This window comes from Phoca vitulina, unplaced genomic scaffold (assembly GCF_004348235.1).
Source record: "Phoca vitulina isolate PV1807 unplaced genomic scaffold, GSC_HSeal_1.0 scaffold51, whole genome shotgun sequence".
In the NCBI taxonomy this organism is placed as follows: domain Eukaryota; kingdom Metazoa; phylum Chordata; class Mammalia; order Carnivora; family Phocidae; genus Phoca; species Phoca vitulina.
This window is the reverse complement of record NW_022589754.1, coordinates 2,379,616-2,667,973: the sequence shown is the minus strand read 5'-3', so window position 1 is coordinate 2,667,973 and position 288,358 is coordinate 2,379,616. Positions and strand designations below refer to the sequence as shown.

Genomic DNA, 288,358 nt, shown 5'->3' with positions numbered 1-288,358 from the left:
TAAGGCTGTGCATCCACCTTAAGGAAACATGGTTATACATGCATTGTATGTTATATGGATGAATTTGTGCTCCTCCTTGGGCAGAGATTTTAGTATTATAATGAGGTAAAGGTAGTTGTTGGTCATTCTAGAGGTCATTCCGTGGTCCATCTGGGCAGGTACAAGATGGGGATTACTCTCAAACTGGTCTGGTCGTCTGGGTTGGCTGGAGGCCTTTTCAGGGCAATTGCTATTTCTAGAGGGGTGGTTTCAGTTTCCATTTGCCTGAGTTAAGAGATAAGCTGGAAAGGAGCCTGGGTGGCCAGTTGGTTGAGCATGTGACTCTTGGTTTTGTCTGAGGTCATGATCTCAGTGTCATGAGATTGAGCCCCATGTGGGGATACACTCAGGGTGGAGTCTGATTGTCCCTCTCCCTCCCTTTCTGCCCCTCCCCCCTGAAAGGAATAAATGAATTTTTAAAAAGAGAGATAAGCTGGAAGCAAGAGCTTAAGGGAAAAGGTGGGACAAAGGTCAATGAGTACAAGCAGGTAGTGAAGGTCAGGTCTTGGAGTTGAGCTGGTGACAAAACTATTTAAGTAGACATATCACAAAACATAATTGATGTTGAAAAGTTCACTTAAAAACTTTTACCTCACTGAAATTTATTTAATTTATTGATTCTTAACAATTAAATTTATATTACTTATGAAAATGTCATAAGACACTAATATGGCTAACCATCATGACAAATTTTGTAACAAAGATAAAATGAGCTTATTTGACTAATAAACTCAGGTGAAATAAAAATTGTATGTCTGTTTTATGTTTAATGCTGATAACTCTGAAGCCATTTTAATTAAACCAACTAACAACTATCTTTTATTTATTGAATGTTATCCCAGATCATGCAAACTTGAAAACCATTGGATCAGTTTCTATTATATTTCTTAGAGTTTAGAAATATTTAATTTGATAAGTACTTATTTTTCTTAAGCCAATTAAACAAAAGTTTTAGTATAAATTAATTTTGACAATACCATTCAGAGGTAGAGAAAATTCACATATATATAACACACATCCATAGACATACATAAACACAGACACAGACACAGAGACCCTATAGCTTCTATTCTAACAAATTTTGCCATGAATCAGATACATTACAAAATTAACTAGTATATATATATATATATATATATATATATATACACACACACACAGCTGTATTCAAATTGTGTCTCTGGCAGATGGAACAAGTAAAATTTACCTGCTCTAATGACTAATTTTTTTACTAATATTTCTGTAGAATATTTTATTTGTATTTGTCATTGACAAGTAATCTTGAGGCTATGGATAGATTTTGGTCAAAAGAGCTATTATAGCAGTTGTATTTTAATAGGCCTCCCCACCCCCCCTTTTTTCGCCTTCAGTTTTAGGTAGTTATGGGTAATATTTTAGTTACCTCCTGGGGTGTTTATGTAAGATATGGCAAGATTTACAAATACAGGAACTCCAACAAGAAAGTCAACAAGTTACCATTAATACTCTCAATGACATTTCTACCTGGCTCAATCCAAAAAAACTGGTTCTCTGGGCTCAATCTCCCCTTTTGGTTTTACATAGCTATACTGCTTTTAATGATTTTCTTTCTCGTTATAATCATTAAGGCGAGCTGCTCCTGCTGTTCTGCCTGGAGGACCCGATACACACTTGTAGCAACCACACAGATCCTCTCCACCCCCTTGGTAGCCCACCTACAAATCCCAGTAAACGAAAAAGGGGAACTGTGGAGTTATTCTTAGAAAATGTATTGTAAATCCTAAAGGGTGATTGTGGAAGCAGCTGAAACATCAGCAACATTCCTGTTCTTGGACTAATGAACCCAATAGCCTGGTATGAACAGGATCCCATCATCTCCTGGGGCAGGGCATAGATTGGGAGCTATGAAAGAAAGTAACGCTCAGCTCCCCTTCCTGCCTCAGGCAATTGCTAGCACAAACATCCCATTCCTCCCTTATCCCATGACTGCCTCCCTGCGTGCCCTCGTGTAGGGGAAGGTGCAGGCCTGCTTTTCAGCTTCAAGATAATTGCCGTCTCTTTGTATTCTTTCCCCATGCTTTGAGAAATCTGTCCTTGCTTTTTTGATAATAAAATAAAATAAAAGCTATGTGCAGAATTCAGCTTCTGCTACTCTCCCTTGTAAAAGCAGCCCTGCACGACTGCTCAGATTGGTATCTGAGAGCTTTATTTCAGTGCATGACCACAATTTGAATTCAATTAATTAACATATAATGTATTATTAGTTTCAGAGGTAGAGGTCAGTGATTCATCAATCTTATATAATACCCAGTGCTCATTACATCACGTGCCCTTTTCTAGGTATTTATCCAAAGGATACAAAAATAGTGATCCGAAGGTGCACATGCAACCCAATGTTTATAGCAGCATGTCCATAATAGTCAAAATATGGAAAGAGCCCAGATGTCTATGGACTGGTAAACGGATAAAGAAGACGTGTTATATATGTGTGTGTGTGCATGTGTGTGTGTGTTTGTGTGTATAATGGAATGTATATATATGTATATATATATATGTGTGTGTGTGTGTATATATATATATATATATATACACATATATATATATATAATGGAATGTGTGTGTGTGTGTGTGTGTGTAATGGAATATTACTCAGCCACCAAAAAGAATGAAATCTTGTCATTTGCAACAACGTGGATGGAACTAGAGTGTAATATGCTAAGTGAAATAAGTTAATCAGAGAAAGACAAATACCATATGATTTCACTTTTATGTGGAATTTAAGAAACAGAATTGAACACAGGGGAAAGGAAGGAAAAATAAAATAAGATAAAAAAAGAGAGGGTCAAACCACAAGAAACTCTTTTTTTTTTTTTTTTAAGATTTTATTTACTTATTTGACAGAGAGATACACAGTGAGAGAGGGAATGCAAGCAGGGGGAGTGGGAGAGGGAGAAGCAGGCTTCCCGTGGAGCAGGGAGCCCGATATGGGGCTCAATCCCAGGACCCTGGGATCATGACCTGAGCTGAAGGCAGACACTTAACAACTGAGCCACCCAGGCGCCCCATCAAACCACAAGAAACTCTTAACTATAGGGAACAAACTGAGGGTTGCTGGAGGGGAGGTCAATGGGGGAGTGGGGAAATTGGTTGATGGGCATTAAGGAGGGCACTTGATGTAGATGTAATGAGCATTGGGTGTTATATGCAACTGATGAATCACTAAATCCTAAGCCCTGAAACTAATAATACACTATATGTTAACTAACTTGAATTTGAAAAAATCTAAAAGAAAACAACAAAGAACAAATGAAATATATCTATATATATCTATCTGTATCTATCTATATCTATATCTATATCTATATCTATATCTATATCTAGATATATATATATTGGAATATTAGCCATCAAAAAGAATTCAATCTTGCCTTTTGCAACAATGTGAATGGAGCTAGAGAGTATTATGCTAAGCAAAATAAGTCAGTCAAAGAAAGACAAATACCATATGATTACACTCATATATGGGATTTAAGAATCAAAACAAAGGGGAAAAAGAGAGAGAGAGAACCAAACCAAGAAACATTCTCTTAACTATAGAGAACAAACTGATAGTTACCAGAGGGGAGATGGTGGGGAAGTTGGTTCAGTTGGGGATTAAGGAGTGCACTTGCTGTGATGAGCTCTGGGTGTTGTATGGAAGTGTTGAGTCAATATATTGTACATCTGAAACTAATGTACCATATGTTAAGTAACTGGAATTTAATAAAAACTTTATAAAAAAAGAGAAAAAGAAAAAAATTGACAATATTCAGCATCTATTCATGATAAAAACTCTCAACAAAGTGGAGTGAGAGAAAATTTTTCTCAATATAATAAAGGCCATATATGAAAACCCACAGTTACCATCATACTCAATGGTGAAAAACTGATAAATTTTCTTCTAAGTTTAGAAACAAGACAAGGATATCCACCCTCGCTATGTTTATTCAACATAGTACCAGAAGCAATCAGACAAGAAAAAGAAATAAGAGATATCCATACTGGTAAAGAAGAAGTTAAACTCTCACTCCTTTCAGATGACATGATACTCTACATAGAAAATCCTAAAGACTTCACCAAAAAACTACTGGAATAAACGAATTCAGTAAACTGGCAGGATACAAAATTAATACCCAGAAATCAGTAACATTTCTGTATGCAAATAATAAAGTAGCAGAAACAGAAATTTAACAAAACAATGCCATTTATAATTGTACCAAAAATAATAAAATCCCAAGGAATAAACTTAACCAGAGGTGAAAGATCAGTACTCTGAAAATTATTGAAATGAAATTGAAAGAAATTGAAGATGAAAAACAAATAGAAAGATAGTCCAAGCTAATGGATTGGAAGAATTAATATTGTTAAAATGTCCATATTACTTAAAGCAATCTATATATTCAATGCAGTCCTTTTCAAAATACCAATAGCAGTTTTCACATAAGTAGTGCAAATAATATTAAAATTTGTATGGAACCACAGAAGACCCTGAATAGCCAAAGCAATTCTGAGAAAGAAGAACAAGGCTGGAGGTATCACATTATCAGATTTCAAGATATACCACAAAACTCTTGTAATCAAAATAGTATGGTACTCTAACAAAAATAGACACATAGATCAATAGAACAGAATAGGGACCCCAGAAATAAACCCATGATCATAATGTCAATTAATTTATGACAAAGGAGACAAGAATATACCATGGGGAAAGGATAGCCTTTTCAATAAATTGTGCTGTGAAAACTGGACAACTACATATAACAGAATGAAACTGGACCACTTTCTAACACTATACAAAAAATAAACTCAAAATGGATTAAAGACTTAAATGTGAGGCCTGAAAGCATAAAAATCCTAGAAGAGAGCATGAACAGTAAATACTCTGACATTGGCTGTAGCAACATTTTTCTAGGTATGTCTCCTAAGGCAAGGGAAACAAAAACAAAAATAAACATTGGGACTACATCAAAATAAAAAACCTCCACACAGCAAAGGAAACCATCAACAAAACAAAAAGACAATATACTGAATGAGAGAAGATATTTGCAAATGATATATTCATAGGTTAATATCCAAAATAAATAAAACTTATACAACTCAATACCAAGAAAAAAAAATAATATCATTTAAAAATGGGTGGAGGACCTAGATAGACACCTTTTTTCCATAAAAGACATAGAGATGGCCAACAGACACATGGAAAGTTGTGCAATGTTACTAATCATCAAGGAAATGGAAATCAAACTCACAGTGAGATATCACTTGTGCCAGTTAAAATGGCTAAAATAAAAATGACAAGAAATAAGTGTTGGCATGGACGTGGAGAAAATGGAACACATGCACTGCTGGTGGAAATGTGTAATGGTACAGCCACTGTGAAAAAAAAAAACAATATGGAGGTTCCTTAAAAAATTATAAATAGAACTACAATATGATCCAATAATTCTACTATTCGGTATTTACCAAAAAAATAAAAACACTAATTCAAAAAAATATATGCACCCCTATGTTTATTGTAGCATTTTTAACAATAGCCAAGATATCAAAGCAACCTAAGTTCACCAGTAGACAAACAGATAAGGAAAATGTGACACACATGTACACACACACACACACACATGCACTAAAATATTATACTGTCAAAATAAAAGGATGATATCTTGCCATTTGAGACAACATGGATGGACCTAGAGGGTATTATACTAAGTGAAATATGTCAGACCGAGAAAGACAAATATCATATGATTCCACTTCATAAATGGAATCTAAGGAAGAAAAAGAAAAACAAATGAATAAACAAAAAGCAGAATTAGACCTATAAATACAAAGAACTAATAAAGAGTTGCCAGAGTGGAGGGGGGTGGAGGGTTGGGCAAAATGGGTGAAGAGGAGAGGGAGATCCAGGCTTCCAGGTATGGACTAAATAAGTCATAGGAATAAAAGGTACAGCATTGGGAATACAGTCAATGATATTGTAATAGCAATGTAATGAATGGGACAGATGATAGTTACACTTGTGGTGAACACTGCAAAATGTATAAACTTGTCAAATCACTAAGTTGTATAACTGAAACCAATGTAACCTTGTGTATCAACTATACTCAAAAAAAAAAAAAAAAAAAAAAAAGTACCAGGCATGCAAAGAAGCAGGAAAATACAACCCATAGTGAGGAGAAAAATCAATCAATAAAAACAGTCCCAAAAGTGATGCAATATAATAGATTTAGTAGAGAAGCTGACATTAAAACATCTGTTGGGGGGCACCTGAGTGGCTCAGTTGGTTAAGCGACTGCCTTCGGCTCAGGTCATGATCCTGGAGTCCCAGGATCGAGTCCCACATCGGGCTCCCTGCTCAGCAGGGAGTCTGCTTCTCCCTCTGACCCTCCCCTCTCTCATGCTCTCTGTCTCTCATTCTTTCTCTCTCACTCAAATAAATAAATAAAAATCTTTAAAAAATAAAAAAATAAAAACAGCTATTGGTATATATATTCTACATGTTTATTGCCTACCTGTAAGGTCATAAACATACTCTTAGTTAACCCACTTGATTTTTGTGTATATGCAAAATAGAAATCAAGATTCACTTATTTTTGTTACTATATGGATATCCAGTGAACCAAACATCAGTAATTGACAAAAAATATTTTCCCTTGCAATACAGGTGTCACCTCTGTCACAGTGTGTTCACATAGGAATAAGTCTCCTTGTTGTCTATTCGGTTTTGTTAGTCTAGTTTCCTAAATCTCAACAGCTTTTTTACATTTAGGACACTAAAGGAAAGTGCCACTTTCAGGTGTCATTTCTAGTGGTCTCTTTCCACATGTCCCCCAGTTGCCAGTGCATAAGATCCACCTGTTAGGCCAAATTGGCCATACCTACTCCTTTTTCTGCAACCTGGCTTAGACTCATGGGAAACTGGATGATATCTATTGTGCATAGTCTTACCCACAGGTAATTATGGAGGGTGTGTGATTTTTGCCTTCATTCAATTAGCAATGTCTCTGCATAAGGTGATTTCTCAAAACTTGTTCTGCCTCTACTAGAGTTCTCAAAGATTCACAAATAAATGAGATTCCCATTGCTCCTTCATTGAGACAACCTTAAGCATCATAAGTTTCTTAGGGCCCTTCATGTTTTGAATGTCTCCTCTTAGCAAACGCTTCTGTTGGGATTCCTAAAATATTTTTTTAGCATTGAACCATCTCTAAAATCATGCTTGCTCTGACTCTTGCAAAACACAATTACACATCTGTGAGGTCTCCTTCCAGTATTCTGTATAGTTGTCCCCTAGTTTTATTGAGAAATAATTGACATATACCACTGCATATGATTAAGGTGTACAGCATGGTGGTTTGAATTACATATATTGTGACATGTTTACCCCAATAGGTTCAGCTAACTCCTATCTTCTCAAATAGATACAATAAAAATAAAGAATTAAAAAGGGAAAAATTACCCTTCTGATGAGAACTCATTATTTACTATTCCTATATATATTAAATACAGCAGTGCTAGCTATAGTCATCAAGTTGTACAGTACCTCCCTAGCACTTATGTTATCTTATAACTGGAAGTTTGTACATTTTGACGACCTTTTTCTAATCTCCTCTCCTTCCACCCTCTGCCTCTGATAACCCTAAGTCTGACTTATTTTTCTATGAGTTTTGGGGTTTTTTAGATTCTACACAGAAGCGATATCATAGTATTTTTTTCCTCTGACATTTCACTTAGCATAATGCCTTCCAGTTGTACTTTTTAAAATATGGCTCAGACTTTGAGTCTTAGTGGCACTCTTATCTATCTCCACTAGGGGTCATAACAGCCCCAGGCTTTTTATGTTGCTATGGTTTGAAAGTAACGATTTCATTTTCGTAACAAATGTATTGACTAGCAAGTGTATAATTTTAAACTGTACAACGATTCTTAATGATCACAGAGAATGTCACCAAAATTTGAATTGTCCAATCAAGCAATCACCACTCAGATATGTGCAGAGGAAGCTCACTTTATTTTCAAAACTGCACACACTGTTCTTGGCCCTGAAAACCCCAATCTGTCTAGAGCATCTTATTTGTAAACTATTCCATTTCAAAAAGTTCTAGGTAGTTATCAAAATGCCAGGCTCTTCATTTCAGTAGCTATTTCACACACTCATATGTTGAAATATTGAACATATTTTACATAAAAAAACATTTAGCATAATTCATAAAGCGAATAACCCTGTTTCATTGTGCATTAATTTTACAAAAATTTTATTTTTTTAATTTTATTTATTTGAGGGAGAGAATACACGAGCAGGGGGAGGGGCAGAGGGAGAGGGAGAAGCAGACTCCCTGCTGAGCAGGAAGCTGGTTGGGGGCTCAATCCCAGGACCCAGGATCATGACTTGAGCTTAAGGCAGACGCTTAACCGACTGAACCACCCAGGCGCCCCCCTTTTCTCTTTTCTTTTGGATAAGTCTGGCCAGAGGTTTATCGATCTTATTATTTCAAAGAACCAGCTTCTAGTTTTGTTCATCTGTTCTACTGTTCTTCTAGTTTCTATTTCATTGACTTCTGTTCTAATTTTATTATATCTCTTCTCCTGCTCAGTTTAGGCTTTATTTTGCTATTCTTTGTCCATCTCCTTTAGATGTAAGGTTAGCTTATGTATTTGGGACTTTTCTAATTTTTTGAGAGAGGCTTGTATCTCAATGTGCTTCCCTCTTAGGACCGCCTTTGTTGTATCCCAGAGATTTTGAACCTATGTATTTTCATTATTATTAGTTTCCATGAATTTTTAAAAATTCTTTAATTTCCCTGTTGACTCATTCATTCTTTAGCAGGATGCTTTTTAACCTCCAAGTGTTTGAGTTCCTTTCAAATTTCCTCTTGTAATTGAGTTCAAGTTTCAAAGCATTGTGGTCTGAAAATATGCAGGGAATAATATCAATCTTTTGGCATCAGTTGAGGTCTGATTTGTGACTCAGCATGTGATCTACTCTGGAGAATGTTTCATGTGCACTCGAGAAGAATGAGTATTCTGTTGCTTTAGTATGGAATGTTCTGTACATATCTGTGAAGTCCATCTGCTCCAGTGCGTCATTCAAAGCCCTTGTTTCTTTGTTGATTTTCTGCTTAGATGATCTCTCCGTTGATGTGAGTGGGGTATTGAAGTCCCCCTCTATTAATGTATTATTATCAATGTGTTTCTTTACTTTGGTTATTAATTGGTTGATAAAATTGGCTGCTCCCATTTTGGGGGCATACATATTTACAATTGTTAGATCTTGTTGGATAGACCTTTTAAGTATAAGATAGTATCCCTCTTCATCTCTTATGACAGTCTTTGGTTTAATATCTAATTTGTCTGATATGACGATTGCTACCCCAGCTTTATTTTGAGGTCCATTAGCATGGTAAATGGTTCTCCATCCCCTCACTTTCAGTCTGGAGGTATCTTTAGGTCTAAAATGAGTCTCTTGTAGACAGCATATGGATGGGTCCTGCTTTTTTATCCAATCTGATACCCTGTGTCTTTTGATTGGAGAATTTAACCCATTTATCAGAGAAACTATTGAAAGGTATGAATTTAATGCCATTGTATTGCCTGTAAAGTCCCTGTTTCTGTAGATTGTCTCTCTTTCTTTCTGGTCTATATTACTCTTGGGGTCTCTCTTTGTTTACAGTATCCCCCTTAATATTTTTTGCAGGGCTGGGTTGGTGGTCACATATTATTTCAGTTTCTGTCTATCCTGGAAGCTCTTTATCTCTCCTTCCATTTTGAATGACAGCCTTGTTGGCTAAAGAATTCTTGGCTGCATTCTCTTCCCATTTAGTACCCTGAATATATCATGCCAGCACTTTCTGGCCTCCCAGGTTTCTGTGGATAGGTCTGATGTTATTCTGATGTTCTTCCCTCTGTATGTAAGGAACCTCCTGTCCCACGCTGCTCTCAGGATAGTCTCTTTTGCTCTAACATTTGCAAGCTTCACTATTTATTATATATAGGGGTGTTGATCAATTTTTATTGATTTTGGGAGTGGGTCCTCTCTGCCTCTTGGACACAAATGCCTGTTTCCTTCCCCAGATTGGGGAAGTTCTGAGCCATGATTTGCTCAAATATACCTTCTGTCCTTCTCTCTCCTCCCCCTGAGGCACCCCAATAATTCTGACATTTTTTTCTTTTCAGAGTATCTGAATTCTCAAAGCCTTTCTTCATGTGCTCTGTTTTCTCTTCGTGTTTCTCTCTTTTCCTCAACTACCTTCCTTTCCATCAGTCTGTTCTCTAGATCACTTATTCTCTTGTTTGCCTCATTCACCCTAGCTGTTAGAGCATCCAATTTAAACTGAATCTCAGTTATAGCATTTTTAAGTTCAATCTGATTAGACCTCATTTCTGCCCTTAGAGATTCTCTACTGTCGTTTATGCTTTTTTCAAGCCTAGCTATTAACTTTATAGTTGCTATCCTGAATTCCTTCTCTGACATCTTAACTTATATCCATATTGATTAGCTCTGTGGCAGAGAACATTGCCTCTGTTTTTTTCTTTTATTTTGAATTCCTCCTTCTAGTCATTTTGTCCAGAGAAGGATGAGTGAGCGAGTGAGCAAAGTCCAAAGTATCAACCATGACCCAAGCAAAATACACCCTAGACAAATCTGAAGTTGTTGGAAACCACAATAGTCAAGCAAACAAAACCAAAAAAAAAGCGGGGAGGGGGGGAACTATAATCTCACAGGGTCAACAAAGCAGGGTCCACTTGTTCCTGATTGAATTTTGGTGTCTAGGTTAGAAGACACTACATCCCAAAATTTCAAAGAAAGCAAAACTTGAATAGAGTGAAAGCAAAAATTGAATAGAGTGAAAAATACTAAAATGAAACATATATCTCTAAAATGTATGACCTTGATTATTTTGAGGTATGTTCCTTTTAAACCTACCTTGTTGAGGGTTTTTATCATGAATGGATGTTCTACTGTGACAGTTTTTTTTTTTTTTTTCCCTGCATCTATTGAAAGGATCATTCGGCTCTTATACTTTCTCTTATTGATGTGATGCATCACATTGATTGATTTATGAATATTGAACCACACTTGCAACCCAGGAATAAATCCCACTTGATCATAGTGAATGATCTTTTAACATATTGTTGAATTTGGTTTGTTAGTATTTTGCTCAGAATTTTTGCATCTATGTTCATCAGGAATATTGGCCCATAGTTTTTTTTTTTGTTTTTTTTTTTAATATTTCAAGTTTTCATTTAAATTCTAGCTTGTTAACATATCGTGTAATATTAGTTTCAGGAGTAGAATTTAGTGATTCATCACTTACATATAATACCCAGTGCTCATCACAAGTGCCCTCCTTAATACCTATCACCCATTTAGCCCATCCCCTCACTCACCTCCCTTCCAGCAACCCTGTTTGTTCTCTATACTTAAGAGTCTGTTTTCTGGTTTGCCTCCCTCTCTCTCTCTCTTTTAGCCTTTCCCCTATGTTCACCTGTTTTGTTCCTTAAATTCCACATATGAGTGAAATCATATATTTGTGTTTCTCTTACTAATTCTGCTTACCATAATACACTGTAGCTCCATCCACATCATTACAAATGGCAAGATTTCATTCTTTTTTATGGCTAAGTAATATATATATATATATATATATATATATATATATATATATATAATCATGAATGGATGTTCTACTGTGACAATTTTTTTTTCTGCATCTATTGAAAAGATCATTCAGTTCTTATACTTTCTCTTATTGATGTGATGCATCACATTGATTATTTTATGAATAGTGAACCATCCTTGCACTACATCCCATATATAAATACCATATATATAAACATATATAAATACCACATCTTCTTCATTCATCAGTCGATGGACATTTGGGCTATTTCCATAATTTGGCTATTGTTGATAATGCTGCTATAAATATCATCTAGGTGCATGTGCCCCTTTGAATCAGGTTTTTTGCATCCTTTGCATAAATATCTAGTAGTACAATTTCTGGATTGTAAGTTACTTCTACTTTTAATTTTTTGAGGAACCTCCATACTGTTTTCCACAGAGGCTGCTCCAGTTTGCATTCCCACCAACAGTGTAATAGGGTTCCCCTTTCTCTGCATCCTTGCCAACATCAGTGGTGTCTTTATCTACTTTTGGTGTCAGGGTAATGCTAGTCTCATAGAATGAATTTGTAAGTTTTCCTTCCTTTTCTATTGTTTTGATTGGTTTAAGAAGAATAGGCATTAATTCTTCTTTAAAAGTTTGGTAGAATTCTCCTGTATATCCATCAGGCCCTGGACTTTTGTTTGTTGGGAATGTTTTGATTACTAATACAATGTCTTTGCTACTTATTGGTCTGTTCAAATTTTCTATTTTTTCCTGTTTCACTTTTGGTAATTTATATGTTTCTAAGAATTTACCCATTTCTTCTAGGTTATCCAATTTCCTGACATATATGTTTTCATAATATTCTTTTATGATTGTATTTATGCAGTGTTATTTCTCCTCTCCCATTTGTGATTTTATTAATTTGAGTCCTTTCTGTTTTATTTTTTTCTTGCTAAGTCTGGCTTATCAATTTATCAATGTTATTGATTTTTATTCAAAGAACCATCTTCTGTTTTCAATGATCTGTTCTATTGTTGTCATTTTTGGGTTTTGGGGTTTTTTGTTGTTGTTTTTTTTACTTTCTATGCCATTTTTCCTGCTCTAATCTTTATTGTTTTCTTCCTTTTGCTGATTTTAGTTTTTGTGTGTGTGTTCTATTTCCAGCTCCTAAGTTTAGGTTGTTCATTTGAGATTTTTCTTCTTGAGGTAGGCTTGTATTGCTGTAAACTTCCCTCTTAGAACTTCTTTTGCTGCATCCCAGAGGTTTGGAAATATTGTGTTTTCATTTTCATTTGTTTCCATGTACTTTTTTTATTTCTTCTTTTATTTCTTGGTTGATCTAATTATTGTCTAGTAGCAAGTTATTTAACCTCCACATATTTGTGTTCTTTCCAGTTTTTTCCTATGTTTGACTTCTAGTTTCGTAGCACTGTGATCAGAATATGTGCATGGTATGGTTTCCATCTTCTTGAACTTGTTGAGGTTTGTTTTGTGGTATAATATGTGATCTCTTCTGAAGAATATTCTGTGTTCACTTGAAAAGGATGTGTACTGTGTTGTTTTAGAATGTAATTGTCTGAATATATCAGTTTAATCCATCTGTTCCAGTATGTCATTCAAAGCCATTGTTTCCTTGTTGATTTTATGTGTAGATGATCTGTCCATTGATGTATGTGGAGTGTTAAATTCCTCTACTCTTGTGTTATTATCAATTTTTCCTTTATGCTTGTTATTAATTGTTTTACATATGTTGGTGCTACCAAGTTGGGGACATAAATATTTACACTTGTTAGATCTTCTTGTTGGATAGTTCCCTTTATTATCGTATGTGCACTTCTTCATCTCATGTTACAGTCTTTGTTTTAAAGTCTAGTTTGTCTGATATAAGTATTGCTACTGGGGGTCTCTTTTGACATTCATTTTCATGACAGATGTTTCTCAATCCCTTCACTTTCAATCTGCAGGTGTCTTAAGGTCTAAAATGAGTCTCTTGTAGGCAGCATATAGATGGGTCTTGTTTTTTAATCTATTCTGTCACCCTATGTCTTTTCATTGGAGCATTTAGTCCATTTTCATTCAAAGTAATTATTGATAGATATGTATTTATTGCCTTTTATTATTTGTTTTGCGGTTGTTTACAAAGATTTCCTCTGATCCTTTCTTTTATTTTTCCTTGTTTTGTTGATTTTCTTTAGTGATATATTTGAATTTCTTGTCTTTATTCTTTGCATATTTATAATTGTTTTTTGATATTTGGCTACCATTAGCTTTGGATATAACAGCTTCTGTATACAGCAGTCTATATTAAGTTGATGTTCATTTGAATATGAAACCATTCTTTTCTCTTCTTCCCCCCACGTTTTAATTAATTTGTGTGTGTTCCTTGACTGAATTGTTACAGAAATATTCATTTTTACTGCTTTTGTGATCCCTACCTCTATAGTGTCACTTTTCATCTCTCCTTTCTGCTCAAATAGTCCCCTTTAATATTACTTGTATGGCTGGTTTTGTGGTCATGGACTCCTTTAATTTTTGTTTTCCTGGGAAATTCTTTATCTCTCTTATTCTGAATGATAGCCTTGCTGGATAAAGTATTCTTTGCTGTAGATTTTTTCATTCAGCACTTTTAATATATCATGCCACTCCCTTCTGGCTTGGAATGTTTCTGCTGAAAAATCTCCTGCTAGCCTTATGGGATTTCCCTTGAAAATTAATGACTTTTTTTTTCTTGGTGCTTTTAAGAAATTTTATCGTATATTTTTCAAATTTAGTTACAATATGTCTTAGTGTGGTTCTGTTACTGTTGATTTTGTTGGGGGTTCTCTGTGCCTCCTGGATCTGGATTATCTGTTTCCTTCTGCAGATTAGGATAGTTTCCAGCTATTATTTCTTCAAATAAATTTACTGTCCCCTTTTCTCTTCTTCTTCCGGGACTTCTATAATACAAATATTATGTTTGATGGAGTCACTGAGTTCCCTAAGTCTGTTCTCATGTTCCATATTTTGTTTTCTCTCTTTTCTTCAGCTTGATTACTTTTCATTTCTCTGTCTTTGGGATCACTAATTCATTCCTTTGCTTCTTCCATCCTGCTGTTCATTCCATCAAACATGTTTCTCCTTTTGTTTATTGTGCTCTTTATGTCCTGTTCTGTTATTCCCTATCTCTGTGTTAAGTGTCTCTCTCATGTCTTCCATTTTTCTCAAGTCCAGTGGTCATTGCTTTATGATCATTGCATTAAATTCTCTATCAGGCATGTTACTTATATCTGTTCTGTTTAGATCTCTGGCTGTGGCCTTGTCCTGTTTTTTTTTTTTTTTTTTAATTCAGGATAAATTTATCTATCTCCTCATTTTTTTGCCTCTCTGTGTCTGTTTCTCTGTGTTAAGAAAGTCAGTTATGTCAACGGCTCTTGAAAGTAGTGGCTTTATGAAGAAGAGGGCCTGGAGTGCCCTGCAGTGCAGTGTATGTTGTTCACCAGAACCTGGCCTTTCATGAGAGGATCCTTTGTGTGTTGCTTATGCCCTACTTTTGTGTCTGAGTTATTTTTCCTTTGTAGTATAGGCTACTGCACTAACTCTTCTTGCTGTGAGCTATCCTTGCTCTCTGTGGGGTTAGTGGTTTGCATACAGGCCAGCTCTGAGGGGGCATGTCCCCCAGGGAACCTGTGAGTGGAGTGAAAGTATTAGTAAAATTTTCGCTGGGCCACTAATCCTACCATGGCTCCCTTGAAGTTCTGTGGAGGGTGGGGGCTGAATGCTAGGGACTGCAGGAGTAGTGAGGCTGGGCAGGGCTGGGCCCAAGTGCAAAGGTGACTGGGGGTGTGCACCTTAGCAGGGCATGCTATGGCTGCTGGGGGTATACTGCTGGGAGAAGAACAGGAAAGTACCTAAGTGTGCACAGCTGGGCACTGCTTGCAATGGTGCCTAGACATGCTGTGTGATTGTGAGTGGGGCACGAGGCTGGGCACAGGGTGGATAGGGGTGCACAGCTGTGCACCACAGGAGATATGCATGGCATATTGTGACAACTGTGGACTCTGCAGTTAATTGGGACACATGGGAGTCTTTTACAAAATTTGCCCTAGCCCAGGGAGTGGGCTAGTCCTCAGGAAAAGTTGTGGACATAGTACACTGCTAATGGGTTAAGTAGCAAGTGTCTATGATGCCCTGCCCCTTGCAAGTGGCACTTTGTTTATGTTGGGGGGTGGGAGAGGAAAATGGTGCCCGCTGGCTTCCTGAATTTAGAGAAGTCCTCCTACATGCTTCAAAATCAATATGAATAGATTTATCTCCTGTTTGTCCCCAGCGTTGCATAAATTGCCTTTTTTATGTTGCCTCTCCTTGCAGGCTGCTGTTTCTTTAAGGGCAGTGAGGGAGATATCACTCACCCAGGTCACCCAGTGCTGAGTTAGCAGACTTTTAAAGCTCCAGGTTCCAGGGGCGCCTGGGTGGCTTAGTCGTTAAGTGTCTGCCTTCGGCTCGGGTCGTGGTCCTATGGTCCTGGGATCGAGCCCCGCATCGGGCTCCCTGCTCGGCGGGGAGTCTGCTTCTCCCTCTCCCACTCCCCCTGCTTGTGTTCCCTCTCTCGCTGTGTCTCTCTCTGTCAAATAAATAAAATCTTAAAAAAAAAAAAAAAAAAAGAACTCCAGGTTCCAAATAGCACTGATTTTATAAACTCATGTAGTTCAGCCAGTCTGTTGGTTTTTGTTTTTGTTTTTGTTTTTTTATATTTTATTTTTAAGTAACCTCTACACCCAATGTGGGGCTCAAACTTATAACCCTTAGAACAAGAGTCACATGCTCTACTGACTGAGCCAGCCATGCACCCCAACCCATCTGGTTTTTAAAGCCAAACCTTATGGGGATTAGTCTTCCCTGTGTGAGCTCCCTAGTGAGAAGGCTCATTTCTCACCTGCTCCATGTGTACAGCTCTCTCCCTGCTGTGGGCAGCCTCCCTCTGCCTTTCTGACCTTCTTAACCTTTAAGATGCAGCTTCTTCTCTATATTTGGTTGTGGAGTTTATTCTGCCAGTCTTTGGATTACTCTCTGGTTTGTTGACTTAGGTGTGTACAATATCTAGTCAAAAATGTTGGACGGAGTGGGCTCAGGGTCCTCCTACTCTGTCATCTTCCCAAGCTGCTCCTGTTCCTTGCTTCTTAACCTGAAATGCTTTTTTGTATTTTGATTTCTTTTAATATTAGTATGCTTTGACGTTTTTTTAAATCATGTTTCTTTGTGTAATAACTATAGGCTTTTCCTTTGTGGTTACCATGAAGCTTATAAAAAATAAAATGTTAACCGCCTATTTTAAACTAACAAGAACTTTAATGCTATATCTAACGTTTACATGTTTATTTATTTTTCTCCTTACCTTTTAAGTTATTGATTTTACAGTTTACATATTTTTATATTGTAAGTAATAACAATTACTATAGTCATGGTTGTTTTTACTACATTTGTTTTTTTAACTTTTAAACGATAATTGTAAATGAATTATGCACTAGCATTGTCATATTACAAAATTTAACTTTTACTATATATTCATTATTACCAGTGAATTTTACACTACCTTTTTGAATTTTTATATTAATTAGCATCATTTCACTTCCACTCAACTCCCTTTAGCATTTCTTGTAAAGCAGGTCTAATGGTAGTGAATTCCCTCAACTTTTTCTGTTCAGGAAAATCTTTGTCTCTTCATTTCTGAAGGACAACTTTGCTGGGTATAGAATTCTTGGTTGGCTTTTTCCCCCAATATTTTCAAAATATTATTCCATTCTTTCCTGGCCTGAAAAGTTTCCATTTGCTGATGGTGTTATGGAAGTTTCCTCGTGTGTCCTTTTTCTTTTGCTGCTTTCACCATTCTTTCTTTATCTTTAATTTTGACAATTTAATCATAATGTTTCTCAGTGTAGTCCTATTTGAGTTCAACCTATTTTGTGTCTTTGGGAAATCATGGATCTGGATATCCATTTCTTTTGCCAGGTTTAGGAGGATTTCAGCCATTATTGCTTTATTTATTTCTTCATTTCATTATTTATGTCTTTATTGAAGAATACTGGACATACAATATTATAGTAATTTCAGATTACAGCATAGTGATTTGTCATTTATATATATTATGAAATGCTGACCATGATAACTATAATTATCTGACACCATATAATCATATTACAATATTATTGACTATATTGCCTATGCTGTACTTTTTATCCCTATGACTTATTTATTTTATAACTGGAAGTTTGTACCTCTTGATCTCCTTCTACTAATTCACACACCTCCTTCCCCTCTGGCAACAACCTGTTGGTTCTCTATATTTATGAATCTGCTTTTGTTTTTATTTTTTTCCTTTGTTTTGATTTTGGATTTCATATATAAGTGAAATCATAAGTACTTGTCTTTCTCTGACATTTCACTTAGTGTATTAGGTCTAGGCTTATCAGTGTCACAAATGGCAAAGTATTATTCATTTTATGGCTGAGTAATATTTCGTGTGTGTGTGTGTGTGCATGTGCACATCATGTATCACATCTTCTTGATCTATTTATTTATCAATTGACATATACATAGCTTCCATATTTTGGCTATTGTAAATAATGCTTCAGTAAACATAGGGTACATGTATCATTTCAGATTAGTGTTTTCATTTTCTTTGGGTAAATATCCAGAAGTGGAATTAATGGTTCATATCACATTAATATTTTTAATTTTTTGAGAAGACTCCACACTGTTTTCCATAGCGTATGCACCAATTTACATTCCCACCAACACTGCACAAAGTCTCCCTTTTCTCCACATTCTTGACCACAGTTGTCATTTCTTGTTTTTTGATACTAAGCATTTAGATTGGTGTGAGATAATATCTCATTTTGTTTTTGACTTGCATTTCCCTGATGATTAGTGATGTTGAGCACATTTTCATTTCTCTGTTGGTTATATGTAGGTCTTCTCTGGGGAAACTTCTATTCAGGTCTACCCAATTTTTAATTGTATTTTTAGTTTTTGGGGTTTTTTTTCTGTAGAGTTGTATGAGTTCTAAGTATATTGTTCATATTTGACCCCTTAATAAGATATATAATTTACAAATATTTTTTCCTATTAAATGGGCTTGACTTTTCATTTTGTTGGTTTTCTTCACTGTGCAAAGCCTTTCTGGTTTGATATAGCCCTAATTACTTATTTTTGCTTTTGTTTTCTTGCCAGAGGAGACAGATCAAATATATATATATATATATATATATATATATATATATATATATATATCTGTTAACACCAATGTGCAAGAGTTCACTGTCTATGTTTCTTTAAGGTGTTTTATGTTTCAGGTCTTGCATCTAAATTTTTAACCAATTTTGAGTTTATTTTTGATTATGGTATGTGAAATTTGTACAGGTTCATTTTATGAATGCAGCTATCTAGTTTTTCCAACACCATTTATTGAAGAGACTTTCTTTTCCTCATTGTATATTCTTGTCTTCTTTGTTATAGATTAATTGACTGTGTAAGTGTGTTTTTTTTCTGGGATGTGTATTCTGTTCTCTTGATTTATGTGTCTATTTTTGTGCCAGGACCTTACTATTTTGATTATTATAACTTTATAGTATAGTTTGATTGCTCTTTTTCAAGATTACTTTGACATTATGGGTCTCTTCCAGTTCAACATGAATTTTAGTATTATTTGTTCTTCTGTGAAAAACCCTATTGGTATTTTTATAGGGATTGCATTGAATCTATAGATTGCTTCCAGTAATATGAACATGCTAACAATATTAGTTCTTGATATTCATGAGTATGGTGTATCTTTTCATGTATGTGTGTCAGCTTATATTTCCTTCATCAAAGTCTTAAACTTTGTAGAGTACAGATCTTTTACCTCCTTGGTTAATTTTTTTCCAAGATATTTTTTGATGTAATTTTTAATGGATTGTTTTCTTAATTTTTTGTTCTGCTAGTTCAAATGCAACAAATTTCTGTAAATTAATGCAACAAATTTCTGTAAATTAATTCCTGCAAATTTATTAAACCCATTTATTAGTTTTAATGGTTTTTTAGCAGAATCTTTAAGATTTTTCTCCATATAGCATCATTTTTTCTGCAGATACTGACAATTATATTTCTTCCTTACCAATTTAGATGCCTTTATTTCTCTTTACCTTCTGATTGTTGTGACTTGGGCTCCAGTACTATGCTAAATAAAACTGGCAGGAGTAAACAACCTTGTCTTATTACAGATCTTAGAGGAAAAGCTTTTTGCTTTTCATCATTGAGTATAATACTAACTATTGAGTTGTCAGATATATGGCCTTTACTAAGTTGAGGTATGTTCCTTCTATGTCCACATTTTTAGAGCTTTTATCATGAATGGATGTTGAATTTTGTCAAATGATTTTCCACATTTATTGAGATGGCCATATGATTTTTCTTTTTCATTTTAATAATGTGGAGTATCACATCGTTTGATTGGTAGACATTAAACCAACCTTGCATCCCTGGAATAAATCCCACTTAATCATGGCAAATGATTCTTTTAATGTATTGTTGAATTCAGTTTGCTTTTTTTTTGTAATTTTATTTTTTTGGTAGGTTCTTTGGTTTTCATATTAGAGTAATACTGGACTCAGAATAAATTTGGCAATATTCCCAAGGAAGCAAGATGGTAGAAGAGTAGGGGACTTCCTTTCATTAGGTGTCTTGAATTTAGCTAGATAACTATCAAATCATTCTGAACACTTATGAATACAACCTAAGATATAAGAAAAGAATTGCTGGAAACCACTTTTTACAAGATAGGAGGTATGGAGAAGTGAATCTGAGGGGATTTATCAGAAGATAAATGGCTGGGGGAGGGATTCTCTGTAGGCTGGCTACCAGTGAGTGGTATAGCCCCAGAACACAAAAATCAGAACCTTTAGAAATCTGCTCCAGTGAGAGACATCTCTGCCTGAATGATGCTCAGGTGGTAAAGTGAGGCAGAATCTTAGGTGGTAGAGTGTGGCCTCAGAATACCCAGGGTCACAGAAAGAATGGGGGTGCCTGAGCCAGCAGAGTTTCTAAGCATTGGAGTAGGGAAATTGGTTAAGTTCAGTGAGCCCAGGAGGGGGCTTTAAGCTTGGTTCACCATAAAACATGAACCACAGCATGATTCAATGACAGATCTCTGTGTGGGGGTCCTGCAAAGGGCAGAAATATGACAACCTTCCACCTTCCCCTGGGAGGATCAGTGTGGGTGCACACCACAGGAATCTGCAGAGTTTGGCACACACAAAAGGGAAGGCTGCTTATCTCTGAGAGTTTACTGAAGAAAGGGTACCATGAACTTTCAGCTCTGGGGCTGGAGATCAGGGAACAGCCATTTTTCTTTTCATCCTCTAAAGCAGCGTGGAAATCCTTCAGGGAAGAAAAGCCACTTAGCACAACCTGAAGCAGCTTACACTGAGCCAGGCCCCCTCAAGGGATGGTGCAACTCCACCCAGGCAAAGACACGTAAGAATCAGTGCAGCAGGCCCCTCTACCAGAAGACCAGCTGGAAGAACAGGCAAACACCAAGTATATGGAGCACACAGGACTGCAAAACTCCAGTGCTAGGGGAAAATAATATATGGAGTTCGAGGTTTTTTCTCATGAGTTGTTTATCTTTCAGGTTAAAATTTTCCTTTTTTTTTTTTTCCTTTTTTTTCCTTTTCAATTAGTTTCTTATTGTATCAACTCTTTGTTTTTAAATCATTTTTTTAATTTTTATTTATTTATTTGAGAGAATGAGAGAGAGAGTGTGAGCATGAGAGAGGGGAGGAGTAGAGGGAGAAGCAAGCTCCCCGCTGAGCAGGGATATCGATGCGTGACTTGATCCCAGGACCTCGGGATCATGACCTGAGCCAAAGGCAGACACTTAACGGACTGAACCACCCAGGCACCCCTAAGTCATTTTTTAACGTTCATTTTTTACACTTACATTTTATACATATATTCTTCATTTTTGGCTTCCTTTCACTGTATTCAATTATATATATATATATAATATATATATATAATTGAATATATATATATATAATTGAATATATATATATATATATATATATATATATATATATTTCTTTATATATATATATATAAAGTTTGGCTTTCTTTACAATTTTGGGATTTAGTGTCTGCTAACAAACAGACCAAAATATACCTAGGACCAAGTGGATCACCCTGTTTTGTCCACCTGGGAGATTATATTCTCTTTTTTCCCTTTCATCCCTTTCCTTTTTCTTATCTTTTTTGGTTTCTGCCCTCTTCGGATTTATCTAGTGTGTATTTCTTTTGTTTTGTGGTTATTTTTTTATTTTTTTCTCTCGTTCATGCATCTGTCTCTGGACAAAGTGACTAGAAGGAGGAATTCACAACCAAAGAAAGAACTAGAGGCAATACTCTCTGACACAGATCTAATCAATATGGATATAAATAAAATGTCAGAGTTGGAATTCAGGATAATGATTATAAAGTTACTAGCTGGGCTTGAAAAAAAGCATAAAAGACACTAGAGAATCTCTTAGTGCAGAAATAAAATCTAATCAGGCTGAAACTAAAAATGTTCTGAGATGCTGTCTAAATTTGATGCTCTAACAGCTAGGGTAAATGAAGAAGAAGAGAAAGTCAGTGACATAGAAGACAAGTTGATGGAAAGGAAGTTGAAGAAAATTGAGAAAAACAACTAATGGTCCATGAGGGAAGGTTTTGAGAAATCAGTGATACAATAAAGTGACACAATATTAGAATTATTGGGGTCCATGAAGAAGAAGAAAGAGAGAGAAGGACAGAAGGTATATTTGATCAAATTATAGCTGAGAACATCCTTAATCCGGGGAAGGATACAAGCATTCAGCTCCAGGATGCACAGAGAACCTCCCCAAAATCAATAAAAATAGATCAACACCCTAACATATAATAGTGAAGCTTGCAAATTTCCGAGATAAAGAGAAAATCCTGAAAGCAGCTTGAGACAGGAAGTTCTTAACCTATAGGGGTAGAAACAATAAGCAGGCAGCAGACAGATCCCCAGAGATCTGGCAGGCCAGAAAGGGTTGGGATGATATAGTCAGGGTAATACATGAGAAAAACATACAACCAAAAAGTCATTATCCAGCAAGGCTGTCATTCAGAATGTAAAGAGAGATAAAGAGCTCCCAGGAAAAAACAGAAATCAAAAGAATTTGTGATCACTAAAACAGCCTTGCAAGAAATATTAAAGGGGATCCTGTAAGTGAAGAGAGAACCCAACAGTAACATATACCAGAAAGAAACAGAGACAATCTTCAGAAACAGGGACTTTACAGGTAGTACGAAGGCACTAAATTCTTATCTTTCCATAGTTACTCTGAATGTAAATGGGATAAATGTTCCAATCAAAAGACACAGAGTATCAAATTGAATAAAAAAGCAAGACCCATCAATATACTGTCTACAAGGGACTCATTTTAGAGCTAAAGACATCCCCAGAATGAAAGCTAGCAGGTGGAGAACAATTTATCATGCTAATGGACATCAAAAGAAATCTGAGGGAGTGATCCTCATATCAGGAAAATTAGATTTAAAACCAAAGACTGTAGTAAGGGTTGAGGAGGGTCAAGTATGTTAAGTATATCATAGTTAAAGGGTCTATCCAAAAAGAAGATCTAACAATTATAAATATTTATGCTCCTCACTTGGGAGCAGCCAATTATATAAACCAATTAATAACCAAATTAAAGAAACACTTTGATAATAGTACAATAATAGTAGGGGACAACAACACCCCTCTCATGGCAATGGGCAGATTATCTAAGCAGAAGATCAACAAAGAAACAAAGGCTTTGGTCCAGGTGGACTTCACAGATATATACAGAGCATTCTATCCTAAAGCAACAAAATACATTCCTCTCTAGTGTCCATGGAACATTCTGTAGAATAGATCACATACTTGGTCACAAATCAGATCTCAAGCAGTAACAAATGATTGGGATTATTACCTGCCTATTTTCAGACTACAATGTTTTGAAATGAACTCAGTCACAAGAGGAAATTTAGAAGGAACTCAAACACTTGGAGGTTAAGGAGCATCCTACTAATGAATGAGTGGTTCAACCAGGAAATTAAAGAAGAATTTAAATAATTAATGGAAAGAAATGGAATTGAAAACACAACTATTCAAAACCTTTGGGATACAGCAAAGGCAGTCCTAAGAGGGAAGTACATAGCAATACAAGCCTTTTTCAAAAAATTAGAAAAATCTCAAATATACAAGCTAACCTTACACCTAAAGGAGCTGGAGAAAGAACAGAAAATAAGGCCTAACCAAAGAGAGGGAGAGAAATTATAAACATTAGAGCAGAAATCAATGAAATAGAAACCAGAACAATAGAACAGATCAATGAAACTAGAAACTGGTTCTTTGAAAGAATTAATAAGATCAATAAACGCCTAGCCAGACTTGTCAAAAAGAAAAGAGAAAGGACGCAAATTAATGAAATCATGAATGAAAGAGGAGAGACTATGAAATGAGGCAATAATCAAAAATCTCCCAACAAACAAGAGTCCAGGGCCAGATGGCTTCTCAGGTGAACTCTACCAAACATTTAAAGAACAATTACCTATTCTTCTGAAGGTGTTTCAAAAAGTAGAAATGGAAGGAAAATGTTAAAACTTGTTCTATGAGGCCAGCATTACCTTGATCCTCAAACCAGACAAAAACCTCATCAAAAAGGAGAATAACAGACCAATATCCCTGCTGAACATGGATGCCAAAATTCTCACCAAGATTCTAGCCAATAGGATCCAACAATACATTAAGAGGCTTATTCACCACACCCACATGGGAATTATTCCTGGGCCACAAGGGTATTTCAACATTCCCAAATCAATCAACGTGATACATCACGTGAGTAAAAGAAAAGACAAGACCCATATGATCCTCTGAATAGATGCAAGAAAAGCATTTGACAAAATACAGCATCCCTTCTTGGTTAAAACTCTCCACAGTGTAGGGATAGAGGTAACATACCTCAATATCATAAAAGCCATCTACAAAAAGCCCGCAATGAAATATCATTCTCAACAGGGAAAACCTGAGAACTTTTCCCCTAAGATCAGGAACATGACAGGGATACCCACTCTCACCATTTTGTTCAACACAGTACAAGAAGTCATAGCCTCGGCAATCAGACAACAAAAAGAAATAAAAAGCATTGAAACTGCCAAAGAAGTCAAACTCTCACTCTTCACAGATGACATGATACTTTATGTGGAAAACCCAAAAGACTCCATCCCAAAATTGCTAGAACACATACAGTAATTTAGCAACTTGGCACAGAAATCAGTTGCATTTCTATACACCAACAATGAGATAAAAGAACCAGATATTAAAGAATTTATCCCATTTACAAGTACACCAGAAACCACAAGATACCTAACCAAAGAGGTAAAGGATCTGTACTCTAAAAACTACAGAACACTTATGAAAGAAATTAAGGAAGACACCAAGAAATAGAAAAACATTCCATGCTCATGGTTTGGAAGAACAAATATTGTAAATGTCTATGCTACTCAGAGCAATCTACACATTCAATGCCATCCCTACCAAAACACCATTGACATTTTTCACAGAGCTGGAACAAATAATCCTAAAATTTGTATGGAACCAGAAAAGACCCCAAATAGCCAGAGGAATATTGAAAAAGAAAAGCAAAGCTGGTGGCTTCACAATGCCAGACTTCAAGCTCTATTACAAAGCTGTACTCAGCAAGACAGTATGGCATTGGCACAAAAGCAAACATATAGATCAATGGAACAGAATAGAGAACACAGAAATGGACCCTCAACTCTATGATCTACTAATCTTCAACAAAGCAGGAAAGAATATCCAATGGAAAAAAGACAGTCTCGTCAATAAATGGTGTTGGGAAAATTGCACAGCTAATTGTAGAAGAATGAAACTGGACCATTCTTTTACACCATATACAATGATAAACTCAAAATGGATGAAAGACCTCAATGTGAGACAGGAATCCATCAAAATCCTAGAGGAGAACACAGGCAGCAACCTCTTTGACCTCAGTCATAGCAAGTTCTTGCTAGACACATCTCCAGTGCAAGAAATGTCAGAACGACTAAAATTAACAAGACAGGGAACAACAAATGTTGTGGAGGATACAGAGAAAGGGGAGACCTCTTACTGCTGGTGGGAATGCAAGCTGGAACAGCCACTCTGAAAACAGTATGGCGGTTCCTCAAGAAATTAAAAATAGAGCTACCCTACGACTCAGCAATTGCACTACTAGGTATTTATCCCAAAGATACAAATGTAGTTGTCAGAAGGGACACCTTCACCCCAATGTTCATAGCAGCAAAGTACACAATAGCCAAACTGTGGAAAGAGCCAAGATGTCCATTGAGAGAAAAATGGATAAAGATGTGGTGTGTGTGTATATATTATATATATATATATATATATATATATATATATATATATATATATCCATCAGAAAGGATGAATACTTACCATATACATCGACGTGGATGGAACTGGAGGGTATTATGCTGAGAGAAATAAGTCAGTCAGAGAAAGAGAATTATATGGTTTCAGTCATATGTGGAATATAAGAAACAGCACAGAGAATCATAGGGGGAGGGGGGGAAACTTAATGGGAAGTTATCAGAGAGGGAGAAAAATCATGAGAGACTCTTAACTATAGGAAACAACTTGAGGGTTGCTAGAGGGGAATTGGGTGGGAGGATGGGGTAACTGGGTGATAGGCATTAAGGAGGGCATGTGATGTGATGAGCACTGGGTGTTATATGCATCTGATGATTTATTGAACACTACATCTGAAACTAATGTTGTAGTATATGTTGGCTAAATGAATTTAAATTAAAAAATGGTTTGATAAGAATAAATACAACTCTTCTTTAAATGTTTGTTAGAATTTACCTGTGAAGCCACCTAGTCCTGGAATTGTGTGTTGGGCGCTTTTAAATTACTGATTAAATTTCATTACGAGTAATCTGTCTTCATATTTTCTATTTATTCTTGATTCAGTCTAGGAAGATTGCATGTTTCTAGAAATTTTCCAATTCTTCCAGGTTGGCCAATTTGTTGGCATTTCATTTTTAGCAATAGTCATTTACAATCCTTTTTATCTCTGTGGTGTCAATTGTAACTTCCCCTTTTTTATTTGTGATTTTATTTACTTGAGTCTTCTCTCTTTTTCCTAATGAATCTTGCTAAAGTTTTATCAATTTTGTTATTTGTCAAAGTGCCAACTCTTAGTTTCACTGATTTTTCTATTGTGTTTTTAGTCTGTCATTTATTTCCACATTGATATTTATTTTTTTCTTTATTGTTTGGGCTTTGGGAAGAGGAGTTAATATGGTGAAGGAGTAGAGGGACCTTTAGCTTGTGTCTTCCCTCAAACACATCTAGGTAAATATCAGATCATTCTGAGCACCCAGGAAATCAATCTTAGGACTGAGAGAACAAAACTGCACATCTATAAGTAGAAAAACAACCATCTTGTGGAAGGTAGGATCTGTGGAGAGTTGATTTTGGGGAGAAAAGAACTGCAGGTGCTGCGAGGGGACAGAGCCCTGATTGCAGAGAGAGGACCAAGAGGGAGTGAGAGAGAGAGAGAAGCAGTAGGCAGGGGATTACAGTCTTCTTTAAAACCACTGACTGTGAAAAGGAGAGGGGCAGACTACCACAAGTTATTATAAGCAGCAGAGCACTAAGTCTGAATTTTTAGAAGCTTGTGCCATCGCTGAGGTCACGCCTAGTGGGCTTAGAGGCGCTACTGCAAGGTAGGAGGGCAGAGACCTGGGATCAAGCAGCGTGGTCTGAGGATCCCCTGGGTCACACAAGGAGAAACAGTTCCCCTTCTTGGAGTGCATTTGGGAGTGGTGGCACAGCCTCTCCAGGGACAAAAGAACTGGCGATGCCAACATGCTGCCCCATTCCCTAGCATAGGAACAAAGACACCAGCTGAGGGCAGTAAAACTTGGTACTGGATTTTTGGTGCGCTTTACATAAACTCTGAACCACTGCATAGTCATGTGACTGCTTTTCTGGGACAAACTGGGAAATGACAAAAGCACGGCGAGACCCTCCCCCAGAGGATCAGCACAGGTCTGCGCCACACAGGTCCCTAAAATTTGGAGTTTTGAAACATAGCTGTACACCTGAGATAAACCACGGGAGTACTGTGCCCCCTGGCAGACAGACCGCTTGCCCACAGGGTGAAGGCAGGGATCTGATGGAAGCTGGGGACACAAAGAGGGGTTGTTTGCTCTTCTGTGAGGGCTTCCTGAAGAGTGGTGGGCACAAGCTTCCCCGCTCCAGGGACAAGAGAGCAGGGTGACCAGATATTACACCCCCCAACCCAGCAGAACTGATCAACTTCAGTGAGCAACACAGTGCCCCCCAGTGGAGAATGAAGCTGCTTACACCAAGTCCCGCCCCTTGCACCCTGCAGCTGCTTCTCCACTACAGTCAATGCTTCCTGATAATCAACACAGCAGGCCCTTCCCCCAAAAGATCAGCCCAACCCCCTCACAAGCAGCAAGTCTACTCATCACAGAGTGCTGCAAAGCTTCAGCTCTAGGAGAAATGGGATCTAGCAACCTTTTTTTTTTTTTTTTGATATAGCTTCTTTTAACAAATAAACCAAAACACACCCAGTTAAAGCCACACAGTGGACAAGTTCCAATCAGCCCCCCTCTGCAGGAAAGGAGAAACTCTGCAGAACACTGACCTGAGGGTAGGAGAAGCCAAAACACAACAGCAGACTGCATATAGGACCCCCCCCCCTTTTTTTTTTTTGTCTTAGACCTCTTCTTAACATAGCCATTACTCTCAGGAGCAGGAATATAACAGGCTTTCCTAACAATCTCACAAAAAAACACACTGACCTAGACAAAGTAACAAGATGGAGGAATTCATCTCAAAAGAAAGAACAGGAAGAAGTAATGGCCAGGAATCTAATCAATACAGATATAAGTAAGATGTCTGAAACAGAATTTAAAACAACAATTAAAGTATACTAGCTGGGCTTGAAAAAAGAAGACACTAGAGAATCCCTTACTGCAGAAAAGAGAGAGACAGACTTTTAACTATAGAGAACAAACCAGTGGTTACCAGAGGGGATGTCTGTGGGGGGATGGGTTAAATAGGTGATGGGGATTAAGGACTGCACTTGTGATAAGCACTGGGTGTTGTATAAATGTGTTGAATCACTAAATTGTACACCTGAAACTAATATTACATTGTATGTTAACTAACTGGAATTTAAATAAAAACTTTTAAAAATATTTAATGTGTTTTTTATGAGCCCATTCATCTTTTCAATTAGGCCTGCAGCAGTGGGATTGTATGGCAGGTGGGAAGTCCATAATATATCCTAGGACTCTGCCCATTCTTAGACCTCATGTCCAGTAAAATGTGTCCCTTGATCACTATCTGAATTGGCGTCACTCACATGCTCTCTGGCTTTGTTAATCCCTTTTTAGTTGCAGTACCACAGGCAAAAGCATATACAAATCCTGTGGAAGTGTCCCTGCAGGTCAGTGCACATCTGTGCATTTTCAATTCTGGCAAAGGGCCTGTGGAATTTACTTGCCAGAAAGAATAGTGTGTGTAGTCTGCTAAGTACACCCTGGTGTATGGCATAATGGCCATTGCCTGAGGTGACATTGATGAAGTTCTTGTCAGCAGCTTGTAGATTGAAATATTTTATTTTTTAAATTTAAACTCAATTAATATATAACGTATTATTAGTTTTAGAGGTAGAGTTTAGTGATTCATCAGTTGCATATAACACCCAGTGCTCATTACATCAAGTGATCTCCTTAATGTCCATCACCCAGTTACCCCATTGCCCCACCCACCTCATCTCCAGCAACCCTGTGTTTGTTCCCTACAGTTAAGAGTCTCTTTATGCGGTGGCGCCTGGGTGGCTCAGTCGTTAAGCGTCTGCCTTCGGCTCAGGTCATGATCCCAGGGTCCTGGGATCGAGCCCCACATCGGGCTCCCTGCTCCACGGGAAGCCTGCTTCTCCCTCTCCCACTCCCCCTGCTTGTGTTCCCTCTCTCGCTGTGTCTCTCTCTGTCAAATAAATAAACGAAATCTTTAAAAAAAAAATTAAAAAAAAAAAAAAAAGAGTCTCTTTATGGTTTGCTTCCCTCTCTGTTTTTGTCTTATTTTATTTTTCCTTCCTTCCCCTATGTTCATCTATTTTGTTTCTTAAATTCCACATATGAGTGAAATCATTTGGTATTTGTCTTTCTCTGACTGACTTATTTCACTTAACATAATACACGCTAGCTCTTTTCAGGTTGTTGCAAATGGCAAGATTTCATTCTTTTTGATGTCTGAGTAATATTCCATTGTACATATACACCACTTCTTTATCCATTCAACAGTCAATGGACATTTGGGCTCTTTTCATAATTTGGCTATTGTTGGTAATGCTGCTATAAACATCATGGGGGTCCATGTGCCCCTTCAAGTCACTATTTTTGTATCCTTTGGGTAAATACCTAGTAGTGCAATTGCTGGGTCATAGGGTAGTTCTATTCTTAACTTTTTGAGGAATCTTCATACTGGTTTCCAGAGTGGCTGCACCAGTTGGCATTCCCACCAATGGTGTAAGATGGTTCCCTATTCCCTGCATTCTCACCAACATCTGTTGTTCCTGTATTGTTAATTTTAGCCATTCTGACAGGTGTGAGGTGGTATCTCATCGTGGTTTTGATTTGTATTTCCCTTATGATGAGTGAGTGATGTTGAGCATCTTTTCATGTGTTTGTTGGTCATCTGTAGGTCTTTGGAAGAGTGTCTATTCATAACCTCTGTTCATTTCTTAACTGGATTATTTGGCTTTTGGGTGTTGAGTGTGGTAAGTTCTTTATAGATTTTGGATACTAACCATTTATAAGATATGTCTTTTGCAAATATCTTCTCCCATTCCATTGATTCTTTTAGTATTGTTGACAGTTTCCTTCACTGTGCAGAAGCTTTTCATCTTGATGAAGTCCCAATAGTTCATTTTTGCTTTTGTTTCCCTTGCCTCCAGAGACATGTATAGTAAGAAGTTGTTACAACCCATGTCAAAGAAGCAGTTGCTTATGTTCTCCTCTAGGATTATGATGGTTTCCTGTCTCACATTTAGTTCTTTCATCTCTTTTGAATTATTGTTGTTATGGTGTAGGAATATGGTCTGTTCTCATTCTTCTGCATGTTGCTCTCCAGTTTTCCCAACACCATTTGTTGAAGAAATTGTCTTTTTTCCATTAGATATTCTTTCCTCCTTTGTTGAAGATTAATTGACTATGTAGTTGTGGGTCCACTTCTGGGTTTTCTATTCTGTTCCATGGATCTATCTGTTTTTGTGCTAGTACCATAATGTCTTGGTGACTACAGCTTGGCAATATAGCTTGAAGTCCAGAATTGTGATGCCTCCAGCTTTGGTTTTCTTTTTCAAGATTGCTTTGTCTATTCTGTGTTTATCATGATTCCATACAAATTTTAGGATAGTTTGTTCTAGCTCTGTGAAAATTGCTGGTGGTATCTTGATAGGGATTGCATTGAATATATAGATTGCCTTAGGTATTATAGACATTATGAAAATATTCATTCTTCCAATCCGTGAGCATGGAATGGTTTTCCATTTCTTTGTGTCATCTTCAATTTCTTTCATAAGTGTTCTCTAATTTTTAGAGTACAGATCTTTTACCTCTTTCCGTAGGTTTATTCCTAGATATCTTATGGGTTTTGGTGCAATTGTAAATGGAATCAATTGCTTGATTTCTATTTCTGTTATTTCATTATAGGTGTATAGAAATGCAACAGATTTCTGTAAATTGATTTTTTATCCTGCAAATTTGGTGAATTTGTATATCAGTTCTAGTAATTTTTTGGCAAATTTGGTGAATTTATATATCAGTTCTAGTAATTTTTTGGTATAGTCTTTTGAATTTTCTATATACAGTGTCATGTCTTCTGCAAACAGTAAAAGTTTGACTTCTTCCTTGATGATTTGGATGATTTATTTCTTTTTGTTTTCTGATTGCTGAAGCTAGGACTTCCAGTACTATGTTAAATAACAATGGTGAGAGTGGACATGCCTGTCTTGTTCCTCACCGCAAAGGAAAGTCTCTCCTATTTTCCCCATTGAGGATGATATTAGCTGTGTGGCTTTTGTATTTAGCCTTTATGATGTTGAGGGATATTCCCTCTAGCTCTACTTGTTCAGTGTTATTATCAAGAATGGATGCTGTATTTTGTCAATGCTTTTCCTGCATCTTTTGAGAGGAGTAATTCTTTGAATAATTCTTTTTTTTTTTTTTTAAGATTTTATTTATTTATTTGACAGAGAGAGACACAGCGAGAGAGGGAACACAAGCAGGGTGAGTGGGAGAGGGAGAGAGGCAGGCCTCCCGCGGAGCAGGGAGCCCGATGTGGGGCTCGATCCCAGGACCCTGGGATCACGACCTGAGCCGAAGGCAGACGCTTAACGATTGAGCCACCCAGGCGCCCCTCTTTGAATAATTCTTTTAATGTACTGTTGGATTCGATTTCCTGGTATCTTGTTGAGAATATTTGCATCCATGCTCATCAGGAATATTGGCCTGTAGTTCTTTTGTGTGTGTGTGTGTATGTGTGTGTGTGTGTGTGTGTGTGTCATGATTCATTGTTTGTGTATAACACCCAGCGCTCCATGCAGAACCTGCCCTCTTTATTTTTTATTTTTTTAAAAAGATTTTATTTATTTATCTGACAGAGAGAGACACAGCGAAAGAGGGAACACAAGCAGGGGGAGTGGGAGAGGGAGAAGCAGACTTCCCGTGGAGCAGGGAGCCCGATGCTGGGCTCGATCCCAGGACCCTGGGATCATGACCTGAGCCAAAGGCAGACGCTTAACGACTGAGCCACCCAGGCGCCCAAACGTGCCCTCTTTAATAGCCATCACCAGGCTAACCCATCCTCCCACCCCCCTCCCCTCTAGAACCCTCAGTTTGTTTTTCAGAGTCCATCGTCTCTCATGGTTCATCTCCCCCTCAGATTTCCCCCCTTCATTCTTCCCCTCCTGCTATCTTCTTCTTCTTCTTCTTTTTTTTTTTTTTTTAACATACAATGTATTATTTGTTTCAGAGGTACAGATCTCTGATTCAACAATTATCTAGAATCAAGGTAATGCTGGGCTCATTAAATGAGTTTGTAAGTTTTCCTTCCATTTTTGTTTTGGAACAGTTTGAGAAGAATAGGTATTAAGTCTTCTTTAGAAGTTTGGGAAAAATTTCCCTGCAAAGCCGTCTGGCCCTGGACTTTTGTTTGTTTGGACATTTTTTACTACTGATTTAATTTCTTTGCTAGTTTTCATGCTGTTTAAATTTTCTATTTTTTCCTGTTTCAGTTCTGGTTGTTTATATGTTTCTAGGAATTTGTCCATTTCTTCCAGATTGCCCAATTTGTTGGCATGTTATTTTTTATAGTATTCTCTTATAATTGTTTGCATTTCTGTGGTGATAGTTGTGATCTCTCCTTTTTCATTTGTGATTTTATTTATTTGGGCCCTTTTTTCTTTTCTTTTTGATAAGTGTAGCTAAGGTTTATCAACTTTATTAGTTATTTCTAAGAACCAGCTCTTAGTTTCATTGATCTGTCCTACTCTTTTTCATTGGGAGGGAGTGGTTCTATAGCATTTATTTCTGTTCTAATCTTTATTATTTCCCTTCTTCTGCTGGATTTAGGCTTTATTTGCTGTTCCTTTTCTAGCTCCTTTAGGGGTAAGGTAAATTTATGTGTTTGAGACTTCTTATTTCTTGAGGTAGACATGTAGTGCTATGTACTTCCCTCTTATGACCGCCTTTGCTGCATCCCAAAGGTTTTGGACTGTTGTGTTTTCATTTTCGTTTGCTTCCATGTATTTTTTATTTATTCTTTAATTTCCAGGTTATCCCATTCATTCTTTAGTAGTATGTACTATAACTTTCATGTGTTTGTGGTCTTTCCAAATTTTTTCTTGTGGTTGACTTCAAGTTTCATAGTGTTGTGGTCTGAAAATATGCTTGGTATGATCTCAGTCTTTTTTTTTATTATTATTATTAATTTCAGAGGTAGAATTTAGTTATTCATTAGTTGCATATAACACCCAGTGCTCATTACTTCAAGTGCCCTCCTTAATACCCATCATCCAATTATCCCTTCCCCCTACCTCCCCTCCTGCAACCCTCAGTTTGTTTTCTAGAGTTCAGCATCCCTTATGGTTGTCAATCTTTCTGTACTTGTTGAGGTCTGTTTTGTGACCCGGTATGTGATCTATTCTGGAGAATATCCCATGTGCACTAGAAAGGAATGTGTATTTTGCTGCATTAGTATGGAATGTTCTGACTATATCTGTTAAGTCCATCTGGTCCAGTGTGTCATTCAAAGCCATTGTTTCCTTGTTGATTTTCTGCTTAGATGATCTGTCCATTGTTGTAAGTGGGATGTTAAAGTCCCCTCATATTATTATATTCTTTTCAATGAGTTTCTTTATGTTTGTTATTAATTGACTTATATGTTTGGGTGATCTCATGTTAGGGGTATAAATATTTATAATTGTTAGATCTTCTTCCTGGATAGACCACTTTATTATGATACAGTGCCCTTCTTCATCTCTTGTCACAGTCTTTGGTTTAAAATCTAGTTTGTCTAAGGATGGTTATTCCAGCTTTCTCTGGATATCCATTAGCATGATAAATATTTCTCCTTCCCCTCAATTTCAATCTGCAGGTGTCTTTAGATCCAAAATGAGTCTTTTGTAGGCAGCATATAGATTGGTCTTATTTTTTATCCATTCTGATACCCTATGTCTTTTGATTGGAACATTTAGTCTATTTACTTTCAGAGTGATTACTGATGGATATGAATTTAGTGCCATTGTATTACCTGTGAAGTCATTTTTTTCCTGGAGATTTTCTCTGTTCCATTCTTGTCTTTGTTGCTTTGGGTCTTTCTTTCTCGCTCAGTGAGTCCCCTTTAATATTGCTTGCAGGGCTGGTTTAGTGGTCATGAACTCCTTTAGTTTTTGTTTTTCTGGGAAACTATCTCTCCTTCTATTCTGAATGATAGCCTTGCTGGGTAAAGTATTCTTGGCTGCATATTTTTTCCCATTCAACATGTTGAATATATCATATCACTCTCTTCTGGCCTGCCAATTTTCTGTGGAGAGATCTGCTGCTAACCTTATTTGTCTTCCCTTGTAGGTTAAGGATTTCTTTCCCCTTAGTGCTTTCAGGATTCTTTCCTTATCTCTGTATTTTGCAAATTTTACTATGGTATATCTTGGTGTTGGCCTGATTTTGATGATTCTGATGAGAATTCTCTGTGCCTCTTGGATTTTTATGCCTGTTTCATTCCCCAGATTAGGGAAGTTTTCAGCTATAATTTCCTCAAATAAACCTTCTCCCCCTTTTCCCCTCTCTTCTCTTCCTGGGACTCCTATGATACAAATGTTATTATGGTTTATGAAGTCACTGAGTTCCCTAAGTCCACATTTGTGATCCAATATTTTTCTTCCCCTCTTTTTTTTAGCTTCTTTATTTCCTATAATTTTATCTTCTATATCACATTCATTCCTCTGAGTCTTCCATCCTTGTGGTCATTATATCCAGTTGGTGTTGCATCTTGGTTATAGCTATTTTTTAATTTCAGGCTGACTAGACTTTAGGTCTTTTATCTCTGTGGTTTGGGCTCCCTGGTGTCTTCTATGCTTTTCTCAAGCCTAGCTAGTATCTTTCTGATTGTTGTTTTAAATTCTGGCAGAGACATATTACTTACATGTTTTGATTAGTTCCCTGGCTGTGACCTCTTCTTGTTCTTTCTATAGGATGAATTCCTCCATCTTGGCATTTTCTCTAGGTCTCTGTCTTCCCTATGTTAGGAATGCCTGTTGTGTTTCCTGCTCCTGAGAGTAATGGCTATATTAAAAAAGATGTCATATAATGTCCAGGGCTTGACACTTCAGGAAGTGTTTCTAGCATATACTCTGTGCACTCTGCTGTTGTGTTTTGGCTGCTCTATCCCTCAAGTCAGTACTATGCAGAGTTTCTCCTTCCCAGCAATGGGGAGAATTTGGACCTTGTCCACTGTGTAGCAAGTTTAACTAGGTGTGTTTTGGTCTGCATCTTAAAAGAGGCTAGATCTTATTTCCCCTAGAGCTGAAGCTTTGCAGCTCTCTATGATCCATAGACTTAGTGTATGTGTGGGGTTTCTGCTGGTCTTCTGGGGTTGGGGCCTGCCCCTGCTCTGGCTCTCAGGCACACTAGCCCTAATTTAAAAGCACTTATATAGCACAGGGAGGCAGGGCTTAGTGCAAGCAGCTCAAGCCTCCACTGTGGGCACTGTGCTGCTTACTGAAGTCCATCTGTAATGATGGGTGGGGGAGGAAATGGCATCAGCTGGCTCTTTCACCCCCAGAAAGGGGATTTCATGACTGCCACTCTGCTAGAAACCCTCACCGAAGAGTGAAAAATTTCTCTTCATTTGTCTGAGGAATCCCTCAGATTCCTGCCTGTCTTCACCCTGTCTTTGTCTGAGCCATCTGCCCACCTTGGCACAATGCTCCTGTTGTTTTGTTTTGTTTATCTCAGGTGGGTCAGCTGTGTTTCAAAACTCCAAATTTTAGGGGCCTGGCTCAGCCTGGACCCATACTGATCCTCTGGGGGAGGGTTTCTCCAAGCTATGGCTGCTGCCAGTTTGTCCCAGAAGGCCAGTTGCACAAATGCACAGGACCTTGGAGTTTATGGTAAAGCACAGCAAAAACCAGTGTCCAGGTTAGCTGCCCTCAGCATGCATCTCTGCTGATATGCTAATGAATGGGGCAGGTCAATGGCATCCTCCCGCTCTTTTGTCCCTGAAGAGGCAGTGCCACCTCTCCCAAATGCACTCCAAGAAGGGAAACTGTCTTTCCCAATGTGGCCCCGGGGATCCTCAGATCAAGCTGTCTGCTCCTGGGCCTTTGCCCTCCTCCACAGGAGCATCCCTATGCCCACCAGACTCCAAATGACAATTGGTATGGACTTCTAAAACCTCAGGCTTTGTGCTCCATCCATTGCTTGTTAAAACTTGCAATAGTCAGCCTCTCTTGTCTTCCCTGTCAATGGCTTTTCTTATGCAACGCCCTGTGCTCTGTTCTCTCTTTCTCTCCTCTCTCCTTGATCAAGGCTCCCTCCCTTCACAGCACTGGTGATTTTTTTTCACCCCAAATCATGTCTCAGCACTTCCTACATTCCACAATGTGGCCTCTTTTCTCCCTTTAGTTGTGCAGTTTCTTCTCTCAGTCCTCAGATCGATTTCCTGGGTGTTCAGAATGATTGGGTATTTATTTAGCTGTGTCTGAGGGATGAGGCAAGCATAGGGTCCTCCTACTACTGCTCCAACCTAACTCCTCCTCCCTACGTAAGAATCTTTAAAACACATGGCTAAAGACCACCATTGGGAAGAAATCTCTTGGACATGTTTAATTTTCCAAACAATAGTTAACATTTATTGAATTTGTATTATGTTCAGTCACTGTGTTTTACATATATTATATAATTCTACCTTTAAAGCAGTCCTTTTGGGAAAGTCCCATTTATAGATAAAGAAATCAAAGCATTGAGATATTAAGTGATTTACCTAATGCCACATAGACAGTAAATGGTAGAAATAGGATTTGAACATGAGTAGGCAAGTTCCATATATTCAATCAATATTTAGTCACCATTTTGAATGGTGAAAGTGGCTGTCATAATTAGTGTGGCCCTTTAACAAATTATAGTCATGTAAGGGCATCTCAGAGTTTTCAAGATGGAATGGACGTTAGAGATCATCTAAATTACCCACCTAACTGAAACTGAGTGAGGCCATTGTTACATCTTTTATTCTGAAAATGACAAGTTCAGCCACATCAACTAATCAAATTAAGCTAGAGAAACAAAGCTGAGAGAGAAAGAGCTAAGCTTAGATTCTGCTCAAGACCAACACTAATAGGTAAGTTAGGCTTTTTAAGGATTCCTTCAGACTATTTCAGTAAAGGGGACTAGCTCTTTAGAAAACTAGAAAGGTAACAAGACTTCCTAATGTTGTGTCTATTGTGTAGGTTAGTGAGAAAAAAGATATTTATTCGAGCAGAATTCTAAATGACCTTCCTTTAAGTCCCAACAACAAATTAATTCAGTATATGGAAGTGAAGGGACTGATTTGATTTACTACAAATTTCTGGAATCATAACCTGCCTTATTTAAAAGAAATCTAGCTGTGAACCTGTTATGAAAAGAGAGTATATTGGTTATAAGTTAATTAGAAAAAAATTTGTAGAGTATACTACTTAACATTTTTTTTCCTCTTACTCTATAAGAGCATCCTTCAAATCAGTTGAAAGGAAATGGACTAATTAGGTTTTGACTTTGTACCTTTTAATTTTGCTTTTAATTCAACAGTCCTAATGTAGTGAGAACCAGTATTTCTTTTATTCCAAAACCTCAGCCCCCAAAACAAGCTTTACTATTTTATTACCTTTACCTCTTTGCTGGTATAAACTTAAAAGGTAACTTCACTCGCTTGTGGAAAGAGAAAAGAGAAAAGGCAGCCTTTGCAGAGCCTCCTATGGAGTCCCTGAGAACTGTCCTGCCAAAAGGGATGAATGCCCACAACCATGCCACTCAGGCTGGGTGTCTTCACTACTTACTACACGCATGCGCACACACACACACACACACACGCACACACATATTCCTTTAGGCCTTCAGGGAATTGTACATATTCTTTCTGTAAAACTACTCCCTGTCCTTTATATATTTTGTCAAAGGCCCACATGACGGAAGGCATATGGGACAGTGTTTACATACAATGGCATTGGTATCAAAGACAAATGAGTTCAAATTCCAGCTTAGTCCCTCATTAGCTGTGTTACCCTGGGTGATTTATTTGACTTCTTTGAGACTGAATTTCCACATCAGAAAAAAAATAGGGATAATAATAATACCTAATTTATAGGGATGTTATGTGGTTTAAATGAGGTAATGAAAAACATTTTGATCAATATCTGGCATATAGAAATCAATAAATGGTCACTGTTATTGTTACTCATTTCAAGCTATAGGTCTATTGTTTTTGCTTGAAGGTTTATGCTTATCCAGAGACCTCCTCTTACAATATTTTCAGTGCAAACATTTTTTTTTATATCTTCTGTCTTGCATCATCATCTGTTTCATATGTTAAATGTAAAGAAAAATAATTTTGTCTGGATAAAGTTGTGATAGAGCTTTTAGTTTTGACTCTGCCAAGAAAGTACAAATTGGTATTGTAAGCCCATATTCAATGACAAAATTTGGACAAGTTTTCTTTATGTAGTGTCTTTCCTCTGTGAAATCTTCTTGGAAAAAGCTAGAAATTAATTACTAATGTGTATCCTCTGGCCTGGCAACAACTGAAAGACTAAGGCTTTTGCCAAAGAATATCCAGGAAAAAACGTTTACAGACTGTCTAAACAGAAAGAATGACACAATATTGCCAGGTTAATAGTGAGATATGTGCTGTTTTCATGTTCACACATGGTCTTGAAATTAAAAGAATGCATTTACCTGCCAGACATCCTTATTTCATTAAGGTTCTAACAGCTTGAACTTTGCAGAAATCCTGGGGAAAGGAGCATCAGGACAAAAAGACTTAGAGAAGAAAATTTATGATTCCTGACTATTGAAATTTGTTGAAAGTATATGGGTCCTTGGGGTTAAATAATCAGTTTTTCTACTTTTTAAAGTATCTGGACACCTTAGATAATGATTTTGAGATGTCCTTATTTATAATCAATGACTGTCTAAATGATGTGGTAGAATGACAGAGGGAAAAGGAAGGATCATTTCTTGATGAAAAAACATGGCGGAGTTTGGGCAAGATGGCAGAAGAGTAGGGGACTCCATTTCAACTGGTCCCTGAATTTAGCTGGATATCTATCAAATCATTTTGAACATCCATGAAATCAGCCTGAGATGTAAGAATATATATCTGGATCCCTACAAGCAGAAAAGCGACTGCATTTTGCAAAATAGGATGTGAAAAGTCATACATCTGCAGGGAGATATCTGAAGATAAATGGAAGGGGGAGGGAGCCTCCATAAGCTGGCTCCTGGAAAGTGATATAACACTGGAACACAAAATCAGAAACCTTAGAAATCTGCTCTAGGGAGAAACATCCCTCTCTGAAGGGGGCTCTGGAAATGAAAAGGCAGAATTCTAGGTAGGGCATGGTGGTCTCAGGTTACAAGAGACCACAGAGCAAAAGGGGATTCCTGAAATGGTAGAGGGCCTGAGCATTGGAGCCAGGAAGCGGGTTATGGTCAGTCAGCCCAGGAAGGGAGTCTCAGCTCTGATCTCCATAAACCAGGAACCCAGCCAGTCGATAACCGCTCTTTCCTTGTACAGCCTGAAGAAATCTGAAACCTGCACCCATGACCAGGCAAAAACTCCAAGAGCGGTAGTGGCTGAGAAAGGGCTTTAGGGCAGAACCCAGACCTGACTCCAGAGTTTCAGGTGCAAGCTCTCTCCAGCCTGCAGCCAGCCGCTTGCGGTTTTAGAAACGCAAAGGGCAGAGGCACTCCCAGGCCCCTGAGACTGCCTCTGAGAGAGTAACTGTGGGCGTGCACCATGGGAGGCTGTGGTTTTCAGCCTCACAGGCAGAAGTGGAGACTGTTTCTCCTTGAAGGTCTATTAAAGAGGGCAGACTGAGATTTTTCTGCTCTGGGCCAGAGGTTTGCCTGCAGCCATTTTTGCTCTGATCTTCTGAAGAGGCACCCGGGAAAAGCACCCAGGGAACAAAAGACACACAGAAGACCGGTTTCCATTGAGCCCATCCACCAGACAGGGGGTGGGGCAACTCCACACAGGCGGGATTACCTGAGAAACAGTGCTGCAGGCCTCTCCCCCAGAGGACAGCTGGAAGAACAAGTGGATGACAATTCTGTGGATCCTATAAGACTATAAAATCCCAGCACCAGGGGAAAATTGTATATTGAGCTCCAGGTGTAGCCTGACGACCTGTTAATTTCTCAGATAGAATTCTCCTTTTCTTTTCTCTCTTTCTTTTTCCTTTTCTCATGCTTTTTTCTCTATTGTATTTTTCTTTTTACCTTCTCCTCATTTCAATTAGATGTCTATTAAATCCATTTATTTTTCTTTTTTTTGATATTATTAAATTACTTTATTTCTGAGAAGAGTGAATCTGAATACTTAAAGTTTTATATGACCACAATTTATTTTTATATTTATTTTTTTAATTTAATTTTATTATGTTATGTTAGTCACCATACAATACACCATTAGTTTTTGATGTGGTGATCCATGATTCATTGTTTCCATATAACACCCAGTGCTCCATGCAGTACATGCCCTCCTTAATACTCATCACCAGGCTAACCCATCCCCCACCCCCCTCCCCTCTAAAACCCTCAGTTTGTTTCTCAGAGTCCATAGTCTCTCATGGTTCATCTCTCCCTTTGATTCTCCCTCCTTCATTTTTCCCTTCCTTCTCCTAATGTCTTCCATGCTATTCCTTATGTTCCACAAATAAGTGAAATCATATGATAATTGACATTCTCTGCTTGACTTATTTCACTTAGCATAATCTCCTCCAGTCCCATCCACGTTGATGTAAAAGTTGGGTATTCATCCTTTCTGATGGCTCAGTCATATTCCATTGTATATATGGACCACATCTTCTTTATCCATTCATCTGTTGAAGGGCATCTTGGCTCTTTCCACAGTTTGGCTATTGCGGACATTGCTGCTAAGAACATTGGGGTGCATATGGCCTTTCTTTTCACTACATCTGTGTCTTTGGGGTAAATACCCAGGAGTGCAATTGCTGGGTCATAGGGTAGCTCTATTTTTAACTTTCTGAGGCACCTCCACACTGTTTTCCAAAGTGGCTGTACCAACCTGCATTCCCACCAACAGTGTAGGAGGGTTCCCCTTTCTCCACAACCTCTCCAACATTTGTTGTTTCTTGCCCTGTCCATTTTTGCCATTCTAACTGGTGTAAGGTGGTATCTCAATGTGGCTTTCTTTTTTAATTTAATTTAATTTAATTATGTTATGTTAAATACCATACATCATTAGTTTTTGATGTGGTGTTCCATGATTCATTGTTTGCGTATAACACCCAGTGCTCCATTCAGTACGTGCCCTCTTTAATACCTATCACCAGGTAACTTATCCCACCCCCCCCAGAACCCTCAGTTTGTTTCTCAGAGTCCAGAGTCTCTCATGATTTGTCTCCCCCTCCAATTTCCCCCCTTCACTTTTCCCTTCCTACTATCTTTTTTTTTTTTTTTTTTTTTTTTTTTTTTTTAACATACAATGTATTATTTGTTTCAGAGGTACAGGTCTGTGATTCAACAGTCTTACATTTTGATGTAGTGTTCCATGATTCATTGTTTGCGTATAACACCCTGTGCTCACTACAATACATGCCCTCCTTAATACTTATCACTGGGCTAACCCATTCAAAGCTCTTATTTCTTTGTTGATTTTCTGCTTATATCATCTTTCCATTGCTGAAAGTGGAGTGTTACGGTCCTCTACTATTAATGTATTATTATCAATATGATTCTTTATTTTGGTTAACAGTTGGCTTGTATAGTTGGCTGCTCCCATGTTGGGAGCATAGATATTTACAATTGTTAGATTTTCTTGTTAGATAGACCCCTTTAAGTATGATATAGTGTCCCTCTACATCTCTCACTAAAGTCTTTGGTTAAAAATCTAATTTGTCTGGCTGTGAATTGTGCAAAACTGTTGAATCTCAGATCTGTACCTCTGAAACAAATAATGCAATATATGTTACGAAAGAAAAAAAGAAGAAGAAGAATGTAGCAGGAGGGGAAGAATGGAGGGGGGGAAATCAGAGGGGGAGAAGAACCATGAGAGATGATGGACTCTGAAAAACAAACTGAGGGTTCTAGAGGGGAGGGGGGTGGGAGGATGGGTTAGCCTGGTGATGGGTATTGAGGAGGGCACGTTCTGCATGGAGCACTGGGTGTTATGCACAAACAATGAATCATGGAACACTATATCTAAAACTAATGATGTAATGTATGGGGATTAACATAACAATAAAAAAATTTTAAAAAAATTAAATTATATGATAAGAATAATACAATATAAACATTAAATATATAAAAAAAATCTAATTTGTCTGATATGAGAATTGCTACCCCAGCTTTCTTTTGAGGTCTGTTGGCATGCTAAATGGTTCTCCATCCCCTCACTTTCAATCTGGAAGTGTCTTTAGGTTCAAAATGAGTCTCTTGTAGACAGCATATGGGTGGGTCCTGTCTTTGTATCCAATCTGCAACCCTATGCCATTTCATGGGAGCATTTAGGCTGTTCACGTTGAGAATAACTACTGAAAGATATGAATTTAGTGCAATCATATTACCTGTACAGTCCCTGTTTCTATAGATTATCTCTGTAAATTTCTGGTCTACATTACTCTTGGGGTCTTTCTTCTTTTGTAGAATCCCCCTTAATATTTCTTGCAGGGCTGGGATGGTGGTCACATATTCTTTCGGTTTCTGCCTGTCCTGGAAGCTCTTTGTCTCTCCATTCATTTTGAATGACAACCTTGCTGGATAAAGTATTCTTGCCTGCATGTTCTTCTCATTTAGTACACTGAATATGTCTTGACAGCCCTTTTTGGCTTGCCAGGTCTCTGTAGACAGGTCTGACGTTATTTTTATGTTCCTCCCTCCATACATAAGAAATCTCTTCCCCCTAGATGCTCTCAGGATAGCTTCCTTGGCTCTAAGATTAGCAAGATTTACTATATATGCTGGGGTGTTGGTCTATTTTTATTGATCTTGGGAGGGCCCTCTCTGCCTCTTGGACATGAATGCTTGTTTCTTTCCCCAGATTAGGGAAGTTCTCAGCTGTGATTTCTGAAATATATCTTCTAGTCCTCTCTCTCCACCCCCTCGGGGATCCCAATAATTCTGACATTGGAACGTTTCATGGCATTATTGATCTAAGTTTGTTCTCGTGGGCTTCCAGTTGTTTATCCCAGTCTTCCTCAGCTTCCTTCCTTTCTATCAGCTTATCTTCTGGATCACTAATTCATTCTTCTGCCTCATTTACCCTGGTTGTTAGAATATCCAGATTAGACTGCATCTCATTCATAGCATTTTAAGTTCGGCCTGATTAGATCTCATTTCTGCCCTTAGAGATTCTATATTGTTGCTAATGGTTTTCTCAAGCCAGGCTACTGACTTCGTAATTGCTACCCTAAAATCTATCTCTGACATCTTGCTTATATCCATACACATTAGGTCCATGGCAGAGGCTATTGTCTCTGCTTCTTTTCTTTGTTGGGAGTTCCTCTTCATTCATTCTGTTGAGGGATGGTTGAGGGAATATACAGAGTCCAAAATATCAACCAAGACCCAAGCAAGATGACCCTTGGAAAATCCGGAGTGGTCGGAAGACACCACTGAAAAAACAAAGCCAAAATGAAACCCAAGAATAAAATTTATAGAATTAAATTTTTTTTAAAAAAATTTAAAAATTTTTAAAAAGTGTGGGTGTGAGAATGGGGGGCTATAATCTCTCCTTGTGGACAAAGTAGGGTGTTTCATTTCTTCCTGGGTGTATTTTGTTGTGTTTGCCAGTGGGCACTACTTCCCAAAATTACAGGGATAGTAAAACTAGTGTATATATAAAAGTAATATTGAATAGGGAAAAAAGGACTACACTGAAGTATATATCTATTTAAAAAATATAGGTGTGACAAAGTACAAGTTAAAAAGCTACTATGAAATATAAGTTGATATATTGAACATCTGGTTGAAATGAGAAAAAGGTAAAAAGAAAAAACAGAGAAGAAACATAAGAGAAAGAGTAAAAAGAAAAAGAGAGTTGTATCTGAAAAATACACAAGCCATGAGGCAACGCCTGGAGCTCAATATACTATTTTCCCCTGGAGTTGGGGTTTTACAGTTTTATGGGGGCCCTAGGGTTGTCCTCCTCTTGTTCTTCCGGTCTGTCTTCTGGGGGGAGGGGCCGGCCATGCTCTTTCTCAGGTAACCCTGCTTTGGCAGAGTTGCCCTGCCCCCTGTCGGGGATCTGGGCTCTGTGGAAACCGTTTTTTTGAGCTTTTGTTTTCTGGCGGCTTTCCGTGCCTCTTCTGAGGGTCAGAGCAAACAAATGGCTGCACCTAAGACCTCTGTCTCAAAGCAGAGAAATCGCAGTCTGCTCTTCTCTGAACCCTTCAGAGCACACAGTTTCCATTTCTGTATGCGCTGCTGAAACCCGCAGCCTCTGGGAGCCGTGCATGCCCACAGCGACCTTCTCAGTGGTCTCTCAGGGACCAGGCTTTTCTCTGCCTTTTGTGCTTCTAAAACTGTGAGTGGTCCCAGGTTCTTGCGCAGCTCACGCAGCTCCTGGATCCTGTTTGTGCGCTGTTCTAATGCCCTTTCCCAGCCACTATTGCTCTGCGAGTTTTTGCCGGTTCCAGTGCAGGACACTTTTCTGCTCTGGCATTATATCACTTTCCAGGTGCCAGGTTATGGCAGCTCCCTCCCCTTTCTGATTATCTTCTGGTATCTGCTTGTAGATTCAGGACTCTGCCCTTCCTACCTTGGGACAGTCAGCAATTTTCTGCTTACAGAGATCCAGATATACTTACATCTCAGGCTGATTTGATGAGTGTTCAGAATGGTTTGGTAGATATCCAGCTAAATTCAGGGGACCAGTTGAAACAGGGTCCCCTACTCCTCTGCCATCTTGCCCCCCTCCTCTTGTTACTTGTTTTATGGGGGTTTTTTGCAGTTCTTCTTTGTTCCTGTTTTCTCCTTTTCTCTTCTCTTATGGTTTGGTGGCTTTCTTTAATGATATACTTGGATTCCTTTCTCTTTATTTTTTGCATATCTATTACTGGTTTTTCATTTGTGGTTACCATTAGGTTTATATATGACATCTTATGCATATAGCCATCTATATTAAGTAGATGGTCACTCAAGTTTGAACCCATTCTAAAAGCAATAAATTTTTACTCTTCTCCCCCCATGCTTAAGTGTATGGTGTCATACTTTACATCCTTTAATTATGTGAATCTCTAAACTGATTTTTATAGATATACTTAATTTTACCGTTTTTGTGCTTCCTACTTTTCTTACTCCTCCTTATGTTCTTTTCTTTCCACTCAAACTTCCCTTTAACATTTCTTGTAAAGCTAGTTTAGTGGTGAGGAATTCCTTTAACTTTTGTTTGGGAAACTTTTTATCTCTCCTTCTATTCTTAATGATAGGCTTGCTGGATAAAGTATTCTTTGTTGCACGGTTTTATTTTTTTGTCTTGTTTTTTGTTTTTTTTTTCTCTTAGCACTTTGAATGCCACTCCCTTCTAGCTTGCAATGTTTCTGCTGAAAAATCAACTGATAGCTTTATGGGGGTTTCCCTTGTGTATAATTTTCTTTTCTCTTGCTACTTTAAAAATTTTCTCTTTATCACTACTTTTTGCCATTTTAATTACTATGTGTCTTGGTGTGAACCTCTATGGGTTGATTGTATTGTAAGGTGCTCTCATTCCCCAGATTAAGGAATTTTTCAGCAATCAATTCTTTAATTAAATTTTCTACCCCCTTTTCTCTTTCTTCTTCTGGGATCCTATGATCAGAATATTATTAGGCTTGATGGTGTCACTGAGTTTTCCTTAATCTATTTTCATTTTGTATTATTTGTTTTTCTCTCTCCTGTTCAGTTTGATTGCTTTCCATTACTCTGTCCTTCAGGTCACTGACCCATTCTTCTGCTTCCTCTAGTCTACTATTGATTCTCTCATGTATTTTTAATTTCAGTTTTTGTGTTCCTCATCTCTTATTGGTTCTTTCTTATGTTTTCTCTCTTCGTTGAGGATCTCACTAAGGACCTCCACTCTTCTTGCAAGTCCAGTGAGTATCTTCGTGACTGTTGCTATAAATTCCCTATCAGGCATATTACTTTATTTCATTTTGGTTTCTTGCTGTGATTTTGTCCTGTTCTTTCCCTTAGGACATATTCCTGTCTCCTCATTTTGTTTAACTGTGTCTGTTTCTATGTGTTAAGAAAGTCAGCTATGTCTCTTGCTCTGGAAAGTAGTGACCTTATGAGGATGTCCTATAGTATCTTGCAGAGCAATATCCCCTCTTCACCAGAACATGGCACTTCCAGGGTGTCTATGTGTGTTGCTTGTGCCCTACTGTTGTGGCTGAGCCATGTTTGCCTTCATTCCAGTCTTTTGCAATAACTGTCTTCCTGTTGTGGCAGGGTTTGGTCTCTGTGTTATTAGTGGCCCAGTCTGGGGCCACCTTGGGCTTGAGTTGAGTCGGACCAGGTGTGTGCCCGAGATGAAGTAACAGTGAACTGTAGGGCACTCTCCTTGTGTTGTCCCCTGAGACACTTTCATTGGTGGTCAGGTCCACTGTTAGACCAGATGTCTGCCCTCAGGCCACTGCTGGAGCTGCAGTTGGACTGCTGTGTGTGGTTATCTTCTCCTCTCCCTGGGGTAGGAGTCACTTTGGAGTGGTGCTATCTCCTACTGGGGCTGCTTGCACTCTGCCAGGCCCTTGTCACACTGCCAAGGGCATGTTGGAGGGGGCAATTTCACAGGAGTACATTGGGGCAGGGCATGTGTGCCAGCAAGGTTTGCACTGGTCCTTTGTGGGATGGGACCTGCAGCCACCTGGGAAAACTGCTAAGGCTGGGATGGAGGAGGTAGGTTCCCAGAAGAGTGTGGGGGCTGGGGCACTCTGTTAGCAAGCTAGGTGGAGAGAGCTTTTGTGCTGTGCTGGTTTCTGTAGGTGTCTGTGTTATCTAGGTTGGTGGGGGTGGGGTAGGGAAATGGTGCCCACCTGCCTGTCCTTTTGTTCTTTGAGAAGTTTCCCAAAGATTTCTGCCCTTCTAGCACATGTTCTGAGATTAATAAAATAAATCCCCACATGGCCCAGGCATTTTACAAGCTGCTGCTTCTATGCTTTATTTCAGTGGGGTTCTTTGTTGTCCTGTCTCTTTAAAAGCAGGGACTCAGTCTCCTATTACCCTCTTGCTCTCCCAGACCTGAGCTGCTGATTTTTAAAGTTCCAGGTGTTAGGCACCACTGATTTTAAGAATTAGCAAAGTTAAGGCCTCTGGTTTTCAAAGTCAAATGCTCTGGGGATTTATCTTCCCAGTGTGGGTCTCCCATGCCTGGATACTTGGTTGGGATGTAATTCTTTCCCCTCTCCATGCCCACAGCATCCCTCTCTCCTGTGGGCAGTCTTGTGGGTCAGTTTGGCTCCTGAACATATCTCCACCCTTCCTACCCTCTTAGATGTGGCCTCTTCTCTACATTTAGCTGTAGAGTCTATTCTGCCAGTCTTCAGGTCATTTTCCAGTTTATTTACCTTGATGTGGGTGTTATCTAGGTCTAACCATGGCATGAGGTGAGCCTAGGATCCTCCCACTCAGCTATCTTCCCTTTAAGTCCCTGAAAGTATGCTAAACTTTTAAAGGTGCCATGTCATCATAGTTCTCAAGCCTGGTAAAATCATGTGCTTATTCAAGCCCTAAACCAGTAGTTATCAAATGTAAGCATGTATCAACATTGCTTGAATTTAAACGCAAAGATCTCTGGGTCCCAGCTCCAGTTTCTGATTCAGTAGCTCTGTAGTATGCCTGAGATTCTGCATTCCTAACAAGTTCCTAGATGATACTAATGCTCCTGGCTTATAGGCCACACTTTGAGAACCACTGGCGTAAGTCAATTTCCAGTGCCTAAAGACATTGAAAGAAAGTAGGCTGCTAATGACAAATCTTCATTAAGGTAATCTAAATTCCTATTTTTGATGTGGCCATTAAGGGCAATGAATATAATTCGAGAGAAAAACAATAACAACAAGTGCTTAAAGATCAGGTGAGTAAGGGCCTCATTCCATTGCAAGGGCAAGAAGTCCTTATTCCAATCCAAAACTATTTTATATTCTATGGACTGAGGACCACAGCACTATTTCCCATCCTCCCATCGTCCAAATGATTTTTTTTATTCCAATAATCATGTTCTATCTTCCCCATTGTATGTTGGGATAGTTAAAATTTAGTTACATTTTTCTATGAATCACAGGCAAGTTGATCCAAAAGTTCATATAGAAAAATAAACACACAAGAATGGCCAGGAAAACATTGAAAAGGGAGATATTAAGGCAGAACTAGTCCCATCAGGTATTTAAACATTATACCATGAAACTTCCATAAGCAAAATACTGCAGCACTGGAGCATTGGAGAGTCAAATCAATGGGACAGAATAGAAAGTCCAGAGAAAAGACCTAACTACATAAAAATTGTAGTGTATGATAAAAGTAGTATATCTCAAATTACTTTGACAAAGTTAGTGTTTTCATAACTGGTGTTGGGAAAACTAGATTACCATTTGGAATGGATAAAAATTAGATACATTCTTAGTACTACACACAAAGATAAAATTGAAAAGGATCTCAGAAATAAATGAAAAATATAAAAGTATACAAGTACTTGGGCGCCTGGGTGGCTCAGTTGGTTAAGCGACTGCCTTCAGCTCAGGTCGTGATCCTGGAGTCCCGGGATCGAGTCTTACATCAGACTCCTTGCTCAGCAGGGAGTCTGCTTCTCCCTCTGACCCTCTTCCCTCTCGTGCTATCTCTCATTTTCTCTCTCTTAAATAAATAAATAAAATCTTAAAAAAAAAGTATACAAGTACTGAAAGAAAACACGTGTTACACTATATCTTGGGTGTTGGGAAAGCCTTCCTAACTATGATTAAAAGCATTGCTATAATGAAAGACAAATATGATAATTCCGATTTAAAACATTTTTAGCATTTTTTCATGGAAAAAATATGATGAGCAACGTAAAAAACAAGTGACAAGCAGGAAGAAAATATTTGCAATATATATCAGATAATAGATAAAGGGCTAAAAGCCTTAATTTGTATAAAGGACTTTTAAAAGTTGAAAAATAGAGAAACCAAAACGTTATAGATACAAACATATGTAAATATATTAAACTTCACTCAAAATAAGAGAAATGTAAACTAAAAGTATACTGAGATGTTATTTCTTACTCCTCACCTTGACAAAAATACCAATGCCTATTAATACACTCTATTGGTGAGGCTATGGAAAAACAAGTCCTCTCATGCATTGCTGGGTAGAATGCAAAAGAGCATAACTCCTTGTCAATTTTTGCCATTCTAACTGGTGTAAGGTAGTATCTCAGTGTGGTTTTGATTTGAATTTCCCTGATGGCTAATGAGATTGACAAGACAAGAAACAACAAATGTTGGAGAGGTTGTGGAGAAAAGGGAACCCTCTTACACTGTTGGTGGGAATGCAAGTTGGTACAGCCACTTTGGAAAACAGTGTGGAGGTGCCTCAAAAAGTTAAAAATAGAGCTACCCTATGACCTAGCAATTGCACTCCTGGGTATTTACCCCAAAGACACAGATGTAGTGAAAAGAAGGGCCATATGCACCCCAAAGTTCATAGCAGCCATGTCCACAATAGCTAAACTGTGGAAGGAGCCAAGATGCCCTTCAACAGATGAATGGATAAAGAAGATGTGGTCCATATATACAATGGAATATGACTCAGCCATCAGAAAGGATGAATACCCAACATTTGCATCAACATGGATGGGACTGGAGGAGATTATGCTAAGTGAAATAAGTCAGAGAAAGTCAATTATCATATGGTTTCCCTTATTTGTGGAACATAAGGAATAGCATGGAAGACATTAGGAGAAGGAAGGGAAAAATTAAGGGGGGGAATCAGAGGGGGAGATGAACCATGACACTATGGACTCTGGGAAACAAACTGAGGGTTTTAGAGGGGAGGGGTGTAGGGGGATATTTGAGCCTGGTGATGGGTATTAAGGAGGGCATGTATTGCATGGAGCACTGGGTGTTATATGCAAACAATGAATCATGGAACCCTACAACAAAAACTAATGATGTACTGTATGGTGACTAACATAACACAATAAAAAAATTATATAAAAAATAGCATAACTCCTATGGAGTGGATTTTGGCAATAGCTAATAAAACTACATATGTACTTACCCTTCAATTAAGCAATTTCATTTTATAAATATACCTTGACCATACCACTTCAAAAATATGAAGATGTATATGCATAAGGTTATTTATGGCAGCATTGCTTATTATTGTAAAATATTGGAAACTATGTAAATGCCAAAGAATAAGAGTTTGGTTGAATAAACTATAGCACAGATACACATGCAGCTCTAAAAAGGAATATGGAAGATAGTTATGAACTGATACGGATTTCCAAAATACATTAAGTGAAAAAGCAAAGTGCAAGAGAACACATAGAGTATGCTGTCTTTTGTGAAAGAAGAATATATATATATATATATATATATATATATATATGAAACATAGAAAGAATGAACTAGAAAACAATGAATTTGGTTACCTATAAGGGGTGTAGGAGATTAGGATAGGGAGGATACTGATAGAGGTGACAGTTCTTGGAGTATAACTTTTTGTATAGTTTTGACTTTTGGAAACATGTTGAAGTTCTACATATTCAAACAATAAATTTTTTAATTGGTAAAATATGTTTAAAAGGTACAAACTTTCAGCTCTAAGATAAATAAGTCACAGGGATGAAATGTGCAGTATGGTGACTATAGTTAACAATATTGTATTGCATATTCAAAAGTTAAGAGAGTAGATCTTTAAAGTTCTCATCACAATAAATAAACATTTGTATCTATATGTGATGATAGATGGTGAATAAACTTATTCTGATAATCATTTTGCTACATATATGTGTGTATATATATATATATATATATATATATATATATTTGCTATAATATGCCATATATATGTATATATATTTGCTATATATATATGCCATATATATGTTTGTCTTTTACTTTGCCCATGATATTTTTCCATGAAAAAATGTTTAAGATGTTTAAAAAAATCTCTTGCAGAATTCTCATGCTTCTTGTCACATATTTATGTAGCCTATTGAGTTTCTCTTCTTGTCTTTCCTGTCATGAAGCTCAGAACTAAATTCAATGTTTAATTAAATTAACCATTAGCCCTGGCTGGTGGCATGTTTTTCATTTGCATGGGTTTGCATTTCAACTTTAATAGCCTTATTGCATACATGTGTGTTACTATGAATGAACTTGAATCTCTTTTAGAAGAAAATAAAATTAAATTAGTAATAGTGTCTGGCACAGAAACACAATATATAACTGTTAAGTAAAAAAAAAAATGCATCTATTAACAAAGAAAATGTGTTTTTTCAGAATCTGAATAATTGGAGGTCAAATACAGTGGCTTACTTTAAAATAATGAAAAAAGAGAAAACTCTAAAATACCTATGTTCAGAAAATATAGCAAATGAGAGAAATGTGAGTCTTGAAGCAGCAAGAGAGAAAGGCATGGCCTGGGTTCTAACCTGTACTTAGGCAGGGAAGTGGGGCACAGGGATAAGGGAAGGAAAGATATAGAAAGAGAGGCCTCTATAGGCTTAAGTAGAGCAGGTTCTAATCCTAGAAGAAGCTAAAGTAAAAGGACATAAATTCTACCTTCAAAAATAGGTCCCCAATATTTTCAGTCTATCTCTCCAAGTAAATAGGACACTGGGGAATCATGGGAGAAACAAATTGTGGTCTGCTTCTTCTACTACTTACCGTACCCTCCAGGGCAACTTAAGATGATCAAATCAGCTTTAGCCTGGTAGGCCTGAATTATTTCAGGGCCCCACAGACCAAAAAAACACATTCCTTCCTTATCTTGGTAGCTAATGCTTAAAAGGAAAATGCAAAAAGAAGTAATACTTCAGTGAGAATAAGCTGCTTAAAGTATAATGATGTATACATGGTTATCAGATATTTTACTAAGGGGTTGGAAGGATGGAAGGCATGAAAGAGGCAAAAGCAGAAGAGAGATGCAAAAGAGGTGGCCAGTGGGAAAGCAGTTATTGCAGACTTCCCAAAGTTGCCCTAGGGTCTAACCTGTTTACCTTTAAGAAATTTAGAAAAATAGAAGATGTACAGAGATTTTGATTGCCAGCTCCAAATGCATTTCTGAACCTCATACGAAATTGTTTCTATATGTGTATGCATAGCTGCTACAACCTAACACTACAAATGTATGACTTTTGTTGGGGGGGGCAGAATTTATGTTATTCTACTTGATACCAAGCTTAAAATATTTTTTCCAATACCCAGAGACTAAGGTTTTAATTTGTTGTACTGTAGAAAATGTTGTTACCTCAACTAACTTGCAGACAAATGTATTCTCCTGGTAAGTCCTAAAAGTATTGTAAGTTTTCATCTTCATTTTCTTAAATTACCTTGCCTTATAGGAACATGAGAAGAATAATACTAAAGTGGGTAATATTACAGTTCAGGAAATATCAAGGCAAATGCATAAACAAATATCTTGAAGCACTTTTTTTTTCCAACTGGCTCCTAAACAATATTTAACAGCTTTTAATAAAATCTGCAAATAGCTGTATGTGTTTATAAAAGCAGACAGTTTTACATCTATAAATGATCAAGCAAGATCAACTGTAAAATGTTAGAAAGTTGCAGCCTTTTTATTTAGTACCCAGAGAATGCCAGCAATTTAACATGATATCGTGGTAAATGTTGCTCACAGAGTTTTAACAAGAACAAAAATAATTTCTATGTCATCTTTGGCATGTTGTAAATTCAAAATGATAGCCATTTCTTTAGCAGCACTGTGAGGGAAAGAAACAATGTAAAATGCACTACTGGATTTGATCTTATATGAAAAAAGTACAATGAAAACCATAATGTCAAAAGAAATAGTGCTTTAAAGAAAACATTTATAAAATAAATGATGGTATAAATTCCATAATGTAGTCAGAGAAAGAAATACAGTTATCTGAACAATTGGGACCTTTTTTTTTTTTTTAATTGCAACTTTTGAGTTTTAAAGTACACACAATTTCTATTTAACACCACTTCTGCCTTGAGAGGTGTAATAAAATGCAAGTAAATATATTTTCTATATCAGAAAATAAGTTTAGGAATCCCAAAGTATATAGGAAGTGTTGGCAAGGCATTTTTAATTGTAACTATAGCCCCAAACTTTGTTCTCTCTGCATAAACCTTATGTAACTCACAACTACCAACAGTACTGTTTTTTTTTTTTTAATCAAATACAGAAAAACCATATTCTCTCCTTTTTTTTGTACTGTGGATTTTAATGCAAAATAAATTCTCATTTCCAAACCATGCTGGCATTTGGATATTTAACTAAGGTTTCTTCTATAACTTTTAAAATGGATGGGTTTTTTTGCTAGAATGCCTTTGTGATATTAAAAAAAATTTTATTATATTAAAAAACAAACTTACATTTTTTGCTATTAGTGGTATCTATTTTCTGAGTGAATTTGAAAAGAGAACTCAAATGTGACCTGAGTAATATTAGTTTGATAGGAAAGAAAAAAGCAAATAAATCCAATTGGTCACATTATGACAATTTATTAATAAACTAATGCACTTAGTATGTTCTCTAGAACTGTTCTACATAAAATTAGATGTTTAATAAATACCCTTTGAAGAGTAAATTAGTTCACATAATTAGACAAATAGTACGAAAGCTAAACAGTCATCCAAGGAAGCTCTATTGTCCAAGGTTTAGAAATGTGAATATAGAACAAATCCTAACTTGCCAATCACATATATATTTATTTCTAAGCATTTAGCTAAGATTTCTTGCTGGTCAATAAAAAAGGTACATAATTTGTGGAATACATATAAACAAACTTGAATTTATATATTCTAAAAATACTTTCCCTTTGTATTTTTCTTCATATTTCAAAGAAACTTATCCTTACAATTTAGGACAATTTAGGACTACCTTCAAGAGTTAGCAACCAAACTGAATTTTAGGTGATCAAGCATTATCATTTTATTCAAATGATATGACGGACTTCACTATATTGTAAGGACAAAACCAGGAACAGTGCATCCATGAGTATAATTTATTTGTGAGTAATCACTATCAATGCCACTGCACTCTTGCATAGGAAGGCAGATAGCACACTACTGAATTGTTCTGTTAATTTCAGCAATCGTTTATATTGAGATACACATCAAAAATACCTAAATAAGCTTTGAAATGTAAGAAAATGTTCTAAAGGATTTTAATTGCAGTTGACTTAATATGGCTTGCATTCTTGTTGAGAAGATCAAGGATCTCTGTGTCCTGAAATGTAGACAAAGGATCTGCAGACTTGGACTCCACTGATAGTTTGTACTCAACATTTCTATGCTCTTATTTATCAATACAATAGGAATAGAGGCTGGGGGAGCTGGAGACTCCTTATGTTATAGGCTATGAACTATGAGAAGAATACAGATAGATATGCACTTAACAACTGTCTCTCCCTCCACACCATTCTATCATATAAGTTCATTGTGATTAAAAAGCTTGGAAGTTTCTTGGAAGAGAAAAAGTATACTGAGAAGTAGAAAGGATGAAGCAGGGCACAAAAGAAACAGTTTATGAGATAATCTGATCCTGGGGCATACTGTGTAAATTTCTTGCCCAGAAATATCTTCCCTGATAATAACTGATAAACAATTTATTCTCATCTGGTTAGATTGCCTAAAAATCCAGCAACTAGAAATTCATTAGATTAATGGACATCTTCCTTGAAAAATGCCAATTATTTATTAGCCACTGACAAAAAAAGAGAATTAATTTAAATGAGATCACTCTCCTTTCACACTTTTAGCTGAATATAGCTGCTCTGTGAGAATGGAAGTTCTGATTTGGGGAAGGGAAAGGGTGTGAGGTGCTTTTGGGGCAGAGAATCCTTCTGGAGTAAGCTTTAATCATGATGGAGTCCTCTGTGAGGTACGCAAGTAGGATAGCATGTGGGGACTGGAAAGCCAGGGAAAGAGAATATACAGAATGCACAGACATACTTTGCCTAGTTTAAATCCTAAGCTTTCTAGTTGATCTTAAGGCCAAGTTAAGCAGTTCTTTTCCTTATTCATATATGAAGGGCCTCATGCTGTCAGGAAAATACTATTCAATCAGTATGAGTAACTTTCTATGGACAGTACTACCTTAACATGATGTTTCAGTGAGGAGACATTGTAAACACCAAGCATCTGTTCTTAAGTTTGTGGGTTGGTTATACATAAGAAATCCCTTTGGGTTAACCAGAGGTTCTATCAAAATGTTTTACTATATGTAATTATCAATGACAATAAATTAAAAAAATAAAGTTTAGGCATTTCTGGGTCTAACAAAATAGGCTCAAGTTTGATTTTCATGAAATAACTGAAACCATTTTCCCCCACAAAATCACCACCACTAAATCTTAATTATCTTACCAATGGTTTCCTGAGTTTATTCATGATAATATGTGCTTTAGGATAATAAATTGTTAGCCTATCTGGGCAAACCTGGTGTTTTCCCTTTGAGGAAAAAAATATAATATCCTCTTCCTTCCAGAACAATAAAAACTCAAATTGTGCTATCATTAAATACTAGCAAGAACCATCAACTAGAAAGAAAAACAATGCAAATTAATTGTTCATGAATCCATTAAAAACAACAATATCCTAAAATTTTATAGAAAGGATTTGTTTCAGTGGTTAAGCATTTTAGAAGCCCCACCAAAAAAGCTCCCATTCACATCTGCCTTTTTTGCTCTAGCCAAAATGGACATTTTGGCTAGCTCTAGACATCCCTACCTGGATTCCTTCTACAAAATGAGGGTATATAGTTTGAAGACTTCCCTTACAGTAGGGTTGTCCCAATTACTGTTTTTAACCTACTTTGTTTGAACTTTCCAGCAGAAATGTTTTACACAATTATTGGGAAAATCCACTAGCATATCTGCATCCTTTATAATTTGTCAGTCCTCATTGAGCAATGAAGAATCATGTTGTTCATTGCTTAATTCTGTGTTCCTTTCATGAAAGGACTGTATGATAGTACCCTTCTGAGTAACCTCACTGAAAAATTAATTAAGATCAGCTACTTTTAAAAACTATTGATTATGGAAAGATTGAAAGTTATTTTGTGATAATTTTTCACTTTCCAATTTCACTTACCCTAATGCTATTACTAGAAAAGCATACATGGAAATATTATCTCTGTTCTGAAAAGTTCAACACCAAAATCATACCTCTTAGTTTGTTATATTAATTCCGATAAGAAGAAGGCATGACAGCACAAACAAGATGACAAGAGGAAAGTAAGTCAAAATATATGGACACAAATTGTTACATGCAAGTACTTCTAGTAATAAAGCAAAATGAGGAAAGAAAAGGCCAAATTGGGAAATAAAAATCCACAAGATATGATACCAGTCTATTTCTAAGTAATGTTTTCCATGTGGCATTAGATGTTTTTTTAATGTCTTTCAATTATTGCAAAAAGACATCTCAAATTAAGGGTATATACTTCTATACATCGCACCCAATAAACAGATTTTTGTACATGGAATATATATCACTTACATTACAAAGAGAATATGTATAGTTTCCTTTATTGAATACCGAAGTTACAAGTCTTCTAGCCTAAACTGTATACTTCAGTGCTCAGTAATCAACTTTCTCTCTGAATTAAACAAAATAAGATACACAGCAAACAGTACATTTAGCACTCACAAGTAGTTCATTTATATTCACTAAACAAAACTGTAATATCCTCCAGTTTACATTCATGAGTTTCTTTCTGTCAGTAGTAGTAGTAATAATAGTAATAGTAATAGTAGTAGCAGTAATGGTATTTTCTTCAACAACATGAAAAGATTCTTTAAAATTCCATCATTTAGAGAAAACAATATATATTACCCAGTGGTTCTGAATCATAAGTTTAATAAGACCAAATGTGTCAGACTTTTTTTATAAATACGATTAAAAATGTGTTCAGATTTTGTGTAAACCATTAATATTGCTTCCTTTTCAAAATGTCAGGTTATCTCTTTGTAGCATTATCTAAAGGTTTACTGAAATGCATTATACTGTATCATGTGTGCTAAGTCCACTACAATAAAATTTAAACTATATTACCATAGGATTCAAGGTAAATTAATATGTTACACTGTAATCCAATTTTGGAAGCCCAAAAAACAACAGTGTAGTTCATTATAAAAGGGACAGATAATGATTAAATCCAATTGATTAACTTGAAACTCAGCTTACATATCATGAAGGTAGTAGCAACACATGTACTTTATTTTCAAAGGCTTAACTATAACCTATTTAGTAGATTACAACACCAGTATAAAGCCTTTGGCTAAAAAATTTCTCAATTGTACTACAATTCCATTAGATGTAGAATTTACAGAGGACTTATTGAAACCTTTAATTCTTTTTTTTTTTTATTTCTAGATGAGGACATTTATGGGTAGTATACAGGTCTGTCTGCACACATAATTTGTGATTTAATTCTTCTGTAAAAACTTTGGCACCAGCTATATCAGGAGTTCACATATTAGCACAAATGAATGTAGTCCTTTGGTTGTACACAATAACAAGCTTCTATGATACATTTTTTTGTTTTTCTTTTTAAAAAAGCCTATTCTTCAGGATCTGATGTTAAAAAATAATTTACATTGCTTGGCAGTATACTATTATATTTGTATCCTGATTATTGGTAATGATTCCCCAAATCATTTTATGAGACCAGAAAAACTATTAAAGTAACTTTTTTGAAAGGAATTTTACAAGTGAGTGTGCAGAAAAATTGTTAGGACCTTGTAGACACCAATTATATACGTGAACACTTGGACACTACTGCAAAACAACATTGTATGAGTACTGTGGACCTGTGTTTTTTAAATCTCATCTCCCTAAAAAAAGGAGGTTTAAATAGAATATTCAAGTAATGTAGCAGAAGATGATGCCTTTGATATAAGATTAGGCAAAAAGCCACACATTTAATTTTTTCTTCATCCAGTATGGCTGAGGTGAACACTAGAAATCTTACAGGCCAGTTGATGTTCGTTTCTTCATGCTGCGTCGCTGAGCTAAGTTTGAAGCAGCAACAGGCTCAAGGACTGGTTGAAAGGTCTTGTGAGTCAGGGCAGAATATGTGGTGACCACTGCTCCCTAAAATAATGAGAAATAAGACAAATTGAATAACAATCTTTGGAGGTAAAAAAATTCCATATTATATCATGAGAGATTTAACTAGAATACAACCTTATTTCTGAGGCAAGTAATTGCATACACTTGATCTATGCACTGATGTTCCCTTCATGAATTAATACCTGCTTATTTGTATATTTTTTTATTTCAATGACTATGCTTCTTCACATTTTAAAACATTAAAATGTATTCTTTTTATCAGCCTTTCATCACTCATGTAATTTGTTTTAAACATTTTAAGAATTTTATTTTTAATAGAAGTTGTATACATTTAAGACATGGAATATATTGTGATGTACATATATACAGTACAGTGATTACTACAGTCAAGCTAACATATCTTCTCTCACATAGTTATCATTTTTTGTGATGAAAGCATGTGGAATCTACTCTTATCAAATTTCCAATATTTAATACAGTATTATCAACTATAGTCATCATGCTGCACATTAGATACCTAGACTTATTCATCCTACATAACTACAACTTTGTACTTTGACCAATATATCCCCATTTTCCCCTCTTCCCTGCCCCTGGTAACCACCTTTCTATTCTCTGCTTTTAAATATTTGAGTTTTTAAAAATTCCACATATAAAAGAAATTATGTATTTTTTTCTTTATGTGTCTGGCTTATTTCATTTAGCATGTCTTCCAGGTTCATCCATGGTGTTGAAATGGCAGGATCTCCTTTTTTAAAGCTGAATAATATTCCATTGTATATATGTATACCACTATTCATTTATCCTCAAAGAGATCTCTGTGCTCCTGTGTTCAGCACAGCATTATTCATAATAGCCAAGACATTGAAACAACCTAAGTAGGCATCAATAGATAAATGCATAAAATGCTAAAATCTTAAATCTAGGTTCAGTGTCTATAAATATGGGAATTTGCACCAACGGTTATTAATTTAGGAACTAATATCAACATTTTCTTTCCATATGAAACTTGTATTTAGTACACTTCTAGTCCCAGTGTCTCAAGAGCAAGTCAAACACAATCAAAGAATTCTTATTTATCATCAGAACGGCAACAGGTAGAGAAGATTAACAAGAATCCATGGTTGTTATTTAAAAAACAAAAACAAAAACAAAAAAATCTATAAATACACCTTTAAAAAATAAAGGTATTTAAGGTAATTATATGTGTTGTCAGTGAATGGCATGCAGGCTTTATTAAGCATTTAGGAGATGCATAAAAGTATGTTTGTTTTACCTTAATGACATGTGATGTATCATTTCTATTTGGCTGATCATTCAGCAACTGGTCTCTGTGGGTTATCCATGAGTGTTTTAATACTTGTTCTGTAGTGTATCGCTGATGTGGGTCCATATGTAGCATATGGGAGAGCAAATCCTAAAGTAAAATGAAAAAAATATATGTATACACTTATATGAAACTATTTAGCAGCAAAAGTTTTAATAAAATATATTATTTCACATTTTCTCAAAATATAAAAGCATCAGTAGCTTTGTGATCTGTTTTGTTTGACATATACGCAGGGAAAACCAAACCTATACTCTGCAGAGTTAACTGTCAGAATCTTCAAACAGATTTTTTGATATATGGTAAACCCTTATTTGTCATTTCTAAATCAGAGGATACCAAATCTGTGGAACTGGACTGTTAGTGAGGGAGGAAGAAAATGTAAAGTAGCAGGGGTTATCTTGGAATGTGCTAAATAGTCAAGGAGAAAAGAGGTATTGATCTTTGCTGGTAAGCTGGGCCCTAAAGTATAAGGGTATGTGTAGAATCATACAACATAGAAGGGAAGGTCCCATGTTGTTAATACACTCAATAGGTGATGGTTTAAGTATAAAATACTAAAGAAAGTAAGACATAAATCCAAGATTGGCAGCTGACTGCTAGCATTCTAGTGGTCAGAGTATCATAAGTTTCTCACAGACTAACTGTGAATATGCTTACTTTATCTCTATTACAATAACAAGTTGTAAATATAATATAACCTGATTATAAAACACAATTTTAAATATAAACTATCTCTACCAAGCATCTTTTAGAAGAAGGAAAAGTAAACGCTCCTTAACAAGCATCATCTAAAAAAAGTCATCATTTGTGAACATTTCATCAATAGCATAAGTAGTGAAACTAAAGATTCTAAGTAGTAACATCAGAATTTGAAAAATAATGAAAGTATGTAGGAGAATAAAACAATAAAAAATTTATTGGAGAAAGGACAAATATGCAAAAATGAATGGGGAAGTAATTTAGAAAATAACATTGAACTACTTCAATAAAACAGACCTAAATGATATTCATAAAAAATGATAAAAGTTCAATAGTCCAAGGACTTCTGCCTCTAGCCAAAATAGAATACCAGAGGCTGGATTCACCCACCTGTTTGAAACAACACTTCCCACCACACATACATACACACACACACACCAACCATAAAATACAGGAAACAACAGTTTTTCAGAGATAAGATATTAGGCAATAAAGGCAAGTGATCGCTAAGAGATGGGAAACAAATCAAGCAAGCCCTATGATTGCCCAAACTTACCACCTTGAGTGTTTTCAGGCTGTTGTGTAGGTAAGGGAAACCCAGGCAGTGCCTGGCAGGTTCCTTGAGTGGATGAGACAGAACTGAGAGTCAGGGAAGACCAAGGCAGACAGAGTTAGCAGGACTGACTACTAGAGTGGTGAGAGGAGCAGAGAAAATACTACAGAGACCTGTAGAGGGTCTTCCTCAATTATTCAGCAGATTATTGATAAAACAATATCTGTGGGAAAAACTATTTGAAAGGGTTAGAGGGAAATCAGAACTCATAGGGGTAGACAATATTGCTTGTTCTCACAAGTCAGACTGGAAAATCTCATAATTCATGGAGTATTTGGTAGAGTACTTGGAAGTAACTTGCCTGAGTAGTGTGTAGCCCTAAACACTGCTCTGGTCTTGCCTAAGAAATATTAAAAGGGAGACCCCAAATTATTAAATTGTTTCACATAACTTAATTGTGCCCCAGAATAAAGCTCAAGAATATGTGTAAGAATACAAAAGTGTCCAGCATACACTAAGGAAAAATTTACTATATCTGGCTTCTTATCAAAAATTGTCAAGCATACAAAAGAGAAGAAAAATAACATATGAGAAGAAACCAATCAATCAAAATTGGCCCATAATTGATACATATGTTAGAATTAGCAGATAAGGACATTAAAACAGTTATTATAACTCCATTCTATATATTAAAAATAGAGACACAGAAGATATAAGAAGTCACAAATCAAATTTCTAGAGATAAAAACTAAAATGTGAGACAAAAAATTTAAAATGAATGAAAATTTGATATGGTAGGTAAAAAGATTGGTAAAGACACAGCAATAGATTCTATCAAAAAGGAACACAGTATAAAAAAAAGAACAGAGCATCAGTGACCTGTGAGACAACTTCAAGCAGCATAATACACAAATGCAATTGGTGTCCCAAAAAGAAAGAAAGGAAGAAAAAATATGTGAGAGAATAATGTTTCCAAAATTTCCAAATTTTACAGAAACCATAAACCTACAGATCTAAAAAGCTCAATGAAGTCCGAGTGCAAGAAAAATAAAGAAAATTATATCAAGGACATCGAACCAAATTTCTCAAAATCCAAGGCGGAGAAAACTTTAAAAGCAAATAGAGATTAAAAAAAAAAAAAAAAAAAAGACATGTTACATATAGTGAAAAAAATATCAGAATGATAGAAGATTTCTTGTGAGAAAAAAAAAAATCAAATAACAAGACAATAGAACTCCTGAACAACCAACGGGTCAAAGAAAAAAACAAATGGTAAGTTAAAATAAACCAAAACAGAAATAAAACATGCCAAAACTTATGGGATGGAGCAAAAACAGGTTTAAGAAGGAAAGTTTATAGCAATGAATGCCTACATTAAGAAAAAAAGAAAGATCTCAAAAAAGAAATAGGGAAACAAGAAAACTCTCAAATAACTCAACCTTATACTTCAAGGAACTAGAAAAAAAGAAAAAGCTCTAGAACAGGAGGAGGGACATAATAAAGATCAAAGCAGAAATAAATGAAATAAAGAGCAAAAAAACAATACAAAGAGAGAACTCAGAGCTGGCTTTTTGAAAAGATAAATAAAATTGACAAACCTTTAGGTAGACTAAGAAAAAAAAGAAGACTCAAATTAAATGCAAAATGAAAGAGGAGACATTACAAATGATGCCACAGAAATAAAAAGGACCATGAGACTACTATGAAAATTTATATCAACAAACTGGATGACCTAAAAGAAATACATAAATTCCTAGATATACATATCCTACCAAAAGTGAATCATGAAGAAAAAGAAAATCTGAATAGACCAATACTATGTAAGGAGACTAAAGCAGTAATCAAGAATCTCCCAACACAGAAAATCCCAAACAGATGGTTTCACTGGTGAGTATACCAAACATTAAAGAAAATAAATGCCTACCCTTCTAAAACTCTTCTAAAAATTGAAGAGGAGGAAACATTCCCAAACTCATTTTATGAGGCCAGCATTACCCAATATTAAACCCATATAAAGATACTACAAGAAAATACAGGCTGCTATCATTGATGACTATACATGCAAAAATTCTCAACAAAATAGTAGCTAACCAAATTCAACAGCACATTAAAAAGAACACACAACATGATCAAGTGGGATTTATCCCTGGTTTGTAAGGGTAGTTCAATATTCTCAAATCAATCAACATGATACACTACATTAATAAAGAAAGGTTAAGAACCACATGATCACTTCAATAGATGCAGAAAAAGCATTTGACAAAGTGCAACATCCATTCATGATAAAAGCCCTCAACAAAGTAGGGTTAGATGGACCATACCAAACCCAATAAAGGTCATATATGAAAAATGCACAGCTAATATCATCCTCAATGGGGAAAAACTGAAAGTTGTTACACTACAGTCAGGACAAGACAGGGATGTCCACTCTCACCACTGTTATTTAACATGTTACTGAAGTCCTAGCCACAGGAATCAGAAAAAGAAAAAAAAAAAAAAAAAGAAAGAAATACAAAGCATCCAAATCTGCAGAGAAGTCAAACTTTCATTAATTGCTGATGACATGATACTATATATAGAAAACCTAAAAGACTCCACCAAAAAATTGCTAGAACTGATACATGAACTCAGTAAAGTCACAGGATACAAATTCAATATGCAGAAATCTGTTGCATTTCTATACACAAGTAATGAAGCAACAGAAGTAGAAATCAAGGAATCAATCCCATTTACAATTGCACCAAAAGCCATAAGATACCTAGGAATAAATCTAACCAAAGAAGTGAAAGACCTGTACTCTGAAAACTATGAAACACTGATGAAAGAAATTGAAGATGACACAAAGAAATGGAAAACATTCCTTGCTTGTGGATTGGAAGAACAAATATTGTTAAAATGTCCATACTACCTAAAGCAATCTACACGTCCAATACAATCCCTATCAAAATACCACCAGCATTTTTCACAGAGCTAGAACACACAATCGATCCTAAAATTTGTGTGGAACCACAAAAGACACTGAATAGCCAACACAACATTGAAAAAATCAAGCAAAGCTGGAGGCATAACAATTGTAGACTTGAAGCTCTATAACAAAGCTGCAGTGATCAAGACAGTATGGTACTAGCACAAAAACAGACACATAGATCAATGGAACAGAGTAGAAAACCTAGAAATGAACCCACAACTATATGGAAAAAAAGACGTTCTCTTCAACAAATGGTGTTGGGAAAATGGACAGCAACATGCAAAAGAAGGAAACTGGAACACTTTCTTATACCATACACAAAAATAAATTCAAAATGGATGAAAGACCTAAATGTGAGGCAGGAAACCATCAAAATCTTAGAGGGGAGCACAGGCAGTAACCTCTTTGACATCAGCCATTGCAACTTCTTACTAGATATGTCTCCTGAGGCAAGGGAAACAAAAACAAAAATAAATTATTGGGACTTCATCAAAATAAAAAGCTTCTGCACAGTGAAGTAAATGATCAACAAAACTAAAAGGCATCCCATGGGGTGGAAGAAGATATTTGCAAATGACATGTCTGGTAAAGGGTAGTATCCAAAATATAAAAAGCACTTATAAAACTCAACAGCCAAGAAACAATCCAATTAAAACAATGGGAAAAAGATACCAATAGACATTTTTTTTCCAAAGAAGACATCCAGATGACAACACACATGAAAAGATGCTCAACATCACTGACTATCAGGGAAATACAAATAAAAACTACAATGAGATATCACCTCATACCAGTCAGAATGGCTAAAATCACAACACAAGAAACAACAGATATTAGTGAGGATGTGGAGAAAGGGTAATTCTCTTACACTATTGAGAATGTAATATAATATTAAGTCTGGAATTGTGATGCCTAGAGTCTTGCTTTTTTTTTCTTTATCAAGGTTGCTTTGGCTATTCAGGGTCTTTTGTGGTTCCACACAAATTTTAGGATTGTTTGTTCTAGCTCTGTGAAAAATGCTGTTGGTATTTTGATAGGGAATATGTTCAATGTGTAGATTGCTTTGAGTAGTATGGACATTTTAATAATATTTGTTCTTTTAATCCACAAGCAAGGAATGTTTTCCATTTCTTTGTGTCATCTTCAATTTCTTTCATCAGTGTTTCATAGTTTTCAGAGTACAGGTCTTTCACTTCTTTGGTTAGGTTTATTCCCAGGTATCTTACAGCTTTTGGTGCAGTTGTAAATGGAATCAATTCCTTGATTTCTACTTCTGTTGCTTCATTACTCATATATAGAAATGCAGCAGCTTTCTGTCTATTGATTTTTGTACCCTGTGACTATACTGAATTTGTCAGTTCTAGCAATTTTTTGGTGGAGTCTTTTGGGTTTTCTATATAGAGTACCATGTCATCTGCAGGTAGTGAAAATCTGATTTTTTCCTAGCTAATTTGGATGCCTTTTCTTTCTTTGTGTTGTCTGCTTGCTGTGGCTAGGAGTTCCAGCAGTATATTAAATAAAAGTGGTGAGAGTGGCATCCCTGTCTTGTTCATAACCACAGAGGAAAAGCACTCAGTCTTTCCCCATTGAGGATGATATTATCTGTGGGGCTTTTTTTACATATGGCCTTTATGATGTTGAGGTATGTTCCCGCTAACCCTTCTTTGTTGAGGGTTTTAATCATGAATGGATGTTCTACTTTGTCAAATGTTTTTTCTGCATCTGCTGAAAGGATCATATGGCTCTTATCCTTTCTTTTATTAATGTGGTATCTCATGTTGATTGATTTGTGAATATTGAACCATCCTTGCAACCCAGGAAAAAAATCCCATTTGATCATGAGGAGTACTATTGGATTTGATTTGTTAGTATTTTGTTTAGAATTTTTGCATACATTTTCATCAGGAATATTGGCCTATGGTTCTCTTTTTTGGTGGAGTGGTTATTTGGTTTTGGTATGAGGGTAATTCTGGCCTTGTAGAATGCATTTGTAAGTTTTCAGTCCATTTCTAATTTTTTGAATAGTTTGAGAAGAAAAGGTATTATCTCTTCTTTAAATTTTTAGTAGAATTCACGTGTGAATTCCCCTTGTCCTGAACTTTTGTTGGGAGATTTTTGATTACTGACTGAATTTCTTTGCTGGTTATCAGTCTCTTTAAGGTTTCTATTTCTTCCTGTTTCAATTTTGGTAGTTTATATGTTTCCAGGAATTTATCCATTTCTTCCAGGTTATCCAATTTTTTGGCATACAATTTTTCATACTATTCTCTTAAATTGTTTGTATTTCTGTGGTGTTGGTTGTTATTACTCCTCCCTTATTTGTGATTTTATTCATTTGGGTCCTTTCTCTTCTTTTTGATAAGTCTGGCTAGGGTTGTTTTTCAATTTCATTAATTTTTTCAAACAACCAGCTCCTGGTTTCATTAATCTGTTCTACTTTTTTTTTTTTTTTTTTTTTTATTTCTTTTGTGTTTTTTTTTTTTTTTATTTTTTTTTTTTTCCCATCTTCTTCTGGTTTAATTTATTTTTTTTTTTTTTTTTTTTTTTTTTTTTTTTAGTTCCTATGTGATTTATTTCTGCTCTAATTTTTATTATTTCCCATCTTCTTCTGGCTTAAGATGTTTTTGTTGTTCTTTTTCTAACTCCTTTAGGTGTAAGGTTAGGATGTTTATTTTGGATTTTTCTTACTTTTTGATATAGGCCTGTATTGCTCTATACTTCCTGCTTATGACCACTGTTGTTACATCCCACAGGCTTTCAACTGTTGTGTTTTCATTTTCATTTGTTTCTATTTATTTATTTTTTATTTCTTCCTTGATTTCCTGGTTCACCCATTCATTGATTAGTAGCATGTTATTTAACCTCCATGTGTTTGTGGTCTTTCCATATTTTTTTCTTGTGGTTGACTCCAAGTTTCTTATCACTGTAGTCTGAAAATATGCATGGTATGATCTAAATCTTTTTGTATTTTTTTGAGGCCTGACTTGTGACCCAATATGTAATATATTCTGGAAAATGTCCCATGCAGAGTTGAAGAGAATGTGTACTCTGCTGCTTTAAGATGAAATGTTTTCAATATACCTATTAAGTCCATTAGGTCCAGTGTGTCATTCAAAGCCATTGTTTCAATGTTGATTTTCTGCTTAGATGATATATCCATTACTTTAAGTGGAGTGTTAAAGTCCCCTACTGTTATTGTATTATTATCAATATGTTCCTTTATTTTTGTTACCAAGTGTTTTATATATTTGAATGTTCCCAAGTTGGGGGCAAAAATATTTACAATTGTTAGATCTTCTTATTAGACAGTCACTTTTATATTGATATAGTGCCTTTCTTCATCTCTTGTTAGGGTCTTTGGTTTAAATTCTGGTTGGTCTGATATAAGTATTGCTACTCCAGCTTTCTTTTGATGTCCATTTGCAATGATAAATGTTTCTCTGTCCCCCCACTTTCAATCTGCAGGTGTCTTTCAATCTAAAATGAGTCTTGTAGGCAACATGTCGATTGGTCTTTTTTTTTTTTTTTTTTTTTAATCCATTCTTATACCCCATGTCTTTTGGTTGGAGCATTTAATCCACTTACACTCAGAGTAATTATTGATAGATATGTATGTAGTGCCATTCTATCACTTGTTTTGTCATTGTTTCTGGAGATTTTCTCTGTTCCTGTCTAGTCTTTTTCACTTTTGGTCTTTCCCTTCCACTCAGAGTCCCCTTTAATATCTCTTGCAGGGCTGGCTTAGTAGTCATGAACTCCTTTCATTTTTGTTTGTCTGAGAAACTTTATCTCTCCTTCTATTCTGAATGATAGTCTTGCTGAATAGAGTATTCTTGCCTTCAGATTTCTACCATTTAGCCTGTTGAATATATCTTGCTTGCCAACTTTATGTTGAGAGAGCTGCACCTAACCTGCAGTGTCTTCCTTTGTAAGTTAGGGACTTCTGTCTTCTGCCTGTAGGATTTTTTCTTTGTTGCTATATTTTGCAAATTTAACCATGATATGTCTTGGTGTTGGCCTGCTTTTGTTGATTTTAATAGGATTTCTCTGTGTCTCCTAGATTTAGATATCTATTTCTTTCCCCAGATTAGGGAAGTTTTTGACTATTATTAATGAAATAAATTTTCTGTCCCCTTTTCTCTCTCTTCTTCTTCTGGGACTCCTATGAGTGTTATTATGTTTGATGGAGTCACTGTGTTCCCTAAGTCTATTCTCATGTTCCACAATTCTTTGTTCTCTCTTTTGTTCAGCTTCATTATTTTCTATTACTTTATCTTCTGTATCACTTTTTGTTCCTCTGCCTCTTCCTTCCTTGTGTTCATTGCATCCGGTCTGTTTCAAATATCTATTGCATTTTCCATTTCTATTTTTTTATCTCTTTTATCTCTGTGGTAAGTGTCTCCCTGAAGTCTTACATTCTTTTCTCAAACCCAGCAAGTATCCCTATGATTGTTGCTTTAAATTCTCCATTAGGCATATTGCTTATATCTGTTTCACTTAGATATCTGGCTGTGACCTTATCTTGTTTCATTTTAGATGAATTCCTCTGTCTCGGCATTTTGTCTAAGTCTCTGTCTTCTCTGTGTTAGAAGAGCCTGTTTTGTGTCCTGCTCCTGAGAGTAGCTTTATACAGAAGAGGTCATATAGTGTCCAGGGTATGGTGCTTCAGGGAATGTCTCTTTTATGCATTGCAGGCACTCGGCTGCTGTGTTCTGGGTGCTTTATCCTTCAGGCCAGTCATCTGAAGAGTCTCTCCTTGTGTGCAGTGGGCAGTGTTTGGTCCTTGGGCAGAGTTGAACTTTACTTAATACAAACATATATAGAAGAAATTTTACTCTAATATCTTCTTTTACTGCATCCCACAGGTTTTGGAATATTGTTTCTTTTTCTTTTGTTTGCAGAAATATTATATTTGATGTTTTATTTCTTAATTGGTCCACTGCTTGTACAATAGTGTGTTGTTTAATATTTACATATTAAATATTTAATAATTACATTGTAGATTTTCTAGCTTGGTTTTACTGTTGATTTTTAGTCTTGTACCATTGTGGTTGGAATATACTTGGTATGATTTCAGTCATCTTAAATTTGTAATATTTGTTATGTCTCCTTTTATGTGATTTAACCAGGGTATTTTTCTGTACTTGAAGAAAATGAATATTCTACTTTTCTTAGATGGAATGTTTTATATGTATCTTTTAGAACCATGTATTGTTAACTATGTGTCAAGTAAAAAATGTTCTTGTTGAAAAAAAATAACTGAGGGTACTCGTTTAAAACAAAGTATATCAGAGTGGAAATGGGTTGGGGGATGGGTGAAATAGGTGAAGGGGATTAAAAGTACACTTATCATGATGAGCACTGAGTAATGAGGTATAGCACTGTTGAGAGTTTTCCCCCAAGGTCAGGAACATGGCAGGGATGTCCACTATAACCACTGCTATTCAACATAGTGTTAGAAGTCCTAGCCACAGCAATCAGACAACAAAAAGAAATTAAAGGCATCCAAATCAGCAAAGAAGAAGTCAACTCTCACTCTTAGCAGATGATATGATATTTTTTGTGGAGAACCCAAAAGACTTCACCCCAAAACTGCTAGAACTCATACAGGAATTCAGTCAAGTGACAGGATATAAAATCAATGCACAGAAATCAGTGGCATTCCTATACACCAACAACAAGACAGAAGAAAGAGAAATTAAGGAGTCGATCCCATTTACAATTGCACCCCAAACCATAAGATACCTAGGAATAAATCTAACCAAAGAGGTACAGAATCTGTACTCAGAAAACTATAAAATACTCATGAAAGAAATTGAGGAAGACACAAAGAAATGGAAAAACTTTCCATGCTCATGGATTGGAATAATAAATATTGTGAAGATGTCAATGCTACCTAGAGCAATCTACACATTTAATGCAATCCCTATCAAAATACCATCCACTTTTTTCACAGAAATGGAACAAACAATCCTAAAATTTGTATGGAACCAGAAAAGACCCCGAATAGCCAGAGGAATGTTGAAAAAGAAAAGGAAAGCTGGTGGCATCACAATTTCGGACTTCAAGCTCTATTACAAAGCTGTCATCATCAAGACAGTATGGTACTGGCACAGAAACAGACACATAGATCAATGGAACAGAATAGAGAGCCCAGAAATGGACCCTCAACTCTATGGCCAACTAATCTTCGACAAAGCAGGAAAGAATGTCCAGTGGAAAAAACACAGTCTCTTCAACAAATGGTGCTGGGAAAATTGGAAAGCCACATGCAGAAGAATGAAACTGGACAATTTCCTTACACCACACACAAAAATAGATTCAAAATGGATGAAAGACCTAAATGTGAGACAGGAGTCCATCAAAATCCTTGAGGAGAACACAGGCAGTAACCTCTTCGACCTCAGCTGCAGCAACTTCTTCCTAGAAACATCACCAAAGGCAAAGGAAGCAAGGGCAAAAATGAACTACTGGGACTTCATCAAGATAAAAAGCTTTTGCACAGCAAAAGAAACAGTCAACAAAACCAAAAGACAATCGACAGAATGGGAGAAGATATTTGCAAATGGCATATCAGATAAAGGGCTAGTATCCAAAATCTATAAAAACTTATCAAACTCAATACCCAAAGAACAAATAATCCAATCAAGAAATGGGCAGAAGACATGAACAGACATTTTTTTTTTTTTTTTTTTTTTCCAGAGAAGACATCCAAATGGCCAACAGACACATGAAAAAGTGCTCAACATCGCTCAGCATCAGGGATATCCAAATCAAAACCTCAATGAGATACCACCTCACACCAGTCAGAATGGCTAAAATTAACAAGTCAGGAAATGACAGATGTTGGGCAAGGATGCAGAGAAAGGGGAACCCTCCTACACTGTTGGTGGGAATGCAAGCTGGTGCAGCCACTCTGGAAAACAGTATGGAGCTTCCTCAAAAAGTTGAAAATAGAGCTACCATACGACCCAGCAATTGCACTACTGGTTATTTACCCCAAAGATTCAAATGTAGTGATCCGAAGGGGTACGTGCACCCCGCTGTTTATAGCAGCAATGTCCACAATAGCCAAACTATGGAAAGAGCCAAGATGTCCATCGACAGATGAATGGATAAAGAAGATGTGGTATATATATATATATATATATATATATATATATATACACAATGGAATATTATGCAGCCATCCAAAGGAATGAAATCTTGCCATTTGCAATGACGTGGATGGAACTGGAGGGTATTATGCTGAGCGAAATAAGTCAATCAGAGAAAGATGTATCATATGATCTCACTGATATGAGGAATTCTTAATCTCAGGAAACAAACTGAGGGTTGCTGGAGTGGTGGGGGGTGGGAGGCATGGGGTAGCTGGGTGATAGACATTGGGGAGGGTATGTGCTATGGTGAGCGCTGTGAATTGTGTAAGACTGTTGAATCACAGACCTGTACCTCTGAAACAAATAATACATTATATGTTAAAAAAAAAGAAGATAGTAGGAAGGGAAAATTGAAGGGGGGGAAGGCAGAGGGGGAGACAAACCATGAGAGACTATGGACTCTGAGAAACAAACTGAGGGTTCTAGAGGGGAGGGGGGTGGGGGGATGGGTTAGCATGGTGATGGGTATTAAAGAGGGCACGTTCTGCATGGAGCACTGGGTTTTATGCACAAATAATGAATCATGGAACACTACATCAAAAACTAATGATGTAATGTATGGTGATTAACATAACATAATAAAAAAATAAAGACTCATGCTTGGCAAAAAAAATAAAACAAAATAAAATAAAAGCTATCGTACTAGAAGTTCTAAAAGGATTTCATTATAATATTTTAAGTATTAAAATGTTCTGTAATATAGATTATGTAAATGTTAAGTTTCAGTATACTTGATTTTCATATTATATAAAAGAACTGGGTGAACAAGAACACCTTTGCTGTTATGATTAAAGGTTTATAGACCTCTCTCTTTCATTCTACTCACGTAAGGCAAACTAATAAAGCCTTTTTTCTCCGGAAAGTCTTCTCTATCTTATAGTAGAATGAAAAGAATACTGGACTGAAAATCAACTCCAGCTCTGCCATTCATTGGTGTATGACCATGGACAAGATAAATTATACACACCTTGGTTTATCTAACTACACAATGATGGACCAGGTCCCTTCCAGCTCCAGAAATCTATGACTTCGAAATACGTAAACAAAGACTCTTCTATTAAAAGAATGTTCAAGCCAAAATGAAAAATAAATATTTATGTAAAACCTGGCCACTTATTGCAAATTTAGTCATTCACAATAGGACAGTATCTATCTTTATATACAGACAGAAAAATCTTAGTGTGCAAATTAACAATGGAAGGTATATCTGAAGAAAAGATTAGTTTATGAAAAAGTATTCAATTAAGTATTATGCTAAGTGTGTTAGAAAATGTAAAAATGAGTATGACATTTAAACACTGAGGAGGAAGAATAAAAATGCACACAAATACATGACAAAGGAGAATGTGTTAAGTGCTCTAATAAAGTACATACAACATAGTAATGGGAACACAGTAGAGGACATGTAGAAGTTGCTTTTTTTACAGGAGACGAGGGAAGAGGTCATAAATAATTGTCCCATAAGAACTTCTACTGGTCAACTCTTTGTTGGTTAAAGGTCTATGTACTTGAAAAAAGTAACACTTTGTTTACTTAAAATATTATAAAATTTAGATAGAACAGTCTAATTAATCAGGTATTATTGTGTTTACATGGAGTGACACTATGAGATTTTCATTACTCTTGCCTCTTCTACTTTTGCTTAGTTTACAAGATACTTTTTGTCTTCCCTGTTTTACAAAAGGTAAGCAGTAAAATGCCAATGTTCTTGAAGCCTGCAGTTTGGAGGTGAGGAGTTAGCTGAAACTGTTGTAGCAATAAAACACATAAAACTATCACCTCTCACACCTACCACACTTTAACTGAATGAACAAAGTTTATGAACTCTGCATGGACAGGAGGCAAACAGAATCATCTTCTATATGCTTCTGGTGTTGGCATTCACCAATAGCAAGAAGAACATTTAAAAATTGTAATGAACTGCAATTAAGTAAAGCAACTGTCAAGAGATGATTGTAAGCCAAACCATGAGAGACTCTTGACTCCAGGAAAACAAAACAAAACAAAACAAAACTGAGTGTTGTGGAAAGGTAGGTGGGTGGAGAGTTGGGGTCACTGGGTGATGGACATTAAGGAGGGCACATGATGTGATGAGCACTGGGTGTTATATGCAACTAATGGATCATTGAACAGTACGCCAAAAACTAGTGATGCACTATATGTTGGCTAATTAAATTTAAATAAAAAAAAAAAGAAAAGAGATGATAGCAAATGCCACAATTCTCACAACTAAGGGGTGCTAGTTTAAGGAGTTATGGGCAACTGAAGAATAGTTTACCTTTATCACTAATTTAAAACAATCAAAAAAATCAAACTGTTAAAATGTACAGGAGATAGGTTTTTTTTTTTAGAAGGTTCATGTAAGTTCCTTTGCTCAGTATTTGCCACCATTTTCAGAAAACTTTCAAAGATAGAACTAAAGTCACTTGATCCATAAAAAGGGAATACATGAAAGACCTTGTGAAATATTTCAACAATATCCCCCAATATCTTTTCCTATGTTAATTATTCCAGAATATCACACTAAAAGAGGAGGTGAGAATAAAACTAAACTGTAATATGTATTATTATTTCTTTATTTTTTAGCAGGGGGAGCAGCAGAGGGAGAAGCAGGCTCAATCCCAGGACCCTGGAAGCATGACCTGAGCCAAAGGCAGATGCTTAACCAACTGAGCCACCCAGGTGTCCTGTATTATTATTTCTTAAGCACTAGACAGACTCAAACATAAAACACATGGAACATGGAAAACTGAAATCTAAGCATAATTGTCATATGAATCTCTATTTCAGCATTACATTCACTGTTGCTAGTTTTTTTTTTTTTTTAAAGAAATGCAAGAGGATCATATGTATAGCTTTAAACATTGGACTTACTCCTTGGGAAAATGCATTTTCTGACAAACAAACTGGCTGACTAGAACATACATGTATTTATTGAATAATACTAGTAGTTTCAATCACTTTACATGGAGAAATACAACAAATTATAAATAAACCGAACTGCAAAGAAATGGAATTTTGGAGAATTTAGTCCCCAAATTTTATAGATGAGAAGACTGAGACAGCTAGTTAGTAGTTCACAAACTAATAGTCAGTACTCCTGGCTTCCAATCGGGTGTTTTTTTACTATACCACACAGTACACTTGTCTCATAGCCAATATCCAAACATAATTCCTTATGTGTTTTTCTAATGTTTAAAAGGTAGTTACAATCAAATCCCTGATTTATTTACTCTATAATAATTAGGATATGAGATTTACTCCACAATATACTCTACAGATAAGCTAGTATTCTTGAGACAGTTATGTTTTATAATTAGCAGCTATTAAATATAAGCAATTCCTTTTGTCTTAAATTGTTTTCTACTTCAAATTGCAGCTTAAAAGCTTCAGGACCCTATAAGCCACATGCTGACAGCCTTTGCATTTTTGTTTTAAAACTCAAAATTTTTAAATTATATATGTTAAAAGAGTTCATAGTCAAGGTTTGATCAATTTTTTTCCCCTAAATTAAATCAGGCCGGTTACACTGAACCTGTACAGCCTACTATGGCAGCCACTAGCCATATGTGGCTATTAAGCCTTTTAAAATGTGGGTAGTCCAACTTGTGGTGAGCATAGTATAGTGTATAAACTAGTTGAATCACTATGCTGTATACCTGAAACTAATGTAACATTGTGTGGCAACTATACACAAATAAATTTAATGAAAAAGAAAAATAATTTTTGAAAAATGTGGGTAGTCTAAATTTATATGGGCTCTAAGTATAAACTACATAGCAGGTTCTGAAGACTTAGTATAAAAAAAAGAATGTAAAATATCTTATTAATTTTTATACTGTTTAGATATTGAAATGATATATTGTGGATATACCAGGTTAAATAAAAGATATTCTTAAAATTAATTTCACCTGTTTCTTTTTTGTTTTTTAATGTGGCCACTAGAAATTTTTAAATTACATATGTAGCTTACATTATATTTCTATTGGACAGCTCTAAGTTTTCAATAATAAATATCTAGGTGGTACTGATAAAAAGTTTGTATATTCTCAAAGAATAAGTTAGCATTAAAACTGCATAATCACTAGTCAATGTCTGTGCTAAAGAAGAAATGATGTGTAAAAATACACTAAATACAGAAATCAGCTCTAGTTGGCTTTAAATTTGTGTTTTCCCCCAGTAGATTTATATTTTTAGTTTTGGTTAATACTGAAAATAGTTTATATTCCTTGAACACATATGAACTGATATGAGAGAAATATCGCCTAGAAGCATGGTAGAAAAAAAAGTCAGCCTTCATCTTGTTCAAACCACATATAAATGTGAGTTGACTTAAAAACAAATACTGACATATAACACCATCAGATACTCTGCAAATACAGACTAGGCTACAACTTAAAGGTTTTAGCAATTTAAAGTGAATGCAACAAAACAAAAGATATTTATAATTTATACCTTTGCTCCATCTGAAATATTGTCCCAGTTTCCACCACTCAATGAGAACTTGCCATTGCCTATACGTAGCAGTATCTCTTCAGGAGTATCATTGGGGCCATTAGCAAATGGAGTGTAGCTATTAATAAAATAGATTTTAATAGACATTAGGGCCTAACATACAAATTAAATCTAATTAAAAGTGAAGAGGATAAGACAACATGCAAATATTTACTACAGCAAATTGAGTATCATCTAATATTTTCCTTCATTCTTCATATCAAATTTTATATTTCAATGAACTTAATTCTAATGAATTAATTAATAGAGAGTCTTGCCTACATCGATATTTTTTTCCTTTGATCAGTTAATCAATGTAAAATAAAATAAAGGTGGCATTTCATGTAAAGCTATAGGCTTAAAATTGGACCAGAATAAAACATGCAAATTTTGTATTCTCCCAGGCATAAGTTAGCAAACCAAATATACCTACTATGAAGAAATCGTCAATTTTATATATTTAGAATGTATTTATCGATTAGTTCAAATTTATTCATTAGCATTTTATCAGTATTATCCACGGGAACAGGTTAACAATATTTTAATTAATGTCTATAAACAATGATTTAAATATTTATATCAATATAACAAAAAACCTCTATAGTTGAAGACAAATAGATTGTACAATGTTAAAGTAGTTTAAAAATTAATTATGGAATAACAAAAGTGATCAGTTTTGTAACATTCTAACAGGTGGAACTGAAAATCGTATTCAAATTTGGGAATAGAAAGGCTTATGGTTAAGAAGTATGAGGAAGATATCTTAATATGCTAATGCTTAATTCTCTTATGTAACAATTAAGTAGAGATAATTACTCTTCGCTTTAGTACTTCCTGTGGTCTATAACTAAATATTTTGTATATGTATATAGCATATCTATAAATATTTGGAATACACTGATATATGTAATTACCACCAAGTCAATAAATAATTCAGTCACAATATTCATAACATATTTACAACACTCCTGTTATGTCAAGAATATTTAAATTATATGAAACGCCTTCTTTAAAAAGTCACACCTAAGTATATTATATAATTACATTATAATTCTTCAAATTCCATTCTATGCCTTTTTCTACAGCCATATTTATTCTTAAATAACATTATTATTAAGACTAAAACAGCACTTATATTATTTGTAAATTACCAATAGTAAAATAATCCAATTATTCCTTTTTCTTTTAGTATTTATCTTTTTCAGAGAAGGCTGCTGTGTATGTTTCTGTAGTTTAGTATTCTGTTGCTATTTATATTTTTTATAAAGCTCAGTCTTACTTAATCTCTATCACCAGGAAAGCCAGAATTCAAATATTTTAAAAATTTAAATCAGTATCAACAAGCTCAATGGGCAAACACCCATTGAAAGAAGAAATTATTTTATGTTCAAGTAAACATTTTCAAACCTTAATGGACTGAAAGTAAAATACCAAAATAAAAATATGTGCTTTATTTTTAAAAGTTTTAGTTCTAGTTGAAAATTCTTTTAATGTATATATCTGAATAATGCCTCATCAAATACCTTACTTCATGTTTTCACATTTTATAAATAAACAATAGATGATATTTTAAAATGTTCATAGCATTTTACTTAAGGCTATTTTCATCTATCCATTTCTTTACAGATAGAGATATATAGATGAAATTCAAATTATGATGTGTATTATTATTTCTTACCCAGCCAGCATCGTGTAAAAAAGGACACCCAGGCTCCAAATATCACAAGCAGCATCATAGCCCTGCTGCATAAGAACCTGAGAAAGAAATACACATTATCTGGTATTACTCAGTATAAATTCGGTTTTATTATCCAAAAGGCAGTTGTATTTCCAATAATCTCACAAATGTTCACAATGTAAAAGCTTAGATCATTTAAATCTTTTCAATAATAGATTCATGTAATGTCAAAGGCAAAGTCTTTTGCAATTAGCAAGCATTAAGTAAATGGCTATTAATAAGGTGATTGAGTAACATGGGTCATTAAAAAAAAACAAAAAACTTTGAAGATATGATCCCTGACCCTAATGAGTTTTCACTCCTCCTCTTAGAAAAACCAGACACAGACAACAAAATTTAAGATTAATATTGTATAGAGAGCCTAATATGTACTATACACAATACTGTCTTTTCATCCTGACACTGACTCTATGAGGTAGATATTACTCTTTCTATTTTGAAGATGAGGACACTAAGGCAAATATATTATAATTTGCCCAACATCACAAAACTAGTAAGTAGTACAGTTGGTATTCTTACTCTAGAGATTGTGCTTTTAGTATCTATGATAATTGCCTCCTTACCATGCAAAAGATGGTAAGATAATATATGCTCTCATGAAAGCAAGATGCATTTATATTTTACATCAAAGCCTTATATGTTTTGGGAAGAGCAGTATATTTCTGGATCACGAAAACACATTTGATACATTCCAAATGGTTTCATTAATTTTTCATGCAATAGTTCAGCTAGTTGTTCTGTGTCTTAGAGCTAGTGATTATATCAAATAATATGTTTATTATATATTCATGTGAGTTTTCTCTATGAAATTAATAAAGTTTGTTGAAAAATAAAGAGATGACATGGATTACAAGAACAAATACTACAAAAATCTCTATAGTACCCAAAGCAATCTACACACTTAATGCAATCACTTAATGCAATCAAAACACCACCAGCATTTTTCAGAGTTAGAACAAACAATCCTAAAATTTGTATGGAACCACAAAAGACCCCAAACAGCCAAAGCAATCTTGAAAAAGAAAAGCAAAGCTGGAGGCAACACAATTCCAGACTTCAACTTATATTACAAAACTGGAATGATCAAGACAACATGGTAGTGGCACAAAAATAGACACATAGTTCAATAGAACAGAATAGAAAACTCAGAAATGAACCCACAAATCTATGGTCAATTAATCGTTGACAAAGCAGGAAAGAATATCCAATGAAAAAAAGAGTCTTTAACAAATGGTGTTGGGACAACAGGACAGCAACATGCAAGAGAATGAAACTGGACCACTTTCTAACACCATACAAAAAAATACACAAAATGGATTACAGACCAAAAAATGGATTAAAGACCTAAATTAAGACAGGAAACCATAAAGATCCTAAAAGACAACTGAGGCAGTAACCTCTTTGATACTGGCCATAAGAATATCTCTCTAGAGGGTGCCTGGGTGGCTCAGTTGGTTAAGAGACTGCCTTCGGCTCGGGTCGTGATCCTGGAGTCCCTGGATCGAGTCCCGCATCGGGCTCCCTGCACGGCGGGGAGTCTGCTTCTCCCTCTGACCCTCCCCCCTCGCATGTGCTCTCTCTCATTCTCTCTCTCTCAAATAAATAAATAAAATCTTAAAAAAAAAAAAAAAAAGAATATCTCTCTAGATGAGATCAGGCACGTTCAGGGTGGTATGACCTAACCTTACACCTAAAGGGGAAGGAGAAAGAACAGCAAATAAAGACTAAATCCGGCAGAAGAAGAGAAATAATAAGGAGGAGCAGAAATCAATGAAATAGAAAACAAAAGAAGAGTAAAAAAATATTTAAAAAAAAAGTGTTTCTTTCTTTACAATTTTGAGATGTAGTTTCTTCTAACAAACTGACCAAAATACACTCAGGATATAGTGTATTGCTCTGTTCTGTTCACCTGCCTGTTTATATTCCTTATTTTTTCTCTCTTTTTTGTATTTAAATTTTCATTTTACAGTTACATTCCATCCTTTCATTGTATTTAATTTATTTTTGTACATATATAAGTTTTTCTTTCTGTACATTTTGGGATCTACTTTTCCAGCAAAAGGACCAAAATACACAGGATCCAGTGTATTGTTCTAGTCTGTTCATCTGTCTGATTATATCCTCTTTAAAAAAAATTTTTTTTCAGTTTCAGGTCTCTTCTGATTTGTTTAGTATATATTTCTCTGGGGTTGTTATTGCCATTTTAGCACTTTGTTCTCTTGTCCATCTATTCTTCTCTGGATAGAATCACAAGAAGGAAAAACTCACCTCAAAAAAGAGAACAAAAGGCAGGCAGTACTGACCGCCAGGGACCTAATCAGTACAGACATAAGTAAGATGTCAGAACTAGAGTTCGGAATACTGATTATAAAGATACAAGCTGAGCTTGAAAAAAGCATAGAAGACACTAGAGAATCATTTTCTGGAGAAATAAAAGAACTAAAATCTAATCAAGTCAAAATAAAACAGGCTATTAATGAGATGCCATAAAAAATGGAGGCTCTAACTGCTACGATAAATGAGGCAGAAGAGAGAATTAGTGATATAGAAGACAAAATGATGCAGAATAAAGAAGATGAGAAAAAAAAGATAACTATTGGATCATGAGGGGAGAATTTGAGACATAACTGACACCAGAAAGTGAAACAATATTAGAATAATTGGGATCCCAGAAGAAGGGGAAATAGAGACGGGCAAGAGGTATATTGGAGCAAACTATAGCAGAGAAATTCCTTAATCTGGGGAAGGAAATAGGCATCCAAATCCAGGAGGCACAGAAAACCCCCCTCAAAGTCACCCCAACATACAATAGTGAAACATGCATATCTCAGAGACAAAGAGAAAATCCTGAAAGCAGCTCGGGACAAGAGGTCCATAACCTAAGAAATATTAGACAGGCAGCAGACATATCCACAGAGACCTGGCAGTCCAGAAAAGGCTGGCATGACATATTCAGTGTACTAAATGAGAAGAACATGCAGCCAAGAATACTTTATCCAGCAAGGTTGTCATTCAGAATGGAAGGAGAGATGTAGAGCTTCCAGGATAGAGAGAAACTAAAATAATATGTGATCACTAAACCAGCCATGCAAGAAATATTAAGGGGGATCCTGTAAGTGAAGAGAGCCCAAGAATAACATAGACCAGAAAGGAACAGAGACAGTCTATAGAAACAGGGGCTTTACAGGTAATACAGTGGCAATAAATTCATATCTTTCAATAATTACTCTGAATGTAAATGGACTAAATGCTCCAATCAGAAGACATAGGATATCAAAATGGATGAAAAAATGAGACCCATCAATATTCTGCTTCAAAAAGACTCATTTTACACTGAAAGACACCTCCAGATTGAAAGTGAGAGGGTGGAGAACTATTTATCATGCTAATGGACATCAAAAGAAAGCTGGAGTGGCCATCCTTCTATCAGACAAACTAGATTTTAAACAAAAGACTGTAACAAGACATGAAGAAGGACACTATATCATAACAAAGGGTCTATTAAACAAGAAGACTGAACCATTGTAAATATTTATGCCCCTAAATTGGGAGAAGCCAAATATATAAACCAATTAATAAGAAAATTAAAGAAAATCATTGATAATAATACAACAATAGAGGGGACTTTAACACCCCACTCACAGTAATGGACAGATAATCTAAGCAGAAGATCAACAAGAAAACAAGGGCTTTGAATGACACAGAGGACCAGATGGACTTAACAGATATATACAGAGCATTCCATCCTAAAGTAAAAGAATACACATTCTTCTCGAGTGCACATGGAACATTCTCCAGACGAGATCACATAGTGGGTCACAAATAAGGTTTCCATGGGTACCAAAAGTTTGGGATTATTCCCTGCATATTTTCAGACAATGCTTTGAACCTGGAACTCAATCACAAGAGGAAAGTCGGAAAGAACTCAAATACATGGAGGCTAAAGAGCATCCTACTAAAGAATGAATGGGTCAACCAGGAAATTAAAGAAGAATTAAAAAAATTCATGGAAACAAATGAAAATGAAAACACAACTGCTCAAAATCTTTGGGATGCAGCAAAGGCAGTCCTAAGTGGAAAGTATATAGCAATACAAGCCTTTCTCAAGAAACAAGAAAGGTCTCAAATACACAACCTAACCTTACACCTAAAGGGGAAGGAGAAAGAACAGCAAATAAAGACTAAATCCAGCAGAAGAAGAGAAATAATGAGGAGCAGAAATCAATGAAATAGAAACCAAAAGAAGAGTAGAACAGATCAACAAAACTAGGAGCTGGTTGTTTGAAACAATTAATAAGATTGATAAAGCCCTGGCTAGACTTATCAAGAAAAAAAGAGAAAGGATCCAAGTAAATAAAATCATGAATGAAAGAGGAAGATCACAAACAACACCAAAGAAATACAAGCAATTATAACAACATATTATGAGCAACTATATGCCGACAAATTAGACAATCTGGAAGAAATGTATGCATTCCTAGAAACAGATAAACTACTAGAGACATAAACTACCAAAACTGAAACAGGAAGAAATAGAAAACCCGAACAGACCAACAACCAGGAAAGAAATTGAAGAAGTAATCAAAAATTTCCCGACAAACAAGAGTCCAAGGCCAGATGGCTTCCCAGGGGAATCCTACCAAACATTTGAAGAATTCATACCTATTCTTCTGAAGCTGTTTCAAAAAATAGAAATGGAACGAACTTCCAAACTCTTTCTATGAGGCCAGCATTACATTGATCCCAAAACCAAAGACTCCACCAAAAAGATTTACAGACCAATATCCATGATGAACATGGATGCCAAAATTCTCACCAAAATACTAGCCAGTAGGATCCAACAGAACATTAAAAGGATTATTCACCACGCCTACATGGGATTTATTTCTGGGTTCCAAGGGTGATTCAACAACCACAAATCAAGTAATTTGATACATCATATTAACAAAAGAAAGGACAAGAAACATATGATCCTCTCAATAGATGCAGAGAAAGCATTTGACAAAATACAGTATTCTTTCTTGATTAAAACTCTCCACAGTGTAGGGATAGAGGGAACATACCTCAATGTCATAAAAGCCATCTACGAAAATCCCACAGTGAATATCATTCTCAATGTGGAAAAACTGCGAGCTTTTCCCCTAAGGAGGAACACAACAGGGATGTCCACTATCACCACTGTTGTTCAACGTAGTACTAGAAGTCCTAGCCTCAGCAGTCAGAGAACAAAAAGAAAGAAAAGACATCCTAATCAGCAAATAAGAAGTCAAATTCACACGTTGCAGATGACATGAAACTCTATGTGAAAAACCCAAATGACTCTACTGCTAGAACTCATACAGGAATTCAGCAATGTGGCAGGATATAAAATCAATGCACAGAAATCAGTTGCATTATATCTATTAACAATGACACAGAAAAAGAGAAATTAAGGAGTCAATCCCATTTACAATTGCACCAAAGGCCATATACCTAGGAATAAACCTATCAAATGAGGCAAAGGATCTGTACTCAGAAAATTATAGGATGCTCATGAAAACATTGAGGAAGACACAAAGAAATAGAAAAAATGTTCCATGCTCATGGACTGGACGAACAAATATTGTTAAATTGTCCATGCTACCTAAAACAATCCATTCAATGCAATCCCTATCAAAACACCATCGACTTTTTTCACAGAGCTGGAACAAACATTCCTAAAATTTGTATGGAACCAGAAAACACTCTGAATAGCCAAAGGAATGTTGAAAAAGAAAACCAGAACTGATGGCATCACAATCCTGGACTTAAAGCTATATTACAAAGTTGTAATCATCAAGAAAGTATGGTATTGGCACAAAAACAGACACATAGATCAATGGAACAGAAGGAGAACCGAGAAATGGATCCTCAATTCTATGGTAAACTAATCTTTGACATAGCCGGAAAGAATATCCAGTGGAAAAAATACAGTCTCTTCAACAAATGGCGTTGGGAAAATTAAAGAGCCACATGCAGAAGAATGAAACTGGACAAATTCCTTATACCATACACAAAAATAGACTCAAAATGGATGAAAGACCTAAATGTGAGTCAGGAATCCATTAAAATCCTAGAGGATAACACAGGCAGCAACCTCTGTGACCTTGGCCACAGCAACTTCCTTCAAGACACATCTGCAAAGACAGAAATGAACTACTGGGACTTCATCAAGATAAAAAGCTTTTGCACAGCAAAGGAAACATTTGACAAAACCAAAAGACAACAAACAATGGGAGAATATATTTGTAAATGACATATCAGATAATGGGCTACTATCCAAAATCTTTAAAGAACTTATCAAACTCAACACCCAAAGAACAAATAACGGAATCAAGAATTAGGCAGAAAACTTGAACAGACATTTCTCCCAAGAAAACATACAAATGCCAATAGACACATGAAAAAATGCTCCCCATCACTTGGCATTAGGAAATACAAATCAAAACCACAAGCGATACCACCTCACACCAGTCAGAATGGCTAAAATTAACAAGTCAGGAAATGATAGATGTTGGCGAAGATGCAGAGAAAGGGGAAGCCTCTTACACTGTTGTTGGGAATGCAAACTGGTACAGCCACTCTGGAAAACAGTATGGAGGTTTTTCAAAAAGTTGAAAATAGAGCTACCCTACAACCTAGCAATTATATTACTGGGTATTTACCCCAAAGATAAAAACGTAGTGATCTGAAGGGGCACCTGTACCCCAATGTTTATAGCAGCAATGTCCACAATAGTCAAACTATGGAAAGAGCCCAGATGTCCATCGACAGATGAATGGATAAAGAAGATGTAGGATTTTTGGGGCAAAGACGGCAGAGAAGTAGGAGATCCTATCTCAACCAGTCCCCTGAATTCAGCTGGATATCTACCAGACCACTCTGAACACCCACAAAATCAGACTGAGATGTAAGAAGATATATCTGGATCTCTACAAACAGAATATCATTGGTGGATGGTTTCAAGGTATGAAGTGGGGAGCCGTAATTTCGGAGGCAAATATCGGAAGATAAATGGAACAGGGAGGGAGGCTCCGGGATCCTGTGCCACTGGAGTGCAAAAGCCTCCCATGCTGGAGACCGGGCAAAGACTTGCAGACTGGTAGTGGTGGGGAAAGGACTTTAGGGCAGTCCCCCGGATTGAAACCTGGAGCTCCGAGGGCACAGGTGCGAACTGGGGGCAGCTGGTGGTTTTAGAAACACAAGAGTAGAGACAAGCCTGGACCTGGAGGCGAGGGCTGGGAGTGCTGCTGTGGGGCACACAACCCAGGTCACCACAGTTTTAGCAGCACAGACAGAAATGAAGACTGTGGCCTGGACAGCTCACTGAAGAACAGACTGTGATCTATCTGTTCTGAGGCAGAGGTTTGGAAATGATCAGTTCTGCTCTAAGTGTTGGAAGAGACATGGAAATCTGCCAGGGAAAGCAACCAGAGAACAAAAGCCCACCCAAAACCGGTTTTCACTGAGCCCATACCCCCCACGCACAAACAGGGAGCAGGGCAACTCGGCCCAAACACGGTTGCCTGAGTAACAGCGCAGCAGGCCCCTCCCCCAGAAGACAGGCTGGAAGAACAAGAGGCCGGCAACCCTAAGGTACCAATAAAGCAGGTGCATCTTGCTTGGGTTCTGGTCAATAATTTGGAATCTGTACATCCCCTCAACCACCCCTCAACAGAATGACTAAGAGGAGGAACCCCCAAAATAGGAAAGACTCAGAGATCGTGACCTCTGATGCGGAACTGATGGATATGGATATAAGCTAGATGTCGGAAATGGACTTCAGGGTCACAGTTATAAAGACAATAGCTAGGATGGAGAAAACGATTAATGGCAACATAGATTCTCTAAGGGCAGAAAAGAGAGCTGATCTGGCAGAACTTAAAAATACTATCAGTGAGATCCTATCTAATCTAGATACACTAACAGCTAGGGTAAACAAGGGAGAAGAATGAATTAGTGATCTAGAAGACAAAGAGAGAAAAGAAGGAACAGGAGGAGGCCTGGAACAAACAGCTTAATATCCATGAAAACAGAATTAGAGAAATAAGTGATGCTATGGAACATTCCAATGTCAGAATCATTGGGATCCCTGAGGGGATGGAGAGAGAGAGAGGACTAGAAGATATATTTGAGCAAATCATAGCTGAGAACTTCCCTAATCTGGGGAATGAAACGAGCATTCTTGTCCTAGAGGCAGAGAGGACCCCTCCCAAGATCAAGGAGAACAGACCAGTGCCCCAGCAAGTAATAGTAAAACTCACAAAACTTAGAACCAATGAAACCATCGTAAGGGAACTTGGGGGAAGAGATTCCTTATGTACAGAGGGAGGAACATCTGAATAACATCAGACCTGTCCACAGAGACTTGGCAAGCCAGAAAGGGCTGGCAAGACATATTCAGGGTACTAAATGAGAAGAACATGCAGCCAAGAACACTTTATCTGGCAAGGCTGTCATTTCGAATGGATGGAGAGATACAGAGCTTCCAGGACTGGCAGAAACTGAAAGAATATGTGACCACTAAGTCGGCCCTGCAAGAAATATTAAGGGGGGGTTCTATAACAGGAGAAAGACCCCAAGAGTGATATAGAACAAAAATTTACAATCTATAGAAACAAGGATCTCACAGGCAACATGATGACAATAAAATCATATCTTTCAATAATCACTCTCAACATGAACGGCCTAAATGCTCCCATGAAATGGCACAGTGTTGCCGACTGGATAAAAAGACAGGACCCATCCATATGCTGTCTACAAGAGACTCATTTGGAACCTAAAGATACATCCAGACTGAAACTGAACGGATGGAGATCCATCTTTCATGGCAACGGACCTCAAAAGAAAGCTGGGGTAGCAATTCTCACATCAGACAAATTAGATTATAAGCTAAAGACTGTAGTTAAAGACACAGAAGGACACTATATCATTCTTAAAGGGTCTATTCCACAAGAAGATCTAACAATTTTAAATATCTATGCCCCCAACATGGGAGCAGCCATCTACATAAGCCAACTGTTAACCAAAATAAAGAGACATATTGATAATAATATGTTAATTGTAGGAGACCTAAACACTCCACTCTCAGCAACAGACAGATCATCTAAGCAGAAAATCAACAAAGAAACAAGAGCTTTGAATGACACACTGGACCAGATAGACCTCAAAGATATATACAGAACATTCCACCCTAAGAAAACAGAATACTCATTCTTCTTGAGCTCACATGGAACTTTCTCCAGAATAGACCACATACTGGGTCACAAATCAGGTCTCAACCGATACCAAAAGACTGAGATTATTCCCTGCATATTCTCAGACCATAATGCTTTAAACTGGAACTCAATCATAAGAAAAAATTTGGAAGAAATTCAAACACTTGAAAGCTAAAGACCACTCTGCTTAAGAATGTTTGGGTCAACCAGGAAATCAAAGAAGAATTTAAACAATTCATGGAAACCAATAAGAACGAAAACACATAGGTCCAAAACCTATGGGCTACTGCAAAGGCTGTCCTGAGGGGGAAATACACAGCCATCCAAGCCTCACTCAAAAAAGTAGAAAATCCCGAATTCACCAACTAACTCTACACCTTAAAGAACTGGAGAAGAAACAACAAATGATGCCAAAGCCATGCATTAGAAGAGAAATAATTAAGAGTACAGCAGAGATAAACGAATTAGAAACTAGAAATACAGTAGAGCAGATCAGTGAAACTAGAAGCTGGTTCTTTGAAAGAATTAATAAGATTGATAAACCACTGGCCAGACTTATCCAAAAGAAAATAGAAAGGACCCAAATTAATAAAATTATGAACAAAAGGGGAGAGATCACAACTAACACCAAGGAAATAGAAACAACTATTAGAAATTATTACCAACAACTATATGACAATAAATTAAGCAACTTGGAAGAAATGGATGTCTTCTGGGGAAACCTACAAACTACCAAGACTGAAACAGGAAGAAATTGACAACCTGAATAGACCAATAACCAGTAACGAGATTGAAGCAGTGATCAAAAACCTCCAAAAAAAACAAGAGTCCAGGGCCTGACGGATTCCCTGGGGAATTCTACCAAACATTCAAAGAAGAAATAATACCTATTCTCCTGAAGCTGTTTCAAAAAATAGAAACAGAAGGAAAGCTTCCAGACTCATTCTATGAGGCCTGCATTACCTTGATCCCCAAACCAGGCAGAGACCCCATCAAAAAGAATTTCAGACTGATATCCCTGATGAATATGGATTCCAAAATCCTCAACAAAATCCTAGCTAACAGGATCCAACAATACATTTTTTTAAAAGATTTTTATTTATTTATTTGACAGAGAGAGACAAAGCGAGAGACGGAACACAAGCAGGTGGAGTGGGAGAGGGAGAAGCAGGCTTCCCGTGGAGCAGGGAGCCCGATGCGGGACTCGATCCCAGGACCCTGGGATTATGACCTGAGCCGAAGGCAGACGCTTAAGGATACAAAATCAATGCACAGAAATCAGTTGCTTTCTTATACACTAACAATGCAAGTATAGAAAGAGAAATTAGAGAATCAATTCCATTTATAATAGTACCACAATCCATAAGATACCTCGGAATAAACCTAACCAAAGAGGTAAAGGATCTATACTCTAGGAACTACAGAACACTCATGAAAGAAATTGAAGAAGACACAAAAAGATGGAAAAACATTCCATGCTCATGGATCAGAAAATAAACATTGTTAAAATGTCTATGCTGCCCAGAGCAATCTATACCTTCAATGCCATACTGATCAAAATTCCAATGACATTTTTCAAAGGGCTGGAACAAACAATCCTAAAATTTGTATGGAATCAGAAGAGACCCTGAATCGCCAAGGAAATGTTGAAAAAGAAAAACAAAGCTGGGGGCACCACGTTGCCCAATGTCAAGCTATATTACAAAGCTGTGATCACCAAGACAGCATGGTACTGGCACAAAAACAGACATATCGACCAAAGGAACAGAATAGAGAACCCAGATATGGACCCTCAACCTACGGTTAAATAATCTTCGACAACATAGGAAAAAATATGCAATGGAAAAAAGTCTCGTCAATAAATGGTGCTGGGAAAATTGGACAGCCACATGCAGAAGAAGGAAACTCGACCATTCTCTTACACTATACAGAAAGATAAACTCAAAATGCATGAAACATCTCAATGTGAGACAGGAATCCATCAAAATCCTAGAGGAAAACATAGGCAGTAACCTCTTCAACATTGGTCACAGGAACTTCTTTCAAGAGACATCTCCAAAGGCAAGGGAATCAAAAGTGAAAATGAAGTTTTGGGATTTCATCAAGATAAAAAGCTTCTGCACAGCAAAGGAAACAGTCAACAAAACAAAGAGGCAGCCCACGGAATGGGAGAAGATATTTGCAAATGACACTACAGACAAAGGGCTGATATCCAATATCTATAAAGCACTTCTCCAACTCAACACCCAAGAAACAAATAATCAAGTCAAAAAATGGGCAGAAGACATGAACAGACACTACTCCAAAGAAGACATACAAATGGCTACCAGACACATGAAAAAATGTTCATCATTCACCATTAGGTAAATTCAAATCAAAACTACATTGAGATACCACCTTACACCAGTTAGAATGGCAAAAATTGACAAGGCAGGAAGCAACAAATTTTGGCAAGGATGTGGAGAAAGGGGAACCCTCTTACATTGTTGGTGGGAATGCAAGTTGGTACAGCCACTTTGGAAAACAGTGTGGAGGTGTCTCAAAAAGTTAAAAATAGAGCTACCCTATGACCCAGCAATTGCACTATTGGGTATTTACCCCAACGATACAGATGTAGTGAAAAGAACGGCAATATGCATCCCAATGTTCATAGCAGCCATGTCCACAATAGCCAAACTGGAAGGAGCCAAGATGCCCTTCAACAGAGGAACGGATAAAGAAGATGTGGTTCATATATACAATGGAATATTACTCAGTCATCGCAAAGATGAATACCCAACTTTTCATCAGCATGGATGAGACTGGAGGAGATTATGCTACGTGAAATAAGTCAAACAGAGAAAGTCAATTATCATATGGTTTCCCTTATTTGTGGAACAGAAAGAATAGCATGGAGGACATTAGGAGAAGGAAGGGTAAAGCGAAGGGGGGGTAATTGGAGGGGGAGACGAACCATGGGAGACTATGGACTCCAAGAAACAAACTGAGGGTTTTAGAGGGGAGGGCTGTGGGGGGATGGGTTGGCCCGGTGATGGTATTAAGGAGGGCACATATTGCATGGAGTACTGTGTGTTCTACAGAAACAATGAATCCTGGAACACTACATCAAAAACTAATGAAGTACTGTATGGTGACCAACATAACATAATAATTTTTAAAAAATTAAAAATAAAAATAAATAAAAATTAAAAAACAATGACTAAAGTAAAAAAAAATAATAAAGTAACTCAGGGAAGTAGGAAGTGGAATGTTGATGTAACAAGATTGGCCATGCTTAAGGAAAAAAAAAAAGTGGCATATATATATACAATGGCTTACTACTCAGCCATCAAAAAATGCACTGACGTGGATAGAACTAGAGACTATTATGCTAATCAAAATACGTCAGTCAGAGAAAGATGAATATTATGTGATTTCACACATATGTGAAATTTAAGAAGCAAAAGGTGCAAAGGAGAAAAAAGGAGACAGAGAGGCAAAGCAAGCAATAGCCCCTTAAGTATAGAGAATAAATTGATGGTTACCAGAGGGAAGGTGGGTGGCAGGATGGGTTAAATAGGTGATGGGGATTAAGGAATGCACTTGTGATGAGCATTGGGTGGTATATGGAAGTGTTGAATCACTATATTGTACACCTGAAATTAATATTACACTGTATGTTAACTAACTGGAATTCAAATAAAAACTTAAAAATATAAAAAAAATGGATAAACCCACTGCTAAAGCTTTTAGACATAAAAACAAAATATAAATATTATTAATGCATTAACACTGTGAATTGCATAACCAGCAGCATGGACATTTTATTTATAAAAGGCTAAAAATATTAATGTTTGGCTTTGACAATTACCAGACATAAATAACGAGTATCTATCTCACATAAAATTCAAGATATAAATTTTTCCTAGTCAAAGAGTACTTATAAGAACAATCAAGTGCACGTATTGAATGGAGCAGTGGGTGTTATATGCAAACAATGAATCATGGAACACTACATCAAAAACTAATGATGTGGGGTGCCTGGGTGGCTCAGTCGTTAAGTGTCTGCCTTCAGCTCAGGTCATGATCCCAGGGTCCTGGGATCGAGCCCTGCATCGGGCTCCCTGCTCCTCGGGAAGCCTGCTTCTCACGCTCCCCCTGCTTGTGTTCCCTCTCTTGCTGTGTCTTTCTCTGTCAAATAAATAAATAAAATCTTGAAAAAAAAATACTAATGTAATGTATGGTGATTAACATAACATAATAAAATAAAATTTAAAAAAAAAAGAACAATCAAGTGCAAACTTGAAAAGCTAATATCAAAATACCTATATAACTAGCTTATGTAAGTAATAATAGGGACCACAAAGGCTCTAATGAATAACGAGTTATTGCTAAACAACTCACATCAGACAACTTCCATCCAATTTATTGTAGGTTCCTTTAAGTCAGGCTCATTTTTAGACTTCAGTACACATTAAACATTAGTAGAAAAATATCATGTGTTTACTTTTATAAAGAATAAAATATTTCTGGAGAATATTAATTTTTGCAATACAGTTATAGTAGAAAAGGACATCAATGAAGTAAAGCTTAGAAGGTTGATTGATACATATCAAAAAATGAACAAATATTTCTTCCTTATTAATAAGTCAAAATTGTACTAATTAGAATATCTCTTAGCAAATAAGGACTCTATTTACTATGATGAGATAGTGAATTTATACTCCCATAAATGCTATTATTTATTCAAATATCTGCATGGATACTTGAATCTTTCTGATTCTAGTTTAAAAGATAATGTATTTCATATACTTTATTCCTAATTTTTGAAAAGGTCTGAAATTTAGAAAGAAATCTTACCTAAAATCTCTGTATTTCATTCATAAAAATTATAAATATTAATTTATTGCTAGCAGAGGCTTCAGCACTTGATCATAAAACCTTTCAAAGTATTTTGAAAATACAAATACTACCCAAAGATAGCTGAAGTACTAATTATGGAGAAGTGGTCTCCAGGCGCCCACTTGAAAACCTTCACTACTACAGGGGAAGGGGTTAAGATGGTGGAGTATGAAGGGGACCCTATGCTTGCCTCATCTCTTGAAAACAGATAGATAAATATCAAATCATTCTGATCACCCAGGAAATCAATGGGAGGACGGACAGAACAAACTGCACAACTACAGGGAGAAAAGAGGCCACATCAAGGAAGGTAGGAGGTGCAGAGACATGATGTGGGGGAAAAAAAATCACAGGTGTTGCAGAATGGAGGGAGCTCTGTTGACAGCAAGGGGAGAGAGAGAAAGATTGAGGAGTGCACAGGGGATTGCACAAGAAAAACATTTCCCCCAAACCACTGATTGGGAAAACAAGAGGGACTAGGGAAAACAAGAGGGGTCTTAGTTTGCATGAGGAGAAACAGTTCCCACTCTTGGGAGTGCATTTAGGAGAGGGGGCACTGCCTCTCAGAGGACAAGAGTTGGCAGGTGCCATTGCACTGCCTCACTCATTAGCATAAGAGAAGAGACACCTGATGAGGGAAGTTAACCTGGACACCAGCTTCTTGCTGTTCTTTACTATAAACTCCAATCCTCTGTACACTCATGCGACTGCCCTTCAGGGACAATCCAGCACCAGCCACAGTGTGGTGAGACCCTTCCCCAGAGGATCAGTTGGGTTCAGGCCATGCTGGTTTCCCAAAATTTGGAGTTTTGAAACCTAGCTGGCATGCCTGAGATAAAACACAGGATCACTGCGCCACCAGGTGGGCAAACAGCTCAGATACAGACAGAGTGAAGGCAAAAATCTGAGGGATGCCTAGGACACACAAGGAGAGACTGTTCATTCACTCTTCTGTGAGGGTGAACTGAACAGCTATGGGTGCGAACGTCCCTCTCTGGGGACAAGAGAGCAGACCGATGTCATTTCTCCCCTTGCCCATCAGCACAGATGGAATTCAGTGAGCAGCATAGCAACCACAGTGAAGACTTGAGCTGCTTACACCAAGCCCTGTCCCCCTGTGCTCTGCAGGTGCTTTTTCACTAGGGTAAGAGTGCCTGAGAGTCACATCAGCAGTGGGCTCCTCCCCCAAAAGACCAGTACAACCCCCTCTCCCCTGCACACACCAAATCAACTGACCATAGAATACTGCAAACCTTCAGCTCTAGTGGAAATAGGATTTGGCCTCTTTTAACATGCAGACAACTACTTAAAACTCGACACACACTGGACAAGGTCCAAACACTCTCCACTACATGCAAGGAAAACTGTGCAGGGGACTGACCTGAGGAAAAGAGCAGCCAAAACACAACAGCAGAGTGCACACAGCATACACCAGAAACAATTCCCGAAGAACCAGATCCTGGACAGTATACGAATTCATCCCAAAAGAAAGAACAAGAAGTCAAGGATAGGGATCTCATCAAAACAGATATAAGTAATATGCCTGAACCAGAATTTAAAACAACAGTCAGAAGGATACTGGCTTGGCTAGAGAAAAACACCAGGAGTCCCTCACCACAGAGATAAAAGACCTAAAACCTAGTCTAGCCAAATTAAAAAATGGTATAATGGAGATGTGAAACTGACTGGATGTAATGACCACAAGTAGGGAACAATCAGAAGAACAAATAAGTGATAAAGAAGATAAAATTGTGGAAAATAATGAAGCTGAAAAGAAGAGGGAAAGAAAAATACTGGACCATTAATGTACACTTAGGGACCTCAGCAACTATATGAAGCATAATAACATTCATATCATAGGGGGCCCAGAAGAAGAAGAGAGTGAAAAATGAGCAGAAGGTTTATTTGAGGAAATTAGAGCTGAAAACTTCCCTAATCTTGGGAAGGAAACAGATATCCCAATCCAGAAGGCACAGAGAACTCCCATCAAAATCAACAAAGCAAACTAACACTAAGATATATTATAGTTAAATTTGAAAAACACAGTGATAAAGGTAAAATCCTAAAAGGAACAAGACAAAAAAGAAGTCCCTAACTTATAAGGGAAGACAAATAAGGTTAGCAGCGGATCTCTCCACAGAAACATGACAGGCCAGGAGGGAGTAGCATGATAGATTCAACATGTTGAATGGGAAAAAATATATATGCAGCCAAGAATACTTTATCCAGCAAGGCTGCCATTCAGAATAGAAGGAAATATAAGTTTCCCAGATAAAAACTAAAGGAGTTCATGACCACTAAACCAGCCCTGCAGGAAATATTAAAGGGGACTCTTTGAGTGGGAAAGTAAGACCAAAAGCACCAAGGACTAGAAAGGAACACAGAAAATCTCCAGAAACACTGACTTTACAGGTAATACAATGGCACTAAATTCCTATCAATAATCACTCTCAGTGTAAATGAACTAAATTCTCCAATCACAAGTTATAGGGTATCAGATTGGATAAAAAAACAAGACCCATCTATAAGCTGCCTAAAAGAGACTCATTTTAGACCTAAGGACACCTGCAGATTGAAAGTGAGGGGATGGAGAACCATTTATCATGGTAACAGATGTCAAAAGAAAGCGAAAATAGCCATACTTCTATCAGACAAACTAGATTTTAAACCAAAGCCTGCTACAAGAGATGAAGAAGGGCACTATATCATAATAAAGGGGTCTATCCAACAAGAAGATCTAACAATTGTAAATATTTATGCCCCCAAATTCAGAGGACTGAAATATATAAATCAAATAATAACAAACAAAAAAGAACCCATTGATAATAACACAATAATAGTAGGGGACTTCAACACCTCACTTATATCAATGGACAGATCATCTAAGTAGAAAATCAACAGGGAAACAATGACTTTGAATGACATGCTAGACCAGATGGACATATAACGAATATATTTGGAACATTTCATCCTAAAGCAGCAGAATACACATTCTTTTCGTGTGCATAGGAAACAGTCTCCAGAAAAGATCACATATTGGGTCACGAATCAACCCTTAACAAACAGAAAAAGATTAAGATCAAACCATGCATGTTTTCTGACCACAACACAATGGAACTAGAAGTCAACACAGGAAAAAATTTGGAAAGACCACAAGTACATGGAGGTTAAGGAACATCTTCTTACTGGAGAATGAATAGGTTAACCAGCAAATTAATGAATATGTAAAAAAAAATACATGGAAGCAAATGAAAATAGGACAGTCCAACACATTTGGGATGCAGCAAAAGCTGTCAAAACAGGGAAATGTACAGTAATACAAGCCTACCTCAAGTAGCAAGAAAAATCTCAAATATACAACCTAGCCTTACACCTAAAGGAGGTAGAAAAGGAACAGAAAGTGAAGCCTAAAATCAGTAGAAGAAGGGAAATGATAAAGATTAGAGCAGAAATAAACGATAGAGAAACAAACAAAAAACAGAACATATCAATGAGGCTAGGAACTGTTTTTTTGATAGAATTAATCAAATTGATAAATCCCTAGCCAGTCTTATCAAAAAGAAAAGAGAAAGTACCCAAATAAAATCACAAATGAGAGAGGAGAGATCACAGCCAACACCACAAAAATACAAACAATTGTAAGAGACTATTATAAAACTGGGCAATCTGGAAAAAATGGATAAATTCCTAGAAACATACAAACCACCAAAACTGAAACAGGGAGAAATACAAAATTTGAACAGGCCAATAACCAGGAAAGAAATTGAATCACTAATCAAAAATCTATCAAAAAACAAAAGTTCAGGGCCAGATGGCTTCCCAGGGGAATTCTACCAGTTAGTTATTTAAAGAAGAGTTAATACCTATTCTTCTGAAACTGTTCCAAATATAGAAATAGAAGGAAAGTTTCCAAATTCATTCTATGAGGCCAGCATTACCTTGATTCCAAAACCAGACAAAGACACCACCAAAAAGGAGCAGGATAATATCCCTGATGAACACGGTTGCAAAATTTCTCAACAAAATACAAATCAAATTCAACAGCACATTAAAAGAATCATTCAACACCATCAAGTGGGAATTATTCCTGGGCTGGAAGGGTGGTTCCATATTTGCAAATCAATCAAAATGATACACCACATTAACAAAAGAAAGGATAAGAAACATATAATCCCCTCAATAGATGCAGAAAAAACATTTGATAAAGTACAGCATACATTCTTGATAAAAACCTCAACAATGTAGTGATAGAGGGAACATATATCAACATAATAAAGGCCATATATGAAAAACCCACAGGTAATATCATTCTCAATGGAGAAAAACAGAGAGCTTTTCCTCTATGGTCAGGAACAAGACAGGGATATTCACTCTTACTTTATTACTTAACACAGGACTAGAAGTACTACCTTCAGGAATCAGACAACAAAAAGAAATAAAATGTATCCAAATTGTCAAGGAAGAAGTCAAATTTTCACTACTTGCAGATGACATGATACTCTCTGTAGAAAACCTGAAAGACTCTACCAAAAAAATACTAAAACTGATATAAGAATTCTGTAGAGTTGCAGGACACAAAATCAATGAACAGAAATCTGTTGCATTTCTATACACGAGTAATGAAGCAGCAGAAAGAGAAATCAAGGAATCTATCCCATTTACAACTGCACCAAAAACCATAAGATACCTAGGAATAAACCTAACCAAGGCGGTAAAAGATCTGTACTCTGAAAACTATAGAACACTTATGAAAGAAACTGAAGTGGACACAAAGAAATGGAAACACATTCTATGCTCATGGATTGGAAGAACAAATATTGTTAAAATATCTATACTACCAGCAATCTACACATTCAATGCAATCCCTATCAAAATACCACCAGCATTTTTCACAGAGTTAAAACAAAGAATCCTAAAATTTGTATGAAACCACAAAAAACTCTGAATAGCCAAAGCAATCTTGAAGAAGAAAAGCAGATCTGGAGGCATCACACTTCCATACTTCAAGCAATATTACACTCAAAACAGTATGTGCTAGCACAGAAACATACACATAGATCAGTGGAACAGAACAGAAAACCAAGAAGTGGACCCACCAATATACTGTCAACTAATTTTCAATAAAGCAGGAAAGAACATCCAATGGAAAAAAGTCTCTTCAACAAATGGTGTTGGGATATCTGGACAGCAATATGCAAAAGAAGGAAACTGGACCACTTTCTTACAGCATACACAAAAATAAATTCAAAATGGATGAAAGACCTAAATGTGAGGCAGGAAACCATCAAAATCCTAGAGGAGAATACAGACAGCAACCTTTTTGATATCAGCTGTAGCAACTTCTTACAAGGCATGTCACAGGAAGCAAGGAATCAAAAGCAAAAATGAACTATTGGGACTTCATCACCACAAAATGCTTCTGCACAGTAAAGGAAACTATCAAAACTAAAAGGCAGGGAGGAGCAAGATGGCGGAGGAGTTGGAGACCTAAATTTCGTCTGGTCCCAGAAATTCAGCTAGATAGGGATCAAACCATTCTGAACACCTACACCTATGAACTCAACAGGAGATTGAAGAAAAGAATAGCAGCAACTCTCTGAACAGAAAAGTGATCACTTTCTGGAAGGTAGGACGTGCGGAGAAATGAATCCAAGGCAATATTCAGGAAGATAGACGGCGGGGGGAGGGAGCCTCCGTCAGGCGGCTACTGGCAAGTGATAGAGCAGCAGAGCACAAAATCGGAAATTTTAGAAGTCGGCTCTGCTGAGGGAAGACGCTCCAGTGGCTAAGCCAGGGGTGGAACACTTGCTGGGACAGTGTGGTCTCAGGACCCTCAGGGTCACAGAAAGACCGGGGTGCCTGAGTGCGGCAGAGCTCCCAGGTATCAGAGCAGGGAAGCTGACTACAGAGATGGAGCTGAGGAGTGGGCTCTAAGCTCGGGGTTGCCATAAACCGGGATCTGCGGCACAGTCAGGCCACTGCTCTTCCAGCAGGGACCCAACAAGGCAGATCAGGGGAGACTCCCCTTCCTCCCCCCAGGAGGAGCGGCACAGGAGCGCACTGCAGGAATCTGCTGGGTTTGGAGACTCCAAATGGGGTCATGTGCTAGAGACGGAAATGCTCGGTCACAGGCTGGGTGAGCTCGGAGTGCGGCCGGAGACCGGGGAGACAGGAGTGATTGACTGCTTTTCTCTGGGGGCTCACTGAGGAGTGGGGCCCCCAAGTTCTCGGCTCCTCCGGGGTAGAGATTGGGAGGCCGGCTGCCATTTTCACTCTCATCCTCCAAAGCTGTACGGAAAGCTTGCAGAGAACAAAAGCTCCCAAGAGCAAACCAAAGCAGATTACTTAGCCTGGCCCCCAGCAAGGGCGGGGCAATTCTGCCTCTGGCAAAGACATTTGAGAACCACTGCAACAGGCCCCTCCCCCAGAAGACCAGAAAGAACAGCCAGCCAAGACCAAGTTTACCTATCAATGAGAACGGCAGAACTCGAGCACTAGGGGAATACTGCACATAGAATTCATGGCTTTTTTCCCATAATTCTTCAGTCTTTCAAAGTTAAATTTTTTAATTTTCTTTTTTTTCTTTTTCTTTTTTTTTTCTGTTTCTTTTTCCCTTTTTCAACCAACATCTTATCAATCCCTTTTTTAAAAAATCTTTTTTATTTTTCATTTTTAGAGTCATAATCTATCCCTTCATAGTAGTTAACCTTATTTTTGGTATATATATATAAGTTGTTCTCTCTTTAAAATTTTGGGATACAGTTTCTTCTAACAGACCAAAATATACCCTAAATTTTTAGTGTATGGCTTTGTCCTAATCTCCTGCCTGATCACATTCTCTCCTTTTTTTTTTTTTTAATCTTCTTCTTTCTTTTTTCAACCAAATTATCTTATCAATTCCTTCTATAAAAATTTTATAATTTTCATCTTTACATTCATATTCCATCCCTTCATCATATTTACCCTTATTTTTGTACATATATAAGCTTTTCTTTCTTTAAAATTTTGGGAGGCACTTTCTTCTAACAGACCAAAATATGCCCAAAATCTAGTGTGTGGCATTGATCTATGCACCAGACTGATCATATTTGATTATATTCTCTTTTTGATTCTTTGCTTGTTTGTTTTTTATCTTTTTCTCTTTCTTTTTCTTTATTTCCCTTTCTTTTCCCCTGGTTTCAGGTCTCTTCTGATTTGTTTAGTGTATATTTTTCTGGGGTTGTTGTTACCCTGTGAACATTTTGTTCTCTCATTCCTCTGTTCTCCTCTGGACAAAATGACAAGATGGAAAAAATCACCTCAAAAAAAAAGAACAAGTGGCAGTACCGACTGCCTGGGACTTAATCAATAGAGACATTAGTAAGATGTTGGAACTAGAGTTCAGAATGACGATTCTAAAGATACTAGCTGGGCTTGAAAAAAGCATGGAAGATATTAGAGAAACCTTTTCTGCAGAAATAAAAGAACTAAAATCCAACCAAGTCGAAATCAAAAAGGCTATTAATGAGGTGCAATCCAAAATGGAGGCTCTAACTGCTAGGATAAATGAGGCAGAAGAATTAGTGATATAGAAAACCAAATGATGGAAAATAAAGAAGCTGAGAAAAAGAGAGATAAACAACTACTGGATCACAAGGGCAGAATTCCAGAGATAAGTGATACTACAAGATGAAACAATATTAGAATAATTGGGATCCCAGAAGAAGAAGAAAGAGAGAGAGGGGCAGAAGGTATATTGGAGCAAATTATAGCAGAGTACTTCCCTACTTTGGGGAAGGAAACAGGCATCAAAATCCAGGAGGCACAGAGAACCCCCATCAAAATCAATAAAAATAGGTCAACACCCCGACACCTAATAGTAAAACTTACGAGTCTCAGAGACAAAGAGAAAATCCTGAAAGCAGCTCGGGAGAAGAGATCTGTAACCTACAATGGTAGAAACATTAGATTGGCAACAGTCCTATACACAGAGACCTGGCAGGCCAGAAAGGACTGGCATGATGTATTCAGAGCACTAAATGAAAAAGATATGCAGCCAAGAATACTATATCCAGCTAGGCTGTCATTGAAAATAGGAGAGATAAAAAGCTTCCAGGACAAACAAAAACTAAAGGAATTTGCAAACACGAAACCAGCCCTACAAGAAATATTGAAAGGGGTCCTCTAAGCAAAGAGAGAGCCTAAAAGTAACATAGACCAGAAAGGAAAACAGACAATATACAATAACAGTCACCTTACAGGAAATACAATGGCACTAAATTCCTATCTTTCAATAGTTACCCTGAATGTAAATGGGCTAAATGCCCCAATCAAAAGACACAGGCTATCAGATTGGATAAAAAAACAAGACCCATCGATATGCTGTCTGCAAGAGACTCATTTTAGACCCCAAAGCACTCCCAGACTGAAAGTGAGGGGGTGGAAAACAATTTACCATGCTAATGGACACCAAAAGAAAGCTGGGGTGGCAATCCTTGTTTCAGACAAATTAGATTTTAAACCAAAGACTATAATAAGAGATGAGGAAGGACACTATATCCTACTTAAAGGGTCTATCCAACAAGAAGATCTAACAATTGTAAATATCTATGCCCCTAACATGGAAGCAGCCAATTATATAAGCCAATTAATAAGAAAAGCAAAGAAACACATCGACAACAATACAATAATAGTGGAGTACTTTAACACCCCCCTCACTGAAATGGACAGATCATCTAAGCAAAAGATCAACAAGGAAATAAAGACTTTAAATGACACACTGGACCAAATGGACTTCACAGATATATTCAGAACATTCCATCCCAAAGCAACAGAATACACATTCTTCTCTAGTGCCTCTGGAACATTCTCCAGAATAGATCACATTCTAGGTCACAAATCAGGTCTCAACCGGTACTAAAAGATTGGGATCATTCCCTGCATATTTTCAGACCACAATGCTTTGAAACTAGAACTCAATCACAAGAGGAAAGTCAGAAAGAACTCAAATACAAGGAAGCTAAAGAACATCCTACTAAAGAATGAATGGGTCAACCAGGAAATTAAAGAAAAATTTTAAAAGTTCATGGAAACAAATGCAAATGAAAACACAACTGTTCAAAATCTTTGGGATGCAGCAAAGGCAGTCCTAAGAGGAAAGTATATAGCAATACAAGCCTTTCTCAAGAAACAAGAAAGGTCTCAAATACACAACCTAACCCTACACCTAAAGGAGCTGGAGAAAGAATAGCAAATAAAGCCTACACCCAGCAGGAGAAGAGAAATCATAAAGATCAGACACAAATCAATGAAACAGAAACCAAAAGAACAGTAGAACAGATCAACGAAACTAGGAGCTGGTTCTTTGAAAGAATTAACAAGATTGATAAACCCCTGGCCAGACTTATCAAAAAGAAAAGAGAAAGGACCTAAAAAAATAAAATCATGAATGAAAGAGGAGAGATCACAACCAACACCAAAGAAATACAAACAATTATAAGAACATATTATAAGCAACTCTATGCCAGCAAATTAGATAATCTGGAAGAAATGGATGCATTCTTAGAGATGTATAAAGTACCAAAACTGAACCAGGAAGAAATAGAAAACCTGAACAGACCTATAACCACTAAGGAAATTGAAGCAGTAATCAAAAATCTCCCAACAAACAAGAGCCCAGGGCCAGATGGCTTCCCGGGAAATTCAACCAAATATTTAAAGAAGAATTAATACCTGTTCTTCTGAAACTGTTCAAGAAAATAAAAATGGGAGGAAAACTTCAAAACTTGTTTTATGAGGCCACCATTACCTTGATCCCAAAACCAGAGAAAGACCCCAACAAAAAGGAGAATTATAGACCAATATCCTTGATGAACATGGATGCAAAAATTCTCACCAAAACACTAGCCAATAGGATTCAACAGTACCTTAAAAGGATTATTCACCATGACCAAGTGGGATTTATCCCTGGGCTGCAAGGTTGGTTCAACATCCGCAAATCAATCAATGTGATACAATACATTAATAAAAGAAAGGACAAGAACCATATGATCCTCTCAATAGCTGCAGGAAAAGCATTTGACAAAGTACAGCATCCTTTCTTGATCAAAACTCTTCAGAGTATAGGGATAGAGGGTACATACCTCAATATCATAAAAGCCATCTATGAAAAACCCACAGCGAATATCATTCCCAATGGGGAAAAACTGAGAGCTTTCCCCCTAAGGTCAGGAATGTGGCAGGGATGTCCACTATCACCACTGCTATTCAACATAGTACTAGAAGTCCTAGCCACAGAAATCAGACAACAAAAAGAAATAAAAGGCATCTGAATCAGCAGAGAAGAAGTCAAACTCTCACTCTTTGCAGATGATATGATACTGTACGTGGGAAAACCAAAAGTCTTCACCCTAAAACTGCTAGAACTCATACAGGAATTCAGTAATGTGGCAGGATATAAAATCAATGCACAGAAATCAGTGGCATTCGTATACTCCAACAACAAGACAGAAGAAAGAGAAATTAAGGAGTCGATCCCATTTACAATTGCACCGAAAATCATAAGATCCCTAGGAATAAATCTAACCAAAGAGGCCCAGAATCTGTACTCAGAAAACTATAGAATACTCATGAAAGAAATTGAGGAAGACACAAAGAAATGGAAAAACGTTCCATGCTCATGGATTGGAAGAACAAATATTGTGAAGATGTCAATGCTACCTAGAGCAATCTACACATTTAATGCAATCCCTATCAAAATACCATCCACTTTTTTCACAGAAATGGAACAAATAATCCTAAAATTTGTATGGAACCAGAAAAGACCCCAAATAGCCAGAGGAATATTGAAAAAGAAAACCAAAGCCGGTGGCATCACAATTCCAGACTTGAAGCTCTAATACAAAGCTGTAATCATCAAGACAGTATGGTACTGGCACAAAAACAGACACATAAATCAATGGAACAGAATAGAGAGCCCAGAAATGGACCCTCAACTCTATGATCAACTAATCTTTGACAAAGCAGGAATGAACGTCCAAGGGAAAAAAGACAGTCTCTTCAAAAAATGGTGTTGGGAAAATTGGACAGTCACATGCAGAAGAATGAAACTGGATCATTTCCTTACACCACACACAAAAATAGACTCGAAATGGTTGAAAGACCTCAATGTGAGACAGGAGTCCATCAAAATCCTAAAGGAGAACACAGGCAGCAACCTCTTCTACCTCAGCCGCAGCAACTTCTTCCTAGAAACATCACCAAAGGCAAGGGAAGCAAGGGTAAAAATGAACTACTGGGACCTCATCAAGATAAAAAGCTTTTGCACAGCAAAAGAAACAGTCAACAAAACCAAAAGACAACTGACAGAATGGGAGAAGATATTTGCAAGTGACATATCAGATAAGGGGCTAGTATCCAAAATCTATAAAGAACTTATCAAACTCAACACCCAAAGAACAAATGATCCAATCAAGAAATGGGCAGAAGACATGAACAGACATTTTTCCAAAGAAGACATCCAAATGGCCAACAGACACATGAAAAAGTGTTCAACATCACTCAGCATCAGGGAAATCCAAATCAAAACCTCAGTGAGATACCACCTCACACCAGTCAGAATGGCTAAAATTAACAAGTCAAGATACGACAGATGTTGGTGGGGATGAGGAGAAAGGGGAACCTTCCTACACTGTTGGTGGGAATGCAAGCTGGTGCAGCCACTCTGGAAAACAGTATGGAGGTTCCTCAAAAAGTTGAAAATAGAGCTACCATATGGCCCAGCAATTGCACTACTGGGTATTTACCCCAAAGATACAAATGTAGGGATCCGAAGGGGTACGTGCACCCTGATGTTTATAGCAGCAATGTCCACAGTAGCCAAACTATGGAACAAGCCAAGATGTCCATCGACAGATGAATGGATAAAGAAGATGTGGTATATATATACAATGGAACATTATAGAGCCATCAAAAAGAATGAAATCTTACCATTTGCAATGACGTGGATGGAACTGGAGGGTATTATGCTGAGTGAAATAAGTCAATCAGATAAAGACATGTATCATACGATCTCACTGATATGAGGAATTCTTAATCTCAGGAAACAAACTGAGGGTTGCTGGAGTGGTGGTGGGGTGGGAGGGATGGGGTGGCTGGGTGATAGACATTGGGGAATGTATGCGCTATGGAGAGTGCTGTGAATTGTGTAAGACTGTTGATTTACAGACCTGTACCTCTAAAACAAATAATACTTTATATGTTAAAAAAAAAGAAGATAGCAGTGAGGGAAAAATGAAGGGGGGTAATCGGAGGGGGAGATGAACCTTGAGAGACTATGGATTCTGAGAAACAAACTTAGGGTTCTAGAGGGGAGGGCGGTGGGGGGATGGGTTAGCGTGGTGATGGGTATTAAGGAGGGCACGTACTGAATGGAGCACTGTGTGTTATATGCAAACAATGAATTATGGAACACTACATCAAAAACTAATGATGTAATGTATGGTGATTAACATAACATAAAAAAAAATGTGTAACTAAAAAAAAAAACTAAAAGGCAACCTATAGAATGGGACAAGTTATTTGAAAGTGACATATCAGATAAAGGGTTCGTATTCAAAATATATAAAGAACTTATAAAAGTGAATATCCAAAAAACTACCCAGTAAGAAATGGGCAGAAGACATGAACAGAGATTTCTCCAAAGAAGCCACAGAAATGGCTAACAAATACATCAAAAATGTTCAATATCACTCATTATCAGGGAAATATAAATCAAAAGTACAATGAGATACTACTTCACACCTATTAGAATGGCTACAATTAACCACACAGGAAACATCAGATATTGGCAAGGATGTGGAGAAAGGGGAACTCTCTTACACTATTGAGAATGTAAAATGGTTCAGTCCCCTGGAAAACAGTATGTAGGTTCCTCAAAAAGTTAAAAATAAAACTATCCTATGACCCAGGAATTGCAGTACTAGGTATTTATGCAAATACAAAAATACTGATTTGAAGGGACACATGCAGCCTGGTATTTATAACAGCATTACCAACAATAGCCAAATTATGGAAAGAGCCTAAATGTCTACCAACTGATGAGTGGATAAAGAAGATGTTATGTGTACACACACACACACACACACACACACACACACACAGGAATATTACTCAGCCATCAAAAAGAGTGAAATTTTGCCATTTGTATCTACGTGGATAGAAGTCAAGTGTATTATGCTAAGTGAAATAAGTAAGTCAGAGAAAGACAAATATATGATTTCACTCATATGTGGAATTTAAGAATGAAAACCGATGAACATACGGGATAAGAAAAAAAAGGGATGTAAACTATAAAAGACTCTTAACTATATATAACAGTCTGAGGGTTGCTGGTGGGGAGGTAGGCAGGGGGATGGGCTAAATGGGTGATAGGTATTAAGGAGGGCACTTGTTGTGATGAGCACTGGGTGTTATATGTAAGTCATGAATCACTAAATTATATTCCTGAAACTAATATTAAGCTATATGTTAACTAAAATTTAAATGAAAAAATAAAATAAAATACCTTCACTGTTACAATGATGAGAATGTCTTACTCTAATGGAAGTCTGTTAAGATAAAAAGCATCAATGGGCTGTATTTTACTCTGTGGATCTGCACTCATTTAAAAATATTTACCTAACCATTAACCTAAAAATATTTACCTTATCATTAATCGAAATACAGACATACTGTGTATTTTTCCTTTCAACGTCTGTTTTTGAGATGTTCATTTGGGACACATTTATCCCTAACCTTTTTCCAGTGAGATGTTTCCATCATACCAGGTCTACAAGATCAAGTCAATATTAAGAATTCATCCATTAAAATGGTTATTCTATACTCTTCTGTGTGTCTATTGCATAAATACATTAGAATATTTATAATGACTGTATATCCTTTATTTGATGAAAAGCCCAAATCTCAAATATTCTGTCCTCCTATCCTTATAAAACCATTAAAATATTCTAGAAAGGCTAATTTTTTTTTTTTTTAAGATTTTATTTATTTATTTGACAGAGAGAGAGACAGCTAGAGAGGGAACACAAGCAGGGGTAGTGGGAGAGGGAGAAGCAGGCTTCCCGCAGAGCAGGGAGCCCGATGCGGGGCTTGATCCCAGGACCCTAGGATCACGACCTGAGCCGAAGGCAGACGCTTAACGACTGAGCCACCCAGGCACCCTAGAAAGGCTAATTTTTTAATGTCTAAGTTATATCTCTTAAAACTAGGGGCAGTGCAATGACCCCTTCTTGGATCATGTATGTGTTCTAATTTTTATTTTGGGAAATATAGTTTCTATATATTGTAATGTGATAAAAATTTGTACATTCATTATTCTATGTATTTAATTAAAATATAGATTAAATTACATTCTCCAGATAGGTACATAATTTTTATATGGCAAACCTCTTATCATAAAAACCCTGTAAAGCAGGTATTATGGTTCTTCAACATTAACATCTTAAAGGAAGGCAATAAATTTTAATATGGGAATTTTTCTTTATTAATATGTTATTTTTCTATTTTGTATATTTCTATTTTCATTATTAGATATACTACTTTTCATACCTGAAACTAATAACACTGCATGCTAATTTTACCTCAATAAAAATATTTTTCTAATATATACTTATTAAAATACAGATTTGTTGATATTTAAATATGAATGTCTTGCTATATCTGATGTGAATTATTATCCTGAAAGGGATAGTATTTGATATAAAAAATCAGAAAACATGCACATGAGGTAGGAATTTTTTTTTTTTTTAAAGATTTTATTTATTTATTTGAGAGAGAGAGAGAGAGCACATGAGAGGGGGGAGGGTCAGAGGGAGAAGCAGACTCCCCGCTGAGCAGGGAGCCCGATGCGGGACTCGATCCCGGGACTCCAGGATCATGACCTGAGCTGAAGGCAGTCGCTTAACCAACTGAGCCACCCAGGCGCCCCCATGAGGTAGGAATTTATCCTCAAATTATTTTACTCTTCTTCTCTGTCTTGGACAATTCAATTTTTCAAACCTGAAGATTTTTATGTATCTTGCTTTGTGCTGAACATATAATTCATATGGGTTAGCATTATTCATAAGATATAAGAATAAATTCTAACTTACAAACAAAGAAATTATATGGCCAGTGCAATCCCTGATTCATTTTTTAAAATTTATTTTAGAGAGAGAGAGGAGAGGGAGAGGCAGAGGGAGAGGGAGAGAGTCTTAGGCAGACTCCATGCTGAGCTGGAGCCTGACTCGGGGCTCAATGCCATGACCCTAAAGTTACCACCCCAGCTGAAACCAAGAGTTGGATGCTCAACTGACTGTGCCAACCAGGCGCCCCCCAATTCATTTTTGATCAACCATACTTTCACTGCTGTGGGAGTTGCTACTGTCAAAGCTCCCATCCCCAGTATCAGAACTGACTGTTGGAGTTTGATAAATGTGAAACCTATACCGCTTAACCTCCCCAGACTCACCTTTCCTGACTCTTCCCTCTAAGATCTACATATGAATGTTATTTGCCAAGAAAAGTCCCCCTGCTTATAAAAATCCCTGTGAAGCTGTTTTCTCCAAGAATTAGATCTTAAATACAATCAGGGGTGGCACTGTCCTTATATGTTATGTATAATGTTAAACAATATAAATTACCTCTTGTTCAGCACAAACTGAAATACCTGAAAATCTATCCTGGCTTTATTACTAAGTGAATGCTGGGTCTTGAAAAACTTATTTAAAGTACTTTGAGCCTCAATTTCTTCACTTAGAATATTTAATATGTTGAAGATGGGGTTATCTCTATTCTCCCTCCCAGCTCCAAAAGTGTATGATTCTGATGGTAGTACATAACCCAACAGAAAAGAGTAGTCTGATGATTATACATTCAGGCTGTTTTCAGATGCTAGTTACTAGTCTGACTATTTATGTTAGAGGTTATCAGAATTCACTAATTTAAAGAGCTTTATAGTTGGGAAAGGATAAGATAACTCAGCTTTTACCTATCAACTGCAACATATTCATGACATCATATATATTCAACTAAAGGAAAAGAACAAAAGGCCAATACTAAAGTTTTAAAGAATACCTCAGGTGCTACAAAGTTTGCAGTGTAGCATGGAGTCAAGAGAAGTCCATTTTCCCCTCGAAGTTGTTTTGCAAACCCAAAATCACAAATTCTAATGGAGTCTGCATTGGCTGATTCATCCATATATAAAATATTACTAGGCTTAAGATCACGATGAACAACCTTGAACATAAAAGAAAAAAAAATTACATTTCTATAGTGAACTAAACATCTATGAAATAAAACACTTTACTATCAACTATTTCCAGGAGAAGGAACTTTCTAAATCATAAAATTTTGAAAATGACACTTTCTCCAACCTTGATAGCCTTGACAGCCTGAAGTATACAGAAGAAATGATCTCTGTCCAATAAATGTTCCAGCTTCTATTCAAGCCATAAGTTTTGTTAATCATTTCCAATCTCAAAATATCAAAATTCAAGTCTCAAGTTCCATTTCTGGAAATAATGGACTAAGACCCTACTTAACACTCTCTTCTCCACAGTAAACAGCTCTAAAACTTGAACATAATTAAAATATCAACTACCTGAAGGTACTGGAGAATGAACAGAAGCAGACAGACTCTGAGGGAAGTATACACTTTGTCGAAGGAGGAAATATAGGGAGCTATAAGCAAGGTTCCCATATCTGTGGTTTTTAGCTTAGGGTTAAGTGCAGTTCCTGTCACACAGTGATGGTGAAAACACATGTGGAAAAGCCCACAGACTTTCTGGCTGGGAGGAACAGAAAAGAGATGCTAGGAAACTGAACGCTCAGGAGGAATTCTGTAAGGAAAAGAGCCAAAACTGACCCCTGAATCAAAAGTGTATAGAAGAGGCTCAATGTAATTCATACAAAGATAAAAGATACAGAGACCAGAGCTGCTGCCCAAAATGCAGAGTTTTCAGTGCCAAGAAAATTATCCACCAAAACAAAACAATAATAATCATTGAATAAAAAAACTAACAATACAAAAAAATCTACTTAATATTCAAATGTGCAGTATATAATCCAAAATTATCTGATATACAAGGAACCAAGAAAATGGAACACAGTTTCAAGAAAAGAGAAAATCTATCAATTCCAACTCCAAGATGAACCACATTGGACCTAACAGACAAGATTTTAAAGTGGCTATTATTACATGTGACATGATGAAGGTATTAACTAATTCCATGGTGGTAATCATATTGCAGCACATAAATGTATCAAATCAACATGTTGTACAACTTAAATGTACATAATGTTATATGCCAATTATATCTCAATAAAAATGTATTTATTCAAAATTCACAAAACAAATAAAGATAAAAGAAATATTAAAAATAAAGTGGCTATTATAACTATATCAATGAAGTAAAACAAAAACATGTTTTCAATGCATGAAATTCTCAGAAGAAAAACAGAAACAATGAGAACCAAATGAAATGTTAGAAATGGAAAATATTCTGAAATTCTCTATGTGATGATTTTCCTACTAATATTATCCACTTCAGTTATTCTAGTCTTATTTTTAATCAGCATTTTACTACACTGAAAGTTTTTTAAAGACAAGGACCAAGTCTTACTCATGCTTGAATCTGCATCACCTTTTACAATGCCTGGCATGTAGAAATGCTCAATATATATCTATTATTGATTTATTTAATTGATGTAAGAATCTGAAGGTTTCTAAAATAATAAAAAATAGTTATTTTACTTTTCTCAAAAACCCTGATCACCCTTTATTTTAGAGAGTGTTGATGAAGACTATCAAGGAATTAAATTATAATAGAATTATTCCTTTAGCACTATACAGTGTATATTTCAAAATATTTAAAATATACTCTCTTAAAACACACACTAAGTACTGGCTTATTTTTCTTAATTATAAGAAGGATCCCTATAGAATTTTCACTATGTCAATTCTGAATTGTTCATTTTTAAATTTTTTATACTTAAGTGAGTACATATGTACTATTACAATTGATTCAAACTTAAAATTTTAAATTATTTGTGACTTTGTTTACTTGTATAGCTGTATATAATAAAAATTGACCTTTTTCATAACTCAATTCATTTGCTTTCTTTATGAAGACATAGGAAGCAAAATAACAGACCTGTTCCTCCACCATAAATTTTAATACATTAGTATTTCAAATGCTTAGAATCCAAATTTGTTACTGTATTTGTAGGAGGGGTTGGCAAGGGTCAAGATATATAGTCCTCTGGACATTTTTCCAAAGAAGACGTACAGATGGCCAACAGCCACATGTAAAGATGTTCAGTATCACTCATCATCAGGAAAATGCAAATCAGCACAATGAGGTATCACCTTACAACTATCAGAATGGTTAGAATCAAAAAGACAAGAAATAACAAGTATTATCAAGGATGTGGAAAAAAGGAACCCTAGAACACTATTGATGGGAATGTAAACTGATAATAGCCATTGTGGAAAACAGTATAGAGGTTCCTCAAAAAATTAAAAATAGAAATACCACATTATCTAATAATTTCACTACTGGGTATTTGCCCAAAGAAAACAAAAACACTATTGAAAAAGATATAGGCACCCCTATGTTTATTGCAGCAGTATTTACAATAGCCAAGATATGGAAGTAACCTAAGTGTCCATCCATAGATGAATGGATAAAGAAGATAGGGTGTGTGTGTGTGTGTGTGTGTGTGTGTGTGTGTAATGGGATATTAGCACAGCCATAAAAAATGAGATCTTGCCATTTTCAACAACATGAATGGACCTAGAGGGTATTATGCTAAGTGAAATAAGTCAGACTGGGAAAGAGAAATACCATATAATTTTACTTTCAAGTGAAATCTGAAAAACAAATGAATAACAAATAAACAAAAAGCAGAATCAGACCTAAAAATACAGAGACAAAATGATGGTTTCCAGAGGAGAGTGGGTGGAGGTATGGGCAAAATGGGTGAAGGGGAGTGGGAGACACAGGCTTCCAGGTATGGAATGAGTAAGTTATGGGAATAAAAAGTATGGCATAGGGAATATAGTCACTGGTAATGTAATAGCATTGTATGGTGACAGATGGTGGCTACATCTGTTGTAGTGAGTACAGCATAATGTATACAATTGTTGAATCACTATGCTGTACACTTGAAACTAATGTAACATTGTGTGTCAACTATACCCCCTGAAAAAGATATACAGTCCTTTTACTGCCAGAACTTTATATGTTAGATACAGTATAATTTGAAAAATACTCACAACATGTCCTTGTCTGACTTTTAAGTTTGATTAGGTTTAATAATTTCAAAGTCAAGGTTAGATATATTTATATAATTCAAACCATTTTAAAACTAATATGCTCTTAAATCAGGGCAACAGGCAGAGTGAAGAGAATTAAAGTATTACCCAATTTCCTAAATCTCTAACTTTCACTACATTATGAATTTTATTAGGATATTCTCTATAGAAATATATGTTACAGGAAAATTCATTTTGAGTGGCATCTCCTAGATCTAATTTTATGAAGATATATAAGTCCCAAAATTGAAGGGGAGAATATAACTACAACTTACTCCTTGACAATGAAGATAGTCAACTGTCTTAGTTATTACAATCAGTACATCACTAGCTTCCCGTTCTGAGAAACATTTTTTTTTGAGAATACGGTCAAGTAGTTCTCCTCCTTTCATCAAATCCGTAACAAGGTAAACATATCTACCATCATCATAAACCTAAAAAAAAAATTTTTTAAATATTATTATTTATAATTATAATTCTGAAATTTTGAAATTATATTTACTTTCCTTTTCTAGTGAACCTCTATTGTTAAAAAAGGACATTAACCCCTTGCTGTTAATATAGTACAGGCTACAGAGAAGATTAAAATGGCTAAACAACCTCCTATACAGTCTTGAGACCATGTTAAACATATAATTGCATTAACTTTTGAAGTTGTACATTATACTTCATCAAATTATATAAATGGAACAATAGAACTCTGTGTCTCTCAAATAGCATCTATCTCATTTTTGACTATATTATAGCCACTTCTCTTGCCTACTAATAATAAGCTTCCTTCTGGCAGTAAATACATTATTTTTAAATATAGTCCTCACAGTCCATTATCTGATATGGTGTCTTAAATATTTCATTGAATTCAAATACTATATTAAGGAGAATAAATAAGAAAAATATGTGTACCCTTTCAGGGCATGTGAGATGTTTGTATACACAGATGTGCGTGTGTGTGTGTGTGTGTGTATGTATGTATGTATATATACATATATATATATAACAAAATACTGCTTAAAGATTACAAATCAAAATGCATAATACTATTTCACTCAAGGAACAATCCATAATGCTATAGCCATTTGCTATATAATCAAAAAAGTAAAATATTTTAGAATTTGGCAGATTCCAAATCTCCTATATCTTCTATATTTATAGTACTACAGGATAATAAATGGTGCTGGTTATAATGTTGATTAGTTGACCAGTCAGAATATATTCAAGCCATCAGGACACTGTCATTTACCAACCATCATAGTTCCTTTTTGATGTTGTATAAGAAGGGTAGGAGTACAGAATCACGGGAAAAAAAAGAACTGAAGTGGCAAATTTAAGATTTTTGAGATTTTGTGGCTTAAAAGTAGAATATACCATAAACATGAAAAGTTTCAAAAAGAAAATAAAGTGTCAAGTCATAACTTCATTAGCTTAGCTGATACATAGATTTTGAATACCTACATCCTTTAAAGTAATAACGTTGGGGTGTTGTCCATAGCGCATCAAAATTTCAATTTCTTCTGAGGGGTCTCTCTTACCTTTGTCAATGATCTAAGAAATAAGTCAAGAAAAATTTCAGAGAAAACTAAATTATTTTCTTTGTCTAAAAATGAATGAAATATTTTCCATTTGGTTATATTTTAAGCAAACACTTAAGAGTGATGCTTGTTTCACATTATTTTAACATTTAAAAATTTCCTATAACTGAAACTTAACAATAAAAAAACAGAACACTTTTCTTTAACATTATATTCCACTTAACTGAAACTATATCAACTGATAATGTGATCCAAATGTAACAGTAATTGTCACAATTGCATAATCTTACCATACTATATTAAAATAAAACTATTTAAAACAAGACATTCATGAAATATACCATTCCTCCAAAATAAAGTCTTAGAAAGAAATTCAAATGAAAATATTGTCTTAAGACTTTTCCCCCATCTATGATGAGTACTGGGTATTATATGTAAGTGATGAATCACTAAATTCTACACCTGAAACTAATTTTACCATGTATGTTAACTAACTAGAATTTAAAAACTTGAAAAAAAAACTTCCCTTATCATCTTATCTTTGCTATCTCCACTTGCTCCACTGAAAAATGTCTGTAAGTTACCCTGTAATTTAACTTACATATATATATATATATATATATAAATAAAACAAACAAGTTAGGCTCAGAGATAATACCTTCACTGCAAATTCCATGTTGGTAGCTGTATGAATGCATCGCTTGCAAACAGAATAGGAGCCAACACCAATATCCTCTTTTAATTCATATACTTCAGCAAATTGTGTAGCATTTCCATTTATCTGTTTTTTTAAAGTAAAATATTAAAGAGAATGAAATATTTTCACAAATTTTATCTTCTCTTCTAAATACTCATTAATATGAAATCTTTTTAAAAATTCATTATAGAGAAGTTTTATCAGTATTTATAAATGGTTTAAGGAGATTCTTTGTTAATCCTAAATTTTAGGTTTTCTAGATCCCCAAAGCCAATACAATAAACCAACTAGTTTATACACTGCCATTACATTTTTCTTGTCAGAAAAGATTACATAAATATAATTAAAGGTTACTACTATCTGTATTTTTTCAAAACATATGGAGACATCTTTAAGTCATATTATACACAGAGATTAATTAAGAAGTTAAAAATCACTTAAAATGTTTAATGTCTTGAGGAACCCCCACACTGTTTTCCAGAGTGGCTGTACCAGCTTGCATTCCCACCAACAGTGTAAGAGGGTTCCCCTTTCTCCACAACCTGCCAACACTTGTTGCTTCCTGTCTTGTTAATTTTGGCCATTCTAACTGGTGTAAGATGGTATCTCATTGTGGTTTCGATTTGTACTTCCCTGATTGTTAGTGATTTTGGACATTTTTTTGGGATGAGCACTGGGTGTTATATGCAACTAATGAATCGTTGAACACTACAACAAAAACTTAAGATGTACTATATGCTGGCTAACTGAACATAATAAAAATAAATAAATCACTTAAAATTATTGTAAATCCATTAGCAAAAACTGAAAGAAATAGTTATCCCTACACCGAATAATCTGATTAAGTGGAATTTACCTGAACAATTGGTAACACGTTTGCACTTGTAACAGGAGTGATTTTATATTCTTCTGCAATAGAAGTTGCAACAAAGCTGAATCCTTTGAAGAGTTGATGAGCATTAGCACTAGCTGGCAAACCAGGAGAATCTAATGTCCAAATAATTATATTTAATTAGAACTACACAGAATTCTATGATATGAAATGTTAGCATTTCTTTAAATATAAAAGAAACCATTAAATGTTTCCATCAGACACTGTATGTTTTTGATTTACTGCATATTATCTGTCTCCCCATCTAGCTACTATGCAAGCCCCATGGATTGTAATTTTTGCCTGTTCTGTTCACTGCTGCATCTTCAGTGCTTAATACCTTCAATATTTGTTGGTATTCAATATTTGTTGAATGAATGTATGAAACAGATGCTACTCTATGTAGACCTCATTAAATTATAAACTTTAAGAGTCAGTGATATATCTCATCTTACCTCCTACTCCTTACCCTATAATGCATTAGCATGTCAAAGGACTTTTAAAACAAGAATGAAAAAATTTTACCCTTTGCTTTAACCCTTGCTTCCCTGATAAATATTTCCTATTTAAATCCTCTGTTTGAAAGATGCCCATGCAATGCTGTATATAAGATCCACACTTTCATATAAGGCAAACAAACCCTCTGCAAACTTAAAATTCATTTAGTTTCTACCTAAGAAGCTAGTTTATTTTTAACAATCTGATTGAATGAAAGCCCTGATATTACATATAAACATGCATTACCTTTAGGTGTTTTTGCAGTAAATTCAGGATCAAAACAAAAAGTATCATCCGGTTTTCCAGAAGCAGGTTTGAAAGGAGGCTGAACTTCTCTTCTATATAATTTCTAGAAGAAAAAACAGGATAACACAAAATCATATTAACACTTTAAAATTACTATATTTTCTAAGGGAAAGCAGAATATAATATTAATAGTCCTTAATAGAAGACTCACGATTTAATAAATAAAATTTTAACAGGCTTCGTATACCTGTTAACCAAATTCTAAAAATTTGAGAGATAATCACAGTCAAATGAGACCAGGAAACACAACAGTGATGCCAAAAGTTGCATACACAAAGAATGATGTTCAATTTTGGATATCAAAAACTGACTTTAATTCTCACTGGTAAAATAACCATGTAGAATATATCACAATGTGACCATACAGAAGTAACTAATAACATTCAAGAATTTCAAAACTAATAGATTATCTTCAAGAAGTATATATTTCACCTAAAATATTTTGTTGTTACATAAAAATATGTCTTAAATACACTGTTTAGAGCTATTATTAAATAATTTAAAAATATAATCTTGTCTAACAATTTAACTTCCTAAAATTTTGTTTTTGAAAGACCTTTAAAACATCTTAAAATATATGAAAATCTACTACCCTCTTTTAAAAATCTGCTTTTTTAAAAGGTCACAGTCCTATAGTGGAGGAAAATTAATAATTACTTTGATTTTCATTTATTTAAATATATAAACAATATATTCTTTTGTTATTTAAATTAATAGCAATGAACATAAACTGTTTAGATATAAGAATGATGTAAAAAAGGAATTGCGGTTGTCTAGTTAAGAAGAAAGGAAGAGTAGACAAGCATTAGGAAAAAAAATGACAAGTGGATATAAGGACACCAAGAAAGGGATGCACACACATACGACACAGGACAGACTCCCATGTAGCATGCCCACTGAGTGGCCTTTCAGGGTATTAATACTAATGGCTTATGTTGTGCAGTTGTACAATTATAAAAAAAATCATTTTTTCCAACTTTTAATTTAAACTCCAGCTAGATAACATACAATGCAATATTGGTTTTAGGTGTAGAATTTAGTGATTCAAAACTTACATATGACACCTGATCTTCATCATAACAAGTGCTCTCCTTAATCCCATCACCTGTTTAACCCATTCCCCACCTACCCACCTCCCCTCCAGCAATCTTCAGTTTCTTCTCTAAAGTTAAGTGTCTGTTTCTTGGTTTGCTTCTCTTTTTTTCCCCCATGTTCATTTGTGTTGTTTCTTAAATTCCACATGAGTGATATCATATGATAATTGTCTTTCTCTGACTTTTTTCACTTAGCATAATACACTCTAGTTCCATCCATGTCATTGCAAATGGCAGGATTTCATTCTTTTTGATGGCTGAGTAATATTCTATTTTATATATATATATATATATATATATATATATATACACACACACACACACACACACACACACACACACACACACACCATTCATCAGTCGATGGACATTTGGGCTGTTTCTATAATGGCTATTGTTGATAATGCTGCTTATAAACATTGGGGTGCACGTGTGAATTGAATTAGTATTTTTGTATCCTTTGGGTAAATACCTAATAGGGCAATTGCTGGGTCATTCGGTAGTTCTATTTTTAACTTTTTGATGAACCTCCATCCTGTTTTCAGGGTGGCTACACCAGTTTGCATTCCTACCAACTGCGTAAGAGGATTCCTCTTTCTCTGCATCCTTGCCAACACCTGTTGTTTACTGTGTTGTTAATTTTAGCCATTCTACCTGATGTAAAGTGATATCTCACTGTAGTTTTGATTTGTATTTCCCTGATGATGAGTGATGTTGAGCATCTTTTCATGTATCTGCTGGTCATCTGTATGTCTTTGGAAAAATGTCTATTCATGTCTTCTGCCCAGTTTTTAATTGGATTATTCATTTTTTGGGTGTTGAATTTTATAAGTTCTTTATATATTTTGGATACTAACCCTTTATCAGATATGTCATCTGCAAATATCTTCTCCCATTCCTTAGGTTGCCTTTTAGTTTTGCTGATTGTTTCCTTTGCTGTACTGAAGCTTTCTACCTGTTAAGTGTGGTTATTCTCTCCTATTCTCAGTTGGGGAATGTGAAGGAGGGAGAAAAATGTACATAGATCCACAGATCTTAATTTGCCTTATCATTCACCCCCTTATCCATTTCTCTCCCTCCTGCACATTCCCCAACTGAGAATAGGGGAGAATAGTAACTACACTTAATAGGTAAAACATATGAGTAACAAAAATTTACTAAATATCATCCACACATCTACTGGTTCAAGGTAATTGTCATGACATCTATATCTCTAAATAAAAATCTCATACCAAAAAAAAAACTAATTAAGTTTTATCAACAAAGTCCAAATATAACAATTTTATTCTTCAGTGTTAGTTCATATTAAAGTCACTCAGTAACAAATTTTCTACTGAACTTACATTCCAGTCAACATTTGCAAAAAAAAGATGTCTTTTGATTTCCTCAACTCCTTCTGAACCTATAAAAAAAGAAATAATTTTTTACTGGTATAATTTTTTTAAGCTTTCTACCTGGCTTCTCTGCTATTATCTGTACAAGAGTATATACATTTCATAGATTCCTTGCAGTGAAAATTTTATGATTTATCTGATATTTTACTGTGTTTTTTGAATTAATATGATAAAATATATCTGATGTTCACATTGAAGCACATAAAGTATCATGAAATACTGAAATGCCTTCCAAGTTAAATCAAAATGGTGTTTAACATATAATTAAAATTGAAGCATATTTTATTTCTTTCGCAATAAAACTTATGACCTTGTATCTCAATGCCAAATTAAAAAGTGCAACAGAATAAAGTGACATTGAAATTTTAACACAAGTCCACAAATAAAATGATAGGATCACATCTGGATCCAGGAAAAGGTTACCAGTACGTGGACAAATAATGAGAGACTATGGATATATTTACCTTGAAGATTTCTGGAAGGGACAGAATAATTACCTTCAAATATCTAAAAGGATTACCTATATAAGGGATAATTTTGTGAATTATTTTAGAAGAGGTACTCCACACGATATACATAATGATATGTATTAAACAGAAGTTCTGAATAACTAGACCACTCCATTCTTAAATTATGGACACAACAGAGTTTACTGGATCTATGTACATACAAAATGCAAACTTCTAGGTATAAATATATAGCAACAGTAAATGAACTAAGCCAGAAAACAAAGTTACAATTATTCTCCCAAAGCATGCAGTGTATTGTTATAAAAGCTAAGACAACAAAGAATACCCAATCTATTTGCTGGATTCCTTTTGAATAACATCCTTAGGAGACTTTGTGCCTCAGCACTAAGAAACTGAGGCATCCCAAGTTTTGCTCTGAAAAATAAGATTTTAGAAAATTTCACTTAAATCTAGCCATACTTTAAATTGACAAATCTTAAAAAGAATTTAAAAGAATGCTTTAACAATGACAAATAATGTCCCTTTTATGGTAGGAGAAGAAAACAAGACAGTGTGAAAAAAATGTTCTTTTGTGTCAGTTGAAAACAAGATTCTCAAAACTGAAAGCAAGGAATTTTTCCCAAAAGAAAAAAAATAATGTTCACACTTACTTTAATATCATATTCATGGTCTCATTTCTGTCTTTACCTTGAAATGGCAGAGTACCAGTAAGCATTTCAAACTAAAACAAAAAGTAACACATTAATTTAGCAGAACTTAGAATATACAATAAAATTCTTTAGGAAAAATATTGAGACAAGTAATACATGACCATCAAATCACATAGGATCTACATGATAGGTCAAAATAGGACCAGAAAACTAAGTCAATTAAGGAACTATACTTCTGGTACCCCACTACATATAGCCCAACTGATAGGTGACCGTAGGAAATGAAACAACCAATTTTTTTCAGTATTGTTTAATCTGGTTACTTTCCCAAACCAAAGCAATTTGAAAATAGACACACAGAATTTTCTTTTAAAACAAAAATACGCTTTTAAAGCAAACATTGAACAATGAATGGAAAATAAAAATAAGCACTGAACCATTTCAAATTCATACATGCTTTGTACAACTAACTGGAATTTAAATAAAACTTAAAAAAAGAATTTCTACAAAAGGCTGATAAGCTCATGAAAAGATGTTCAACATTACTAGTCATTAGTGAAGTAAAAAGAAAAAAAGATTTAACTATTCTTATTCTCCTCACTGCCCCCCCCCAAAAGCAATCAAAACAGAACAAGAAGCTACACACATACAACAATATCTTAAAAAAGATTTTTTGAGACAGTTGTACATGGCGTAAAAAACATTTTCCCTAAGAGATTTAACTGCAATGTAGATAATTAGAACATTAAATAATGGTATAAAAAAGACTAGATCTAAAAATTAAGATCATTATAGTTCACTAAAGAGAAAACTTTGTATCTCTAATATTTAAGTCTTTTTTCATTATTTTTTTATTATTATGTTCAGTAAGTTAACATATATCTCTAATATTTAAATCTTGAACTTGGATTCAGTAATGGCTTTCGCTTCAGTCCTCTGCTCATTTATTTGAATTCACAACCTTAGCTTATCCATTCCATTCTTTCCTATACACTGATGACTTTCAAATCTGTTCAAGCCTCAATCTCTCTCAAGTCCCAGTTCTCCCTCCTAAATCTATAGTAATGTTTCTCAACTGGAAACTGAGTAAGTAGGGGTAGGAGCCACAGAAAGGGAAATAAGAAAAAAGAAAGTATAGTATATAGGGATCATTGTTCTCAAGTTCCAGTCCCCTGACTCCAAACCTAAAGTTATGGTTCTCCACTGGGGACTGGAGGAGTAGAGATGGTAATGGGAATGACAAAAAGAAGGGGGATATTATATTGGAATCATACCTCCCCCCTAAATTAAACTGTATATTGGCTGACTGAGCATTGTTTTTTTCAAAGTCTCCAGATGATTCTGATCTTCTCTCCACTTCCTTCTCCTAATTTATTACTACCAAGGGGTTAACCACAAACCCACAGTAACCTATGCAACATGTTATAAATAAATTATTTCTCCATTCCAAAACCAGCTCCCCTTCCCAACTATCTCTTTTCTACTGAACTTCCATTCTTTCAATTCCCTAAAGTTCATAAATTTTAAAGTTATCTTTATCTTTGACCCTTTCCTTCTCCTTCATATGTGACATTAAATCAGGTATTAAGATCAGCCACTTCTTCCTTCCTTCCTAATATACATTTTTTTCTCTAATTACCATTTTGTTAAAGAATCTACAAAAGTTTCCTACTACTCAGAGAATTGCATGCATACATTTATATTCTTATAGTCTCATTTCCTCCACCTTCACCCTCATTCTCCACTACTATTCTAATATTCTAATTGGTTCTCCAGTTCTTTGCTAATATGATCACAATACTATCCTTCCTGAGACTTGGAACTATTTAAATTTTATCCATGCTTCAGGATTTAAGTTCTACCTTCTCCACTTTTCCTAAATCAACTTATATGATTTCTTGCCTGAATTTCTAAGGTATACTGTCAGACCGTTTATTTAGCTGTTCCAATTGTTTCCCCAACCAGATTGTATGCCTTCTTAGGTGATGAAAAATGTCAAATATCATACTTCAAGTTTACTCCTACCCCATTACCCTCCCCAAATGCCAGGTTTATAATAGGCACTAATACATTATTGTGTCATATAGTATTGCATTCAGTAGTAAATAGGCAAAATGGATTATCAGCAAGATGGATTATACAAGCAAATTGATTCAATAGCTATTCATTTATCACTCTACTTAATACTGCAAATTCTGTTCTTAATTTATACCAGATTAGTCAGTTTGTATGCCCACTATGCCAGGTACCATGGGTGATGAAAAGTAGTATGAAACATGATTGCTCTCCTCAAGAAGTTTACAGTCTTTCTAGGGACATACATGAAACAATTTGACAATAAGACAGTTTATGGTGAAGTGCTAAAGTCTGGGATACCTAATTAATAAAACATGTGACAGTTAAACATAGTATTCTGAAATCTAAAATCTGGAAAGTCTTTTTCTAAGTTTTAAATTTGAATAGCTTATAAAAGAATGCTGCCATTTACCTTTTCATCTAGGAACTTTAAAAGAAATCAGAATAACAAAACCTTAATTCTTACTGTGTAACAGCTAGCCAGTCACAAGTTTTTTAGTAATCATGAATTATCAAAACTCTATTCTCACCTGATACATTCCAAAATTTAAATTAAAATTCTAAATAATATTAATTTTATATTGGTATAATTAAAAGATTAACACTACTTACCATAAGTACACCATATGACCACCAATCAGCACTCTGGGAATGGCCTCTCCTATTTACTACTTCAGGAGCCATATACTCCACTGTACCACAAAATGAGTAAGCCTTCTTTTCTTGATCTACTGATTCCTTGCTGAGTCCAAAATCTATAATAACAATATGTTACAAAAATATATCTGAAGATATTCAGAAAATAGAAAATACCAAAAGAAATAAAATTATGTGTTAGACCTTAAAACAATTCATGGATGGCCTATAATTACTCTTGAGAAACCTCTCCTACGAGACAATGGAATGCAACCTGTATTTCATAATGATACTCTTTAAGAGCATTTAAAGATTGCTCAGTAAATTTCATCATCAAAATACATGTTTTCATGTCTATACTAGAATATCATTCAGCAACTTTGAGAGGTCAACAATTAAATCAAAGCTGTCATAGTGATCTAAGTTTTAAAACAGACTAAGACAAAAAGGAGGGAGTAACTTACACTTTTTAAAACACTAAAAAAGCAAAGTGTGCTTTGGTTTTGGTGAACTTCCATTTTTGTTTAAGGCTTTCAAGAGCTAAAGGTACTAATATATAAAAATCAATCTTATTCCTATGTACTAGCAATGAAAAATTGGAAGCTGAAATTTAAAAAGTACCATTTATAATACCACCAAAAAAACCCCAAATGAAATCCACAGGTACAAATATACAAAGTATATGTAAGACCTGTATGCTGAGAACTAGAAACACTGATGAAAGAAATCAAAGTAGATCTAAAAAAATGGAGAGACACATTGTATGCATGGTTTGGAAGATTCAGTGTTGTTAAACATATCAATTCTCCTAAAAACTGATCTACAGAGTCAGTGAAAGTTCAATAATAATGTCAGCAAGATTTCTTTTGTAAAAATCATAAAGCTAAACTTAAAATTTATATTAAAAGACTATAGAAAATACAATAGCCTAAATAATTTTGAAGAAATAAAAACTTTGAAGGACTTACATTACCTCACTTTAATACTTAACATAAAGCTACAGTAATCAAGAAAGTGTGGCATTGGAGAAAGGCTAGACATATATATGTCATATATAGGACGATATATATTGATATACATATTGATATATATGAATGCAAAAGGACACTGTCCAAGAATAGACTAACACATATAGTTCTACTATAATGCTTGTTTTGAAAAAGCAAATTCGTTCCACTGTGATTGATACATTAGGAAACAATTTGATCACAACACAAATTTCAAATGGGGTTGGCTTATGTGCGGTTTATGTGTAATTTTGTCTATAAGAAAACACTAGATGAGACACTATAAAACTGTACCTAGCTGAAGCAAGCCAGGTAGAAATAGATACACGCACATACCCCAAACATCTGCCAGCTATTTCAGCTCACCATGTGTATTATGAGCCACTCCTGTCCACCTGTAGTGTTACTCCCAATTCCAGATAATCTATTTTCTACTACTTCACAATAACTAACAAACTGTAACCTTTCTGACAACAATTCTACAAGCAAATTTCAGTATTTTTTTCAAACTAAGGTTCCTACTTATTGTAGTATTTATACATTCTTAAACATTTAGAATGTGTAAAACAATGTTATCATTTTTATCAACTTCCTATCTTTCTTTTGTGTGTCTGGTTATGTATTTGAGTGTTAAGCCCCCAACCCCATATTCCCCATTAAGCCCTGTGCTTTTTATTATGTAATTATTCATAGTGGAGTGATTTTTTTTTTAAGATTATATGTGCTGCATTAGAACTGGCTATATATTGTTAATTGATTTCTGATAAAGGTGTAAAAGCAATTCCACGAAGAAAGTTAAGTTCTTTTCAACAAATGGTGCCAGAACAATGGGATATTAATATACAAAAACATCCTCATAACATAAAGAAACATTAACTAAAAATGAACCTTAGAACTAAATGTAAAACCTAAAACTGTAAAATTTTCAAAAGAATAAAAGGAGAAAATCTTTTTGATCTTGAATTAGGCAAGGATTTCTGAGATACAACATCAAAAGTAAAATTCATAAAAGAAAAAAAGTTGATAACTGGACTTTGTCAAAATCAAAACTCTTCAAAAGATACCGTTCAGAGAAGAAAAAAAAAGAAGCTACAGACTGGAGAAAATATTTGCAGACTGCATATCTGATAAAGCTCTTGTATTCAGAATATATTTTAAAAACTCAAAATAACCCCTTGAAATTCAATAATAAAACAAACAATCCACATTTTTTAAATGGCTAAAAGATGTGAACAGATACTTCTCCAAAGAAATAAATACACGAAAAGATGCTCACTGCCAGTTATTAGGGGAATTCAAATTAAAATCCTAATGAATACTACTACATGCCTATTAGTAGAGCTAAAATAAAAATACTGACAATACCAAGTAATGACAAGGATGCAGAGCAACTAGAACTCTCATATGTTGCTGATGGGTATGCAAAATGGTGCAACCACTTGGATAACAGTCTGGAGGTTTCTCACTGAGTTAAAAATACACTTACCATAAGACCAAGCAATCCCTCTCCTTCAGTATTTACTCAAGTGAAACAAAAATTTATGTTCACATAAAACCTGCACATGAATATTTACAGTGGCTTTATTCATCACTGCCAAAAACTGGAAACAAGCCAAATACCCCTTAATTGGGGATTAGACAAACCATGGCATCATCATAAAATGGAACACTATTCAGCAATAAAAAAATAAATTGATACACACAATATAGATTAATCTCAAATGCACTGTATTAAGTAAATAAAGCCAGACTCAAAAGGCTATTTGCTGTATGCCTCTGTTTTACATTAAATCATGGAAAAGACAAAACCTTAGGGACAGAAATTAGATTGATATTTGTCTAGGGTAAAAAGGAGGATTAACTTATGCGGAAATTGTGGAGGGTGATAGAATTGTTTTATATCTTTATGTTGGTGGTGGGAATAAAACTAAACGTATTTGTCAAAGTTTGTAGAACTATAGATGAAAAAGTGATTTTTAAAAATTAAACCTTATATTTTGAGACAACTGCAAATTCACATGCAGTTATGTGAAATACTACAAGAGATCCTATTTGCCCTTTACCCAGTTTCCCCCATGGTAACATCTTACAAAACTATATTACAATATCACAACCACAATATTGACAAGGATATTGTCAAGATAAAGAATAATTCCATCACCACAAAGATCTGAAGAATGAGTTTTACTCTAATGTAAATTATACCTTAATTCTATAAATGAAAATAAAGCTCTAAGTCCTATATTGCTCTCTTAAAATAAAATACCAATATTAATAATTAATTTTAGGGTGTCTCAAAATTAATTTTCTAACCATGCTCAATATTTTCATTTAAAAATCACTTACCCTTGTATAATAACTCAAATGCATTATGATTTTTACCATAATTTTAAAATATCTTTTCAATGGACTACTACTTTATTTCTCTACATTTTGAGACTTTTAAACTCTTGCACACTCCATTTCAAAGATTAAATGTAATAAAAGCTAGTCTTCGAGGTCAGTTCAGCCAAATAAAAGAACATACCTTGTAGAGAAGAACACTGGCTTCTTTGGCCATTCCAGAGAGGAGGAGAAAGGGAAGAGAATTTTCTTATCCTCCATTACCTTTCAGAGATTTATACCACTCCATAGAGGTCCTCTGCTGTACTTTCTCTGACAAAACTGACATTTAACACTAGAATTTGCTCAGCAATCAATTGACAAAATATTTTACAGTAAGAATTAGCTACAAGATTAAATAAGATATAAGTTAATCAGTGATTTTTCCAAGCCACTAATTTGAAAACAAAATACAGAAATCAGCTACATAAAGGCTTTTTTTGGGGGGGAGAGGGGAAGTATATCTTTGTAACCTTAAATGACTCTAAGACTTCAAATTTTAAAAGCATGCCTAGAAAACAATGATTTCATGACTACTATGAGTAAAAGTAATCTCAGTGACTAATTTGCAGATAGCCATAAAAATTATTAAAATTATTTTTATGTATACATTCTCTCTTAAATATCCAGCTCAAGTACTGTGTGATATAAATTTCTGACACTGTATATTTTTTCTCCCTTCTCTTTATAGAAATTACCCTGTATTATGTCCCTCCAAAAACATAATATAGCAACCACAGATAGTTGAAATTGTGTTCAATTTATAGTTTTTAATGGGATATTATGAGTAAACTTTATTTTCTGAACCAGGCAAGTCATATTACATATTTAGATTTTATATAGACTATGAGGTGGGGTGTTACAGAAAAAAAAATAAGACACAAAAACAATATAAATAATATATTGGCATTTATGCAGATATTTTGGGGTATTCATTCTCATTCTGTTGATCTCCTGCTATACAATCATACTCTCGGTATGAGGTCAATTAGGCTAAAACCATAGTCATACCGAGGAACATTTATATAGTCCACTGTCATTCTAGAGTAACCTGTTAAACATTAGGTCTATTCTTTTTATCTAGAGGATTTTTAAAGTGGACAGATAAAAAGAAAGATATTGCCCCTCTCTTATGATTAAGGAAAACCTCCTAATTCTTCCCTAAGCCTAAGAAGAAACAATCTTGGGAAAGACCCTGCCTAGATGAGACATTCCTAAATCACTATAGCCCACTGGTATCAATGACAAACAGCTATCAATCTGGTACTTTTGACTGTAGCATTCAAGGAAGAAGATAGGAAGGACAAGAGGAAAAGAGGGAGAGGAGAAGGGAGGAAAAGACACACAAAAGGAAGAAAAAGAAAGAAAAAGAAGAAAAATAAAGTAAGAAAGGATAAAAAGAAAATAAGTTAAAGGAAATAATGAAAAAAATAAAAGTAAAGTATAAGAATATTTGCTGTGAATGGTCACACTTTAACCAACCTTATTGGAATAGTGTTAGGTTAAATCCATATGTTTATTACTCATTACACAACTTTGAATTGGGCTATAATTATAAAACAGTGTAAATTATCTAATATTTATTATTGTATAATTTTTAAAAGAAATATTAACACCATTTTAAGGAAAATATATTGAATTGTTAAACATATTTATATCACCTTTTCTTCCTGTTATAAGCCTCTGTCCTTTGCTTATAAGTTTACGTTTTTTTCTAACTAATCCTTCCTCCTCAGCCAGTTTAAGTCCAAAAGCTATAAAAGCAGAATTTACATTACAAGACTAAATATAAAACAATTTGACATCATTATTCACCCAAATAACCTTAATGTAGAAAAGCGATATAGGTCGAATTTATTCTATTTTTTTCCCACCTCCCTTCCTCAACTCCTGACAAAACAGGTATAGTTTATTTTTAAAAATGAAAAGAATTAAATTCTAATTAGCTTTGCAACTAAAACTTGATTGATATAAAATAAAAATTATATAATGCATAAAATCTTAAAACGCTACTGTTCTCTCTTCCTATTATTTTTCTTTCCTTTTCCCTTTCCAATCCCTTTAAATCTACATTGCTTCTTTTATATATGAAAAAGAGAATCAGGCTATGAATCAAAAAGATTTACTAAACTTTATTTGAACTTTGTCACATCTGCCTGAGCCTTCAAGTTAACAGTTTTATACTTTATTTTTACATTGAAGCGGTATACTTAGGAATTTAAAGCAACTTACCTTTAAAGTGTACTGGTCCAAAATTCTCTGTAAAGACCACATCTTCATTTTAACATTCTGATAATTAAATAAAGATTTTACTATCTATTTATAACATAAGTAACCTTTTGAGATTGGCTCACTCAGCATAATGCCCTTGAGTCCATCCAAGCTGTTGCATATATCAAGAGTTCTTTCCTTTTTACTGCTGGGTAGTATTCCATTGTATGGTTGTATCAGTTTGTTTATCCATTCATTCTTTGAAGGACATTTGGGACATTTCCAGTCTTGGGCTATTATAAATAGAGCTGCTATGAAAATTCATGTATAGGTTTTTATGTGGACATAAGTTTTTATTTCTCTAGGACAAATGCCCAGGATGAGTACTGTATGGTTCTATTTATATCATATTCTCAACATAATAAAACTAGAGATGTAGAATAGATAAGTAGTTGCCAGGAGTTAGGGGAGGGATGTGGAGGGCATGATTGTAAATAGGCAGCACAAGAGAGTTCTTTTGTAGTTGTAAAACAGCTTTGCATATTGATTGTGGTGGTGGTATTCAAATCTATACATGTGATAAAAAGTCATAGAATTATACACAGACAAAAAAATAAATGCACACAAAAACTAGTGAAATCCAAATAAAGTATATGGTCCAATGAGTTGTACTATACAAATCAATTTCTGGGGTTTGATAACACACTGCAGTTTTATAAGATGTCACCATTGGCGGAAGCTGGGTGATGGCTAGACAGGACCTCTCAGTACTATTTTTGCAACTTATTGTGAGTCTATAATTATTTAAAAATAAAAGCTTTTAAAATTGGTATAATAACGATATTTTACACTTAAGAATCCTGTGAGGATTAGCACCTTGTGGTATAGTAAACCCTCAATATTCAAAATAAAGACAAATAAAACATTTTCACAAATAAAGAAAAAAATGAACCTCTGATTCTGAAACACTTGGTTTAAAAGTTTATAATTCATTATATTTCAAATATGATAACTACTTATGATAAATCTTTCAGTCTAGACTAAAACTAAGATGATGTGTTTTTATCTAGAAAGCTAAATGTCATTTGTTAATTAGGATAGTAACTCTATTGTATAATTTTTTGGTATTACAATTAGAACATATTGAGAGCTATCTTATCTACCTTTTAAATAAATTTTAGTTCACTAAAGAGATGAATAAAACACAAGTCAAGGAAAAAAGAAAACAGGCTTAGACAAATATATATTAAAATATAGAAAAATATAAAATGGGTTTAGGGTAAAATAAGAAAATCTGCATACCTGTTAACTTGATATGTCCTATTTCATCAAGCAGAATGCTGTAAATCAAAATTCACACTCAACAAGATGGAATAAAGTATTTTTATACAAAACATTTACATAAAAATCATCATAAACTTTAAAATAATATTTGATATACTGGAAAATATTTAAATGATTAATTTCGAATCAACAGGGAAATAAAATCAATGGGTATCTTATAAAGATTACTTTTTTTAAGTAAGTTTCATATAATTATATAATTCATATATAATTTCATGTAATTTTTAAATAAAATAAATAAAAGACTTTATGGAGAAAAAAGTAGTTATAGAAATACTGGTAACAGGGTTTCATAAGAAGAATATGGCTTTACTTTTCTGGCTTCAGGTCTCTATAGACAATTCCTAATTGGTGCAGATGATCCAAAGCAAGGGCCAGTTCTGCAAGGTAGAATTTCACATCTTCCTCTGTAAACAGAACCTAGAATACAATAATTTACCATTTGATCCTTTTTCCAATATTGAATTTTTAAAATTTGCTTCATTAAAAACCAATAAACAGACAAATCTAGATAAGTAAAAAAAAATAAAAAATAAAAGAAGTAGATAGATTAAACTACTCTTTAAGAATCCTTCTCTTCAATATTAACTGTTTTAATGTAAATCTTCCTAAAGCATATTATGGAATTTACATACCTTCTACACTGAAGAGTCAAATTAGCTTATGTGGAAAAAAGCTTTGTAAATTATGAAATGCTATGTGTGTAACCATGAGGTATAATTATTATAGGTTTAGGTCTATATTCATTCATAAGTGAGTGTTAAATTTACACACAAAATTAGGCACTACTCAACCATTAGATGTATTTTTTTTTCCATTGGATGTAATTTTTAAGATTTATCAAAGGCTTTTGATTGGCAAAACAAATAATTTGTCTAGAAATTGGTTATTTTCACTACAGAAATCTCTGAATTATTAGGAAAGTTCAAAATTTGAATGAAACATCATTAAATCTTATTAGTGACTTGCGCATTTAGAATTATGGCCATTGAATTACATAATACAGACTCTGGTTACTAGTAAAACTGCTGAGAATGAGCAGTTAAAGATAAATTTTGAAACTCTACCTACTTTTTATTAAAATGATCTATAGAAAAACAAAGATTGTGCATTATCTAACTTTCAGGGAGTTCATTTGAATATTATAATGGTAAAGTTATAAAAACATAATTTTCACTTGATACTTTTTTATTAAGAATAAACATATTTGATATTTTATTAAGAATAAAAATATTTGTTACTTATTTAACTTCTCAGGAAGGCTAATCAAAATTTTCATTTAAACCTAACACATAAGGAAATCCTTAACAAAAATCTTTCTAACTTTAAAGAAGCTTTGTCCAGGTTACAGTTTTATGGCAAGCATATTATTTTGTCATGAAGCTGTCTCTGAAAAGCCTCATGATAGACACAAATAAGAAACTTACTAAGTAGCAATTATATGCCAGTAACTTTACATTCATCATGTTATTACAACCTTTCAAACAACACTATGAGGTATATATTATCACCACCTTACATCTGGAGAAAGAGACTCAGAATCAGAATAGCTAGAATAATATAGCTAATAAGTAGGCCCACAATTTGAACTCAGGAATATTTATCTCTAAGAACTACCTCTTCCCAGAAGCCACTTCCACCATATGTTATGTTTCAACTAATGCTTTCCTATTTACTAATCATCCTATCACCAATGAACCCATGAAAGAAAATCATCTAAACCCTAGCACCTTGAGTTAACCACTGCTAGTCTTTTGTTGTCTGCTCTTCAAATCATTTGTGCATGTGTGTTTTAACATATTTAAGATCACAGTATATATACTATTTAGTGGCTTCCTTTTTACCCACTTAATATTATAACATAAGCAGTCTCCCATATTTTTAAAATTTATTTATAGTTTTCAATAGTTGCATAATATCAACATACTAATTTACCATAATTTACCTAAATGTTCATTTGGATTATTTCCAGTTTTTCATTATTTAAATAACTCTGTAATATGCATATATATTTTTATATTTATTTCCCCAAAAAGAATTCCTAAGAAATAAAACAGGAAATACTGGGTCTGTGAAAATAAATAGTCCAAGATTTTGACATATAGAATAAAATTATTTTCCAAAAAGTTTACAATAATTTCTACTCCCATCAGCAATTTATGAAAGCATTTGTCTTACCACATCCACAACAGCACTATTTGAATATTACTCTTCAAAAATATTTTTTAATTTGATACACAAAAATGCCACCAATTGTTTTAATTTAAATTTTGATTCCTAGGCTAAACATTTTTCCATGTCCTTTAGGCCTTTCTATTTTGTAAGTAAATTATTGGTAATGTTTTTGCCTATTTTCCATTATTTACTTACTGTTTTTTTCAATCAGTATAAGCCCTTTAAATATTAAAAATGTCAGTTCTCCATCACATTACTTGTAAATATTTTCACCATTCTCTGCTTGTTTTTGACATTCAGGAATTCTTAATTTTATGTAGTCAAATTTATCTATCATTTCTGTATGATTTTCCTTCATTATTTTAATGATTAAGGAGAAACCTCCACTAAGTGGTCAACTGCAAATTTGGCTGCATTTTCTTTTAGGACAATTGTTTTTCCAGATTTAACTCTTAAGTAAAATTTATCTTTGTATGGTAGAGATGAAAATTTAAAATGATATTCTTCTGAAATATCTAACTGATTTATCATATACTATTTATTGAACAATCAGTCTCTTTGCCATTAACTTGTGATTCTCCTTTATCATAATAACATATGGTAAATCATATACACCTGAGTATTTGGGGGCTTTATAGTATGTGTTTAATCTTGTGTTGATATTCTGATGTTCTGCTTATAGCAGCAGTTTTACAAAGTTTTAAATAAGAGGTAGGGCAAGAACAGTGTGTTATTTTCAAAATGTCTTAGTTTTTTTTTTTTTTCATTTGTTTACTTTCCTAGATAAGCTGGTAAAATTATTCTGTCACTTTCAAACAAACAAAAATTCCCATTGGGACTTTGCTTGAAAAAATTTTTAAACCTATAAATTAATTCTGGAAAAATTGGCAGCTTTATACTTATCACCATTCATCCAAATATATTTTCTTAATATTAGCAAAGTAAAACACGGCTTAAGAGTTTTGTGTGTTTGTCTGTGTGTTGGGGGGGAGGTGTTTGGGGGAGAGAAATTTGGGGAGGTACTGTTCCCTTTGAAATATATATGACATATAATATTCTTTAACACATACAAAAATATACTTTTTAAAGTCTTTTACTAAGGCATGAAGAACATGACCTCATTTTGGATGACATAACAGGTTTTTTGTGTGTATATACAAGTGAAATATAACCAAAAACAACTTCTTATTAATAAGTTGTCTATAGAAGTAACAAATCACGGGGCGCCTGGATGGCTCAGTTGGTTAAGCGACTGCCTTCGGCTCAGGTCATGATCCTGGAGTCCCTGGATCGAGTCCCACATCGGGCTCCCTGCTCGGCGGGGAGCCTGCTTCTCCCTCTGACCCTCCCCCCTCTCATGTGCTCTCTCTCTCTCTCTCATTCTCTCTGTCTCAAATAAATAAATAAAATCTTTAAAAAAAAAAAAAAAAGAAGTAACAAATCATTTGCTAAAAGCCTGTTCAATGAATATACTAATTTATTGCCTTTGGCAAATGCATTTAAAATGCTTGCTCTTACCTAATATTCCAGACTTAGGAATCAAAACTTACTGACTGCACCTCTGTGCTAGTATGGGTTTAGATAGTCCCACATCGAGAATGAAGGTCTGAAGAGTTTAAAAGAAAATTAGAAATGACTAGGAGTAAAAATTTCTCAAACACATTCTTGAAAATTCTACACTGTAACACAAGAACTCATGAATTCTGGGGCCCTGTTTCACTGCTGCCATTCTGTGTCTTGACACAAGCTTTTAACAAGGTCATTTATAACCCTCCTTGGAAGTGGGTCCTAATTTATAACCCTCCTTGGAAGTGGGTCCTAGACAGACCCTACCATAAACTGAATTCTGTTCTATAATAAATAATATACCAAGATCACAGTCTATGTTCATGCATGGCATGTTCTACACTGGACGTAGACAGATACAAGCCAGAGACCTTAGCCACTTAAGCACTGGCTAGCATAGAGTTCCTTTTTCACAGCAAGTTCCAAAGCTCTGGGAATCAATAATAGCTCTCCCACACTCAACATCTTAATTCTGGAAGTGAGATGTTGAAACACTATCACCCAATTAAAATGCTATTCCCAGACTGCCACTTTAAGACAAAATGAAGTAGACAAGGACAGGATATATTTCCTGCCTGAAACAACTAAAACACAGTACAAAATCTATGAAATGACACTTTTCAAAACATTAGCCATCAGTCAACAAAGGACAATGAATACTGAAAAATAGGAAACAAACAAGGTAAGCGCTACAGCTGTCCTACCTTACTATCTAGAAAGAGTTTCCAAGCAGCTATGTAAGGAGAGTCAAGTCAGGCAGAGCCTATAAGACTCCCTGAGTTAATGAGAGGCTGGGGAGACAAGAAGGATAGAATTCACAAGATAGCATATAGAAAGGAGAACTTCAGAGAGAGAGAGAGAGACAGAGAGAGCGCTATAGAGTTATGTAGAGGTCTCCTTCAAGCATTTACCAGAAAAATGCTTAGGACACAGGAGTAAGGAAATTATCCTGAGCTAGAAAACAATCAATGAAAGGATTAGAAGACTGTTCAATGGAACTTACACAGGGCCAGGAATACTTCCTGTTACCTCCAACCACAGCAGAAAACCTCATATTTCACAGGGTATTGGACAGAGTAATCCAAAGTGTTTTGCTTCAGAGTGGTGCAAAATTAGTCCCTGATTAAATGCTGTTCTGGTCCAGTTTAACAACCTGAAAAAATCAAACTAGTTTTATATTCCAAAACAAATCTCAATATTTGTAAGAATATAAAAATATGATCACCTAACAAGATAAATTTCAGAAAGTCTCCCATCCAATAAAAAATTACCAATCATGGATCTGAGGAAGCTACTTGAGCCCAGGTAAGCCTAAGGGATTAAAAACAAGAATTCACAGAATTCACAAAGTAACAGGATAGTTCCTATTCTCAAAAGTGAGAGTGAAAAACTTCATAATTCACAGGGTACTGGTTTAGAGTACTAAGAAGGGTGATGTTTCAGTATTGGGAAAAATTAATTCTAGACTAAATTCTGCTCTGGTCCCACATAACAAAACTTAAAAGCAAGACTCAAAAGGTTAACTGTAGGGGCGCCTGGGTGGCTCAGTTGGTTAAGCGGCTGCCTTCGGCTCAGATCATGATCCCAGGGTCCTGGGATCGAGCCCCGCATCAGGCTCGCTGCTCGGCAGGGAGCCTGCTTCTCCCTCTCCCTCTGCCTGCCTCTCTGCCTACTTGTTCTCTCTCTCTATCTCTCTGTCAAATAAATAAATAAAATCTTTAAAAAAAAAAAAGGTTAACTGTATCCAAGAACAAAGCTAAATACTACTTATAAGAAAACAATAGGGGGTGCCTGGGTGGCTCAGTCCGTTAAGTGTCTGCCTTCAGCTCAGGTCATGATCCCAGGACCCTGGGGTCAAGCCCCACATCAGGCTCCCTGCTCAGTGGGGAGCCTGCTTCTCCCTCTCCCTCTGCCTGCCACTCCCCCTTCCTTGTGCTCTCTCACTCTCTCTCTATCAAATAAATAAATAAAATCTTAAAAAAAAACAATAGTATCCAGAATATAAGAAAAATAAATTCATAAGGCCTATCATCCAATAAAAAATTACCATGCAATTTCACTGCCATTGAAGCATGAAAGCAGACATAGACATAAGACATACTTAAACCAAAGGATGTGGCTGTGTTCCAATAAAACTGTATTTACAGAAATAAGCAACTGGCCATATTTGGCCTGAGACCACAGATTCCGATTCCTGAGTTACAAATTTATACTATAAACACTAAAATAACTATTAAAGTAAAACAAAAAAGTGTTATAGATAAAAACAGTTAAATTAAAAATAAGGCAATAAAGGTGGGGGGGTCCAAATAGTGCCATAGGAAGATCCTGAACTCACCTCCTCCCATGGACACACATAATCTATGGCTACATATGGAAAAGTTCCCTCTGAAAGAGACCTGAGGGGTGCCTGGGTGGCTCAGTCAGTTAAGCGTCTGCTTTCAGTGTCCTGGGATTGAGCCCCACGTTGGGCTCCCTGCTCCCTGCTCAACAGGGGGTCTTCTTCTCCCTCTGCCCCTCCCCCTGCTCATGTTCTCCCTCTCACTCTATGTGCTCTCTCTCAAATAAATAAATAAAATCTTAAAAAAAAGAAAGAGACCTGAAAACTAGCTAAACAGATTCTTCACAAGAAATGGTAAAAGGCCCACACATTTAGAGGCTACAGAGGTGGATTGAGGAACATAGGCCAGGGGACACACCTTTGTGCCCTCTGTCAGCCTTGCTACAGCTCATTGGTACCTCACAGAAAGGAACTTGTACACTCATATGAAGCTCTAATTTTTGCAACTATAGCCCAAGGGACCCACTCTAGATTGCCTGGTCTGGAGGCTAGTAGGGTTTACAACTGCAGTCCAAAGGGATGTATATATTGGCATGCTTTAAAACTCCTGCCAGAGGACCTGGCTTTCAATCAGCCTGAAACTAGGTGCTGACTGAGATCTTTCCATTTGGAACACTGACAGGTCTTGGCACATCATCAAAACTGGGACCTATAAACAATAAATCAGGCTGCTTTGACAATAATGGTTTTGTTTTAAAGGTTTTATTTATTTATTTTGAGAAAGATAAAGACAAAGAGAGAGAGAGAGGAAGACAGAAAAGAGAGAGAGAGAGGTGAGAGGCAGAGAGAGAGGGAGAGAAGCTCAAGCAGACTCCATGCTGAGTGCAGAGCTGGACATGGGGCTTGACCTCACAACTGTAAGATCATGACCTGAGCCAAACTCAAGAGTTGGACACCTTACTGACTGAGCCACCCAGGCGCCCTGACAATCATGAAGGTTTAAGAGACAACCATGAGCTCAGGTATGGTTGAAAGATAAGATTCATCTCTTACACAAGACCACTCTTTCAAGACTGGGAGAAGTATATGTTTCACCTAATGTATATAAAAACACAGAAAGTCAAGCAAAATGAGGAAATAGAGGAATATGTTCCAAATGAAATAACAAGATAAAACCTCAGGAAAAAAAAAACCTCAATTTAACATAGATAAGTAATTTACCCAATAAAGAGTTCAAAGTAATAGTTATAAAGATGCTCAACAAACTACAAAGAAAAATGGAAACACAGTGAAAACTTCAACAAAGAGATAGAAAATAGACAAAAGTACCAAACAAAGATCATAGAGCTGAAGAATAAAATAACTAAATTGAAAAATATACTAGAGGGGTTCAACAGCAGACTAGATGGAGCATAAGAAAGACTCAGTCATTTAGAAGACAGGGCAGTTGAACTCACCCAAAAAGAGCAGAAAAAGAAAAAATAATTTAAAAAAGTGAAGACAGCTTTTGTGTCCTATGGACAACATAAAGCAGAATAACATTCACATTATAGAGGTCCTAGGAGAGAGAGAGGAGAGAGAGAAAATGGCAGAAAATTTATTTGAAGAAACAATAGCTGAAAACTTCTCTAACCTGGAGAAGGAAACAACATCTAGATAAAGGAAGCCCACAGAGTTCCAAATAAGAAAAACCCAAAAAGATCCACACAAAGACACATAAGTAAAATTTCAGAAGTTAAAAATAAAGAGGTAATCTTAAAAGTATCAAGAGAAAAACAACTTATTACACACAAGGGAACCCCACAGGACTATCAACATTATTTTTCAACAGAAACTTTGCAGGCCAGAAGAGAGTGGCACAATATATTCAAAGGGCTGAAAGGAAAAAAAAAAAAAAAGAAGAACTGTACAAGAGTACTCTACCCAGTAAGATTAGCATTCAGAATTGAAAGAAAAATAAGGGGTATTCCAGATTAGAAAAAGCAAAAGAGTTCATCACCACTAAACTGGCCTTATAAGAAATGTTAAGGGACTTCTTAAGTAGAAAAAAAGGGTGTTAATTATTAACAAGAAAACATGTGGAAGTATAAATCTCACTAGTCAAGGTAAATACAGGAGTCCTCCCCATTATTGGCAAGAGATATGTTCCAACACACTCCTGAAACTGAAGGTAGTACCAAACCTTATACATACTACGTTTATTCAGTACATACATATCTATAATGAAGTTTAACTTAATTTTAGCATAGTAAGAGATTAGCAACAATAACTTATAATGAAAAAGAACAATTATAACATTATACTGTAATAAAAGTTACATGAATGCAGTCTCTGTCTCTCTCAAAATAATTACTATACTGCGCTCACCCTTCTTCTTGTGATGATTTGAGATGATAAAATGCCTAAGTGATGAGATGAAGTAAAGGGAATAACATAGGCATTATGCCATAGCACTAGCCTACGGATCTTCTGAGGATATGTCTTAAGTAGGATAATCTGCCTCTGGACCATGGGTTCCCATTGGTAAATGAAACCAAACAAAGAAAAACTGTGGACAATGAGGGACTATTGTATATAATAAAGGTGGGTTAATTGTTTACAACAGTAGTGTGAAGAATAAAAGACACAAGTAGTAAAAATAAAGATAAATACAATAATCGGTTAAGGGATACACAAAATAAAAAGATGTAAAATGTTACATCAAAAACATAAAATGTGGCAGAGGGAGTAAAAAAATGCATAAAATATATATGTATAGAGAGAGGGAGAAAAAGAGGGGGAGAGAGAGGAAGAAAGAGGAATAGATGGAGAAAGAGGAGAGAAGGAAAATGAGGGAGAGAGAGGGAGAAAAAGGGAGAGATAGAGGCTGTTATATGTGAGCCCCATGGTAACCAAAAAGCAAAAACCTATAGTAGATAAAAAAGATAGTAATAAAGGAATCTAAGTGTTACACTGAAGAAAGTCATCAAACCACAAAGGAAGAGTGCAGAAGAAAGAAAAAGAAACTATAAAACAGCTAGAAAATGATTAGCAAAATGGCAGAAGTACCATACCTATCAATAATTATTTAAATATAAATGGACTTATTTTTTAAATCAAAGGACACAGAGTGGCTGAATAAATATAAAACAAGACCCATCTATATGCTGTCTACAAAAGACTCACTTTAAACATAAGGACACACAAACACATACACACACAGTCTAAGGACACACAGACTAAAAGTGAAGGCATGGACAAGTAACAAAATGGTAATAAATGCATAGCTACCAATAATTACTTTGAATGTAAATGAACTAAATGCTCAAATGAAAAGGCATAGGATGACGGGGAATAAAAAAACAACAACTATCTAAATACTCCCTACAAGAGACTCATTTCAAATTTAAAGACAACAACGATTGAAAATGAGAGGATAGAGAAATACTTAGCATGCAAATGGATGTCAAAAGAAAGCTGGGATAGCAAGATATATATTAAACAAAAAGACTTTAAAACAGAATATAACAACAAAGACACTATATAATAATAAAGGGGACAATCCACCAAGAAGATGTAACAGTTTTAAATATTTATGCACCAAAATGGGAGCACCCAAGTACATAAAACAGTTAAAAACAAATTAATAGTAATACAACAGCAGGGGACTTTGCACCCCACTGACATTGATTGACAAATCATCCAAACAAAACCAACCAGGAAACTGGCTTTGAATGACACACTGATTCAGATGGATATAACAAATATATTCAAAACATTCCAAACTAAAACAGCAGATTACACATTCTTTTCAAGTACACATGGAATATTCTCCAGAATAGATCACATATTAGGCCACAAAACAAGTCTCAACAAATTCAAAAAGGTTGAAGTCATACCATACATCATTTCTGACTACAACACTATGAAACTAGAAATCAACCACAAGAAAAAATCTGGAAAGAGCATGAAAACATGGAGCTTAAATAATATGCAACTAAATAATGAATGGAACAACCAAGAAATTCAAGAAGATTCAAAAATTACATGGAAACAAATGAAAATGAAAACAATGATCCAAAATCTTTGGGATGCAGCAAAAGCAGGTATAGGAGGGAATGTAATAGCAATACAGGCCTACCGGAAAAAGCATAAACACAGAACCACCTTGGGTGACAAAGCTGCAAAACAGGCTGCCTAACCTGCTTAAACAAAGAACCACAATCCTGAGCTATGCTGGTCCTACCCCTCACAGTCAAGTTAGCCACAGTCCCAGGGATGAGGGCTCCTTCCCCAGAAGACCAGCAGAAACACCTGTCCACACCACGTCTCCCAACCAGAGAGTTCTGCAAGGCTTCAGTTCTAGTGGAAGTACCAACAGGACTCATTTATCAAGCCGACCAAAGCACACCTAGTTAAAATTCACCACACTCTGCCCAAGGACGAAACACTGCCCACTGCAGACAAGGAGAGCCTCTCCAAACGACTGGCCTGAAGGACAGAGTGCTAGAACACAGCAACAGAGTACACGTAGCACACACCAGAGACACTCCCTGAAGCACCAGGCCCTGGACACTATATGACCTCTGCTGCAAAAAGCCATTACTCTTAGAAGCAGGACAAATAACAGCTTTTTCTAACACAGAACACAGAGACGAAGAAAAAATTCCAAGATGGAAGAATTCACCCCAATGAAACAACAAGAAAAGGTCAAAGTCAGAGATCTCAGTGAAGCAATTATAAGTAACATGCCTGATGGGGAATTTAAAGCAACAATTCTAAGGATACTCGCTGGATTTGAGAAAAGAATGTAAGACATCAGGGAGGTCCTTGCTGCAGAGATAAAAGAGTCAAAAAACAGTCAGAAATGAAAAATGCAATAACTGAAATTTGAAACAGACTGGATATGCAATGAAAACAAGCATGAAAGAAGCAGAGGAACATTTTAGTGATATGGAAGATAAAATAATGGAAAACTATCAAACTGAACAAAAGAGAGAAAGAAGAATTATGGAACATGAGTAGAGACTTAGGGAACTCACTGACTCCATCAAATGTAATTACTTTATATCATAGGAGTCCCAGGAGAAGAAAAGAGAGAGAAAAGGGGACAGAAAATTTATTTCATAAAATAATAGCTGAAAACATCACTAATCTGTGGAAAGAAACAGATATCCAGATCCAGGAGGCACAGAATCAACAAAAGCAGGCCAATATCAAGACATATTGTAATTATATTTCCAAAATATAGTGATAAAAAAAATCATAAAAGCAGCAAGACAAAAACAGTCCTCAACTCACAAGGAAAGACCCCTAAGGCTAACTGCAGATCTCTCAACAGAAACATAGCAAGCCAGAAGGGAGAGACATGATATATTCAAAGTTGTGAGTAGGGGAAAAATCTGAAGCCAAGAAAACTCTATCCATTCAGGCTATCACTAAGAATAGAGGGAGAGATAAAGAGTGTCCTACACAAAAACTAAAGGACACTGTGACCACTAAATCAGCCCTGTAAGAAGTATTAAAGGGGGCTCTTTGAATAGAAAGGAAAGAAAAGGTGACAAAGACTCTTTGGAACAGAGAAAATCTCCAGAAACAATGAGAAAACAAGTGATAAAATGGCATTAAATACATATCTATTGGTAATTACTATGAATGTAAATGGATTAACACTCTAATCAAAAGGCATAGGGTGTCAGGGAAGGAGGAAAAGATGGCGGAGGAGTAGGGGACCCTATTCCAACCAGTCCCCTGAATTGAGCTGGATATCTACCGGACCACTCTGAACAATGATGAAATCGGCCTGAGATGTAAGAAGATATATCAGGATCTCTACAAACAGTATCGAAGGTGGTTGGTTTTGAGGTATGAAGCTGGGAGCCATGATTCCGCAGGCAGGTATCAGAAGATAAACGGAAGAGGGAGGAACCTTTGGAATCCAGCACCATCAGTACACGAAAGCCTCTTGTGCTGGGGACGGGGCACAGATTCACAGACTGGTAGCCGTGGGGAAAGGATTTTAGGGCAGTCCCCCAGACTGAAACCTGGCACAGCAGGGCCGTGCATGTGAACTGGGGGCAGATGCTGGTTTTAAAGCACATAGGGTGGAGCCACACCTAGATCTGGAAGCTAGGATTGGGAGTGCTGCTGAGGGGTGCACAACACAGGAGACACTGCAGTTTTTAGCAGCACAGACAGAAACGGAGATAGTATGGCCTAGAGAACTCAAAGAAGAACAGACTGTGATCTCTCTCCTCTGAAGCAGAGGGTTTGAAACGATCTCTTCTGCTCTGACTCTTGGAAGACATGCAGAAAGCCACCAGGGAAAGCCTCCAGAGAACAAAAGCTCCCCAAAAACTGTTTTTCACTGAGCACATCCCCCCCCAACAGGGGGCAGGGCAACTGTCCCAAACAGAGTTGCCTGAGTAACAGCACAGCAGGTCCCACCCCCAGAAGACAGGCTGGGAGAACAAGAGGCCAACAACACTAAGGTCCCTAAAAAACATGTGCATCTTGTTTGGGTTCTGGTCAATAATTTGGATTCTGTACATTCCCTCACCCATCCCTCAACAGAATGACTAAGAGGAAGAACCCCAGAAATAGGAAAGACTCAAAGACAATGACATCTGCCACCGATTTACATATGGATACAGATATAAGCAAGAAGTTGGAAATGGACTTCAGGGTAAGAGTTACGAAGATGATAGCTAGAATGGAGAAATCGATTAATGGCAACATAGAGTATCTAAGGGCAGAAATGAGAGCTGAACTGGAAGAAATTAAAAATGCTATCAATGATCCAATATAATCTAGATACTCTAACAGCTAGGGTAAATGAGGCAGAAGAAAAAATTACCGATCTAGAAGACAAATTAATAGAAAGGAAGGAAAAAGAGGAGGCCTGAGAGAAAAAGCTTAAAATCCAAGAAAACAGAATTAGAGAAATAAGTGAGGCCATGAAACATTCCAATGTCATAATTGTTCGGTTCCATGAGGGGGGGAGAGAGAGAGAGAACTAGAAGATATATTTGAGCAAATCATAGCTGAGAACTTCCCTAATCTGGGGAATGAAACAAACATTCACGTCCTAGAGGCAGAGAGGACCCCTCCCAAGATCAAGGAAAACAGACCAACACCCTGGCATGTAATAGTAAAACTCTCAAATCTTAGAACCAAGAAAACGGTCTTAAAGGCAGTTAGGGGGAAGAGATTCCTTACGTACAGAGGGAGGAACATCAGAATAACGTCAGATGTATCCACAGAGACCTGGAAAGCCAGAAAGGGCTGGCAAGAATATTCAGGGTAATAAATCAGAAGAACATGCAGCCAAGAATACTTTATCTGGCAAGGCTGTCATTTAGAATGGATGGAGAGATGCAATGCTTCCAGTCTGGCAGAAGCTGAAAGAATATGTGACCACTAAGCCGGCCCTGCAAGAAATATTAAGGGGGGTTCTATAAAAGGAGAAAGACCCCAAGAGTGATATAGAACAGAAATTTACAGGGACAATCTATAAAAACAAGGATCTCACAGGCAACATGATGACAATAAATTCATATCTTTCAATAATCACTCGCAATGTGAACTGCCTAAATGTTCCCATGAAATGGCACAGTGTTGCAGATTGGGTAAAAAGTAAGGACCCATCCATATGCTGTCTACAAGAGACTCAGTGGGAACCTAAAGATACATGAAGACTGAAAGTGAAGGGATGGAGATCCATCTTCCATGCCAAAGGACCTCAAAACAAAGCTGGGGTAGCAATTCTCATATCAGACAAATTAGATTTTAAGCTAAAGACTGCAGTTAGAGACACAGAAGGACACTATATCATTCTTAAAGGGTCTATCCAACAAGAAGATCTAACAATTTTAAGTATCTATGCCCCCAACATGGGAGCAGCCAACTATATAAGCCAACTGTTAACCAAAATAAAGAGACATATTGATAATAATATGTTAATTGTAGGAGACCCCAATACTCCACTGTCAGCAATAGACAGATCATCTAAGCAGAATATCAACAAAGAAACAAGAGCTTTGAATGATACACTGGACCAGATGGAACTCATAGATATATACACAACATTCCACCCTAAAATAAAAGAATACTCATTCTTCTCCAGCGCACGTGGAACTTACTCCAGAACAGATCACACACTGGGTCACAAATCAGGTCTCAACTGATGCCAAAAGTTTGAAATTATTTCCTTCATCTTCTAAGACCATAATGCTTTAAAACTGTAACTCAATCACAAGAAAAAATTTGGCAGAAATTCAAACACTTGGAAGCTAAAGACCACTCTGCTCCAGAATGTTTGGGGCAACCAGGAAATCAAAGAAGAACTTAAACAATTCATGGAAACCAATGAGAATGAAAACATATCGGTCCAAAACTTATGGGATACTGCAAAGTCAGTCCTAATGCAGAAATATATAGCCATCCAAGCCTCACTCAAAAGAATTGAAAAATCCCGAATTCACCAACTAACTTTACACCTTAAAGAACTGGAGAAAAAACAACAAACGATGCCTAAGCCATGTATTAGGAGAGAAATAATTAAGATTAGAGCAGAGATCAATGAATTAGAAACCAGAAACACAGTAGATCAGATCAACAAAACCAGAAGCTGGTTCTCTGAAAGAATTAACAAGATCAATAAACCACTGGCCAGACTTATCCAACAGAAAAGAGAAAGGACCCAAATTAATAAAATTATGAATGAAATGGGAGAGTTCACCACTAACACCAAGGAAATAGAAACAATTACTAGAAATTATTATCAACAACTATATGCCAATAAATTAAGCAATGTGGAAGAAATGGATACCTACCTGGAAACCTATAAACTCCCAAGACTGAAGCAGGAAGAAACTGACAACTTGAATAGGCCAATAACCAGTAACGAGATTGAAGCAAAAATCTCCCATAAAAAAAGAGTCCAGGGCCTGATGGATTCCCAGGGAATTCTACCAAACATTCAAAGAAGAATAATACCTAGTGTCCTGAAGCTGTTTCAAAAAATAGAAACAGAAGGAAAGCTTCCAGACTCATTCTATGAGGCCAGCATTACCTCATTCCCCAAACCAGGCAAAGACCCCATCAAAAAGGAGAATTTTAGACTGATATCCCTGATGAATATGGATTCCAAAATCCTCAACAAAATCCTAGCTAATAGGATCCAACAATACATTAAAAGGATCATCCACCACGACCAAATGGGATTTATCCCCAGGATGCAAGGGTGGTTCAACATTCGCAAGTCAATCAATGTGAGAGAGCACATTAATAAGAGGAGAGAGAAGAACCATACGGTCCTCTCAATTGATGCAGAAAAAGCATTTGACAAACTACAGCATCCTTTCCTGATTAAAACTCTTCAGAGTATAGGGATAGAGGAAATATTCCTTAAGTTCATAAAATCCATCTATGAAAAACCCACAGTGAATATCATCCTCAATGGGGAAAAGCTGAGAGCCTTTCCCTTAAGATCAGGAACACGTCCAGGATGCCCACTCTCGTCACTGTTGTTCAACATAGTACTAGAAGTCCTAGCAATAGCAATCAGACAACAAAAAGAAATAAAATGTATTCAAAATGGCAAAGAAGAAGTTAAACTCTCTCTCTTCGCAGATGATGTGATACTTTATGTGGAAAACCCAAAAGACTCCAACCCCCAAATTACTAGAACTCATACAGAAATTCAGTAATGTGGCAAGATACAAAACCAATGCACAGATATCAGTTGCTTTCTTACACACTAACAATGCAACTGTAGAAGGAGAAATTAGGGATATGATTCCATTTACAATACCACCAAAACCATAAGATACCTCAGAATAAACCTAACCAAAGACATAAAGGATGTATACTCTAGGAACTACAGAACACTCATGAAAGAAATTGAAGAAGACACAAAAAGATGGAAAAACATTCCATGCTAATAGATCGGAAGAATAAACATTGTCAAAATGTCTATGCTGCCCAAAGCAATCTATACCTTCAATGACATCCCAATCAAAATTCCAATGACATTTTTCAAAGTGTTGGAACAAAGAATCCTAAAATTTGTATGGAATCAGAAAAGACCCCGAATCACCAAGGAAATGTTGAAAAAGAAAAACAAAGCTGGGGCATCATGTTGCCTGAATTTAAGCTATATTACAAAGCCGTGACCACCAAGACAGCAAGGCACTGGCCCAAGAGCAGACACATACATCAATGGAACAGAATAGAGAGCCCAGGTATGGACCCTCAACTCTATGGTCAAATTTTCGACAACACAGGAAAAAATATGCAATGGAAAAAAGACAATCTCTTTAATAAATGGTGCTGGGAAAACTGGATAGCTATATACAGAAGAATGAAACTTGACGATTCTCTTACACCATACACAAAGATAAACTCAAAATGGATGAAAGAGCTCAATGTGAGACAGGAATCCATCAAAATCCTAGAGGAGAATATAGGCAGTAACCTCTTTGACATAGCCCACAGCAACTTCTTTGAAGATACATTTCCAGGGGCTAGTGAAAAAAAGAAAAATGAACTTTTGGGACTTCATCAAGATAAAAAGCTTCTGCACAGCAAGGGAAACAGTCAACAAAACAAAGAGGCAACCCACAGAATGGGAGAAGATATTTGCAAGTGACACTACAGACAAAGCACTGATTTCCAAGATCTATAAAGAACTTCTCAAACTCAACACCCAAAAAACAAAAAATCAAGTAAAAAACTGGGCAGAAGACATGAACAGACACTTCGCAAAAGAATACATACAAATAGCTACCAGACACATGAAAAAATGTTCATCATCATTAGCCATCAGGGAAATTCAAATCAAAACCGCATTGAGATACCACCTTACACCAGTTAGAATGGCAAAAATTGACAAGCCGAAAGACAACAAATATTGGAGAGGTTGTGGAGAAAGGGGAACCCTCCTACACTGTTGGTGGGAATGCAAGTTGGTACAGCCACTTTGGAAAACAGTGTGGAGGTGCCTCAGAAAATTAAAAATAGTGTTACCCTATGACCCAGCAATTGCACTACTGGGTATTTACCCCAAAGACACAGATGTAGTGAAAAGAAGGGCCATATGCACCCCAATGTTCCTAGCAGCAATGTCTGAAATAGCCAAACTGGAATGAGCCGAGATTCCCTTCAACAGAAGAATGGATAAAGAAGATGTGGTCCATATGTACAAAGGAATATGACTCAGCCATCAAAAAGGATGGATACCCAACTTTTTACATCAACATGGATGGGACTGGAGGAGATTATGCTAAGTGAAATAAGTCAAGCAGAGAAAGTCAATTATCATATGGTTTCACTTATTTGTGTAAGATAAGGAATAGCACGGAGGACATTAGGAGACGGAAGGGAAAAATGAAGGGGGGAAAATTGGAGGGGGAGACGAACCATGATAGACTATGGATTCCGAGAAACAAACAGGGTTTTAGACGGGAGGGGGGTGGGGGGATGGGTTAGCCCAGTGATGGGTATTTAGGAGGGCATGTACTGCATGGAGCACAGTGTTATATGAAAACAGTGAATCGTGGATCACTACATCAAAAACTAATGATGTTTTTTATGGTGATTAACATAACATAATAAAACTAAATTAAATTAAAAATATACTCATTCAAAGGAATACATACACCCTGATGTTTATAGAAGCATTATCTACAATAACCCAATTATGGAGATATTCCAAGTGTCCATTGACTGATAAATACATAAAGACGATGTGGTATGTATATATATATATGAAGGAAATAGCTCAGCCATAAAACAGAATGAAATTTTGCTATTTCTAATGAGATGGATAGAGGTAGAGAGTATTACGGTAAGCAAAATAAGTCAGAGAAAGGCAAATACCATGTGATTTCATAGATATATGGATATAAAAAACAAAACCAACAATCAAAGGGAAAAAAAAAAGAGAGAGAGAGGCAATCCAAGAAACAAATTCTTTTTTTTTTAAAGATTTTATTTATTTGACAGAGACATAGCGAGGGAGGGAACACAAGCAGGGGGTTTGGGAGAGGGAGAAGCAGGCTTCCCGCAGAGCAGGGAGCCTGATGGGGGGCTTGATCCCAGGACCCTGGGACCATGACCTGAGCCGAAGGCAGACGCTTAACGACTGAGCCACCCAGGCGCCCACAAGAAACAAACTCTTAACTCTAGAGAAAAAATTGATGGTTACCAGAGAGGAGGTAGCTGGGGGAGATGGGTTAAATAGTTGATGGGGATTAAGGAGGGCACTTAGCTTGAGGAGTTTGGGGTGTTATATGGAAATTTTGAATCACCATATTGTACACATTAATCTAATATTACATTGTATGTTAACTAACTGGAATTTCAAAAACAGCTTATCAAAAAGAATTGATACAACTCAACCCAACAAATAATCTAATTAAAAAATAGGCTGAATACATGAACAGACATTTCTCCAGAAAAGACATACAGATGGCCAATAGACAGATAGACACATGAAAATCTGTTCAAAATCACTCATCAGGGAAATGCAAATTAAAACAATGAGATATCACATCACTCCTGTCAGATTGGCTAAAATCAAAAACAAGAAACAACAAGTGTTGGTTAAGATGTGGATTAAAAGGAACCCTCATGTACTATTGGTAGGAATGTGAATTGGTGGATCCACTTTGAAAACAGTATGGAGGCTCCTCAAAAAGTTAAAAATAGATATATCCTATGATCCAGTAATCGCAACACTGGTTATTTACACAAAAAACAAAAACAAACAAAATAAAAACCACTAATTCATAGGGATACTGCACCCCTATGTAGCATTATTTACAATAGTCAAATTATTGAAGCAGCCCTAGTGTCCGTCAATAGATGAGTGGATAAAGAAGATACGGTATATATTTGTACAATGGAATATTATTCAGTCATAAGAAAGAATGAAATCCTGCTATTTGCAATGACAGGATAAACCAAATTGACACACTTATTTTTTTTAAAGATTTTATTTATTTATTTGACAGAGAGAGGAAGAGAGAAAGAGAGAGAGAGAGCACAGTAGCAGGGGGAGCAGGAGAGGGAGAAGCAGGCTCCCCACTGAGGAGGGAGCCTGATGCAGGGCTCGATCCCAGGAGACCTGGGATCATGACCTGAGCCAAAGGCAGTTGCTTCAAAGACTGAGCCACCCAGGTGCCCCAAATTGACACCCTTTAGCTTGACTCACCAGGAAATAAAGAAAAATGGCTCAAATAAATAAAATCAGAAATGAAGGAGTGAGGGGAGTTCCAAGAGGGCAGAGTAGTATTAGTAGGGGAACGCTGAACTTGCCTCATCCTTTGAATACAACTAGATCAACCTTCAACTATTTGAACAATTAAGAAGAGGATCTGAGGAGTACAGAAACAATCTGCACAGCTAGAGTGAGAAAATTTGGCAGAGATGAGGTTCGGAGACCTGAATTGGGGGATTGGGAAGCTGTGTGGCTGGGAAGGGGAGGAAGTGCAGTTCCTGGAGCAAAGTCAGGAGCAGGGAGAAAGCTGCAAAGATCGCAGTGGTTTGTAACCACACAAAAAGCTGTGGTGAGTGGATCCCTGGGTTGCTCAGGGAGAGATTGCTCCCCTTCCAGAAGGGCATTTGGAGGAGCATATTTGTCCACTCCAGAGAAAAAGGGACAGCTGTGGAGCTCTTGAGTGGAGCTCAGCAGTGGGTTTAGAAGGGTGTGCAGAGGGCAGAAAGCCTCTTAATTTTATGTTGTGAGCACACAGACTCAAAACTCTGTGTGCACGCCAAACAGCTGCTTTTCTGAGACTAACTGATGAGAGCACAGAGACTTGAGCAGAATGTAGATAACCTTGCAGCTTTTTGCCACAATAGATTCAAGCCTCTGCAACGGCTTCTATGTGACAAAGAGGAGTAGGGGACTGAGTCAAGTGCAGATGGCTGATAACCTGGCTCAAGTTTATCAGTGAGCATTACAATAAACTCAAGCCTCTGCGCATGCAGAGACAGCCGGTGCGAAGGCTTTTCAGGGACAGGATAGTGCTGGGCACGCCCTGAGCCTCCCAGCCAGGGGACGGGAGTGGGCACGCATATCACCAGGCCATTTAAAACTTGGAGTTTTGAATCCCAGCCACCGGCCAGAGATAAAATACAGGAGCTCTATGGCTCTGGGTGTGCCAACAACACACACAGGTTAGGGCAGGGAACTGAGGAGGTACCAGCTCACAGGAGATTGTTGGCTTTTCTAAGAGGGCCTCCTGAGCAGCAGCTGCCAGGAGTTCCACTCCCCAGGGACAAGAGGGAGAGGTGATGCCATATTCTACCTCCTATACCATCCTTTTCTCCTCTCACCCACCAGCAGAGTCAGACTCCTCAGAGAAACACAGACACTCTAGTGGAGGCTGGAGTCCCCTACAATAAACCCCACCCCCCTGACCTGTCAGGAGCATCTTTAGGAGGGCAAGTCAGCTTGTGTGCCAGCACAGCAGGCCTCTCCGTCAGAAGACCAACACAAACCCCTGCATCTACCAAGTCTACTGATTAAAGAAAGCTCCAAAACATCAGCTTCTGGCATAATTTCACAAACAATTCAAAGCATACCTACTTAAAGGACCAAACACTCCCTATTACAAGCAAGGAGGAACTCTGTAGAGGAAAGACCAGTGGGGAAGAGCAGCCAAAACACAACAGTAGAGTGTACACAGCATACACCAGGATCACTTCCTGAAGATATTCTTGTTGTTCTTTATATTATTATTTCTGTCACTGCTGCTTTTCTTTTTCTTTTCTGTTTCTTTTTTTCCCTTCTCTTTCTTTCCTATCTTTTGTGTACAAAATGACTAGGAGGAGAAGTGTATAGCGAAAGAAAGAACCAGAGGTAGTACTCTCTGCCACAGATTTAATCAATATGGATGTAAGTAAGATGTCAGAAATAGAAATCAAAACAATGATTATAAAGATACTAGCTGGGCTAGAAAAAAGCATAAAAGACACTAGAGAATCCCTTATTGTAGAAATAAAAGAACTAAAATCTAATCAGGCTGAAATTAAAAATGCTATTCTGAGATGCAGTCAAAAATGGAGGTTCTAACTGATAGGGTAAATTAAGCAGAAGAGAGAGTCAGTGATACAGAAGACAAAATGAAGAAAGTAAGGCTGAGAAAAAGAGAGAAAAACAATGACTTAATTATGAGAGGCAACTCTGAGAAATCAGTGATACCATAAAGCACAATAATATTTGAAAAATAGGTGTCCCAGAAAATGAGGAAAGAGAGAAAAGGACAGAAGGTTTACTTGAACAAATTACAGCTGAGAACTTCCCTAATCTGGGGAAGGAAACAAGCATTCAAGATCAGGGGGCACAGAAAACCCCCATCAAAATCAATAAAAATAGGGAAACATATAATCCCTGACAAATAATAGTGAAGCTTTCAAATTCAGAGATAAAGAGAAAATCCTGAATGAAGCCAGAGACAGGAGGTCCTTAACCTAAAAGGGTAGACACATAAGGCTGGAAGCAGACCTGCCCACAGAGACCTGGCAGGCCAGAAAGACTGGCATGATATATTCAAGGTGCTAAGTGAGAAAAATATGCAGGCAAGATACTTTATCCAGGAAGGCTGTCATTCAGAATGGATGGAGAGATAAGGAGTTTCCAGGACAAACAAAAACTAAAAGAATTTGTGATCACTAAACAAGCACTTCAAAAAATATTAAAGGGGATACTGTAAGTGAAGAGAGAACCCAAAAGTAACAAAGACTAGAAAGGAACAGAGACAATCTACAGAAACAGTGACTTTACGGGTAATACAATGGCACTAAATTCACATCTTTCAATAATTACTCTGAATATATATGGGATAAATGCTCCAATCAAAAGACACAAGGTATTAGATTGGATAAAAAAGGAAGACCCATTGATATGCTGTCTACAAGAGACTCATTTTAGACCTAAAAACACCTCCAGATCGAAAGTGAGGGGGTGGACAACCATTTCTCATACTGATGGACATCAAAAGAAAGCTGGGGAGGCAATCCTTCTATCAGACAAAATAGATTTTAAACCAAAGACTGTAATGAGAGATGAAGAGGGATACTATATAATAATTAAAGGTTCAATCCAACAAGAAGCTCTAACAATTCTAAATATTTATGCCCCTAACTTATGAACAGCCAATTAAATAAAACAATTAATAACAAAATTAAAGAAACACATTGATAATAGTACAATAATAGTAGGGGACTTTAACACCCCACTCACAACAACACAGATCATCTAAGCAGAAGACCAAAAAGGAAACAAGGGCTTTAAATAACACACTGGACCAGATGGACGTCACAAATATATGCAGAGCATTTTGTCCTAAAGAAACAGAATACATATTCTTCTCAAGTGCACATGGAACATTCTCCAGAATAGATCACATACTTGGTCACAAATCAGTACTCAACCAGTACCAAAAGTTTGGGATTATTCCCTGCATATTTTCAGACCACAATGCTTTAAAACTTGAACTCAATCACAAGAGAAAATTTGGAAGGAACACAAATACATGGAGGTTAAAAGCATCAACTTAACAATGAATGAGTCAACAGGAAATTAAAGAAGAATTTAAAAAATTCATGGGAGTAAATGAAAATGAAAACACAAGAGTTCAGGACCTTTGGGATGCAGAGAAGGTGGTCCTAAGAGGGAAGTATAGAGCAATACAGGCCTTTCTCAAGAAACGAGAAAGATCTCAAATACACAAGCTACTGTCACATCTAAAGGAAATGGAAAAAGCACAGCAAACAAAGCCTAAACCAAGCCAGAGAAGATAAATAAGAAAGATTAGAGCAGAAATCAATGAGATTTGGTTGATCATTTGATTCATCAACGAGAAAAGTAGAACAGATCAATGAAACTAGGAGCTAGTTATTTGAAATAGTTAATAAGATTGATAAACTCCTAGCCAGATTTATCAAAAAAAAGTTTGGGTTTATTTATTCACATTCACATTCAACATTCACAAATCAATCAACATGATACATCACATTAATAAAAGAAAGGACAGGAGCTATATAATCCTCTCAATTGATGCAGAAATAGCATTTGAGGGGCGCCTGGGTGGCTCAGTCGTTAAGCGTCTGCCTTCGGCTCAGGTCATGATCCCAGAGTCCTGGGATCGAGCCCCGCATCAGGCTCCCTGCTCCGCGGGAAGCCTGCTTCTCCCTCTCCCATTCCCCCTGCTTGTATTCCCTCTCTCGCTGTGTCTCTTTCTGTCAAATAAATAAATAAAATCTTTAAAAAAAAAAAAAAAGAAATAGCATTTGATGAAATACAGCATCCTTTTTAGATTAAAACTCTCCACAATGTAGGGATAGATGGAACATACCTCAATATCATAAAAGCCATCTACAAAAAGCCCACAATAAATATCATTCTCAACAGGGAAAAACTGATACCTTTCCCCTAAGGGCAGGAACATGACAATGATGTCCACTCTCAGCACTGTTGTTCAACGTAGTACTAGAAGTCCTATCCTCAGCAATCAGACAACAAAAAGAAATAAAATCATCCACAGTGGCAAAGAGGAAGTCAAAACGTCACTCTTCACAGATGACATGATACTCTGTGGAACACTCAAGAGTCAACCTAAAAATTGCTAGATCTCATACACAAATTCAGAAAAGTGGTAGGACATAAAATCAATGCACAGAAATTAGTTGCATTTCTATACACTAACAATAAATAGAAATTAAGGAATCTATCCTATTTACAATTGCACCAAATACCATAAGATACCTAGGAATAAAGCTAACCAAAGAAGTAAAGAATCCATACTCTGAAATTATAGAACACTTGTGAAAGAAATTTAGGAAAACACAAAGAAATGGAAAAACATTCCATGCTCATGGATTGGAAGAATAAATATTTTTAAAATGTCTATGCTACCCAGAGCAATCTACACATTCAATGCAATCCGTACCAAAATACCATTGACAAACTGGGTGATAGGCATTAAAGAGGGCATGTGATGTGATAAGCACTGGGTGTTATATGCAACTGATGAATTATTCAACATTACATCTGAAAATAATGATGTACTGTATGTTGGCTAATTGAATTTAAATAAAAATATACCAACTACATTTTTCACAGAGCTGGAAAAAAATGCTAAAATCTGTATGGAACCACAAAACACCCCAAATAGACAGAGGAATGTTGAAAAAGAAAATCAAAGCTGGTGGCATCACAGTGCCAGACATCAAGCTATATATTACAAAGCTGTAATCATCAAGACAGTATGGTACTGGCACAAAAACAGACACATAGATCAATGGAACAGAATAGAGAGCCCAGAAATGGACCCTCAACTCTATGGATAACTAAACTTTGAAAAAGCAGGAAAGAATATGCAATGGAAAAAAAACAGTCTCTTCAACAAATGGTGATGGGAAAATTGGACAGCCACATGCAGAAGAATGAACCTGGACCATTATCTTACACCATACACAAAAATAAACTCAAAATGGATGAAAGACCTAAATTTGAGACAGGAATCCATCAAGATTCTAGAGGAGAACATAGGCAGCAACCTCTTCGACCTCGGCCACAGCAACTTCTTGCTAGACACATCTCCAAAGGCAAGGGAAACAAAAGCAAAAATGAAATATTGGGACTTCATCAAGATAAAAAGCTTCTGCACAGCAAAGGAAACAGCCAACAAAACTAAAAGGTAATCCACGGAATGGGAGAAAATATTTGAAATATCTCATCAGGTAATGGGCTAGTATCTGACATGTAAAAGAACTTATCAAACTCAACACCCAAAAAACAAAGAATCCTGTCAAGAAACGGGCAGAAGACTTGGACATTTCTCCAAAGAAGACATACAGATGGCCAACAAACACATGAAAAAATGCTCCACATCACTTGGCTTCAGGGGAATACAAATCAAAACCACAATGAGATACCACCTCACACTGGTCAGAATGTCTAAAATTAACAAGTCAGGAAATGACAGATGTTGGCGAGGATGTGGAGAAAGGGGAAGCCCTTACATTGTTGGTAGGAATGCAGCTAGTACCGCCACTCTGGTAAACAGTATGGAGGTTCCTCAAATAGTTAAAAATAGAGCTAGCATATAACCCAGCAAATGCACTACTAGGTACTTACCCAGAGGATACAAATGTAGTGATCCGAAGGGGCACGTGCACCCCAATGTTTACAGCAGCAATGTCCACAATAGCCAACTATGGAAAGAGCCCAGATGTCTCTCAACAGATGAATGGATAAAGAAGGTATATATATATATATATATATATATATATATATATATATATACACACACACACACACACACACACACCTATATATATTCCATTATATATATATATATATATATATAATCAAAAAATGAATTCAAGCCATCAAAAATGAATTCTTGCCATTTGCAACAACATGGATGGAAGTAGAGGGTATTATGCTAAGCAAAATAAATCAATCAGAGAAACACAATTTTCATATGATTTCACTCATATGTGGAATTTATGAAATAAAACAGAGGATCATACTGGAAGGGAGGGAAAAGTAAAATAAGATGAAATCAGAGAGGGAGATAAAGCATTAAGAGATTCAACTCTAGGAAACAAACTGAGGGTTGCTAGAGGGCATGTGGGTGGGGAGACAGGGTAACTGAGTGATGGGCATTAAGGAGGGCATGTGATATAATGAGCACTGGGTGTTACAGGCAACTGATGAATTACTGAACTCTACCTCTGAAACTAATGATACACTACATGATAATTAATTGAATTTAAATATAATAAAATTTAAAAAATGCAAGAACAGAAAACAAAACAAAAACAAAAAAAGGAAATGAAGGAGGTATTACAACTGTTAAAGAAATATGGAACATTATAAGAGGCTGCTATGAATAATTATAAGCCAGAAGATTGGACTACCTAGAAGGAATGGTAAATTCCTGGAATCCTATCATAATCCAAGCCTGGATCAAGAAGAAAGAGAAAATCTGAACTAACCAATTAGTAGAAATAAAATTGTATCTTTTATAAAAAAAAAAAAAAACTCAACAAAAGCCAGACACCTTCACAGGTGAATTCTACCAACCTTTTAAAGAAGAGATAATACGTATCCTAGAACTATTTCAAAAAATTAAAGTGGAGGCAAAGTTTCCAAAATCATTTCATGATGTCAGCATTATCCTGGTAACAAAACCATACAAGGACACTAAAAAAATCAAAAGGAAGAAAAATAAAAACATAGATATTCCTGATAAACACAGATACAAAAATTCTCAACAAAATATTAGCAAACAAATTCAAAAATACATTAAAATTATTGCGTATCATGATCAAGTGGGATTTATTACAGGAATATAACAATGATTCCACTTCCACAAATCAAACAACATGATACACCACATTAACAGCATAAAAGATAAAAATTATATGGTCATGTCACTAGATGCACAAAATGCATCTGACAAAATTCAACATCCATTTAGGTAAAACCTCTCAAAAACGTTGGTGTAGGGGCGCCTTGGTGGCTCAGTCATTAAGCGTCTGCCTTCAGCTCAGGTCATGATCCCAGGGTCCTGGGATCCAGCCCCGCATCGGGCTCCCTGCTCAGCAGGAAGCCTGCTTCTCCCTCTCCCACTCCCCCTGCTGTGTTCCCTCTCTCACTGTGTCTCTCTCTGTCAAATAAATAAATAAAATCTTAATAAAAAAAGTTGGTGTATAGGGAACATACCTCAACATAATAAGTCCACAGCTAACATCATACTCAACAGTGAAAAGCTTTCTAAGATCAGGAACAAGATAAGGATGTCCACTATCTCCACTTTTATTCCACATATGTATTAGAAATCCTAGCCAGAGCAATTAGGCTTGAAAAGGAAATAAAACGGCATCCAAATTGGAAAGAAGTAAAACTGTCATTACTTGCATACACTATCATTTTGTATATAGAAAACAGAGAAGACTCCATTAGAAAAAAGTGTTAGAACTAATCAACAAAGTCAGTAACCTTGCAAGGTATAAAATCAACATGGAAAAATCTGCTGCATTTTTATAAACTAATAATGAACTATCAGAAAAATAAATTAAGAAAACTATCCATTTACATTATATACACAACTAATGAATTGTTGAACACTACATCAAAAACTAATGATGTATTATATGTTGGCTAATTGAACATAATAAAAACTTTAGAATAAAAAAAGAATAAAATATCTAGTATAAACTTAACCAAAGAAGTGAAAAATCTGTACATTCAAAACTATAAAACACTGATGAAAAAAACTGAAGAAAACACAAATAAATGGAAAGATATTCCAAACTTACAGATTGGAAGAATTAATGTTGTTAAAATGTCCATATTACCAAAAAATGTACAAATTCAATGTAATCCCTACCAAAATTCCAATGGCATTATTAAAAAAAATAGAATGAACAATTCAAAAATCTGTTTGGAATCATAAAAGACTGCAAATAGCCAAAGCAGTCTTGAAAAAGAAAAAATAAAAGTTGTAGTTATCAAGCTCCCTGATTTGAAACTATATTTCAAAGCTATAGTAATCAAAACAGTACAGTATTGGCATAAAAGCAGACATACACCTCCAGAGAACAGAATAAAGAGCCTAGAAATTAACCCACGCATATATGGTCAATTATTTTATGACAGAACAGATAAGTAAATACAAGGGGGGAAAGATAGTCTCTTTAATAAATGAAGTTGGGAAAACTGGACAGCCACATGAAAAGAATCAAACTAGACTATTATCCTATACCATACACAAAAATTAACTCAAAATGGATTAAAGAGTTAAATATAGGACCTGAGACCATAAAACTCCTGGAAGAAAACTTAGGAAGTAAACTCCTTGACATCAGTCTTGATTTTTTTTTTTTTTTAACTGACTCCAAAAGCAAAGGTAACAATAAAAAAATAAACAAGTGGGACTACATCAAACTAAAAAGTCTCGGGGCACCTGGGTGGCTCAGTCATTAAGTGCCTGCCTTCGGCTCAGGTCATGGTCCCAGGGTCCTGGGACTGAGCCCCGCATTGGACTCCTGCTCAGCCGGAAGCCTGCTTCTCCCTCTCCCACTCCCCCTGCTTATGTTCCCTCTCTCACTGTGTGTCTCTCTCTGTCAAATAAATACATAAAATCTTAAAAAAAAAAGTCTCTGCACAGCAAAGAAAAACATCAATGCAATGAAAAGGCAATGTATGAAATGGAAGAAAACATTTGCAAGTCACAGATCTGATAAGGTGTTACTATCCAAAATATATAAAGAACTCCTGCAACTCATCACGAAAAACAACCAAACAATTCAATTAAAAAAAAAAAAAAAAAAAAAAAGAGCAGAGGATCTGAATAGACATATTTTCAAAGGAGATATCACTAATCATCAGGGAAATACAAATCAAACCCATGATGAGTTATCACCTCATACCTGTTAGAAAGGCTATCATCAAAAAGACAAGAAACAATAAGTGTTGAGGAGGATGTGGAGAAAATGGAACACCTGTGCACTGTTGTTAGCGATGTAAATTGGTACAGCTAGTATGCAAAACAGTATATGAAGTTTTCTCAAAAAGTTAAAAATAGAACTACCATATGATTTAGGAATTCCAGGACTAAATATTTATCCAAGGGAAACAAAAACACTAATTTGAAAAGATATGTCTGCCCCTATGTTCACTGCAGCATTATTTACAATAGCCATATATGGAAATTATGTAAGTGTCCACTGATGTATGAATGGATAAAGAAAATATAGCATAGATATACAATGGAATATTATTTAGCCATATAAAAGAAGGAAATCTTGCCATTTGTAACAAAATGAGTGGCCCCTGAATGTGTTATGCTAAGTGAAATAAGTCAGAGAATGACAAATACCATATTATCTCACTTATATGTGTAATCTAAAAAATAAAACAAATAAATAAAATAAAAGTCATGGATATAGAGAACAGAGTGGTGGCTGCCTGTGGGAGGATGGTTGATGGGTGGGGGAAATAAAAAATAAAAAAGAGAGAAGATACAAAATACCAACATCAGGAATGATACAAATATCACTAATGATTCTACTGCTATAAAAAGATAGTAAAGGACTATTATGAACAATTTCATGTCAATGAATTTGATAAATTTACTAAAATGGTTAAATTCCTTAAAAGACACAAAATACCAAAGCTCACTCAAAAAATAAAAGATAAACTGAATACCTCCAAGTCTCTTAAATAAATTGAATTTGTAGTTAAAATGCCTTTCTATTAAAAAAACTTCAGGCCCAGATAGCTTCACTGGTGAATTCTACCAACCATTTAATGACAATTTTACAATGAATTCTTCTAGAAAATTGAACAGGAGAAAACACTACCCAACTCATTCTATAAAACCAGAATTGCTATGGCATTAAAACTAGACATAAAAAATACAAGAAATCTATAATCAAATATCTCTCACAAAAATAAATGTAAAAATTCTGAAAAAACATTTAGGAAATATCATCCACCAATATGCAAAAAACATAATACACCATGTCTACATGGGGGATTCATCCATAGGCAAGACTGCTTCAACATTTGACAATCAATCAATTTAATTTACCTATTAAAAGATTAAAGAAGAAAAAACACAGTATCTCAATAATTGCACTGAAAGAATATTACAAAATCTAATGTACATACCTGATAAAAATTCAACAAACTAGTAACAGAAGAGAACTTTCACAACCAGATAAAGAACATGTAAAAAGACCTATACTGAACTTTGTAATTCATGCTAAAATGATGTTTGTCCCCTGTGATAAGGCAAGAATGTCTGCTCTTACCAATTCTATAAAACACTGAACTGGAGGGTCAAGACAGTGCAACAAAGACAAATAAAAGAAATAAGTGATGTCTATAAAGGAAAAAAAAGTAAAAAATCCTTGTTTGTAGGTTATAAATAGAAAATTCTATGGAATCTACCAAAAAAAAAAAAAAAAAAGCCATTAGGTGTAATAAGTAAGTTCAGTTAAATTCTGGGATACAAGTTCAATATGCAAAAAAAAAAACAAAAATCAACTGTATTTCCATCCAACCTGAAAATGAAATTAATAAGAAAGCAATTCCATTTACATCATTTTAAAAAAGGAAATACTCAGAGATAAATCCGATAAAAAATGTGGAAGACCGATACACTGAAAATGACAAGACACTGCTGAGAGAAATTAAAGGAGACTCAAAAACTGGAGAAAAAATCATATTCATGAATTGAAGATTCAATATTGTGAAAATGTCGATTATCTGCAAATTGACCTATAGATTCAATGAAATCCCAATCAAAATCCCAGCAAGCTTTTTTGTAGAAAGTGAAAGGCTAATTTAAAAATTGATATGGAAATACAAAGGACCCAGAAGAGGCAAAAGAACTTTGAAAAAGAAGAGCAAAGGGGCGCCTGGGTGGTTCAGTCATTAAGCCTCTGCCTTCAGCTCAGGTCATGATCTCAGGGTCCTGCGATGGAGCCCCACATTGGGCTCCCTGCTCAGCGGGAAGCAGGCTTCTCGCTCTCCCACTCCCCCTGCTTGTGTTCCCTCTCTCTGTCAAATAAATAAATAAATAAAATCTTAAAAAAAAAAAAAGAAAAAGAAGAGCAAAGCTCAAGGATTTGTACTACCTTACTTTAAGACATATAGTATAGTAATTAAGGGTATAGTAATTAAGAAAACAAGTAGTGAAATAAAGATAAACAAATAGATCATTGAACAAAATAAAATGTCCAAAAATAGACCTTCACATATATGGTCAATAGATTTCCAACAAAAATGCAAGGTGATTCAGTGAAGAAAGCATAGACTTTTTTAATCACAATGCTAGAACACTGGGATATGTATATGCAAAAAAAAAAAAAAAAAGAAAAAAGAAAAGGACTTCAACACATACCTCTCACCATACACTAAAATAAACTCAAAATGGATTATATACTTAAATGTAAAACCTAAAATTACAAAATGTCTAGAAAATATAGAATATCTATGTGACCTGAGATTAGGCAAATATTCTTTAAATAGGACACCAAATTCATAAAAGAAAAAATTCTAAGTTGGAATTCATCAAAATTAAGAACTTCTGCTTTTGAAAGACTATTAAAGAGAATGAAAAGACAAACCACAGACCAGGAGAAAGTATTTGCAAACAACATATATGATAAAGGACTTACCATCCAAAATATATACTCTCAAAACTCAGAAAACATACAGTTTAATAAAAAATGAGCCAAATATTTAAACAGACATTTTATCAAAGAAGATAAATAGATGCCAAATAAGTACATGAGGAGATGCTCAACATCATTAGTCATTAGGATTATGCAATTCAAAACCACAATAAGGTGCCACTAGACACTTATGTCCAAAATCAAAACAAGACTACTGACCATATTAAGGGCTGGAAAGGATGTGGAGCAACTGAAACTCTCATACACTGCTGGTGGGAAGATAAAAATTATAATCCTACCTTAGAAAACAATTTGATAGGGTCTTTAAAATAAGTTAAAACATATACCTATCAAATAGTCCAGTACATTATACTCCTAAGTATTTAATCATGAAAAATGAAAACATAACCATGAAAATGAAAACATATGTCCATACAGTTATTTGTGCATGAATGTTTGTAGCAACTTTATTAGTAATATCCAAAAACTGCAAATAACCCAAATATCCATCAATAAGTTAATGCATAAACAAATGGTGGTGTATCCATACAGTGGAATACTATTCAGCAATAAAAGTGAATGAACCACTGATACATACAACACCACGGCTAAGTCTCAAAATAATTATTCTGAGTTAAATAAGCCAGACAAAAAAGAATAGATACTATAAGATTCCATTTATATAAAGTCCTAGAAAATGTAAACCAAACAATGACAGAAAGCAGATTCAGTAGGGGCAGGGTGGAAGGGAGGCATTACAAAGGGGCACAAGAAAATGGTTGGGGATGACGGATAAGCTTATTATCTTGATTGTGATGATGGTTTCACAGGTATATACAAATGTCAAATTTTATCAAAGTATGTACTCTAATATGTGTAATTCATTGTATGTCAGTTATACCTTCATAAAGTTGTTGCAGAATAAAGTAAACACTACTCCCAGAGGCATTTTGGTAGCTTGAGTAGCCAAAATCCTAGGCTTGCCCCTACTACTTCATCCAGTTATTTATATTGATCTTGTGCCTAAAGGAATAATGAGTAGCACACTGAGGAGATCTAAATGACAGGCAGACAGAAAATGCCATTAACTGGCACATCAACTAAATACTATGCAGTGAAATAAACAGAAGAATTATTTAAAATTTCTATAGAAAAAAATTAATCAGCAGAACACAAATGATTTTTCTTAGTTTTGTTTCAATAAAATATAGTAAAAATTTACAGATACCTACCTCTTTGGATAATCTTGTGAAGACATCTCCTCCCCTGAGAAAATCCAGTATTAAATAGAGCTTCCCTTCAGTCTGAAAGGCTAATTATAAATTAGAATGTAGTAACAGAACATTAACAGAATCTTAAAGCCTTAACGACCTTAGTATAATTTTTAATTAATATATATGTTTAGAGTTTTATCATTAAACACTATAAAGGAATTAAGCATTTATTCACATGGTCCAATGGATAACTATCTCAAAATTGAACTTAGTGCTGAAATAGCTATAAATCCCTTCCTAGAACATAATCAACTTTACATGTGGTTTTACACAGAAACTTCTAGCGCCATTGTTGTCCTGATTTATGGTGCATCATGCTCTACTCCAAACTGCTTGAACTCCACCTCCCTACCTACTGAAAATCTACTAATTCTTTCAAGCTCAACAAAAATGCCACCTCCTCCATCAAGCTTTCCTCTATTAAGGATTTCTCTCTTTTCACAATTTCATAGCATCCTTACCCTCTTCTCCAAAAGAATTACTTGCTACTACTTTTGAGATCTCATTGTTCCTTATTTATGTCTCTCTTATGGCACTTACTCCATTTTTATTTGTACAATTAATTTGTTTACATGTCTGCGTTCCAATAGATTAGAAGTTTTTTGAGTCAGAGATTGTTTCACCTCTAGAGCCTACTTCATTCAATAGAGCATTTTGCACCAATTGGTATTTACTGATTAATGTAATGTACTCTTGGTGATTCAAGGAAGTGGGACTTTAGATATTACTATTTTCCATTTAGGATAACAAGGAGTGAAAGAATAATGGGTGTGAATTTTTTGAGGATTTTTAAAAATAATTTAGTATATACTTTAATGCATTATTTTTCAAAATTTCCTAAGAATAAAATCAATAGCTGCTACTTTTTTAAATCTTGAAAACTTAGTGATATCAGAGACTATATCAGTGATTTAATGATGTATATATCTTTGAATTCTCCAGGAAAGCCAAACTGCACAATCTCATGTATCCATAAATTATCAATGGAGCCATGATTCAAACTCAGCACTGTGTGACTCCAAACTCATGTTCTTTCCATTATATTTACTGCTTCTTTTTGGTATTCCTCTTCCCCCAAATAAAAGAAAGAATAACTCAAATGGACTAATATAACTACATGGTCCTCTTCAATACAGCTAGGAAATAAATTAATAAGCTCATTATGAACATGTAAGAGGAACACATCCAAACATCAGATGTTTTGAATAAATTATCACAGTTTATAGCCTCAGATCATTAAAGGTACAGCCTAGCGGAGTAAAGAAATACTACCAGACAAGTAATCAGAAGACACTATCTTATTACCTTAGACAAATTAACCAACAGATAAAGAAAATACAATTCAAAATTGGATATTGATTCTTATTCTTATTTCAGATAAATATATTTTACATAGTTGAATGTATTAAATAATTTTGAAGTATTTATTTCCTGTTATGTTATTGTTTGAAGGGAAATCTTAATTCTCTAATTCCATAAATTAAAACAAACAAACATGACATACCATAGTGTAATTTGACAATAAATGGATGATTTACTTCCACCAGTATATCCCTTTCCATCTTTGTCCGAACTCTGTCTCGAACTAAAAATTATAGAAAGGTAGAATATATTACTCTTCTATATAAAATTTCAGTAGAGATCCATCAATAATTCACCAAACAAAAATATGAAAATATAAGTGTGTAAGTGCTTAAATTTGCAATCTATATATTTCTAGACAGTAATTACCATATTCTTAGAAAGCCAACAAATTCAGTTTAGATCTAGATGGATTAAAGTGACATTAAGTAGGTATTTGGATAATATATATTTATTATGTATTGGTCTCCAATTTTCAAATGAGTTCAATGATTAAAACTGAGCACAGTGTTACTGCTATCAAAGCCTAGAAGATGGTGTAAGTGTATCCAGGTGGTTGTGCTTTTTCAATATGCAAAATCAACAAAGATGAAACAGAAAAAAAAATAAGAATCTTAAAAGAATATAGCTTACTAAAATAAGTCCACTTTATATTAAATAAAATGCGTCACTTTTTATACAATTAAATTTTTACCAGGGTACAGTCTAACTAAATTAGAGCATATGCCAATATCAAACCTAGAAATATCACTTACAGGCTAGAAAACTTACTAATGTTTAAAGGAATCTGAGTCTACTCAACTTATACAAACAATACACAGCATATTTCTTAAAACAAGCTTTATCAAATTCTATCTTAATAAGCTTTGTAATTTTCTACCTTTTAAAGAAGCCTTTTTTAACACCTTCATTGCATAGAGCTGCCCAGCATCAGGACCAGTCTTCTTTCGAACAAGAAAAACCTAACAGAGGATTTTTTTTAAGTGAAATTCATATTTCAAGACATTCTTGCTATACACATTAGCACACATATATGTCCATGCATTTCCTCTAATTTTATAAAGATATACTTTTCTCTATAAATTATACTCTTAGTTAACTTTTCCTCAATTTCATTCATTTAGTAAATCACACTATCATACATACTACTGTAAGGAAAGAAAATTTTTAAAATAGATGACATGGTCATGACTTCAAGAAGTTTGTGATGTATGAAATAAGCAACATAATGAAAGGCAATTTGATCTAAGGGAACTACTTTTAAGAACCACGCACCTTTTTCTTGCCTTAATAAAGACCAAAGAATTGTGATGACTGCTAATTTGATACCTTCATTTCTACTTCCTTATTTGTCCATTTTAGAAGGTACCAGGCATTTTATTTTCTAGTAAGAAATCAGAGGCAATTATACCTGTCTGCCAGGTTGAACAATCAAGATGGTAAAGTATCACAGTAAACAAATTAAACTCTTTAAGATTACTGAGAAAACTTGAGTAATACTACCTCATATTTTCAAACTAAGATTATGACTCATTAAAAGTGGTTTTTAAAAAGCTTCAGTTATGAAAATAAATATGAATAGAATAAACTTTTATAGGAGTTATTTATTAGTAAAGGGCTGTTTCATTTTTAAAAATTAGTAAAATTTGCTCACTGCTGTGAAATAAATGCTACAGAAACTAAAACAACAACAACAACACAGTAGAACAGATCAATGAAACCAGGAGCTGCTTCCTTGAAAAATTAATAAAATTGATAAACCTCTAGCCAGACTTATCTAAAAGAGAAGAGAAAAGACCCAAGTAAAAAAAAAAATCACAAATGACAGAGGAGAAATAACAACCAACACCACAGAAATATAAACAATTATAACAGAATATTATGAAAAACTTTGCCAACAAATTGGACAATCTGGAAGAAATGGGTAAGTTCCTAGAAACATATAAGTTACAAAAACTAAAACAAGAAGTAGAAAACTTGAACAGAGCAATTACCAACAATGAAATTGAATCAGTAATTAAAAAACTCCCAACAACCCAAAGTCCAGAACCAGATGGCTTCACAGGTGAATTCTAATAAATATTTAAAGAAGATATAATACGTATGCTTCTCAAACTATTCCAAAAAATACAAAAGGAAGGAAAACTTCCAAATTCATTCTATAAGGCCAGCATTACCCTGATCCCAAAACCAGATAAAGACACCACAAAAAGAGAACTACAGGCCAATATCACAGATAGACACAGATGCAAAAATTCTCACTAGAATACTAGCAAATGGAATCTACAACAGACTAAAAAAAAAAAAAATCAGGAGTGCTTGGCTTGCTCAGTTGGTAGACCATGTGACCCTTGATTTCGGGGTTGTAAGTTTAAGCCCCACATTGGGTGTAGAGATTACTTAAAAACGAAATCTTAAAAATTTTTTTTTCACCACAACCAAGTGGGATTTATTCCTGGGTGGCAAGGGTGGTTCAATATTCATAAATCAATCAATATGATATATAACATTAATAAAAGAAAGGTTAAAAACAATGTGATCATTTCAAGATGCAGAAAAAGCATTTGACAAAGAACAGTATCCATTCATAATAAAAACCCCCAACAAGGTAGGATTAAAAAGAACATACCTTAAAATCATAAAGGTCATATATGAAAAACCCACAGCTATTACCATCCTCAATGGGGAAAAACTGAGAGTTTTCATCTACTGCCAGGAACAAGACAGGAATCCACTCTCACCACTGTTATTTAATTTAGGACTGGGAGTCCTGGCCACAAGAATCAAACAACACAAAGAAATAAAAAGGCATCCAAATCAGCAAAAAATTCAAACTTTCATTATTTTCAGATGACATGAGCCCAAAAGCTCCACCAAAAAAATGCTAGAAAAACAAGTTCAGTAGAGTCGTAGGATACAAAATCAAAATATAGAAAACTGTTGCATATCTACACACCAATAATGAAGCAGCAGAAAGAGAAATCAAGGAATCAATCCCATTTACAATTGCACTAAAAACCATAAGATACCTAGGAATAAACCTAACCAAAGAGGTAAAGATCTCTTACTCTGAAAACTATGAAACATTGATGAAAGAAATTAAAGAGGACACAATGAAATGGAAAACATTTTATTCTCATGGATTGGAAGAAAAAATATTGTTAAAATGTCTATATTACCCAAAGCAATCTACACATTTAATGCAGTCTTTATCAAAATACCACCAGCATTTTTCACAAAGTTAGAACAAATAGTCCTAAAATTTGTATGGAACTACAATAGACCCTGAATAGCCAAAGGAATCTTGAAAAAGGAAAGCAAAGCTGGAGGCATCACAATTCTGGACTTTGTCAAGTTACATTACAAAGCTGTAGCGATCAAGACTTTATGGTACTGGGATAAAAACAGACACATAGATCAATGGAACAGAATAGAAAATCCAGAAATGAACCAACAACTCTATGATCAATTAATCTTCCACAAATCAGGAAGGAATATCTAATGGAAAAAAAAGACAATCTCTTCAACAAATGGTATTGGGAAAATTGGACAATAGCATGCATAAGAATGAAACTGGACTACTTTCTTACACCATACACAAAAATAAATTCAAAATGGATGAAAGACCTAAATATGAGACAGGAAACCATCAAAATCCTAGAGGAGAACATGGGCAGTAACCTCTTTGACATTATCCATAGCAACTTCTTACTAGATATGTCTCCTGAGGCAAGGGAAACAAAAGCAAAAATAAACTGTTGAGACTTCATCAAAATAAAAAGTTTCTGCATAGTGAAGGAAACAACAAAACTAAAAGGCAACCAATAAAATGGAAAAGATATTTGTAAGGGATAGTATCCAAAGTATATAACCAACTTATAAAAATCAACACCCAAAAAAGATATAATCCAGTTAAGAAATGGGCAGAAGACATGAATAAACATTTTTCCAAAAAACACATCTAGATGGCCAACAGATACATGAAAAAAATGCTCAACATCACTCATCATCAGAGAAAGACAAATCAATACTACAATGAGACATCCCCTCACACCAGTCAGATTGGCTAAAATTAACAACACAGGAAACAGATGCTGTCAAGGATTTGGAGAAAGAGGAACCCTCTTACACTGTTGGTGGGAACACAAACTGGTGCAGCCACTCTGAAAAAGAGTATGGATGTTCATCAAAAAGTTAAAAATAGAACCTCCAGTTAAAGGTTAAAAATAGAATGATCCAGCAATTGCACTACTAGGTATTTACCTAAAGGATAAAAAAGTACTGATTTGAAGTGATACATGTACCCCAATATTTATAGCAGCACTATCAACAATAGCCAAATTAAGGAAAGAGCCCAAATGTCCATCAACTGATGAATGGATAAAGAAGAGGTGGTATGTACATACAGTGGATTATTACTCAGCCATAAAACCAAATGAAATCTGGCCATTTGCAACGATGTGGATGGAGCTAGGGAGTATTATGCTAAGCGAAATAAGTTAGAGTAAGAAAAAAAAACATATGACTTCACTCATAAGTGGAATTTAAGACATAAAACAAATGGAAATAGAGGGGGAAAAAGAAAGAAAAATCAAGAAACAGACTCTTAAACAATAGAGACCAAAGTGCTGATTACCAGAGGGGAGGTGGAGAGGGGAATAGGTTAAATAGGTGACAGGGATTAAGGAGGGCATTTGTTGTGCTGAGCACTGGGTGTTGTATGTAAGTTTGAATCAGTAAATTCTACACCTGAAACTGATATCACACTGTATGTTAACTAACAGGAATTTAAATAAAAAACTTGAGGTAAAAAGACCCAAAAGGAACAAAAAACAGAATGACCAATTGAATTTCCACTAAAAAAGTATCTAGAACACCAAGTCCCCTCTTTACCTCACTCCGTGGATGGCACCCTTGTTTATTCGTTATTCTCACCCCTAAAGAAGTTTGAGGTTCTTCTCTGGAGAGGTCTCTGAAATGCAGGATGCCAAAACAAACCCTAAACCTAACCTTAGCCCTGTGCCTATACCTAACTCTATCCCTTACCAATAACTACTAAACTCTACCACTAAACTAGTTCTAACCTTAAACCTAACCTCTGGAGAGGTATCTGAACTGCAGGAAAGGAGGGACATAGCCTCATTCTAACCATAACCCTAGCTCTAAATCTAATCCTAACTGAAACCCTAACCCCTAACTGCTAACCACTAAACCCCAACCCTAACTCTAATCCTAAACAGATCACTCTGGAGAGGTCTCTGAACTGCAAGATAATAGGCACATTCCCTCACCCTAGGCCCAACTCTAACCCTAGCCCTTACATTAGTCTTAAACTGAACCATAATCCTTGATCTGAGGAAAAAGAAAATTTGGTTCATAGATACAATGGAATATTACTCAGCCATAAAAAATGAAATCTTACAATTTGCAAAGACGTGGATCAAGGTAGAGAGTATTATTCTAAGTGAAAACCTAACACTAACCCAAACACTAACCCTAACCCCTAACCCCAACCATGCCCTAACCTTAACCCTAAAGTTACCTCCCTGGAGAGGTCATTGAACTGCAGGATAATAGGCCCTAATCCTAACCCTTATTCTGGCCCTAAACCAAACCCTAATCTTAGATGTGAAAAAAAAGATTTGATACACACGCACACACACACACACACACACACACACAAACACCATGGAATATTATGCAGCCATTAAAAAGAATGAAGTCTTGCCATTTGCAAGGACATGGAAGAAGCTAGAGAGTAGTATTCTTAGTAAAATTAGTCTGTCAGAGAAAGACAAATACCATATGACTTCACTAAGAGATGGAACTTAAGAAACAACATAAACAAGCAAATGGAAAAAAAAGAGAGGCAAACCAAGAAACAGACTCTTAAATATAGAGAACAAACTGATGGTTACCAGAGGGGAGGTGGGTGGGAGGATGGGTAAAATAGGTGATGGGGATTAAGGAGTGCACTTGTAATGAGCACCAGGTATTGTAAGGGAGTGTTGAATTACTACATTGTACACCAGAATCTAATATTACACTATATTTTAACTAACTGGAATCAAAATAAAAACTTTAAAAAAAGAAAAAAATCAGATTAATTGAATTGCCACAACACACACACACACACACACACACAAAGCTTCAGCTAAACAAATGGCATTAACCCTAAGCACCAGACTCATAAGTTTCAGATACCCAGTTTCCTTTTTCCTAATCAATATCATGTGACCAATATAACGACAATAAAAGGAGTGAAGTCATTTCATGAATGATGACTCCACCACAAGGAGGAGAACTATTTTTATCAGACTCATAAAGGAAAGCAGTTCTCAATCCTTTTGGTCTCAGGAATTTTTTACAATCTTAAAAATTAGTGAAGACTCCAAAGAGTTTTTGGAGTTTTTTGTGGGTAATATCTATTGATATTTACCATATTAGAAATTAAAACAGAGAGGGGCCTGGGTGGCTCAGTTGGTTAAGCATCTGCCTTTGGCTCAGGTCATGATCCCAGGGTCCTGGGATCGAGCCCCACATCAGGCTCCCTGCTCAGCAGGGAGTCTGCTTCTCCCTCTCCCTCTGCCTCTCTCCCCAGCTTGTACTTTCTCTCTCAAATAAATAAATAAAATCTTTTAAAAAGAAGAAATTAAAACAGAGAAAAACATCTATGTATTGATTCATTAAAAATAATAAACTTGTTACATGTGAACATAAATATTTTTCTAAAGATAACTATATTTTCCAAAGCAAAAAAAAAAATGTGAAAAGTGACAATAATAAACATTTTTGCAAATCTCTAATACCTGACTTAACAGAAAAGAGTTGGATTCTTGTATCTGCTTCTACATTCAATCTGTTGCAATTAAGTTGTTTCGCTTGAAGTAGAGAAAGAAAATCAGGCCTCACACAGATATGTATACAGAAAAGGGAGGAGTATTTTAATAGCTTTTTCATATAATTGTGCTTATTCTTCTTTCATATGACAGAAGAACTTAAAAAGTGTCAGTTTCTTAAAGGTTGGTTACAATAGAGAATCTGAAACCATATAAATTAACTGTCCATATTCTGTTACATAATAATCCATTGGTCTACCTTACACTTTGAATGGATTTTGTACTATCTGATTTGATATCAGTGTTGGTAATCTCAAAAATATTGCTTCACTGAGTTATGCAAATCTTCCAAATGTTGAATAGCAGTGATCTCATCAGAAAAGTTTTTTGAGTATTAAGATGTCAAGCTCACAGTGTCAAATAAAAATTTTCCAAAGCTAATTTTTTGCTTCAAAGCTCAAATTTTATCACTGACAAAAATATTGTCAGTTGTTTCCATGAAATAACAGGATCCCTTCCATTCATTTTTGAGGAAACATCTACCAAATACCCAAGTTTAAGTAACCATAGTTTGTCAATCATTCTTTTTTTTAAAGATTTTACTTATTTGAGAGAGAGAGAGAGAGAGAGAGGAAGAGCATAAAGGGAGAGTGAGAGAGAGAGAAGCAATCTCCCCACTGAGCAGAGAGCCTATCGTGGGACTCGATCCCAGGACCCTGAGATCATGACCTGAGCCGAAGGCAGACGCTTAACCGACTGAACCACCCAGGTTCCCTGTCAATCATTCTTTCAAGTAAAATGGTGTTCTATGGAAAAAGTGGCTAGTTCAGCTTACAACTCAAAAAATCACACAAGTGCTTTGTTTTGATGGTATGCAGCTTCTGGTATACAGCTAAAGTTCTTTATATGTACTTCTCATTTCATCACACCACATTAAAAAGAAGTGTACTCAAGGGTTGGGATTTGAGAAATTTAATAATTGTTAACACCTCATCAAGGACATTTTGAAGTAAAACTTGCATTTTTTTAAACTGCCAAGTATGTAGCAATGAGTACAATGACTACTGACATAATTTGTAGTCACTGCTTTGGTTGTGCCAAGGTGTCAGAAGTTTTACAAATAGTATCTTAGTATTATTATAAAATAGTTTTGACCTTGAGGACCCCATGAAAGTGTCTTATGGATGCCCAAGAGTAGACAGACCACACATTGAGAACTACTGTTCTAAAACACAGCCCTTAGTAGGGATGAAAAGAATGGAATATAGAGGGCAAAAAGAAGCAAAGAAGAAAGAAAAAAAAATGGTCCAGACTTTCAGGAAGACACTTGCACAAAGCAATCACTTTTTCCCTAGCTCTTCTAATACTCACTAGTATCCTAATATGGCATCTAATAGAAGCCATCATTTATAGTCTAGAGAAATAATTGTTTATTTGTTCATCACCTGATTTGTTCTTTTCAGATCTTAGATGGACTGAACTAGCATAAGAAAATATCCTCTCTGCTCTCTTCCCATGATCAACTATAGAAGAAGTTGCATGGCTTCAAACTACTGTATCTAAAAACATATCTATCTTGTTCAAAGAGGTTTCTTTTCAGTCACACTAATCCAATTCTTGGAAACAGTTCAGAAATGAGTGAGTGAGTTACTCCAATATACCTCTTTTGGTCACATGGACTTCTATACTTTCCATTAATAAGTACTCCATAAGTATTTGTTCACGTGAACTTAAAGATCACACAGCTTTAACATTGATTGAAGAGAAAAAACTGTAAGAAATTTTAAGATGTAAACATTTATAAAACTATCTCTTGAAAATGACTCAAGAGGGCAAGGGTTTAGTATTTTCAAAAATTCATTTTTAGGGGCAGCTGGGTGGCTCATTCAGTTGAGCATCTGACTTGGTTTCAGCTCAGGTCACGATCTCATGGGTGGTGGGATCGAGCTCTGGGTCTGGCTCTGCAGTCAGCAGGGAGTCTGCTTGAAATTCTCTCCCTCTTCCCCTCCCTCCACTTGTGTGCATGCACGTGCATGTGCTCTCTCTCTCTCAAATAAATAAATCTTTTAAAAATTTCATTTTTAAGTCCTATACTGTATTATCACATAAGTAAAAAAATTATAATCCACGAATGTTAAAAGGTATGTGTTGTATAAATATTATTTGGCATGTGAAATACAAGGAAAGCTAGTCTGACAATTTCAGACATATTTTCATGTGTTTTATTTGATGTGTTTTAAAATAATTAATATAAGCTGTTTGGTATACTACATTTCAATCCATATATTAATGATCATTAATAGCATTATACTTGTTGTGTTCAGTACAGAATTTTATATGCTTATTTCATGAGATAATGCAAGCTTCTTTGAAATACAACTTTAAAATGATTTTAATAGTGTTTTCCCCTATTAAATATGCTACAAAAATATCTAATTGCAAGGCTTTATATAGGCCATAATTCTATTTATTGCATTTTAACAATGGAACTTTTGCAGACAACTAAATAAGGCCGCAGCCCAAAGTTTCTTGGAATTTCTCCTACACTTTGATTTGCAGCTTTGGCCAAATTCCTGCATAGGTTCAGCATATAACAAGTCACATCTACCCAATGTCCATGCAAATGTTGTAGTACTAACAAGCATGTAGGTTCACATCCTAGGAAAAAAAAAATAAGCCACCTCCTTAATATTTCTTTGGTTGATGAACTGCATGAAGATCATTACTTTGTATTTTAGTATTACAAATTTTAAAAAGTCTTCTATGATATCCTTGCTAAACTGAAGTTCCTGCACAAAGCTGAGTATTTCCTGAATTTAAGGACTACATTGACAACTTGTCCACATGTTGCTATATTTAATGTGAAGATGTTATTGAAGACATTACATTATGTTATATTGTAGTCTATGAATCCCCATGAGAAAAAAAAAATTGTTCTGGTCTGTTAGATCTGTTTACAACCTTAAAGATACTGTCATAATCATGCAATTAAAAGTATCAACTTCTTTATAATGGCTGCCAGAAATTTTAAGTCTTCATTTTGGTCCCACTTCTAGGAGACTCATAGGCTTTTATGTCATTTGTAAACAACAAGATTATATCACTGGCTTCATCTAATCTTTCCTGCTGTAATCATCTCAACTTATTTTTAACTTTATTTTATTTGGTATTCATCTATGAAAACCTTAAATCATTTCTGGAGCAAAGCTGGATATAAATAAATATATATATGAATAGATATATACATCAAATGAAAAAGCAATGATTTTAATGGCTTGAAATGTTTGCCTGGTGAAATTTTAAAGTTGATATTTAAGCATTTATACATTTGGGATATAAAAGAACTGCATCTCTGTTCCTCTAAAATTAACATCATAAAAATACAATGTAAAATAATTAAGAGAATATTGTATTTTAAGAAATTTGAAAAAAACATATAGGTATGCAGAATGCACATGCCTACTCTACAGGTCAGTTCTATAAGCACACCCCACACACACAATCTTTTAAAGTTTTATTCTCCCCAGTACAAGTATTCAGGTCTTATCTCCTTGTCTTCATATACCTCCTGTACCAATTTACTATCAAACCATAATCTACCATAGTTTGTCTTTGTTGTGACCTGAAAACATTTCTCTGTATTTAATATGTTACATTCTATACCACATAGATATCAGATTACTTTAAGACAATGTCAATTTTATATTCACTAATACTGCTTTTATAAATGTGCACATACTGGGTGTTCAATAAATATCTTTCTTTTAAAATGATTCAGATCATAATAATCACCATTCAGTTACCCCACTTTTCCCTTTTGAAACTAAATATTAGACACCCTCAAATTAGTAGCTTCACTTTATCTTTCTCCCCTTACATTGTTGTTGTTGTTGTTGTTTTCTTAAGGGCTGTTAATTACTGTGTGTGTACAGTAACTTTCATGTCTTGGATGTTATTAGCTGTACAAACGTCAAGAACCAGACCTACACACTTCTGAGAATCTTATGGCAGTAAGCACTTAATAAACAGTTTCAGTGATTTCAGAGTTAATCTTTCTCAATTTTGCTCTCTCCCTTGAAATTTAAGCTCCTTGAAGGCAGGAGTTTCACATCATCCATATGTCACCCAGTACCTGCCCCTGCTGTAATTTATATACATACTGCTTTAACAGATAATAGGTGAATTCATGCACTCATATATGAATTGGTAATACATTCTGACATTTGTGATAGAGCTAAGGAATATAGATAAAATCACTAGGAAAGAGCAAGCTGCGATCATGCCAGCATATGAATAGAGAAAAAAGGAAGACTTTTAAAAAAAAATCAAACTACTTTGATTTAGGCAGTTAATAAATAGCATCCTATATTTTGTCCTAAAAAATGAGTGAACCCATGGTACTGGAAAACACTGATTATTATACATAAGTATAAAGAAATGGGACTAAAAGTACAACAGAAATAAAAAGAGTAAAATTAGAGAGTTACCTTTGTGTGTATCCTTTGACAAATTTAGAAATGGCATATTTTCCAAATTTCTATCTATATGTATATTATTTTGGCTAAATGTTCAGAAGAGAAAAAAATGTGGAATAAAACATTTATTACCTTTCCAAAGGATCCCTGACCAAGAACCTTGAGCAACTCAAACTGTGCAGGATCGGCCTTCTCATATCCTTCCTTAACATGATGAGTAATAGGGATTTCTTTAACAACACCTTCATCCTGTAAAAAGAAATCCAAATAACACTCAAATCCAGTTGCAACATCTAATGATTAGCTCAATTTAGAACCAGAAATCACACCAGAAATTAACTGACTATCGAACCCTTTCACCTTAACACAGAGTTTTATGAGCTACTAGTATATTCACTTCCCTATTTTCTAACACATAGAGATACACCACCACCCCTATTATATAACTGCATGTAAATATAAGCACATAAAATCTATGCTTCAGGATTCCCTTCCAACTAGGTAGTGACAAAAGAAAAACATCAAAAACTAACAGTTTTAAGGCCCTCACTGGAGGGGTGCCTGACCGGCTCAGTCGGTTGAGCATGCAATTCTTAATGTTTGTAGAGCATGTGATTTGATCTCAGGGTCATGAGTTCAAGGCCCACATTGGGTGTAGAGCCTACTTAAAAAACAAAACAAAAGACCCTCCCTGGAGTATGAATTATGAGGTGGCTGCAGAGAAAGTCAAGAGACAGATAAAACCTTGTAAATTATAGGGCATGGCAAAATATGTGAGCTTCAAAAGTTCTCTGAAATGGAATTTCAGTAGCCTTTTAAGTAGTGATATATAAATGTTTAAATGTCCAACTAGCTACATCATTGAAAAGAAAAACTGGCTATAGGCAAACAAAATCTGCAAAGCCCAAACACATGTTTCCAGGCCATGACCCTATTTTTATTGAAACTTTGCATATAAATTATATGCCAGATTTCCTACAACCTGGGTCAGGCAGAAAAGAAGCCACCCAGGGAGTGTTCCTGCTTTTTGATGTAGGACTCTATTCAGCTGTGAAGATTATACTCAAGTGAGGTGTAATTCTAGTCCCTAGAGAAGCACAGTAGCTAGGATGAAAAAAACCTCAAATGTATTACATATCACAAAATAACAAGAGCTGGGATATAGTATCTAACATTCTAACTATAGAGGAAATAATTGAGGCCCACAGAGTTGAAGTTCACATGACCAGTTAATCACAATGTCTAGAAGTCTTGGTAGCTTTCCAGAACACCATATTAAATTCTGGTCTGGATGGCAAAAAATATTCTCAATCAATTCATGCATTAATTGATTGATTAATAAATAGTGACTATGGCCCAAGTGGGTGTGAGCAGAATCCCAAGTAAACTAGACTTCACGGCAGCTATTAAAATAACTTCCATGTTACACAAATAGTCAAACATTCACTCTCTCATGAGGGTAGGCAATGGAATTTTAGCTTTAGGTATCTGTAATCACTAATCAGCCAGAAATGACGAATCAGCTCTAAAAGTATGTCCACGGATGTTTGTTTTACATTAAAATAGTATTTCAGCAGACTGCTAAGTAGATATGAGAGTGACTTTCCCAAAAAAAGTCAAAAACTTTTTTTAATGGAAATGCATATGCTTTGTAGCTATCATCCTGGGATTAAAGTACAGCATATCTGTATGCACCTTTGCAATAGAATATGTGTATAACAAAAGCAGTATCACTGTATACTCTTAATATTATGGTTAACTGAGTTTTCACCACATACTATGAATATACTACTGGTCTTCAGAGCATATAATAAAAACACGTATTGGAATTTTTCTCCACCTGAAAGAACACTAGTAGAAGAGTCAGTAGACTAAGTTTTGCTCCTAGCTCTGCCATACATAAGATAAGCAGCCTTGGCCAAATCACAAACTATTCTTCTTCACTGTTCTCACATGACAAACAGGTTATATCAGATGGGTCTTTAAGGTTCTCCACAAGTCTGTGATTCTATGTTGAACACAGTACAGCATTTTTACGTTTAAGTACTTTAGTTTCTGCCATTTAAGATCATCATTATAAACATGGGTCATGATGACATTAGGTTTTTAAAAATGTTCAGAGCTAGGAAAAAACTGTACTCTATTCTAGTTACTATCACCAAGGAAACAACTATACTCTAGTTAGTTTCACCAAACCTAAGAATGTCTTCCAAATCAAAGTGTCTGCCCAATGCCTCTTCTCTTAATTAAAATCCACAGATGCCCGTCTTTCAAAAATATAACATACCTTTCAATTTTTGGCAGCATTACCATAAAAAGTTTCCAACATGAAAATACTACTAGATTAGAAAAGACCACTTTTCCCAGTGGATTGCCCCCATAAAATATTGTTACACTGTGTCCTAATAACTCATTAACTTGTCTTTCTCTCCCACTAGACTGTGAGCTTCCTGAATGCAGGTATTATCACATTCATTTCTGCATTCCTAAGGCTTACCACAATACTTGTTTGATTTTATGGGAGCAGACAGCCATAGAAATTGACGCAATTTCATAAAAAGGGAATGAAGGAAAACTTGTTTTAATTTATATATATATACATATAAATTATGGGCTCCTGGTATATTCACTATATATATAATATATATATATATATATATATATATATATATTATATATATAGTATATATTATGGTACAATAATACCATACAATACCATACAATAATATTTGTTTTTATTTATTTGGTATTTATTATGGTATAATAATAATTTGGTATTCATTATGGTATAATAATACCATATAATACCATACAATACTTGTTTTAATTTATGTATATATAAATTATTAAATATATATAAATATGTATATATAAATTATGGGCTACTGGTATATTCACTATAATATATAGTATTTATTATTTTTTAGTATAGTTGACATACAATTTACATTACTTTCAGGTGTACAAGGTAGTGATTCAACCATCCTATATGATATCCTATGCTCATCACAAGTGTAGCTACTATCTGTCACCATACAACGCTATTACGATACCAGTGACTATATTCCCTAATGCTGTAGCTCTTATTCCCATGACTTATTCATTCTGTAACTGGAAGCCTGTATCTACCAATTCACTTCATCCATTTTGCCCATCTTCCAGTTTCCCTTCCCTCTGGCAACCATCAGCTTATTCTCAATTGTAAAAAGAAAGATTTTAAAGATAAATTAACTAGTAAAAAAAAAAAAAAAACCCTCAAAATTATTTTTAAATGCCTTGAAAAGAAGGAGAAAAATACTTATCCAGAATGATTTTTTTTTAATATATAAAGGAAATAGGGAAACAGGAATTCATTCTGGATAATGGAATTGTGTCAGTTTTGAACAGAACTGACTTTATTTCCAAATTTAATGAAATAAGCATTTTTTTTTTCCTTAGAGTGTGAGGAATATAAACATTTTTCCAGATTATTCATGGTCAATATTTTTATTAGACTGTGTTGTACTCAACATAAATGAAGGGCATAATGACTCCAGAATCTGTACTTTTAAAAAATGCTGATATTAACTTACTGATTGGTCATCTGTCTTCTCTATTAAAAACATATGGTCCTGGGCGCCTGGGTGGCTCAGTTGGTTAAGCGACTGCCTTCGGCCCAGGTCATGATCCTGGAGTCCCAGGATCGAGTCCCGCATCGGGCTCCCTGCTGAACAGGGAGCCTGCTTCTCCCTCTGACCCTCCCCCCTCTCATGCTCTCTCTATCTCATTCTCTCTCTCAAATAAATAAATAAAATCTTAAAAAAAAAAACATATGGTCCTAAGCAAACAACTATTATGCATTACATTACTAAATTATGGCCAGTTTGCCTTGAAGTAAACAGTAGTTTACAATGCCCTAGCTGCAAATAAAAATCACTAGTAAAATAAATATTTATTTAATATATATGTTTGAGTCCCACCCTCAAAGATTATGGTTCAGTAGAACTAGGGTGAGACCTAGCATTTTTTAAAACCTCCCCAGATGATTCTGATACATGCTCAGGATTGAACAGTACTATTTAGGTGCTTCTAAGATACAGTTATATAGGTATATAAATATAGATATCTACACAAATACACACACACACATACACACAGCTACTTATTACAGAAGTGTTTTATAATTTGCATGTGCTCTTTTTTTTTTTTTTTTTTTTTACTGCCAAATTATCTGATACTCTCTGTGTCATAATTTCCAATATTGGTCTTTCTTATTTCATCTTCTCCCCAACCCATTCTTGCCTATTGCCTAACATTTCTCAGCTTCTCCAAGGCTATACTTATTGATGTTTACTATTAAAACATTTTTTTGTCAACTGCAGCCCTCCTTCCTTCCTCTACTTCACTTTCTTCTGGTTCTGCAACATTCCAAAGCTTTAGACTGGCAGCATTCTAGCCTGAAATAAGATAGTAATGTACCTATCAGCAATCCATTTGTTTTCTCCTAAGAGTGAATCATCTTCAAAAAATTTTCTCTATCTTGGTATAATAAAGTTGTGATATATTACATAATCTTCCCATATATACCGCCTTTTATCTTTAATTATTCACTCATTCAGAAAAATCAACAGCATTCATGGAGCACATGCTATGTATTAGGCACTGTGCTACCCACTGGGGACACAGAGATAAAATTTGGAGTTGAGGATAACAAATTTTGTCAGATATATCACTTCCCTTAATGAAACAAAAAGGTACACAATATGTTAATGGGATGAACTGTTTCCCCTCAAAATTCATGTGCTGAAGTCTCAACCCCCAGTACCTCAGAATGTAACTATTCGGAGACAGGGCCTTAAAAAAGGTAATTCAGGTAAAATAAGGTCATTAGGATGGATCCTTATCAAATATGACTGCTGTTTTTACAAGAAGAGGAGATTAAGACATAGATACACACAGAAGAAAAAGCATGTGAAAGCACAGGGAGAAGACAACCATCTACAAGCCAAGGAAAGAGGCCTCAGAAGAAACCAACTTTGCCAACATCTTGATCTTGAACTTCTAGCCTCCAGAATTGTGAGAAAATAAATTTGTTGTTTAAGTTACTTAGTCTGTGGTACCTAGCTATGGCAGCCCTAGCAAACTTATACATAGTACCTGATCATAGTTGATCTCTGTAAAGAAAGTCGCTACTGTGAAATTAAAATCTAATAACTTTGAAATAGGAACCACTGTTCTTTTCAATACCATATGACAAATCTGAGACAAGGATGATTGTGAGTTTGTGGGTTTTTTTGGAATATCATAGTAATTGTTGATAAATATAAAAATTATGAAGGCTCAATCACAACTAAAATAGTATGCTCTGACCTCTACACTCTGTGATCATCTTTTTAATTCAGGGGCCCAACAAGGCTATAACACTGGGAAAATATACTGATAGAGTACAAAACAAACTGCCAAATACACTAATGCTTCAAACTTTTGATTAGCTGATTTGAAATCACCTGTTAATGAGAAAGAGAAGCTGAAGACAATCCATTAGGAAATCATACTATATATTGCTATTATGACTACTTCCTAGGACTATGGTACTGAACATAGATACCTCCAGAAAACAGGTCAAAACAAAATAAGAGGGATGGACCTAGAGAGTATAATGCTAAGTGAAGTAAGTCAGAGAAAGACAAATATCATATGATTTCGCTGATACGTAGAATTAAGAAACAAAAGAAATGAGCAAAGGAGAAAAAAGAGAGAGAGAGAGAGAAGGAAGGGGGGAGAGAGAGAGAGAGAGAGAGAGAGAGAGAGAGAGAGAAGCCAAGAAACAGACTCTTAATTATTCAGAATAAACTGGTTATAGGAGGGAAGGTGGTGGGGCATAAGTGAAATAGATAATAGGGATAAAAGAGTGCACTTGTCATGATGAGCACTGGGTGATGTATGGAATTGTTGAATCACTATATTGTACACTTGAAACTAATATAACACTGTATGTTAACTATACTGGAATTAAAATAAAACTGAAAATAAAGAAGAGAAATTTTAAAGCATAATTGTTTGGGTTTTATGTAATAATGCAATATCCATCTGTTCAAACATTTGCTATATTTCTGGGTAGATAGGCCAGTTTGATCACCCAGAAATTCCAAGAGGATTTAGTTGTGGATTTGTTAAAATGTACATGAAAAGATCTGGGAAACAGCTTGATGTACTCTTCTCATGCAGTGAATAATCTAGGGTCATTGAAAATCAAGCTAAGTATCAGCCTACTTTGAAAGAGCGTTAATAGTAATAATAATGTAAATGTCAAGACACAACTAGGGTGAACAAAACACCTCAAATAATGTACATATTGGAAAGTAATTACAGAATATTTAGGTTAGGAAAATAGTATCAATTTGTCCTGACTGAAAACCAAACAAGGGTGGCAAGCTAGTTCCCATGTGGCTTGGATTATTCTATTTACTAGGATCAGCTCTTTAGTTCCCTCATCTATAAAATGGCAATAAAACCGACCCTATCTATTTCAGATCTGGGTGACAGAGTCAACTGAGAATTTTGAAAACCACAAAATGTCTATAAAAATTGAAGTTATTGAATTATTTATACTATTTATCTTTGCATCCCTTGTGGTATAGCATAACTACACCTTCTATTGGTTAGGCATCAATATTTAGATGAACAATAACTGTTTATCAAAGAGTTTTGCATATCTATAGGACAAGGGTTTGAATTTTTTCTTTTGCAGAAATTTTCCCTTTATCACATTATCACTATTTTTATACTGCATTATATTTTTTCAAGTTTTTCTTTAAATTCTAGTTAGTTAACATATATTGTAATACTGGTTTCAGGATTAGAATTTAATGATTCTTCACTTACATATAATACCCAGTGCTCATCACAAGTGCCCTCCTCAATACCCATCACCCATTTAGCCCATTGCCCTGCCCACCTCCCTCCACCAACCTTCAGTTTGTTCTCTATAGTTAAGAGTCTCTTATGATTTGCCTCCATTTTTTTTCTTCCACTTCTATATTCACCTGTTTTGTTTCTTAAATTCCACAGATGAGTGAAATCATATGGTATTTATCTTTCTCTGTTTTCACTTAGCATAATACACTCTACCACCATCAATGTCATTGCAAATGTCAAGCTTCATTCATTTTATAGCTGAGTAATCTTCATTGTATATATATACAACATCTTTATTCATTAATCAGTTGATGGACACACAGGTTCTTTCCACAATTTGCCTATTGTTGATAATGCTGCTGTAAACATCGGGGTACATGTGCCCTGCAGAATCAGCATTTCTGTATCTTTTGCATAAATACCTAATAGTGTGATTGCTGGGTCATAAGACAGTTATATTTTTAAATTTTTGAGGAACCTCTGTACTGTTTTCCAGAGTGGCTGCACCAGGTTGCATTCCCACCAACAGTATAGACGGTTGCGCTTTCTCCACATTCTCATCAACATTTGTTTTTTTCCTGTGTTGTTAATTTTAGCCATTCTGACAGGTGTGAGGTGGTATCTCATTGTAGTTTTGATTTGTCTTTCCCTGATGATGAGTGATGTTGAGCAACTTTTCATGTGTCTATTAGACATCTGTATGTCTTTGGAAAAAAGTCTATCCATGTATGTCTTCTGCCCATTTCTTAACTGGATTATTTGCTTTTTGGGTGTTGAGTGTGATAATTTCTTTTTTTTTTTTTTAAGATTTTATTTATTTATTTGACAGAGAGAGAGAGAGACAGCGAGAGAGGGAACACAAGCAGGGGGAGTGGGAGAGGGAGAAGCAGGCTTCCTGCCGAGCAGGGAGCCCGATGCGGGGCTCGATCCCAGGACCCCGGGATCATGACCTGAGCCGAAGGCAGTTGCTCAACCAACTGAGCCACCCAGGTGCCCCAGAGTGTGATAATTTCTTTATAGATTTTGGATAATAACCCTTTATCAGATATATCATTTGCAAATATCTTCCCCCATTCTGTAGGCTGCCTTTTAGTTTCCTTCACTGTGCAGAAGTTTTATCTTGATGAAGTCCCAATAGTTCATTTTTACTTTTCTTTCCCTTTCCTCAAGAGAAATGTCCAGTAAGAAGCTGATACAGCTAATGTCAAAGAGGTTACTGCCTGTGTTCTTCTTCAGGATTTTTGTGGTATCCTGTCTCACATTAAGGTCTTTCATCTTTCATAAATTTTGAATTTATTTTTTGTATGGTGTAAGAAAGTAGTATAGTTTCATTCTTCTGAATGTGGCTGTCCAGTTTTCCCAACACAATTTGTTGAAGAGACTGTCTTTTTCCCATTGGATATTCTTTCCTGCTTTGTCGAAGATTAATTGACCATATAGTTGTGGGTGCACTTCTGGGTTTTCTGTTCTGTTCCATTGATCTATGTGTCTTTTTTTGTCCCAGTACCAGACAGTCTTGATGATGACAGATTTGTAATATAGCTTGAAGTCAGGCATTGTGATGCCCCAGCTTTGGTTTTCTTTCTCAACATTCCTCTGGCTATTCAGGGGCTTTTCCTGTTCCATACAAATTTCAAGATTGTCTGTTTCAGCTCTGTGAAAAATCCTGGTGGTATTTTGATAGGGATTGTATTAAATGTGTAGATTGCTTTGGGTAGTATAGACATTTTAACAATGTTTGTTCTTCCAATGAATGAGCATGGAATGTCTTTCCATTTCTTTGTGTCATCTTCAATTTTTTCATTAGAGTTTTATGGTTTTCAGAGTACCTTTCTTTTACCTCTTTGGTTAGGTTTATTCTTTGGTATCTTATGGTTTTTGGTGCAATTGTAAATGAGATCAATTCCTTGATTTCTCTTTCTGCTTCTTCATTATTGGTGTATAGAAATGCAAATGTACTTGATTTTCTATCCTGTGACTGATGAATTCATATATCAGTTCTAACAATTTTTTGATGGAGTCTTGGGGGTTTTCTACATAAAGTATTGTCATCTGCAAAGAGTGGAAGTTTGACTTTTCCTTGCTGATTTGAATGCCTTTTATTCCTTTTTGTTGTCTGATTGCTGAGGCTAGGACTTCCAGTACTATGTTAAATAACAATGGTGAGAGTGGACATCCTAGTGTTGTTCCTGACCGTAGTGGAAATGCTCTCAGTTTTTCACCACTGACAATGATATTACCTGTGTGTCTTTAATATATGGCCTTTAGGACGTTGAGGTATATTACCTATTCCCCTACTTCATTGAAGTTTTTTATCAAGAATGAATGCTATATTTTATCAAATGCTTTTTTCTGTATCTATTGAGAGGATCATATGGTTCTTGTCCTTTCTTTTATTAATGTGGTGTATCACACTGATTGATTTGTGAATACTGAACCACCTTGCAGCCAGATATAGATACCACTTGATTGCAGCAAATAATTCTTTTAATGTACTGTTAGATTCAATTTGTGAGTATCTTGTTCAGAATTTTTGCATCCATGTACATCAGGGATATTGTCCTATAAATCCCTTTAGTGGGATCTTTGCCTAGTTTTGGAATCAAGGTAATGCTGGCCTCAAAGAAAGAGTTTGGGAGTTTCCTGCAGGGCTGGTTTAGTGGTCATGAACTCCTTTAGTTTTTATCTGGGAAACTGTTTATATTTCCTTCTTTTCTGAATGGCAGCCTTGCTGGATAAAGTATTCTCGGCTGCATATATATTTTTTTCCCATTCAGCATGTTGAATCTATCATGCTACTCTCTCCTGGCCTGCCATGTTTCTGTGGAGAGATCTGCTGCTAACCTTATTTGTCTTCCCTTGTAAGTTGGGGACGTCTTTTTTGTCTAGTTCCTTTTAGGGTTTTACCTTTATCGCTGTATTTTGCAAATTTAACTATGATATATCTTAGTGTTAGTTTGTTTTGTTGATTTTGATGGGAGTTCTCTGTGCCTCTGGATTGGGATATCTGTTTCCTTCCCAAGATTAGGGAAGTTTTCAGCTCTAATTTCCTCAAATAAACCTTCTGCCCATTTTTCACTCTTCTTCTTCTGGGCCTCCTATGATATGAATGTTATTATGCTTCATATAGTTGCTGAGTTCCCTAAGTGTACATTAGTGATCCAATATTTTTCTTTCCCTCTTCTTTTCAGCTTCATTATTTTCCACAATTTTATCTTCTTTATCACTTATTTGTTCTTCTGATTGTTCCCTACTTGTGGTCATTATATCCAGTCAGTTTCACATCTCCATTATACCTTTTTTGTTTTGTTTTGTTTTTTTTTTTTGGCTAGACTAGGTTTTAGGTCTTTTATCTCTGTGGTGAGGGACTCCTGGTGTTTTTCTCTAGCCAAGCTAGTATCCTTCTGACTGTTGTTTTAAATTCTGGTTCAGGCATATTACTTATATCTGTTTTGATGAGATCCCTATCCTTGACTTCTTGTTCTTTCTTTTGGGATGAATTCCTCCATTTTGACATTTTGTGTAGCTCTCTGTCTTCTCTGTGTTAGGAAAGTCTGTTACGTTTCCTGCTCCTGAGAGTAATGGCTATATTAAGAAGAGGTCGTATACTGTCCAGGACCTGGTTCTTCGGGAATTGTTTCTGGTGTATGCTGTGTGCACTCTGCTGTTGTGTTTTGGCTGCTCTTTTCCTCAGGTCATTCCCCTGCAGAGTTTCTCCTTGTCTGCAGTGGGGAGTGCTTGGACCTCGTCCACTGTGTAGCAAGTTTAAAACAGGTGTGTTTTAGTCTACTTGTTAAAAGAGGCTAGATCCTATTTCTCCTAGAGCTACAGCTTTGCAGCTCTCTGTGGTCAGTAGACTTGGTGCAATGGGGCAGTTTGTGCTGGTCATCTGGGGGTGGGGCCTGCTGATGCTCTGAGTCACAGGGACACTTACCCCACTGTAACCAAGAAAAAAAAAAAAAAAGCACCTGGTGTAAGTGGGCAAGCTTCCACCCTGGGCATTGTGCTGCTCACTAAAGTACATCCTTGCTGATGGGCAGGGGTAAAAATTTTATCAGCCGACTCTCATCCCTGAAGAGGGGATTTCATGCCCACAGCTATTCAGGAAGCCCTCTCAGAAGAGCAAACAATCTCCCCTAGTTTGTCCCAGGCATCCCTCAGATCCCTATCTTTACCATCTGTGTCTGAGCCTTCTGCACACCAAGTGGCACAAAGCACCTGTGTTTTATCTCAGGCATGCCAGCTGGGTTTCAAAACTTCAAATTTTAGGGACATGGCACTGCATGGACCCATGCTGATCTTCTGGAGGATCGTCTCACTGAACTGTGGCTGGTGGGGGTTTTTTCCAGAAGGTCAGTCACAGGAACATGTAGGGGCTTAGAGTTTATGGTAAAGCACAGAAAAAAGCCAGCATCCAGGTTAGCTGCCCTCAGTAGGTGTCTCTGTTCCTATACTAATGAACAGACCAGCTCAATGGTGCCCCTGGACTCCTCTGTCCCTGGAGAGGCAGTGACACCTCTCCTAAATGCATTCAAAGAATGGGAACTGTCCCTCCTAGTGTGACTCAGAGGATCCTCAGACCACACTGTCCACTATTGGGCCTCTCCTCTCCTTCTCCACAGGAGCACCTCTATGCCCACCAGGCTCCACACTGGTGATGGCATAGACTTCTAAAACTTCAGACTTAGAGCTCTACTGCTTGTAAAATTTCTGATAATCAGCCCCTCTTGTTTTCCCCATCAATTGTTTCGGGGGAGTGTTTTTTTAAGCAATGCCCTGCATTTGTGTTCTTTCTCTTTCTCTCTCTCTCTCTCTCTCTCTCTCTCTCTCTCTCTCTTTCCCCTCTCCTTGATCAGGACCCCTTCCTTCTGTAGCACCATGATTCTTTTCTCCCCCAAATCACATCTCCACATTTCATACCCTCCACAATGTGGCCTCTTTTCTCTTTCTAGTTGTGCAGATTATTTTCTCAGCCCTCAGATCGATTTCCTGGATGTTCAGAATGATTTGATATTTATCTAGCTGTGTTCAGGGATGAGGCAAGCATAGGGTCCCCCTACTACTCTGCCACCTTAACTTCCAAGGGTTCAAATTTTTTTAAAAATGCTAAATGAATAAAAAGCAGAAGTAAGGACCAACTTTGCAAGGGAAGAAAAATATTGAAGCACAGCAAGGATAAATGTCCAGAATGGAAAGAGAAGTAAAGGAAGGAAAAATCCACCCTATGAGAAGCAGGCACCCCAACTTAAGGGACTTCCTACATATAGCTACACATGAGTTTAAGTAAAACACACTTGTAATAGAATATTTCTTAAAGGATTATTAAGACAGACATATGTCAAGAGTGGTTTCTAAAATTAGATATGTAGGGCTTAAAAATATCAGTAAATCAGTTTTTTATGTACATTTTCAGTTAAATGTAACCTTTATATTTCTGGGTAATAAAAATATATATCAATTTAGAGACTAAACATGCTACTGATGTTGTACTAATGTAGTGAACAAAAATCTAATAGTTCACTGATTCTTCTTTTGAAATTCCTAAAACATCGGTAGCGTTAAAAATATGTATTTTATTTGAGGTAGTAATAGTCATTCCATACAAACTTTAAAAGTAAATATGAATGGATTCTAAACTACCAATATAAGACATCTCTACTTATTTTGAGAACATAATATAATCAATTCATGTCAGTAATCTACTAAAGAAGAATCATAACATCTTTTTTTTTTCTAACCTGGACATTGTTGGGAGAAATAGGGGACTAGGTGGTGAAATATGATATCATATATCTCTTATCACTGACCTGTTACTTAATGATTACCAAATATGAACACTGTCTTGAGAAATGGAAAAAATCATTATTACTAATCTGGATATATTAAAATTATACTAACTATAATTTAGCTTTGTTAATCATAAGCTAGATGTATCTATCTACTTATATCTATATCTATATCAAGAGTGTGGGAAACAATTTACTTCATTTTGCCTGTTTTACCTGAAGAAAAGTGATCAGATGACCATGAAATTTCAAAGCTACGATAAGTGATATAAAGTAGATTAGCTGTCTAAATCAGTCAATAACAAAACAGCATCAGGCAAAATAGGCAATTCCCAAGTTCAAATTTAAAGAATATTGCTTAAAGAATCTATGCACCACAGAGCAATCTCTACAACTCTCCACTATCTAAAAATAAATAAATAAATAAAAACAGCCAACCACAAAAAAACACAGCTCCCAGCATCACACTGGAATAGGCAACCACAGCCCCCAAAATCCTATATATGAAAACATTAAAGAAAGAGATAAATTTATACAGTTAGTGTTTATCATCACTCATATAATTTAAATGACACCAATGAGTACCTAAACCATCACACAGCAAATGTACTTTAAGTTCAGATAACTCAGGCTATAAACTAAATCAAATTCTGGGGCACCTGGGTGGCTCAGTTGGTTAAGCGTCTGCCTTTGGCTCAGGTCATGATCCCAGGGTCCTGGGATCCAGCCCCTCATTGGGCTCCCTGCTCAGCAGGGAGCCTGCTTTTCCCTCTCCCTCTACCTGCCGTTCCCTGTGCTTGTGTGCACGTTCTCTCTCTCTCTCGCTGTCTCAAATAAATAAAAATCTTAAAAAAAAAAACCCTAAATCAAATCCTTACAAGTGATTCTAGGTCCCTTGTTCTCCAAAACTTCAGATTTCCCTTTCTTTTTTTTTTTTTAAAGATTTTATTTATTTATTTGAGAGAGAGAATGAGAGAGAGAGAGAGAGCACAAGAGGGGGGAGCGGGAGAGGGAGAAGCAGACTTCCCGCTGAGCGGGGAGCCTGATGCGGGACTCGATCCTGGGACTCCAGGATCATGACCTGAGCCGAAGGCAGTCGCTTAACCAACTGAGCCACCCAGGCGCCCCAGATTTCCCTTTCTACCCACTGAAGGTGACTTGACTAATTTAGATGACATTAGCATCAATCATTATATATTTTTACTGTCTTTCCATAAAAAGTATATTTCCTGATTCTTTTTTTTTTAAATTGGAAAGGTAAATATTTGACAATAACCCTATATATATACATCTATGTGTTTATGTTGGCTACACATGTACATATGTGCAGATGCACACACATACATTTTTTCTGCCTCCTATGGTGTGGGGCATAGTATTTCCCTGTTAATTTATTAATTCTCAAATATACCCTTCCCCACTGCCTTTTGTATTTTCCTACACTTCATCTTTTATAAACTAGTAACATAAATACTATGCCTCTTAGTACATATGATCTGTAGAGAAAGCTTTAGATGATTTTATTTTTTTTATTTTTTTTAAAGATTTTATTTATTTATTTGACAGAGAGAGACACAGCGAGAGAGGGAACACAAGTAGGGGGAGTGGGAGGAGAAGCAGGCTTCCCACTGAGCAGAGAGCCCGATGTGGGGCTCGATCCCAGGACCCTGGGATCATGGCCTGAGCCAAAGGCAGACACTTAACGACTGAGCCACTCAGGCGCCCCAAGAAAGCTTTAGATGATTTTAATAGAAGCTTACACTTAATTATACTCAAAATTAACATGTTATTTATATTAAGTAAATTGCAAAAGAAATAATGATAACATTTTATCTGTTAATCAGAACTAAGATTATTGTTACATCATCACAACCTGCAGAGATAGTGAATTTTTACATATATTTCAAAGAAGAATCTTGGACAAACCCAACTTAAATATCTCTGCTGGTTCTATCTGAAAAAGTCCTCTTATAACACAGTTTCAAGGGGAAAAAGATATCAAGGTTGATTTTATCTGTAACTAAATAAGAGAAGGATGATGCCTTTCTTATTTTCCACTTCTTTGAGTCTACACAATACACAGATGACTTAACATGAGGAGCACTATGACATAAGTCTCACTTCTGCTACTTGTTACTTTGATGATCTAGTATAAATCAGAACATCTGCAGGTCTCAAAAGACTTAACTAAACAATGGGATTATTACAAATTATTGTCTCTAATACTCTTTCTAGCTTTAACAATCCATAATCCCACCCCCAAAAAACTATTGAAATGATAATCATAAAATAACAAAATAAATGTGGATGAACATCTTAGGCAGACCCTTCTTAAAATCTTAAGAACACTCTTCTGTAAAACAAGATCTTGTACAACAAGGATCAAGTACATAGGCCTGACACAGAATGGCCCAATAGCTAAATGGTCTTTTTTTTTTATTTTATTATGTTATGTTAGTCACCATACAATACATCATTAGTTTTTGATGTAGTGATCCACAATTCATTGTTTTCCTCTAACACCCAATGCTCCAAGCAGTACGTGCCCTCCTTAATACCCATCACTGGGCTAACACATCCCCCCACCCATCCCCTCTAAAATCCTCAGTTTGTTTCTCAGAGTCCATAGTCTCTCATGGTTCATCTCTCCCTCCAATTTCCCCCCCTTCATTTTTCCCTTCTTTCTCCTAATGTCCTCCATGCTATTCCTTATCACAGATAAGTGAAACCGTATGATAATTGACTCTCTCTGCCTGACCTATTTCACTTAGCATAATCTCCTCCAGTCCCATCCATGTTGATGTAAAAGTTGGGTATTCATCCTTTCTGATGGCTGAGTCATATTCCATTCTATATATGGACCACATCTTCTTTATCTATTCAACTCTTGAAGGGCACCTCGGCTCTTTCCACAGTTTGGCTATAACAGATACCGCTGCTATGAACATTGGGGTGCATATGGCCCTTCTTTTCACTACATCTGTGTCTTTGGAGTAAATACCCAGGAGTGCAATTGCTGGGTCATAGGGTAACTCTATTTTTAATTTTTTGAGGCACCTCCAAACAGTTTTCCAAAGTGGCTGTACCAACCTGCATTCCCACCAAAAGTGTAAGAGGGTTCCCCTTTCTCCGCAACCTCTCCAACATTTATTGTTTCTTGCCTTGTAAATTTTTGCCATTCTAACTGGTGTAAGGTGATATCTCAATGTGGTTTTTATTTGAATTTCCCTGTTGGCTAATGATGATGAACATTTTTTCATGTGTCTGTTAGCCATTTGTATGTCTTTTTCAGAGAAGTGTCTTTTCTTTTCTTCTGCCCATTTTTGACTGGGTTATTTGTTTTTTGAGTGTTGAGTTTGAGTAGTTCTTTATAGATCTTGGATATCAGCCCTTTATCTGTAGTGTCATTTGCAAATATCTTCTCCCATTCTGTGGGTTGCCTCTTTGTTTTGTTGACTGTTTCCTTTGCTGTGCAGAAGCTTTTTATCTTGATGAAGTCCCAAAAGTCCATTTTTGCTTTTGTTTCACTAGCCTTTGGAGATGTATCTTCAAAGAAGTTGCTGTGGGCTATGTCAAAGAGGTTACTGCCTATGTTCTCCTCTAGGATTTTGATGGATTCCTGTCTCACACTGAGGTCTTTCATCCATTTTGAGTTTATCTTTGTGTATGGTGTTAGAGAATGGTTGCGTTTCATTCTCCTGTATATAGCTGTCCAATTTTCCCAGCATCATTTACTGAAGAGACTTTTTTCCATTGCATATTTTTTCCTGCTTTGTCAAAAGATTATTTGACCATAGAGTTGAGGGTCCATATCTGGGTTCTCTATTCTGTTCCATTGGTCTATATGTCTGTTTTTGTGCCGGTACCATGCTGTCATGGTGATCACTGCTTTGTAATATAGCTTGAAATCGGGCAACGTGATGCCCCCAGCACGTTTTTCTTTTTCAACATTTCCTTGGCAATAAAGGGTCTTCTCTGATTCCATACAAATTTTAGGATTGCTTTTTCCAGCACTTTGAAAAATGTCATTGGAATTTTGATTGGGATGGCATTGAAGGTATAGATTGCTCTGGGTAGCGTAGACATTTTAACAATGTTTATTCTTCCGATCCATGAGCATGGAATGTTTTTCCATCTTTTTGTGTCTCCTTCAATTTCTTTCATGAGTGTACAGATCCTTTACTTCTTTGGTTAGGTTTATTCTGAGGTATCTTATTTGCTGCTATTGTAAATGGAATCGTTTCTCTAATTTCTCTTTTTACTGTTGTGTTGTTAGTGTATAAGAATGCAACTGATTTCTGTGCATTGATTTTGTATCCTGCCACATTACTGAATTGCTGGATGAGTTCTAGTAATTTGAGGATGGAGTCTTTTGGGTTTTCCAAATAAAGTATCATGTCCTCTGCAAAAAGAGAGTTTGACTTCTTCTTTGCTAATTTGAATACTTTTTATTTCTTTTTGTTGTCTGATTGCTGTTGCTAGGACTTCTTGTACTATGTTGAACAATAGTGGCGAGAGTGGGCATCCTTGACATACTCCTGATCTTAAGGGAAAGGCACTCAGCTTTTCCCCATTGAGGATGATATTCACTGTGGGTTTTTCATAGATGGATTTTATGAACTTGAGGAATGTTCCCTCTATCCCTATACTCTGAAGAGTTTTAATCAGGAAAAGATGCTGTATTTTGTCAAATGTTATTTCTGCATCAATTGAGAGGACCATATGGTTCTTCTCTCTGCTCTTATTAATGTGTTCTATCACATTGATTGATTTGTGAATGTTGAACCACCCTTGCATCCCGAGGATAAATCTCACTTGATCGTGGTGGATGATCCTTTTAATGTATTGTTGGATCCTTTTAGCTAGGATTTTGTTGAGGATTTTGGAATCCATATTCATCAGGGATATTGGTCTGAAATTCTCCTTTTTGATGGGGTCTTTGCCTGGTTAAGGGATTAAGGTAATGCTGGCCTCATAGAATGAGTCTGGAAGCTTTCCTTCTGTTTCTATTTTTTAAAACACCTTCAGGAGAATAGGTATTATTTCTTCTTTGAATGATTGGCAGAATTCCCCAGGGAATCCAACAGGCACTGGAATCTTGCTTTTTGGGAGGTTTTTGATCACTACTTCAATCTCATTACTGATTATTGGCCAGTTCAGGTTACAATTTCTTCCTGTTTCAGTCCTGGGAGTTTATACGTTTCCTGGAAGGCATCCATTTCATCCAGATTGCTCAGCTTATTGCCATGTAGTTGTTGATAATAATTTCTAGTAATTGTTTCTATTTCCTTGGTGTTAGTCATGATCTCTTCCCTTTCATTCATAAAATTATTAATTTGGGTCCTTTCACTTTTCTTTTGGATCAGTCTGGCCAGTAGTTTATCGATCTTATTAATTCTTTCAAAGGACCAGCTTCTAGTTTCATTTAATCTGATCTACTGTTTCCGGTTTCTAATTCATTGATCTCTGCTCTAATCTTAATTATTTCTCTTATAATGCATGACTTAGGCAACGTTTGTTGCTTTTTCTCTAGTTCTTTAAGGTGTAGAGTTAGATGGTGAATTCGGAATTTTTCTAATATTTGAGTGAGGCTTGCATGGCTATGCATTTCCCCATTAGGCCCACCTTTGCAGTATCCCATAGGTTTTGGACCAATGTGTTTTCATTCTTATTGGTTTCCATGAATTTTTTAAGTTCTTCTTTGATTTCCTGCTTGACCCAAACATTCTTGAGCAGAGTGGTCTTTAGCTTCCAAGTGTTTGAATTTCTTCCAAATTGTTTCTTCTAATTGAGTTCCAGTTTTAAGGTCTGAGAATATGCAGGGAATAATCTCAATCTTTTCGTATTGGTTGAGACCTGATTTGTGACCCAGTATTTGGTCTATTCTGGAGAAAGTTCTGTGTGCGCTCAAGAAGAATGAGTATTCTGTTGTTTTAGGGTGGAATGTTCTGTATATATCTATGAGTTCCATCTGGTCCAGTGTGTCATTCAACACTCTTGTTTCTTTGTTGATTTTCTGCTTAGATAATCCGTCTTTTGCTGAGAGTGGAGTATTGAGGTCTCCTAAAATTAACGTATTGTTATCAACATGACTATTTTGGTTAACAGTTGGCTTATGTAGTTGGCTATTCCCATGTTGGGGGCATAGATATTTACAATTGTTAGATCTTCTTGTTGGATAGACCCTTTAAGAATGATATAGTGTCCTTCTGTGTCTCTAACTGCAGTCTTTAGCTTAAAATCTAATTTGTCTGATAAGAGAATTGCAACCGTAGCTTTCTTTTGAGGTATATTGGCATGGAAGATGGATCTCCATCCCTTCACTTTCAGTCTGGATGTATCTTTAAGGTCAAAGTGAGTCTCTTGTAGACAGCATATGGATGGGTCCTGTCTTTTTATCCAATCTGCAACCCGGTGCCATTTTATGGGAGCATTTAGGCCATTCACGTTGAGAGTGATTATTGAAAGATATGAATTAATTGTCATCATGTTGCCTGTGAAGACCTTGTTTTTATATATTGTCCCTGTAAATTTCTTTTCTATATCACTCTTGGGGTCTTTCTCCTGTCATAGAACCCCCCCCTTAATATTTCTTGCAGGGCCGGCTTTGTGGTCACATATTCTTTCAGTTTCTGCCGGTCTTGGAAGCTCTGCATCTCTTCATCCATTCTAAATGACAGCCTTGCCGGATAAAGTATTCTCGGCTGCATGTTCTTCTCGTTTAGCATCCTGAATATGTCTTTTTTTTTTTTTTTAAAGATTTTATTTATTTATTTGAGAGAGAATGAGAGAGAGCACATGAGAGGGGGGAGGGTCAGAGGGAGAAGCAGACTCCCTGCCGAGCAGGGAGCCCGATGCGGGACTCGATCCAGGGACTCCAGGATCATGACCTGAGCCGAAGGCAGTCGCTTAACCAACTGAGCCACCCAGGCGCCCTCCTGAATATGTCTTGCCAGCCCTTTCTGGCTTGCCAGGTCTCTGTGGATAGGTCTGACATTATTCTGATGTTCCTCCCTCTGTATGTAAAGAATCTCTTCCCCCTAACTGCCCTTAAGATTGTTTCCTTGGTTCTAAGATTTGCGAGTTTTACTATCACATGCCAGGGTGTTGGCCTGTTTTCGTTGATCTTGGGAGGGGTCCTCTCTGCCTCTAGGACACAAATGTTTGTTTCATTCCCCAGATTAGGGAAGTTCTCAACTATGATTTGCTCAAATATATCTTCTAGTCCTCTCTCTCTCTCTCCACCCCCTGAGGCATTCCAATAATTCTGACACTGGAACATTTCATGGTGTCACTTATTTCTCTGATTCTATTTTCATGGATTCTGTGTTGTTTTTCCCTGGCCTCCTCTTTTCCCTTCTTGTCTATTATTTGGTCTTCTAGATTACTAATCCATTCTTCCACCTCCTTTACCCTAGGTGTTAGATTATCTAGATTAGATTGGATCTCATTGATAGCATTTTTAAGTTCTGCCAATTCAGCTTTCATTTCTGCCCTTAGAGACTCTATGTTGCCATTAATTGATTTCTCCATTCTAGCTACTGTCTTCACAATTGCTAGCCTGAATTCTATCTCTGACATCTTGATTATATCTGAATTAATTTGTGAATCTGTGGCATAAATCATAGTCTCTGAGTCATTCCTATTTTGGGGGTTCCTCCTCCTAGTCATACTGTTGAGGGGTGGTTGAGGGAATGTATAGAGTCCAAATTATTGACCACAACCCAAGCAAGATACACTTGTTTTCTAGGGACCTTAGGGTTGTTGGCCTCTTGTTTTCCTAGCCTGTCTTCTGGGGGAGGGTCCTGCTGCACTGTTACTCAGGCAACCCTGTATGGTCAGAGTTGCCCTGCCCACCTTGGTGGGGGATGAGCTCAGTGAAAACCTGTTTTGGGGGGCTTTTGTTCTCTGGCGGCCTTCCCTGGTGGCTTCCACATCTCTTCTGAGAGTCAGAGCAGAAGAGATCATTTCCAACCCTCTGCCTCAGAGCAGAGAGATCGCAGTCTGTTCTTCAGTGAGCTCTCCAGGCCACACTATCTCCATTTCTGTGTGTGCTGCTATAAACTGCAGTGTCCTGGGTTGTGTGCCCCTCAGCAGCATTCCCAGTCCTCGCCTCCAGGTCAGGGCACGTCTCTGCCCTTTGTGCTTCTAAAACCGCCAGCTGCCCCCAGTTCGCACGTGGGGTCCTGCTACTCCAGGTTTCCATCTGGCGGGCCGCCCTAAAGTCCTTTCCCCATTGCTACCGGTCTGCGAGTCTGTGCCCTGTCCCCAGTGCAGGTGGATATTGCTCACGGGCGGCGTAGGATCCCAGTGGCTCAGCTCTGTCCCCCTGGATTTATCCTCTGATATCTGCCTGCAGAATCATGGCTCCCTGCTTCGTACCTGGAATCCAGCCGCCTACAATATTCTGTTTGTAGAGATCCAGATCTATCTTCTTACATCTCAGGCTGATTTCCTGGGTGTTCAGAGTGGTCTGGTAGATATCCAGCTCAATTCCTGGGACCGGTTGGAATAGAGTCCCCTACTCTTCCGCCATCTTTTCCTATCCATCGCTAAATGGTCTTTAAAACTAATTAGAAGGACACCTGGGTGGCTCAGTTGTTTAGGCATCTGCCTTCAGCTCAGGTCATGATCCCAGAGTCCTGGGATTGAGTCCTGCATCGGGCTCCCTACTCAGTGGGGAGCCTGCTTCTCCCTCTCTCTATGCTGCTCCCCCTGCTTGTGTGTGTGCTCTCTCTCTCTGTCAAATAAATAAATAAATAATCTTAAAAAAATAAAACTAGTTAGAAAATTCTGATATAATTTAGATGTAGTACTTTTTCAAAGCCAGGAAATGGATTTTAAATGACCTCAGGTTAAATATTTCTACATTAGATCTCTTTTCTACCCCAAAGTTGAGGTAATTTTATTTAGTTTAATTCAGAGGATTCTGTATTTAAGTAACCCAGTTACTCATATACTAGCAAGTAAAAATTTCATTCATTATTACACTTAAGATGGGTGAATTTCATGGCATATAAATTATACCTCAATAAAGTTGTTTAAAATAATTTCCATGTAAAAATTTCTGACAAAAACTGTCCTGTGTTTTAAACTATCGTTTTATTAATAATTGAATTTGCTTATTATCAACTTACCTGAATAAATTTCTTTAACAGATGATTTTTCTCCTTTCCCATTATTCTCTTTCTTTATATTTTAAAAATGTAGCATAATGGGTTAATGAAATTACTTACTTGGCAAGAATCTGCTTCTCCCTCTTCCATTGGCTCATCAACCATTTGAAGACCATTTACCTGAAAAATATTGTTCAAAAACTGAAGTTTAGGATTACTAGAACAAGAGTAAGAACTAAGACATTTACCTGAAAAATATTGTTCAAAAACTGAAGTTTAGGATTACTAGAACAAGAGTAAGAACTAAGAATAATATAACCCCGGCATTTCCCATCATGATCTAACAAGATCCACACTTACTGAAACACAAATTTTCAAAGGACACATAGAAGGTACTTAGAAAAGGAACATTCTTAATATGGTTTTCAGATTGTTCTCGAGAATCCTTAACTTTCAGAGCTGAATGTTTCATCTCAAATTATTTAGAGCTTTGCTATGATTTATTAACATACATTAAACATATGACCTTTGTGCTTTCAGTAATATTGTCCCCAGCCAAACACCAAAGGAAAAAGAAAGCATTCAATTAAAAATGGGCAGAACTATATGAGGACTCTGAAAATTAAATAATAGCAAGCAGATAAGGGAGGGAGAACAAAATTCAAAGAATAACCAGCATTATGGTGAGTTTCCTGGGTTTATTTCAAACCTTTATCTCTTGACTTTGACCCAAGAAGATACTAACTGAGTCATGGAACTCCACAGTGGGTATGAATAATATTTGCAAGAAAAACCTCACTTTCTGGAGAAAGGAACAGGAAAATATGCACTTTTGAGCTAGTGAACATAAGAATTACAAGCTTTTTTCCCACTTTTTTTTTCTTTTTTGATTCCCAGTCCTGCTCCAAGGCAAGCCCCAATCAAGAGAAACCTATCTGATCAGAGAGACCAGGAAAAGAGGCTCATATGATTAAAAAATAAAAGTGTGTGTAAGGGGAGGTATTTCCTGTTATATTTTTCATGCTCTCCTTCACTTCATCCAAAGGGCAGCCCTAATAGTACAAACCTGTGTGACATCATGAAAGACTAAAATTTTGGGAGAAACTAAGTTCTGGTCAGAGGAATCAGGATAAAGGGCCCATGGGAATTGAAGAATCCATAGCAGATATCATGGAAAAGATAGAATGGGAAAAGGAGATCCCCTAATTCTGTGTACAGACACAATTCCCGGCCTCAACAACAAACTGCATGTGTGTGGAATAGAATCTAAGAAGCCTAACAATGGGCTTGAAAACTGAACAGCAACATCAACCACTGATATGGTCTAAAACTAACTACTGAGTTAGTACGTGCAGAGTTCTGACCCAAACAATCTGAAGACATAATTAATGTTGGAACCGTCACACAGAAAGGGTGAGATAGAACTTGAACCTAATCAGGCAGATTGTATGCTGAAACAGTCAAAATTAATAGGTATCAATTCCAGGATAACTCTGATGTTGAAACATCCGACAAGGATTATGCAGCTATTATAACTATGCTCTTTGGTTAAAAATAAACACACTTGAATGGAATGATAAAAAGTTATCAGCAGAAAATATAAACTATAAAAAATGTAAATAATTTTAGACAAAAATAATAATATATGATTTAAAAAAATACTGGGTTAGCTAAGAAAATGGAGATGGTGGAGGAAATAGTAAACTTGAAGATACAGCAACAGAAATTAACCAGTATGAAGAAGAAAACGAAAAATGGTTAAAAGCAAATGAACAGAGTCTCAGAGACATACGGAATGTGAGAAAATCTAAATTCCATATAATTAACATCCCAGAAAAAAAGAGAGATACAGAAAGAATTATTTAAATAAATAATGGCAAATCCATCCATATAAATTTGGAAAAGAGAAAAATCTATTGAGACAGAAAATGAACTAGTTATTGCTTAGGGGTATGGGATAAGGAAATGGGGGCAACTGATAAAGGGTAAAATGTTTCTTTATGATGTGATAAAGTTCTAAAACTGTGGTGATAGCTGTGCATATCTGTAAATATTCTAATATTCTGCTGTGTAGAAGCATTTTAGTTTTTTGAGATAACTGACATACAATATTACATTATTTTCAGGTGTACAACACAATGAATTCACATTTGCATACACTGCAAGATGGCCACCAAAATAAGTCTAGTTACCATCTACCACCTTACATATTTAATACAATGTTATTGACTATATACATCATATACACATGACTTATTTGTTTTATAACTGGAAGTTGGTACTTCTTAATTTCCTACAATTACACCTCCCCAGTGCCCTACCCTTCTGGCAACCACCAATCTGTTCTCTGTATTATGAATCTGGGTTTTGTTTTATTTTTATTGCACATGTACATAAGATCATGCAGTATTTGTCTTTCTATGTCTCACTTATTTCATTTAGCATAATACCCTGAAGGTAAATCCATGTGGTTGCAAATGATAGGATTTCATTCATTTTTTATGGATGAGTAATATTCTCTTGTGTGTGTGTGTGTGTGTGTGTGTGTGTGTGTGTGTGTACATACATAAATACATGACTTCTTGTTTATTCATTCATCATCAATTGACACTTAGGTTGTTTCCATCTCTTGGCTATTTAAATAATGCTGCAGTAAACATAGAAGTGGAAATATCTCTTTGAATTAATGTTTTCATTTTTTTCAATGTTACCCAGTAGTGCAATTGCTGGATCCTACCTACAGTAGCTCTATTTTTAATTTTTTGAGAAACCTCAATACTATTTTCCATAGATGCTGCACCCACATATATTGCCACCAAAAAACATATGAACATCCATTTTCAGTTGCATCAAAATGAATAAAACAAAGTTTTATTTGTTGTTTTTTCCACATTCTCCCCAACACTGGGTATCTTTTTGATAATAGCCATTTCCACAGGTGTTAGGTAATATCTCTATAGTTTTGATTTGCATTTTCCTGATAAATTAGTGACATTGAGAATATTTTCATATACCTTTTGGCCATTAGTATGTCTTCTTTGTTAAAATGTCTATTGAGATCCTCGACCCATTGTTTTAAATTTTTTAAGTTTTATTTTTTAAGTAATCTTCTAAACCCAACATGGGGCTTGAACTTAAAACCCTAAAATTAGGAGTCGCATGCTCTATTGACCAAGCCAGCCAGGCATGCCTCTCTGCCAATTTTTTAAAACTTTTGCTTTGGTTTGCTTTGGTTTGGTTTTTTTGTAATTGAGTTGTAGGAGTTCTTTCTATATTCTGGATATTAACCCCTTACCAGTTATATGATTTGCAAATATGTTTTCCTTTCAGTAGGTTTTTTTTTTTTCATTTTTTGTTGGTTTTCCTTTGCTGTGCAGAAGCTTTTTAGTTTGAAGTAGTCCCATCTGTTTATTTTTGCTTTTGCTTCCCTTGCCTTTAGAGTCACATCCAAAAAACATATTGCTAAAACTGACTGATCAAAGAGATTACCATCTAAGTTTTCTTCTAGGATTTTTACGTGTCTGGTCTTATAGCTAAATTTCTATTACATTTTGAGTTAATTCTGTATATAGTGTAGGAGAGTGTTCCACTTTCATTCTTTGGATGTAGCTGTTAAGTTTTTCCAACACTATTTATTAAAGAGACTGCATTTTCCCCATTGTATATTATAGCCACCTTTGTCATAAATAAATTGACTACTGATGTTTTCACTTCTGGACTCATTATTCTACTCCATTGATCAATGTGTTTGTTTTTATGCCAATACCATACTGTTTTGATTAGTTTTGCAATACAGTTTAAAATGAGGGTGCATGGGGGCACTTGGCTGGCTCAGTTGGTTAAGCATCTGCCTTCTGCTCAGGTCATGATCTCCGGGTCCTGGGATCAAGCCCTGCATTGGACTTTCTGCTCAGCAGTGAGTCTGCTTCTTTCTCTCTCTCCCTCTGCCCCTCCCCACCACTCGTTCTCTCTCTCTCTCATTTTTAAAAATTAAATAAATAAATAGTAAATAAATAAATAAAATCAGGGTGCAGGATACCTCCAGCTTTGTTCTTTCTCAAGACTGTTTTGGCTATTCTGGGTTTTGTGGTTCTATACAAATCCTAGAATTATTTAAAATGTTCTAGTTCTGTAAAAAAATTTCAGTGTAATTTTAATAGGGACTACATTGAATCTGTAGTTTATTTGAGGTAGTTTGGACAGTTTAATAATACTAATTCTTTCAATCCATGAGCACAGAATATCTTTCCATTTATTTGTTTCTTCTTCAATTTCTTTCATCAATACTTGCTATTTTTCAGTGTACAGATCTTCACCTCCTTGGTTATATTTATTCCTGTTTTATTCATTTTGATGCAACTGAAAATGAATTTGTTTCCTTGATTTCTTTCTTATTAGCTCTGATAGTTTTGTGGTGGAGTCTTTAGGGTTTTCTATATATAGCATCATGTCATCTGCAAATAGTGAGTTTCACTTCTTTCTTACCAATATGAATGCTTTTATCTCTTTTATGCACCTACTTGCTGTGGTTAGAATTTCCAATACTATGTTGAATAAAAGTAAAGATAATAGGCATCTTTGTCTTGTTCCTGATCTTAAGGGAAAAGCTTTCAACTCTTCACTGTTAAATATTAGCTGTGAATTGGTCATATATGGCCTTTATCATATAGAGGTACATTCCCTCTATACCCACGTTGTTCAGAATTATCATAGATGAATGTTTAATTTTGTCAAATCCTTTTCTGCATCTACTGAGAAGTTATGATTTTTATCTTTCCTTATGTTAATGCAGATTATCATGTTGATTTATTTGTAGATGTTGAATCATCCATGCATCCTTGGAATCAATTCCACGTGGTCATGATGTATAATCCTCTATTTAAAAGATTTTATTTATTTGAGAGAAAGAGAGAGCACAAGCAAAGGGAGGGGCAGAGGGACCAGCAGACTCCCCAAGTGGGGAGTCCAACATGGTGTTTGACCCCAACCAACTGAGCCACCCAGGCGTCTCAAAAATTGATTATTTATTTATTTATTTATTTATTTATTTATTTATTTATTTTAAAGAGAGAGAGAGAGAGAGGCAGATGGAGAGAGAGTCTTGCAGACTCTGCACTGAGCATGGAGCTGGACGCAGGGCTCAGTCATGACCTGAGCAGAAACCAGGAATCACACGCTCAATTGACTGTGCCACCCAGGCACCCCATATAATCCTTTTAATGTATTGTTGAATTCATTTTCTAATATTTGGCTGAGGTTTTTTGCATCTCATTTCATTAGGGATATTGGCCTATAATTTTTTTTTTAAGTCTATGTGTCTGGTGTTGGTTTCAGGTTAAAGCTGGTCTTATTATAATTCTTCATAATAATCTCTTATGACCCTTTGTATTTCTATGTTATCACTTGTAGCTTTTCTTTCATTTCTGATTTTACTTATTTGAGCCCTCTTGGTTTTTTGTTGGCAAGTCTAAAGTTTTAATTTATTTTATCTTTTCAAAGAATCAGCTCTTAATTTAATTGATCTTCACTACTGTCTTTTTAGTCTCTATTTCACTTATTTCCCCTATTATTTCCTTCCTTCTACTAACTTTGGGATTTTTTTCCAGTTTAGGTGTAAAGTTAAATTGTTTACTTGAGATTTCTCTTGTTTCTTGGGGTAGGCCTTTATTGCTATGACCTTCCTTCTTAGTACTTTGCTGCATCTGACAAGTTTTGGTATGTAGTATTTCTGTTTTCACTTATCTCTAGATATATTTTTTTTAATTTCTCCTTTGATTTTTTCTATGACCCTGTAGTTGTCCAGTAACATGTTGTTTACTCACCCTGCATTTGTAGTTTTTCCAGTTTTCTTCTTGTAATTAATTTTTAGATTCATATCACTGTGGTCAGAAAGATGCTTCATATTATTCTTCTTGAATTTATTGAGACTTGTTTTGTAGCCTAATATGAAATCTATCTGGGAGAATGTTCTATGTGCACTTCAGAAGAATGTGTATTCTGCTGCTTTTGGATGGAATGTTCTGTATATATCTATTAAGTCCATCTAGTCTAATGATCATTGAAGACCAATGTTTTCTTACTGAAACAAGGTTCATATATGTCTGGATATAATCTATCCATTGATGTAACTGGTATGTTAAAATCCCTATTATTGTATTGCTGTCAATTTCTTCATTTAATAATTTCTCCCTGTTAATATTTGCTTTTACATATTTTGGTGCTCCTACCTTGGGTGCATATATAAGTATTAGATCTTCTTGACCCCTTTATCATCATATAGAGTCTCTCTTTGTTGTTCAGTATAGTCTTTGTTTCAAAGTCTCTTTTGTCTGATATGAGTGTAGCTATACCACCTTTCTTTTCATTTCCATTTCCATGAAAAAAAATTTTCCTATCTTTTCACTTTGTCTGTGTGTCCTTACTTCTGAAGTAAATCTCTCATGGGAAGTATATAGACATGTCTTTCTGATTTGTTTTGGTTTTGTTTTTTTAACACATTCAGCCACTCTATTTCTTTTGATTGGAGGAGTTAGTCCATTTACATTTAAAGTAATTATTGATAGGTACGTACTTATTGCCATTTCATTTTGTTCCAAGATTTGTTTGTTTTTGTAGTTCCCCTATGTTCCTTTCTTCTTTTTCTCTTTATTTCCTTGTGGTTTGATGACTTTCTTTAGTGTTAATATGTAGATTCCTTTTCCACTTTCTTTAGTGTATTTATTATAAAATTTTGCATTGCGGTTATCAGGAGGTTCACATATATGAGTCTATGTAAAAAAAGTCTATTTTAAGTTGATAGCAACTTATATTTGAACACATTCCATAACTCTACATTTTTACTCCCCACCCTACATTTTGTGTTTTTTATTTACACAAAATGAGCAACCCTTTTAGAATTTCTAAAAAAAACAGTTTTATTCAAGCTCAAGTTAGGACTGTCTGGTATACACAATCTTCTTCACAAAGAAGAGAGTGCTTCAGTAGGGGAACATTTAGTGTAGGGTATATACATTTTTTTACATAAACAGTTACAAATTATTACACAAAGAACATTGCAGAAAGTTGTAGACCTTAAGCTTCTAGTATATGCTGGGCTGTATGACTTTAATCTTATGGGAACCAGGGAAGTTTCTTACTTTCTCAACTTTTGTGTTCAGAATGTTCCTTTTTGGTTATTTTCTTTAATGCAGGAGATGTATGATGTGTGATTGGGCCAGAAATAGAACCCATGCTTTGAGGTTTTGCCAAATCATTTTGACCTTGGTAAATATTGAAGTATAGCTTCCCTGGGAGCCTAGGACCAGGCCTCACAAACATTAAAAGGTGAAAACTTCCTTTATCAGATTTTGCATTGTGATTATCATGAGGTTCACACATATGATCCTATGTATATAACAGTCTATTAAGTTGATGGCAACTTACATTTGAACACATTCCATAACTACATTTTTACTCCCCACATTTTATGGTTTTGATGTCACATTTTACAGCTTTTTATTTTATAAATCTCATAACTAATGATTGTAGTTTTAGTTAATTTTACTACTTTATTTCCTTTTAATCTTTTTTTTTTTTTTTTAAGATTTTATTTATTTATTTGACAGAGAGACACGAGAGAGGGAACACAAGCAGTGGGAGTGGGAGAGGTAGAAGCAGGCTTCCCGCGGAGCAGGGAGCCCGATGCGGGGCTCGATCCCAGGGCCCTGGGATCATGACCTGAGCCGAAGGCAGCCGCTTAACGACTGAGCCACCCAGGCGCCCCTATTTCCTTTTAATCTTAATAGAAGTTTATAAGTGACTTAACCATTACCTTAACTCTATATTTATCTTTTCCAATGAGATTTTTACTTTTGTATGTTTTCTTGTTATTAACTACTGGATTTCTTTTCAGAGTAAAGAAGCCCCTTTGATATTTCTTGTAAGGCTGATTTAGTAGTGAGGAACTCCTTTAGCTTTTGCTTGTCTGGAACACTCTTTATCTTTCCTTCAAAGCTGCAATGATAATCTTCCTGGGTAGAGTATTCTTACCTGGATTTTTTTTTTTTTTTTTTTCCTTTCAGCACTTTGAATATGTCACTTTGAAACTCCCTTCTGCTTTCAAGGGAGTTGAGCTGAGAAATCTGCTGATAGCCTTACGAGATTTCCTTTGTATGTAACAAGTTGTTTTTCTCTTGCTGCTTTTAAGATTTCATATCTAGGGGCGCCTGGGTGGTTCAGATGGTTAAGCATCTGCCTTCGGCTCAGGTCATGATCCCAGTGTCCTGGGATCAAGCCCCACATCAGGCTCCTGGCTTAGCGGGGAGTCTGCTTCTCCCTCTCCCTCTGCCTCTTCCACTGCTCATGCGCGCTCTCTCTCTCTCTGTATCTGTGTCTCAAATGAATAAATAAAATTAAAAAAAAAAAGATTTCATATCTAACTTTTGACATTTTAATTATAATGTGTCTTGGTGTGGCTCTCTTTGGTTTTTTCTACTTGGAATTTTCTGGGATTCCTGGACCTGGATGTCTGTTTCCTTCCCTACATTAAGGGAATGTTTAGCCATTATTTCTACACATAAGTTTTCTGCCCTTTTTCTCTCTTCTCCTTCTGGGACCCCTATAATGTGAATGTTATTCTGACTGATGTTTTGCCAGAGGTCTCTTAAGCTATCTTCATATTTATTTTTATTGTGTTTTCTTCTCCTGATCCATCCAGGTGAGTTCCATTGCTTCACCTTCCAGCTTACTGATCTGTCCTTCTATTTTATCTAGTCTGCTATTGAACCACTCTCATGTATTTTTCAGTGCAGTTAATGTAGTCTTCAGCTCTGTGACTTCTGTTTGGTACTTTGTTTTCTATATCTTTGCTGAAGTTCTGTGTTCATTGATTCTTCTCCCAAAACCAGTGAGCATCTTTGTGAACATTACTTTGAATTCTTTATCACGTAGGTTCCTTATCTACATAATATTAGGTCTTTTTCTGAGGTTTTGTCCCTTACTTTCATTTGGAACATATTTCTCTGTATCCTCATTTTACTTTTCTATGTGTATTTCTATGTATTAGGTGTAACAGCCACCTCTCTCAGCCTTGAAGAAGTGGCCTTGAGCAGGTGATGATCCTTCTTGTTCAAACTTGCCCTAGCTCTTAGTTGTCTCTTGCACCTTTATGGCCGTCTAAACCACCTGATTTATTCTTGATATGCCCCCATTGTTGAGAGTATGTCAAGACCTGTCAATAATCCAAGTGGGTGAACTTCAATTAGCTCAAAGCCAGATGCTCAGGCAGCAGTTTTTAATGTATGTAAATATATACAGTTCTGTGGGGCCATAACCATAATCCCTGTTGGCTTCTGGACCAGGAGATCTAGAGGTGTCCCCTGGATGACAGTTGCAAAACTCAGGGCTCCAGATGAGTGTATAAGCTCTTTTCTGGGAGGTCTTGTCAAATTGTAGCAAAGCCAAAGGGGTGTGCAAGATGGCGCCTTCCTGCTTACATTCCCTGGGGATGCCCCTTAGCCTCTAGATATGTGGGTAACCAGAAACCTTTTCCTTAGGCTGAAGCTCCAGGACAGGTAAATGGGCTTTTATACAGCAAGACTGGGGTTGTGTTTCATTCTGCTCTATGTGTAGTGCCCTGGGGCCTGCCAAGTGCTGTCTTTCCAATTGTTACAATTCCATGGAGCTCTTAAATTCCAGCCCTCTTGGCCACCAGGGCCAAGCAATCAAGTGGTGATCCCTGTGTGGATTTCATGCTCCTAGTGGCTTTAGCAAGGCAGCTGGAGAGTGTAGTGGGTGGGACACACTTGCAGGCTTCAGAAGGCAAATGTGGGAAACATGTCTGCAGGCACCTATGGGCTTCAACCATTCAGAGAGCCTTTGTGCACATACACACAGGCTTCAGGCTGGGAACTGGAGTATGCTGTGACAACTCACACTCACCAGTCCAGGCAGGGTGTGGGTAAATGTCATGACCACCTGTGCTTGCAGATTTTAGCAAGGGAGCAGGAGAACTCCATGATCATTCATACTTGCCCACCCCAGGAAGGAAACTGGGTAGTACTGCAACAATCCATGCTTCCTCCAGTTTCAGCAGGTGTCATAACTGCTCACCCCTGCCTGGCCCAGCAAGGTGGTGGATGGGTGCTGCATTTGAACCAGTCCACCTGTGCTAGCAGGCTATGTGGAGAGCACAACAGTGGCATCCACCAGCATCTTTCTCTCTAGGGAACATCTGGACTGTCTCCTTTTCCAGAAGATGCCCCCAAATACACAAATGAATCTCTCTCACATATAATCTAGGCAGTTTTGGAACGGCTCTTTTTTTCTCTGGGTCTTGAGGCAAGCAGGACCAACCACCAGCCCTGAAAAAAAGGAATCTCAATGTCCTACAGCACTTTGGCACCCCCAAACATCAGTCCCATTGGTTTTCAAAGCCAGATATTCTGGGCACTCATCCTTCCAGTGCAGATACCAGGGGAGAGTGCATAATGTAAGGCACCAACCCCTTGCTCCTCAGGGAGAAGCACCGGTCTGGTGAGATTCTTCCTTACTGTGTGTTGCTGTGCTGGGGGTTGAGGTTTTTGGTAAGACCAGGTCTCTGATTCTCTGTCTTGATCCTTTTATTTTTTATTGTGGAGGGGATTCCATCAAGTTCTCAAATCTTTTGGAGAGAGAAATGATCCATACCTATTTGTAAATATGGTGTGTCTGTGAGAGGAGGAGAATTTAGGACCTTCCCACACCACCAACCTGGACCCTGCTCTGTACATATTAAATGGGTGAATTGTATGGTATGTGAATTGTGTTTCACTAAAGCTGTTTTTCTTTTAATGGTTAAGAATTTCCCAAATTGGGTGAATTATATAAATTTACAATTTAAAGAAGCTTAGTGAACCTCAAAAGGGTAAAATTAAAGAAAACCACCCCAAGGCATATATTAATCAATCTACTTTAAAACAAAAGAGAAAAGGGGGGAAGTCTGGAGAACAATGAGAGAAAACAAACATATAAACATCAAATTGAATAACTGCAGATTTCTTATAAGAAATCATGGAGGTCAGAAAACAGGAATATATTACCTGAGATATTTGGAAACTTATGTTAATACAAAAATACAGACATGATTGTGTATAGAAGCTTTGCCTGTAATTGTCAAAAACTGGAATCATTCAGATGTCCTTCAATTGGTAAATGGAGAAAGAATACTCATCAATAAAAAGGAAGAGCTACTGATACTTTCAACAACATGGTTAAATCTTAAATGCACTGAATCCAGACCCAAAAAGCTAAATGTTTTACAACTACATGTATATGACACACTGAAAAATGCAAAACCATAGGGAAAGAATTTGTATCATTATATTCCAGGGGCAAGAAATAGAGGAAGGGGAATACTAATTAGCAATGAAAAGGAATGATCTATTTGATACATTTAACAACATGAATGAATCTCAAATACATTACTGAAAAAAAAAAACTGAAAAGGCTACATACTGTATGGTTCCATTGATGTAGCATTATAGCAAAGGTAAAATTATAAGGTATGGAGCAGGACTTAGCAGTTGTCAGAGGTTAGGCTACGGGTGGGGTGAATTAAAAAGAGGAAGCAATGGGAATTTTGGAGGGTGATGGACTATTCAATAGCTTGATTTTGGTTGTGGTTACACAGCTCTATGAATCTGTCTAAACTCAGAAACATACATGAAAATGAGTCAAATTTACTGTATATAAATTTTAAAATAAGCTTATTAAGAAGTAAATGACCAAAAAAGAAAAATCCACAAGTAAATGACACCCTACCCCACAAAAAAGTAAATGACCCAGCATTATTTATTTGATTAGCATCTTTCTTTTTTTTTCCCTCTCTTTTTTAACCAGGTAAAACTGGTATATAACATTATATTAGATTCAGGTATACACCAAATATATTTGATACCTGCATACACTACAAAAATGAACACCAAAGTAAGTTTAGCTCCCATCTATCACCACATAATTGACCTTCTTCATACTTTTTGCCTACACCCCAAATCCCCTCCCCTTCGATAATCTACAATCTTTTCTCTGTATCTATGCATTCTGCTTCACTCATTTGTTTTATAGATCCCACTTACAAGTGAAATCATGTGATTTGTCTTTGACTTACTTTACTTAGTATAATACTGTCAATGTCTATCCATGTTGTCACAAATTACAAGATTTCCTTCTTTTTTATGGCTCAGCAGTATTCCAAAGTGTGATATATATATATAGATATATCTCACATCTTCTTTATCCATTCATCCATAGATGACACTTAGGTTGATTCTGTATCTTGGCCATTATAAATAACACTGCAATGGACATAGGGGATAGGGGTGCATGTATCTTTCTGAATTAGTGTTTTGTTTTCTTTGAATAAATACCCAGAAGTGGAATAGTGGGATAATATGGTAGTTTTATTTTTAATCTGAGGAAACGCCATACTGTTTTCCATAGTGACTATCCCAATTTACATTCCCACCAAGAATATGAGATTACCTTATCAACATCATCTCTCCAACACATATTACATCTTCTCTTTTTGATAATAGTATTCTGACAGGTATGAGATATCTCACTGTGGTTCTGATTTGCATTTCTCTGATGATTAGTAATGTCAAGCATCTTTTCATGTGCCTCTTGGCCTTCTGTATGCATTCTTTGGTAATCTATTCAGATCCTCTGCCCACTTTTTAATCAAATTGTTTTCTTTTTTATTATTGAGTTGTATGAATTCTTTTATATATTTTGGATATTAGCCCTTTACTGGATATATGATTTACAAATATTTTCTCCATTCAGAAAGTTGCCTTTTTTGTTGATGTTTTCCTTCACTGTGCAGAAGGTTTTTAGTTTGATGTAGTCTCATTTGTTTTTACTTTCATTGTCACTGCCTTTGGAGCCAGACACAAATATCTCCAAGAGCAATGTCATGGAGCTTACCACCTCTTTTCTCCTAGGAGTTTCGTGATTTCTGGTCATACATTGAAGACTTTAATCCATCTTGAGTTAGTTTTTGTGTATGGCGGAAGACAGTCATCTTCCTTCATTCTTTTACATATAGCTATCCGGTTTTCCCAAAACCATTTATTAAAGAGACTGTCCTTGCACCATTGCATATTCTTGGCTCCTTTATCATAAATTAATTGACCATATACGTGTGGGTCTATTTAATGGCTCTCTATTCTGTTTCCACTGATCTATACATCTGTTTTTATGGTAATACCACACTGATTTGATTACTAGTTTTATAATATAGTTTAAAATGTCATAAACTAATTGACCATATATGTATGGGTCTATTTAATGGCTCTCTATTCTGTTCCATTGATCTATATGTCTATTTTTATGGTAATACCACACTGATTTAATTACTATAGTTTTATAATACAGTTTAAAGTCAAAGAATGAGATTCCTCCAGGTTTGTTCTTTCTCAAGATTGCTTTGACTATTCAAGGTCTTTTGTGGTTCCATATAAATTTTAATATTATTTGTTCTAGTTCTGTGACACCACCATTGAAATTTTGATAAGGACTGCACTGAATCTATAGATTTCTTTGGGTAGTATGGACATTTAACAATATTAATTCTTCCAATCCATAAGCTCAAAATACATTCCCATTTTTTTGTGCTTTTAATTTCTTTCATCAATATCTTATAGTTTGCAATGTACAGGTCTTTCTCCTCCTTGGATAAATTTATTCCTAGGTATTTTATTCTCTTTATTGCCACTGTAAATAGGATTGTTTTCTTAATTTCTCTTTCTGGCAGTTTGTTATTAGTGTATAGAAACACAACCAATTTCTGCATATTGCTTTTCTATCCTGCAATTTTACTGAATCTATTAGTTCCAAGGTTTTTTGGTGGAGTCTTTAGGGTTTTCTATAGATAGTATCATGCCATCTGCAAATAGTGACAGTTTTACTTCTTCATTTCAATTTGTATTCCTTTTATTTTTTTCTTGCCTAACAGCCATGTCCAAATCTCCCAATATTATGTTGAATAAAAGTGACAAGAGCGTGTATCCTTGTCTTGTTCCTGATCTTAGTGGAAAAGATTTCAGGTCTTCATCACTGAGTATGATGCTTGCTGTGGGTTTTGACACCACATACAGCCTTTATTATATTGAGGTACATCCCCTCTATATCCACATTGTTGAGAGTTTTTCTCATACATAAATGTTGAATTTTTTTAAATGTTTTTTTCTGTCTATTGGGAGAATCATATTGTTTTTATCTTTCATTTTGTTAATGTGGTGTATCATGTTGATTGATTTGCAGATGTTCAACCATCCCTGGATCCCTGGAACCAATTCCATTTGATCATGATGTATGATGCTTTCAATGCATTTTTGAATTCAATTTGGTAATATTTTGTTGAGGATTTTTGCATCTATGTTCATCAGGGATATTAACTTGTAATTTTCTTTTTCTTTTTTTTTTTTTTTTTCCATGTCCTTGTCTGGTTTGGGTATCAGAGTAATGCCTGCCTGGTAAAATGAGTTTGGAAGCTTTCCTTCCTCTTCAATTTTTTGGAAGAGTTTGAGAAGGATAGGTTTTAACATAGGTTTCATTCATAAGTTTTATGAAGGTTGCAATCATCTTTGAATGTTTGGTAGCGTTGACAGTGAAGCTCTCTAGTTCTAGACTTGTTTTTTGGGAGGTTTTTGATTATTGATTCAATCTCCTTATTAGTAATAAGTCTGTACAGATTTCCTATTTCTTCATGATCCAGTTTTAGAAGATTGTATGCTTATAAGGACTTGTCCATTTCTTCCCTTTCTAGTATGTTGGTGTATAATTATTCATATTAGTCTCATGATCTTTTGTATTTTTGTGGTGTCAGCTGTAACATCTCTTTCATTTCTGATTTTACTTATTTGAGCCTTCTCTTTTTTCTTGGTGAGCCTACCTAGTGGTTTGTCAATTTTGTTTATCCTTTCAAAGAAGCAGGTCTTAGTTTCACTGTTCTTTTCTATTGTTCTTTTGTCTGTATTCATTCCCCTTCTAATCTTTATTATTTAATTCCTTCTATTAACTTCTGGCTTTTTTTGCTCTTTTTCTATTTCCTTTAGATGAAAATTAAATTATTTACTTGAGATTTTTCTTTTACCATAAGGTAGGCCTGTATCACTATGAACTTGTTTTAGAAATGCTTTTGCTGTCTCCCATAGATTTTTGTTTTTTAAAGATTTTATTTATTTGACAGAGACACAGCGAGAGAGGGAACACAAGCAGGGGGAGTGGGAGAGGGAGAAGCAGGCTTCCTGCCTGCTTAGCAGGGAGCGCAATGCGGGGCTCGATCCCAGGACCCCGGGATCGTGACCTAAGCTGAAGGCAGATGCTTAATGACTGAGCCACCCAGGTGCCCCTCCCATAGATTTTAGTAAGTTGTATTTCCATTTTCATTTGTTCAATTTTCCCCCTTTAATTTCTTCAGGAACCCATTGGTTGTTCAGTAGCATAATGTTTAATGTCCACATATTTGTGATTTTTCCCATTTTCTTGTAATTGAGTTCTAGTTTCATACCACTCTGGTCATAAAAAATGCTTAATATTATTTCAGTCTTCTTAAATATATTGCAACTTGTTTCATGGCCTAAAACATAATCTAGCCTGAAGAACATCCCATATGTACTTGAGAAGAAAGTGTATTCTACTGCTTTTGGATGATATGTTCCATATGTGTCTATTAGATCCACCCAGTTTAATGTCTTTTAAGGCCGTTGTTTCCTTACTGAGTTTTCTGTCTAGATCATCTATCCTTTGTAGTGGGATATTAAAGTCCCCTACTATTACTGTGTGCTGTGATTCTCCCTTTAGGTTTGTCAGTATCTCCTTTTAGGTTTATCAGTATCTACTCAATTTAGGTGCATAAATCTTTACAAATGTTACATCCTCTTGTTGGATTGACCCCTTTATCATTATGTAATGCCCTTCTTTGACTTTTTACAGTATTTGTCTCATCTTTTTTGTCTGATATGAATATAGTTACACCAGCTTTCTTTTCATTTCTTTTTCCATCCCTTCACTTTAAGACTGTGTATGTCCTTAGAACTTAAATGAATATCCTGTAGGCAATAAAGAGATGAATCCTGTATTTTAATCTACTCATCAATTCTATCTTTTGATTGGATATGTAGTCTGTTTATATTTGAAGAAATTATTGATAGGAATTTACTTATGTCATTTTGTTGTTTTCAGACTGTTTTTGTAGTTCCTCTGTTTCTTCTCTTGCTCTCTTCCCTTGTGGTTTTGATGAATTTCTTTAGTGTTATGCTTAGATTCCTTTATCACTATGTTTTCTGTATCTAAGTGCTTTCTTTGTGGTTACCATGAGGTTCACATGTAATGGTCTTTATATACAGAAGTCAATTTTAAGTTAGTAGCACTTAAATCTGAACACATTGTAAAAACTCTACATTTTTATCTCCATGTTTTATGTTTTCACATCATATTTTATATCTTTATTATGGGTATCCCTTAACTAATTATTGTAGTTACTTTTACTACTTTTGTCTTTTAACCATCATACTAGCTTTGTAAGTGGTTAATCCACTACCTTACTATATATTTGCCTTTACCAAGGAGATTTTTTAGATTTTTTTTTTTTTTTTTTTAGTTTCCTTTAACATTTCTTGTAAGACCAGTTCATTGGTGATGATCTCCTTGAGCTGTTTTTTTTCTGGAAAACTTTTTATCTCTCATTCAATTCCGAATGATAGCCTTGCCACATAGAGTATTCTTGACTGGAAGTTCTTTCCTTTTAGTGCTTTGAATATATCATGCCACTTCCTTCAGACCTGTTGAGTTCTGCCCAAAAATCAGCCCACAGTCTTATGGAGGTTCCCTTGCACCTAACTTTTCTCCTGCTGCTTTTAAGATACTTTTTTTTAAAACTTTGACATTTAATTATATTGTATCTCTGCAGATCTCTTTGGGTTCATTTTATTTGAAACTCTCTGGGCTTCCTGGACCTGGATGTCCAATTCCTTTCCCAGGTTAGGAAAGTTTTCAGCCTCTATTTCTTCAAGTAAATTTTCTGCTGCTTTCTCTCTCTCCTTCTTCTGAAATCCCTATAATGTAAATATTATTCCACTTCTTGTCCCATGAGTCTTTAAACTATCTGGACTTTTTTTGTTGTTGTTGTTGCTCTATTTGGGTTACTTCTACTGCCCTATCTTCCAAGTCAATGATTTATTCTTCTATTTTTTCCAGTCTGCTATTGAAACCCTCTCATGTATTTTTCAGTGCAGTCATTGTATTCTTCAGTTCTGTGACTTCTGTTTGGTACTTTCTTATGTTTTCTATCTCTTTATTGAATTTCTCACTATGTTCAGCCATTCTTCTTTCAAGTTCAATGAGTATCTTCATGACCATCAATTTGAATACTTCATCAGGAAGATTACTTATTTCCATTTCATTAAGGTCTTTTTCTGAGGTTTGGTGTTGTTCTTTTGTTTGGAACACATTCTGCTTCCTCATTTTGCTTGACTTTGTGTTTATGCATTAGGCAAAACAGCTACTTCTCCCAGTCTTGAAGGAGTCTTTGTGTTGAAGATGAACGGTGTCATTCAATCTTGCCCTAGCTCTTGACTATCTTTCAAACTTTTGTGATTATCTAAGTAGCCTGATTTACCTTAATGGGTCCCACTTGTTGAGGGTGTACTAAAACCTGACAGTTTCTGAAAGGGAGTGATCTCATTCAACACCTAGGTTCAGGCTGATTGAAAGCCAGTTCCTCAGGCAGCAGCATTTAAAGTATGCAAATATATACAGTCAGACCACACTCATAGACCCTACTCACCTCCAGACTAGGAGATCTGGATTTATCCTTGGGTAAATGTTGCAAGAATTAGGACTTCAGAGAAGTATATAAGTTCCTTTCTGGGAGGTACCAGTGAGCTGTGGCAAGGCCAAGGGAGGGCACACAAATGCGTGTCCCCTTACCTGCATTCCTTCAGAGTGCCTCTGTAGCTTTTAGATTTGTGGATAACCTGAAGCCTGTCCCTCAGGTTGAAGTGTCAGGATAATGAAATGGGCCTTTTTCATGTGCAGACTGGAGGTATGTTTCAGTCTGCCCCCTGGGTGTGGTATCCTACCCAGAACCATCTTTCTGATTGTTATCATGCTGCAGAATCCAGGAGTGCAACCTCCTCTGGCCACCAGAGCCAGGGAATCAAGAGTATCCCCTGTGTGGACTACACTTACCCACCAGCTTTAGCAAGGTTACAGGAGAGTGTTGGGATCAGGGTATGCCCATGTCTTTCATGAGGCCAGGAAAGAGTGCTGGGAACAGGGCATGCCCATAGCTTTAGTAATGCTGGAAAAGAGACCCTAGTGGTGGGGCATGCCCATGGTTTTAGGAAGTCCTGAGAGGAGCACTGGGAGGGTAGGAAGACCTGAGAGGAGCACTGGGAGAGTGGAGTAAAGCCATGACTATGGCTTTACTGAAGCCAGGAAAAAGTGTTGGGGGCAGGGCATGCCTACGGTTTTAGTGATGCTGTAAAATACCATGGGGGTGCAGCACCCCATGGATTAGCAAGGCAAGAAAAGAGAACTAGCAGTGGGGGATGCGCACAGTTTAGCAATGCTGGAGAACACCTGTCCTTAGCTTTAGCAAGGTTGTATCCACATACCACCTATGCTAAGTAATGGAAGAATGCAAAAAATGGTGCTCTCCAGCATTTCTATCCTGGAGGAAAATCCCAACTAATCCCTGCCCCTCCAGCAGACTTTCTAAGATTAGCAACTGAATCACCTTCACATATAATCCACTCATCTCTCAAACTGCTTTGTGCTGGCTCCCAGGATAAATGAGTCCATCAGCAAACCCCTTTAAAGGAGTATCTCAGATCCCCACAGACCCCCCTGGTCTCCTGGGTGTAAGTGCCATTGGTTCCCAAAGCCAGATGTTCTGGGGACTTTGTCTCTCTAGTGCATGTCCCAAGGGTTGGGATGCCCAATGTGAGGCACAAACCCTTCACTCAAAAAGGAGAGGCTCTGGGCTTCTGAGACCCCTCACTATTGTTTGTTGCTGTACCAGGGATGGGGTCTTTGGCCAGACCCCATCTCTACCTCTCGTATTTGTCTCAATGTGGCACTTTTATCTCTCATTGTAGAGGAAGCTGTTCAACTGGCTTTCAGTTCTTTTTCAGCGGGAATCATGCCATGTGTAATTATAGATTTAGTGTGTCCATGGGAGGAGGTGAGTTCACGATCTTCTTATGTTGCCATCTTAAACTGGACATAGCATCTTTCTTTTTTGGAGGGTTTTATTGTTTTATTCTTAAAGATTTTATTTATTTATTTGAGAAAGAGAGAGAGCACTAGCTGGGGGGGGGATGGCAGCAGAGAGACAGGAACAAACAGACCCCCTGCTGAGTGGGGAACCTGACATGGGGCTTGATCCCAGGACCCTGAGACCATGACCTGAGCCAAAGTCAGATGCTTAACCGACTGAGCCACCTAAGAGCCCTGGACATAGCATCTTTCTTCTAAAACAACCCATGAGTAACAAATAGTCACCAATGATGTCTATTTTGCTAATAGATCCATCAGTCCTCATCTTACTTGATGTTGCAGTTGACAACTCTTTCCTATTTAAGTCTATGGATTCTGTGGTATCACACTTTCATTATTTTTGTTCTTTTTCAGTATCGATGAAACATTGTAGATCCCTAGGAAATGGACTTGGGTCACCTTCTCATCACACTCTACATTCTTTCCCCAGACAGCTAATTTACTGACATGATTCACATTTACTCAGAGACTATTCTCCTGAACTCCTGATCCATATACGCAACTACCTACTTGACATTTCCACTTGCTTATCTCACATCTCTCAAAAATAACGAATACAAAAAGGGAATTGGTGATACCCCCACATAAACACACATAAAAATTGCCTTTATTTCAGGGTTCCCAATTTCAATAAATAGTACCACCATCTACTATCTTACCTCAAAGGCACATATAATACAATGGAGGATAAAAAAAGAAAAAAAAAACTGTGACTGATTCATCAGTAACATACAGGAAGAGGCACATTAAGCAAAAACAGTTCACAAACCAATATTAAGACAGAGTCCTAACTTAAAAAAAAAAAAACAGAGTCCTGATAACTGAAATTTTACTACAAAATGACTCTCAGGATTATCCATAGAAAAGGTAATACTGCTCTCCTCTGTTACCTTAGTTATTGGTTACTTCCTTATCAGACTATCTTATAACAAATTTACGATGAATTTATAGGTCTGAAAAAACTAGAAATAAAATTAATCCGAATGAGTCCAAGAGATCACTGCATACTAAAAATCATTTCAGTCCACAGAAATCTTTAACAACAGAACATTCCATTACTCTCATCTCATCTACCTTCAATAAGGTACCAAGTTCTCAATATAAGAATACTCATTCCTATACAGAACCTCAACATTCACTAATATTTACTAAAATTTAAGTCATTTCAACCTGTATGAAAACAAAAATATTTTCAGAATTCTCTGGGATAATAAACCTTTATTTCAAAAATAAAATTTGTTATTTGAAAAGATAATCAGACATGTTGTTTCCACCAATTAAGGGCCAAATAGGGATGAAACCATTTTCTATAGAAGATTCTGGAAAGCTTAACAAAGTTAGGTAAAAACTTATTCAGATACTCCAAAACTCAAGTAAACAGACTCTCATATCAGAACCTAGTAAACAATTCTTTAAAACTATTTTCATTTTCTCAGAAAATAGTTAAACAGATCACTTTAAAAGATTCTGAAGAAAAAAAGTTTCTGGGAAAATAGTAATACTAAACTGAGTTGCAGTACTCACCTGATCTCAAAAGATCACATAGGTCATCTCAAAACAATCATTTCTTATAACTAACGACACAAACATCTCATCATGGAAAATTGAACTGAGAAAAAAAAATATTTTTCCCTTCAGAACCTTAGAATTGGAGGTGGTGTGGGAAAATGAACATATCAGTACTATAATTTTGTAAAAGAGTTATTATGCAGCCATGATAATTCTATTAAACATATACCTGTTTCACAGAGTTAAATTCCAGACTAAATAGAGCTCATGGCTTGGTGTTTAAAGATATACTGAAGAAGGAAATGGAGAGATAAACAAGTAAGGAAGAACAAGTTACAAGGTGAAAAGAAATATGGGTGAACAAAAGTTAACAATGTAGCTTTGTTGCTATGAAATAAGTTATCAAAATAAAAATGCAATGAGCCCAGAACATATCCTAGGATTTGCTTTTTCAAAATAATTCCACCACAGGTGAAAAGGTGGAAAAATTTGAACCTTTGAGCACTGTTGATGGCAATGTAAAATGGTACATCTGCCATGAAAAACAGTATAGCAGTTCCTAAAAAAAATTAAAAATGAAATGACTATAATATTAAACAACCCCACTTCTGGGTATATACCCAAAAGTACTGAAAGCAGGATCTCAAAGAGCTATTTCTATACCATGTTCAACACAACATTATTCATAAAAACCAAATGGTGTAAGCAACCCAAGTGTCTACCAAAAGATGAATGAATAAACAACTAGGTACATATATACAATGGAGTGTTATTCACCCTTACAAAGGAAGGGTGAACTCACTTCCTTACAAAGGAAGTAAGTTCTGACACATGCTACAACATGGATGAATCTTAAAAATGTTATGCTAAGTGAAATTAGCCAGTCACAAAAAGACCAATACAGTATGCTTCCATTTATATGAGATATCTAGAGCAGTCAAATTCACAGAGACAGAAATGAGAATGGTGGTTGCTTGGGGCTGGGAAGAGGGCACAAGAGGGAGTAATTATTTAAGGATCAAAGAGTTTTCAGTTTTGCAAGATGAGGATTTCTGAAAATCAATGGTACAATATGAATGTACTTAATACTACTGAACTATACACTTAAAACTGGCTAAGATGGTAAATTTTCTCTTGTGTAACAATTTTTAAATACTATAAAAATAATAATAAAATAGGGGTGACTGGGTGGCTCAGTTGGTTAAGCATCCAAATCTGGATTTCAGCTCAGGTCATGATCTCAGGGTCCTGGGATCGAGCCCCATGTCATGCTCTGTGCTCAGCTGGGAGTCTGCTTGAGGATTCTCTCTCTCCCTCTCCCTCTGCCCCACCCCCTGCTCATGTGCTTGTGCGTGTGCTCTCTCTCTCTAAAATAAATAAATAAGTACTTAGAAAATAATAATAAAATAATAATTCCACAATGACATAAATTTCTTGTGTATCTATTTAGACTTGAAGCATTTTGAGAGCAGATACCATGCTTTATTTATGAGAGAGGCATAGTAGTAGTATTCAAAAAACAGCAAAGTTTTAATGTCAAGCAAATCTAGATTCCTATTCTAAAACTCTACTTTTACTGCCTTGAGAAAATGTCTTAAGCTTTCTAAGTCTCAATTTCTTCATCTGTAAAATAAGCAATTTACGGTTGTTATAAGGATTAATGTTCTTAAAGCAGCTGGCAGTATCGGACATGTGCTCAATAAATGCCTCATGTGTGATGTTTTCCTGCCAAAAAGAAAATACAAAAAAGTATACGAAACATTTTAATTAATAATTCACCAAAGATGAATGATGCTAACTATAAACAATAAAACATTTCTGAATCAAAACTTACTACTATATCATAATATGCTACTTAGTTTCAACATGTCATACAATTGTGGGAAGATTACTTTTAAAATAATGATGGAATCATTTTTGGTCAACTTGAATCTTCCAAACCATAAAGGTACATACATACTCATGAATATACATCTTGCTTTTAAGAATCACAAATTGGAGAGAAGTGAAAAGTATCTTTGTATATTTTTACTATAACACACTTTATCAATTCCACTAAGTATTTAGTTGGGCATTTCCAAGAATAAAGATCTTCTTGTTTTCAATTCTACATGGAGGGTTTCATTTACATACTGAGATTTAAACTACAAAATGTTTTCAAAGCTGTATTAAAAGTTATGGCCATAAAAGAAATTATGGCCATTTCTCCAGTAGACTATCTTTTTAATCTTTTAGACTGAATTTTATACTCAACATACTACTTATGGAAATTTTGATAGCACCCACAATATTCATTTAAAATGATTTGCTGGATCTATTCTGGTTTTCTACTCATACAATATTCCTGTCATTTTTATCCCAATAGTTTAGTCCTTTGAAACACCCACCTAACCACCGTCACTGCTTCAGGGCAATTTTAAGAAAGGACAATTTTATTTCAAATCAACCTGAAAGAGTTGTCTGTTAAAGAGTCTCAGGTTGGGCAAGAGTGTACCAACTCCAAGCTATTATCCTTCTAAGTCAGGGATTTAAAAACAATTAGAGGTTCTAGTATAAAAACCATAAGCTGATAAAGCATAAAACAGACCAAATCTAAATGTGAATGGTATTTGAAGTGTTTCTCATTTTGGGTTACCTGTGCTTTCAAATGTCAATTTATCAAGACTCAATGATACACCACCCCTTTTTCATTCCACCTTACCAGACACAGACTTCTATCTATAAATACTATCTTCTTATTATCTGTTCCACCCCTCCATCAGACTGTAAACTCCCTGAGGAAATGGATCATGGATTATAACTATTCATAACCTTAGTATACAGCATATTATCTAAAACATAGCAAACCAAAGAAAAACAAAGCTGGGGGCATCACAGTGCCTGACTTCAAGCTATATTACAAAGCTGTGATCACCAAGACAGCATGGTACTGGCACAAAAACAGACACACAGATCAATGGAACAGAACAGAAACCCCAGAAATGGACCCTTAACTCTATGGTCAACTAATCTTTGACAAAGCAGGAAAAAATATGCAATGGAAAAAGTCTCTTCAATAAATGATGCTGGGAAAATTGGACAGCAACATGCAGAAGAATGAAACTGGACCATTCTCTTACACCATACACAAAGATAAACTCTAAATGGATGAAAGACCTCAATGGGAGACAGGAATCCATCAAAATCCTAGAGGAGAACATAGGCACTAACCTCTTCGACATCAGCCACAGCAACGTCTTTCAAGATACGTCTCTAAAGGCAAGGGAAACAAAAGCGAAAATGGACTTTTGGACTTCATCAAAATAAAAAGATTCTTCACAGCAAAGGAAACAGTCAACAAAACTAAGAGGCAACCCACGGAATGGGAGATTTTTGCAAATGACATTTCAGGTAAAGGGCTGGTGTCCAAAATCTATAAAGTACTCCTCAAACTCAACACTCAAAAAAACAAATAGCCCAGTCAAAAAATGGGCAGAAGACATGGACACTTCTCCAAAGAAGACTTACGAATGGCTACCAGACACATGAAAAAATGTTCAACATCATTAGTCATTAGAGAAATACAAATCAAAACCACATTGAGATACCACTTTAGACCAGTTAGAATGGCAAAAATTAACAAGGCAGGAAACAATAAATGTTGGAGAGGATGTGGAGAAAGGGGGACGCTCTTACACTGCTGGTGGGAATGCAAGTTGGTGCAGCCATTTTGGAAAACAGTATGGAGGTTACTCAAAAAGTAAAAAATAGAGCTACCCTATGACCCAGCAATTGCACTACTGGGTATTTACCCCAAAGACACAGATGTAGTGAAAAGAAGGGGCACATGCACCCCAATGTTCATAACAGCAATGTCCACAATAGCCAAACTGTGAAAGGAGCCAAGATGCCCTTCAACAGACATGGATAAAGAAGATGTGGTTCATATATACAATGGAATATTACTCAGCCATCAGAAAGGATGAATACCCAACTTTTGCCTCAACATGGATGGCACTGGAGATTATGCTAAGTGAAATAAGTCAAGCAGAGAAACACAATTATCATATGGTTTCACTTATATGTGGAACATAAGGAATAGCATGGAGAACATTAGGAGAAGGAAGGAAGAAATGAAGGGGGGCAGGGAAATCAGAGGGGGAGATGAACCATGAGAGACTATGGACTCCGGGAAACAAACTGAGGGTTTCAGAGGGGAGAGAGGTGGGCGGATGGGTTAGCCAGGTGATGGGTATTAAGAAGGGCATGTATTGCAAGGAGCACTGTGTGTTATAAGCAAACAATGAATTATGGAACACTATATCAAAAACTAATGAAGTACTGTATGGTGACTAACCTAATAAAAAAATAATTAATAAATAAATAAAACATAGTAGATCATGGAAAAATATTTCTGGAATGGAATGACTGAATTTCTATTCTAAATGAACTCAATGTAAAAATAACTTCAATGACAAATAACTGTGATACATTTACCTTAGATTTTATTTTCTTACTTGAAATATTTAAAATAAACTTTAAAATTTAATCATAAAGTATTTTTGGTAAGTCATTTTGCTTATCACTTCTAACTCTTAATTTTAAATTCTAAGAGCCAACAGAAATTCAGCTCTTTCAAAATCATTTTTAAAATAGATAGCTTGAGGGCACCTGGGTGGCTCAGTGAGTTAAACGTCTGCCTTAGGCTCAGATCACGGGCCTATGGTCCTGGGACTGAACCCCCTGTTGAGCTCCCTGCTCATCAGGGAATCTGCTTCTCCCTCTCCCTCTGCATTTTATGTTCTCTCTCTGTCAAATAAGTAAATAAAATGTTTAAAACAAAAATACGTAAGTTGGGTCATTCACGTGATTTTTTAAGTATCTTATAAATTGTTGATATTTCATATCTTGCATGGAAATTATTTCAAAGAGGTTTTTTTTTTTTTTCAGCTGGATTCTTAACTGAAAATTTTGTCATCAAGATTAGTAGAAATTTAACTTCACAAACCACATGCTTTTTAAAAAAAAATAATTCCAATAGAGTTAACATACACTGTTGTATTAGTTTCAGGTGTAGTGATTAAACAATTCCATACATCACCCACTGCTCATTGCAACAAATGCATTCCATAATACCCATCACCTCTTTTACCCATTGCCCCACCCACTCCCCTCTGGGAACCATCAGTTTGTTCTCTACCATTAAATCTGTTCCTTGATTTGTCTTCCTTTTCTTTTCTCATTTTTTTGTTTCTTAAATTGCACATGAGTGAAATCGTATATTTGTCTTGCTCTGACTGACTTATTTCACTCACCATTATATTCTCTAGCTCCATCCATGTCCTGGCAAATGACAAGATTTCATTAATTTCTATGGCTGAATAATATTCCATTGTAAACATATACCAATTTTTCTTCATCCATTCATCTATGGAGGGACACATGACCTGCTTCCATAATTTGGCTATTGTAAATAATACTCCTATAAACGTAGAGAAGCATGTGTCCCTTTGAAATAATGTTTTTGTAATATCTGGGTAAATACCCAAGAGTGAGATTGCTGGATCATAGGGCAGTTCTATTTTTAACTTTCTGAGGAACCTCCATACTGTTTTCCACAGTAGCTGCCCATTTGCATTCCCACCAAGAGTGCAAGAAGGTTTCTTTTTCTCCACATCCTTACCGACACTTATTTCTTGTGTTTCTAATTTTAGCCACTCTGAAAAGTATGAGGAGTTATCTCATTGTAGTTTTGATTAGCATTTCCCTGATAATGAGTGATGTTAAGCATCTTTTCATGAGTCTGTTGGCCATCTGTATATCTTCTTTGTAAAAATGTCTGTTCATTTCTTCTGCCAATTTTTAAGTGGATTATTTGTTTTTTGGGTGTTCAGTTTTATAAGTTCTTTATACATTTCAGAAACTAATGCTTTCACAGATATGTCATTTGCAAATACCTTCTCCCATTCCATTGGTTACCTTTTAGTTTTCTTGTTTCCTTTACTGTGCAGAAGCTTTTCATTTTGATGTAGTCCCAATAGTTTATTTTCACTTTTATTCCCCTTGCCCCAGGGGCATATCTACTAAGAATTTACTATGACCAATGTCAGACACATAACTGCCTGAGTTCCTGAGTTCTCTTCTAGATTTTTATGGTTTCAGGTCTCACACGTCTTTAATCCATTCTGAATTTATTTGTGTGTACAGTGCAAAAGAGTAGTCCACCTTCATTCTTTTGTATGTAGCTGACCAGTTTACCAACACCACTTTTGAAAGGACTGTCCTTTTTTCCATTGGATATTCTTTCCTGTCTTGTCGAAGATTAATTGCCCATAGAATCCTGGGTTTGTTTCTGTGTTTTCTATTCTCTTCCACTGATCTGTGTCTAGTTTTGTGCCAGTACCATACTGCCTTGATCACTACAGCTTTGTAATATACCTCAAAGTCTAGAATTGTGATACATCCTGCTTTGCTTGATTTTATCAAAACAGCTTTGGCTATTTGGGGTCTTTTGTCATTCCATACAAAATTTAGGATTGTTTGTTCTAGCACTGTGAAAAATGTTGTTGGTATTCTGGGATTTTTTTAAAAGATTTTATTTAGGAACAGAACATATTAGAGAGGAAGGAAAGATGGTGGAGGAGTAGGGGACTTATTTCAACTGGTCCCCGGAATTGAGCTGGATATCTACCAGACCACTCTGAGCACCCACCAAACCAGCCTGAGATGTAAGAAGATCTGGATCTCTACAAACAGAATAACGGAGATGGTTGGTTTCGAGGTACGAAGCGGGGAGCAGTGAGTCTGCGGGCAGATATCGGAGGATAAATGGCAGCGAGAGGGAGCCTGGCCATGGGGATCCTACACCACCGGTGAGTGACACCCTCACTCGCTAGGGACGGGGCAGAGACTCGCAGAGCACTAGTGGCGGGGAAAGGACTTTATGGCAGCCCCCGGGGCGGAAACCCAGAGCGGCGGGGACATGCATGTGAACTGAGAGCAGCAGGCAGTTTTAGAAGCACAAAGGGCAGAGACATGCCCTGACCTGGAGGCAAGACTGAGAGCGCTGCAGAGGGGCGCACAACCCAGGACGCTGCAGTTTATACCAGCATGGACAGAAACGGAGACAGTGTGGCCTGGAGAGCTCAATGAAGAACAGACTGCAATCTCTCTGCTCTGAGGCAGAGGATTGGAAACGCTCTCTTCTCTCACTCGCAGAAGACACGCAGAAAGCCGCCAGAGAACAAAAGCCCAAAAACTAATTCCCACTGAGCCCAGCCCCTGCCACAGGGGGGCAGGACAACTCGACCCAAACAGGGTTGCCTGAATAACAATGTGGCAAGAACCTCCCCCAGAAGGCAGTCGGGGAAAACAAGAGGCCAGCAACCCTAAGGTCCCTAGAAAACAGGTGCATCTTGCTTGGGTTCTGGTCAATAACTTGGACTTCATACATTCCCTCAGCAACCCATCAACAAAATGACTAGGAGGAGGAACCCCCAAAATAGAAAAGAATCAGAGATTATGATGTATGCTGCAGATTTACAAATAGATGCAGATAAAACCAAGATGTCGGAGATGGATTCAGGCTAGCAATTGTGAAGACGGTAGCTAGAATGGAGAAATCACCTAATGGCAACAAAGAGTCTCTAAGGGCATGAATGAAATGAAAGCTGAATTGGCAGAACTTAAAAATGCTATCAATGAGATCCAATCCAATCTAGATAATCTAACAGCTGGGTAAGTGAGGCAGAAGAACGAATAAGCGACCTGGAAGACAATATAATAGATAAAAAGGGAAAAGAGGAGGCCAGGGAAAAACAACACAGAATCCATGAAAATAGAATCAGAGAAATAAGTGACACCATGAAGCGTCCCAATGTCAGAATAATTGGAATCCCGGAGGGAGTAGAGAAAGAGAGAGGACTAGAAGATGTATTTGAGCAAATCCTAGCTGAGAACTTCCCTAATCTGGGGAATGAAACAAATATTTGCATCCTAGAGGCAGAGAGGATCCCTCCCAAGATCAAGGAAAACAGGCCAACACCCCGGCATGTAATAGTAAAACTTGCAAATCTTAGAACCAAGGAAACCATCTTAAGGGCAGTTAGGGGGAAGAGATTCCTTACATACAGAGGGAGGAACATCAGAATAACATCAGACCTATCCACAGAGACCTGGCAAGCCAGAAAGGCCTAGCAACACATATTCAGGGTACTAAATGAGAAGAACATGCAGCCAAGAACACTTTATCCGGCAAGGCTGTCATTTAGAATGGATGGAGAGATGCAGAACTTCCAAGACCGGCAGAAACTGAAAGAATATGTGACCACTAAGCCGGCCCTGCAAGAAATATTAAGGGGGTTTTATAAAAGGAGAAAGACCCCAAGAGTGATATACAACAGAAATTTACAGGGACAATATATAAAAACAAGGTCTTCACAGGCAACATGATGACAATAAATTCATATCTTTCAATAATCACTCTCAACGTGAATGGCCTAAATGCTCCCATAAAACGGCACAGGGCTGCAGATTGGATAAAAAGACAGGACCCATCCATATGCTGCCTACCAGAGACTCATTTTGAACCTAAAGATACATCCAGACTGAAAGTGAAGGAATGGAGATCCACCTTCCATGTCAGCGGACCTCAAAAGAAAGCTGGGGTAGCAATTCCCATATCAGACAAATTAGATTTTAAACTAAAGTCTGTAATTAGAGACACAGAAGGACATTATATCATTCTTAAAGAGTCTATCCAACAAGAAGATCTAACAATTTTAAATATCTATGCCCCCAACATGGGAGCAGCCATCTACAGAAGCCAACTGTTAACCAAAATAAAGAGTCATATTGATAACAATACATTAATTGTAAGAGACCTCAATACTCCACTCTCAGCAATAGACAGATCATCTAAGCAGGAAAATCAACAAGGAAACAAGAGCTTTGAATGACACACTGGACCAGATGGACCTCATAGATATATACAAAACATTCCACCCTAAAACAACAGAATACTCATTCTTCTCGAGCACACATGGAACTTTCTCCAGAATAGACCACATACTGGGTCACAAATCAGTTCTCAACTGAAACCAAAAGATCGAGATTATCCCCTGCATATTCTCAGACCACAATGCTTTAATGCTGGAACTCAATCCCAAGAAAAAATTTGGCAGAAATTCAAACACTTGGAAGCTAAAGACCACTCTGCTCAAGAATGTTTGGGTCAGGCAGGAAATCAAAGAAGAACTTAAACAATTCATGGAAATCAATGAGAACAAAAACCCATCGATCCAAAACCTATGGGATACTGCAAAGGCGGTCCTAAGGGGGAAATACATAGCCATCCAAGCCTCACTCAAAAAAAATAGAAAAATCCCGAATTCACCAACTAACTCTACACCTTAAAGAACTTGAGAAAAAGCAACAAACGTTGCCTAAGCCATGCACTAGAAGAGAAATAATTAAAATTAGAGTAGAGATCAATGAATTAGAAACCAGAAATATAGTAGATCAGATCAACAAAACTAGAAGCTGGTTCTTTGAAAGAATTAATAAGATCAATAAACCGCTGGCCAGATTTATCCAACAGAAAAGAGAAAGGACCCAAATTAATAAAATTATGAATGAAAGGGGAGAGATCACGACTAACACCAAGGAAATAGAAACAATTATTAGAAATTATTATCAACAACTATATGCCAATAAACTGAGCAATCTGGATGAAATGGAGGCCTTCCTGGAAACCTATAACCTGCCAAGACTGAAACAGGAAGAAATTGACAACCTGAATAGGCCAATAACCAGTAATGAGATTGAAGCAGTGATCAAAAACCTCCCAAAGAACAAGAGTCCAGGGCCTGATGGATTCCCTGGGGAATTCTACCAAACATTCAAAGAAGAAATAATACCTATTCTCCTGAAGCTGTTTCAAAAAATAGAAAGAGAAGGAAAACATCCAATCTCATTCTATGAGGCCAGCATTACCTTAATCCCCAAACCAGGCAAAGACCCCATCAAAAAGGAGAATTTCTGACTGGTATCTCTGATGAATATGGATTCCAAAATCCTCAACAAAATCCTAGCTAATAGGATCCAACAATACATTAAAAGGAACATCCACCACGACCAAGTGGGATTTATCCCTGGGATGCAAGGGTGGTTCAACATTTGCAAATCAATGTGATAGAACACATTAATAACAGGAGAGAGAAGAACCATATGGTCCCCTCAATTGATGCAGAAAAAGGATTTGACAATATACAACATCCTTTCCTGATTAAAACTCTTCAGAGTATAGGGATAGAGGGAACATTCCTCAAGTTCATAAAATCCATCTATGAAAAACCCACAGTGAATATCATCCTCAACGGGGAAAAGCTGAGTGCCTTTCCCTTAAGATCAGGAACACATCAAGGATGCCCACTCTCGCCACTATTGTACTAGAAGTCCTAGCAACAGCAATCAGACAGCAAAAAGAAATAAAACGTATTCAAATTGGCAAAGAAGAAGTCAAACTCTCTCTTTTCGCAGATGACATGATACTTTATGTGGAAAACTCAAAAGACTCCACCCCCAAATTACTAGAACTCATACAGCAATTCAGGAATGTGGCAGGATACAAAATCAATGCACAGAAATCAGCTGCTTTCTTATACACTAACAACGCAACTGTAGAAAGAGAAATTAAAGAAACGACTCCATTTACAATAGCACCAAAAACCGTAAGATACCTCAGAATAAATCTAACCAAAGATGTAAAGGATGTATACTCTAGGAACTACAGAACACTCATGAAAGAAATTGAAGAAGACACAAAAAGATGGAAAAATATTCCATGCTCATGGATCAGAAGAATAAACATTGTTAAAATGTCTATGCTACCCAGAGCAATCTATACCTTCAATGCCATCCCGATCAAAATTCCAATGACATTTTTCAAAGTGCTGGACCAAACAATCCTAAAATTTGTATGGAATCAGAAAAGACCCCAAACCACCAAGGAAATGTTGAAAAAGAAAAAAAGCTGGGGGCATCACGTTGCCCAATTTCAAGCTATATTACAAAGCTGTGATCACCAAGACAGCATGATACTGGCACAAAAACAGACATATAAACCAAAGGAAAAGAATAGAGAACCCAGATATGGACCCTCAACTCTATGGTCAAATAATCTTCGACAAAGCAGGAAAAAATATGCAATGGAAAAAAGACAGTCTCTTCAATAAATGGTGCTGGGAAAATTGGACAGCCACATGCAGAAGAATGAAACTCAACCATTCTCTAACACCATACACAAAGATAACCTCAAAATGGATGAAAGAGCTCAATGTGAGACAGGAATCCATCAAAATCCTAGAGGAGAACATAGGCAGTAACCTCTTTGACATCACCCACAGCAACTTCTTTCAAGATACATCTCCAAAAGCTAGTGAAACAAAAGCAAAAATGAACTTTTGGGACTTCCATCAAGATAAAAAGCTTCTGCACAGCAAGGGAAACAGTCAACAAATCAAAGAGGCAACCCACAGAATGGGAAAAGATATTTGCAAATGACCCTACAGATAAAGGGCTGGTATCCAAGATCTATAAAGAACTTCTCAAACTCAACACCCAAAAAACAAATAATCAAGTCAAAAAATGGGCAGAAGATATGAAAAGACACTTCTCTGAAGAAGACATACAAATGGCTAACAGACACATGAAAAAATGTTCATCATCATTAGCCATCAGGGACATTCAAATTAAAACCACATTGAGATACCACCTTACACCAGTTAGAATGGCAAAAATTGACAAGCCAAGAAACAACAAATGATGGAGAGGGTGTGGAGGAAGGGGAACCCTCTTACACTGTTGGCTGGAATGCAAGTTGGTACAACCACTTTGGAAAACAGTGTGGAGGTTCCTCAAAAAATTAAAAATAGAGCTACCCTATGACCCAGCAATTGCACTCCTGGGTATTTACCCCAAAGTCACAGATGTAGTGAAAGATGGGCCATGTGCACCCCAATGTTCCTAGCAGCAATGTCTGCAATAGCCAAACTGTGGAAAGAGCCAAGATGCCCTTCAACAGATGAATGGATAAAGAAGATGTGGTCCATATATACAATGGAATATGACTCAGCCATCAGAAAGGATGAATACTCAACTTTTACATCAACATGGATGCGACTGGAGGATATTATGCTAAGTGAAATAAGTCAAGCAGAGAATGTCAATTATCATATGGTTTCCCTTATTTGTGGAACATAAGGAATAGCATGGAGGACATTAGGAGAAGGAAGGGAAAAATGAAGGGGGGCGGAAATCGGAGGGAGAGATGAACCATGAGAATGGACTCTCAGAAACAAACAGGGTTTTGGAGGGGAGGGGGGGAGGGGGGATTGCTTAGCCCGGTGATAGCTATTAAGGAAGGCACGTACTTCATGGAACACTTGGTGTTATGCAAAAACAATGGATCATGGATCACCACATCAAAAACTAATGATGCATTGTATGGTGACTAACATAACATAATAAAATTTAAAAAAAGAAGAAAAGAAGTATGGTATGTCTTTAATCTTTTAGAATTTATTGAGGCTCTTCTGTGGCCTAATATGCGGTCTATTTTGGAGAATGTCCTATGTGTACTTGAAATGAATGTGTTTTCTGTTTTAGTTTGGAATGCTCTGTATATATCTCTTAAATCCATCTCACCCCGTGTATCATTCAAAGCTGCTGTTTCCTTGTTGATTTTGTTTGGATGATCTGTCCATCAACGTAAGTGGGTTGTTACATCCCCTACTATTATTGTATTACTGTTAATTGTTCCTTTATTTTGTTATTAACTGTTTTATGCATTTGGGTGCTATTTCAGGTGCATAGATATTTAAATTGTTTTATCTTCTTTTGGGATTGTCCCCTTTATTATTATAAACTCTTTGACTCTTTTTACAGACTTTGTTTTAAAGTCTATCATGTCTGATCTATATATTGGTACTCCAGTTTTCATTTAACATCCATTGCATGGTAGATGTTTCCCCATCCCCTCAATTTCAATCTGCAGGTGTGCTTAGGTCTGAAATGAGTGTCTCATAGGCAGCATATGGATGGGTCTTGTTTTTTTTTTTTTTATTCACTTTGACACATTATGTCTTTTGATTGGGACATTTGGTACACTTACATTCAAACTAATTATTTTTTTTTCTTTACTGTCAATTTTAGAGAGTTCTTTTTTTTTATGTTGTTAGCCAGCATATAGTACATTATTAGTTTTTGATGACGTTGATGTTCAACGATTCATTAGTTGCATTTAACACTCAGTACTCATCACAACATGTGCCCTCCTTAATACCCATCACCTGTTACCCCACCCCCCCACCCCCTCCCTTCTGTAACCATCAGTTTGTTTCCTGGAGTCCAGAGTCTCTCATGGTTTATGTCTCCCTCTCTGATTTCATCCCATTCACTTTTCCCTCCCTTCTCCTGTAGTCCTCCATGCTATTCCTTAGTTCCACATATAAGTGAAACCAATTGTTTTTCTCTGCTTGACTTATTTCACTTAGCATAATCCTCTCCAGTTCCATCCATGTACATGCAGATGGTGGGTATTCATCCTTCCTGATTCCTGAGTAATATTCCATTATATATATGAACCACATCTTCTTTATCCATTCATCTGTTAAAGGGCATCGCGGCTCATTCCACAGTTTGGCTACCGTGGACATCACTGCTAGGAACACTGGGGTGCATGTGCCCCTTCTTTTCACTACATCTGTGTCTTTGGGGTAAATACCCAGTAGTGCAATTGCTGGGTCATAGGGTAGCTCTATTTTCAACTTTTTGAGGAACCTCCATACTGTTTTCCAGAGTGGCTGCACCAGCATGCATTCCCACCAGCAGTGTAAGAGGGTCCCCCTTTCTCTACATCCTCTCCAACATTTGTTGTTTCCTGTCTTGTTAATTGTTGCCATTCTAACTGGTCTAAAGTGGTATCTCAATGTGGTTTTGATTTGTAATTCCCTAATGGCTAATGATGTTGAACATTTTTTCATGTGTCTGGTAGCCACTTGTAGGTCTATTTGGAGAAGTGTCTGTTCATGTCTTCTGCCCATTTCTTGATTAGATTCTTTGTTTTTTGGGTGTTGAGTTTGAGAAGTGCTTTATAGATCTTGGATACCAGCCCTTTATCTGAAATGTCATTTGCAAAAATATTCTCCCATTACATGGGTTGCCTCTGTTTTGTTTACTGTTTCCTTTGCTGTGCAAAAGCTTTTTATCTTGATGAAGTCCCAAAAGTTCATTTTTTCTTTTGTTTCCCTTGCATTTAGAGACATGTCTTGAAAGAAGCCACTGTGGCCAATGTCAAAGAGGTTACTATCTATGTTCTCCTCTAGGATTTTGATGGATTCCTGTCCCACATTGAGGTCTTTCATCCATTTTGAGTTTATCTTTGTGTATGGTGTAAGAGAATGGTCCAGTTTCATTCTTCTGCATGTGGTTGTCCAGTTTTCCCAGCACCAATTTATTGAAGAGACTGTCTTTTTTCCATTGGGTGTTCTTTCCTGCTTTGTTAAAGATTAGTTGACCATAGAGTTAAGGGTCCATTTCTCGGTCTCTATTCTGTTCCATTGATCTATGTGTCTGTTTTTGTGCCAATACCATACTGCCTTGACTACAGCTTTGTAATAGAGCTTGAAGTCAGGCATTGTGATACCCCCAGCTTTGGTTTTCTTTTTCAACATTCCCCTGGCGATTCGGGGTCTTTCAAATTGGCAAAGAAGAAGTCAAACACTCTCTCTTTGCAGGTGACATTATACTTTATGTGGAAAACCCAAAAGGCTCTACCCAGTAGTTATTAGAACTCATACAGCAATTCAGCAACATGGCAGGATACAAAACCAATGCAGAGAAATCAGTTGCATATCTACACACTAACAATGTAACCGAAGAAAGAGAAATTAAGGAATCAATTCCATTTACAATAGCTCCAAAAACCATAAGATACCTAGGAATAAACCTAACCAAAGAGATAAAGGATCTATACTCAAACTAATTATTGATACATATGTATTTATTGCCATTTTGTTACTTGTTGTGTGGTTGTTTTGTAGCCTTTTTTCTGATCCTTTCTTCTTTCATGGTTCGTTGGTTTTCTTTAGTGATATATGTGGGTCCTTCCTCTTTATTTTTGCATATCTGTTACTGTTTTTTTGGTTTGTGGTTACCATTCAGTTTATATATAACATCTTCTACATATAGCAGTCTATATTAAGCTGATGGTCAATTAATGTTGAAGTCATTCTTTACTCCTCTCCCCCCCTCATTTCAGATATTTGCTATCATATTTTACATCCTTTTATGAATGTCTTGATTTTTACAGAAATACTTGTTTTAACTGTTTTTGTGTTTTTTATTTTCTATACTCTTACTGATGGTATTTCCTTTCCACTCAAAGAGTCCCCTTTAATATTTCTTGTAGGGCTGGCTTAGTGGTCATAAATTCCTTTACTTTTTGTTTGTCTGAGAATCTCTTTATCTCTCCTTGTGTTCTGAATGATACCCTTGCTAGATAAGACTAGTATTCTTGGCTACAGATTCTTACTTTTCATCACTTTGAATATATCATGCCACTCCCTTCTAGCCTGCAAAGTTGCTTCTGAAAAATTTGCTAATAGCCCTATGGTGTTTCTTTTGTATGTAACTGTCTTTTTTCTCTTTCAACCTTTAAAATTCTTTAATTATCTCTATTTTTACCATTTTAGGTCCTATGTGTCTTGGTGTGGACCTCTTGTCACACTGTATTTTTTTTCAACCTGTATATTCAACATACTTTTACTCCAATGTCCCTTGTACTCTTTTTAATTTGAAAAAAGGCCAACAAAATGGATTATTTTTTATGCTGTTTTGAAATCTAGAATTTTATTGGCTGAAACATGAAAAACACGTCCCTGAAGGCAGGAAGAATTATTTTTTAGATGCTGTTAATCTTAAAAAGAACCTAATACATAAGAATATTTAGCTCACTTTTTGGAACCTGCATAATTCAGCCAAAACCTTTCAATATTTTACTTTTGCCATACTAAGGGCTACAAGGTTTCAAAACAAAGAAAGTCAAACACACTGCTCCTTAAAAAATGTAGAATCTAAGAATGTAAAAACTGAAATGATACTTTGTTTCTCCCAAATTAAAAAGAGATAATGACCCTAAAGTTATAAAATTTACTCAATTGGGATGAGTCCCCAAAACAATAGCCTAATTCAAGATCACTCTCTTCAGAGATGCTGTTATTTCTAGAAAAATAGCCATGCCATGGTCCTCTTAATAATCTTTCTGTAACACAGAACCTGGTAGTTTAAATAAAAATGCTGAAGTTAGCCTCACATTATCTAGCCAAACCTATGTTTCACAGGGACTACTAATATGTATCTGTTAAAACTGTCACATATGCTATTATTTATCCTGCTATTCTGAACAATCTCAATGTAAATAGTGAGAAAAGGCCTAATTTTAAAATTTTACTATCATCACTACAATAGCAATTTATGTATTCTGCCATATTTGAGCACACACATCAGCAAGTTGGAGGTGGAATATACACAAAATCAAGTATCACTGAACTGAGACCTATTACTAGCAACTTGAAGGGTGACTTGCTAACCGAGAAAACCAACCTCTAGAAACATCATTTCAACACCAATGCAGCAAGTTCAAAGAACTAAGAAACCCAAATTCAAAGACAATCCATTAGTAAAAGTAAGTTTCCTTTCCCATATAGCGAAAATGATTGTAGAAGAACACTAAATTAAAGTAAGAGGGACATACGCCCAAACATAATCATCCTCTCCAACTGTCACAGTCAAATGCCAGGAGTAAGAGGAGGTACTTAAAACAAGAATAAAACACGAACTAAACTGCCATACATACTGTGACTCCATTCTTGACAGCTGATTTAAATAGAAGGAAATCTATTAATATTTTTTAAACTATCAATATTTTTTTAAGAAGCAAAGAGTGGAAAGGAACTATCAGTTAATCTGCAAGTAATAATACCACAGGAGTATAGAATTAAAACATTAATGTCCAGAAAGATGAAATTTAAGAAAAGCTTCTAATAAGCCTAAATTTATTGGTCTTTTTGACATAATATACTGTCCTTTCAGATATTTCCTTCTGACTATGCAAGAATGGATGCACAGTTAATTGGTTTTCACTTATCAAGGCAGAAGCCTAGAGCATTAACCAAATGATCCATATCTAATAACTAACATAATACCTTACACTTAAAAAGGCATTTAAAATAATCTGCTAAATAAATGCATGCAAAATATTTAGAACCAATTAAAGCCAATCTCATTATCATCATGTTTTAAGTTCTGCAAATGATAAATTATTATGAGTTGAACTAAGCATATCAATATTATATACACATTAGAAAGTATTTGTGGAACATTTGAGTTTTTAAAACTTTGGTTCAGTGACAGAGAAACAGCTTCCCTGGTTACTATACAGGCAGGAATTTGTTTACCCTGATTGGTTGAAATCAGAGCTAAATGACATTAATAGTTTTTAATAGCTCCAAAGGATTCCCAATGCCAAGACACTGGCCATCTGGCCAATCACATATGAGCTACACCACAAGCTTTGGAAAGTCTACTTTCAAAGGACACGTACATATATATGTACAGATGAATGCATGCATATACATGACATGTACATAACATGGTATTCTTTGGTAGTAATTCTTCTTATTGTAGTAACCTCTTAGAGATATGAGGTCCATGTAATTTCATTAAAATACTACCTTGGTCAATGTGAAATAAGTTTAAAATGTCCGTTGATTTATTTATCAGGACAAAAAAGTACTTTGTTTAGGACACCTAAATTTTAGAGTCATTTTGTTAAAACAACAAAACTTTATTATTCTTCTCAAACATTGTGTACAAAGCACAACTGTTTAGCTTCTCAAAATAATCAGAAATACATTACTTTCCATCTTATATATGAGGAAACTGAAGACCTTTATTTGTTTCTATACTTTTCTCAGATATCAGTTAAGCATATTTGTGTGGATCTATTTCTGGGTTCCCTCTTTTGTTCCATTGATCTATGCATCTATACTTCCATCAATATCACACTGTCTTAATTACTTGCAGTAATAAAGTAAACCTTAAAATCCCATATAGAGGGATTCCTTGCATTTAAGTCTTCATTTTAAAAATTGTTTTAGATATTCTAGGTCCTGTATAATTTTGAGTAGATATGGCTATTAAATCAAATCTGATTTACTGATCTGATATGGTTATCAACAATTTGTCTATATCCTCTCCTTATCTTTAATATTGTCCTTATGGTAGGGAAAGACAACAATGTATAGAGGAAAGAGCATGAAATTATTAAAATGATCTAGATTCAAATTCCAAATATGCCTCCCACTAATCTGTATGTCTTTTTCTCATAAAAAGACACACCTTTTTCTTACCAAGTTATGTTGAAGAGTGAATAAAACTGAAGAGATAATACATGCTCAATAAATGTCATATTTTTCTCCCTTAAGTTTAGAAACATTTAAGATGCAATGGATTCTAATGTCTTCTCAGGTAAAAAAAAAAAAAAAAAAAATCGCATTAGGTGTTAGAATTACTATATTCCCTCTTAAAAGTCTGTCTCCAACCACTATATAGGAGAGGCAGATAAATCCTATAGTAAGAATAATTATCCAAGGACTTTGAAATTTTTGTTAGAATATTTGCTAGGGTATTTTATTGAAAATAGAGTCAATATCTCCTTATTTAGCTGATAATAAGGGACACAGATCATTTAACCGCCATGTCAAGGCTAAGCAATATCAAAATCAGCTAGGACACTTATATTTTGTTTTTACTCTATGGGAAAGCATGTTCCTCAAAACTACACAGCAGGAGCCTACAAGACAGCTCAAATACTCCCAATACCCCCGCCATATCTTAAAACAACAACAAAATGAAACATGCAGAAAAACCTTACAATTCACAGAAAATTAATTTTAGAGCTAACTGCTAGCTTTTAACTGATATGCTTACTGTTGTTGTTGTTAGATAATGAGAACTATATGACTATTTCTCTTTTCACTTTGGCCTAGAGCTGTGGTTCTTTATCCTTGGCTGTATACCATAATCATCTGAGGAATGATACTTAGGCCCCCACCAGATCAGTAAAATATCAATCTCTCTGAGGCACTAGCATGGACAATGGTTTTAAAACTCAAAATCCATTCCAACATTAGTGGTTAGTTAAGGTGGAAGAAAAATGAAAATGGAAGGTTCACCTCACAAAATATAAAGTATAACATAGCAACGAAATACAAATGTTAAAAGTACTTCATACAAAACACATCAAAAGTTTAAAAAAAAAATTAAATTCTCAGGCACAGGTACTGTAAAATGTGGATGGGCACCCCTCCAATGATCTCTCTGAAACACACAGCTGTAGTACTCATGCGGAATGTTTTCTGTATCTTGCAAAACTATTTTCTTACACGTGGTGCCCGTGGACCCCACCATCGCCATCCCCACCCTGCATCTGCAGCTGCATCTGTGCCTGCATCCTCACGATCATCTCCTGCATGCGGCGAAGATCTGCTTCCTTCTCCAACAGGATCTGGTCTTTATTCATGTCCTCGTTTTCCACTTTTCTGCCGCCTCTTTTGAGCCTCTCGGAATGGAAGTTTTCATAGTGAAGGTCCTGGGTCACCTCCTGGAGATCCTGCATGTGGGTGAGGAGCATCGTCTCCAGCTTCAGAAAGTCGTTGTGCTACGGGATCTCCACCTCCACAATGCCCCATGGGTAGAGGCGGCCTCTGACCTTCTTGCCCTTGGCTTCAATCAACTGATTGGATCCAACCACAGAGAACAGGATACTGGCCTTGAGAAGTCTAGTCTGCTCTTTAAAGTCCTCATCTTCATCTGATTCTGCATCAGGTAAGTGATAGATTTTGATGCTATGTTCTTCAGTTTCATCCAGGATCAGTCAGTATGTATAATTAACATTGAATTTCTTTGATTTGGCTGGCCTAATTGTTGAGCACTCTTGATTTCATTTCTAGAACATTCGGATGTAGCCAGCATGTGCCTGGGTGCTAGTGATGTGGACCCAGTGATACGGAAAGATGAGCTGGCGTCTGCAGGGCATTTACCTACCAGGTCACCAAGATGGAGATCCTCCCTTGCTTCGCTTTGTTTTGAGCACAACACTTAAAACCAGTTTTGCTTCTATAATTCAATACTGTTAATTCATCTGCACATTTACTTTTTTTACCAAGTAAAACAATAGAATTATTATCTAATATGATATGTGTATACTAAAATAGCTCTTTTTAAAAAACAGGCAATTAGGAGCAAATTCTAAGAAGTCTTTGGATTCTGATGCTAGGTCATTTTTTAAGCTGCTCTGCTGAGAACCTGCCACAAGCCACGTTTTGTAGTGTTCCCCACTGATACTAGTTACCCTCTGCTATGGACAGCGAGCGTTCATGAGCTCCAGTTTTCATATTACAGCGGTGATTCTTACCCATGCAGAGAGAGCCAGTAAACGATTTTTACTCAACTAACGTGAAAAGTTACTTTTTTAAGGAAAATTAATAAATGATATATTTAGAAACCAGTCTTTTTACATTTTTATATGGCACTCTAATGTGCTTTCTGTAACTACAGGTTTATAAGACCTGCCTGAGCAGTGAGAATCAGGGTCCTTTGGGGGGTAGCCCTCTGAACCCAGACCTGTCCTGGGCCCTGAGGCTAATGGCCCCATAATGCCTGAATGCCGACCAGGTTTTTCTGATTTGGCTTTCCTTTAACTGGTTCTCTAAAATTTTTAATAGTTTTCTGAAAGGAGACAAATAGCAGCAGTCATTTTTTTATGTGCAGATTGTTACCCATTTTCAGCCACCATCACGTCCTTCGTTATGTGTACTACAAACCTCCCTGTATGTCGGGTGAGACTGAAAGACATTTCAAATCTGCACCGTGGTCTGACTGGTAGACCACCAGTCAGATCAGTCTTCTGTGCTCTGTGGCCTTGGCCCTTTCCTTCCTTCCAAGGGGTGCTGAGAGGCCCCGGGGCTTGCTTTTTTCAACATTTCTACTGACATTGGGAAAGTGGTCCCCAGAGAGTGATGGGTGAAAGGACACCTGGAGGGAGCAGGTGTTGGCTCCATGTTTTCATTTTGCTCTAACAAGAGGAGCAGAGATGCAGAAAACACTTCCCCTGAGGATGGGAAGAGTTTTTGCTTGGGCCAGACAAAATAAAGTGACGTGGTCAAAACACATTAGTCACAGAGGCGGGCTACAGACAGTAATCAGGTGTTCTCGAGAACTTTGTCTTCCCACTGTTGCATAATGGTGACTAGTCACAAGCCTTAGTTTCAGGCACAGTTGTACAGAGTTCTTACCAAGAGAAAGTGTTAAGTGACTTTAGCACCTCCGTGTAAGGCCAGCTATCTGGGTTATTTTGGCATTAAGTACACTAGCAAAAGCTGTTTAAAAGGTGGAGCTGGGGGCACATGTACACGTGGTGGCTGCAGGCCCCCCGTATGTTTGGGTAGAACTACGAGGGCCAGCCGCCACCTGGAAAGGGTTATGCAGGGTGGGTGGACCTACACTGTCTCACTTCTACATCCCCCTCTGTTTTGCTGCCCAAATCTAAATAAATACTTTCACTTAGAGATAACTGCTTTTACTAAGAGATGATCTTTACCTATAGAAATGTATTTTGAAAACTTATTTTACACAGCAATTTTGTATCCGTTGAAACTAACCTTTATCAATAAAGCACTACTGTTTGGCCATTAAAAAATAAAAAATAAATAAAAAAATAAAAATATAAAAATAAAAAAATAAATAAAACTCAAAATCCTAGAGGAGAACCTCTTCGACATCGGCCACAGCAACTTCTTTCATGATACATCTCCAAAGGCAAGAGAAACAAAAGAAAAAAATGAACTTTTGGGACTTCATCAAGATAAAAAGCTTTTGCACAGCAGAGGAAACAGTAAACAAAACAAAGAGGCAACCCTACGGAATGGGAGATTTTTGCAAATGACATTTCAGATAAAGGGCTGGTATCCAAGATCTATAAAGCACTTCTCAAACTCAACACCCAAAAAACAAAGAATCAAGTGAAAAAATGGGCAGGAGACATGAACAGACATTTCTCCAAAGAAGACATACAAATGGCTACCAGACACATGAAAAAATGTTCAACATCATTAGCCATTAGGGAAATACAAATCAAAACCACATTGAGATACCACTTTAGACCAGTTAGAATGGCAACAATTAACAAGACAGGAAACAACAAATGTTGGAGAGGATGTAGAGAAAGGGGAACCCTCTTACACTGCTGGTGGAAATGCATGCTGGTGCAGCCACTCTGGAAAACAGTATGGAGGTTCCTCAAAAAGTTAAAAATAGAGCTACCCTATGACCTAGCAATTGCACTACTGGGTATTTACCCCAAAGACACAGATGTAGTGAAAAGAAGGGGCACATGCACCCCAATGTTCCTAGCAGTGATGTCCACGGTAGCCAAACTGTGGAAGGAGACGAGATGCCCTTTAACAGATGAATGGATAAAGAAGATGTGGTTCATATATACAATGGAATATTACTCAGCCATCAGGAAGGATGAATACGCACCATCTGCATGGACATGGATGGAACTAGAGGGGATTATGCTAAGTGAAATAAGTCAAGCAGAGAAAGACAATTATCATATGGTTTCACTCATATGTGGAAAATAAGCAATAGCATGGAGGACATTAGGGGAAGGAAGGGAAAACTGAAGGAGGTGGAAATCAGAGGGGGAGATGAACCATGAGAGACTACGGACTCCGGGAAACAATCCGAGGGTTTTGGTGAGGGGGAAAGCCTGGTGATGGGTATTAAGGAGGGCACATGTTGTAAGAGCACTGGGTATTATCTGCAAATAATGAATCATTGAACGCTACATCAAAAAAAGAAAAGAAAAGGGGCGCCTGGGTGGCTCAGTCATTAAGCGTCTGCCTTTGGCTCAGGTCATGATCTCAGGGTCCTGGGATCGAGCCCCACATCGGGCTCCCTGCTCAGCAGGAAGCCTGCTTCTCCCTCTCCCTCACCTGTATTCCCTTTCTCACTGTGTCTCTCTCTGTCAAATAAATAAAATCTTTAAAAAAAAAGAAAAGAAAAGAAAAATTTCTGTTGTTTAAGAAAAAAAAAAAAAACCTCCCTGGTATATATGACAGTCAGAGTTGAGAACCCCAAGGAACTTCAAGGACAAATTTGCAATTCAACTATATTTTAAATGTATAGTAGACCCTTAGAGCCTGCTTACCTGTGTTCTATTTCACTCTCCAACCTTTCTCCATCCTTTCCATACATCTCCTACTTTGTTTTTCCTTATCCTGAATATCAAAATAGTTTTGTTATTGGATTGTATTTCCTATAAACCATCTCAAAGATTTTGTGAAATGAAGCAAGGTATAAGTAAAATTCTCTCTCTCTCACTCATGTACACACACACACACACACACACACACACAGCAGGACCTACTTCAAACGTATAGATACAGGTTAAAATCTAGCAGCAAAATCAGTTACATAGAATGCCTCCAGGACAATTCAGAAAACATTTCTATTATCTACAAAAACCCAATTAAGCTTAGCTCTAAGTCTCTCCACCTTCCAACTCCTTTCTTACTTCTCACCTAAAAACAAACCAGAAGAAAACAAAGTACACAAAAAAAGAAAACTACCAGCAAGAATAGTAAATAATCTTTGAAAATAACATATACATGTAAACATTATATAACAAATTCTGACAAAGTACTAAAAGGCTTACCTCAATATTCCAAGTGCTTACCAGATCTTCAGAACTGCTGCTAAAGACAATGACAGCATCTACCAATAAAGAAATTTTCAAGAAGGGAAAAAATCTTGTATTTGTTTCTCAACATTAGAGATCAAGGACACTATAAAGAGGGGTGGTACCGAAACAACAATATGGGCCACAATAGCAACAGCAGCAAGTCAGGCCTTATTATGGAATGGTAAGATAATGATTACCTCTCTTGATGAAATAATCAAGGTAGGGAAATACAAAGATCCTTTCCTGAAGGAACTAACTGGAATATTTCCAGACCAGACTAGTTTAAAAGAAAATAACTTTGGAGGAAACTGGGAAGGCACCTGTGGTAGAGAGAGCAGGACCCTATTGGCCCCTCCCTCTTCCTATTCCAAATAAACCTGGTGAAAGCCCATAAGAAATACAGATGTCCCTATTCTCTTTTCTACATTCCAGAAAGTAGCACTGACCACTATTTTCAGAACGGCCCTCTGCACCCAGGGGCTGCTGACTATTTAAGACGAATATTGATGAAGCAAGAATTACAGGTCCAAGGATCATTTTAAAAGCATGAAAAGTAAAAAAAAAAAAAAAAAAAAAAAAAGCATGAAATGTTTGTTTTTTTTTTCTTTAGCTAAGTAATACATTTGCCTGTAGTAGTAAAAATTTTAAGCACACTAAGAAATCATCAGAGTGGTTTTCTCTTGTTCAAGACAATGTGAGAGAGGAGAAAGTTCATTTAGCTTTCTATCTCCCTATGCTGCAAAGATCTACTTAGCTTGGTATTAGTTCAGTGGCTAACACAAATACTTATATGGGCTGGCATGCATTAAATATCTGTTAAATTAAGTCCTATCAAAACACTCCTCGTATCTGTTTTTCCCTCTTACTTCTTCCCTCTTCTATCAGTTGCCAAATTCTAATTAGTTTATCTCTGCAAGTTCTATCCCATCAGTCCCCTCTTTTCTTCCCGTTTTGCCCTAGTTCAAAAATCTCACTACTACTTCCACTAATACAATAGCCTCTTAGCTGGTATTCCCCACCTTCAGTCTCTCCCCCACTCTAACCCCTCTTACACACGGTCATCAGTTATTTTTCAAAGCATAGATCTGGTCATATTAATCATGGCCTTGACAACCTTTAGTAGCTCCCCTTTACAAATTAACATTGAACCCTTAAACTGGCTTTAAAAGTCCCATACAATCGGGGCCTAGCCTACCTTTAGTACATCCCCTACCTCACCTCACACTATGTCTTCACTCTCACATCACAGACTTATATCCTAGCAATATTAGATTCTCCCTTCCTCTAAGACTGCCTCCATGTGTTTGCTTATATTGTCCCCATCCACCAGAAATATGTTCCCTTCATCTCTGTCTGTGAAAATATTATCCAATCTCTATTGCCCTGTGCAAATTCCACATCTTTAACAAGGCATTACCAGATCTACCCCTAAACCACTACCACAACCACCTCATTGTTGATGGTCTTTTGATTCATATAATCAGTTTCCACACATGTCTATCTTGCCTACCTAAATGTAAACCCATGGGAGTGGGCTGAGACTCAGGGTGGTATATCTTTAGACATTTCACATTACAGTACTATGTACTGCACTGCCTTGTACCCTATAAACACTTGATGAACTGAACAAATTCCTACCATGGCAAAAGTTCAGAAAGGGAAAAAAAAAAAAGTAAAAAGTAAATATCAATGACACACCTCAATAGCCAGTTACAGCAAATGGAATTGTCTCTTATTCCCCATAGTGCTCCTAACTTCATATTTTATCCCTGAATCATCCTATCTGTGATTGCAAATATGATTACTATACTTCAATGAAATGCTCAGATATAGGAAGGAAGTCTTAAGAAAAACTGCGCATAATAGGGAAAGCTGGGGGCTATGACCACAGCTATCTAAATCCCAAGATTTTAATATAGGTGACAATAATTCAGAGTTTAAGGGCAGGGAAAGGGGAATAATGATGACTATGGGAAAAGAGAAGGAACTACTGTGTATTAGAGATCTACTATATGCAAAGCACCTCTTATTTATTCTGTTATCTTTAGGATTTTTTTAACAAAAACAGTCATGGTTAAATTTGATGAGGTTACACCCTTTTCAGTTAAATTGTATTCACTATCTATAAAACATCTCCCAGCATTTTGTAATGAAACAGACTATTTTGTCCAAGAAATTAAGCTAGACACATTCCTGTTGCTATCCTACACACCCTCTTCTGAACAATAAACCCAAAGCATCAAAAGGCTAATTATTGGGGCACCTGGGTGGCTCAGTTATTAAGTGTCTGCCTTCGGCTCAGGTCATGATCCCAGGGTCCCAGGATCGAGCCCCGCATCGGGCTTCCTGCTCCGTGGGAAGCCTGCTTCTCCCTCTCCCACTCCCCCTGCTTGTGTTCCCTCTCTCGCTGTGTCTCTGTCAGATAAATAAATAAAATCTTAAAAAAAAGGCTAATTATTTATGCATAATACTGCTACAAAAACTAAAAACAAAATTTGCTTGTAGAGCTGAAATAATATTGAATTTATTTTCCCCTTCCATAAAACAATTTCATTGTGAAAGATATATGCCCTTATTTTTGTACCGATAGATACAGTTTCATTTTGTTTTGTTTTCAAAGCACCTTGATAACTGTATTAAGCCCAGTAATGAATGAATTTGTTTACATAACAATGCTTGAGGATTTTTTTTCCCCATTTACAGATGAAGAAACTAAGTCTCAGAGAAGTTAGGTAACTTGCATTGGGTCACATATCTAGTATGACTTGGAGGTGAGTTTGGAATCCAGATTAATAAACCTCCAAATCCCATGTTCTTTCCTCTATTATTACAGGGTCTCATTAAATTAAAACTAGCACTTTTTCCCAATCTGCCATATATTTGCCATTCTGGTTAAATATTTCAAGTCTGTGCCTTTAATCCCAAACTGTTTTTTATCAGTGAACTTTATTACTTTCAAAATTAACTTATTTAAACAAAGGCAGTGTTTAAGCTAAAGAAGTAATATAAAAGTACCAATTACAGAAATGAAGATGGCGGCATAGTAGGAGGACCCTTGGTTTGTCTCCTCCCTAGAACACAACTAGATGACTATCAAGTCATTCCAAATACCCAAGAAAAACAACCTGAAGACTGACAGAACTCTACAAGTAAAGGGAGAGAAGAAGCCACATCAAAGAAGAAGATAGGAAGTGAGAAGACATGGTTTGTGAGAGAAATGGATTGCTGGTGCTGAGGAGGGGAGGGGACCATGGTACCAGAGAAAGGTGAGAGAGAGAGAGAGGAGCATACAGGGGAACTCATAAGGATAACACTTCCCCGAAGCCACTGGCTGGAAAAATGAGACGAGCTGATTTTCATGAGTTTTTGCCACCAGCAGGGCCTGAAGACTGGAGTTTTAAAGGTCAGCAGGCTAGTCTGGGATAAAGCCCTGAGGATGCTGTGCTCCTCCTGGAGAGAGGCAGGCAAACAACTCCAGCGGCAGACAGAGTAGAAAGAGTGATCTGAGGAACTGCTTGCGTAACACATCGGGGAGATTACTGGCTCTTCTAGGAGCTCCTCCATGAGAGACAGCATTCACAGACGTGCCTCTCCATTTTCCTCCCCCAACCCTCAGCATAAACACAGAGCCACCTGCCAAGGGCAGCTCGGCCCCCACACTAGCCACCTAGCATGCTTACTCTGGATCCCACACCCCTGCGCTCTGGCACAAATGACCTTCCAGGTCAAGCCTCCCTCAATCCCAGCACACTGAAACACTCTCCCAGAGGACTGACACAGGCCACTGACAACATCTCCCCACCTAGAGCCTAGAGTTCTGAAAGTCCCCATGGTTGGCTGGGATAGAACCTGGAGGGTGCTGCACTGTTCCTGGAGAGAAGGCAGTAAAACAGCCCCAAAACAGACAGCATGCAGATAGCGATGTGGAAGGGTACATGGGACACACAGCAGGGAGACTATTTGCTTCTCCTGGGGTGATTCCCTGAAAGCAGCAAGCACAGAGACCCCACTCCAGGGACAAAGGAGCTGGCTGACACCATTTACCACCCCCACTCCTCAGCATAGAAATAGGACCACCTTCCGCACCACAGAGCCAATACTGGCAGCCTAATTTGTTTACACCAGGCTCCACACCCCTGTACTCTGCTGGTATGGACCTTTTAGGTCAAGTTTGCCTCTGTCTCAGTGCAGTGGGCCTCTTCCCCAGAAGACCAGCACCACCTCTCCCAATCAGAGAGCTCTGCAAGTCTTCAGTTCTAGAGGAAGTAGCATCGGGACTCATTTATCAAGCCAACCAGAACACACCTAGTTAAAATTCACCACACTCTGCCCAAGGACCAAACACTGCCCACTGCAGGCAAGGAGAGCCTCTGCAGACAGGCCTGAAAGAGAGCAGCCAAAACACAACAGCAGAGCACATATAGCACACACCAGAGACACTCCCTGAAGCACCAGACCCAGGACACTATATGAACTCTTATGCATAAAGCCATTACTATCAGGGTCAGGAAACATAAACAGGCTTTTCTAACACAGAGAAGAAGACAGAGACTTAGACAAAAGGACAAAATGGTGAAATGTATCCCAAATGAAAGAACAAGATAAGGTCATGGCAAAAGATCTAAGCAAAACAGATATAAGTAACATGCCTGATGGAGATTTTAAAGCAACAATCATAAGGATACTTTCTGGGCTTGAAAAAAGGATGATAGACTTCAGGGAGGTCCTTCTGCAGAGATAAAAGAGTCAAAAAACAGTCAGAAATGAAAAATGCAATAACTGAGATCTGAAACAGACTGGATGCAGAGAACACAAAGATGGAAGAAGCAAAGGAAAGAATAAGTGATATAGAAAAGAAAATAACGAAGCTGAACAAAAGAGAGAAAGAATTATGGAATGTGAAAATAGGGAACTCAGTGACTCCATGGAACATAATTACATTCATATTATAGGAGTCCCGGAAGAAGAAGAGAAAAAAAAAGGGACAGGAAATTTATTTCAGGAAATAATGGCTGAAAATTTCCCTAATGTGGGGAAGGAAACAGATATCCAGATCCAGGAGGCACAGAGAACTCCCATCAAAATCAACAAAAACAGGGCGCCCGGGTGGCTCAGTTGGTTGAGCGACTGCCTTCGGCTCGGGTCATGATCCTGGAGTCCCTGGATGGAGTCCCACATCAGGCTCCCTGCTTGGCGGGGAGGGAGTCTGCTTCGCCCTCTGACCCTCCCCCCTCTCATGTGCTCTCTCTCTCTCATTCTCTCTCTCCCAAATAAATAAAATCTTTAAAAAAAAATCAACAAAAACAGGCCAACACCAAGACATATTGTAATTAAATTTGCAAAATATAATGATAAAGACAAAATCCTAAAAGCAGCAAAACAAAAGCAGTGTCTAAATCACAAAGGAAGACCCATTAGTCTAGTTACAGATCTCTCAAAAGAAAGTTGGGAAGCCAGAAGGGAGTGGCATGATATATTCAAAGTGCTGAATGAAAAATCTGCAGCCAAGAATACTCTATCCAGCAAGGCTATCATTCACAATAGAATGAGAGATAAAGGGTTTCCCACACAAACAAAAACGAAAGGAGTTCGTACCACTAAATCAGAGTTCATAACCACTAAACCAGCCCTGCAAGAAATATTAAAGGGGATTCTTTGTGTGGAAAAGAAAGACCAAAAGTGACAAAGACAAGAAAGGAAGAGAGAAAATCTCCAGAAACAATGACAAAACAAATACTAAAAGGACACTAAACACATAACTATCAGTAATTACTCTGAATGCAAATGAACTAAATGTTCCAATCAAAAGACATAGGATGTCAGAATAGATTAAAAAAACAAGACACATCTATATGCTGCCCACGAGAGACTCATTATAGACCTAAGGATACGTGCAGACTGAAAGTGAGGAGATAGAAAAAAATTTATCATGCAAATGGATGTCAAAAGAAAGCTGGAGTAACAATACTTATATCTGACAAACTAGATTTTAAACCAAAAACTATAACCAAAGATGAAGAAAGGCACTATATCATAATAAAGGGGACTATCAAATAAGAAGATCTAACAATTAAAAATATTTATGCCCCCAACATGGGAGTAACCCAAATATATAAAATAATTAATAGCAAACTTAAAGGAACTCATTAATAATAATAATGTAATAGTAGAAGACTTTAATATTCCACGTACATCAATGAACAGATCATTGAAGCAGAAAATCAACAGGGAAACAATGGCTTTGAAAGACACAGTGGACCAGATAGACTTAACTGATATATACAGAACATTCCACCCTAAACAGCAGAATACACATTCTCTTCAAGTGCACATGGGACATTCTACAGACTAGATCATATATTATGTCACAAAACAGGCCTCAAAAAATACAAAATGGCTGAGATTAATACCATGCATATTTTCTTACCACAACACTATAATCCTGAAAGTCAATCAAAAGAAAAAATCTGGAAAGACGACAAATACATGAAGGTAAAAAATATGCTACTAAAGAATAAATGGGTGAACCAGGAAACCAAAGAACAAAAAAATACATGGAAACAAATGAAAATGAAAACACAATGATCCAAAACCTTTGGGATGCAGCAAAAACAGTCATAAGAGGGAAATATATAGCAATAGAGGCTTATGTCAAAAAGGAAGAAAAAATCTCAAGTAGACAACCTAACCTTACATATAAAGGAGCTAGAAAAAGAAAAATGAATGAAGCCCAAGCCAGCAATAGAAGTGAAGTAAAGATTAGAGCAGAAATAAATGATATAGAAACTAAGAAAACAATAAAACAGATCAAGGAAATCAGGAGCTGGTTCTTTTATAAAATTAATAAAATTTATAAACTTCTAGTCAGACTTATCAAAAAGAACAGAGAAAGGAACCAACTAAGTAAAATCACAAATGACAGAAGAGAAATAAGAAGAAACACCACAGAAATACAAACAATTATAAGAGAATATTATGAAAAATTATATGCCAAAATTGGACAACCTGGAAGAAATGGTTAAATTCCTAGAAACATATAAACTACAAAAACTGAAACAGGAAGAAATAGAAAACTTGAGGAGACCAATAATCAGCAAAAAATTCCATTAGTAATCAAAAATCTCCCAACAAACAAAATTCCAGGACCAGAAGGCTTCACAGGGGTATTCTATCAAACATTTAAAGACTTAATACCTATTCTTCTCAAGCTATCCCAAAAAACAGAAATGGAAGGAAAACTTCCAAACTCATTCTATGAGGCTTGCATTACCCTGATTCCTAAACCAAAGACTCAACTAAAAAAAGAGAACTCCAGGCCAATATCCTTGATGAAAATGGTTGTAAAAAAATTCTCAATAAAATACTAGCAAATTGAATCAAATAGTACATTAAAAGAATCATTCACCACAGTCAAGTGGGGTTTATTCCTGGGCTGCAAGGGTCATTCAATAATCAGAAATTAATCAATAATCAATAACAATAACAACACCACAATAATAAAAGAAAGGATAAGAACCATATGATCCTTTCAATAGATACAGAAAAAGCATTTGACAAAGTACAACATACATTCATGATAAAAATCCTCAAAAAAGTAGGGTTAGAGGGAACATACCTCAACATAATAAAGGTCATATATGAAAAACTGAGAGCTTTTCCTCTATGGTCAGGAACAAGACAGGGATGTCTACTCTTACCACTGTTATTTAACATGTTACCAGAAGTCCTATCCATAGCAATCAGGCAACAAAAAGAAATAAAAAAACATCCAAATCAGCAAAGAACTCAAACTTCCACTACTTGCAGATGACACGATACTCTATACAGAAAACCTGAAAGACTCCAACAAAAAAAAACTGCTAGAATGGATACAGGACTTCAGTAAAGTCACAGGATAAAAAATCAACATACAGCAAATTGTTACATTTCTATACACCAATAATGAAGCACTAGAAAGAGAAACCAAGAAAATGATCCCATTCACAATTGCACCAAAAACCATAAGATGGCTAGAAATAAACCTAACCAAAGAAGTAAAAGACCTGTACTCTGAAAACTATGAAACACTGGTGAAAGAAACTGAAGAGGACACAAAGAAATGGAAAAACATTCCATGCCCAGGGACTGGAATAACAAACGTTGTTAAAATGTCTATACTACGCAAAGCAATTTACACATTTAATGCAATCTTTATCAAAATACCAACAACATTTTTCAGAGCTAGAATAAACAATCCTAAAATTTTTATGGAACCCCAAAAGACCCCGAATAGCCAAAGCAATCTTGAAAAAGGAAAGCAAAGCTGGAGGCATCACAATTCCAGACTTCAAGTCATATTACAAAGCTGTAGTGATCAAGACAGTATTGTACTGGCACAAAGATAGACACATAGATCAATGGAACAGAATAGAAAACCCAGAATTGAACCCACAACTATACAGTCATCTGATCTTTGACAAAGCAGGAAAGAATATCCAATGGGAAAAAGACAGTCTCTTCAACAAATGGGGTTTGAAAAACTGGGCAACAACATGCAGAAGGATGAAACTGTACCACTTTCTTCCACCATACGCAAAAATAAATTCAAAATGGATTAAAGACCTAATTGTGAGACAGGCAATCACTAAAATCCTAGAGGAGAACACAGGCAGTAACCTCTTTGACATCAGCTGTAGCAACTTCTTCTTAGATAAGTCTCCTGAGGCAAGGGAAACAAAAGAAAAAAAAAAAAAAAACTACTGGGATGTCATCAAAACAAAAAGCTTCTGCACAGTGAAGGAAATAAGCAACAAAACTAAAAGGCAACCTAGCGAATGGGAGAAGATATTTGTAAATGGCATATCTGATAAAGGGTTAGTATCCAAGATATATAATAACTTATAAACCTCAATACCCAAAAACCAAATAATCCAGTTAAAAAATGAGAAGACATGAATAGACATTTTTTTTATAAATAGACATTTTTGCAAAGAAGACATACAGATGCCCAACAGACACCCTGAAAAGATGCTCAATATCACTGATCATCAGGGAAATACAAATCAAAACTACAATGAGATATGACCTCATACCATTCAGAATAGCTAAAATTAACAACACAGGAAACAAGAGATGTTGGTAAGGATGCAGAGAAAGGGGAACCCCCTCATACTGCTGGTGGGAATGCAAACTGGTGCAGCCACTCTGGAAAACAGTATGGAGGTTTCTCAAAAAGTTAAAAATAGAACTACCCTATGATTACACTACTAGGTATCTACCCAAAGCATATAAAAACACTAATTCAAAGGGATACATGAACCCGAATGTTTATAGCAGCATTATCTACAATAGCCAAGTTATGGAAACAGCCCAAGTATCCATCGAATGATGAATGGATAAAGATGTGGTGCGTGTGTGTGTGTGTGTGTGTGTGTGTATGTGTATATATATATATATATATATATATATGAATATTTCTCAGCTATAAAATATTATAAAATATAAAATATTATAAAAATATTTCTCAGCTAAAAAATATTTCTCAGCTATAAAAAGAATTTGGAAGGACATGGATGGAGCTAGAGAGTATTATGCTAAGTGAAATAAGTCAGTCAGAGAAAGACAAATACCATATGATTTCACTCATGTGGAATTTAAGAAACAAAACAAACAAATATGGGGGTAAAAAAGAGAGGAAAACCAAGAAACAGAATCTTAACTATAGAGAACAAACTGATGGTTACCCAAGGGGGAGTGAGTGGAGCAATGGGTTAAATAGGTGATGGGTATTAAGGAAGGCACTTGTTATGAGCACAGGGTATTGTATGTAAATGTTGAACTACTAAATTCTAAACCTGAAACTAATATTACACTGTATGTTAAGTAATTGGAATTTAAATAAGAACTTGGGAGAAAAATTAATAAATAAAAGTACCAATTACAGTGTAATATGATATGATATAATATGCAATTTGAAAACTATAATCAATTCCTCCTTCAGGAAGCAAGCACTCTCTCACCAAAAAACAACCAACCAACCAACTAAATGCATACTGTAATGTACATAGCACTAACTCATGAAAAGTTCACTTTACTATATCCGGCTGTTCTTTATAACCCTTACCCAGGAATGTCCATTACCCAATCACACCTCAAGTAACACCTCTTCCCTCATCTTGACAAAATCTGGTCAAGAGCTAAAATTGTGTCTTCCTGTGGGGTGATGCTCCTTGAAGTCCCTATTCCTAGTATACCTAATTGAGACAGTCCCTGCAAGAGCTCTCACAACCAAAGCTTCTTGCTTATCCTATTTCCCTTCTCCCAAGAACCTTCTTCCCAGTAGCCAAAAGAACCCATATTTCCCCTCTTAAGGCCAATTTTCCACCTCTCACTGGGACAAAGCTAGTTCTTATTTCGAACCTCCAACACATTTTCCCACAGGACAATTTTACAAACAGTGGTTAGGCTCTTCATCATTATAGCTCCCTATTGCGTGCCCTGGTCTAAAAATGTAACTGTTAATAACTGTTTCCTGTGAAAAAGCATGTTCAGCACCTCAAACAACCAATCCTCACACTTCTGAATAATTCAGAGGTTAACAACTGCCCATGAAACAAGACAAGTAAAAGATACTGAAAAAGACTCCGCAGTATATAATAGAGCACATAATCTTTAATTTTACCAGGATTCAACACACACAAAAACTGACAGAAATTACTTTCTTTGACATTAAAGTTAACACATTCTCACTCACATTTTCTTTAAGGATTCCAACACATTTTCAAAAAATATATTCTACAATGAAAGTGCCTAAGGTCCTAAAAACTATCATGATTGGGGCTGCAAAGCTCATGCTGAAGGGTTAACATTTCTAAAGCCAACATCAACAAACATGTAATTAAAAGTCAGTCGGAGAAAGACAAATATCATATGATTTCACTCATATGTGTAATTTAAGAAACAAAACAGATGAATATAGGGGAAGGGAAGGAAAAATAAAATAAGATGAGATCAGACAGGGAGATAAACCATAAGAGACTCTTAACTATAGGAAACAAACTGAGGGTTGCTGGAGGGGAGGTGGGTGGGGGGATAGGGTAACTGGGTGATGGGCATTAAAATGGAACGCACTTGATGTAATGCCCAGTGGGTGTTATATGCAACTGATGAATCACTAAATTCTACCTCTGAAATTAATAATATATACTGTATGTTAATTAAGTTGAATTGAAATAAAAAATTTAAAAAAAAAAGAAACTCTGGGGGGGGCGCCTGGGTGGCTCAGGCGATTGAGTGTCCACCTTTTGGTTCTGGCTCAAGTCATGATCTCAGGGTCATGAGATTGAGTTCCATGTCGGGCTCTGCACTCAGCGGGAAATCTACTTGAGATTCTCTCCCTCTGCCCCATCCTAGCTTGTGCTCAAGCTCACTCTCTCTCTCAAATAAATAAATAAATCTTTAAAAAAAATTAAAAAATAAAGTCTGTGAGGTAAAATTGTTTCCTTCTTATCAAAAGAATACTGTTATAAACAAACAACAACAACAAAACCCTATTTTACATGCTAAACAGGTCTGTTCAGATGTAGCAGTTTTCACCTAGAATATTTTTAACTAAGTCACTTGAAGCATTAAACCTAATCAATCATAACTGTTTTAGACAAAGGAGGCAGAAATACTATCTTTGCCACATTACCTTCACCTTTTGTTTTACTTTACAAGATTTAGCAATTTTCACTTGAGTATTTTTCCAAATTGATGACTTAGAGAGACCCATTGTTAAATCTCTAAAACATACTGCAAACAACAAAAACACCATATGTGGTAATTATGATTCAAAACATTTCTCCATTCTAATTTAACAAAAATAATAAAATAGTAGGCATGCAAAAGGCTCTCCATCTCCCACCCCATCCTTATAGACAAACATTTAATTGTTTTTATATACCAGATACCTGAGACTATAAGTCAACTGATTACATACGTGAATAAAATAAAATTCCTCTCCCTTTGAATGGTCTTGCTAGAAAATTCTTGCAAGTATGAAACATCCTTATATTCCAAGAAGAAATTTACCTTTCTTCACTTATCCTGTTCTTAAGAGATGTAGAATATTAAAATGCATTTTGGAACTCCTTAGTTTACTAGTAAAATATTTACTATAGGGGAGAGGGTTCAACTTTAGACTCCTTCTGAATTTATTTCTATTACATTTCTTGTTAAATGTTATCCTGGCACGGAATTTTAACCACAATTTAGTTGGAAATGTGAAAAAGAAAAAAGAATGATTTAAACAGAGAACAGTCCAAAGTGTATTTTTAAGGATGGAGCAAGTACTGGAAGACAATTTAGCATCCTGAGATGTGGAGGATTGTGATTGCCAGTCCTACCTCAAAATATCCTACTGTGAGTCAATTTGGCATTCAAGACTTTTTATGAGGTCTACTGTGGCCTCTACTAGAGTATTAAGCTGCTAATCCATTAAGTTATTAGAAAAGGATCTGATTTTCTATCCCAAAAGGCTCATTTTTAGAGTTTAAATGCTGCCCGCTTCTAACAACAACAATAGCAGTAACACTAAAAACAGAATACCTGTGCACATCTAAGTTTTCACTGCACAGCTGACCTAAGTCCAACCAGAACAGTTTCAGAAGAGCGGGAAGAGAGGAGAACCAAAATATTCTGGTTGAACCTCAAAGTCTTCCAAAGATTCATCTTACAAGAGCTAGGGTTTACTTTGTGTTTTCTTTTACTGACCAACGGGGCGGGGACAGCAATTGGGGAAAGAAGGACAGGAGGAAGAGGGTGGTAGAAATGAGGGGACCACAGAACATCGCATTAACGTCAACAAAGAAACCTGGGCACAAATTAATCTCCACTCGGGTTGTTACAAAACCCACAGCATGCCATGGAGAAACTAGAAAGCTAAGTAAGGAGCACACATCCCTATGAGCAAATGTCCCCAGAGTTATTCTGTCACCTAGGTGTGTGTTTTGTTTTGGTTTGTGTGTGTGTGTGTGTGTGTGTTTTGTTTGTTTTGTTGTTGTTTTGCGCTGGGTTCCTAAAGTACCCGGGTTCAACAGCCTGCTGGAATCAGCAGCTGTCCGTGAAAGTGGTCCCAGAGAGCAAACCTGGCGCAACAGAGAAAGAGGAACGTGCTGAGCCAGGCGCGGCACCTGGCGCGTTCCCCAGTCCCACTCCAGGTCGCAAAGTGAAGAAACTTAGTCACAACTCCAGCGTGGCCCGGGAGGCAGGAGCTCCTTCTGAGATCGAGCCCGGGCCGCGGCTGCTCGGACTCCTCACGCCCTAGCCCGCCGTCTCCGGAGCGAAAGCACAGTCGGGGTACTGCGTGCTTCGCCGTCCCGCAGCCTCAAGGGAGCTTGCCTGGGCACCCCGCTCCCTAGCCCCACGACCTTCTCTCTCGGGCCTCCAGCCAGGGTCCTGGGGGGGGGGGGGGGTTGGCTCCAGCCCTTGGCCACCACACTAACCTCGCCGCTGCTCGCGCCGCCTCCGAAAACCTCCATTTCTTGGTTCCAGAGCTCGTCCTGAGGAGAAAACGGTAGCATCGCCCCTTCAGGAGCACTTGAGCAGGAGCTGCCAACCACTGGCGCAGCCGCGCATCCCGCCGTTTGAGCTTGCCGGCCGCCGCCACCACCACCAGAACCCCCAGCCCCTCCTTCAGCGACCGCTGCCCTAGCTGCAGGGTGCCCTCAGAGGCTGTGAGCGGAGGATCGCCGCCGCGGGCAGCCGCTCCCCATAGACAGGAAAACTCTGTGCTGCCTCACGGAGAGCTCTACTCGGCTTGTGCTCACCACTGCCGCCACCGCGACTGTAGTTCGGCGTTGACTCTGTCCCCCACCCCGTTTCCTAGGGCCCCCTCCCAGTACCCAGCTCCGTCAATATGGCGGCAGCGGCGGCGTTACCTGTGCAGGGCCGGGAACAACCCCCCCCCCCCGCCCCCCGCCCCCCGCCCCGGGCGGCAGCACAGTAGCGTCACCCGAACGTCAGTGGAGATTCCCCAGCCTAGGGTGAAGAGGGGGTGGGAACAAAGAGCGGGGGTGAATACCGAAGACCGCGTGGTTGGGGGTGGGTAAGAGAGGAGGAGGACGCGCTGGGCGAGGAGGCGGGAGAAGAGTAGTAAAGCCACTGGAGCGCCGCAGTAAACCTACCCACTACATGGAGCATGCGCGTCGCTGTTCACACATGCTCAGCAGGCCCTCCCAAGTCTACGAAGCCGGCTTGCAGGCGGGAGGATTCCCAAAACGAATGTGGGAACCGGGAGACACTCTGGAGCATTGGAGGAGTCAGTGTCAGGGGAGGACTCCAGGAATATCTGCTTGCAGGGCTCACAGAAGGAGGTGTCCTATACACCGAATCACACCCATTTTTTTATAGTGACGAATAGTGGAGCGGGGATTTTATACATTGGGCTTCTAGAAACTGGAGGCAGGAAGAAAATGCATTTAAAATAAACTAGTATACCTGCACTCCCTAACTCTTCCACCCCCTGTCCCTCTCCGCATTTCCATAGTATTGATGACATGCAGTGTTTCTAGTGTTCACACACACATGCACACAAATATGTCACTTATTGAACTCTACTTGTGGCATTGAAGGCAGAATGTACGAAGCTAATTTCACCCCTACCCCGCTCTGAAGGTATTAGACCTGTAGTGAAATAATCATTTTTCTATCCTCTTCCAATGGAACGTTTACTGCTTTGCTACTCTGAGCCACACACTGTACTAGGAGCTAGCGATATAACTAAGATAAATAAAGTACAGTCTCATACACGGGGAATGATCAAGATCTTTACTGAAACACTTCAGAACCCATGGTAAAAAAGTGATTCCACCTTTGACACTTCAAGGAGACTTAAAATAGCAAAGGTAACAGCGACAAGGCGGCTCAGTACCTTGGAGAGGTTTCTAATGGTCAATGTAAAACGCAAGCACCCTTTCCCCACTGCTACACCTAGGGCTGCTGTGTTGTGCTCGAGGAAAACACTGAACTATGCCCTCCATTTATTTCACCATCTGGCGTCCAGCACTATGTAAGTAAAAAGCAGACCACAGAGGTTGGCACTGAATAGCAAACAAGGATCACTAAAGGTGCCCTCCCACCCACACTGCTTAAAATCCCAGGGAAAAGAGTGAGCTTTACAAATATGATTCTGTAAAAGTGAAAACTTTCAAAGTAGTGGGTGCATGGAGCTATAAACAGTGAAAATGTGCATGTGCACACACTTGCATAAATTCCTGTTTGGCTGAACTGGCAGTGTTCTTAAATAAGGCCCACCATTTTGAGCACTGGATTTCATCCTTTCTTGCCGCTCAAAGGCTTTGTTCTGCAATTCTCCATCACCAACCCCTTCGCATCATATATTTTTGTCCCTTTACTGGACCTTTCCCATCAGCAAAAATGTATTGTTGTTACTGACCTTAACTTGCTGACCTACTTATTAACATTTGATGCAGTTTATGACTCCTTTATTTTATTTTATTTTTTTATGACTCCCTCCTTATTTAAACATTTTCTTCACTTGGCCTCCAGAACAAAACTGTTCATTTTCCTCCTACATCACTGGCCATTTCTTCTCAGTGCCCTTTGCTGGACAATCCCTCATTTTCCCAGTATCTAGAAGTAGAAACTTCAGGGTTCCATTCTCCATCTATCTTTCCCAGCAGCCTAGGTATTTCCATAACCCATCCATTTCCATGGCTTAAAATATCATCTCTATGCTGAGAACACTCAAATTTTATCTCTAACCACAAACTCTTGAAGTCAAGACTTATACATGCAACTGTCTATTTTACTTAGATCTAATAGGTATCTCAAACTTAATCTATTCAAAACTGAATTCTTGATTCAACCTCAACCAATGTGCTCCTTGCCTGGACTTCTCCAGGCAATTAATGACCTCCACCATCCACCTAGTTTGCTGCACAAATGTCACTTCAGAGTGCTTCTATGACTGTCCTTTCTACAACGCAATTCCCATAACTCTCTAACCACTCCCTGCCTTTTCTTCATAACAGCAATCAACATAGGGTCTATATTTGTTTATTTTTTCCTATGAGCACCAAATATACTACCTGGAACATAATGGAGCTCAGTAAATATTTACTGAACAAATTAGTGTGTCCTTTGCTATTATTGTTTTGTGCATTTGATAAATACATCACATCAACGATATCAAGAAGCTTCCTCACTATGAATGTATTTTTTTTCTTTTTCCAAATTTTTATTTAAATTCCAGTTAGTTAACATAAAGTGTAATATTAGTTTCAGGTGTAGAATTTAGTGATTCAACACTTACATACAACACCCAGTGCTCATCACAGCAAGTGCCCTGCTTAATACCCATCTCCTATTTAACCCATCCCCTCTTTCAGGAACCCTCCATTTGTTCTCTATAGTTAAGAGTCTCTTCTTGGTTTGCCTCTTTTTCCCCCCTATGTTCATTTGTTTTTTAAATTCCACATATGAGTGAAATCATATGGTATTTGTTTTTCTCTGACTGACTTTTTTCACTTAGCATAATACTCTCTAGCTTCATCCATGTTGTGGCAAATGGCAAGATTTCATTCTTTTTATGACTAAGTAATATTCCATTATGAATGTATTGGGTTTCTGTGTTAAATTTAGCCTTCATATATGTTCATTCATTCAACAATCCTCTTCGCTTATAAACATACATACATCTCTCTCATTTAAAAAAATCAAAATCCTTTCCTCAACTCAAGGATTTTAATAAATTCCTGTTTCTCAGTTCTTTCAGTTAACATGTCCTTTTATGTCTACCTCAAATATTTTTTTAATTTTTTAAAGATTTATATTTATTTATTTGAGAGAGACAGAATGAGACAGAGAGAGCACATGAGACGGGGGAGGGTCAGAGGGAGAAGCAAACTCCCTGCCAAGCAGGGAGCCTGATGCGGGACTCAATCCAGGGACTCCAGGGTCATGACCTGAGCCGAAGGCAGTCGCTTAACCAACTGAGCCACCCAGGCGCCCTCAAATATTTTTTTTTTTTTAAATATCTGCTCCATCCTCCATTGTCATTGCCTCAGTTCACCTCATAGAATATGCCCTTGACTAGTGATACTAATGATTCCTCTTATCTTGACTTTCTGACTCTAAATTTATACTCTTTGTCCAATCCATCCTCTTCACTGGCAGCCCAGGAATCAAAATTCCTCAATGATACTCCATCATCTCTAGTAAAATATCCACACTTGTTATCTCTGAATGCAAATGTTCTCACCAACTGGCCTCTGACTATCTTTCCAGCTTCATCTACCATCTCAAATTCCAGTCAGATCTATGCACATCTTATTGTATCTTCCCTCTCTTAGTCTTCCTAAACAACTTACTTTTAATAGCAGTCAATACTAACAACTACTATTTACTGAGAGCCCACTATGCTCCAAGCATATGCTCTTCATGAATTCATTTAGCCCTTATAAAAATTTGTAAAAATTTGTATTATTTGTATTTTACAGATGAGGAAACTGAGCCTGGAAAAGGTTCAGTGATTTTACCAAGACCTCACAGACATTAAATGGAAATTCTAGAATTAAAACTACATCTGTCTGATGCCAAAACTTCTACCCCACTCTGTTGCTCTGTGAAACCCCTCTGATATTACCTTCCCCTCTCCATACCCTCCTTACACTCATCCCTGGGGAAAATTAGTCACCCATTCCTCTTTACTTCCATAAAATCTTTTCCATATCCTTATTTCAACACTTCTTTAATTTTCTTTACTAACAAACTTTGAGAATTTGATGTTAATGAATTAACCTATTAAGCTCTGTACTCACAGGATATGTCTGGTGCTCAATACATCGGATGGACAAACAATATTTTTCTACTCTAGCCAGACACTGTGTTAAAGCTGTGGGCTAATATAAAAATGTATGACAGTACTTAACTCTGCAGAGTTTAATACTTATTTGCTCTATTTTGATTTCTTATATCAAAGACATATTGTCTGATTTTAAGTTACTAGTAACCAGGACCTATTATATACAATTTCGACTAGTTCAGAGGTCCTTAGCTTCTTGGTGAAAAACATGATGACTTTATTTAGCACAAAGGCAGGTATTAAGGAAGACTCAAGCTTCAGTCTTCTGCAAAGTATACATAGCAGAGATTCTTGCTTTCTCTTTAGTCTTCAGGAAATCTTTAGCCTGAAATTTTCTGTATGCCTGTGTATCTCTAGATTTCCATTTATTGGAGGATAACATTAGAAGTCTACACAATATTTAGTAATATTTCGGTGACTCTGGAACTGGGATGTACTATATCTAGTCTCTAAATAATATATTGTTCATCACAAAAAGGTAATGAGATAGGCTCCAGCATTAGATCATGTGTTCTGAGTATTTTCAGGACTAAAGAAAAGGTATACTTAAACATTCAAAGTGACTTATTTACCCTGTGATAAATGACACACATTGGATTACCAGGGTCAAAGGTGAAAATAAGTGGTCATGTAATTTAACTGAATAAAGTTAACTGACCCATATAGAGATAAATCTTTCTTGGCCCCAATAAAGGGGTGTAAAATATAAACTAAGGGCCTTTGATCAACAGATCACAGACCACCCACAGATTCTACACTATGGTTCTGATTTCTAAACTGTAGTATTTACAAAGTAATGCATATTTGGTCTATAAGTATAGAAAGAGCCACTTAGTCACTCAGTATTCTATGCTTATTTCCCCAAAGTTTGTAACCCAAATAGCTAGAAAATGGTGAGCCAACATAGAACATAAAACATTATTAGGAAAATATTCAAACATTTCATTTTGAAGGTATTCAGACATAAACTATAAAAGTAGATTCATGTACACAAACAGGGAAGTTTTAAGTGTTTAATAAATACTTATAATCTTTAGATAATTCCTTGGGAGTGCCAGAGAACTTTCATTCTCTAAAAATAATGAATAACTTTAGGCCTTCTACAAATCAATTTCAAAAGGGGAGCAATTCACACTTACTTATCAAATGTAAGCTCATTAGTGCTTTTTGTTGAAATTAATGAAATTAAACAATAAATAAATGATAAATATTATCATAGTTTAATAGTTGTTCTTCTTTGGACAGTAACTAAAGTTTATCGTACATAAAAAATGAAAGCCCTTAATAATACTAGAGATTAGGAAGAGTAGTAACCATCATTTGTAGTCTAACTCTTAAGATATTTATGAAAGATACTTACATTTCATGAGTTAGCTTCAACTCATTAAATTGTAATAATGGTATGTGCTACAAAGGCATTCCACTGTATCACAACAGTAATAGTTGACAAAATGGATACATTTTTGTAAGCCAAAGGAATATACCACATGTAAAGGCAATCTGGCTGCCCATGTCCTTCACAGCATTGTTCACAAAGGTTGAGTTAGCCGATTTGACAAGTAACTTGGTGTCTCTTCCTTAACTCACAATTTTCCATTGGGTCCCTAACAAATCCTGGAACCTTGTTGAGGAGAGTTCCTTCTGAGATAAGGTGACCATTCACTGATTAAGAATATGGGAGTAGTTTTGTTACCCTATACAAACGTCAAACATACTCATAAATCTGTAAAGCAATTAAAATATATAAATGTGTGCAACTACCAATTTAATTAGTTTCAGAATGTCTTTGCATATAATTCACAAAGCTGTTTTCACCTACAATAACATGTAATTAGAGTTCTCATGACTGAAGTAATGATAAAAGGTTTCCCTGGTCCCATCCATACCTGCTTACTAGGTTTTCCAAATATTTAAGGTTTCTAAATAAAATTTACATTAAACTGAACTAGATAATTTTAGGCTTACTGTCATGGTCTTATTAACAGCGTACTCTTAAGTCACTGCTAAGTATGCCTCAGAATTTTCTGCAGGGCTTTATCAAAACACAGATTGCTGAACCCCACTGTTTCTAATTCAATAAATTGAGGTTGGAAACTGAGCGTTTGCATTTCTATCAAGTTCCTAGGGATTCTACTGATGCTGGTTTGGGGACTGCACTTTGAGAACAACTGCTTTTTAAGTTATAATTAGCCAAAGTAAGAGATAGATATTTTAGAGTAATTTTGTTCAAAAAGCCTAAATAATTCATTTTAATTTCAGATCTTTTGAACTCATATGACATATGAATAGAGACTTGGAAAGTAAATTTAAATTTAAATATAAATTTTCAAAGGAAAACCTATAGAAGGTTCAAACCCTATTGAGGCATTTTAAGACCATATAAAAACAGTTGGCATGTTAATAACTTATTCTTAGTGTACAGAGTTGAATATAATAAAAAGTGACTTTTGTCTGATGCCCTGTTTTAGGTATTCAAGTAGGAAAATGGGCAAATTTGGAGGTGACTACAGAAGAAAAGGATCAAGACAACTTCAGGTAGACGTGGTGTAATACCCTGGATAGCTCCCTGGAATAGTTGTTGCTTTGAGTCTAAGCCTGATCTCACCTAAGTAAGCCTCTTTTCTACTTAGAGCCCCACTCCTTGTTAGAATTCTGAATGTTCAAGAAGGCCACAAATTTATATAAAGTTGAGTCCCTAGGAACTAGGGGGTGGAGGATTATTTATATTTCCTAAGTAATATTTGGACCCCCTGTCAGATGAAAAGGGTATATATTTTCATATATGTTTTATCTACATATGTAGATAAAACAAGACATTTCAAGGGGCGCCTGGGTGGCTCAGCTGTTAAGTGTCTGCCTTCGGCTCAGGTCATGATCCCAGAGTCCTGGGATCGAGCCCCACATCGGGCTCCCTGCTCCGTGGGAAGCCTGCTTCTCCCTCTCCCACTCCCCCTGCTTGTGTTCCCTCTCTCACTGTGTCTCTCTCTGTCAAATAAATAAAAAATCTTAAAAAAAAAAAAAAGACATTTCAAACTAAGAATTGGCTTTCATCCTGAAACTGAGAATCATTTTCATTATTTCCTTTCTGTATTTAGTGAGTGAGAGTTCATTTAGCTCCTAAATTATTTATTGAACTGACCTAAAGTCTAGTCTCAACAGGTTTTCAAAGTGAATGTAATACAAAATAGTCTTACAACTTCTTAACATGTTCCTAGAAAATACATCTTATATAAGCATTGAAAGTTCTTAAAGGCAACACAGCTTCTACCTAACTTCTCTGCTTTTTACAACTTTTAGTATATTTAAATGGAAATTTAATTAAAGCAAGATTAAAACCTATTTTAAACAAAAAATTGTACATGCTTAATGTGTACAATATGATGATTTGGTATACATATACACGTAAAGGATTACTATAGTCAAGCTGATTAACATATCATTTCCTCATAGTTACCATTTTTTTGTGTGTGATGAGAGCACCTGAAATCTATTCTCTTAGCAAATTTCCAGTATTAAATATAGTATTATTAAAAATAGCCATCATGCTGTAGATAATCTCTAGACTTATTCATCCTACGTAACTCCAACTTTGTATTCTTCACTCAATATCTCCCCATTTCCTTTGCCTCCTTGCCGCTGGTAACTACTATTCTACTTTCTGCTTCTTTGTATTAGACTTTTTTAGATTCCACATGTAAATAAGAATACCCAGTGTTTTTCTTTTTGTGTCTGGTTTATTTCACTTAGCACAATTTCCTCCATGTTCATCCATGTCATTACAGATAGGGGGATTTCCTTCTTTTTCATAATTAGATAATATTTCAAATATCACATTTTCTTTATCCATTCACTGATTGACAGACTGTTTCTATATTTCGGTTATTATGAATAATGCTTCAGTGAATATGGGAGTGCAGATATCTCTTCAGAGTACTGAATTCATTTCTCTTGGGTATATATCCTGAGGAGAAATTGCTGGATCATATGGTAAGTTCTATTTTTAGAACTCTACCCTTACTTGGAGGTCAATCAATGGTATTTCTTGTCTTATGAATTTTAATCCATTTGAAGAAAATAAGTTCAAATTTTACTTAAGTGGATAGTATTCAAACTGACTCTAATATGATACCCTAAAAACCCTTTGTTATTTATCATATGACATTTAAATTAAAAAAAATATATTAAAAACACAAATACTGTAAATTAAACCAGGGGAGATTTTGCAGCCTTTTAAAAATAATAAAATATTAACATTGGAATACACCTTAGACCTAGAATAGATAACTGGGCCTATATAAAAGAAGATGAGATAACAAAGGAAACTCATATATGTCCTCTCCTTCAATATTCTTTAAGCAAATTGATTACTTAAGAAGATATTAACCAAAGTTCCACTTCAACATAGGATGTAGAAAAGATGGAAAGAGCATCACTTTTACCCTAACAACAACAGAAAAGGCAAATAAGCAACAAAATCATAACATTTCTTGAACCCATAAGAGTTGATGTCAAAGGACAACAGAATAGCCCCAAATCCAAAGACAAGACTTCCAAGGACAGACAGAATGCAAATTGGTTCACCTATAGCAGAACACTAGGGTACTAGACATAGGGTGCAATAAAACAGTAAGGAGAATTGAGTTAAATATTTCACTGAATTGCCTAAAGCCAAATGTGGAATAGCATGACATCATAGAATTTCTTGGAGTTGCAGAGAAAAGGGAAGTTGGCATCCACTCTCAGGCTATTCTCCACAGACTTACATCTGGTGATCATGAAAAGGATGGATTGCAGGGCAAAATATCAGATAAAGCCTCCCTGAACATTGCAGGCCTGCATGAGGAGGACAGCTATTGTTGCAGGAAAAGCAAAAATATTGCACAAATGTTACTGAGTGGTGGGGGGGCGGGTAGCACACATGGCTACCTCTTAGGAAACTTGTGAACACCCACTGCTTCTAAGGAAGGGTAAAAAGAAAAAAAAAATATTTCTATTTCTTAAGAGAGGGAAAGAAAATTGTCCTGGACACAGACAATTAGAGACTTCTTACCAATGGGAATGGGCAAAAAAATTCCCTCAAAGGCTCACAAAGATATAAGGTAAAATTTGGCTGCCATGTAGAGGAGAGGCAGTATTACTGAGAAAACACTCTGGAAAACCAGGGACTCAAGCCTGCCTAAGACTGAGGCTGAACTGGGACAATAAAGAAACATCCTTGTCACACTACCATGCTAGCATGTACTAAATAAAAAGCAACAGTAAATTAATTGATTATGAATCTTATTATAAAATGAAAAACTATAGAGGTGCCTGGATGCTCTTGAATTCGGCTCAGGTCACAATCTCAGGATCATGGGATCCAGCCCCTGTGTCCAATGCGGAATCTGCTTCCGCTTCTCTCTCTCCCTCTCCCCTTTGCCCCTCCCCCTGTCATGCTCTCTCTCTCTCGATAAATAAAACCTTTAAAAAATAAAATAAAATGAAAAACTGTAAAACTTCTAAAGGTAAACAGGAAAAATCTTTGACTTAGCATCACAAGTCTTAGGTGAAGAGTTCTTAAATATGAAACCAAAGCCATTATCCATGCAACAATGAGTTGATAAATTAGATCTCATCAAAATTAAAATATTTTGTTCTGCAAAGATCCTATCAAGAGTAAGAAAATATAAGCTGAAATTGGGAAAAATATTTGGAAATCACACATATGACAAAAGCCTTGTACCCAGAACATATAAAGAATTCTGTAACCTCAACAGATAAAAAGGACGCAATTAATGATGAATACAGCTTTGTAATACAGCTTGAAGTCCAGAACTGTGATGCCTCCAGCTTTGCTTTTCTTTTTCAAGGCTGCTTTGGAAATTCAGGGTCTTTTGTTTTTTTATATAAATTTAAGGATTTTTGTTCTAGTTCTCTGAAAAATGTTGTTGGTATTTCAATAGGGATTGCATTACATGTATAGATTGCTTTGGGCAATACAGACATTTTCACAATATTTGTTCTTCCAATCCATGAGCATAGAATATATTTCCAGTTCTTTGTGTCATCTTGGATTTTTTCATCAGTCTTTTATTGTTTTTAGAGTACAGACCTTTTATCTCTTTGGTTAAGTTTATGGATGGATCCAGAGAATATAATGGTAAGTGAAATAAATGTAAATTGATGAAGACAGTAAAAAGACCAATGGTTATCGGGGATTAATGGATAAGGAAGGATGAATAGGTAGAGCACAGAGGCATTTTAGGGCAGTGAAACTATTCTGTAGTGATGCTATAGTGGTAGATATAGGGAATTATAGATTTGTCAAAACCTACGGAATGTATAATATCAAGAGTAAACCTAAATGTAAACTGTGGGCTTTAGTGATAATGATGTTTAAGTGTACATCCATCAATTGTAACAAATGTACCACTCTGGTATGGAATGTTGATAGTTGAGGAGGCTGTGCATATATACAAGCAAGAGGCATATGGGAAACCTCTGTATATTTTGCTATGCACTTAAAATTATTCTTTAGTCTATTTAAAAAATAAAATATTTAACATTGTCATGGTATGAGGTTTCTGTTCCCCTAAATTAGACTGCTTATGTTGGAAAAGAAGAAATGTCTCCAATCAATAACCTAAACTTTAACCTTAAGAAAGTAGTAAAAGAAGAGCAAATTGAATTCAAAACAAAGAGAAGAAAAGAAATAATAAAAAATAAGACTGTAAATCAAAGAAATTGGAGACAGAAAACAATACAGAAAATCAATAAAAACCCCAAATTGGCACTTCTTGAAAAGATGAATTGAACTAATAAACCACCATCTGTACCAATCAAGAAAAAAGAGAGAAGGCTGCCAACCTGTGGAATTAGCCCAAGTGTCCATTGATAGATGAATGGATAATGAAGAAATAATGAAGAATACACATATATAAAATAGAATATTATTCAGTCATAAAAAAGAATGAAATTGTGTCATTTGAAACAACTTGGAGAAAGCTAGAGAGTAAAATCCTAAGCAAAATAAGTCAGAGAAAGATAAATACCATATGATGTCAAATATATATAGAATTTAAGTAACACAAAAAAAATGAGCAAATGAAAAAAGAGACAGAGTCAAACCAAGAAATGGATTCTTAACTATAGAGAACAAACTGATGGTTACCAGAGAGGAGGTGGGTGGAGGGGATGGGTGAAATAGGTGATGGAGATTAAGAAGTACACTTGTCATGACGAGCATTGGGTGATGTGTGCAAATGTTGAATCACTATATCGTTCACCTGAAACTAATATAACACTGTATGTTAACTATACTGGAATTTAAATAAAATAAAAATTATAATAATGAAAAGGAGAGAGAGAAGGCATAAATTACAGATACCCAGAAATGAAATAAAGCACATCACTACAAATCCCGCAGATATGAAAAGTATAATAAAGCATATTAAATATAAATTTTATGCCCATAAATCCAAAAACTTAGATAAAATGTGTGAATTTCTTGAAAGAAACAAACAACAAAAGCTTTACTCAAGAATAAATAGTTATTCAATAGAATATTATTCAGCCATAAAAAAATGAACTACTATAACATACAACATGCATGAACCTTGAAAACATGCTAAGTGAAAAAAGCCAGACACAAAAGACCACATATTGTATGATTCCATTTATATAAGTTGTCCATAATAGGCAAATCCATAAAGACAGAACCCAGATTAGTAGTTTCCAGGGTATCAGGGGAAAGGGAAATAAGGAGGGACTATTAATGGCTACTGGGGTTTTGGAGGGGTGATAAAAATATTTGGGAATTATATGGTGGTGATGGTGATACAATATCATAAATATACTAAATTCTACCTTTAAAATATATTTTTAAATTTATGTATTTGACAGAGAGAAACACAGTGAGAGAGGTAACACAAGCAGGAGGAGTGAGAGAAGGAGAAGCAGGCTTCCCGCTGAGGAAAAAGCCAGATGCAGGGCTCGATCCCAGAACCCTGGGATCATGACCTGAGCTGAAGGCAGACGCTTAACGACTGAACCACCCAGGTGCCCCTAAATTCTACACTTTAAATGATGAATTTTATAGTACATGAATTATATCTCAATAAAAAATAATAGATAGCATGACTATCCCAGTAAAGTAATTGAATTCATAGTATAAAACTTCCAACAAAGAAAATTCAGGCCCAGATAGTTTGACAGGTAAATTCTAACAAATACAGAATTAAGAAATATTACCATGAAGATGCAGCTTGGGAAAGACACAGATCATAGCCACTGTGGTGGGGAGGGAGCTCTGGTCCAGAGAAAGGTGAGAAACAGACTAGCACACAAAGAAGTGCACAGGGAAAATTAATCCCCATTGCGATTGGATTGCAAAATGAGAGAGACTGAATTTCATAAGTTCTTGCAACCAACCAGGTGTAAAGCCTGGAGTTTTAAAGGTCAACATGCTTGGCTATGAGAGAGCCAGGACATTATTGGGGCTGCTCTTGGAGAGAAGGCAGGAAAGCAATGTCCATGGACATACAGCATAGAAAAATGATCTGAAGAGTGCCTGTGGCACATAGTGAGGAGGTTATTCACTCATCTCAGAGTGCATCCCAGATAAAAGACAGTCACAGAGAGACAGCTGTGGGAATAAAGGAATTAGGTGGTGCCATTTCCCTTGCCTTCCCCTCAGCATAAACAAAGGGCCATTTGAGGGAACCAGCAGAGCACCAACACTCACTACCTAACTTGCTTACACCAAGACCCCACCCCTGCACTCCTGTGGAATTTCCCTTCACAGTTAGGTTTACCTCAGTCCCAGCTCAGCAGGCCCCTTTCCCCAGAAGACCATCCCAAACCCCTGCTCACACCACATCACCCAACATGGGAGTTTTCAGAGACTCAATTCCAGTGGCAATGGCAACTGGTCTCATCTCACAAACAGACCAGAGCACACCTAGATAAAATGTGCCAAATTCAGGCTAGGGACTAAACACTGCCCACAACAGGCAAGGAGAGCCTCTGAAGACAACTGGCCTGAAGGATAAAGAGGCTAGAACAAAACAACAGAGCATACTCATCACACATTGGAGACATTACTGGAAGCGCCAGGCCCTGTGGAATAGAGGACACTACATGGTAGGGCACTACAAGACCTCTTCTACATAAGGCTATTACCCTAGAACAGGAGATGTAGCTGACTTCCCTAACATGTGGAAACGGGAAAAGAGACTTAGACAACATGAGAAACAGAGAAATTTATCCCAAATAAAAGAACAGGACAAGGCCATAGTCAGAGATCTACACAAAACAGCTAAAAGTAACATGCCTGATAGAATATTTAGGGGACTAATCATAAGGATACTCAATAGACTAGAGAAAAGAGTGGAAAGTATGAATGAGACCCCTAACAGAGATATAAGGAATAACATAGAGATAAAGGGCCCAATAAGTGAAATAAGAAACACACTTGATGGCATGAACAGCAGGCTGGAAGAAACAGTGGAATAAATAAATGACCAAAAACACACAGTAATAGAAAGTAATCAAGCTGAATAAAAGAGAGAAAAAGGAATTATGCAAAATGAGAATAGAAATAAGGAACTCAGTGACTCTATCAAATGTAATAACATTCATATTACAGGAGTCCCAGAAGAAAAAGAAAGAAGAGAGGGTCACAAAATTTATTTGAAAATATAAGAAGTGAAAAATTCCCTAATCTTGGGAAGGAAACAGATATCTAGATCAATGAGGCACAGAGAACTCCCAACAAAATCAACAAAAGCATATCCACATCAAGACATATTGTAATTAAATTGGCAAAATACAGTGACAAAGAAAAAAATTAAAAGAAGCAAGACAAATGAAGGTAGTACCATCAAGGGAAAACCCATAAAAGCTAACAGAGCATTTTTCAGCCAAAACATTCCAAGCCAGAAGGGAGGGCATGATATATTGAATGTGCTGACCTGGAAAAATATGAAGCAAAGAATACTGTATCCAGCAAGGCTATCATTCAGAATAGAAGGAGAGATAAAGAGTTCCACAGACAAACAAAACCTAAAGGAGTTTATAACCACTAACTCAGCCCTACAAGTAATGTTAAAGGGGAATCTTTGAGTGGAAAAGAGGGACAAAAAGTCACAGTAAAAAAGTAGGAAACAAAAGCAATAAAAATAAATATTTCTGTAAAAAATAAGTGAAGGAAATCAAAAAATAAAAGGATGTGAAACATGACAACATATATATCTTAAATGTGGGGAGGAGAGGAGTAAAGAATAGATTGAAACTTAAACAACCATGAACTTAATATAGACTGCTATATGCAGAAGATGTTACATACAAACATAATGGTAACCATATATCAAAAATGACTAGTAAGTATGCAAACACTAAAGAGAAAGAAATACAAATGTATCACTAAAGAAAATCAGGAAACCATGAAAGATAGAAGGAAAATAAAGGATCAGAAGAAATCACCACAAACAACCACAAAATGAACAATGAAATGACAACAAATGCATATCTATCATTAATTACTTAGAATGAAAATGGACTAAATGCTCCAATCAAAAGATATAGGGTGACAGAATGGATAAAAAACAAGGCCCATCTATACACTGCCTATAAGAGACACATTTTAGACCTAAAGACACCTGCAGATTGAAAGAGGGGTGATGGAGAAACATATATCATGCAAATGGCTGTCAAAAGAAAGAGTAGCAATACTTATATTGGACAAAATAGACTTTAAAATAAAGACTGTAACAACAGACAAAGAATAACACTCTATAATAATAAAGGGTACAACCCAACAAGAAGATATAATAGTTGTAAATATTTGTGCACACAACATGGGAACACCCAAATACATAAAACAGTTTATAACAAACATAAAGTAACTTATCAATAATACAATAATAGTAGGGGACAGTCACACCACGCATCAATAGACAGATGACAATTTCCCTAATCTGGGGAAGAAAACAGATATCAAAATCCAAGAGGCACAGAGATCTCCCATCAAATTCAACAAAAGCTGGCCCACACCAAGACATATCATAGTCAAATTCACAAAATACACTGACAAGGAAAGAATCCTGGAAGTGGCAAGGTAAAAAAAAGACCTTAACCTAGAAGGGAAGGCAAATCAGGTTCATAGCAGATCTGTCCACAGAAACATGGCAGGCCAGAAGAGAGTGGCATGATATATTAACATGCTGAATGGGAAAAATATGCAACCAAGAATACTTTATCCAGCAAGGCTGTCATTCTGAGTAGAAGAAGAGATAAAAGAGTTTCCCAGAAAAACAAAAGCTGAAAGAGTTTATGATCACTAAACCAGCCCTGCAAGAAATATTCAAGGGGACTATCTGAGTGGGAAAGAAAGACCAAAAGCAAAAAAGACTAAACAGGAAGAGAGAAAATCTCCAGAAACAATGACTTTACAGGTAATACAATGGCACTAAATTCATATCCATCAGTAATCGCTCTGAAAGTAAATGGACTAAGTGCTCCAGTCAAAAGATGTAGGGTATCAGAATGGATAAAAAACAAGACCCATCTATAGGTGCCTACAAGAAACTCATTTTAGATCTAAAGACACCTGCGGATTGAAACTGAGGGAATGGAGAAATATTTATCATGCTAATGGACATTAAAGAAAGCTGGAGTAGCCAAACTTATATCAGACAAACTAGATTTTAAACCAAAGACTACAACAAGAGATGAAGAAGGACACTATGTCATAATAAAGGGGTTTATCCAAAAGAAGATTTAATAATTGTACATATTTATGCCCCTAACTTAGGAGCACCCAAATATATAAATCAAATAATAACTAACATAAAGAAACTCACTGAAAACAATACAATAATATGATGGGACTTTAACACCCCACTTACAGCAATGGGCAGAATATCTAAGCAGGAAATCAACAAGGAAACAATGGCTTTGAATGACACATTGGACCAGATGGACTTAACAGATATATTTAGAACATTTTAACCTAAAGCAGCAGAATACACATTCTTTAGGAGTGCACATGGAATATTCTCCAGAATAGATCACAACCTGGGTCACAGATGAGCTGTCAATAAGTACGGAAGTATTGAGATCATATCATGCATCTTTTCATACCACAATACTATGAAGCTTGAAGTCAGCCACACGAAAAAAAATTGGAAAGACCACAAATACATGGAGGTTAAAGAACATCCTACTAATGAATAAATGAGTTAACCCGGAAATTAAAGAAGAAATAAAGAAATACACGGAAGCAAATGAAAATGAAAACACGACAGTGCAAAACCTTTCAGATGCGGTAAAGGTAGTCCAAGAGGGAAGTATATTGCAATACCAGCCTACATCAAGAAACAAGAAAAGACTCAAAATACAACTGAACCTTACACCTAGAGGAGTTAGAAAAAATAAAAACAAATAAAGCCTAAAGCCAGAACAAGAATGGAAATAATAAAGATTAGAGCAGAAATAAATGATAAACAAACAAACAAACAAACAAAAAAAACCCAGAAGAACATATCGATGGAACTAAGAGCTGGTACTTTGAAAGAATAAATAAAATTGATAAAACCTTAGCCTATGAAAAAGAAAAAAGAAAGGACCCAAGTAAATAAAATCATGAGTGAAAGAGGAGAGACCACAACCAACACCACAGAAATACAATCATAAGAGAATATCATGAAAAAATTATATGCCAACAAACTGGGCAATCTGGAAGAAAAAAAGGGAATTATTAGGACCTTATCATGATAAAATGCTCCTACACAGTGGGGCACCCGGGTAAGTCAGTCAGCTGGGCATCTGACTCTTGATTTCGTCTCAGGTCATGATCTCAGTGTCCTGAGATTGAACCCCACATTGGGCTCCACACTGTGCAGGGAGCCTGATTGGGATTCTCTCTCACTCTCCCTCTGCCCCTCCCTTAGCCCTCTCTCTGTCTCTCTGTCTGTCACTCTCTTTCTCTGTCTCAAAAAAAAAAAAAAAAAAGGATTCTTCACAGTGAAGGAAAAATTCAACAGAACTAAAAGGCAACCTATGGACTGGGAGAAGATATTTGCAAATGACAGCAGATAAAGGGTTACTATCCAAAATCTATAAAGAATTCATGAAACTCAACACCCTAAAAAGAAACAATCCAGTTAAGAAATGGGCAGAAAACAGTAACAGACATTGTTCCAAAGAAGATATCCACATGGCTAACAGACACATGAAAAGATACTCAACATCACTCATCATCAGAGAAATACAAATCTAAACCAACATGAGCTACCACCTCACACCTGTCAGAATGGCTAAAATTAACAACACAGGAAACAACAGATATTGGCGAGGATGTGGAGATAAGGGAACCTTCTTGCACTATTGGTGGGAATGCAAACTTGTGCAGATACCGATGAAAACAGTATGGAGGTTCCTCAAAAAGTTAAAAATAGAACTACCATAGGACCCCACAATTACTCTACTAGGTATTTACCCAAAGGATACAAAAATACAGATTTGAAAGCAGACAAGCACTCTGATGTTTTAGCAGCATTATCTACAATAGCCAAAATATGAAAACAGCCCAAATCTCCATTGAGTGATTACTGGATAAAGAAGATGTGGTATATATATACAATAGAATATTAGCCAGCCAAAAAATAAATCTTTCCATTTGCAGTGATGTGGATGGAGTTAGAGTGTATGCTAAACAAAATAAGTCAGTCAGAGAAAGACAAATACCATATGATTTCTGTCGTATGTGGAACCTAAGAAAATAAACATATGAATGTATGGGAAGGGGAAAAAAGAGAGAGGGGGAAGCACACCATAAAAGACTTAATGATAGAGAACAATCTGAGGGTTGATGAAGGGAGGTGGGGAGGATGGGATAAATGGGTGATGAGAATAAAGAAGGACACTTGTTATGATGAGCAGTGGATGTTATATGTAAGTGATGAATCACTAAATTCTATTCTGAAACCAATAGTACACTATATGTTAACTAACTTGAATTTAAATAAAAACTTGAAAAAAAAGAAAAAAAGAACAATAGAACAGATCAATGTAACCAGAAGCTCACTCGTTGAAAAATTCTGTAAAACTGATAAACCTTTAGCCAGACTTACCCAGACACATCAAGAAATTACTCAGAGCCATCAAAAGGAATGAAATGTTGCCATTTGCAATGACGTGGATAGAACTAGAGTGTATTATGCTAAGCAAAATAAGTGAGTCAGAGAAAGACAAATACCATATGATTTTACTCATATGTGGAATTTAAGAAACAAAACAGATAAATAGGGGAAAGGAAGGAAAAATAAGATAAAAGCAGAGAGAGAGGCAAACCATGAGACTCTTAACTATAGGGAACAAACTGAGGGTTGCTGGAAGGGAAGTCATTGGGTGAAGGGCATTAAGAAGGGCACTTGATGAAATGAGCACTGGGTGTTATATGCAACTAATGAATCACTAAACTCTACCCTGAAACTAATAATACAGTCTATGTTAACTAACTTGAAGTTAAATCTTAAAAATGAGAATAAAGAAGAAAGACAAAATCCTCAAATAAAATCACAGTTGAGAGAAGAGAGATAATAACCAACACTACAGAAATGCAGACAATTATAAGAATATTATGAAGAAGTATATGGCAATGAATTAGATAATCTAGAAGAAATGGATAAATTCCTAGAAACATATGAAATAGCAAAATGGAAACAGGAAGAAATGGAAAATTTGAACAGATTGATAACTAGCAAAGACAATGAATCAGTATTCAGGGTGCCTGGGTAGCTCAGTTAGTTAAGCACCTGACTCTATTTCAGCTCAGGTCATGATCTCAGATTTGTAGGATTGAGCCCACATTGGGCTCCAAGCTCAGTACAGAGTCTGCTAGAAATTCTCTTCCTCTCCCTTTCCCACTGCCCCTCTTCCCCTCTCTCTCTTTCTCTCTCTCAAATAAATAAATAAATAAATATTAAGGGAAAAAGAGAAAAAAAAAAAAAAGAAAACAGATCAGTAATCAAAAAATTTCCAACAAGCTAAAGTCTAGGACCAGATGGCTTCAAACACAAATACTACCAAAAATTTAAAGAAAATTTAATGCCCATTCTCAAAGTATTCCAAAAAGTAGAAAAGGAAGGAAAACTTCCAAATTCATTCAATGAAGGCAGCATTACCCTGATATCAAAAGCAGATAAAGACACTATAAAAAAGAGAACTACAGACCAATATCCCTGATGAATATGGATGCAAAAATCCTCAACAAAATACTTGCAAAGAGATTCCAACAAAAAATTAAAGAAATTATTCACCATGATCAACTGGGATTTATTTCTGCATTGCAAGGACAGTTCAGTATTTGCAAATCAAACAACATGATTTATCACATCCATAAGAGAAAGGATAAGAACAATATGATTATTTCAATGTGATGCAGAAAAGGCATATGATGAAATATAACACCCATTCATGATAAAAACCCTCAACATAATATGTTTAAAGGGAATGTACCTCAACATAATGAAAGCCATATATGAAAAACCCACAGCAATAATCATCCTCAACGCGGAAAAACTCAGAGTTTTTCCTCTAAGGTCAGGAACAAGACAAGGATATCCACCCTGCCCAATTCGTTTCAACATAGTATTGGCAGTCTTAACCATAGCAATCAGGCAAGAAAGAAAATAAAAACACTCAAATTGGTAAGGAAGAAGTAAAACTGTTACTCTTTGCAGATGGTAGGTTACTATATTAGAAACCTGTAAAGACTCCACCAAAAAACTACTAGAACTGATAAATTAATTCAATAAAGTCACAGGATATAAAATTAGTATACAGAAATCTTGTTGCTGGCTTTAGCCAGATTTACCCAGACACATCAAGAAATTACTCAGAGCCATCAAAAGGAATGAAATGTTGCCATTTGCAATGACGTGGATAGAACTAGAGTGTATTATGCTAAGCAAAATAAGTGAGTCAGAGAAAGACAAATACCATATGATTTTACTCAGAAATCTGTTGCATTTCTATACACTAATAATGAAGGAGCAGAAATTAAGAAAACAATCCCGTTTACAACTGCACCAAAAATAATAAGATTCCTAGGAATAAACCTAACCAAAGAGCTAAAAGATCTGTATGCTGAAAACTATAAAACACTAATGAAAGAAATTGAAGACAACACAAGAAAATGGAAAGATATTCCATGCTCATGGATTAGAACAAACATCATTAAAATGTCTATACTACCCAAAGCATTCTACACATTTAAAGCAATTCCTGTCATAACACCAACAGTATATCACAGAACTAGAAGAAACAATCCTAAAATTTGTATATAACCACATAAGACCCTGAATAGCCATAGCACTCTCGAGCAAGAAAGGCAAAGCTGGAGGCATCACAATTCCAGACTTCAAGTTATATTACAAAACTGTAGTAATCAAAACAGTATGGCAGTGGCACAAAAATAGGTACATAGATCAATGGAACAGAATAGAAAACCCAGATATATACCCACAACTATATGATCAATTAGTCTTTGACAAAGCAGGAAAGAATATCCAATGGAAAAAAAGACAATCTTCAACAAATGGTGTTGGGAAAAGTGGACAGCAACACGTAAGAGAAAAAAACTACAACTTTCTTCCACCATACACAAAAATAAACTCAAAATGGATTAAAGACCTAAATGTGAGACCTGAAACCATAAAAACCCTGAAAAGAACACAGCCAGTAACGTCTTTGACATTGGACATAGCAACTTCTTTCTAAATATATCTCCTAAAATAAGGGAAACTAAAGTAAAAATAAACTATTGGGACTACATCAAAGTAAAAAGCTTATGCACAGCAAAGGAAACAATCAACAAAACTAAAAGGCAACCTATGGAATGGGAGAAGATATTTCCTTATGATATATCTGATTAAGGACTAGTATACAAAATATATGAAGTTATAAAACTTAACAGCCAAAACACAGATAATCCAATTAAAAATGGGCAGAAGAAATGCTCCAAAGAAGGCATACAATAGTCCACAGACATATGAAAAGATGTTCATCATCACTTACCATTGGGAAATTCAATTCAAAACTACAATGTGATGTAACCTCATACCTGTCAGAATGGTTAAAATTAACAACAAAAAAACAAAGGTGTTGGGGATGATGTCGCAAGATAGGAACACCCATACCCCATTGGTAGGAGTGCAAACCGATGCAGCTACTGTGGAAAACAGTATAGAGGTTCCTCTAATATTTAAAAATGGACTACAGTATGATACAGTAATCACACTATCAAGTATTTAACCAAAAACTACAAAAACACTAATTTAGAAGTATATATGTACTCCTATGTTTATAGCAGCATTATTTACAATAACCAAAGTATGGAAGCAGCCAAAGTCTTCACTGATTAATGAATGGATAAATAAATGGCAAGATTTCATTATTATTTATAGCTGAATAATATTCCATTGTGTGTATATATAATAATAAATAATAATGAAATCTTGCTATTTTCAATGACTTGGATAGAAGTAGAGAGTATAATGTTCAGTAAAATAAGTCAGAAGAAGACAAATATCATATGATTTCATTTATATGTGGAATTTAAGAAGCAAAACAAAGGAGCAAAGGGAAAAAAAGAGGAAGAGACAAATCAAGAAACAGACTCTTGACAGAGAACAAGCTGATGGCTACCAGAGGGTAGGTGGTGGGTTAAATAGATGATGGGGATTAAGGAGTGCACTTGCGGGGGCACTGGCTGTTGTATGGAAGTGTTGAATCACTGTATTGTACACCTGGTACTAATATAATATTGTATGTTAACAAACAGGAATTAAAATAAAAACTAAAAAAAAAAAGAAAGAATACTGATTCTACATAAGTTCTTCCAGAAAATAAAAGGTAACACTTTTTAAGTTATGCATAATTTCAATGTTAACTAATTTCTAAGACAAAGAAATTACAAGACAAATACAGGCCAATATACTTCAAGAACTTAGATGCAAATATCTTTAGCAATATATAAGCATAGTCCATGAATAGATAAAAAAGAAAGTTGAAAGAAAGAAAGAAAGAAAAAGAAAGAAAGAAGAAAGAAAGAAAAAGAAAGAAAGAAAGAAAGAAAGAAAAAGAAAGGAAGAAATTATTTACAACATGAGAGATTTGTCATGAGAATGAAAGGTTAGCCCAACATTAGAAAAATAATCAATGCAATTCACCATGTCAAGAGACTAAAGAAGAAAAAAACAACATATAATTCCTTCAATAGACATGGAAAAAGCATTTGACAAAACCTAACATCCATTCATGATAAAAACTCTCGGCAAATTAAGAACAGAAACTTTCTGTACCTGAATAAGGACATCTACAAAAAACCTACAGCTAACATTATACTTACTAATATAATATTGAATGATTTTCCCGTAAGTTCAGGGACAAGAAAGGCAAGAGGACCCATTCTCACCACTGCTATTTGCATTGCACTGGAGGTTTTAGCCAGTGCAATGTGAGATGAAAAGGATTTTAAAACATACAGATTGGATAGGAAAAAATAAAACTCTCTATTTGTAGAAAAATGAGTGTCGGGGCACCTGGGTGGCTCAGTCGTTAAGAGTCTGCCTTCGGCTCAGGTCATGATCCCAGGGTTCTGGGATTGAGCCCCGCATCAGGCTCCCTGCTCCGCGGGAAGCCTGCTTCTCCCTCTCTCACTCCCCCTGCTTGTGTTCCCTCTCTCGCTGTGTCTCTCTCTGTCAAATAAACAAAATCTTAAAAAAAAAAAAAAAAAGAAAGAAAAATGAGTGTCTACACAGAATACTGGAATTAATATGTGAGTTCAGCAAGGTCACAGGCTATAAGATCAATATGAAAAAATATTTTTATGTCTATATATTAGCAATAAACAATTGGAAAGTAATATTACCTAAACTATACCATTTATAATAGCATAAAAGTAGGTGAAGTACTTAGATATAAGTCTAACAAAATATATGCAGGCTTTGTATGATGAAACTAGAAAACACTGATGAAGAAATCAAAGAAGACATATATAAATGGAGAGATGTACTGCATTCATTCACTCATATTCAAATACTCAATATTATTAAGATATTAATTCTCTTCAGTATCAATCTATAGATTCAATTTAATTCCAATGAAATTCCTAGTAAAATATTTGTAGCAATTGATAAGGTGATTCTACAATTGATACAACTGATAGAAAGGCAAAGGACCTCGAATAGCCAAAATAACTCTTAAAAACAAAGTTGAAGGATTTGTAGTATCAGACGTCAAGACACTATAAAGATACACCAATCAAAACAGTTTGTTATTAAAGAAAAACAGAGCAGATTATAGTTTCAGAAATATAGTCAACTGACTTTTTACAAAGTAAGAAAGGCAATTCAATAAATAAAGAATAGACTTTTCAACAATGTGTGGTATAAAAATTGTGTATCCATGTGGAAGAAAATGAACTTCAACCCATTCCTTGAAGCATACACAAAGAGTAAGTCAAAATGGATCATATATCAATGTAAAACCTAAAACCATAAAATTGTAGAAAAACATAAAAAAGAATAAAAATTTTGAGACCCTTTGCTAGGCAAAGATTTCTTAGATTTGATACTAAAACTACAATCTATAAAAAATGGACTTCATCAAAATTTAAAATGTCTGTTCTTGTAAAACACTTTAAGAGAATGAATAGACCAGCCACAGGGTGGGAGGAAATATTTGCAAATCTTGTATCTGACAATGGACTTGTATCTAGTATAAGGGATTCTTAAAATCGAATAATAAGAAAAACAATTTTTGAAAGTGCAAATGTTTTGAATGGATACCTCACCAAAGAAGATATACTGATAGGAAAAAAATCCCATGATAAAATGCTAAACACCATTAGTCAACAGGGAAACCCACATGAAAACCACAATAAGATGTAACTGAACTCTGTTATGGACTGAATGTTTTATCCTAAAATTTGTATTTTGAAACCCTAATACCCAATTTTATGGTATTAAAAGGTGCAACCTTTGGAAGGTAATCCCTTATGAATGGGATTAGTGCCCTTGTAAAAGATATTCTAGAGAGCTCTCTTGCCCTATTTCCACCATGTGAGGATATAATGAGAAGATAGTCATCTAAGAACAAGGAAGTGGGTCCTCAGACTATTATCTGCTAGCACCTTAGTCTTAGACTTCTCAGCCTCAGAAACTGTGAAAAGGTAAATGTTTGTTGTTTAAGCTATTCAGTATGGCATTTTGTTATATCAGTCCAAAAGGACTAATGGCTAAACAAACAAACAAGAAAAACCTGACAAAACCAATTGTTAAAGAGAATGTGCAGCCATTGGAATGCTCTTACACCGCTAATTGGAACACAAAATCTTCAGCCACTTTGAAAAACAGTTTGGCTGTTTCCTATAAAGTTAAACATACACTTACCAAATAACCTAGCACCCTAATCCTAGATCTTACCCAAGGAAATGAAAATACATGTTCACACAATACCAGTATGTGAATTATTATAGCAGCTTTAATCATAATCTCCAAAAACTGGAAACCACCAAAAGGCCCTTACAACTACAGAATGAATGAACAGACTTTGCTACATCCATTGAAAGGAATACTACTCAGCAATAAAAATGAAGGAACTACTGGTACTTGCAACAACATGAGTGAATTGCAAATACATTATTTCATGTGAATAAAGCCAGCTTCAAAAAAAACTTCATACTCTATTATTTCATTTGTGTGACATCTTGGAAACAGCAAACTGTAGGAGCAGAACACAAATCAGTGGTTGCCAGGGGCAGGAGATGAAGGGAAGAATTTTGTTCAAATAGCCAAAACTTTTGGAATGATGAAAATGTTCTATGGTTGTGGTTACATGACTGTATGTGTTTATCAAAACTTATAGAAGTGTACCCTCAAAATGGCATTTTATTATATAAAAAGTATTCTTCAAAAACCTGACTTATATAAAAGCCCATCATACAGGCCAAAAGAAAGGAAATACATATACATGGACATACAAAGTATGGACAATAATGGAGGGTAGGGGCACCTGGGTGGCTCAGTTGTTAAGGGTCTGCTTTTGGCACAGGTCATGATCCCAGCGTCCTGGGATCGAGCCCCGCATCGGGCTCCCTGCTCGGTGGGAAGCCTGCTTCTCCCTCTCCCACTCCCCCTGCTTGTGTTCCCTCTCTCGCTGTCTCTCTCTCTGTGTCAAATGAATAATAAATAAAACCTTAAAAAAAAATAATGGAGGGTAATGTCAAGAGGGTTGAGGATTGTATAGGGAAGTACAAGGAGTAAATTTTGCAAAAGGTCATTTTGAGGCTCAAGGAAGAATATTTAAAGGACAGGAAACTTTTGTGACTAAACCAACCTTGTTAATTTGGTTATGGGTGTGGGTGTTTATGTATTGATTATATAGGAACACCTGAAATCCTTTTAGCAATAGCCTGTTATGTCACCTGATTTTCCTTCCCACTGAAATACTGAATCACTGTCCTTTCAGAGTATCTGTGCAGCACAAGCAACATATTTCCTGTAATAGTGCAGAGCATCCTAAAATGTGAGGCCCAGAGGGATTGCTATGATATGCTAACTCTAGGGTCAGCCGCTCTACCTGAATAAATTTTGATAGCTACCCTCAGAAAGGAGCACATTCAAATTTAGATATTTAATTTTTTTAATTTAATTTTATTTTTAAAAAGATTTTATTTACTTATTTGAGAGAGAGAGAATGAGTTGGGGGAGAGGCAGAGGGAAAAGGAGACTCCCTGCAGAGCAGGAAGCCCAACTCAGGACTCGATCCCAGGCCCCAGGAATCATGACCTGAGCCAAAGGCATATGCTTAACTGACTGAGCCACCCAGGCACCCTTCAATTTTTACATTAAAGTAAAATTAACATACAATGTTATACTAGTTTTAGGTGTACAAAATATTGATTGAACAATTCTATACATTACTCAGTGGTCATCACCATAAGTGTAGTCACCAAACAACATTATACAATATCATTGACCATATTCCATATGCTGTACTTTTCATCTTTGTGAATTATTTATTTTATAACTGGAAGTTTATACCTCTCAATCCCTTTTATCTACTTCACCATTCTTCCACCCACCTCTTCTCTTGCAACCAGCAGTTTCTTCTCTATATTTTTAGATGTGTCTTTTAAATGCGCCACAGTAGAACTTAAATTACTTATTAAATGGCAGAAAAATTACTTATCTTTCTTAAATGTATTTTACTCACATTAGTTAACATATAAGAGGAAAAGAAATCATTATCTGAGTGCTCTTAGACTTATTTTTCTTTGGAATGTGTTTGACATGTGTATGGCTAAGAATGTATATTTGGGGAAGACAATATCTTTAAAATGTAACATTCATATTCTATATCACAAACAAATATGCTGTATATGTAGATTTACTAAATACTGACTTTGGAAATAGTTTCTTAAAGTAAAATGTAATGCTGCTTCTTACATACTACCTTTTGTAGTTTCTTATGACCATTTAGGCCTATGCTACAGATTATGATTATCACATTAGCACATTTCACATTATCACAAATTCAAGATGAAAGTATTTCAGATAAAGAAGCAACACTTCAAATTTATTTGAAGAAAAAGTTAGCCATAATACCTGTCTGCTTAGTAACTAATACCCTTCCATCAAGCTGGCTACATGCCATTACTAATTACTCCACTGCCTAATCTTAATTAAACCTCTTTTTTTGGAAGGCGAATTAACAGTTGAAGAGCTAGAATTATTTATTAATACATTGTTTATGCATATAATTTATTTACCCTGCCTATGCCCCAGAATGATTTGAGAAGCCACATTGTTTATACTTATTGGAGCAAAGAAATGGGAATTAAATAAATGACTCAAATTAACAGAAGTTAAATTATCCAAGATGCCATCCATCCTCATTTCTTGGAATACACCAAGTTTGTAATAACCAGCTGGTTGCCTCTACAATATACCATCTCCTTCGACCTTCCTTCCCTCCTTTTCCAATTCCCCCCTGCTTCTTTCTTCCCATTTCCTTCTTTCCCCATTCTATGCTCAGTTTCTCTCAGCTCCTTTGCACTCTCTCCACTCTCTTATTCCACCCTTGCTCCCTCAAAAACCCACTCTCTCTCCTTTGCACTCTCTCCTTACTACTTCATTTTCTTCTCGCCAGGCCCAGCCCCCTAACCCTTTATCACCTTCTCACTCACTCCTTGTATCTTCTCTGATCTCCCACTCTCCAGTTCCTCTCCTCTTTAGCCCTCATCTGATTTGGAGAACACTCATCTAGTGTCTTCCTAATACCACTTTGATTACTACATATTTGCTGCCACTATGTCCTATCTATCTGCCATCTAGTGTGTCTTTTTATTATCTGCAGCTAAACTTATTCCAAAGTGGCCATACCACTGGACATATCAAACTCCAGCTACTTGCCTCTCATAGCATATGACACATCATGCTTTGACAAAATTCCATTCAGACATAAACCATAGTTATTTATGCTCTGATTGCTATTCTCCTTAAGACTCTTGATTCCATTGAAGTGATTTGTGTATTATCCAGTTGCATATGGAAATCTTCTAAATCAGTTCTAATCATATTTTAGGTGATGATTTATGTTGCCTAGATAAGACAGCATTGTGAAACCTGAATATATTTCTCTTTTAGAATTGGGGGTAGCTAAGCTATAGAAAGGATAGAAATTATCAATAATTTATGTAAAAGGAAAAAGAACGTGGGCACAGAGGATTTTACAGGCACAGAAAATACTCTGTATGGTATTATAATGATGAATACCCATTATTATACATTTTTCCAAACATATAGAATATACATCACTGAGGGTAAATTCTAAGGTAAACTATGGACTTTGGACTTTGGGTAATTATGATGTGTCAATGTAGGCTCATCCTTGGTAAAAAAAAAAAAAAAAAAAGGACCATTCTGGTGATGTTGATAATGGGGAAGGCTATATGTATGTGTGGGGAGAAGAAGTGTGGCCATTTTCTATTAAAACCATTGACAATGTAGTGGCTGTCATAAAATCTTTACTATATCACTTGTCTCTACAATATTGAGCTTCAGTAACCTGAAAAAAGTAAAGTACATGTGATCAGCAAAAATTTTAATCCTGCCATTAGCAAATAAGCAGGGACCATCAGACTATTAGGCCTACATAATGGCCCACCCATAAAAACCATCTTCTATTCACAAAGGGCATGCTCAGTCTATTTACCTACCCACCATATGCTTTTCTTCCTAGCATGTTGAATCTCCTATTACAGAGAGATTTCAGGCACATGTTATTATGGTAACTTTATACAAATGACTAGATAGGTGAATGGAGTCTTTAGAATGTAATCTATTTAGTCCTTGCATCCATGTTAACTCCCCAAATAATGATACTTATCAATACTAATTGTCTTCCTCTGATATGGTTATCCATCTACTCAGGTCTGAATTACTGTTGCCCATTTATTTAATCTGCACTATAGAAATAGAATAATGTAATATTGATCTAAACCTGATTAGAACTAGCACTAAAACCTTTATCAGAAACACAAGGCTCTGCCTAGATAAGATCATCTCTATCTAGCATAAAAGCTAATACGTTTGCAATTTTAAAAGAAGATTACATTTATTTTTCTACTTGTACTTCTAAAAATAATCTGTATTTTGATTTACATGCCTAATTGATAAATTGGATTTAGATGTATTATATATGGTATGTCCCATTTACTTGAATATAGATCCTGATTTAGAAATATTTATTCTTCATGATAAATAATCCAATCTTGTTTTTAGAGATAAAAATCAAGCTTCCAGAAAATATTTAATCAATATGGCCTTATAACCATTATAGAAATGAACTATAAATCATCATAGACACATGTTCTAGTAGGTCTTATTTTCTCAGTCATTGGGAAGAAGAACTTGTTTATAGCTAAAATATTGTTTCCTGCTTTAGTCTGTACTAGAACTAAATGAATAAAATAAATAAGGATAATTTGTAGAAAGAAAAACATGAGTAAAATATCATAATATATAATTTGTTTTACATTGTCAGTACTTTTCCCTATTGAGCTTGATTTGTCAGTATCATGGTCAAATGCCATGCTACAAGAAGTCTGGCATAATCCCAAAGGACAGATTAGAGAATGACAACTCCCAGGTACTTAACTGTCTTCCAGCCCCTGTCAGAATCTCCAGAATGTCTTTTTCTAAAATAGACTTGGAGAGGAGTAGGGGGGACAGGAACTCCTAAACTAAAAAGGCATGGACACTTGTCCCCAAAATCTTGGAGTCTTTATTTTTTTTTAAACACTGGGAGTCTTTAAAGTCAGAAAAGCTCACTCTGTGCATAGTATGTCAAGAAAGGTCTTAACAACCCTGTTGCCAGAAATGTTTATCTATAATCTTCTGTCAGCAACTAGTCTATTTGGGATATTCCCCCATTGTAACATTTCATCCAGGATCAGTTGCCCTGCTGTAAAATGCTCAAAGATATCTTTGCCAAACCCTACCCTCCATCCTTTTACTGTTACTTCCTGCCCATTTTTCCAGATAAAATTTTATTGCCACAGAAGATTCCTTTACTATTTGGTCCCTCTGGGCCTAATCTCTGTCAGACATAATCTTTGTCTAACCTGCTACTTTTGAATATTTATTTATGTTATCCTCTTTCTTGACCCAACCTGGGACGAACTCCACAGGGAAGATCCTAACCCCCATCCTGGTGCAACCCTGTCTCACATAGTCATTCTGTGTAGAAATAGAAATTAGCTGCTAATGGCCTTGTTTTGGCCATACGGTTTATGAGATCTTTCCTTCACAATGTCCTAAGTATGCTTAAGAAAAGGAATCTTCAAGAGTTTCACTCTGATTCTGCTAAATTCTGCTCTGTTCACCTGAGACTTGCCAACATAATTGACACTCATTAGCTTTTATTGGGTGGTGCTGTGCTAGTCCAACAGTTGTAAATTTCATTAACTCTGTGTCACCACAGCACTGATCCAATGACATTTAAAATATTTAGTATTATGATATCTCACAGATTGTGGTCAAGCTCAAGTAAAAGAATACACACACAAAAGCTTTTAAAGAATAAACTATTACAGAAATACAAATAATTATTATGCAATTTAATTACTTTTCTGCTTCAATGGATCATTTTTCCAATTGATCTTCATAGCCATTTTGAATATCTGATATAGGAATTAAAGAATTAATAATGTGTATTATAATGTGAAACCTGCAATATTTTGTTTTTCTTGGTATAGGTGAATTAAAGAATTATTCTATAACACAGTAATAGTAGGGAACTGTAACAACACACTCACAGCAATAGACAGGTCATCTAACCAGAAGATCAACAAGGAAACCAGGACATTGAATGACACACTGGACCAGATGGACTTCACAGATATACTCAGAGCATTCCATCCTAAAGCAAAAGAATACACATTCTTCTTTTTTTTTTTTTAAGATTTTATTTATTTATTTGACAGAGACAGACACAGTGAGAGAGGGAACACAAGCAGTGGGAGTGAGAGAGGGAGAAGCAGGCTTCCTGCGGAGCATGGAGCCCGATGTGGGGCTCGATCCCAGGACCCTGGGATCATGACCTGAGCCGAAGGCAGACGCTTAACGACTGAGCCACCCAGGCGCCCAGAATACACATTCTTCTTGAGTGCACTTGGAACTTTCTCCAGAAGATCACATACTGGATCACAAATCAAGTCTCAACTGATACCAAAAGATTGAGATTATTCCCTGCATATTTTCAGACCACAGTGCTTTGAAACTGGAACTCAACCACAAGAAGAAATTTGGAAGGAACTCAAACACTTGGAGGTTAAAGAGCATGCTGCAAAAGAATGAATGGGTCAACCAGGAAATTAAAGAAGAACTTAAACAATTCATTGAAACTAATGAAAATGAAAACACATCGGTTCAAAACCTATGGGATACTGCAAGGCTGTCCTAAGAGGCAAGCACATAGCCATCCAAGCCTCTCTCAAAAAAGTAGAAAAATTCCAAATGCACAAGCTAACCTTAAACCTAAAGGGCCTGGAGAAATAACAGCAAATAAATCCTAAGCCAACCAGGAGAAGAGAAATAATAAAGATTAGAGCAGAAATCAATGAAATAGAAACTAGAAGAACAGTAGAATAGATCAATGAAATTAGAAGCTGGTTCTTTGAAAGAATAAGATCAATAAACCTCTGGCGAGACTTATCCAAAAGAAGTGAAAGGACCAAAATTAATAAAATTATGAATGAAAGGGGGAGAGATCACAACTAATACCAAGTAAATAGAGACAATTGTTAGACAATATTATCAACAACTATATGCCAACAACTTAGGCAATCTGGAAGAAATGGATGCAGTCCTGGAAACTTATAAACTACCAAAACTGAAACAGGAAGAAATAGAAAATCTAAACAGAGCAATAACCAGCAAGGAAATTGAAGCAGTAATCAAAACTCCCCAACACACAGGAGTCCAGGGCCAGATGGATTCCCAGGGGAATTCTACCAAACATTTAAAGAATAAATAACACCTATTCTACTGAAGCTGTTTCAAAATATAGAAATGGAAGGAAAACTTCCAAACTCGTTCTATGAGGCCAGCATTACCTTGATCCCAAAACCAGACAAGGACCCCATCAAAAAGGAGAATTACAGACCAATATCCCTGATGAACATGGATGCCAAAATACTCACCAAGATCCTAGCCAATAGGATCCAACAGTACATTAAAAGGATTATTCACCACGACCAGGCAGGATTTATTCCTGGGATACAAGGGTGGTCCAACATTCATAAATCAATCAATGTGAAAAAACACATTAATAAAAGATAAGAAACATATGATCCTCTCAATTGATGCAGAAAAACCATTTGACAAAATACAGCATTCTTTCTTGATTAAAACTCCTCACAGTGTAGGGATAGAGGGAACATAACTCAATATCATAAAAGCCATCTAAGAAAAGCGCACAGTGAATATCATTCTCAAGGGGAAAAACAGAGCTTTTCCCTTAAGGTCAGGAACACAACAGAGATGCCCACTCTCATCACTATTGTTCAACATAGTACTAGAAATCCTAGCCTCAGCAGTCAGACAACAAAAATAAATAAAAGGCATCCTCTTCACAGATGACATGTTACTTTATGTGGAAAACCCAAAATACTCTATCCCCAAATTGCTAAAACTCATACAGCACTTCAGCAATGTGGCAGGATACAAAATCAATGCACAGCAATCAGTTGCTTTTCTCTACACTAACAATGTGACTGAAGAAAGAGACATTAAGGAATCTATTCCATTTACAATAGCACCAGAAACCATAAGACACCTAGGAATAAACCTAACCAAAGAAGTAAAGGTCTGTACACTAGAAACTACAGATAACTTATGAATGAAATTGAAGAAGACATGGAAAAACATTCCATGCTCATGGATTGGAAGAATAAACATTATTAAAATGTCTATGCTGCCCAGAGCAGTCTACACATTCAAAGTAATCCCTATCAAAATACCATCAACATTTTTTCACAGAGCTAGAACAAACTTTTCTAAAATTTTTATGGAACCAGAAAAGACCCCGAATAGCCAAAGTACTGTTGAAAAAGAAAAGCAAAGTGAGGGGCACCACAGTGCCTGACTTCAAGCTATATTACAAAGTTGTGATCATCAAGACAGTATGGCATTGGCACAAAAACAGACACATACACCAATGGAACAGAATAGAGAACCCAGAAATGGACCCTCAACTCTATGGTCAACTAATTTTCGACAAAGTAGGAAAGAATATCCAATGGAAAAAGACCATCTCTTCAACAAATGGTGTCAGGAAAACTGGATAGCAACATGCAAAATAATGAAACTGGGCTACTTTTTTACACTGTCCATAAAACTAAATTCAAAATGGATTGAAGACCTAAATGTGAGACAGGGAACCATCAAAATCATAGAGAAGAATACAGGCAGTAAGTAACCTTTCTGACATTGGCCATAGCAACTTCTTACTAGATATGTCTCCAGAGGCAAGGAAAACAAAAGCAAAAATGAACTATCGGGACCTCATCAAGATAAAAAGCTTCTGCACAGCAAAGGAAACAACAAAACCAGAAGGCAGCCGACAGAATGGGGGAAGATATTTGCAAATGACATATCTGATAAAGGGCTAGTATCCAGAAACTATAAAGAACTCATCAAAATCCACACCCCAAAACTAAATAATCCAGTCAAGACATGGGTAGAAGACATGAACAGACATTTTTCCAAAGAAGACATACAAATCGCTATGAGATACATGAAAAAATGCTCAAAATCACTCATCATCAGGGAAATACAAATCAAAACCACAATGAGATACCACCACACACCCGTCAGAATGGCTAAAATTAATAGCTCAGGAATCAACCAATGTTGGCAAGGATGTGGAGAAAGGGGAACACTTTCGCATTGTTGGGAATGAAGACTGGTGCAGCCACTCTGGAAAACAGTATGGTGATTCCTCAAAAAGTTAAAAATAGAGCTACCTATGACCCAGCAATTGCACTACTGGATATTTACCTCAAAGATACTGATGTAGTGAACAGAAGGGGCACATACACCCCAGTGTTCATAGCAGCCATGTCCACAATAGACAAACTGTGGAAGGAGCCGAGATGCCCTTCAACAGATGAATGGATAAAGCAGATGTGGTTCATATATACAATGGAATATTACTCAACCATCAGAAAGGATGAATACCTACCACTTGCATCAACATGGATGGAACTGGAGGGGATTATGCTAAGTGAAATAAGTCAAGCAGAGAAAGACAATTATCATAGGGTTTCACTCATATGTGGAACATAAGCAATAGCACAGAGGACATTAGGGGAAGGAAAGGAAAACTGAAGGGGGGAATATCAGAAGAGGAGACGAACCATGAAAGACTATGGACTCCAGGAATCAAACTGAGGGTTTCAGAGGGGAGGGGTGTGGGGGGATGGATTAGCTAGATGATGGGTATTAAGGAGGGATATGTTGTAATGAGCACTGGGTGTTATATGCAAATAAGGAATCATGGAACACTACATCAAAAACTAATAATGATTAATATTATGGTGAGTAATAAAACATGATGTCAGCATACATGAGATTGTTTTCTTAATTTTATTTCAGATTGTTCATTGTCAGTATGGAGAAATACACATTTTTGTACATTGATCTTGTATTCTGAAATTTTGCTTAATTCATTTGTTACTATTATAAGCTTTTGGTAGATTTATTATGCTTTTCTATACATAAGATTATGTACTCTATAAATAGAGATAAATATTTACTTTTTCTTTCAAAAAATAAAAGCACACTAATGTATATAAATAGTAGACTACAGGAAGCAGAAGATTGGATCAGGGAGTAGTAAAACAGGGTAATGGAGAGCAACGGAGCTGAACAGGAAAAACAAAAAAGAATAATAAAAAATGAGAATAGGTTAAGGAAAC

At 36.2% G+C, this 288,358-nt stretch overlaps 1 protein-coding gene and 1 pseudogene across 3 annotated transcripts; both read right to left on the bottom strand.

Annotated features, from left to right (window-relative positions):
• Positions 1 to 53,311: 53,311 nt before the first annotated feature.
• Positions 53,312 to 253,798, bottom strand: RPS6KA6 (ribosomal protein S6 kinase A6). Of its 3 annotated transcripts, XM_032387854.1 has the most exons (23): positions 253,448 to 253,798; positions 195,446 to 195,505; positions 173,659 to 173,775; positions 163,093 to 163,174; positions 162,355 to 162,435; positions 160,809 to 160,888; positions 128,680 to 128,786; positions 128,325 to 128,362; positions 121,399 to 121,541; positions 118,711 to 118,781; positions 118,386 to 118,474; positions 117,540 to 117,598; positions 115,043 to 115,145; positions 114,284 to 114,414; positions 113,389 to 113,511; positions 112,654 to 112,743; positions 111,477 to 111,635; positions 107,961 to 108,122; positions 77,692 to 77,768; positions 75,975 to 76,092; positions 61,395 to 61,457; positions 60,086 to 60,226; positions 53,312 to 58,830 (listed from the first exon to the last, which is right to left on the bottom strand). In XM_032387854.1, exons 1-23 carry the CDS (start codon positions 253,523 to 253,525, stop codon positions 58,705 to 58,707), a joined length of 2,298 nt encoding a protein of 765 aa, XP_032243745.1. In that variant the 5' UTR covers positions 253,526 to 253,798; the 3' UTR covers positions 53,312 to 58,704. The 3 variants fall into 3 exon arrangements, with proteins under 3 accessions (XP_032243745.1, XP_032243747.1, XP_032243746.1); XM_032387856.1 differs by lacking the exon at positions 107,961 to 108,122; XM_032387855.1 differs by lacking the exon at positions 61,395 to 61,457 and having other exon boundaries at positions 58,426 to 58,830.
• On the bottom strand, positions 234,796 to 236,111 carry LOC116621834 (annotated as a pseudogene).
• Positions 253,799 to 288,358: the final 34,560 nt, after the last annotated feature.

Coding starts and splice junctions, on each gene's coding strand:
- RPS6KA6 (XM_032387854.1), bottom strand. CDS start 253,525: ATGCTACCGTTTTCTCCTCAGGACGAGCTCTGGAACCAAGAAATGGAG. Junction 117,599..118,385: donor GAATCCAGCAAATAGATTGG/GTATTCTTTGTT, acceptor CTTTTTTTATAG/GTTCAGAAGGAGTTGAGGAA. Junction 115,146..117,539: donor TTGCAAATGTTGACTGGAAT/GTAAGTTCAGTA, acceptor TTTTTCTTCTAG/AAATTATATAGAAGAGAAGT.